The sequence below is a fragment of the Emydura macquarii genome, unplaced genomic scaffold, assembly GCF_026122565.2.
Source record: "Emydura macquarii macquarii isolate MOO-44397 ecotype Brisbane River unplaced genomic scaffold, CSIRO-AGI_Emac_v2 contig_1253, whole genome shotgun sequence".
Lineage (NCBI taxonomy): Eukaryota > Metazoa > Chordata > Testudines > Chelidae > Emydura > Emydura macquarii.
In genome coordinates, this window is record NW_027131390.1 from 81,347,041 (window position 1) to 81,620,274 (window position 273,234).

The 273,234-nt window shown below is 40.3% G+C and overlaps 1 protein-coding gene and 1 non-coding gene across 4 annotated transcripts; one reads left to right on the top strand and one right to left on the bottom strand.

Moving 5' to 3' along the window:
- The first annotated feature begins 46,017 nt into the window (after positions 1-46,017).
- On the top strand, positions 46,018-231,133 carry RBMS1 (RNA binding motif single stranded interacting protein 1). Of its 3 annotated transcripts, none has more exons than XM_067549374.1 (14): positions 46,018-46,416; positions 138,827-139,002; positions 169,655-169,713; positions 172,338-172,429; positions 191,885-192,042; positions 195,162-195,241; positions 211,079-211,194; positions 212,932-212,981; positions 213,085-213,178; positions 216,676-216,726; positions 222,652-222,762; positions 223,945-224,025; positions 225,666-225,748; positions 228,602-231,133. In XM_067549374.1, exons 1-13 carry the CDS (start codon positions 46,342-46,344, stop codon positions 225,741-225,743), a joined length of 1,221 nt encoding a protein of 406 aa, XP_067405475.1. In that variant the 5' UTR covers positions 46,018-46,341; the 3' UTR covers positions 225,744-225,748; positions 228,602-231,133. The 3 variants fall into 3 exon arrangements, with proteins under 3 accessions (XP_067405475.1, XP_067405476.1, XP_067405477.1); XM_067549375.1 differs by having other exon boundaries at positions 211,079-211,185; positions 228,602-231,132; XM_067549376.1 differs by lacking the exon at positions 46,018-46,416 and adding an exon at positions 108,844-109,164.
- Positions 130,127-130,288, bottom strand: LOC137154275 (U1 spliceosomal RNA). The gene has a single exon (XR_010920195.1). It is a non-coding gene; the product is annotated as a U1 spliceosomal RNA (small nuclear RNA).
- Positions 231,134-273,234: the final 42,101 nt, after the last annotated feature.

The following is a 273,234-nucleotide window of genomic DNA, read 5'->3' on the forward strand; positions in this document are numbered from 1 at the left end:
ATAATCTTTGTACAAAATATGCATTGTGAGGTATCATTTGTAAATTAATGCCTCACTGATCATTAATATTCTTGTGTGATGTATGTAGTTGGTGGGTATTAAGAGTTAGGGAAATATGCTAGAATTATGACTAAAGTGTGTTCAAGCCAGGCATGCAGGGAGAGTTGGTAAACAGATCTGCTTTAGGCAAAGGAATGTGTATTTGATTCTCTGACCATCCCAGTCTTCAGGCAAAGACAATGAAGATCCATTATTACATGTTAGGTAAACACAGCTATTAAGCTAACAAGTGGGGAAGAAAGCGCATGGAGTTTCCATCACCACCAGACTCCATGTCACCTCCCTGACAGCTTGAATAAACTGTACTTTGAAGAGTAACCCTCAGAAGAATCCATTTCAAAGGTTTACTGGCGTATAAAGACAGGGGGATGGGGCTGAACCTCAAGTGACAAGCAATTGAATCACGTGACTGCATACAATATTACAAGAGTGTGTAGAGTGATGGCTTTTCAGAAAGCTAACAACACAATGGTGATTAATATCCTTATGAAATGTATGTATTAACACTATATGAGGAAATATGGATTTTAAATGAGATTATGCTTCCAATCTGTGACCAAACAAAGGGAGAAACAGGCTTCCACCCAGACAGAAGGGAAGGCAGCTATCTACCTGTTTCCAATTAAATTTAAGCATAGTGTGACCAAAAACAACAGAAACTCCATTAACATAGAAGTCTGGTGGGGGACAGAAGACCATAGGAAGGAGAAAAACAGCACGAGGTCCTCCTGCCTCTTGAAACAAGTTCTTTGAACTATCAGCAAGGACAGAAGCCACTTTTGGTATTGTGACAGGGCCAGACCTGATGACTATAGGAGAGTGTTGGAGGGTATATATATTAGGCCCAGGATCAACAAATCCTTGTTCCCTGGATGATTCAGCTGGGGTTACTCCAGGGCAATTAGGCCATCTGAGGCCAAATAAGGGGCTTGCCTCCAGCAGTTAAAAGCCTTCCTGTCAGGCAGATAGGGGTAGAGCAGTGCAGTGACATGACAGAACTTGGTGTGATTGTTGTTGCTACCACAACACAAGGTTCAGGAGAAGCCTGTCTGGGCAGGGCCAAGGGTCATAGGCACAGAGGCCTGAAGGAGGACCCGGCTGCCCAGACAACTGAGTAACGGAGTTGAGGTGGGGTGATCTCACTCAAACAGGGGAAAATTACAGTGACAGAGAGACCCACGGGGAGGAAGGGGAACTCTTGCCCTGGTTTCAGGAAGTGGACCACAAGCATGGGGCCAAGGACCGGTGACCCAGGGAAGGTAGTAGCTCTCACAGACTAAGCAGTTTGAGGCTACTTCTCACAGGGTCCCTGGGTCAGGGCCTGGAATAGAGGGTGGGACTGGCCCTCCCCCCTGCCATACCATACCACCAGGATGGCCAAAAAGGTCACAGGACTCGTGGAGGGGCAGAACGGGCCTCCCTTGCCACAGTATCCATCACTAGACAGACACAGGGACCAGAGCTCTTGCAAGCTACGAATGACGAGTCCTTCAGCCAAGTGGAGGGTTGAAGTCTCTGGGAACTGAATATTGTGAGATAAACATCCTGCACAAAGCCTGTACCTTGCTTGATTAAGTTTTAGACCTTTAGATGTTTTCATTTTATTTATCTGTAACCTTTTCTAACTTTATTCCTTTTACTTGGAACTACTTATCCTATGTTCTATTGTTCATACATTGTTTTGTTACTCTAAATCAATTCAGTGCTGTGTTTAAATGAAAATATATATTTACCCTAGTTAAATTAATAAACTGATGTGCTTTTTTGTACCTTCAGAGGAACAAATTAACCTTATTATTTCCCTGAAGTGCACCAGCAAAGTATTGTAAGGAACCCAGAGTTGCAGGGCAAGTGGTGACACAACCCTGCATGGGTCTGAACTGCATCCCAGAATGTCACAGGTTGCAGCAGAGAATCTGCCCTGTTGTATTTAGACGGGGACTAAGCTACTAGAATGCATTTTAACTGTATTGTACATCATTACCAGAAATAAAAGATTGAGGCTTTAGTGACATTAGAGCAGGTTCATGTGTATAAGTTCATCAAGACTTCACTGATGTGGTTTGACTTATTTTTATAATTTTGTATTTGTAGATATATGCATAGGTATCTATACAGTTAAGTATTTGGCACTGTATAAGAGTCAAATCTTAAAGTCTTGTAACTCTGAGTAAAGTTTCCTCACGAGCAAAGCTTTGGGATCAGGCTTTAATAGCGTAAAACATTATAGAGGAATTTATTTATTTACCAATAACAACACTTGCATGGCTATTGTACAATTCATCTGAGACTCTCAATGTTTTATATTAATTAAACCTCTCAACACCTTTGTGAGGTGCAAGAAGAAAGCCCAGGAGTTTTGGCTCCAGAAGGTACTTTTAGAACATGGTAAACAGTTAATGTAAATTAATGACTTCAGCGATAAGACTAATTCATTTTTTAAATGTGCTCTACAACAGATTTATTAGGGATTGGGTTGAAGAGAGAATATGCAGAAAACACTCTTTGGAGTACATTAAACCTCTCATTCTTTTTTTTACATTCTCAGTAAAATTCTCAGATCTTCGCAGACAAGGTTAGCTTCCAGACTACTGCACTGGGCAGCACAGAATGGGGAGGAGGTGAGCAGCCCTCAGTGGTGAAGAACACATTAAGAACTATTTAGAAAAGCTGGATATGCACAAGTCCATGGGGCCAGAAGCAATGCATCTAAGGGTGCTGAGGTAGTTGGCTGATGTGATTCAGAGCCATTGGCAAAAATCTGAACACTTGTGGCAATTGGGGGAGGTTCTGGACAATTGGGAAAAAGGCAAATAATGTGCCTGTCCTTAAAAAAGGGAAGAAAGGGTGTCCAGGGACCAGTCAGCCTCACCTCAGTCCCCGGAAAAATCACGGAGCACGACCTCAAGGAATCCATTTTGAAGCACTTGGAGGAGAGGAAGGTGATCAGGAGCAATCAGCATGGATTCACCAAGGGCAAGTCGTGCCTCACCACTCTGTTTTCTATGATGAGATGACTGGCTCTCTGGATGTGGGGAAAGCGGTGGATGTGATATACCTTGACTTTAGCAAAGCTTTTGAGATGGTCTCCCACAGTATTCCTGCCAGCAAATTAAAGAAGTATGGGTTGGATGAATGGATTATAAGGTGGATAGAAAGCTAGTGAGGTCATCTGGCTCAATGGATAACAATCAACAGCTCGAAGTCTAGTTGGCAGCTGGTATCAAGCAGAGTGCCCCACGGGTTGCTCCCTGGGCTGGTTTTGTTCAACATCTTCATTAATGATCTGGATGGTGGAATGGATTGCACCTTCAGCAAATTCATAGATTACACTAAACTGGAAGAAATGCTGGAAGCTAGAATTAGGATTCAGAGCGACCTAGAAAAATTGGAGGAATGGGTCAAAAGAAATATGATGTTCAAGGACAAATGCAGAGTCCTGCACTTAGGACAAAAGAATCCCATGCACTGCTACAGGCTGGGGACTGACTGGCCAAGCAGCAGTGGTATAGAAAAGGACCTGGGGGTTACAGTGGACAAGAAGCTGGATATGAGTCAACAGTGTGCCTGTGTTGCCAAGAAGGCTAACACCATATTGGGCTGTATTAGTAGGAGAATTTCCAGCAGATTGAAGGAAGTGGTTATTCCCCCTCTATTCAGCACTGGTGGGCCACATCTAGAGAACTGTGTCCAATTGGGCCCCCTCCCCCTCCACTACAGGAAGGATGTGGACAAATTGGAGAGGGTCCAGCGGAGGGCAACAAAAATGATTAGGGGGTTGGGGTATGTGATTTATGAGGAGAGATTGAGGGACCTGGGCTTATTTAGTCTGCAGAAGATAACAGGAGGGGGGGATTTGATAGTGGCCTTCAACTACCTGAAGGGGGGTGTTCCAGGGAGGATGGAGCTAGGCTGTTCAGTGGTAGTAGATGACAGAACAAGCAGCAGTGGTCTCAAATTGCAATGCGGAGGTCTAGGTTGGATATTAGGAAAAACTTTTTCACTAGGAGGGTGGTGAAGCACTGGAATGGGTTACTTAGTGAGGTGGTGGAACCTTTACCCTTAGAGGTTTTTAAGGTCTGGCCTGAGAAAGTCCTGACTGGGATGATTTAGTTTGATTTGGTACTGCTTTGAGCATGGAGTTGGACTAGATGACCTCCTGAGGTCCCTTCCAACCCTAATCTATGATTTATCAATAGGGGGCAAAGTGAGCATGGAAATTAAAGAAACACTCCATGCTCACAAGCATTGTAGATGGATAGTTACTAATGAAATGGTAGTCACAAATGAACAAGACTGTTCAAGTGTGACACCAACTAACAAACCATGTAATTTTTATGTGACTGTCCATTTCATTATACTTCCCATTCCATTATTCTAACCTACAGTATCTATCTGATCTATTTAACTGGTGTGGTATGGTATCCCCATCTCACCTATTGGCAGCAGTCTCCTCTATCAGTGGGGCCTGCTGTAACTCCACCCCCAGACTCAACAAGTCTTTTGTGCCTTTCCCTTGTTTATCTTTTTACAGCGCAAATATTTGTAATCAAAAGAAATAACATAAAATGAGCACTGTACACTTGGTAATTCTTTGTAATTGAAATCAATATATTTGAAAATGTAGAAAAACATCCAAAAATATTTATAATAAATTTAAATTTTATTGTTTACATTCTATAATAAATTTAAATTCGATTCTATTGTTTAACAGTGTGATTAAAATTGCGATTAATTTTTTTAAATTGAGTTAACTCAAAACAAATTAATCACTCGAGTTAACTGTGATTAATTGACAGCCCTAATTTTTTTCCATCCTGATCTCAGCTTGTCTCTTGGAGCACCCACCATCTATCCCCTTCCCTGTGAGGATTCTCAGAGCCACAGAGTACACTTGAAGGGATCTGATAGAAAGTAGGGTCTGCCAGGGAGGCAGGCCAGATTAAATAAGGGTAGGGACTGTGCACAATTGGCTTCCCCCCCCCCCCCCCACCTCCCATTTTGATGGAGGAGCAGTTAAGCCAAACATGAGCAATGTTGCAACCTCATGGAGCAGGTTGTAACACCACCCACCCAATCCAGTGGTTGGGGAGCTCCCCTGAAACGGGGACCCTATGCAAGTACACTGAGTGCCAATTGGTTAATCTAGACAGCATGGAGGTAAATGAGTACAGCTTCCATGGAGGTCGGGTGAGCTTTGTGCATCCTTTCTACAGGTGCATCATGTCCTCAAATTTTAGACTCCCCAATCTTGACTTACTATGCAATACAATGTTTGCTAGAAAAAGTGCTGGTGATGTTTTCCCTGTTCTCAGAACAATCCTGTCTAATCTAGTTGTTGGTGTTTCTGGTTTTTCTCTAGATCTCAAATTATCTGGCTGTAAAGTTTAAAGTCAGGGCGCTCCTTTGATGGCCTTTGCAGGTTACTGCTAGCTGCTAAGGAGAGCTTGAACTCCCCTATGGCTGGTAGTAGATAGATCCTCTGCCCTATGGTGTGGGAATCTGCATCTCCCAGCTACTAAGTACCGTGGTCCTATACTTTCCCCCAATGCAGTTCCTCTTTCTTTACTGATAGTCAGTTTTTCCACTAGTTTTTCAGGACTGACTGATAGCTTAGTCTTACCCCAGTGCTTACTCAGATGTCTAGGTAAATCTCTCAGAGTTCCTGAGATACACTGTACCATCACTTTATTTTTGGATAAAGGTCTTGCTGTGTCCTAGAGAAACAAGGTGGGTGAGGTAATATTTTTTTATTGGACCAACTTCTGTTGGTGAGAGACACAGGCTTTCAAGCTTACACAGAGCTCTTCTTCCGTTCTGAGTAATATACTCAGGCCTTGTCTACATGAGAAAGTGTCATCAATGCAAGTTACAGCAATGATCAAAAAGCGCTATAGTTCCAATGCCTGTGCCTGTTCACCCAGCATGCTTTGTGTCACCAAAGCACATCCACAGTTGGTGCTCTAGTTTCAACAGTGAGATTAGTGCACTGTGGGCAGCTATCCCACTGTGCAACTCGCCACTTTGTGCCACTAGAGATTGTGGGAAGGTGCAGAGGATCGCAGTGCATCATAGGTGTGGGCCCAACATCCCATGATGCAATGACTTCTGTCCCATCATTCCATGGGTTTCTGACTGCATTTTGTGGCACTTTTCAACTGCCACAGTTTCTTGTGCACCTGCCATCTCTATCTGAAATAATGGATCCTGCACTGCTTTCCACTGTTGTTGTCAGTATTCTGAACATGGTGTGGCAGGTCATGCAGTAGATCAGGGGTTCTCAACCGGTGGTGTACCACTGGTGGTACTTACCGGACGGCTGGGTGGTACGCGCGCCACTGAATCCGCCGCCGCTGGAAGGGCCCTCCCACCCGCCCCTGCGAAACTCTGCCGCCGAAAATGGGGCAACGGCGGAAGGGTTTCGGCAGCGGGTATTGTTTCCGCCGCGAAACCCCGCCGCCCGTCTCTCCTCGCCGCAAATCCCTCCCGCCGCGAAACCCCGCTGCAAGTCCCCTCCCTTTTTTTTCCAGAGTGGTACTTGGGTTGGGTACAGTCGGGTCAAGTGGTACTTGACCCGACTGTACCTGGCCCGAGTGGTACGCGGGGAAAAAAAGGTTGAGAACCGCTGCAGTAGATCATGAACTCTGAGTCGGAACAGGACTGTGAGATGCCTGACCTGCCATTTGCCATGCAAACAAACAATGCTGAATTACTATTTGCATTCACTGAGCATCTGCACACAGTGCACCATTGCTGCTGGGCTCGGGAAACAAGCCCTGAGTGATGGGATTGCATCATTATGCATCTCTGGAATGACAAGCAGTGGCTGCAGAACTATTGAATGCACAAAGTCACCTTCATGGAACTCTGGGCAGAGCTTGTCCCTGCCCTGCGGCACATGGAAGCTGGCAACTCCAGACTGCTACCGGTCACTCGTTAATCAATTTGGAGTCGGGAAGTCCACTGTTGATGCTGTGTTACCGCAAGTGTGCAGGGCCATTAAACGCACTCTACTAGGAAGGAGTGTGAGTCTTGGAAATGTGCATGAAATAGTGGATGGATTTGTAGTGTTGGGATTCCCTAATCGTGGCCGGGAGATAGATGGCATGCATACCCCAGTTTTGGCCCCATACCATCTTGCAATGGAGTACATCAATAGAAAGGGGTACTTCTCTATGGTGCTGCAGGCACTTGTAGATCACAGTGGGCATTTCACTGACATCAACACAGGTTGGTCAGGAAAGGTGCACGACCTTCGCATCTTCAGGAACACTGGGCTTTACTGAAAGCTGCAAGCAGGGACTTTCTTTCCAGACCAAAAGATTCCTATGGGGGATACTGACATGCCCATGGTGATTCTGGGAGACTCAGCCTACCCCTTACTGCCTGACTCATGAAGTCTTGTACCGGCAACCTGGATAGCAGCAAGGAGCACTTCAATAACAAGTTGAGCAGGTGACAAATGACCATTTGAATTTGTGTTTGGCAGATTAAAAACTCACTGGCAATGTCTTTATGGCAGGTTAGACCTAAAAGAGGAAAATATTTCCATGGTTATAGCCGCCTGCTGTGTGCTCCATCATATTTGTGAAGCTAAGGGTAAAAAGTTTCCCCCTGGGTGGAGTGCAGAGGTAGATCACCTTGCGGCTGACTATGAACAACCAGATGTCAAGCTATTGGAGGGGCCCAACCAGGGGCCATTTGAATCAGGGAGGTCTTGAGGAGCCATTTTGACAATGAGCACCAATAAGGTGTCTTTTTGTAAACAGCACTGTGCCATGCTATGACTGCTATCCAGCTTGCACTGTGTATCAACGTGAGCTGCAACCACTGTGTGCAAGAGACAAATGAAGATTGTTTATTCTTCAGAGTATGTCTTTATTAAATAGCTTTTTGTGTGTGATCTGAATAATTGTTAAGCTGAAGGGGAGAAAGCAGTGAGGAGCAACGTGAGCTCTGACAGCTGGGTGTAAGTCAAGCTATCGGTCTGGAAGCTGTCTGAAGGGGTGGAGTGAACGGGGTAGTGAGACGGGCCAAGAGTTTGATAGGAATGTGTGGGTGGAGTTTGGGGAAGGCATGGAAAGCAGTTCTGTATTGGCTGCAAGGGGGGAGGGGTGAGCACACATGAGTTCAGTCTGCAGCATTATTAGTGAGTTTAGCAGCTCTGTTTGCTTCTCCATGGCTTTCAGCAGGTCATGAGTGCATAATATCACTCGCTCCTGGTTTTCCCTCTCTTGCCTATCAGGTCTTAAATTTTTTCGGACACTGTGTGTCTCTACGCCCCCTTCTTCTTTTTTTTCCACCTCAGAGGACTCTTTGCTTCTCCGTGGTCATTTTCTTATCAGCTGCAGGCGCTTGGCAAGTGTGAGGGGTTTCCCCTCAAGGGCACATCGATAGAAGGACAATAAACAATGAACAGAAGCATGATTGTGAGTGCACTAACAGCATGGAGTCATTACTGTAAGAAACACCTCTTTCTCATTGTCCCCTGGCATGCGCACAGCTCGATGTTCACCCAGGGCATGTTGACTTGTGCCCAAGGGAAGAGGGCACTCAAGCTGGGGAAAAGGTTCTGTGCGATTGTTTGCGGTACTGATTGAGGTAGATAAGGACAAAATTTCAGATTGTGCCACCATTTTCCACAGGTGGGGACCATAGAAGCCGATATCTCACTCCTGAGAGTAAGCAGGGACGCTAAGCCACATCTCCTCCATGCGAGCAGCTTCAGACTGGGTCCCTGTGCTGCTCGCAAATTTGTTTTCCAGTTTGATAGGTATCTCACGGGCGATATGGGTGTGTTATATGAATGTTTTGTTTTATTTTCTGAGGGGGACGTATTAATCATAATGAAAAACTATTGATGATTACCTACATTCTTGATGACTTCAGCAAGCTCAGGCAACACTGTCCACTTTTCAAAAAACAATGTGTATTCCTGAGGCTGTTACAAACCATGAGCTTTTTTGCAGTGCTATCAGCAGCCACATCATTATAGGGGGAAAAAACTATAATTCAGTGGATCAAATTCTGATCTAGATTTACAACAACATAATTCCATTGCCTTTGATGGCACTAATCTGGATCCACCTCAGTGTAAGAGAGCAGAATTTGGGTTATTATGCTGGTTCGGCATGGAACATATTTCAGTTCTTATTTGTAGATTACACTGGCTTTTAATGGCTTTTAGCTTTGAGCACTCTACCCTTCTTCCTCCTGTAATATAACATCTGACTGATGGCATTAGGAACTGTCTTTGAAAAATCAAATCACAAAAATCTGAGGAGCCATTTAATAACATTTCTCATCAGCTCTCAGATATCAGGAGAGTTATTTATTCCCCAAATGAGCCAGATTTCTTTATTGGGCTGTCAATGTTCCAAAAGCTGCATTTATACAAGAGATTATGTCATAAAAAATGTATGTGCTTATTTCAGTCTATAGCAACAGCCCTGTTCTAGAAATGTGAATCCTCAATAGTGAAGTGCGGAGGATAAAGTGCAGGAAAACATCTACAAAACAGAGGATGTTTTGTTCAGTTCATACATGAAGCTTTCCTCAACTATTGAGAAAAGAGAGCAGCCTCCAGGGTTTTTCTCCCCTTTTGAAGCAGCTCTGCAAGAATAAATGTGGATGTTAAACACTGTCGAGTTCATGTACTTGAAGAGCCCCCTAGGGCTGTATTCTAAAGCCTTTTCATGGCCTTTATATTAATAAATAAGGGATTTACTGCATTTAGACACATATCAGGATCACAGTGTATGTTTGAATTAACATTCACTCTAAGGAGAATAAATTCCCCGTAGCCTTCATTAACTTCCACCTCTTAGGTACACCTGAAGATTGAAACAAGGGGATTTCAAAAAAAAACTCCTGTTCTCTGTTCTGTTCCTAAAAAAAGAGGAAAAAAATACCTCTTCAAAACTGCCAAGCAGCAAGATAGGCGTGAGAATTTGCAATATCTATGAAAGCCCAGTTTCAAGTTACTGAAGCCATACTGCATGGGTATACTTTATCAATTTGTGTGATTAAAAACTATCTGGCAACCAATCAAAAAGCTATCCAAGCATTCAAACATGTATCTTCCAATTAACAACTGTAACAATACTCCATCCTAATGACTATCAGGCACTGTGATGGGATATCTCTCTAAAACATGAGATCATGAAGAAATAATGTTTTCATGAATTTTGTATCTTAAGAAAACACACAGAAATCCCCTTGTTTCAATCTTAGGTGTACCTAAGAGGTGGAAGTTAATGAAGGCTATGGGGAATTTATTCTCTTTAGAGTGAATGTTAATTCAAACATACACTGTGATCCTGATGTGTTTAAATGCAGTAAATCCCTTATTTACTTATTCTTCTCATTGACTTACATTTATCTGTGCTGGTTTTATTACTATGTAATTAACGTTGCTAAATATATTATTCTGTCTGGAAGTTTTTGGACTAATATATTTTCCAATTCTGTATTGCAAGGCCCACAATTAGGGTCTGTCTACACTATAGCTGGGAATCTATGAAACTGAGTAGACAAACACACACGAGCTCGACTTGAGCTAGTGCACTAAAAATAGCACTGTTGACACTGTGGCATGGGCTAGTAACCAGAGCATGGGCCCAAGGGCCTCAGGCGGGCTTGTATTTGGATGGTTAGCCCATGCTGCCACCTGTGCTGCAGTGTCCCCACTGCTATTTTTAGTGCATTAGGTCAAGCACAACTAGGTCATGACTGTCCGAGCAGGGAGGCATGCTCCTAGCTGCAGTGTAGACATACCTTTACTGACGTGGCCATGCAAAAGCAGCATTATTTTCAGATGTGTAATTGAAATGACTTCTGTAACTGAAAATCATGCCAAGTCTTTGCATGTGCAACTGCATGTTTTGCACACAGAGCTCAGGTGCATTGTTTTGAGCATGTTTGCATTTGTGGCTAGGACAATGACAACAGCACCTAGAAGTTTGTGGTTAATCAATCCTGACACAGTCTCAATGAGGCTTTAATGGGGCCCATAATAAGGTCTCACCCAGTCATAAAGTTACCTTTTAACTACTTTTCTGGGATAGTATTGTTTGGAAAAGGGATTTTAGCTAGCTATAATCTCTAGACACACTCAATCCCTCATTCACACAAATTTAAGGAAGCAAGCAAAGAAAAACTGTGTCAGACTATTTCACCTACAGGCTAAGAAGGAAGAAGAGAGAGAGAAGTTGTAAATACCTGGGAGGAGTTCAAATACATAGTGTTAGGAGGCCATAGAAGCACCTGGGTAGACATTTTTCTTTGATTGGTGGACTTGTTTTAACCCCTGATTTCTTGGGTTTGAACATTGGCTAGTGCCCACCTAGCCTTCTGGTGCTTTTGCCTTGGTTCCCTGTGCCTAAAAATCAGCTGAAGTGAACTTGGAACTTGAAACGGAAATCCATGTGCATTTTGAAAGGTCTTCCAATGGTTTAACTTGGTCTTATGTGATTTCAAAAGGCCATGTTTCCCCTTTTAGAATATGATGATATTGTCATCTCTGTGACTTGCCATTTCCTCTTTGTAGGTGAAAATTGATTCTTTTGTCCCAAGGTTGTAAAGGCTAGTGAATTAAACAGAAGGGTTAAAAATAATTTATCCAAATCCTACTGTTAAAATGAAATCTTCTCCTGCTGCTCTTATGTCTCTCCACCTTTGAAACTGAGCCTGTCACAGGGTCCTTTCACTGGCTTGCTTTCTCTAGGGATGGATTAAGACTAAATGGGTGTGGATCTAATCCAACCCAAGGGCCCTCCACTACAAATCAAAGTACTGCAGGCACTCCTGGCTCACTGCCACAACTAATAAGATGTAGCTATCAGAGTTCTGCTCCCACTCTGGAGGGGAACTTAAACTGATCATGTGTTGGGGAGAGGGGAAATGCTTGCAGTACAGTGCTAACAATAAAATGAAAATAGTAGCTACTCACTCTTCTTCAAACTTTAATTAAGAAAAATATTTTCCTAAACAGGAAACTGGAAAATATATAGAAAATGTTGCTTAAAAATAAGAGTGAGTATTGGGCAGTGTCAAAAAGAATATTGTAAGAGAAGTAAACGGGGAGGTTAAATATTGCCAGAGTCTTAAGAATCTGAGTCTATATCTGGAATATTATTTAAAATGATAAAGAATATGGCATTCCTATTAAACAGCCGGCCCTACTGGAACAAATTCATCTCTGTTGTAACTCAGTTGAAGGCAGTGGAGTTCTACCAATGGTTAATTTGGCTCTTTGAATTCATTGATGAATCAGACAATGCTGTTGTACCAATTGGCAACTTCAAGGACTCACAAAACATATGACTGTATAGTAATTATTTTTTATTTCAGATGTTGAAATGGATTGACTCATGGATCAGATAGGAGGAAGAATTTATTTTCAGCGATATAGGATCTTTTTCCCTCCTTGGACTTACACAAAACCACTGAGAATCATACCAAGAGATTTGTTTCTTCTGAGGGAAGAACTGCAAAATATTGGGCCAGAGGTGTCCATTCTTCTTCCTGTATATTGAGGGTGATTTCTAAAAGAATCAAATATGTTTTTATTACTTTGGTTCTGCAGCTTTTTTAAGGCTACATAAAGTAACTATAAAAATGATTTTCTGATATTGATCAGTTGGCATTGAGGTTGAGACATCTATATAGTAATCAGGGCCTTATAATTAGCAACAAAATTAACTCTTGCTTTTTAATTTTGTCTTACAATTTCTGCATAATAAGAAGGGTGAAGAAATCAAAATGTGGAATGGGGCATAAATAGAATAATTCTTGGTAGAAAATATTCTTTGGGTGAAATTCTCAGGCCCCAGAGTAATTGGACTTCATGTCGGGAACTCCATGTGAATGGGAGAAGAGAATCCAGCCTCCAACCAACATAGGGGCAGGAAGCAAAGCTGCAATCTATGAACTAGAATATTAGCCACAGCACCTTCCTCTCCCACTTGGTGTGTGAAAGTGTGTATTCAGTGGCACACTCCCAAACACCCTATTCAGGGTTAGTACAGTGTACAATGGGTCAGGTTAGTAGACTTCATTCAGACCAATTTTCAAACCTTTTAGGGATCCTCATTTTGTGTTTCACTTACATCACCACTTATTGTATAGTAGGTACCTGTGTGTCCGTTTGAATGCCCAAGTACAGATCTGGGTGCCTACCCTGGCACTCTGAATCAAACATATATAAGAGAGTATTTCACAGTGGGTCACTGTTACCCAAGAGACAAACTAGTTTCAGCTATCCTTATAAAAGGCAACTCTGTTTCTCAGTGGCTTTATCTTCTTGATCTTTCAAAACTACAAGATTCCTGAAAAAATTATGGCCCTATAACTGGAGGGTTGTTGGATTACTGGGTTAAGATGACTCATTCAACATGAGTAATCAGGATTTGTGAGACTCTTCAGACAGTATGATTAGACTACTTAATATCTTCCAAGTTACTAGAGATTTCCTGTTTGCAGCTTTAGTGTTTCCTGCATCCAGAGTGAGGAGAAAAGGGGGAAATTTGTAATAGGGTGTCATAGAACTACCTTTCTAAAATAATGCTTTGGCACTAGCTTTTTATTAATCTCACTGCATGATTCATAACTTGTCTTTTCACTCCCAGACACCTTTCCATTCTATTAATATATGAGTTTATAAACCCTATGTTTAATTTGATTTTTTTAAAGCCCCGAATCATATCAGCAACATATGGCCACCTCTCTTCAGCAAAGCCCCTAAGCATGTGCTTGAAGATAAGTATATACTATAGTGCTTTGCTGAATTGGGGCCTACATGGCTAAAACATTTGGAAAGTGATTGTTAATAGATATTATGGACCAAACTCAGCCCTGGCTTAAACAGATGCAAATTTCAATAGGAGTTACTTCATCTTAAGTTCAGGAATAAAACTGGGACCACATCTTTTCAGAAGTCAGTTATTCTATTTTTTTCTTGGCATTTTTCTGCGTGCAAAATACTTTGGTCTGTATTGTCTTTTGTTCTCTATAATGGAATCCCTATAACAATATGAAATTGCCAGGTATTTGTGTGTGTGCAGAGACTGAACATGTTGCATCCAGATTTTCATCATCCATGGGCAGCATGCCATGCAAATATGAAGGCAGGGTGAACAAGGATCTGCACAGTGATTGGCAAATTGCTAGGTCTCAGAGGGTCAGGGTTTATGATTCACAGGCTTCACCAAACCTTTTGGGTCTGCAAAAATGAGCTAACCAGTATTTTATCACTTGCATATCTGGCCACAGGCAAACCCTAGAAATGCAGAGGGTCATGGAAAAAATAATGCGGTTTTAAAAAATACACAAAGAACAAAATGGTTTGGTGCAGGTTCGCTTTGGGTGGAGGTTCTGGGCTGCTCCCATTTTATTTCAAACTATTTTCCCATCCATAGAATGTACAAAGACTCAAGCCTAGGAACCTTTCATCTGCAGAGAGGAGTAGACACGTCGCGTGGAAAAATAGTAGCAAGACTCCCTCCTACTCTTAGTAATTTAGCATGTGGTAGAGCTGGACCTCCTCTCACACAGATGTGCACTCCAGTACTCTCTAATTAGAAAGGCCTTTGGCCTTCCCTCTCTGCCCCTTGGTGAGACATGGGAACAAGTTTCCTTCTGCAGGGAAGTCCTGACATTCATTTAAATTTAATTCAGACCTACTGTATTTATGAGTAATTATGGTAGGCTTGATTTTTTTTGTGTGTGCACACTAGGGGGTCAGGTTTTGCATACATGGAGCTTTATTGCTGGCATAAAATGCACTGACGCTCACCACTGTCTTCATGCACTTTACTCTACAGGAGTAAAGGAGAGTTACTAAGGGCATGCCTACACTACAAAGTTAAACTGACAATTTAAGTTGACATCCAGCCACCGCAATAATTACGTCGATCAGGTGTGTCCACGCCACACTCATTGTGTTTGTACAAGGTGCATGTCTGTACAAGAGTACATCCTCAATAGCAGCGTTTGCATCAATGCACAGAGCAGTGCACCATGGGTAGCTATCCCACGATTCAACTAGCCGCAGGAGGCTTTGGGAAGGGCTTGCAAAGCCTCGTGGGCATTGTCGCAGGGAGGAATGGGAATATGGCTTCAGCCTCCCATGATGCTTCCTCCCTCCCTCCCTCCACTGATATCAATGGCAAATAACATTTTTTTTGTGCCCTTTTTTTTTTTTTTTTTTTTTTTTTTTGAGAAAGCCTGGCTTAATCGCGCATACGCCATAGCCCAAGAACCATGGACCCCACTGAGCTCTGAATTCTTGTTGTTATGAGTATCACAAACGCCTCGCACCTTATCCTGCAGTTTTGCAAAGCCAAGACAGGAGCCGCCACATAAGACATTGCAATGTCATTCAAGCAGTCCTGCTGCAAGCCATAGAATGAAACAATTCCCAATTGCTGCTGGCAGTCGTGCAGCAGCTGAACACAGTGGAGTGCCATTTCTGATCCTGGGAAGCAAGCACTGACTGGTGGGATCGCATCATTCTACTGCCATGGGATGATGAGCAGTGGCTGTAGAACTTTCAAATGCCGAAAGCCACTTTCCAGGAACTTTGTGCAGAGCTTTCCCCTACCCTGACGCATAGTAACACTAAAATGAGACCTGCTTTGACAGTGGAGAAGTGAGTGGCGATCACTCTGTGGAAGCTTGCAACGCCAGACTGCTACCAGTCAGTGGGGAATCAATTCAGAGTTAGTAAATACACCGTGGGAGCTGGTGTGATCCAAATATGCAGAGCCATTAATTGCCTTCTGCTTAGAAAGGTAGTGACTCAGGGCAATGTGCAGGACATAGTGGATGGTTTTGCTATGATGGGGTTCCCTAACTGCAGTGGAACAATAAATGGCAGGCATATCCCTATCTTGGCACCAGACCACCTTGCCAAAGAATACATAAACCAAAAGGGACACTTTTCAATGGTGTTGCAAGCGCTGGTTGTCCGCTGGTTGTTCACTGACATCAACATGGGATGGTCAAGAAAGGGGCATGACACACACATCTTTAGGAACACTGGTCTGTTCAGAAAGCAGCAATCAGGGACTTTCTTTCCAGATCGCATTGATGATGTTGAAATACCAATAGTGATCCTGGGAAACCCAGCCTACCACTTGCTCGAATGGCTCTTGAAGTCGTACACCGGCCACTTGGACAGCAGTAAGGAGTGGCTAAGCAAGTGCAGAATGGTGGTGGAATGTGCCTTTGGACGTTTAAACGGTCATTGTCACACTTTGCTTTCTATGTTAGACCTCAGTGAAAGCAATGTCCCCATTGTTATTGCTGTCTGCTGTGTGCTCCATAATATTTGTGAGGCAAAGAGAGAGAAGTTTCCACAGGGGTGGGGGGTGGAGGCGGATAGGTTGGCAGCTAATTTTGAGCAACCAGATACCAGGGCAATAAAAAGAGCCCAGCAAGGAGCTTTGCATTTCTGGGAGGCTTTGAAAATTTGTTTCAGTAATGAGCCACAGCAATGTGCACCACTTATCTGCATTGTGTCTTCCCGTACCTTCTCCTCTCATTGCATCAGTTTCCCTGTACATCCCCTTCCCTCCCAAAACCTCCATGATTGGAACAAATAAAAAGTTTTTCATTCATGAAACATCGACTTTTATTGCACAAACATAAAGAAGCTGAAAGAACAGGAAAATAATGTAGCCTTGAACAAACAGTGTGATAAAATTGGGAGGGAGAAACAAATGTGGCTTGTCTGTGAAAGCACAGAAGTCTTGCCCATCAAAGGTCTTTGAATGGCCGCCTTTTGTTCTTAGTACCCTCCCCTGGTATTGAGTGAAAGGGACACTGCACTTCTTCCCACCCCACCCTGCCACCTCCTGGAACATTTGAGGGAGGGGGATTGGGAATAGGGAGATGTTTGCAGGCCATTGTGCAGGGGCTGCAGAAGGAGTCTAGCCACAAGCTGTTTTTCTTGAAGCTCAGTCAGATGCCTCAATATGTCTGGTCCTTCATAATCCGCAACATCTCATCCTGTGTGGTATGCTCATGCTCCTGGGATGCTGTCCATGTCCAGTTTTTCAGACAATAAAATCCTCCAGGCTCTTAGCTCTGTGAATGTCATCACGCATTCTCTTTTTCCATCTTTTCATCTGTGAAAGCCTCTCCGCTGGTATAGAGGATGTGCTGAAGGCCAGGCTTTCCACTATAAGCATGCAAAGCCCAAGGTAACCACTGTCAATGCATAACCTGGATCTAATGCAAGGTTGCTATTTAAAAAACACTCCCCTTATTACACTCAAGTGCAAGCCAGAACATAATCAGAATCCCTACCTATTCAATAAACTGTTTTGCTGTTCCAGCCATGGTGAGCATGGCCCTGCAAGATGGGCGATGGGACTTGTGCTGTAACTTGTGGGCAATCTGTATTGGGAGGACAGGTTGGCAGGTGGACAATGCCCCCACCCTCCAGCAACAGGGACATTGCTTTGAGACCAGGGACCAGAGTTAAGCCTCTCAAATTGCAGTCTGTATCTAAGGCAGCTCCAGGGTGCGGTTGGGGGAGGGGTTTGGTTGCGGCTATGAGAAAACACAGGAAGCCCACCCCCTTCCCTTAACGCTGCTGGTAGTAGTCGCCCTGGACTTGCAGATTCTGAGGTCAACACCAGTCCATGCCAACCAAACCATTGGTATGTTAGGGAAACTGTGGTTGAGGGACCTGGAAATCACCATGGGTGGGGGATGCTCTATTGTTTGTGCTACAAGCACTTGTAATGAAAATGTCCATCGTCTCTTCTACGTGACCCTATGTGATATTAGTCTCCTGAGGGTAACAGAGGTGGCAAGGGTGCAGATGCTGCAAATGTCTGGGTACAGACCTGGTCTTTATGCTACTATGTTGTGTACCATAACGATGCCAGAGGAGTTAATACTGGAGTGGCATAGGAAAGTGAAAGAAATAAGGTAGCCCTCCCCAGAAACATTCTGCAAAGGATTGCAGAAGTACCTCCATGAAAGTTTCCTGGAGATCTCCATGAAGTATTCCCGAGCCATCCCTCTGCATATATCAGTCTTTTCTGCATAGCTGGAGCAGTCACTGGGAAGCAGATACCCACTGCACCTCACTTTTTCTTCATATTACACATAAAATATAAGAGCATGAAACCCCTACAGTTGACTGGAATTGCACACTCACCTAAGATGCCTTCCCTGGCATCAGAGTTGGCCACCAGGCTACTTGGGACTGGCTGGTCTGCTCTGAGGCTAAAAATAGCTCCTGGCTCTCAGGAAGAATGGATCCACCACTTGCCTATCTCCCATTCTCCTCCTCTTCCTCCTCCAGAATGTCCTCCTTGTTGTTGCCTGAGGTGGGCCAGGACTCAGACTCCTGAGATGTATCCACGCTGCATTTGGGGGCACTGGTGGGGTCTCCACCGAGAATCGCATGCAGCTCATTGTAGAAGTGGCAGGTCTGTAGTGCAGAACCAGAATGACTGTTCACCTCCCTTGTCTTTTGGTACGCCTGTCGAAATTCTTTGATTTTTCACACAGCACTGCTGCATGTGCCTGGTGGAGCCTTTCTCCCCAGTGCCCCACATGATCTTTTCATAGATGTCTATGTTTCTTTGGCTGGATTGGTGCTGTGTCTGCACAGACTCTTCTCCCACAGACCGGTAAGTTCCACCACCTCTTGTGTACTCCAGGCTGGAGTGCGCTTGGGGCACTGAGTCGCCATGATCAGCTGCACTGGAGAGCTCTCCGTGCTGATCAAACAGGAAATGGAATTCAAAGTTTCCTGGGGCTTTAACAGGAGAGGGGTTGTTTCCTGTGTACCTGGCTGCTGTGCAGCGGAGTTGAAAACAATCTCCAGAGCAATCACAGCAGAGCATTGTGGGACACTTTCTGGAGGCCAATTCAGTCAACTTACACAACGCTACATCTACACTGCCTCTCTGTCTATCCATCAACATCGATGTAAGCACTTCGCCTCTTGTGGAGGTGGAGTAATTTGTCGACGTTATAGTGTAGAGACATACATTATTAGGTCAACATAAGGGGGCTTCTGTCAACCTAAGTTTGTAGTGCAGACCAGGACTAAGAAATGCATTGTACGCTTCTTCAATGAATATGCAGAAAAATGTTTTGGGCCACCTATAGCTTTAAAATTAAGTTACTAAGAGTCTTTTATTTTTTTCCCCTCATCCCTTCATATGCCTCATCAGCTTTATCACCACCTCCATCTACTGTTTAACTCTAACAGGAATGTTATTCAGTACTGCCAACTCCAGGCAGTCAAAAATCATAACTCAGGCCCTAAAAAACACATGACATTAGCTTAAAAATCAAAAGATTTTAACAATAATAAATATTGGGTTCTTTTAATCATGTTCTGGTTTCTGAGCAAGTAGGATTGACATTTTTAAGTTTTTCTGCACAACTGTGGGGGCTAGAATCTTAGTTTTGATTTTTAAATTAAAGCAGACATTTCCACATAATCATGTAAGTACCTGATGCTGGGGTATTAGGAATAAATAAAGAAAAATAGAATGTGATCACATAATTAAAGACTATCATAATGCATATGCACAAGGGGGGCCAATTTAAGTTTGCAAAGGCAGCCTCCATTCTTGCAATTCCTAACTTTTGAAGGCTTGACTTAGCAATCTTAATAATGTTCTCTTAACATAGTGTGTGTGTGTGTGTACATATATATAAGTTCCTAGGCTTTTAAAAAAGCTAACTGAAAAACCAGAAATTCCATTATGTGGCATCATATTGAATCCCACATGGTTCATCAGCAGGGTTGGAATCTGTAGATCCACTACACAGACCTCTACCACTTGGGCTAATGGAATAACTGATGGCAGCGGTCTGTTGTCATTATCTGAGTGGACTAGCACTAGAGAGAATTAAGACACTTTGCCAGAGTGTTTCACAAATAATTGCTGATATGTGAGGAAATCTCTAGAACCCCTGGAATCTTGATTTCCATTCCAGGCTCTGGGGGGGAGTGAGCTCCAATGAGTATGGATTCTTTCTGCCTGTTTCCTGCAAACTTGAACCCTTTTGCCCTGCCCCTCCAATCTGTCCCAGTCCTGCTTCTCCCCCACCAGTGGATCCTTGTCCCATCCCATTATCCTTGCCTACCCCCTCCTAGTTCCATTCTCAGGCTTCTTGTCCCAGTTCGTCTCCTTCCTAGTCTCCCCCCTCAGGGCTCGCTGCCTGAGTCCCAGTCTGCTCCCAACTCCATTTCCCCACTTCCCCACATTCAGTCTGTCTCCTTATTCAGTTCCTCATCCAATCTGTCTCTCTTCATCCCTGCAGCTGGGCTCCCAATCTGATAAGACACCTCATCCAATCTCCAACTCTCTCCCCTACCATACCCTCCCTAGCTTTTTATCCTAATCTTATTTTTACCCAGCCAGTCCCAGGTCTCTCCCTATACCCTGGCTTCTTGTCAGATCTGTCCCCTTCTCCTCATTCCAGCACCCATTCCCTAACCCCACTGGTTCTTACTTCCAGTCTCTTTGGCCAACCTGTCCCAGCCTTCACTGTCATCCCAGCACCTCATCCAATCTCAGTGCTCCATCCAGCCAACTGGCTCCCAGTCTCAGTTTCTTTCCACCATGGCTCTCAGTTTCATTGCCCAACTATTTCCAGCCTGCCCTACTCCTAGTTTCCAGTCTTCTCGCAAAACCAGTCCCAGTCTTTCCCCCTTCTACTCGTCACAGTCTCTGCCTCCAGTCCAGCCTCATCAGACTCCTTGTCCCAATCGACTCCTTTCCCTCACCCCAGTCCAGCTTTTGTGTCTTCTGTATTCAAAAGCTTCTTCCTTCACACGGCCTGAGCACCAAGAGTCATTCAATGGACAGGAGAAACATACTCCCTGTTCTCAGAGCCCAGACTGGAGCAGCTGTGAAGATCAACTTTCTTAGCCTCCATGGTCATGTGTTATAGCATGCTCAGCTGCTCTTTGGGACAGGCCCATGCGCGGTGCGGTCACACAAAGGAACTGAGAGGCTCAAGCATGCTCAGTGAGGATGGAAACTTCGGAGATTCTATCTGTTCAAATCAAAGAAGCGTCTACTGAGCACATGCAAACTGTGATTCTCCCCCCCCCCCCGCCCCCTCCCTGTCCCCCCAAAGGCTTGGGCAAATGTGAGCAGATTTTTATAGTGACTGCAAAAGGCACATCCCTGACACAAAAGCCACCTCCCTGCCAAATTTCAAGAACAAATGGATATAAACTGGTTCTCAGGAAGTTTAGGCTTGAAATTAGACGGAGGTTTCTAACCATCAGAGGAGCGAAGTTCTGGAACAGCCTTCCAAGGGGAGCAGTAGGGGCCAAAAAACATCACTGGCTTCAAAACTGAGCTTGATAAATTTATGGCGGGGATGGGATGATGGGATAGCCTAATTTGGCAATTAACTGATCTTTGACTAATAATAATCTTTGACTAATAGTGGTAAATATGCCCAATGGCCTGTGATGGGACGTTTGATAGGGTAGGTTCTGAGTTACTACAGAGAATTCTTTCTTGGATGTCTGGCTGGTGAGTCTTGCCCACATGCTCAGGGTTTAACTGATCGCCAATTTTGGGGTCAGGAAGAAATTTTCCCCCAGCGCAGATTGGCAAAGGCCCTGGGGGTTTTGCGCCTTCCTCTGTAGCATAGGGCACGGGTCACTTGCTGGTGAATTCTGTGTACCTTGAAGTCTTTAAATCTTGATTTGAGGACTTCAGTAACTCAGTCATAGGTTAGGGGTCTATTACAGAAGTGGGTAGGTGAGGTTCTGTGGCCTGCGTTGTGCAGGAGGTCAGACTAAGCTCAGAAGGGACCAATATGCTCGTCTAAAATCTATGACACTCTGCTCCAAAGTATGAGGGCTCTAAAGCACTTCAAAGAAAATATCTGAAGAATTTTTTTAACATAGGCAAAACAATATATTTCCCCCTAGTCTTGTTCTTAGTAGCGGCTGGACTCTTTTGACTATTATCTTTTTTTTAAATATCAAACCGAGATAGACACCTGGCATGGAAAACTTCAACCTAAATAGTTAAAGTGTCACAAAGTTATAAGCAATTGAAAACAGGGACTTATAACAGGAAATATTGGGCAACCTTGCTAATAGGCAGAGCTACCAGCCCCACCTGTAATTTACGTGCCTATTGCCTTGGGCAATGCTCCTGAAATATTATTCCACCCAGATATTTTTATTTTTATTAAAAAACTTATTTCACATTTTTGTTTTCTTTTTAAGTACAGAGCCTGAGATTTCCTTTTAAATACTCCAGAGGGGTAGCCGTGTTAGTCTGTATACAGCAAAAACAACGAGAGTCCTGTAGCACCTTAAAGACTAACAAATTTCTGCATCTGACGAAGTGGGTTGCAGCCCATGAAAGCTTATGCCCACAGAAATTTATTAGTCTTTAAGGTGCTACAGGACTCTCATTTTTCCTTTTAAATACTAATACTCTCTGTTTCAACTGGTGAAATCTGATTTTTAAATCCCCTCAGACTTTTCACTTTTGATTATATTATATTTTTTATATTTTAATTTATTAATTTTTACCAGCTGAGGTCTTGATAGGATAAGAAAGGCAAAGAAGAAAATGCAGAAGTTTACTAGGAAAAGTTTTCTGTGACAAGTAAGGGAAGATTTGTGGCCCACCTCTGATGATATCATCCATGGTGAATTGAGTACCATTAGGTACTCCTTTTCCTCTCCAGTGATCTGACCATATATTTCCCTCTGATCTTATTTCCATGGGCCCTATAAGAGAGCATTACTGGATTGATCCTAAATATGGGTCCTCCGTATGTGACATATACAAACACCACAGGATGCCTAAACATTTCATTTTTTGATAGTGCTCTTTTAATGAGTTGCAGGTGTCACAAACTTCATGTTCCCTATAGCTCTTCATTGCTTACTAGATGCAGTAAAACAGTTGGCACCCTATAAATTATCAAGTGATAATTATATTCATGCCCTCAAAACAAGAAGAAAATACTCTGTTAACAGCATATTTCTTCCTAGGAGGTGTAACACATCTCATTACCACATTTTGGAAGAACTTGCAGGGTGACTCTCTATTTAGATCACTGCAGTTTGCATATCTATTTTTGGCCCAGATCTCCACAGCAAGAACTGATAGTGGCTCTGTAATCACAAAAGTAAATGCATATTTCTCATCACATTTTTAGCTGTTTGATAAGAATAAAAGAGTACAATAAACTGATGTAGTTAAAATAGGAAAAATCAAATACATATTTACTAACAAGATGCTGCTGTTTAATTTTTAATAACAAATTTCAGATTAAACTGAGCAGTGAGTTACAATAAACCAGGATGGCTTAGCCAGGCTATTCTGGTATTTTTCCACTGTTCCAAATGTCTCCTATATGTGAACACTCCATGGCAGGCACATCTCAAGTGGTAACAGTATCTCTGAATAGCATAGGATGTTTCCTATCTCTAATAAGCTTTTTTAATATACTATTCATATAATGCCACTCATCAGTACAAATTACCACTGCAAGGTCAATGAATGTTAATATGTTTCCTGCAATAGAACCTTAAGGAAATAATATAGCCTTCCCCCCCTCCTAAATAATTTCAGGCTTTATGTATTTTAGCCCTGCATAGAAATTGTGGAATGTTAGAGTGTGTAGTTTATACTGACCATGTTTATGTAATACCCAGCCCTGTCCTAGATTTCTCCTTGAGTGTAGTAATTATTAATATTAAATATTAAAAAAAATAACCTGTCAGAATTCTGTGATCCCTGTGAACAACCAAGATGTTTTGCCTGTGTTATTCACACAAGATTAATTTACGCCTTTAGAATTTTAACATTTAGAATCTTCCCATAGGCTGCACTATTTCTATGCAAGCAGAGCACAAGATTGGGTATGTGCAGAAGTTAAACTGTATAAGACAGCTGCAATAAATTCTGCCTGTGCACCATTAAAATGCTTCATTTTAATCACAAATTCAATTTATGCAGGTGTGTTGGGGAAAAAATATTTTTTTAAACCAATCTTCTAGTTCCCTCTTCCCATTTTTAACATTTTTTGTCACAGCTGGGGGAGAGGGAATTAAGAATGTAGGTGAATATCACAGCTGAAGGCTGATTTTTCTATATTCAGGCCCTGCTTCAGGAAAGCATTTAAGCATGTGCTTAAGTCCATCCCTATTCAGGACATGTGGGACTTAAGCACATGCTTAAAATTAAACGTGTGCCCTGAATAGGGGTCACAAAGCAGATTGGTTTTAATAAATTAAGCTTTAGATGTCAGCAAATAAAGTCTTCTGTTTAGCAAAGAAACTAAATTGTCTTCTGGAGATTCTGCTGCACTTTCTTTCACAACTTTAACCACTTGTTGTGTTTGTAGTAGACAATTAATTTAAAGGCATACAATTAGTATTACGAAGAATAATCTCTAAACCATATCACCCTCTTATTACTCTTTTATCATGCGTCCCAACCCATTGACTCATTAGTGCTCAGCGATTTTCATTTACATTTTACTCTCAGGCGAACCCACAAAATATTAAAATGATAATATAACAAACTGACACTGCTCGTTATGCTTTGTAATAAGCATCAGAAGAAGGATAATCGTATCACGCTTATTTTATGCATACTTCATTGGCTTTAAACTCCAGTCCTGTACTCATTGATAGCCTTGTTTTATGCTTGTATCTGTACTATTATGGAGCTTGAAAAACATATTGAAAGACATACAATAACACCTGAGGATTTTTTTTATTAGAAAGAAAGTTTAAGTAAGGGATAAATTTCTGCCTGAAGCATTGGCTAAACAATTATCTCTGAAAACAGAAATAATTTTAAAATAAAAATAACTAGGAGCCTCTTAAGATGTTAGACACCAATTAATTAAAATCAGCTTGACTTTGTAACATATATTTTAGTTAAAGAATGTGATTGTCTTGTGAGAACAGCAGTGCATATCCTGTGGTGTGCTGTTCCTCATCCAATACATAATTTATATATACAAATGCTTTGCAGATATTTCAACATAATTATAATTAATTGCTGCAGATTCACAGATGAGTCTGTGTGCCTGGGTGCATACGCTGCCCAGACAACCTTGTTTGTGTTTATTTCAGGCTAGAGACTATTCCTGTGAAAAGCATAATAGGTAAAGAGAAAATATTCCTTGTTTAGTGTTTAAAGACACGCATTGTCATTCAGAATCTGTGTGGGCAGAACCTTGCAGAAATGTGTGCAGTACACCAGGAAACTGATTAAAGTGACATGAGGTGAGTAGAAACAATTCTCCCATACTAATAGACGTGTCTTAGCATGGTACAGAAATATTAGCATAGTGCAACTCAGTGGGTATTTATTCCATGTTAGTCGTGCAATGGTTATGCCATTATGTGCCATTGATTAGTACAACTATCAGGAAATGCTGAATGTCAGGAAAAATGTCCTAATGATGAGACCTGTTAATAGCTTCCCAAGGTGAAATCTCCATTTTTTCATAATTTAAGATAGACAAAGCCCTATAAAATATTGTAGGTGGGCTCAAATTGACCTATCTAGAACACATCAGAATTTGGACCATTCAGATCTGGGATTTTGGTATTATAAACATAGGGGACATGAAAAATTCAGAACCAGTTTCCAATCAATATAGTAGGGTTTAGAGCCAGGGGCTTGAATCAGGATACACAGTAAAGAAACAATCCTGTATTAGCAGAGAGATTTTTTCCATATTACTATTTCACATGTAAATTGAAGTCCATGACCAATTGACTTCATTGGGAACTGGTTGCTCAAAGCCTGTGAACATCAGACTACTGATTTCTCTAACACTCTCAGTATGGCTGCACTGCAGTGTAAGCCCATGTTTGAGCCTGGGCTCAAGGCAAACCCCCTTGCATCTACACTGCACTTGTGCTAACCCAGGGTTCAGACCAAGACCGTGCGGGGCTGGAGGGTGTGAGCTCAAGTCAAGCCAGGACCCAAGATCTGAGCCCTTTTGCTTTGCAGTATAGCCATAGCCCTGTTTACTCAGGTCCCAAGAGTCATCTGGAAGTATCCCACAATTCCCTGGGACAAAATTCCTTAGTCCTCTCTATCCCAATAATCTGCAATCCACTCTTTTGAAAATGGAAGCCCCTCACCTTGGCCTTCTGGGTTTGCAATGGAGAGAGAACTGATCAAGCCTATTGCAAAGAACACTGCTTCCTGATAAGGTGCAGGGTGGGTAGTAAAGTTTTTCCACAGTGCATCACATTCCTAGGGCTAGAGTGGCCACATTTTGGGTGTAGACACCAGAGTCCTAGGTTTGATCATGGGTCAGAAAATTCTTAATCTTGGGTTAAAATATAGTGTAGATGCTCAAGCCTAGGGTTCCCTAACAAGGGTCAGCTGACTTGAGTCCCACTAACCCTGGGCTTACATTGCAATGTAGACATACTCTCTGTGAACAATTAGAGGTCCTATTGTGCCAATCATTTCTAAGTAGAGCTCCCAAATGAGGCAATGGAGAGCTCTATGTAGAAATGGATGACATGATATAGTTCTAAGAACAGATTTTTAGGATTTCTGTGTCACTGTGATTGCTTTGTGTTGTATCTTGTTTGTTTCTATAATATAAGGTGACAAGAACTGTTTTCAGTATTATGACATCACTGAATCATTATGCAGTGTTAGAATCCTTCAGCTTTATATTCCATGCATCTTTTTATGCTTTCCCAGAATTCTGATGGCTTGATTTGATTGAACTATTTCAGAGTTTAGATTTGTATCCATCTTGTATAAATTCCAGATCTCTTTCCTGCTCAGTATTGCACACTGAAAGCCCAATCAAAGGGTGCTGTTTTTTCTTGTTTTGTTCTTGGCTTAATTCAATATGGTCAAGATTTTCAAAAGTAGGAAACTACCGTTAGGCTCCTAAATCCATACTTTGGCTTGTGAGAAGGTAATCCTTGTTTTTAAAAGTGCTGAGCAGCCAAGAGGAATTTGGAGGAGAAAAAGGTAAAGTTTTCCATGCTTAAGGGGCAGTGTGGAAGAAAGTGCAGAGATGTGTGGAAGTAGTGCACAAATGGTCATTCCAGAGTGGCTTTATTGATGAGGTAGAGCAAGACATAGAGAGATGAGGACAAATAAGTGAGGAGCTGTCCATAGTTCAAGAATCTTAATGAACATTTGTGAAATTTGTGAAATTTCATTAATGTTTGCATGATATCCAAAAAGTCATCCTGGATGTGCACTGCTCACTATTTGCTGATTGGCATTTGGTAGTCTCATATCATAAAAGTTGCAGTGAAGTAAACCAGTCAGAAAGAAGAAAACCATGTGACTTAGGTGACAGTCACATAGCAATAATAATAATTAAATAATTGGTGTTTTCTTGGTGTCTAGCTTTTCTGGATACAGTAGTTTAATCGCTGGAGTTGCCTTAGTTGCTGATTAGTTTGGATTTTGCATTGAATTAATCTGTGGGATCTTGGTTGCTGGTTTCTCTGGATAGTGTAGTTATTGAATAACTAGTGTGGTCTTCATTGTTAGCATCACTGGTATCTGTGAAAAAAGTACCCGATGAGCCAGATCTTTAGTTGGCATGAAAGTGTGGTTCCATTGTCTTCAGTGGAGCTACACTGATTTATACTAGCTGGATATCTGGCCCGGTGTCTCTTGCTTTTCCCCAAAAAATTATGTCTAACAGTTAGTTGGTGAAAGACAGAAATCTCTCTCACACAAAGATTTGCTGTAATTTTCCCACAAACTCTGAATTAGCACTAAAACTATCCTAGAGAAAGTAATTTCCTGCTTGTCCAGAACAGTTCAAAATTTGGTGGGTCACAAACACTCATCTCAGAATTTTAGGGCATGTTGAATAAAAATTTTCAGATTTTTTTCTCTCTTTTCTCCAACGCTTCTGAAGAGAAGAATCCTCTACAAAGTTTCCTGTACGGACCACGTCCTGGCTATTTTCTATAATGCCTTTAGAGCTCACTTTAAGTGTGGGAACATTTTTATCTAGCTACACCTCAGCTCTTGCCATAAACAAATTGCTTACTATCTTCTTTTTTGACAAATTGGCACCCTCCAGGCAATTCTTTGCATGTTCTCAGAAAAGCTGTAATACTTGCTTTGCTCCTTGTACTATGCTGACAAAACACGTAAACTAATATTTTATGTATTGTCTCAAAAGGTTTCTTAAGAACCTGCTTAATTATACTAATCTTTTTATCTACTATATCAGCTCTTTAATTGGGTCAAAAAATCTATTGTTTAAGTTAGACATGCTCTCTTTTGTGAATCAATGCTCGTGATCCTTAAATTACTCATAATTTCCTAGGTGCCCCGCATCCTATCCTTGATTATTGTTCTTTCTATACACCCAAAATCCATTGTGTTGGTGATCCCAGTCCAGTTTCTAGAAGACAGTAGTCCATATGACACAATCTTCCATCACAAGTGGCACCCAGGTTGGCAGTCTCAACAGAAAGCTGAGGATTTTAAAGGGCATGGAGACAGAACTAAAACTCGCTTCCACAGGGAGTCTCTCCAGTTCAGGGCTGATGAAGCTGGTGGTCAAAGTGAACAAGTTCAGACTGGTCTACAGAAGTAAGGGAATATTTTCCAGGAGGCCTCAACAACCCTGCAAGCAATGGCAGATTAAGAACAGTTCCATTAATCTGTGGACCCAAGACCTAGCTGGTGGGAACCCAGAGCCGAACAAAACATACAGCCACAGCTCCAGTATGGCAGTCTCACCAATGGAGAAGCCTAAGACTGGGAAGCTCAGAATGTAACAGATTTGATTGGGGGCAGGGATTGGTCTTGGATTCACTGTGTTGTCTCTTATGCCTCAGTTTAGAATGCTACTGTGTTACGCTTGATGAGGTCTGATCTGAACTATCACGCTGAATTGTTACAAGAGAGGCAGCTAGCAGCAGGAGGGCAATGTTACAAGAGTGCTCTGTATTTGTATATAAGTACATAGTAGTTAATAGAAGGCACATAAGAATTTGTATAATTGTCTATATATAAGCAAGTTAAATAAAGTTACGTACTGCAAATAGCTTCCAGTGTTCTGCTCTTAATATGCACCTCCTAACATGGGACATGCCAACCAATGGGCTACATGAAGAAGGAGCAACAGCACTTTCAATTCCCATGCCTTAATGGTACCACTGGTGGTGGGTAGACTAAGCATGATGAGCCTCTTCTTTCCTATCTCTGTAGGCCCTTCTCACTCCTACCCAGTACTGAAACTGGGGGACCTAGCACTGCCACTACCCATGGTGTACCAGGGCCTATATTTTTTTACCCCAGTGAATGCAATCATAATTCCTCTTTGAATGTTTTTCCTGTCCCTGCTTTGTCCTTCCCCTCCATTGATTTTTCCCCCCATTCAGTTTCACCCATACAGTCTTCCACAACATGCTTCTCAGAAAGTCATCACTTTCATAATTTTTCTTTTTTTATTTATAGGCTTTTCTCTGACCTTCATTGCTATAAGCTGTGTGTGTTCCCCACACACATTAATCATTTTAAACTTACAACACTCTTGTGTGTGATAAGGAAGTTCTGTTACGGGTCTACTTTATGTGATAGAGTAAATTGTAAATAACATAACTATCTTGGAGACATGAAAATCTCCGTCAGTGGATTTGCTAAACCCCTTAAAGTGCCAGCTGTGAGGGCTGCCATGTTGGCCAGCACACTAGGGATTGAACCAAGGATGTCCGGTGGTGAAAGCAGGAGTCACCATAGCTTAAGCTATGGCTGGAGAGCTCTGTAGCTAGGGGCTGTAGCAGTTTTCTATCCTCTGTGTATTGGGCACAATGGGGAACATTTTACACACACTGACCAGTGAGTTACCCATCATCCTCAATTTCAATTGCCTTCAGTGAGAGTTAAAGGTGCTCAGCTCCTCACAGAATTGGGTTGATCACGGAAATGGCCCTCACAGCCCTGGTTGGAAAGTCAATAAACCGACCCATACCTCATAATGAGAGGACAGCACTTCAGTTCAGGAACCCTTAGCTGGAAAGAAAGGTTATCTACCTTATAATGAGACAAAAATTGCTCTATAGCCTGATCTCAGCTCAAAGGTAAAGAGATGTAGGAGGGGCTGTAATTCAGTGACAGATTAGTTCATGAGATGAGGTCTAGCATGTTCCCCTATGTCTCTCTGCAGAGTAACTAACAAGAATAGGTTTTTGGTTTTGGTTTATTTAAATTATTTCAAATGCCAGAGGAATCACTTGGATCAGAGAAATGTCTTTGACTACAGAACCAGACAGATCATGGCCAAATTGACCCTTATATGTGGTTATACTGTGTATGGGGTCAGGAACTCCACAAGCTAAACTTATAAGTTTCCACCTTGATCACTCCCTAGGAAGATAGGATTTTATCTGGTAGAAATAGCAGAAGACATTTATGCCTGGAGATCCTCCAAGGTTTGCCAGAGGCCCTGTGATCTCTGTACTGCTTCCCAGCCTCATCCCACCCCTGCTCTTTAAGGCAATACAGCTCCTTTAGGAACCATGTTCACATGGTTTCTCTGGCTGGTACTGTCCCTGCTCAGAAGGGTTCCCATTGTGGGCGGCATAAAATAGATTACTGCTGATAGAGCAGCAATGACTTACTCTGGGATGATGGTGTTGAGAATGGACTGTTCCCTCATTCCATCCCTTCCTTACAGATGCCGCCTGATCCCCTTCAGTACCCCGGAGAGGTTTCCCAGAATCAATAACAGCACACTGCAGAACCAGCACTTTTCCCATCCCACGTGCTCTCCTCACCTGAGTCTGCTGCTGTCAGCTGCCCTCTGCTCACAATAGCAGGAGGAAACATTTTGTATTTATTGTAGGAAGAGGATGTGTAATAAAGTGTATTTAGCCTTGTTTTCACTCTTGTTCCTTCCTCTGGGCTTCCCAGTGTATCCTGTCTATTTTGTGTCCGACTTGTTTAGATTGTCAGCTATTTGGGGTAGGGAATGTAAGTGGTGTGTGTGTTGTACAGCACAAAGCATTGTCAGCACATACATAATAATAATGGCTTAGCTGAGAGATCAATTAGCATCTCACTCGTATCATTCCCTGCATGTATTGCTTAATGTATACATTATAATGCACATCATTTTATTTGTGCATTAAGGTCATAAATGTGTTCAGTGTTCGCTGCTGGTTACAGAATATTTGCTGGTAAGTATTTCTCTTCTGGCCTCCTGCCTAGTCCACATCAGTATGGAAATCAGTGTGAGACTGTTATACTGCAAAGTGAGGAGGGGGGTTTTTGGATCCTTGTTTGGAAAAAACAAGAACCAGCCTGAACCTAAAGCTTTTTTGAGGTTCAAAGACTTTAAACTTTTTCTTTTGTGCATTTATTTATTTCTAAGTATGACTCCCTGTGATTTCCTGGTTTCTGTCTAGCACTGGAATTGGAAGCACCAAAATACCATGAGAAGGGTTGTTTATGCAGCATTTCTGGTCTTGTCACACCCAGACAGTACTAAAAATGTCATAAGAACATCACAAGATTACCAGCTCAAAGCTATTCAGCAGGTATTATGGTACTCTTTTTTTTTCATGGAGTCCTTTTACTTGGTTGAACACATTTCAGTCCCAGTTTAGGGTAGGCATTACATCTTCATATTATAAACAAGATAGATTAAGAATGACACCGCATATTACAATCATTGGACTGGCCCTATATTTCTACAAGACCCTGCAGTGGTATAGGGGAGATCTCCATGTGTATAATAATGATCTTGGATTGGGTGCTCCCCTCCATGTATATTAGCAGCAGCTGGCAGAAACTGGATAGGGATCATAAAAGGGGAAGCAGCAGTTTCATAATAATCTCCCTCTCCCTCAAGTAAGCCACTCGACAGCCATGGAGCATGTTAGGGTGAAGAGAGGTTAAACAACGGGAGCAGCCCCTGTGCATAAAGACCAAACCTTCACAGCAAAAAAAAAGAGCAGTTTAATGATGGTCTACCCAGCATTAATTCCCCAACCGCAGCATTAGTTCCCCATGGAGGAGGGAGCAATGTACAGCCTCAGTGGAGAAGCCAATGGCACAACAACATGGAAGCTGGCTATGCTGCCAGGGGGAGGAAGGATCTGTTTTTTCCATTGTATTTAGGGATGTACAGGGCTGGGGACAGAATTACCCACAATATTTCTGGTCAATGCCAGGTTTGTTGGGATCCCATTCCCCTTCTGCAACCACAGTCCCTGGATAGATGACCTAATGGATTTGGGAGTCTTACACTTTGTGGATATTTGACAGGTAAGGTATCCCTCCAGTGGGTTTTTTTTAGGATGACGATGGCCCTTGGAATTAATGAAAAACAAGACATAAAATGAGATGTCTTATGAAAAATAAATAGATCATTCGGGTGTGGTTAATAGACTTTTATATCCCTAGTACAAGAGACCATAGATCTCTAATATCTTAAGGAATTAAACACATACTTAGAGAGGTTACAAAAAGAAGAAGAAAAGGTCTTAGGTCCAGCTGGGAGCGAGGGGGAAAAACGGCAAAATACTAAAATTTCTAAGGCTGACCTCACTAATCTCTTCTGAGAGACAAGTAACTCAGCAACTAGCTGAGGAAGTGGTCTCAGGGGACTCCAACCCTAGCATGGCCTCTGAAAATGACTATTGAAAAGAAATGAGTCATTGGAATTAATGCTAAGCCAAAATCCTCTACTGCTGTCAGAGACAGTTTCTTAAAGTTACTTGCTGGTGATGAAATAATCATGTCTAATGAGGAGATATGCTCCTTACAAAGTAAGTCACCCACCCTACTGATTGTGCAAAGTAGAGATAAACCTTGAACCACAAAATTTGGATCCAGACCTGGATCTGAAGCATACCAGACACTGGTGGTGTTCACACTGGGGTTTTGATTTGGCTCATTGTAAAGATAAGAACTTTGTGTAAAATTGGGATCCGGATCCAGATTTGATTTTAACTCCACTCTCTTTCCAAAATTTGAGGGTGTTCAGATCAGGGGTTTGGATGCCATCCTAGCACTGGTTTGTGTGTATGCTTTTAGTAGAACTGGTGTATTGTGTATATAACTCCTAATAGGACTCAAGGTAATTTCATCATCTTTCTCTTTCAGTAGTCTCTCCAGGTACCTCTTTGAGTCTTTATCTCCTTATACCATGATGATGATGTACTGTATGTGGAGGGAAATCATGCAAGGCACTGGGGAATTAAAGTAGCAGAAAACTAAAGACCCTTGCAACTTATCTGTTGATTTTTACAAGAGATTTAGCTTTAAATTTACTCCATCTTTTTTGTAGAAAACTTCACTGACGACAGCAATATGTGAACGCTGTCAGAGACTTATGTCCCTGTTTAAATTCTCATAAATATATTGTGAAAAAAAACCACAGACAGAAAATACGGAGGCTGGTGTATTTAAATTTGTCCTTTTTAGCCAAGTTTAATATTTCTTCCCTCTTCCAGTTGTCTCATTTTAATTTAACTTTCCTTTGGAACATTCTGGATTGCTTATTATTCTATCCTGATTTTAAAAGAGAGAAAATGTTCATAGCATGTCAGCAAATACATAACAAACAGTAAAATGATCTTACAAAAAGTATAATATTCAGTAAAAGTGAAGTATACAGAAAATATGAAGAAAAATAGTGAAAGGAAGAACTGAAAAGAAGAGATGGGAAGTACAGAAACATGGGAGAATAGGAAATGAAAGTCAAGGAGGGAAGTTGGTCCTGTATTACGGGAACAAGGCCTTTGTAATATGAGGGGATAGATGAGATGAAGGGAGAGTCAAAGAGGATGGCTATGATGCCACTGTTGTGTTGCATCAGAACAGAAAAGGAAAGGGGAGCAGATAAAATAGAAAAGGCAAGGATTAAAATACAAAAAATTATGAAAACCGAGTATTGTTTTTTGCATCCCTTGACATTCCTTTGTCAGCCTGTGATCTAGGCAGGATGATGAGCACCTCCTAGGAGGTGGAAAGTGCCCATAGTGGGATATGAGTACCCTCAAAATGGCTTCACTGAGAATTCGGGGCATTCAGCATGTCATAGGATCAACCCCTTAAACTGTAAACCACTTAGGTTAAGACCACTTACATACTAGCACGTTTCCTAGTATAACAATGATGACTTAGCCTGGGGGAGAGTTATCCTTATTTAATTTCTTTTTAAAAAATTATATGCTTGCTGAAATGGGGGCATGGTATTGGAGATAATCAGATGCACATTTTTCAAATTATAGTGGCTAATTGTTGCAGACAAAATATACTATTACGGCAAGCAGCACCAGGTTGCGCTGTTACAGGTGGTCTTCCAAATTCTTTTTCTTAATATATGAATAAATATTCAGTCTTGAAAGACATGCTGTGGTGTTAGTTTTGGGCTATGCATGGTTCTGTCTAGAGGCAGCTGTGGGAGAGAGGGAGCTGTTAGCACATCAGAGTTCACTCTCTGACTGGGTCTCTGATTCGAGTCATTTCTTGAAGCAGAATTGCTCCTGGGTACCAGGTGTTGGTGTTGGGCTGAGATTCCTAAAGGAAGAGGTTGCCTATATCGTGAATGACTACCTCTGTTTCATGATGTATGTATGTGTAAATACAACTAGTTACAGTTAGAATATATCCAGATACATATAACTGATTTCTCCTTCACCTGTAAGGCCCTACTACTTCTCTTCAGAGATGTGACACTGGTGTCAGAACGTGGGACAGTGATGTTGGAAGAAGGGACAACAATATAATAAAACCAAAATTGTCGGATTTGAGCTGCTACTCTAGGCTTCTTTCAGTTATTGGAAGGGTTTTATACTCTACACTTAAGTTTCTGCACCACTGTGGCTTTTTGCCACAGAGCTCCTGTCACGCCAACAGACGTCTCTTAAGTGCCCTGCATATCTGATTAGCTGGCTTTGATAGCCCTGCAGACTGCCAGAAGCACCTAATTTTTCACTGCCTTGCACATGTGTAGCTATCCACCCCAAATCAGAGTGGTAGCACCTCACACAGACGTAAACACAAGGGGTGAGGTCCTAGTGCTATTAAAATCAATCAGATTTTGCCATTGACTTCAATAGGGCCAGTATTTCATCCCATTTGTGAGTCCAGGAAGTCTTTGCAGTTTTTCTTTTCTTTTATCAGGACTTGTATTTTACTTCAGGCTTCTATAGCTATTCCTTTGGTAAAGATATTCCACAATCTCCTTCTCTGGTTTTCCTTCTGACTTCTGGTTTCTCTTCTTGCCTCCTAGTTACTGTGGTGTTTTAAGAGCTAGCTTGTAGCTTGTATTCCTTTACATAATGGAACAAAGATTTATCCATGGAGACCTCACTTCTGCAGTATGCCACAGAGTGTGTAGGTCTCAGCAGCTCAGGGAACAGAACTAAACATGGAAGAAAGAGAAGGTGATTAGTCAAATAAGAAAAATAAACATTCTTTAACTAGTGGCTGTGGGTTGGGCTGGGACACATCATCACTGCTTGTAACAATACAGTTGACTCCTGCGTTCCTTAGTAAGATATGCACCTTATTACATGTGCATGGCTATATCTACACTGTGCTGTTAATCTAAGTGATTGAGCACCCAGGTTAGCTGAACCTTGGTGTGAGCATCTCCATAACAAATCCCTATCTGTTACTGTGTCCTTTCTGTTTCTGGACTCACCTGTGTGGGGTGGGGTTGGAATGGAGGCATTTTCCACACTGAGACACTGCAGAATTCTTTCCCAGTCAATCATGTCAATTGCAGAGGACTTGTTTGTCCTTTGGGGAGAATTGTGGAATGGGCGTTTTGAGGACTATCATCACTCAAGTGACTAAGCCTACATCCTCACTGCGAAGTGGATGAATTCCAGCCCAATTTAAAGTGGAGCCCAGGCTCTAATTCACATCCTCAACTGAGTAAGCTAGCCTGGGTTTACAGCACATCCAAACCTGGGTCAGTGGTTTTTTGGTGTGTATAGTAGGAGCCGGGAGTTAAGGCTAAAACCTGGTAAGAGCCTGGGTTAACTGTGCCCTGCAGTGTGGACAAATCCCAAATGATATAATGGGGAATTAGTCATTAAAAATACGTCTAAATTGGCATTTTCTTGAAAAAAGAGATGAAGAACCAAAAGTTGTAATAACAATTAGCATTTTACTCATAGCCCATATCTTTCTTTTTTTCTGGTTCCTCGGTGCTTGTAGATTGTGTTTGTTTTAAACTAAAAACAAGTATATTGGCAACAGATGACAGTTAATGCAGTAGAGGCAGAACAGCAACCATAATGATCAGAAATAAAATCTTTTACTTTAGTTATCTACAGAATAGTCACTTGCATATTGTCTCATGGGCTGTTTGATATTTTGGCAACAAAAACAACACATACCCAATGGAGCTAGAGGAGGGAATAAGCCATATGTAATATAGTATGGATTTATTTAATCAATGGATAGTCTTAGCAAAAAAACAAATGAACAAACCTCTTCACCAATACATTGGTCTCTTATAGCCACATAAATAATCATTTCATTTATTAAATATTAATCACATATACTTTAAATTCAACTTTTGCAGTTTTTAAAGGTAAAGCATTTTTTAAAGAACTCTGTGAGATTAACAATTGCTTGGTTCAGGTGAGGCCTGCGCCCAATCAGTCAAAGAGGCCCCAGCACAGCATCTGTTGTAGGCAATGGAAGTTATTTCACTGAGTTCAGCAGATGTTGGGTCAAGTCCAGAGACAGCAAATTTCCACATGTATTTCCAATTGACCAACAAACAGAAAACTTCTAAAGCACAGTTAAGGTCATTTTTAATACACTGTAATGGGGTTTGACCTCTCATCCTTCATGGAGCATAGATTTGTCAAGGGATGAGAGAATCTTGACAAGTTTAAGTACCTTATACATTCTTAGCACTCATCCCAGAGTTTTAAATGCACTCGTATATATGTAACCACCCAGAACTATACAATTCTAAATTTTTTCTACATTAACATTTGAAAATGACTTGCTGATGTTACAGCATGTTTGCTGTTCTCTACATTTCCTAGGAAAAGATGATTATCATTCTCTTTGTCACCCTGCAGACATTTTAATTTTTTGCTAGAGAGGTGTTGATTATAGCTCAAATTTTAGCTGGTTGGATTAACATTTTAGTATGCCCCTTGAGAAAATACTCTTAGGCTTTGTGCCATCCCTTATGAAAAGTGAATCTCTGCCACATCCATTTTGGAAGTATAAAGGCCCATGTTATTTAAATAAACACCAAATTATACAAAATGGATAAAAACTTATAAAATGATACAACAGACCCGCCAGCATGTAATCACACTGCATCTGAAAGAATCAAACATTCTATGTTCTCACTATCTATAATCCCTCAACTATCTGGCTAGGAAGATAAATAGAGGTTGGGGACGGAGGGCAGCTAACTGGAGTGGACCAATGGGACATGATTAAAGTTAGGTATATTTTTAGGCATCTTGCTGGATCAAGGCCTAAGGCAATTGTTCCCCAGGAATCAAAACTGTAATTGCAGTTTTGTAGCTGGGTAACTTTTCAGTAAAAAAAGAAATAAAATGGAAATTAGTGGAGAAGTGTTGTGCAATACAAGATCTGCAAAGAATTTTAAATGCTAAAAATCTTTCCAGTGTGGATCTGAAGCAGGAAAGTGTTCAGTTTCTCAATGCTTCTGACAAGCAGCAGATCCTTAGGCAGGAAATAACTTTGGCAAAATGTGAACAAATGAATCTAGTAGACTCTGGTACAAGGAAAACATTTAAGAGGAAAGAGTGAAGGTGAGATCCCAATGCTTTTATTGGATTTATTCCCTCACAGAGCCACATGTTTACATCAGGATTAGCAAAAAGGTTTAAAAATTGGTCCAACATTAGGGTGTTAGTCTTGGAGTCAGGGCAGTCAGGTTCAATTCTCTCCTCTGCCACAGATATCCTGTGTGACTTGGGCAAGTCACTTAGTCTCTCTGTGCCTCAGTTCCATCTGTAAATGAGAAATGATATTTTCCTTACTCACAGGGATGTTGTGAGGATAAGCACAACAAAATATTGTGAGGTGCTCAGATACTTCAGTAATGGGTGCAGAAGACAGGCCAATAGGTACCACAGACAGATCCTAGAAAATGTTCAGGTTAAAAACTAAAGAGTCAGATTTTATTCTCCCAATCCAGCCAAGATGCAGGTTGAGATAGGCTATCTTGATACAACACTGCGCTGCCACTAGAAGATGACAGCTTATTACATTGGTATTTCACTGGTACCAATTTCAAAGAAAAAAAGGCTTTTCAGGCCACTAATGAAATGCATATGGAAGGGATAACTGAGCCTTCAACTAATTGCTTGGATCTCACCCTTAGTTCTGCAAGATAGGAGCATTAACATTACATGCTGTGCTTATTACAGAAAACCAAATGAAGTCACTCTTCTACAGGCTATTCTACTCCTCTTTCGCCACGGTTAAATCATTTGTGGGGAATTATAGCTGGATGAATTTGGTTTCCATATTAGGAGCCTCAGCTAGTGTAAATCTGTGTAGCTCAGTTGAGGACCTGGCCCTTGATCTTAAAAAGGGGATATTTGGAAGGTGGAACTGGATTCAAAAAAGAGAAGGAAGCCTCCCCTTCTAAAGGAGATTGAGTACTGTTGCAATTTAAAGAAATGCCTTTTGAATTATGTGGTGTTCCCACAACTTCTAAACAGTTTTGGAGAAGCAAGCCTCTCTCTCATGGCATGTACCTGGATGCTATCCTAGTACATGCTAAATCATTGCAACATACATTTGCAAATAGTCTGTAATAGTAGAGAATGGCAAATTGGAAGGGACCCCCAAATACATGTGAGCTGTTTCAAAAATATAGGTAACCTGCTTGGTCTTTTGATCAGTGAGAAGAAAGCAATTGAAATGGGATGGAGACGAATGAAAACTGAGTCAGTACAGAGCTGACAAATACCCATAGATTGCTCTTACTGCAGAAGGTTCTTTTTTCTTTTTGTCAAAATTGTAAAACTGCAGAATCAAATAAATTGCAGCTTGACCCTTAAGAGGTCACCAAGGGGTGATTTGGTAATTACAAAGTTAAAAGAGGATCTTGTGATTGCTCCACTGTTGGCTTACTCTTTTTAACATGCCTCCCATATCAAACACAGCTGCAAGTGCCTACACATTGGGAATAGTTTTGGCCCAAGAACAGGAAGGAAAGTAAAATGGTGGCATTTTACAGCGAAAGTGTAAGGGACATATACCATCAAATTTAATCACAATTTGCCTTGAAATCTGCTTAAAATCAGTGATACAATATAGCTCTAAATTCTGCAGAAATAAGTTAAATATATTTATCATCTTCACCTTTATTTGCATGGGAAAAAAATCAGTGCACAGAATAGTTCATGCATCTCTGAAATGGCCCTTTAGATTAAAGAATATCAAGGGATGGTTGGTCAGATGATTGTGAAAACAACAAGGATGTGATATCCAGTCACACACAGACCTGCGCAGGAGATAGAAAGCCTGATGTTTTCTTCGGTAGTCCCTGTTGGGTGGATGAGGGATGGGAAAAAATTGCATGTACTGTCCCAAACAGGTCACAGAACTGACAGGTTATGTGCTAATGAAGGAATCACACCTACGCTGGTGCCCAAGAGTTGCAAAAGTGCAAGTATTTTGTTCCTTCTTTCTCTGCTGGAACAATAGAGCCAATATTGCTAGAGTGACCCCAGAGCAGTTAGGAACTGCACAGATGGAAGAGCCTAATAAATAATGTATAACTAGAAACTAAATTCTCAGCTGCGGCCACATTCCCTTAGAATACCATTAGTTTGTGCTGTCAGTGAGGGGAGTATATAATGTAAAGCCAAAATATTGTATATCAAATGGAAAGTAGAGAGAGACGAACCAGTGGTGGGTGCGGGTGTCAACTGGTTATATGAGAAATATTTGAAAAAAGAGGTATTAAGATCATGAAATCACCTTAGAACCACTGGATATTTTAGGGAAAGATAGACCAGAATATAGAAAACTACAGAAAAATGTGATGGTTCTGTGGCAAATAAGAATTTTATTACTGGCCTTTATTACCCTAGAAATGTTGTTGCTGTCCATTAGTGCAGCTGAACTACTGCTAAAAACAGTTTAATTGCAAATATAGATGGGACTAAATTCATTTCAGCACCAATCCACCTGCATCCCTTGCTGATACCCATTGACAATAATGGATATGCCGCATAGTGTAAATGAACCTTAGGAGAGGGAAAGCCCCATTGCAGAAGTGTCATGTAGGTGCACCAGTGGAATACATTGGTTTGGTTAAGCATGGGGTAATGTATGACCCTTGTGTACCTTCCAAAACTAAATTGTTACTGAACACAGCTATTAGTAGCAAGTGCAGTTGAACCAATGGAGGAGATGGTTCAGTTGTAAATGTAGACAAGAACAATCCACATTCAGCTAGGTTTCAGCTAAGGGTTGTTAAACCTTGGTTGGTGTTACGGTAAAGATAGTTTCATATCTTCACTTAATTGAAATAAATATCTGAGTCTGGAACGCACTGAAGAGATTAATAACCACTGCAGTTACTGTGCTGATGTAAATGACAAAAAAACAATGAAATGCCTTTCATCTTGGTGGCCCATTAACAAGGCAATTTATTTAGCCTTTGTGCTTAAGAGGGTAGCCAATTGCCACCTAAATAGGAGGGTCTTTCATCTGTGTTGCAAAGCACTCAAGGCCATAGGATGGGGCTCAGAGTGGCATCACACAAGATTTTGCAACTAGAGAGTAATTGGAACAGTATGTGAAAGAAGAGCAAAGACCAGACTAGCTGAGGGTTTAAAGCTGCAGTATGCTATTCCTGTGAGTTATAAGCGGCAATTTGATTTTTGTTATCCCACTTGTGAGTAAATTAGTGTACAGTATCATATCAACTCAGCACTCTCCCAATAAAAAATACAGTTTCTGCTGTTGTTACTATGTGTATTACAGTCACACCCAGAGGCCATGTTATGTTATACACTGTTCAAACACATAGCAAGATACAGTCCGTGCCCAGAAGAGCCTACAAGTTAAATACAGAAGACAGACAAGGAGTAGAAAAAAGGGACCATTATCCTCATTTTATATGTGGGGAAACAGGCACAGGGCAATTAAGTGACATGCAAAGGGTCACCCACAGTCTGGGGCAGAGCTGGGAACTAAATCCTAAGTTCTAGGCTGAGATCTTAACCACAAGTCCATTCTTGTTCAACTCTTCTTGACCATTCAGAAGCTATGACAATTTTGGTAACAGCACTTTTGTCATTTTCAGGTCAGTGCAGTCAGCTGATGAACAAGTGTCATGCATATGATTAATTGAATGAATTCGGCTGAATATATTTCAGCTGCACTGTCTGCATTGCATTTGATTCCCATCTGTTTCTCGGTAAAGTTCAAGGTATTGGATTTAATCTATAAAGCCCTATAGGATTTTGGACCTTGATAAGAGGAAAATGCTTCTCCTTCAACACCATTGCTATTGATGGGAGCAGCTATTGTGCTTTTACTCACAGGCCTTGTCTACACTAAAATTACCATGTTAATAATAATAACATCTAGCGCTTATGTAGCTTTTCAGTAGTAGATCTCAAAGTGCTTTACCAAGGGACTCACTATCCCCATTTTACAGACATAGAGAGGTGAAATGACTTGTCTCACATCACTCGCTAGGGCAGCAGCAGAGCTGGGAACAGAAGCGAGATTTCCAGAGTCCCAGTCCAGTGTGCTAGCCACGTGGCTACCCAATTAAAATACTGCTCTCTCTTAATCATATTTTAGCAGTTTGTTTTTTTCTGTCTAGACCAGAACAAGTCACATTGTTATCATGTTGAGGGAACAATGCTAAAACAACAGAGTTGTTATTATTCCCTTAACATGATTATAACACAATTTGGTCTGGTCTGGACAAGCACAACCAAACCACCTTATAACATGGGTAGGACACAACCACGGACTAGCTGCACTCCCTAATATGATTAACATTGCAGTGTAGACAAGGCCACAGGTTCTAGATTTACACTCATGAGTTCTGGAGGCAGGGAATTCTTAAAGGAAGGTTCCCAGCTATGGAATGTATTCCATCTCTGGAGGCCTGCAGAGCCCAAATCTGTTAGCCATCAGAACATGGATAACTTTTTGTCCAATCCCTCACCTGATAAGGCCTAAACTAGGGAAGGATTTTCTTTCATTTTTATGATGATTTTTTTCCCTAGTGAGTAATTAGTACACTGTAACCAGTTTTAATTTGATTGTTTTGTTTGTTGCACCCAAATGCCTATATAAGCCAGTGGTGCGCAAACTGGGGGGCAAGAGAGGTTTTCTGGGGGAAGCACAGAGAAACTGGGATCCCATGGGTCCCACAGAACCCGCCACCATAACAGCAGAAGCGGGATAAAAATAGAGTGGGTATCATGGGATATTGTGAGATAGAGTGGGTAATGTGGGGTGGGATGGGAGCAGGATTAAAAAAATAGTCCTCCCGCACCACAAACAACATGAACGTCCTGGCTAGCAGCCACTGCTCTCTGCCTGCCCAGCTCTGAAGGCAGGGCTGCTGCCAGCAGCAGCGCAGAAGTAAGGGATTATTACAGATTGCAAGTACTGGAGTGGGAGTGACAAATTCCATGAAGGGTAAGGGGAGGGGGCATGATTGGAAAAGTTTGGACACCACTGGTATAAGTTATTAAATGGAAACATTACCATCCATGCAACATTGTCAAGTAAACAAGTCAAGTTGTCAAGTAAAGTAGTCAAGCTCAACATTATCTCAGCTATATTGTGTAACTTGTAGCTTTTATGCTTTTGTTTGATGCACTTAGACCCCATAATTATTGACACGATTCTATTAAATAGAAAAGCATCAATGCAGTGTCAAAGTTGAAAACTCTGTCATTTGCATTTCACTCTCTACTAGTAGATTCTCAATTGCATTGCCCAACCTGTACATTTAATATCTATTGAATAATAACAAACATTAAAGCATTTCCAAAAATGACTAATGTTTTTGAGTGCCTTAGTTTCCAGGTGCCTAACTTCAGACATCTAAAAAGGGGCATGATTTTCAGAAAGTGCAGTGTGCCCACCCTCTGGGAATCCAGCCCCATTCATGTATGTTAAGTTTGATTTTTGAAAATCTAGGCCTTGTGTAAACAATGTTTACATTTAGCAAGGAAAAGAGGAATAAAGAATATAACTTTATGTGCACTGAGGAGAAGCTAACTATGTGTTAGAACCTTAATTCTGGGGAAATTCCTGACTTCTGAATACTGGATTCCTCAGACTTAACTTTGCATTAAAGCAAGATGAATTTCTTTTCCATTTAATCCCCTATCTTTTCTTAAAGGAATAAAATAAAATAAAATAAAGCATTGCTAAGTCACAGAACATCAGTAATTAACTCATTCTATATTAAAGAGACACCACTGAGTCACCCTAAGGTAAAGATGTCTTATCTGAGGCTTCCTCCACTGATCCATACTTAACAAATATGTATTTAGGAACAGTCACCTTAAAATGCATCCTTGGAGACCAAACAGAGAAATTCTAATGGGCTTGCATATAATTGATGCTGATTTTAAAGTGTAATTTCTTTAAATCTTCTGAACTCATTATGGATTCTCAGCTCTGAATCTGGGCACTGTGGAAGAGACAGGGAGTGGATCTTCAGTACAGTGGAAATGAAAATATTAAGATGGATGTTTGGAATTACATGTTTGGAATGAATGAATTAGCAGAAGTGTGAAGGTGGTACCAGTTACAGAAAACCTGTACTGTACAGAAAACCAGGACTCCATGTTGAGATTGTTTCTTCGAGTGAAAAGAAATGGGAAGAATACACCAGAAACACGGTGTTAAAGTTAGAAGTGGAGGGTAAGAGAAGGGCTGGAAGACACAAAATTAGTTGGATGGATGTTTTATCCCTTCCTTTTCTAAAACAAAGTTATTCACATTGTCTACTGTAGCTCCTCTTTTTTCTCTCTCTTCTCCCCCACGCCCGTCTATCCCTCTCAACAGGAAACTAGGGGAATCAGCAACATGCGATCTATGAGCTCTCTTTGCTGACTACCAGAGATCCTTGGACCACAATTTGGAAGCCTCTGATGTGGGCTATAATTGCCAACTTGTTGAGTAGCGTCAAGTATTTTGGCCATGGCTACATACTTGTCATCGATTTCTGAAACCCCACCCACACCACCCAGTGACCACACATTCTTGTGGATGGCTCACACCTTGCTCTTATTCATTACAGCCTCCTCATCTCACCCACTGCACAGTCCAGATTCCACAGCATAAACTCACAGTCCTTGAACTGCATCTTTTCCCAGAAGGCAGCTGCTTCTGCCCTGTGCTGACTTAGATTTTTCAATTGTCTGTCCTACTACTTTTGCACACCTGGAGCACTGGATTATCATGGCATTGGCTCTTCTCAGACACCTGATAGTTCCCTTTTGCCAGACTTTTCTCTGCCCTTGACCTTTGTTTTTCCCCACAGGAAGGTCACCAGTCTGGCTATAAACTTAACACCAATTACCCTTCCTGAGTTCAGCCCCATTCCCTTTGGGGTTCCAGTCATGTGCTAGCCTGATAAGAAGGAACTCCTGTTCCATCCCCCCTGATACAGAGTCTCCTTATTATAGACTCCATTTGCCTTTGAATCAGTGTGGTCCATACAGTAAGAATTTCCTTCCTCCACCAAACTTGCAAATAGCCTGTCTTTTAGTGGCATATCAGCTGATTTGCAGCATCATTATGTTGCAAACCTGCAGCTCAGAGCAGAAAGGTAAATCTCCTCTGTGCTCAGCTAGACTTTGGTGAATATCTGCAGTGCCCTATCCACTCCTGGGCTGCCTTTACATTTTCTGCAGGGATATTTGCAAATACTAAATTTTTATACCACACCTTTCCCTTTTCCCCACATTTTTACCGAGGTTAATCCTAATAGGCTCAGTAGCTTTCATGGATCTTGTATCTATATATTTAATGAATAAGTCTGTGCTCCTGGGACACAAACCATAATTTTCACAGCCTGACAAGAAGTGACATCTGTTTAGACTCTCTGAGAATTCATTAAGTGCATGATGGCAAATGCAGCTTTAGGTAGGAGGAGGATATATGCTGATCAGGAGCAAATACAAGCTGCAGAAAATGTTTTTTATTACAAATGAGAACAGGTTACCTTGCCTTGTTAGCCTTGGTGAAAACTTCTTTCTCTAAACTAAGTTTGGAAAATTCTTTTAAAGAAAAAAACCCCGTGATTATATTCTAAAGGAAAACACACAGACCTGTAGCCACCAGCTATTAGAATGGAGGTTATTTTTTCTCTCTTTGATTACACTTGAGGATGAGGCACATCTGTCAAGCTACACTTTAGCCAGATGTGGCAAGTGCTATACTGGCCTGGGGTGGTGAGAAATGTCTAGCCAGGAACACGTACCTCCTGCAAGTGAATGTGAAAGGTCTGTTAGTTTTTTCTGAACTATGTCCACTTCGGCACTGGGGCTTGTGCTCTGCATGCCCTGCAATCGTGCCAGTCATCACAAGCCGCAAAGGAGATGAGACAGCAGAAGCCGGCTGGCAAGGTCAATGTCACACGTGCAGCGTTGCAGTCCCCCTTGGAGAGCGGGCACGTGGAGTCCTTCCTCCCCAGGAGTGTTAACGCCGAACCAGACGAGGCTGCCAGGGTTAGAACCGCTCGTGCCCCGAGCCCAGACCGCTTGTCGGCGGCAATGATGCTGCAGCCGGAGCCTGGGCGCGAGCACACGCCGCATCCTTACCCTGCTTCTGCGGCTGCCAGCGGGTCCTGAGTGGTTAAACTCCAGCCCGCCGCCCGCACCTCGAGCCCAGATGGGACTAAGCCCCGCCCCTTGCCCTCCCCCCCGGCGCCTCCTCTGCTGCTCTCGCCAGTCCTGCTCCCCTCCCCCCCCCCACCAGATGCCTGGCACCGAGCGCCGCTGCTGCAGTTCGCGCTGGTGTTGATCGCTTTCCAGTGCGTGGGGCCGTCGGAACCGGCCTGGCGCTGCAGCCGGGCTGTGGCTGGGCAGGGACTTGAGGAAACTTGTGTGGAGGGGGGAAGGGGAGAGAGCCTGTGCTGGGGGCGCGCTGCAGCCTCTCCCCGCCGGGAGGAGGAGGAGGAGGAGGAGGAAGGTCTGGGCTCAGCAGCGGAGGAGCAGCCGCCGCCGCCAGGAAGGAAGAGGCAGGAGAGAGGCATTTGGAGCCCCCGAAAGTGCCCCCCCGCCCCTGCACTGCAGGCGACATTTCCAGCTTCATGGGCAAAGTGTGGAAACAGCAGATGTACCCCCAGTACACCACCTACTACTACCCGCACTATCTGCAGGCGAAGGTACGGAGCCGCCGGCCGGCCGGGCTGCAGTGGGACTCGCCGAGTGTTGCGAACTATCGCCCGCGGCGGCTTTGGGCCGGGCCGGGCTGGGCCGGGGGCTGCGGCGGGGGGAGGGGATCGGGTTACACACGCAGACTCAGACAGGAAAGAGCCGGCAGCCCCTTCCTGCCTCTGCCCCCGCTGCTGCTGTCCCTCCAGCGGGTGCGTGTGTGTGTGTGGAGGGGAGAGGAGAGGAGCCGGGCGGGGGCCGGGCTCGGGCTCCGGCTCGCCGCAGGCTGCACAGCTGCCTTCTCCTCCTCTCCCCACCCACTCCGTGCTGGGCTGGCCCTCCCCTCCCCTCCCCTCCGTCCCCGTCCTGCTCTGCCTTTCCCTCTCCGCTTCTCCCCCCACCCCCTCTCCTTCCTTCCTTCCTTCCTTGCCCATCCCTCCACTCCACTCCCCCCCGCCCCACTTCATCCTCCTCCCAGGGACCAGCGGCGGCGTGTCTCCTCCTCCTGAGCCATGTCCTCAAGAGCCCCCAATGTTAAATAGAGATCAGGGCTGCGAGGGGCATTTTTGCCCCTGTGGAGCTTTATCCTAGATTCAGTCTCGCCTCATTCAGCTGTTACAAGTTCATTTTAAGCCAAAAAAAAAAAAAAAAAAAAAAAACCAACGGAGCTGAAGTTTAACCGACAAGCTGCTGCTCTCCCCTCTGTAGCTGCTTTGTAACTTTCAGCTGGGAGGGTGGGAGGGAGGCTACTTTCAGCTCAGCTGCTGGCTCTCAGCTGGAAAAGCTTATTTCCTTTTTCTTTCCCACCGGTCCCTCCCCCCAATTGTCTGTTTAAATGTAAAATACTAGCTAGGCTGGTTTAACCCGCACATTGGTTCTCATTGTCTGTTGGTTACATCTTTAAAAATCATTTTTCACAGTTGCTGAACTCCTGAATTAAAAAAAAAAAAAGTGTCAGAATCAAACTTCTGCCCAGTTAGCTGCTCATCACAGCGAAACTGTTGTTTAGTTGGTTTTTGTTATTTGGGTGGATTTGAAGTCTCTTACCGCCCTTTTCTGGAGTCTGTAAGGGCAGCCAGTCCCATTGCTCTAGAAGCATCATGCTGCAACCTGGCAAATGCAGAGGTGGTTGCATCAGCTGTCTGGAACATTTAGCATAAGCCTCTTCAAGCACCAGTGTCACTCCTTGCAAATCATAATAGGTCATATGTGGCTACAGTGTGTGAACTTTCTTTTGGAGGTTATAATGAGGCTTTTCTTGTTAACAAAAATATCTGTCTTTGTGGCACTTGCAGAACAACAATCTCCTTCTCTTAAATTGTGAACTTAATAAAATGTCTTTTATGATACCCTGTGTTGTTTTACAGTAAAATATGAATTATAGTACGTGGCTGAAAAATAATTTGAACTTGACAATCATAAGAGAGTTTACAAGCCAACCATGATAAGACTTTGAAATGCATTTCATTGTAAACAGAATCTGAGGAATATTATGGGGAAAACCATTTAAATGATATTGAATTACTAATTTTCTCTTAAATGTGTAATCCACATTTTAAAAGATTAAAGTGAGTACTACCTGTGTAAATAGTACTGTAGTGTAAAGAAATACTGTGGAATAATCAATTAACTACTTTTTAGATGCTATGTATGTTTAATGTATCTTTTAAAAATAATGCAGCACAGGGTGCCTAAAGGGCAGGCTTTTGTATCATTCAACGCTTAGCTGTATGAATAATAAATAAATACACTCAGGTGAAAAAAAGACTTTTATACTGGAACATTTACTTTAGTGATTTTTGTGTGCCATTAGTAAGTTAGAAACCAAATACATAACATTTAATGTGGATAATGCAGTGCCACTTGTTTGTTTTTTGTTTTGGTCTGTAAATAATTGAAGAGTGAAACTGAGGAAGATAAACTGCAACAGCTTTGGTCCTAGTAATTAGGTATGATTCTAGAAATCCATGATCCTATGAAAAAGCTTTAAGGACCATCTTCTAAAAGTGTGCTTTCTGTATAAAGTTTTTAATATTGATTTGTGTTGCAGTCAAGGACATCTTCAAAACACATCTTGCAGTCTTTGCTATAAAATTACACAGACTGAAATGACATTACTCCTCATCTCTTTTTTTTCAGCAGAGTGGCACCCATATCCATTTGACCTACATACATGAAATCACAGATTTGGTGATTAAATCTAAATTTCCTGTTTTAGAAGTCCTGGTTTATAAAAAGAAAATTGTGGTTCCTCCCAATAAAAAAAAGGACAGATGACTGTCTCAGTATGCAAGTATGCATAATTCAGATGGTGTAAACCAGTTTCTCTTCTCTTCATAAATCTGTTCTGAAAATGTGGGTAAATTACTTTAATGCACAAAATTAAATTGCACTATTGTTTAAATCAGAAACAGACTGTTACCCGATATGTTTACGTTCTCCAGTAATTGAAGTAAAATGTTTGTAGTCTTCATTAAACAACGATTGCAACTGTGCTGAACAGCCTTTGCTAAAGGTATAGGATGAAGGTGGGATATTACTCTCGTTAAAGGACTATACTCTCCTAAACCAGAGCTGTTTGGTTCACATTTTGTCCGGATCTGAATAATAATGGAATAGATGCTGATTAATAGATGAGTTGTAAACTTATATTAGGAGATGGCTGGGATTGTTTTGTAGATGGATCTTTCCACATAAAAGGTCAAAAAGTATTAATTAGAAATTGCAAACATTTCTAGTGGACCTGTAAGGTCAAATTTTCATCTTGTAAGGACTTTGCCTCAGAAATACATTATGCAATTAAATGATTGTCTATTTTTTATTAACATCTTCATGCACTTATTCATGAAATATTCAGAATATTTCAGCAATATATTCTGGGAGAAGGGAAGGAGTTTGCTGTGATTCAATGACCTGTCCAGATCCAGATGATGAACACACTAAAATAGATTAGTGAGCCCACGGACGCCAAAAAATGGGTAGAATAAACAGTAAAAGAGAGCGTCCTGGCTTTAGCATGTAAAATAAATATTTATGGCTATTTTAAAAAATAAGTTTGAAATTGTTTCAAAATAGAGATTGTACAACATTCTGCATCCTCTGAACAGCAGCAGTATGCAATCAAATGAGTTATATGATTTGACATATCTACTTAATCTTTTGTATCATGTTATAAATGTGTGTTTATTTTGATAATTCCTAATATCACATTATGTGTGGTACCTCAGAGATGCAGTTTTTGAAGCATCATTGTAGAGCACATCAACTCTTTGAAGTTGGCTGAGGTTTTTATATATCCCTGTGTCTTTTGCAGTAAAAGAGACTATTTGTTTTTCACATTTCAATTCTTTTTTTTTTTTTTTTTCCATAAACCTGTTACTTAACTTCTAGGTTTCCAAGAGAGAGATTCTAAGCTTTCAAATACAAAAAAAAAAAAAAAATACAGTCAGCGTCTGTATTGTGATAGTGCCCAGAGGGTTCAATCAGGATCTAAGCCCTATTAGAGAGGTGCTGTATAGCAACGTCTAATAATAGACAATCCCTAGACATTTTATTATATCAGTACATATCACAACCGTGGACCAAATCCTGCTTACTTTACTCAAGTGAGAATTTTCTGGATTCAAGTTTTACAGTAAATAAATATATATGCAGTACATTGTTTTTAAAAATACATTCATGCTTTATTTTCCCTTTGGTGAATATGAAGTGGGATTCAGGAAAGTCTGAAAGGATGGTCTACCAACTATATATCATGATAACCAGATAGACAGCTATTCTTTCCTTACACATTGCCATATTACATTCTAATTCTATTGACTGGTTTCCATTTCACAGTGGTGATTTGTTTATATAAAAATGCACTGTATTGTTGTCTGTGCATGATGATGTTCATTTCTCTGTGATGTTTTAGAATATTTCTTTAAAGATTACTACTTTTAAGTTTTATTTAGACAATGGCTTTGTGATGGTCTGTTTAGTTGCCAAACAAACACTTTACTATTTATATGATTATAGAATCATATTTCCTAAAGGGCACTAAAATGCAGCAACCTTACAGAAATGAAATCTTGTATCTCAGAATGAAGTTTTGTTGTAATATTTTGTAGCATGCTTCAACTGTGTAATTTGGTATCAGCAAAATTAATGCTATAGTTCCAGAGGGGTAGCCATGTTAGTCTGTTTTCAGCAAAACAACGAGAGATCTGTGGCACTTCGTCTGATGAAGTGGGTTTCTGCCCACGAAAGCTTATGCTCAAATAAATTTGTTAGTCTTTAAGGTGCCACAGAACTCTTGTTGTTTTATTAATGCTATAGCAACTGTGAAAGGAACTAATATTTATAGAACTCAATGGTGCAGGTTTTATACCTATGTATTAATCTAACTTTAGATGTACTAACAAAGATTGTAGAGTGATGCAGAGAGCAGATGATTTAATGTAGGTCAACAATTTATTTTTCAGACTGATGGCCAAACTTAAAATGGGGGAAATTAAAATTTTACACATGCCTACTATGGTGATGAAAGAGTGAATAGAGAATTTATTAAAATGAATGTTTACACTGCTGTTAAACAAAGCAGATATGAAATTGTCTTATGAAGTGACAAAGAATAGTCCTCACTATAGTATTCTATGTGTCAAATGAAGCAATACATTGCTGTAGAAGCTTCTAATGCAGCTTCTAATGGTATGTTGCTAGTACAAACATCTTTGCTACTTCATGTTGAGAGCTCTGTATGCCATATAAATCTTTCATCCTTTTAAATGTACCATAAGAACTGCTAAAAAGTTTGTAATGGCTTATGATCTTATTCCTTAACTATGCAGTGGAGACATTTAAAGATAAATGAAGAGTTTTTTTTAAATTGTGGAGATATGTGACCATAGCCAAGGTTTTAATCAAAATGGAATCCCATTATTCTCTAAAAAGTTGAAATTCAATTAACTTTAACTTTTGTTTTGTGCCCACTAATGTATTCACCACATTTCACCACAGTGAATAATTCCAAATTCTAATTAATTAGTCAGACTTATTCTATATGTATTATGCTTCTGTGTAATATCTCTACATATTAAATTTGTTTCTGGTAAGTTAAAGATTACAATAATATATAGAACTGTCTGGCTGTAGCCAGAGTAGTTTATAAGATATGATAGTCCTCTATTACACTGTCTGTCTATTAGCATTTTAAAACTTTTTATTTTCATTTTTAATACTCTACATGGGAATAATCAACACAGAGGAATAGAAATATCATGAGTTTTAGCTTGTGAAATTTTCATGCCATTCTCCCACAGAAGACAAACTCTCCCCCCACCCTATCTCAATGGGAGAAGCTTTCTTTAATCTCTGGATTTCTCTTGAACTGAGAATCAACTGGAAGCAAGGAGCATCTCAGGCAGGCACATTGCTCCTGTACTCTTCCTGGTCCTCTTGGATGCATTGGCTTCTGGACAGCATGCTCTGACAGGGGCTGTGCTTTTGCTGTCTCCCACAAATATAGCTGCCCAAAGAACCCCTTCAAGGAGGTTCTGTGTTTGGTGGGGAAAGAATCCAGCAGAGCCATGACAGCTAACCTACTTCCTCCAACTCTTTGGAGTCCTCACAGAGACTTAAGCTAGGGGCAGGAGAAATGTTCTGCAGAGGTGGCACTCTTTTCTTCCATGCTTCCCAGGCCTATGTCTGCAGGTTCAGGCTTACCACCAATCGAAAAATGATCCAGTTATTTCCGGCCACTATATATCAATTTGTTTAAAAAAAAGTATAGGAATATATTTGTTTGTTTTGTTTTTCAAACCAAAACATTGAGAGAGGTCAACCTCTATTCTTGTTTCAGTTAAATCTCCTTTTAGTTTTATGGTTAGTTTTGGCAGATGACTATCAACAAGGAGTAGAATAAAGCAGTGAGGCTAGTGCAGAAGTGTAATGATAAAGTGAGTGATTTCTTTCCGGTATATATGAAAGTGAAGGTCAGACTCATCCCGTGAGTAAACTGGATTTGACACTGTGATAGGACTAGTTTAACTACTACAAACCAAATCCTGGTGTCTCCCTGGGAATCAGCTTTGTTATAGACTTAAATGGGACCAGGCTTTGATCAGTCTTATGGGAAGGATGCACCATTATGCAGCAATGAGAAGTAGATATACCCTTTTGTCAAGCCTTGAAAAATTTAACCAATTCCTGCTCACCAAGGCTAAGCCTGTTCACCAAACTCAGACACTGGTGCCCCAAGCTGCAACCCCTCCTGGCCATATTTCTGTCTCCAGTTATGCCCCTTCTGCCCCATCTCACAGTGATTGTGTAGTCTCTGCTGGTTGGTTCCAAAGACCTTAATCTCCTGCTGGCTGAATTCTGTGCCACTAATTCATGCCAGCCACACCACATCTCCATTAAATAAATCAATTAATGCTGCCCCTCCACTAAATCAGTTAATCCTTGGCTGCTCTCCATCCCCAAACTTCCACAAAATAAATTAATTCTGAGTAGCCCCCTTTACATAATAAACCAATGTATGTGCTCTCTCCCTCCACACAAGTCCGCAGATTCCTTGGCTGAGGTTGTAGAAGCCCCAGACATACAGAGCCTACAGGTAGTGTGTGTGGGCTCATCACACGTAGAATCATAGACATGTAGAATTGGAAAGGCTCACAATAGGTCATATAGTCCAGTCCCCTGAACTGATGCAGGACTAACTATTATCCAGACCATCCCTGACGTGTTTGTCTAACCTTTTCTTAAAAACCTCCGATGATGGAGATTCCACAACCTCCCTAGGTAATTTGTTCCACTCCTTAACTGCCCTTATAGTTAGGAAGTTTTTCCTAAGGTCTAACCTAAATCTCCCTTCATGTACAGCGCTTGCATAGTGGTTGGGTCCCTGCTGGTCCTCCTGTCAGAGGTGGCAGCTCTGTGGTATAGCAGCTCACCCAGGGCATCTTACTCCTAATGATAGCCGTGGGTATCCCTGTCAGCCACCCTCACTGCAGCAGCAGCAGGAGCTGCAACCTTCTTGCTTTTCGTGCAGTGACAGCAGCCATGCTTCTCTCTGCAGATTCAGGAAGACAGCACTGCATTGGTTATCATAACACCCAAAATGCCTAGAAACTTTTTTTTTTAATTAAAGCTTAAATTCAGCAGAAGTTGATGGCACTCATCGAGGAAAGATCCCTGTTCACCCAAAGTAGATTTTCATTCCCTGCTCTTTGCCTTCTACAGTAGGAAAGATCAATAACAACCTTTCAAATGTAATTTATACTTATATTTTTGGTGCTGGTCCAGCAGGTGGTCAGCACATCTCAGGATCAGATCCTAAAATTGTTTCTTAAACTACTGAGAACTTAGTGATTTGCAGTATACTTAAAAAAGAGAGAAAAGGAAAAAAAACCACAAACCCAAAACTATTCAAAAGATTCATATTGCCATAATAAACAGGTTTTTCACATTCAAGTTTGCCATGGCAGAGAGCATAAAGATTACTACAATATTGACTTGACTTTATAATAGTATTATGTTAAATCATTTTTCAATGATAAGAACTGTAAAAAACTAATTAGTGGCAGTCTTGGACTCCATATCTAACTAACCAAATAGTGTCAAATCCATAAACCTGCTCCTCTCTTTCTCCTGCTTTTTAGCTGAAACAACATTCTTTCCCTCTTTCACAGTCATGAGGATATAAGACTGTCTACCTCAGGGGTTCTCAAACTTTTTCTGCGAAGACCTACTTTTGGAAATATTTAAGGCTGTGATGACCCCCTCTCCCCCCCAAAAAAAGTGATGACAACACCCCCCTCCCACACACACACACGCCATACCACCCTTAATGGCATGTGCAGGGGCTGACAGCTTGTGACCTCCCCCCCATAATAACCTCAGACCCCCTGAGGGGTCATGACCCCCAGTTTGAGAACCCTTGGTCTTCCTCCACAAACGTGGATGGGATAGAAAACTATGATTTGACTCAAATTTTCCCAAATAGCCTCTTAGTAGAAACAAAGTCTTTCATTTCTTTTAATAATTAGGGTGTATAGCAATGCTAGAATTTTGGAATAATTTACTAATTGTTGTAGCAGGTTTGCAAATCATGTTACAGAATAACAGGGATGCACACATGATCAACAGGAATCCTCATTCTATCAGCAGAACATACCCTGTGGTTATAATTTAGGGCTCTGTTGGCCCTCACCTGCTTTTGAGAATCTCCTGGGTGAAATCAGTCGAGCAGAGTCTTCAGGCAGTTGTAACAACAGAATTAACCATTTAACCCCCAAAATGAGGAATATTGGGGAATAAATTCCCCTTGGAATACTGGTCATTTTTTCATGCCTAATCTAGGATTTCTTTTTCATTCCACCAGTGTATAGAAAGCAGTCTCTTACTAGACCAAAAATGTGTGGAGTGAGACAATAGATTTTAGAATGGTAGTTTTCTGTTCTACTCCAGCAAAATGTTCAGAACATCCATCAAATGTAGTTTTGACAGCTTCCATTGATTCTTTTAAATTACCCTGTCATTTGTGAATTGTGTCTGGGCTTTTAGAGATCCACAAATCCAGAGTCTGTGGTGGAGCCACTGCTGACTCTGCTTGTGGTAGGGAACTACCATCTTTGCTGCTCCTCTTCTGCAATTAAAAACTCCTATTCCTTGCGCCAGTGGATTTTTATTCTTTCATAAGTGTGACATGATAGCAACTAAATATCATTAGGTCCAGTGAAAAGAACAATATGCCCTCTGCTAAAATTGCTTTGAAAATATTTTAATTGAATTGAAAAAAAAAGTTTGATTTTGGAGCAATATTTATATACAGAGTCTGACTGTAGAATACTTATTCACACTAGTAGGCACTTACCTTTGACTTCAGTGTGACTGTGTGTCTGAGCAGAGAATGCACAATTGAGCCCTGTGCATTTCATGCTATCATGTTATAGTTTAGCCAGTTAAGTACTGTGGACTTCTATAGAATTGTGTTATACAATCCGTGGCTATACAGTCTAATTTTACAAGATTAGGGACGTTCTAGCTGCCACTGGAAGTTCAAGCAGAAGGGATTATTCTCTGAAAGTCATTGGGGGATACAGGATTTTATACTTGGTAACGCAGTGTCAGCGTAAGACACAGGGTATTCTTATCAATTCAGTCGTAGGAACACAGTGAGAAAATGAGCTTTATGGCTCAGTAGGGTATGGTTTAAGATTAATATCTGTACAGTACCATTTTCTACTGAAAGATATGTGCACACAATTCAGTGTTTTCAGATTAATCTCGCAAACATCTTTTGATGATGAATTTATTGAGTATAAATAAAATGCCCCACATAGTGAAAAAGAAAAGAAAAAGCAGATTAACATGATTCTTTGTTTAAGGGTTTGGTCTCTATTTTCCCTGGTTATTGAGAAGTTGGAGTCAGCCTCTTTCTCAGTGAAGGATGCTTCCATATGAGAAATACACAAAATAGATGTGCCAGTCTAGTTAGGTTTCTCTATGGGAGGTAGGGTGGCCAGATACCAAGTTTGAAAAATCGGGATGGGGGTGGGGGATAATAGGTGCCTACATAAGAAAAAGCCTCAAATATTGAGACTGTCCCTATAAAATCGGGACATCTGGTCACCCTAATGGGAGGTTTGAAATGCCAGTAGGGAAATTTAATTATCTGTATGGTCAAATAAGACAGTAAGGAAACATATTTGATGAACATGGAGAAGAGGTACGACTGTGGAGTAAGATAGCCTTGAGCCGAAGAAAAAAATCATAATAAACACTTGTTAGAGGCCCAGGAAAACCTGGTGAGTAGCACAAGAATGAGCTTAGAAAGTATGGGTCTCCTTGACGGCATCAGTATAGGGGCCTTTGTTCTTTCTGCAAGATTGTGAAAATGATACAACTTTAAGTCCTGTTTTCTCTGATGGGGTTCTGCCTTAGGAAATGGGGCTTGGGGTTGGTGTCTAGAGCCACGACAGGAATAGTCATCAGTTGAAGGTGCCCCTTGATCTGAAAAGCTTGGTGGTAGACAATCCCAGCTCAATTAAGTTTGGATACAACAGAAGTCCCCCTCCTGAGATGCAGTGCCAGAGGCCTGTGTTCAGAAAAGATTGAAATCAATATGGAATCGAGAACACTGTGGCTTCTGTTTTAATAGATGCTAACCAAGGTCACAAGCAGGTAACTTTGACAGATTATATATATAAAAACAGAAATATAATTTTAGGTTAGTTGGATATAAACTGGTGAAATAATCTTTTCTATATCTCTTCCTATGGACTTGTCTGGCCATGATACCAGTATTAATGGTGACATGATTGGTTACTGTTGAGTTTTAACTGGGCCCTTTAAACTATTTTTGGTAAAGTTATTATATTATATTGCATGCAGACGTGCTGGAACAATTTGTATAATGGAGGTTCTGAGAGCCATTGAACCAAACTGTAAACCCTGTGGCAGCACCTGTAGTTCCAGCACCAATGATTGCATGCAAAGTAGTCTTTTGAAATAACTTTTGGCCAGGTCTGAGCATATGACAAAAATAAAAATAGATTCAAATTCATCTATTATCTCACATTCTGCTACAACATAGTCTATCTGTTATGGGCTTGTCTACGTGAAAAGTTGCAGCAGTTTAACTAAAAGTATGATTTATAATGGAGTTAATTAAACTGGTGTAACAACCTGTGTGGATGCTCTTAAACGGATATAAACCTGGCTAATATCACTTTATCTTACATTGATTAGGAACAGGTTTAAACTAAACTGAAATAAGCCACTCTTAAAGTGAAATAAGAGTGTCCATACAGCGTTTTGCATCAGTATAAAGAAATTAGTTTAAGAACAGATTTAAATTAAACTGGTGCAACTTCAAGGCCTATGTCAGAAAGAAAGGGAGGAATACAGGATCGGTTACAAACATATCGAAAGCATTATACCTAGGATAGAAATTTACAGCCATATTTTGCCCTCCTTCCTCATTTACAAATCCTATTGATGTCAATGGGACTTGAGTGAACTGAAGGCAAAAACCTGGTCCTCTGAGTAAGATTTGGGAGGTGGTGGATAATCAACTGAACATGAGCTCCCAGTGTGACATTGTGGCCAAAAGGGCTAATGCAAACTTTGGATGCCTAAACAGGGGCATCTTAAGTAGGAGTAGAGAGGTTATTTTGCCTTTGTATTTGGCTCTGGTGTGACTGCTGCTAGAATACTGTGTCTAGTGCTGGTGTCCACAATTCAGGAAGGATGTTGATAAATTGGAGAGAGTTCATACAAGACCCACAAGAGTGATTAAAATATTAGAAAAGATGACTTAAAATAATAGACTTAAGGAGCTTAATTTGTTTAGCTTAACAAAGAGAAAGTTAAGGGGTGGTGATTACAGTCTATAAGTACCTACGTGGGGAACGAATATTTGATAATGGACTCTTCAATCTAGCAGACAAAGGATACATGATCCAATGACTGGAAATTTAAACTAGACAAATTTAGACTGGAAGAAGGTGTATGTTTTTAAAAGTGAGCATAATATTAACCATTGAAACAATGGTTCTCCATCACTGTCCATTTTTAAGTCAAGATTGAATGTTTTTCTAAAAGATCTGCTCTAGGAATTATTTTGGGGAAGGTCTATGGCCTGTGTTATAAGGGAAGACAGACTAGATGATCACAATGGTCCCTTCCAGGTGTGGAATCTGTGCCATGCCAGAGTAAACGGCCTTTGTTCTGCAGGGTTTCAAGGGGGTTGAGAACAGAATTCCCCTGTACCTCTCAGGCTGTGCAGCACCAGCCCAGTCTCTATAACAATCCATGGGCTGTAATAGCATCCTTAGCTCCTTCTCTCTCTCAGTGTGGAATATTTTGTCAAATTGCGTGGTAGGTGTTTTGGATTCCCACAGTTACAATCCCACTGGCCACTTTCCCTCTGTACTCCAGGCCTGTTCCACACTGCAGGGAAGAATTGCTGCCTCTGTGGTGCGAGTCTCCTGTCTGACAGAACCATGGAGTTTACTTGGCTGAGTTTACTTGGCTTCGCATATCCGTTGGAGTGAAGAGGCACAATCTGACCCTGAAAGAGGGCAGAATGTAGCTCTTAGGTTGCCAGCATCTATTGAGTGAAGTTGTGTGCATGTCACTGAGAGCAGTATTTAGCCCACTGCATGTTATTAAATTTAAAGTTTTAAATTTAATTTAAAGTTCTGTGTTTGCACTATTTGATGCTCAAATACCTAAACTGTTCCGGCCACAGTAGAATTATCATTGTTTCACTATATGTGACTGAAGGGTGTTGAGGAAAATGGAACAAGCTGTCTTAATATACGCTGTGAGATTTTAAAAAATAGATACAATATTTCAGCTCTTCAGTCATCAAAAATGACCTACAAAGAATGAATCGAATGAGAATGGGACTTTTAGAGGCCTTGCAGCAAAATCTCTCAACTAATTTTCCATTTTCAGTGTACTGTAATATTGATACTTTATTTCAGTCAGGATGATGGTGGAAGATGTTAGTATTTGAAATTATCAGCAGCTGCAGAATTAAAACAAGGGTATTAGTGGCTCATTTGGAAAAGCACTAGCAAAAACATTCTGTCTCTGAGAAAAAGCATTTAAGAAGGGGCATATGACATAAACTTTGAATTTCATGAATAATGTCTGTGACCTTCTGGTTTCCACTTGGTAGCAGTTCTTATTAATGACAAAAAGGCTTTTTTGATAAATGCGGAAGATTAGAGGAAAAAATTGCTTGCATGGGAACATTTGTTGGAGGACATCTCTGTTAACCGGATCAGAGACTCTAATGTGCCTCATACAAGGTAGGTCTAATATCAGTATCCTTCTTTTTAAAAGAGAGTATCTTAAGGTTTGCTGTCTTTCCTCCTGTGTTTCATCACTGTGAGCTGTTGGCATGGTATGTGCAGAATAAAGACATAAAGGGGATTCCCTTTTCTAGTTGATGGTGTATAAAGTCTACAAATATGCAGATGGCATTTTACTAATGATTTCAGACTCCACTCCCTTATCCTCTTTGGGCCAATATCTGGGGTAAACTGTTTAAAATGCAAGTTTCTTCTGCTGGCACAACGCTACTGTGTTATAGTAAATAAATTATGGTTGAGACAGCAATTTAATTATGAGTCTGTTTTCAGGCACTTGTAAACTACAAAACCCACCCCTTTAGGCAGACATTCCTCATTCTTGTTCTTGCACCAAAGGTGAATTTGTTTGGAAAGTTTGGTAAAATTGTATAAAATTCTATAGATGCACAAGCAAGACAGCTGAAGGGAACTGGAGCCATAACTTTGGATGTCCTAATTTTGACTTTAAATGATCAACAATAATGTTACACTTACAGTTTTTCCACTACTGATGTTTGCTCAGAAGAACTAATGACCCACAGTGAGTTCTTCATGTGCCATGGCCCTGAATTATGGCCAGCTCATTTAAATGAGTCTGAATTTGACATGGTATGTTTGTGAATATATTATTTACAAAAGATGCTGGATTGTTATCTGTAAATTCCTGAATGACATGGATAGGCACATAGCAACTTTTTCTACACTGCCTCTCCCATATGTTGGATCTTGAATCTAGAGGGAATACCTCTTGGGTTGAAAAAACAGGTAATTTTCCAAGTCCATTAAAATCTTGGTCTTGCTGCTGAGACTGGTATCCAGTGTCCCATTAATTTTGCAATTCCATAGTCAATGAATCCACCTCCTGCTGTAAAATATTATGCCAGAATCTAAACTTTCAGTTCTGCAAAATAAATTAAATTTAATATCAAAATAAATTTCAGATGTATTTTATTAATATTTCCATTTTTAATTTAAATGAGGCTGCTGCAGAATTTCCAGGCTGTACCGGATGCTGTTTCCAATTCGGGGATTTAAAAGCAGAATTAAGTGCAACTTGTTGTGGAGCACATGGGGCCTTGATGATCTCAAGAGTGTTAATAGTGCCTCTTGTCCTGATTGTTTCTGTCGTGCACATAGCTGCCAATATCAGTGCAGATCTGTGTGTGATATTTCTTGTGACGTGGCAGAGGTAGGACATGAAGCCATGGAAAACTAGGCAGCTGGGGTATGTGCTGGAGGGTGTCTGGGAGTGGGAAGCATGCTGGTTTTAGTGTGAGTCTTGTGATAGTATTTTTAAGAGTAGCATGGGCAAGAGAGGGAAAGTAATAGAGAAAGGCACCAGAAAGGTGCATGACAAGATTAGCCCAGCCTCCGCTACATGTGTGCTCCACTGGTGGGAGGTAAAACCGTAGGAAGCTTCTTGAAAGACATCTTCCATCCCTCCTTTCTCTGGCTGTAGCTTCTAATGCATCTGGCCAGTGCCACAGGAGTAGCTTGCATTTACAGAGCTGCAGGCTCAGGGATCAGCCTGCTAGCTCACATTTCTCTGCTCCCTTGGTATTCAGTTCATCTGGGGGTGTGTGTGCATTAAGTGGCCCCATAAAGCTAACAATGGACCTGTCATCAACCTCATGTTGCTTTTTGAGATGGGAAGGGAATGAGGAGGGGAAGGGGAAAGAATAAGGAAAATAAATATAAAAGAGGAAGATTGCTAGGGAAAAAATGGTAAGGGGAAAGAATGCGGCAGAAAAGGACAGGAGAGAGAAAATGTACAGAACAAAAGAGAGATTATGGCATCTGGAGACACCTCTAGCTGCCAGGCCATCCAAGTGGAGTTCTAGTTCTAACAGATTGAGGTTGGAAGAAGTGTCTGTCTAATAAAGTTTAGTGAGTGTGAAAGGTGTGAGTTTTCCAAAAGAGCTGAGTTTTGCCTGGGCTGTTTGGATTAGCTGGTGGGCAGCACTGCTATTGCATGCGTTGTTCTGATAGGTTCATGAAAGTGGATATGGTGTTTTGGAGGGAGGACATGGGGCTTTATATTGGCAGTTTCTTCAGGGCTGAGCTGCTCCAACCATGCTGTGAGAAATTATCCATGCCATAGAGTGGTGTGACTTGGGTAATTTCTTGCTCAGAATTGAAGGTTGCTATTTCAATTCATTTCCTGTCGTTTATTGCCAGGATTTTTCCACTGTGTCTAGTTCCTGAGAATGGGGTGAATGTCAGGGACTTCCTGACGGAAGGAAGAGGAGAGGCTATAAAAAAGATTCTGAACAAATGATGCTTCGAAAAATTGTTAAAGTCACCCCCAATCCTTCCTTTTAAATATATATTTAATGTTAGATTTTCAAAAATTCACCCGCCACAATGTCCCTGATACAAATCCAAATAAAAGAAAAAATTAATATAGCATAAACTAAACAAAATACACACCTGCCTAACAGTCAGCATGTTAAAATACCTCCCCAGGCATAAATGAGTAAACAGGTGAGCAGTGAAAAAAGCATCTGTCTCAGTACGTATATTTTTAGAATGGTATTTATATTAAATATTGTATTGCAGTTCAGAATGTGCAGCACATCAGCTAAAATATTAGTGACCTAAGCTTTATATTTTCATGTAATTGAACTGTGAGCACATAGAGATGTGCTTTCTCACATGAAAGTTTATATCATTTATAGTTACATATCTCTCCTATTTGTACCATGCCAAAACACTTACCTGTCTTTCTTACGTAATCAATGTGAATTCAGCAGGCATGTGCCCAGAGCATGTTACGCTGGTAATGTGTCAATAGCCAAGGAAATTCACAAGAAGTTTTCTTGAAGGGGTAAAAAGCCTCAATTAGCTGGGTGGATATGTTACTTGGATTAGACGCAATATCCCAGCTTCCTCCAGTGAGTGGATAGAAGAGCTGAATGCTTAGATTTAAAGACTCAGTTATCCCTCCTGTGGAGTGAATAACAGGTCCAGTCGAAGGTTTGGACTGCTGAGTTTACCATGGGATAGCATCTTAGCATCACATGAGTGAAACTAGGTGTAAAGGAACCTTATCATATTATTTTAATGCCTGATTTTTTGAATTGTGGAGTGCCCTCAGCACCCATTGAAGCCCGTTATGGGGCAGGATGGGGGGAAAGTTGTGGTGTTACAAAGAGGTCACTCAAAACTTGTCTTTTCCTAATGTGGTCTGCCACAGGGGACATCATGGCTCAAAAAGTGGATGGTGCTGTCTGGGAAAGGGGATAGATGTGGGATACAGTGATTCAGTGCATCCCTTCAGTAACCTCTGACAGCAAGTTTCTTATGAGTCCTGGTACATAACCTGAACTTAAGTATCTTTCCCTCCTACTTGTCAGAAAACCCTGAGGGAAAATGTTGGTAATAACACCACCTGTTCTCCTTAAGGGTGAATTTCCCCTGTCACTCAGGGAGCCATAGTTGTGCAGGGAGGTGCAATTTACATGTTTCTGGGTCAACATCAATGAATCTGACCCTAAAAAACAGAGAGACAAGGCGGGTGAGCTCTGTGAAGCTCAAAAGCTTGCCTCTTCCACCGACAGAAGTTGGTCTAGTGAAAGATATTATCTCATCCACCTTGTCTCTCTAATATCCTGGGACCAACATGGCTATAACAGCACTCTTAAAAATAGGGCTAATTTGTGGGCAGTGAAAACCTAATTCATTTTACTTTCTGTTGATTGGCATGGCAATATTCCTTTACTGTATGTTTATACAGTGCCTAGCACTATCCTGGCCTGTAAACACTACCACAGTACAGATAATATATAATAATCTGACAGTTTGAACCTAGTTCCTGGAAGTATAAACTCATCTAATATGATGTGAATAGTCTTACCAAAAACAAAAGCTCTGCTAACTTTCCCCAGGTCTAATATTTATTTCTATGCAGATTGCAGAATTCTGGTTTTGTTTTGTTTTGTTTTTAAATCTCCCACCTTGCTACTGATTGAAAAGATGACAATGAATTAAAAAAAATTGTGACAGAGAGCCCCCTCCTCCACCTCTAGCTCCCTCAACAGCAACAATCCTCTGAGGTTAGAATTTGGTTCCTTTACTCTGAAAGCAGTGACCCTTAGGTGGTAGCTGCTCTACTGCCGTTTTGATGCCCCAACTCAATAGTGGAAAATCATTGGTGAAAGGGCAGATGTAGGAACTTTGTGCCTGCTACTTCTCCCATTGACATCAGTGGGATCAGCACTGGGCCCTAAAATGAATTATTGACATAGAAGCAAACTAAGACATAGCACTGGAGAGTAAGTAGGACAGCAAGGTGAAGTATATTGCTGCTAATAATACTTAGGGTTTGTCTACCCCTAAAAAGTTTACTGAAATAGCTATTCTGGAGTAATTCTAGAATAGCTATTTCAGTACATTTCCAAATGTAGACAAGCCATTTAGTTAGTCAGGCACAGTGAGCCAAATTCATCCGTCCTGTAATCTCTGTTGACTATATTATTCTGTATTTAATACCTTTTTCCAAATTGTTTTTGTTGTGTTGCCAAATCTGCTAATACAGTGGAAGGATTAATAAACAATTATACAATCTGTGAGTATTCATTCACTAAAGTCAATGGGAACTTTGCCTGATTAAGGAATGCAGCATTGGACCCCATAGCTTTCTTGGAAGTACAAATGAGATTCTTCCTACCCTTGTATTCTGTGTTTTTTTTGTAAATTATATTCAAAAGCTATATAACTACTTTTATTTGTAATTTTTAATTTAAGGAATTACAGTTTTATCATAAAAAACACATACCTTTATAATGAGAGGGCAAACTAGTACATAAAAGTACAAATTTAAAGTTGTTAAATATATAAAATACCACATACACATTGACCTTTTTTTAGCTGTAATTAAAGTAATTATTGGAGCAGGAGACACATTTTGCATGTGTTAAAATCTAACCCATAGAGATAATGAGGGTTACATGAACGTTACAGAGAGGAGAATTTGACCCCAGATATGAAGAAAGGACTCCATTTTGCTGTGTGGCGAATTCCATTTCAGATATACATGTGCAACTCCTGATGACTTCAAATGGAATTGTGTTTTGCGTCCAAAGGCAGAATTTGGCCTTATGTTTGGAAGCATAAATTCTCTCAAGTTCCTACTTCATAAGGATGGAATGTGTCCCGTGACTGATATGTAGCTAAGAATTCATAATCAAATTATGCATTAGAAAGAGTTGAAACAGATAATTCTTTTTGCAAAGAATCAGAACATTACATAAACAATTAATGTTCTTCAGTTCTTTCAACAAGGGCCAAAAGTTTAAACCAGTTAGTTGTAAACACGGCTTAGAAAAGGGGCAGGGGGATATATGTTTGAGGCATTTAAATGCATGTGTATTCATTGCCTGCCTATTCTACTTCTAACTTTAGTAATATTTGTTTGATGAGAAATTAAAAATTTTCTATGTAGCTGGTTTAGGCTTTTTGGTTTTTAGTTTGATTCTCCTGAGTATCCAGATGTTTATTTTGCGGCTGATCAGGGAAGGTCTAAATTCCTGATGTTAAGTAATGCATTTCCAAACTTACAGATAACTGTTCCTTCAAGGAAGGAGAAATTGTCCCTAAATACTCATTGGCATCTGTACAAAAGCATCTGCTAAAGCCTTATCAAGTGATATTTTTCATATAAAAAAATTACGACGGAAGATAGTGTGGTGTTAATGAATTTTGTTATCCGCATTCAGTGCTTTTAAGACCAACAAGAATTGTATGAATTCATCTTCTCGGTGGGGGTGCACCAGGGTAGCACTTGGTGCACAGGGGGAAAGTGGAGTCATACGTAGTTCTGTGCCCCCTTTACTTGGCTTCGGATCATTTGGGCTGCTACTGAAACCAGTCCTGATACAAGCTGGAGTTCTGCGAGAACATGTTGCTCTCCAGCCCGACTTCCTTTTGCCCTGACCCCTCCCAGCCCCAACCTATTCCAGAACACTTCCTGTTCCATGAGGGGAGGCAAAAGAGGAATCCAGAGCTGCTGCCACTGGATTGCTGAGGATCTAGCCCAGTAACTTTCTTTAAAGAGAGACAAAATGTTTTTTGTTTTTTTTCCTCAAATGGTAAAGAAGTATATTTAGAATTGGAATAAACATCAGTGAAAATACTGTTGTTTTTCCTATATCTGTCTCCACATATTACAAATTAATAATTTTGAAACTGCCATAGACTAAGCATATCAAGAACTTCTTCTGCAAAGTAAACTACAAACTAAAATAAAGATAAGATTTTTCTATTATTTCTTTAGAGTCTAAATACATTTCTAAAATATTGCTTACTTCAAGCTATGGAAAATTGGTGAGACAAATCCCTATCCTGCCATCTGCTGTGTGAACAGATCCCTGTGACTATGGAGAATCCTCTTGGCTTCATTGGGTCATTTTGGGTATGTAGGTTGCTCACCCTGAGTGCTATGGAAGTCGGGAATTCTGTGCAGGAGTAGCTTGTAGGACTGGGGCCTAAGTGACCAGCTTTGCTCTTATATCAGTTTTCACAACATTCAGCTGTTGTGTACAAGATCCTCCAAATCAGTGGTTCCCAACCTGTGGCCCAGGGGGCCAAAAGTGGCCCACAGGGGCTTTCAAAGTGGCCCACGGCTCCCCTTCCGCTGGCTGCTGAAGGGAGCTGCTGCCTAAGGACCTAGGTGGAGTGCGTTTCCACAGGGCTAAAAGACTGGTGCAGGCTCCTTGCTGCAGCCAAGGGGATAGGAGATCAGTGCTCCCCTCCCTGTGGCTGTAGCAGGGAACACAGCGAAGTGCTCCGCCTAGATCCATAGGTGCTGGGGTCTTTTCTAGAGCCACAGACAGGGGAAATCAGTGCTCCCTTCCCCCAGCTCCAGCAGAAAGCAAAGCACTCTGCCTGGGTCCATAGGTGCTGGGTCCCTGCTGGAGTCAGAGGGAGGGGAGCACTGCTATCCTGTCCCCCTGGCTGCAGAAGGGAGCCATTGACTAGGGACTTAGGTGGAGCACGCAGGGCTACAGGACACATGTGGTTTCCCTGCTGCAGCCAGGGAGATGGGAGATCAGCAAGAAGGCAGCCTCCTCGGTTAACTTCTTCCATCTGGCTGCAGTGGGCGGGGGGAGGTGGGCTGCTGGCAGAGAGTGGTGGCCCTTCAGGGTTGTAAAAATGATATCTGTGGCCCTTGAGCCAAAAAGGTTGGGAACCCTTGCTCCAAATACTTAATCATGGGAATAGTGGTTGGAACTATTGCTGTGAGTAAAGACTACTTATGTGATTAAGGCTTTGCAGGTGTAGATCCTAAGCACAATCTCTGTTCTTCTTTGAGTGCTTGCTCATATCCATTCCAAGTAGGTGTGTGATGGGAAGGTTTTTCCCCTAGTGGTACCCATCAGGTCGATGCAGGCACCCCTGCACTCACGCTTCTATGGCACCGTATATAGACCTCCCACATCTTCAGTTCCTTGTTACCGCCCGTGATGGTCTTTGGAGCTGTGTGTCTCTTCTCTTGCTTTGGCAAGCGTTTTCCCTAGTGGTCTTGATTCTTCTTCGAGTGCTTGCTTATGTCCATTCCATGCTAGGTGTGTGTGTGCGCCACATGTACTGGTGCCGGAGAACTTTTTCTCTCAAGTGGTATCCGTAGGGCCGGCTCTGGCGCCCTCTGCAGTGGCGCGCATATGTGCCAGTACATGTGCCTGTGAGGTGATCCTTCCTCAGATGGCAGGAAGGGTAGTACACATGCTGATGGACAACACAGTGGCAATGTAATATATCAACAAGCAGGGGGGTGCCCGGGCTTCAGCTCTGCACCAAGAGGCGCTCAGCCGATGGAGTTTCTGCATAGAGAATGCGATCACCCTGGAGGCTGCTTACCTACTGGGGCCAAGAAATCCAGGGCAGATCACCTTAGCAGGTCCTTCTTCTCTCAGCATGAATGGTCTCTGCACCCAGAGGTGGCGAGAGCTATCTTCCAGAAGTGGGGATCTCCCCGAGTGGGTCTGTTTGCGACCAGGTGGAACAAGAAATGCCAGCTTTTCTGCTCCCTGAGGGGGCAAGACAGCAACTCCCTATTTGACGCCTTACTCCTGTGATGGTTGGGGGGGATTTCTGTACGCTTTCCCCCTGATTCCTCTGATACATCAGGTCCTTATAAAGATCAAGAGGGACAAGTCACAAGTTATAATGATCACACCAGCATGGCTGTGTCAACACTGGTTCGGCATGCTCATGAGCCTGGCAGTGGCCCCTCCCTGGATGCTCCCGGCCTTTCCAGACTTAATCTCTCAGGACCACGGTCGGCTACTACATCCAGGCCTAAACTCCCTGCACCTGACGGCATGGACGCTCCATGGTTGAACCAGGAAGAGCGATCTTGCTCCACCCAGGTTCAGAGGATTCTGCTGAAGAGCAGGAAACCTTCTACTGACAGAGGGCGCTCGCCCACAGTGAGAACAGTGTGGAGAGAGAGCTCTAACAGTGCGCGTCCTGACACCCACCTCTTCGGAGGCATCACTGTCGACTCTGGACCTGCAGAGGCTCCGTTGAGTCCGGTGCCAGTGGACTCCCCCGTAAGGGGGAACCAGATGGAAGAATTGGATCTCCCTTCCACTCCAGACACATTTGAGACAGCCAGAGCCCTGAAAGCCATGACGGCACAGCAGTCCCCCACCAGGCCAGAAAGAGCACCGAATGTAGGACCTCTGGCACTGCAGCAAAGAGCGGTGCTGTCTAGAGGCTAACTGAGCATTATGCAGCACTGGCCGCCTTCTCCATGACACTGCTCTCTGGCACAGTCACACTCGGCACCATTGTGGTCTCCACATTTGGAGTCACGGTCATCGGACTCAGAGGCAGAGTTGTATATCTCCCAGCACAGCTGGCACCGGTCGAAGTGGGGCCGAAGCAGACAGGGTGGTACAAGCCCCTCTCAAGGGCCCCTGGCCAGCGCAGTGGCAGTTGCCTGCACAGTGGCCCTTTTGGACCCTGTGGGCCCAATGATCCTATCCTAGAGGTCCCCAGTCCTTCGCCTCGGAAGGACAGGCTCCTCCACCACCTGAGGACCACTTGTCAACAGAGCTCTTGCTTCACATCAATGTCAGGGAGCTGAAATCAGCTTGGTTGGCCTGCCAAGCCTTCCAGTCCCATCTAGACCCATGACGGACAACACAACAGCGATGTTTTATATAAACAGTCAAGGTGGCGCATGCTCCTCTCCCTGTGCCACGAAGCCCTCAAGTTATGGGATTTCTGCAAAGCCCACTCCATACACCTAAAGGCATCTTACCTGCTGGGATCCCAGAACGAGCTGGTGAACCATCTCAACCCTCCCTCAACCACAAGTGGTCTATTCGCCCAGACATTGTGAGCAGCGTCTTCCAACAGTGGGGTGTTCCCGAAGTAGATCTGTTCGCAACAAGACTCAACAGGAAGTGTCAGCAATTTTGCTCATTCCTGAACCAGAGGCCAGGCTCGATTGCAGACACATTCCACCTGCTCCATGCATTCCCACCCTTCCCGCTCATTCACAAGGTCCTGCTCAGGAAGGAAAGAGCATCTGTTATACTGATAGCCCCAGCCTGGCCCCGAGAACACTGGTACACAATGCTACTGGAACGGTCAGTAGCCACTCCAATCATCCTACTGTTGGTGCCGGACCTAATCACCCTGGCCATGGCTGCCTCCAGCATCCCAATATAGAGTCCCTCCACTTTACAGCATTGAAGCTTCATGGCTAACTCCCATAGAGTTGACCTTCTCAGAGCCTGTTAGAGGTCCTCCTCAGCAGAAGGAAACCATCCACCAGAGATACATACTTGGCCAAGTGAAAGGGGTTTTCGATTTGGACAATGCAGAAGGGCACCTTCCCAATGCAAACATCAATAGTCCAAGATGGTGGGTATCTGCTGCACTTGAAGCAGCTAGGTTTGGCGGTGTTGTCCCTAAAAGTTCACCTAGTGGCAATCTCTGTGTTTCATCCTGGGGTTGATGGTTGATCAGTCTTTGCTAATCCAATGGTGACCCGTTTTCTCAAGGGGCTGGACAGGCTATGTCCCCAAGTTTGCCGTCCAATACTGACCTGGGATCTTAATCCGGTGCTGTCCAGACTGATGGGGTCCCCACTTTGAGACCTTAGCAACATGCTTGCTCCTCTACCTCTCATGGAAGGTGGCATTACTGGTTGCGATAACCTCAGCCAGGAGGGTGTCTGAGCTCAAGGCCCTGACATCCAAACCCCCATACACGGTGTTCCATAAGGACAAGGTCCAGTTGCAGACCTCATTCAGCCTTCCTCCCTAATGTGGTGTCCCAGTTTCATACGAGCCAGGGCATCTTCTTCCCAGTATTCTTCCCTAAACCACATGCCAGTAGCAGGGAACGAAGCCTCCATTCCCTGGATGTCAGGTGAGCACTGGCATCCTACATCAAGAAAAGACCATTTCGTAAATCAAACCAACTCTTTGTCGCAGTGGTAGACAGGATGGCAAGAAGGAACCAAAGAGGCGAGGTGTGTTGGCGGGGTCCTATATACGGCGCCATAGAGGTGCAACTCTAGGAGAACGCCTGTAGCGACCCAACGGGTACCATTAAGGGAAAGACCTTCCAACGACTGTGCATGCGGCAGGCACACACCTACTTGGAATAGTCATGAGCAACACATCTCAAAGAACAACAGTTACAAAAGGTAGGTAAGCGTTTTTTTGTTTTTGTTTTTTACCTGTAACTCTACAGTGGCCAGATTGTTCCAGAAAAGTTTATCTGCATGTTAGATTGAACATTGTGTAGGTTGTTAGAGATACAGTATATGTAGGAGGTTGTGGACAAGCTGGGGAGATGGTGAAATTCTCTATTTTCATTCATTATTTTGTTGTAACACAATAAGATACCTAGTTATAAAGAGCACATCTTGCAGTATTTACCTCAGAAAAGGGTTTCTGCAGCTGAAAAGACTGGCATTTTATACCAATTCCAGATAGTTATTTCTTTGGAGAAATTTCACTGCCCTGCTGGGATTTCCTTTCCTTTATGCACTAAATACAGAAGCAATTATTTAATGGAAACTTGGAATGCGTAAATGATGTTATTTGAACAATAAGTGAACTTTCTTCTTATATAGAATTGAAGTTCAGGAATGTACTGTTCTTTGTCTTATAATTCTCTGTCTACACACCCAGTCAGTAGTTTCTAATAACTCACCACTCAGGGAGTGCACATGTTCTTATATTTCTGTATATTTTTGTAGTCAGAAGATTCCTTTACATTGAGAAAAATAACTTCATAGTGATTATAGATTATGATTAATGGTGCCAATTTCATATGGCTTATGTGGGACAATACCTGTTAGAACATGGCAGAGATCTTTTCAGACTAACTATAAACTGTGAAAGCACTAAAGTATTTCTGACTGCAAAATGTTGCAGAATATGTGCATTCATTTTTTATTTATTAAAGCCATCATTTGTTAGCTTGTAATGAATATCTTCTCCACTGCTAAAGAGACAAGCAAGCCAAAGATAACAGAGCAGTGCCTCTGTTCAGAAAAATGGCACCACATGAACTGAGTATTAGGCTGGGGCTATAAATGGCAGCTTGTCATGTTGAACAAGGGAACAGCCAGCTCCAGTATGACGTACCTAGCTGTGATCTAGCACAAGATAAACATAAAATCCTAAAGAAGAGGTAACTGTCACTTAAAGTTAAGTGTAAAAAGCAGGAGCTTTATTATTGTGCTGATCCTGACAAACCTTATACAATGTTTACAATAAGTGTTGGAGAGTTGCCTAGCACTGGAGTGTACACAATTAGACAACATAGTTGAATTGAGCTTTCATGTGAACATACTGTTAAAAGACCTTCATTGTACTCATATGATAGTCATTCTTGGAACTTTTAACACAAACAGGAATAGAGAACGTTAATTTGTAATTTTATCCCATGACATCTGAGTGCATGGGGAACATAATTTTACATTTTGAACCTATGTAAACTAGAGATGAATTAGATACATAATAATGATAAGGGCATAGCATACTTTCTTCTGACTTGTAGGTGTGTATTTGCGTTTGTTACTGAGTCATGGCTCAGTATTCAGCTAATCAGTATATATTGCAAAGTTAATTTTGATTCCTGTTGTGCACCTTCACATCTGCAATAAATTAAGATCAACACATTGGTCCCTCCCTTGATTCCCTTACTCAGAAATTGCAAATGCAAATACAATATAGATGGAAAAAACTAAAGTTATTTTTAAAGTGATAGGCACATCACTGTATTTTAATGGGATTAAATTGAATTGACACTTCAGTTTGGCATGCCAATAATACAATAAATGCTTCATGGCTGTTCATAATAACAGAAATATATGGACATAGGCAATTCTATGTTTTTTCTATTAAGTTTTTTTAAAAGAACAAAAACTTTGTGAAGGAGAATATGTTTATAAATCTATGAATCATAAAAGTTCTAAATGTGTTTTTAATTATAAACTAATTTAATTTTTTTTAAACTAAGTGTCTGTTAAGAAATGTGAGAGCTTATATCCTGGTACTTTTTTATGAAAAACTCCTGTTGATATAAGTGGAAGTTCATGCATGGAATGATGGCATTATATGAGTTTAAATTTCCAATATTTGAACTAGCCCAATCTAATTAATTCCCCTAGATTTAGAAACATTTATGGTGGGCTGTAAAACAATTAACACCAATCATACTATACTTTAAAGCATTCTGCTCCAAGTTTTCATTAGTATCTACAACTGATGGAGTACAATTGGAAGCATGTGAGCAACAGAAGAAATATCAACATACAGGTTGGGGTCAGATTCTGTAGTCCTTAACTAAGCAGAATTACCATTTGGCCCTTGGTATTTTCTAGGAGTATAAAAAGTCATTTCAGATAATCATTCTCCTTACTCATTACATGTTAGAATTAGTTTTTGTAGAATTAAAACATCAATTGAAATTAACATGTTTGAACGACCTTTTCTCTTTAGGTTCAGAGAGCCGTATAAGTAGAATGATAAATTGTAAATGCAAATCAATATAGTTATGTCATAATATCTGTCTGAATATTTTCTACACTGTAGTAGAAATGGTAATAAGGGGAATAATAATCAGTGTAGGCTGATAAAGATGCAGAGTAGACAGTGAAGGCTTTCTTTTGTTTCAGTTTTTAGAAAATGCCATCTTGTAATTCAAGAATAAAACATAAAATACTGTTCATACAGAGAGCACAGGCTTGGTAGTATTATTGCTTAAGACAGAGAACTGAGAAATAGTGCAGTTGATGGAGGTGCTTTTCTGTAAGTAGGAAAGTAAACAGAAATTCATTAGCAGTCTTGCAGCATATTTGCTAACGATGTTAGATGGAGCTCTTCCAAGCAGAACCATCAGGTGATCTTTATTATATGCATGCACAATGACTTTAAGGCTGTTTAAAATATATTTTCTCAACCTGTATTCACTCTTATTTTGAACCGGTTTCTTTTTTCCCTGGATGGGAGAGCAAGGTATCATCGTTGTGCGCAAACAGCTGCCATATTGTGTCTCCCATAGTTGTTTAGTAAGAGAATGCTCATGCAGTAGCTAACAAATTCTTCCTTTCCAATATAAGTAGATTTTTCTATAATGTGGGAGTTCCAGTAGAGCTTCTCACATTTAAAGTAAGACCGACATGCATTCGTACCCTAACTATGTACATTCAACATCAGTGACTGTAAAATTTAAGAGGGATTCACATGTGTTATGAGTGTAAAATAAGCTAGGTTAGTACTGGGTGGGTGAGGACTGCTTTGCATGATGTGCCTACACAGCTGAGGCCATCCAGGGACTGCTCCATGGTTTGAGGCAGGTATTGTTATTCAGCTGTGCAAAACCAGTGCTGCCTAGTGACCGATGAGGAGGGCAAAAAGGAATGTATAAATCTGATAGACAAACTATGATAGTGCTGCTGGTCATTACATTGGAGATCTGGCATCATGATGCAGTTACATCAGTGTCCTCTGTGGATCATCAAACCTTGCTAGCTCATTTAGAGAATTTTTTTTTTAATCGTATGTTGTGTATCGGTAATGGCTGCTGGGAGGCCAGTGTTCTACAAAATTATAAATTCTGCATCCTGAGCAAATCCTGTTTCTTCCTCCAGGGCCACAGGCCCGCTGGCAGCTGCACCAATGATTTCTCCTGGCAATTCCATGGTGACTCGATACACAGCAGAATGTGAGAAAGGATGGGGCTAGAGGTAAAGATATACAAGGGATGGAAGGTTACTGCAGCCACTCCTGCAGCCTGGGTGCAAGAAAGATTTCTGTCCCCACATCTGGGCACATCCCCTGCTGCCGAATGCTTAGGCTGGGCAGTAGTGTGGGGATTTGGCCTGTCATACAAGCACCCTCAGTGGAACTTCTCGCCCAACTAGCTAAGGAGAAACCGAATCAGCAACTCAAGCCTGAACTGAGACATTGTAAACTACCAAACAGCAGCCAGTACCCATCAACTTCACAATTGCAGAGTCCCTGTTTTTATTGCACTGGATCAGATCAGAGCATTTAAAAAGCCTTAGAAAACCTGAGGGTTTCTCTACATACAGAGTTGTAGTTGTGTAATTAAAAGTGTGATTTTTAAATTGATGTACTTAAACTGGCGCAAAAAGCGGTGTGGTCCCTCTTAAATCAATATAAATCTGGTTTGTAAAGATTTAGTTTAAATAATTTAGGACCAGGTTTAAGATAAACTGAAATAAACCACTCTTGAACTGAAATAAGTGTCTACACAGAGCTTTGAACCAGTTAAAGTAAATTGGATTAAAACCTAATTTAATTTAACCCAGAGCCCTTTCTCTTTCCATTGTCCTGGGAAAGGAAAGAAATCGCAGCATCTCACGTCTAAAACATTCAGAACTTCCTCTCTTTTAAATGCAGAAGGCACTCAGCACCATGCAGGAGGAGATCTGTATTTTCTGGCAGTGGGCCCAGAATTAGGATGGTGTAGTCTTGGGCTACATTCTGCTCTTTGACATTAACATGATTTCAGAGTAACACCATTGATTTTAACAGAATTTTGGCTTATCTGTGAATTTCCTCACTTTGGAACATTTGATTTTGATAATGTTAATGTTCTAAAAATGGTGTACTAAATTAACATATACTTACTTGCAAACTTAACTCTGTCTTAATTGAGTTTTCTTTTACTTTCTGCTCATTGCCAGCACATTTTTCTTTAAAAACACTTGATGGTATGGAGTCGTAGTTACAGGCTAACTCCTCTTTGTACTGGTGCCATGCGTTCAACTGTAGATAAGGGGCTGTCAGTGTTTCCATAATAAATCCCTATTAGCAAGGATTAGAGCTAGCCTGTAAAATTTCTTTCTGGGTTAAAACTGAGAAAACAGAAACTCTGCTCACTAGTACTTCTTAAAAATTGGAAACAATGTTTAGTGATTTTTTTTTAATTACAGGAGATAAAGAGGCTTTTTATTTTTTTAAACTTTTCTATCACATCTGTAATATAAAAAACAGCTTTTAAGGGAAAGAAATGGAGTGATGTGCTACTCCAAAATTTGGGGTAGTGCCTTTAGACAATAATAATAAATTAATTATTAATAACATTGAAAGTCAAAAATCCATATTAATGCAAATCATTAGTAAAAATGACTTGCACATGCAGAATAAACCACAAATCTTTGTGTATCCGATTGATCCCTGTGCAGGGGGCTAGCACGAAACATATGCACCCTTTTAATGCCATTATGCCCTAAAATAGGGCTTAAGTGGTGCAAAGACCTTACACTGGTCCTCCTCACTAGAGTGAATTCCATCTGACTTGCAGATCTATACATTAGTTTCACTGATATTGTTTAAGAAGATGATCTCAGTAGATCTAAACTGCCACCATACTGAGCCAAATCCTGCTTCCTCAATCCCACAAATAGTCCCATGACCTCAGTAGGACTGAGTCCAGCATTGCTGTGAAAGAAGTCAGTCCAATGGACTTCATTCACTTCTCCCATTCACTTTACTGGAGACAGTCCGTGAACAGGATTTGGTTCTTTGTTTTCCCTGAAGAACTTTGTATCCAGCGCTGTAAGTTTAACTCATGCAAAATGGTCCCATCAACATCGATGGAAATGCTCAGGTGAGTAAGGTTGTAGACACAAGCCATAAAATGGACTTCCTTGAGATTATAACATGTCTCCATCAAGTTGCATTGATATAGTCTTAAAATCATTTGAATAATACTAAATTCCATGCAAGCAAATGCTTATAGTATGAATTCCCAGAAAATTGCTATCACATAGTCTCATTAACTATTTCTCAAATTTAAATGTCTTTACTGATTCAAAGACATAAAGGCATAGTTTGCCTTAAATACTAACTCCTTTTGAGGTTTGATTGATTTAAAAAAAAGTTGAAGAGAAAAAAAGCAAGAACCAGGCCAATTTATAAAACTGGAAAGTTATAAAACCCTAATTTATTAAACTAAATGTGGTATTAAAATAAAGCACCTTCAGATGTTGATCTTCCTTTTATTTTTGCAGAAATTAGACAAAAAAATGACACAGAGCCCAGGTGACACTTCATGAATTTGCAGTCAGAAGAAAGAACTATTAATACACTTTAATTAAAAAAAAACAAAAACAACCCTCTAGTGATGTGATCCTAAAACACTTACTACCAAGCATGTCATCCTACTGAAGGCAATAGGATTACTCACAGTTGAAGCACTATGTTTAACTGTAAGCATTTGCTCTAGGATTTGCAGGGTTTCCAAACAGCTGAAGCTCCCAGGATTTGAAAATCTCTAAGAAAGTTAGCAGTTTTAACATGCAGATATCAAAGAACAAATATAAACTTTTCTTATTCTCAATAGCATGAGTGTGTATATGTCTTTACTACTACAAAAAAAAAAAAAAAAAAAAAGTTGTGTTCTTAACTTCAGTTAGCTAATTTGTATTAGCTAACTTGGGTTAAAATAGTAGTGAAGCCATGGCAAATTGACTTTTAACTCAGGCTAGCAGCTTGAGTTCAACCCCAGGTTCCGCAGTAGGTTTTAACTCAATCTGTTAACCTAAATTAAAAGCAGATTTGCTGTGTCTTTATTGCTGTTTTAACCTGAGTTAGCTAACTCAGTTTAATAATACACCAAGAACTCTGTGCCATCAGTTTTTTAAGCAGAACTCTCCACTGCTTTCAGTGGCACATTCTGCTGAAAAATTGGTGACAAATATATGACCTCCTGTGTTCTGTGCTGCTAGCTGAATGGTGGTGGGAGACCAGCTGTGGAATGCAGGAAAGTGGTTGAATTACTGCAGTCATGCAGGGAATGTTAAATGTGTCTCCAGGTGGCAGTGAGCTATACTAAACACTAGGTGCCTGATTCTGTGCAGCTTTTATGTGCCTAGGTTTTATACTGAGCCCCATACTGATTTTTTTCCTTCCCAGCCTTCTCTTGAAGACAGTATGCAGCTCAGATTTGGGACTTTGTTCTGGATGAAAGGAGTTGGATGTTTACTGAGTTAATGTAATTGATGATGATGATGATGATAAGAACAGCAACTAAAGTGTTAACAGCAAACTTTGCCATTGGGGAGACAAATTAGATGTTGTATTTTTTAGTTTAAAGCCTGAAACTTGGACTTTGTGGTGGAAATTTTATTATAGTGGCTCTGGTAGTATGCATATTTGCCAACTACTTTGTGTCTTCTTTGGAATAGGTCTAAAGTAAGATTAGCTTATTTAACTTATTTTTTTAAACCATTGTTAGTTTTACGATTTCTCATTTTGGAAGATTTTCAAATGACTTTCTTTTAAAATCCCTGAAGGAACACACAGTTTGAGATCAATATTGACAGAAATATCCCTTTCTTAAAGATGTCTTGTGTTTGTTTGTCTGTCACCATTTTCATTAGCTATAAGGAGACCTGGATCTTTTTTCAAAACGGAATGACATAGAAACACATGGTAAATATGATGTAATGAACACCAACAAATTTATTATTAAATGGTCACATGTAACTGCCAACCCACAACGAGCTTTCTGCTGCAACCTTTACCTGGAAACATCTTAATGAGAGCTATTGACAACAGGATTAACTTTAATTTATCGAAAGTGTTGATCAACTTCCCAGTTTCCAGTTTTTATGTAGCTAAAGGTTCCACTCAAATAGCTCTGGTCATAGGTCATTCTGTTTTGCTTGTAAAACAATATGAATTATGATTCAATCAAATGCCAATAGCATTGAAATGGCAGTGGACTTTCTCTCCTACTTCCCTAATCTCCACCACAATTAGGAGCTAAATTTTAGAGTGGGGATCAGTAAGAGAGTGGAGAAGTGAAAAGAAGACATGTTTTTAAGACTTTGTCTACATGAGAAAATTATACTGTTTTTAATTTAAAGTGTGATTTTTAAACCAGTTTAGTTATACTGGTACGTAAGACTATGTGGACAATCTTATTTCAGTTCAAGAGTGGCTTATATGGGTTTACCTTAAATTGATTCCTAATTGACTCAAACTAAACTAAAATAAGCCCAATTAAAACTAAAGTAAGAATGCACCAACCTTTTGCACAGGTTTAATTAAATCAGTTTAAACTAACATCTTAAACTGGTATAACTTTCTTATATAAACAGGCCCTAAAAGTTAGGCTTATTTTTGATACAGCTGCTATGTGCTGCATTGCGAAAGAGGAGACCCGATTTCAGGAGTAAATCTAGGATTGTAACTCTTTTGGTTGGTAAAAATTAGAAGTATAACAGCAAAATAAAGATGCGTTTGAGTCCATTGCTGTCTAGTAATCAGTGAAAAACAGTGGCTGGGGAATCATTACTTCTCTCTCTCAGTTTTCTGTAACAGGATATCGTGTCAAACCGTTCGAGGAAATGGAAGATTTGAAGGAGAAGATGAATGTAAGTGGCATTCTGTGATGAATGAGAATTTGTGTTCTGATGTCTAGGACCAAATGCCACCAAAAACAAAACAAACAAAAAAGAACAAAAAGCCCAGCAAACCCAGATGTTAGAAATTTGGTGTGTTTAATTTAGTGGTGTGAATTTTTATTGCATTTAGTATCGTGTAGCATTGTAACTTTAACTTTCACCTATCATTGAAAATATCAGGTGATTCACAAAACAAAATCTCAGACATATGCATTGCTAAACTGAGAACAGTCATAATTATCACTTATCTAGAACTTTATTTCTTTTAAAAGGATTGTACAAACATGATCTATTATCCTCACAGCACCTTTGTGACTAGTATGCCTGTATAGGGGCCTCTCTCTTGAATTGTGGCCTTTAGGAACTATTGTATTACAAATAATAAGTAGTACAAAGTACTCCATTTTACAGTGGGGAAACAGGAACAGAGGATCAGTGGTGGAGCCAGGATTAGAATCTGGGAATTCCTGGGTCCCAGGCTTGTGCTCTAAGCATTAGATCACATAGCTTCTCAAAAGCTTTGTGTAGTATTCCCTAACCAACAGTGCACAGACTTGGTAAAAGATTAATTAAAATACACAAATGTATAGCTCTGTATTTTCATGGTGAGGAACTGAGAAATCAAAACTGGAAGTGAATAGTTTAACTAGTATCCATTGAAAGGTATGGAAATGGGGGGAAATGAGTGACTTATCTTGAGTAAAGATTAAAAAAATACTATGGTACTATATTTGTTAAAGGACCAAATCATTCTGCTCTTAAAATTGGACATGAAACAAACCCATCAAGTGAAAATGGAATGAAGATAGTCTGCTATAGCTGGAAAAATAATCATATCTATAAAGGCTGAGATACCACAGCTGAAGTATTTGTAAATAGCTCTTTTGGTTGATGTAAATATGGAATGGCATACTTATGTTTCATTTCTGTGGTTAGTTAAAAAGAAACATGACAGGGTGTGTGGATGTTGAGATGTTGGCACACTTTGGGTACATAGTGAGGCACCATGCCAAAGGCAGAGTTCCTCCCACACCCAAGGAACTGTTTGCCAACATCTCAGTGCCCTGGAGTAGAGTGTTCTGCTTATAAAGCAGAGCATTTTTAAAATAGTTTTAAGAACCAGTAAAAGATGGGTAACTATTTAGTAGCTTGGAGTGCAGTTATACAATTTAGAAATAGTCCGTATTTTAACCTATGATTCATAAATAGCAGGGAGGGACTGGATAGTTAAATGGATCAGTAAAGACTTCAAAGATTTACCAGACACTTACTAGACAGAAGACTAAACCTATTGCCCCTGACTTACATATAGAGAAGATGGTGCTGGGGATGCAGAGGGACTCTACCAATGAGGATCAAAGCAGTGTCTGGGAAGGGAGAAATTCCTGAATTTTCTATCAGCATGCTGTTCCTGGATTCTGCTTCAAGGCTCCATCTTTCTTATCTAACTAGTGTCTAGCTAGTGGGTGTCCTCTAAATGTGAAGCTGCACTCCACTCCTCTCCTCCTCCTGCGTTAGAAAAAAGAGGAAGAGTTTTCTGTCTCCTCTACCTGGCCGGTGCAAGGGCTGGGGCCAAGCATGATGATGAGAGAGAAATCACTGCTAATCTATTTCTGCCTCTTCTGTCCTGCTCCTCCCCAGTGAACAACTCCAGTGCCTGCCTCTGCTGCTCATAGCTTTGCCAAGCAGCAACAAAACATGAAAACAGCATGATTCCACAGGGTTCTGAATAGGTCCTGTTAATTTCAATGTGCCCTGCTTGGTAAAGCTATAAGAAGTAGCAGAGACGTGGGAGTTTAGCGAGTTCATTGGTGTCTGTGACATGAGATGCTGGTCTCATTCTCCAGTAGTTCATGTTAGAAAGGCCACTCACTATCACACTTGCTGGTAGTCGCAGCAGAGAGGTCAGAGAGGTGAACCACTCATTTATCTCTAAAGGCAGTTCTCCCAGAACAAGGTTGAGGCGCTTTGGCAGGACAGTATGGGGAAGTTTTCACTCCTACTGGTCATACTGGACTTTCCTTGTGGCTAAATGGAGTACTGTGCTGTCCAGAACTGTCTGATCAGCCCTAAATTTACTTCAAAAGTACAGAGAGGAAAAAGGATTTGAAGGTTAAAACTCAAATCCAACTTGAAGCTGATGGTTGGCTAAGCTAAACCTTGTGAAAGCTAGCAAACTCTGACTCCTGTGCAGTATTAGAAGGGAGAGTTCCACAACCAGAGAATCCCTTTACTGTGAATGTCCTGCCTCCACTCCTTGAATGTAAGTGAGGATGGTCAACAGGAATGCCTGGTAGGTTTAGTATAGAAGAATTGGGTCATCAGCTAGATTTTAAGATGTGAAAGGGCATCAGGAGGTGGAGAAAGAACAACAGATTGTTCCCTACAGCTGGTATGGAAATAAACAATTTTGACTAACATTGGCAGTTGTTAATTTCTATCTGTTTTAATTGGGATGTTAAAATTGGGATGGTAATTATTGCTAGCCATAATCAATCAAGGTATGTATTGTGTAGGTCAGGGAAAAATTTCATTCCGGAGATTTAAAGATTAAGGATCTCAAAGCTTTTTGTGCTTAGTATTGCAGCTGAACAATTTTGTGCTTCATTATTGAACAATTAAAAAAAATAACCCATTAACAAACAGGGGGGGAAACTTAATTTACCCCCTGCAGTTTATTCTTGGAGATAGTCCTCTAAAAACATTTCTGTGGGCATTTCACCATCTGTGAAATGGAGCGAATAATATCTAACAACACAAATTGTTGGGAGAATTCATTATTTGTGGAGTGCTTCAAAAATGGAAAGTGCTGTATAAATTTTAAGTGTGTATGTGGGGCATATATTGGAATGTTGTTAGCCAATCGGATCATTCCTATTTTGGTCCATTTTTGTTTAAAAAATAAAAAGGCGTGTTATTTTACAGGTTGTAGAATATAATGTTCATCAACACAAATAACTCTGGAACTGCTAAATTACTATATGGAACTATAAACAAATGTCTGTTTTCTAGACAGCCAAGAATGTTTCACTTGAAAATAAGAACACATTTAGGAAACACCTTCTATGGGGCTTCAATGACAACCTCTATCCTCCCTAGAGTGAACCCTATCCAGCCCTTCTTTGCTGGCAATAGGGTCACTGTGATCAGGTCTTTGCTGAAGGGAGTGAGGATTAAAAAAGGGGAATCCTGGAGCCTCTGAGCATGCTCCTTTCCCCTCATTGATGCATAATACACCTTTTTGTTGCATTGAGCCAAATCCTATCCTCCATGGAGAAAAGCTAATGGGGATGCCAGGAAACTAAGTTGAAAGTCATGCACTTTCCTGTGAGTCATCCTAGTGAGACACCGTTTGCTTCCCAAAGAGCAGACTAAGAGAGAGCCTTCCAAACCAGTTAATGTCTTATTATACGGGGCAAATCCTACAGATTGTGGGGAATCAGCATTTAAACCAAGTCTCTCTCCGATGTTTGTGCAGCATACATAATTGCCCCCATAAATTTCCTTCCCACATATGGCCCAACTCTGTTCTCCATGACCCCAAGGGAGTTCGAGAATGTGGAAGGGTCCTTCTTACCCTGGAGAACTCCCCTGAGCTTGGAAGGGAATGTTGATACTCAGTGGTTCTCTTTACCTCCAAAGTTGGCCATATCTTTCTTTCCACACTACAGAGACCAAATTCCTGGAATTTGCAGAAGGGCTTCATACAGTGGTGGGTGGGGGAAGGAGGAAAGTAGAACTGCTGCCTTAGTTGAAAAAATGATCCAGTCCTTTAAAAAGCCATTGGAAGGAGAAAAGGAAGTCTGAAATACGATAGACAACTCTAACACCAGCAGCATGGAGAACCATATGTACAACAGTACCCATGCCTTCTTTTACACAGGAATTGTATGAATGATTTTTAAACCTTCAGTAGTAGTAGTAATGATTTTTATTAAGTGCATTGTTGTCCACATGTGAGACAAGATCTGACCTATGCCTGATTCTTTTCACTCTCATTTAAATGCTTTCTAAGAGCTGCAATTATAACTTTATCCCTTTCCTCTTATTTTTAATTAAATCAGAACACCAAGTTTATATTAGTCAATAACAGTTTGCCCCTTTCCTCCTCTTCCTGCTGGATCCAAAATTGGCATGTGCACTTATGTATCATTATCAGAGCCTTTGTTTTGGTAAATCAACCATCCTTTGACCTGTGCCTTGAGTTCAGCTTTAGTCAGTATGTCTTAATAGAAATTAAATGGCCATTAAGCTATTTGACCCAGAAATAAAGCAGGTAGTTCTACTTTGTTCAGTCAAAATATATCGGTTACTAACAATCCATTTATGACTATTACTCAATATAGAGAACTGTTCATATAGAGTAATGTTCATATGCAGTCTCCCTTTGAAAATACTGTGTAACTGAAATATTTACGGTGCAGAAGGTCTCCTTGTCACAGGGTGGGCTTCCCTCTCCAGAGGCAGGAGCAGCCTATCCCAAAAGAAAACATACAAACAGCAGGCCCAAAGTCTGCACTTGTATAGGGTGCAACCAAGAGTCCAACAAACAAACCATGCACTAGTCTATTGAAATGCAGTCCAAATGAAATGCCTTTCCCTCCACAGGGTTTATCTAAAGTCTTTGTAAAATAAAAGCTCTCCCCTTCTGGATTTCAAGCAGGAAAGTGCCCTTCTTAAACTGGGGGGACCTGATCCTGCATTGTCCTGCCCCTTGTGTAGACATTTATGTCCATGCCAAGAGAGTACCATGATGATTTGGCAGGGTTTGTAGGCATCACATCAGAACTGATGGAATTAGTCATCAGACTAGGAAGCACTGCATTTTCAGGCTTTGAAAGGCTTCCCTCTATAATGGGGATTAGCCCTGATATCAGCTGCTGGTGGTTAGAAATTGATGTAGCTGCAGTGCAGACCTCTAGTGCAGACCTCTAGTGTAGACAAAGAAAGTTGGAATTTGTATTGCTGGAGCAAATCCTGATTTCAAGCAGGGTTAAGCTCTTAGTGCAAATTGGGCTTTAATTGACTACAGTAAGGATTTGTACTGGTGCCGCTTTGCTGAACACAAGTTGCTGAAATCGGGACTAATTTCCAGTATATACAAAGCCTTTACCTAAAGGTGATCTGGTGCCTACAATACCCTGCTAGATCATCATGCCTAGGCAGGCGGCAAAGGATGATTTCATTTTCCCCTTCCTTTCCTCATTCATACTAAGTCCCTTATTCATGTCACTGCCCCTTAACCTACCTTGACTCCCAATTAAAAACATCAGTAACACAAAACTGTGTGAGTCATCACCATGTTCATTTACCTGTATGTACTATAATCAACCCCAGCCATTCATCTGTTCTTCTGTCTTTTAGACTGTAAAGTTTCTGGGTCAGGGACTGTGTCTTGATTTGTATTTATACCATTCCAAGCACAATGAGGCCCCTCCCTCCAGAGTGTAAGGCCTTTTGGCACTACCATAATAATAATAATAATTAATCATTAATAATGTTGTAGGAGTAAGATGGGACTAATGAATATTATATTCCTAGTCCCAAATATCGCCTCTTTGCCTTTGACTGTGTTCTGGAAGCTTATAAAATGTAAGTGTATGTAGACCCTTAGGTCAAGAGAAGAATGAAAAAATCAGTCCATCTAGTGGTTTTCCACTTTTTTCTTGCCCCAGAGCTGACACAACCTGTCGAATAGGCCTTAATTAAATATTTCAGTAACACATATTTTCTTTCACAATTCATTTACTGTCACAATACACAGAGAATTTTAAAAGCATAAGTCATCTACAGTACTGTTTTCTATATCTCTGCTGCATTGTCAGGGGGTCCAGCTCTGGCCCTGATTCAGCCAAAACTCAAGCACTTGCTTAACTTAAAGCATGTGAAAGTTCCACTGATGTGTTTTACTGAATCAGCATCCTGTACAACATCCTGTACAGCATCCTGTACAACAATCAGTATTTAAAAGGAGTTTAGAATTAACATCAAGATGTCTGTACAACTGATATGACACATTGCATTGTGTAACATGCATCACACTCTTGTGTTGTGCAAGAAGAATGCAGCTTATAATCAATGTAAGCTTATGGTCTTTTTACTTAAAGTCAGTATTTTAATGACTATTATTGGTGTGTGTTAAAATTAAAGTAAATCTTTGATAAGTAGAATTAGGTTTAAACATATAAAATATAATTAACTGTTGTGTGTGTAGAGTGATGCATAATAACTTTTTCCCAGCAGTGCAGAAAGAGCTATGTAGTGTGAACAGAAAAAGAACAGTAAAATCAGCTGTGAAGAATAACCATAGCTTCCCATCCCATCATAACAACATGTAGTTCTTATATAGTGCTTTTCATCAGTGGATCCCAAAGAACCTTACAAAGGAGGGTCAACAGCCTTCTCTCCATTTTACAAATGGGGAACCTGAGACCTAGAGAGGCGAAGTGACTTGCCCAAGGTCACGCAGAGGGCTAGGGGCAGAGCCAAGAATAGAACCCAGGTCTCCCAAGTTCCAGTGTAGTCCTCAGTGCACTAGGGCACACCTACTACTGAGTGAGCCATTAGCTAAGGGCTTTTAAGTCTCACTTATGCTGGTCCTCAGAACATGGGTGAATTTTACCCTAAATATTTAGGTGAAATAAAATTAATTCAAAGTTGGTATAAAGGCTGTAGACCATTAGTAAGTGAGAGCTAGCAAACTCCAAGCATCAGTTCATAAATGTAGCTTAAAGTGGTAAAAGGATTTTTCAAATACATCAACCATCCTTACTAAAAGCCTTTGTATTCACATATAGTTTTGCCAGTCATTTAGTATATAAACACTCCCATGTAGCCCAGGGGTCAGTGGATTTGCACCCATGTATAGAACAGGAGGGCAGAATTTGGCCTTCTGTAGTCAATAAGTGATACAAACTCAGGGAATTGACTGACACAAAAGAATTATTTTTCTATTTTATGTGGCATGAACAAACATTCATAAATCTGTAGCTTTATTCAAAACTTCAATAAAATACCATTTGTAAAGAATAGATTGACCTTTAGATAACCAAAGTGTATTAAAATTATATTTTTGCCTATTTGTATGACTTACACATTTTAAGCATACATAAATTCCCATGATGGATCAGTTGTCATAGGATTTTAGTTGCGTGTTAGTTTAGATAGTTAGTTAGTGTTTAGTTTAGATGTGTTTTAGAGAGAAAAATTCTCCAGGATTTATTCAGATTTCATTCCTGTGCGTGTGGTTGAGGCAAGTGGAAGCATAACTGCCATACAGTCTGTACCCAATCCTGCAAAGACTGAGGCATGTGCTTAGCTTTAAGCAAGTGGATAGTTCTACTGACTGCCATGGGATTTCTCCTGGGCTTAAATGTAAGCATGTGCTTAAGTGTTTTGCAGGATCAGGGCCAGAGGGCTCAGCACTTTCAGGATCAAGTGCTGAGTGAACAGGATCAAATTCTGTTATGAGCAGTTCCTTAACTGCTGAAATGCAAATCTCAAGTTTTTGTACAAACTTGCTCACTTTACTCTCACTTGGAGGAAATAATTATAATTGGTATACCTCCTGACGAAGAATTTTTAATGGAAAAAACAGACAGTTCTGGCTTTGCTCTTAGTTCACTTGATAGAGATGAATTTCATCTCTTTTGCACAAAGCCTGCTTTGTGTGAGGCACTGAATGGGTGCTTGGGCGGGTGAGACTGGAATTTATTCTCCCAATCTGCAGGCAGGTCACATGTCTGCGTGCATCAGTGTCTGCTACTCCAATCCATAGGCTGGAATAATGGCTGCTTCCAATCTGCACCCAATATATAGGGTGTTAGGGACACTGGATCCATTTAGTTGGTAGAGAGGTCCCATCTGTTCATTTAGAGACCAATTCTGATCTCATTTAACTTAATGGCAAAATGCCTATTGATTTAAGTGAGGCCAGGATTGCATACCTATTCCACCCATATCCCCCGGTGCAGCCCACTGTGGGACTTAAGCAGTTATTGGGTGTTTATAATATAGAGGGCTGGGATGTGTGTGTTTGTGTATCTATACACACATCTATATACGTGTGTACACAAAAACTTCTTTGAGCCTTCATGCCTTCCATTATATCTGTAAAATTGTTACATGACTAGCACATTGTTAATAACATTAAATATAACCCTAGACAAAGACACTACAAACTTACATTGGTACAACTGTGTCATTCAGAGGTGTGAAAAATTCACTCCCGAATGATGCAGTAATACCAACCTAACCCCCAGTGTAGCCAGAGCTATGTCTCAGAAGCTCTCATATGGACATAGTTACTGCTGCTCTTGGAGGTGGATTAATTACGCTGCTGGGAGAAGCTCTCCTATCAATATAGTCGCATTTCAAATGTGGACAAGCGCTTAGTCACATGCTTAACTTTACACCTTGTGAATGGGACTACTCACAAGGCGTAAAGCATGTTCATAAGTTTTGCAGGATTGGGGCTTATATATGTATTTTGGAGGGGATATGTAGTGCACACAAATGCAAATATACAAAGGCTTTGAACAATTTAAAATTTAATTTTCTTAGTCAAGTTTAGTATAATTTTATTCCTTCCAGGCCAAGAATTTCTATGCTCCCTCTAGTGGGGAATTTAACAACTGAAAATTTTGGTGTGTGCTTTTTTCTTCTTCTAAACTTTGTAGCTGGTAAATAAGATGGCTGACACAATCTACAATAGACTGTAGATTCAAGAAATCTTGTTCAAAGTCTGTTGTTGATATTTTCTTTGTTTTAAATAAAAAGAAAGTTAAGGAAAAAAGTTACATAGCAAGTACAATTCTAACTCATTCTAATTTAACTTGTCTGAAAGCAGAGGCTATGATGTTGAATGAATTTAATAGAATCTCATAAAATAGAATTTCTTAATGTGTATTATAAAATGGCATCAGGTTTAAAATCATGATCCTCGTTGTGCTCTGCAAAGGCTACTCCTGCCGATGGAACAGGAAATGCAGTGAGTTTCAACTTTTGGGAATTGACTATAAATTCTTCTGGAAGGGAGTTGGGATTTGTCCTTTTCTCTGCAGAAACCCCCAAAACAACAGATTGCCTAGTCACAGGACTATCTGCATAGATACTCTATGCTCTGAATTGACTTCAGGCACTTTTCTGCTCCTGTTGCCTTGTGTCCACACAATTGTGTTGCCGAGGAGTCTCCCACCAGCCAATGACCCTAACACACCCACATCTAGGGAATGCTTCCACATTGCAGTAAGGAACCTGGGTAAATTAATTCCAGCAATGTCAGTATTGACTTATCTTCTGCTCCATGGGTTGGGTTGGTACAGTGCCACAGAGTGCCTCTGGGTCCCTCACTCCACTCTCGGCTCTATCCCTGCAGGGCATGGGATAGCTCCATATATGTTAATAACAAACATAACCAATGTCCTAAGCTATGTTATGATGAATACTATAGATGATTAACATTAAAGAACTTTAGAAATCTCATTTATTCTTGACCATTTGTTATACTGAAGACTTATAGAAAAGAGGCTAATCAGTTAAGATTTTTATTTATAGTCAGTTTTCTAGTCCATTTCATGTCCTGTTTCTCCTATGCTAACAGTGTTTGAACTGCAAACACTGAAGGGGAAATTGTGTTTCTGTCACAAAAAAGTTTCCATTTGTTTTAATTTTTTTAAAGACTTAATTTTAAAAAAAACCTACATTTTAGGCTAATTTGTTGTGATGGTGTCCCTTGAAATATTATCATACAAGAAGAATGTAGTGTGTTGTGTCTGAGATATATGTGCTATAAAATCAGCAAATTGTAAATTATCCCAAAGAAAAACAAACTTCATAGATTTTTTGAAAAGTAGATACAGAAGTAATATAGCTTTAAATGTAATAGTTTACATATTATGCTTTTTGTTACTTTAGAGCTACTAGAAGGTGGGAGAATTTCACTGAAACAATTAAAACAGCCAGTGTAAAATTAGACTTAGTTTCTTTCCCATACCTCCAGCATAGTTCAACATTTATAACTCAGTATGTGTCTCTTGTGGTCTCGATTACATCCTGTGTTTTTAGCTGGCAGCATTTCCTCTGTAGAGGCCCCACTCTATATGCCACGGTGCATTCTGTGTATATTAAACCAGAATAGAACCAAGATGAAATACTGTGTGGAACAAAAGAGCTACCAATGTGATTTTAATATTTGGTGTCTGAACCAAAGCAAAAGGTGGTACAATAGTCTTTCCTGCACTAGAAAATAATAGAAATAACAAGATTGTTAACATTCTGTTGTTAACAAAACTGAATAGTTGTATGAATAACTACAACTGTTGCATAGAAAACTCTTTCTTATAGTTAGAATCTTTTCATATTTAAATAATATTTTTTCAAGAATATTTTCTGAAAATACTGCCTGGCGTCCAGGAAGTTTGCCACTCAATCAAAATCATACTTGTGGGACCAGTGAAAAGTGAATCCACACCTCCTAGAAACATTTTTTCAATTTGCATAAAAACATTTTTTTGGAACAGTGGGCTGTGCTAACAGCTGTATTCAATCTTCAGTAAAGTCACTTCCTGAAAAAAGTTAAATTCAACTTAATATGCACGCTTGTTTGGAATTTAATACCATGGAGTCAGGGTGCTTTGTGATTATGAAACTGAACACACACACCCTGCTGAGGTAATTTCTTGTAAATGGTTCACTATGCAAATCTTTAATCAATGTCAGTATTTTTAAAACTAAAACTCATGTTTTAAATGTACTTTTTATTTCTCATCATTTCAGAGCTAAGTGTTGTTTGCTGGATTTTTCATTAGTTAATTAGACATTTTCTGCTACAGTTATTTGGGTGTTCTGGGAGCATTGAAGAATTGCAGTATTAGCTACCCCCTGAGTATGTGTGTATGTGATTAATTTGTATTGATTTTTCAGAAAGAAACAGACAATGAAAAGTACAAAATAGTAAATGACTTACAGCTCCTGTAGGTTTTCAAATACTGCATGCTTCATGGAATCTCCAAACCCATTATGCAATTTTACATCTGGTCAAAGCTGCAAGACCAGACAGTACAAAACTACATAGACATAACTTATTAGGGTGAAGGTAACAGTAATAAAATAGGACATACAGGAATAGGGAGAGGGAGGGGAAGGAAAAAGAGAAGGGGGGGTAGGTGAAATGAGAGTCTGGCATTTTTTTGAGCCATCTCAACATTTTAATCCAAATGTACCTAGAAATTGGGTCCATATTTCTCATATAATTGCTCTCTACAGCGATAAGCTATTCTTTCTTTGGCTGCTAACTCAGACAGGTTCAAATACTGCTGCTCTATTTTGGACATAAGCCTTCTCTTCCATTTTTGTAAAATCATGCGCTTGGTGATCATTGCAGCACTCAAGAACCAAAGTCTTTGTGGCGAAGATTAACCCAGGTTAGCAGGTAAATAACCTAGGATATAATTTTGGCTGAGGTTTGGCTTCTGAAGTAGAGCATTGTTTTAACTGGTGTTCACCTCTTTCCATAGCTGCCTGACTCTTGGACAGTCTCATAGCATATGCATCAGGGTTCCTTTTCCTTTGTTACAGTGCCAACAAACATCAAAGGACAAGGCCTTTATCTTGTACAACTTCTGTGATGTCCAATATGTTTTGAACAAAATCTTTTCTTGTAGCAAGCGCAATTTGAGACCCACAAAACCATTTTTAACATTACATAATGTGCTCTGCCATTGGGGTTCTGATAAGAGCTGTGACATGTTCACAAAGAACTCTGGACTAATTGAGTTCCTCTTCATTAACAAAGTATATATAGATAACATGACCCTGGGGAGTTTATGAAGCATTTCTAAGATTCCCTATAGTTCTGGGGTGTTTGGCAGTCCTAGGACACCTGGCCCAAGTTGATCTGTTAGCAAGTGTCTTAGTTGTGAGTACTGCCACTCTGTGTAGGTCATAATATTGATTTAATATTATAAAAGTGACAAGAGTCCTCATCACTGACAAATTGGGAAATCCATACAATGCCCCTGCTCAGCTAGTTCTTTCAAATTATAGGTTTGTTCCTAATTTGCAAGTTTGGGTTGCTCCCAAATAGTTGCTTTTGCATGATAGTGAGCGTGAAAGTGGTACCTCTCTGCTAAGATAGCCCAGACTCTTTATGCAACCACTACAGTAGGCATCTTATTTTCTCCATTTGACAAAAAGAGGAACTGAGGAAACCTGCAGGGGGAATTGGATATATTAATATACAGTCAGTTTCCACCCACATGAATATAAGAGTATTAGCATCATTTTGAGTTCTTTCTATTTGCCTTCTGGTTTTGAGTATTACTAACTATATTTAAATTTCAAGCAGAGTAACACAATACTTAGCTTCATATTATGCCACCAACTTTAAACCAATACTCTATATTGTTTTGAATGAGAAGTTCTGCTTGAAGAACAGTGGCATGATATGGCCTGTACAGTTTAGTATCTCAAACAAACAGGAAAAGACCGAGAGGAATGTATTTGAAATATTATAAGAGCAACAGAGAATGTTCTGAATGCATTGATTTGAAATAGAAGAATTTACATTCCGAACCCTTGAAAATAATTGAATGCTGAACCCTGGGCTACAGGAAGCTAACAAAATGTATGCTGAATTTCTTTCCTGTATCATCTTGTGAATTCAGAACCATTTTTTCTTCAAAAAAGTGTAAGACATGCCTTTTAACACTTAAATATTAAACTCATACACCAGTAGCCCCCATTTAATAGAGAGAGTCTCCTATTTTAGTGATATTTGCCAATTTTCTGATTTGTCCCTCTAAAAATCTCTGTGCGTCAAATTTTTTGCTGGTGTAGTTCTTATAACCTTATTTTATATCCTCTCATATCCTTATTTTCTCCTCAGATAACCCTATTCATAGATTTCTAGTGTTGGCAAATATGGAAAATGCAGATGTAAATCATTCAACAATATGATGTCAATTCTTTAGGCATTGCAGCAGAAATACTTTCCCATTCAGAGTATTGAGTATTAAAAGTTTTAGTGAAAATAAAAGTAATGATTTTCACCCACCCAAGCTCAATTATACTTTGTTTTATTTAAAATTTAAAAAAAACAAAAAACAAAAACAAAAAAAACAAAAAAAAACTCACAGACTGCACCTCACGCTTACAACAGCTTTATGGGTAGAATAGATATTTTAGTTGGTCTTCTTGTAAAATACAGGTTATATACTGAATGTGTTCCTATTTCAACATGACTTCCCTCTATTTTGTCCAAATTAATATAGCTAATATTAAAATTATACCCAGCCCCAACCATCTTCTGTTTTTTACTTTACCTCCAACAAAGTACTGAGCATTTTTTCCATTGCTTGCCCAAATCATTAAGTTGCCCCTGAGGACCTTTGTTTACTGTGTCTTCTCATTCTTTTTTTCCTTGACATGCTCCCCTCCCTCCAGCAGTGAGATACTAATTAAAGAGAGGACACTGTGACCCTTGGTTGTTTAGAAGTCACAGAGAGGGGTGGCGGCACAATGACAGAACCATGCCTACAGGATGTAATCATGCCTGAGCCCTAACACAATGCTTGCTTCCATTACCTTCAAAACCCTTTCAATTTGGAGTTCCAGCCCAGAAGGGACACTCCCCCCCCCCCCCCATTAAAGTATCTTCATTATGCACAAAAATGAAATATCTGTCTGCATTAGTTCATTTGTATAACAATCTTGTTATCCAGTATTTTATAACCATAAGTGGAAATCATTTACCTCTGTAGAGCTTTTCAAATGAAAACAATTTTAAATACCCAGATGTTGAATTTCATTTATATTTTCCTTTAATTTCAGAAAAGAAGCGAGTGATCACTCATCACATGACAGGATCAGGGCTTATACATAGTATAGATGAGTTACATTAAAGTAGATGCAAATTTAATATTTCATACAGTCCCCCCACATTATTATTATTATCATTCCTAAGTATTACATGTATTATTACATCATGGGGATGTTTTGTTTTGTTTTTGTATTTTTAAACAAATAGTCTTCACAACAGACATGGTCTTTAAGCATAAAAAGAGGAAAGCTACTGTCTAAAATTTATCCCCAGGAGTCACCAATAAATCCTGACCACAAACTGACTTCATGGATTTGGGTAGTCAAGGAGTTTCGTTAAACCCACTGCAGAATTCCTGCATTAGGTGCTCGAATACACTTGTTCTCCTTTGACTCTCCTTAAAATTCTCTCAGTGCCCAAGAGTGTTGCTGTCTTGTGGAGGTCACTGATTGTGATATCTTGTACTCCTGAAGTGTTCTTGAGCTGCTCATTCATATCCTCAGGGATTGCTGTAAGTGCTAGAGTAATCCTGGGATTGTCTTTGTACTAGTTTTTCAGAATTGTTCCACTTTGTGGCAGAGTTCTTCACACTTCGCTATCTTCTTTCTTTTTAAGTTTCTGTTTGCTGCTATGGCAATATCAATAAACATTATTATTGTTGTTATGCCTTTGATGTACATGACACTTTCAAATTATGTATTAAGGAAAAAGTCCAAATTCTGCTCCTGGTTACACCCATGTAAATTTGGATGTACGCCAGGTGTAGATGAGACCTCAGTTTGTCCCTAAATCCCGGCTTTGATGAGTTTATAATCTAAAGAAGAGGTAAATAGATCTGCCTGGGCCCAAATCTGACCTTGGGCAGAGGCCCATTGGGAGAGCCCCACTGATGCCAGGAGTGCACCTAGACAGATCCATTTGCAAGATCTATCCATCATACCCAACCTTACAATCTTACCTGTGCAGGAGAATTCATGTGTCCTGCAGAGATCAATTGACTTTAATGGGTCTCCATGAGTCTGCCTGCACAAATCAGATTGCAGGATCAAGGTCTAAGGATTTGACACCACTCCCATTGGAATTAGTGGAAAAAATCCCATTAACTGGTAGCAGGATCGAACCTCAAAATGAGACACAAAAAACACAAACAACATACATATTAAAAAACTAACATGAGGGATTTTTTCCATTTTGTCTTTTATTTTATTTTAATTTAATTAAGTTAAAAAACCAAATGAACTGGGAGAAGTAAATGGAAGAAATGCTATCTTTGGGGCAAAATGAAAAAAATAAATTGCGTCTCATCCATTTATCCTCCTGAAAATAAATCTGAAAATGTCAGTTTTCACTTAGTTTTAGAAATTCTTAAAGGTATGTTGGTAACTGAAAAAATAATCAGTAAGACATAGTATACCCATTTCTCTGAATATTCGTCTGTGATACCACTTGTTTTTTTCTGCAGCAAGATTTTCAAGCTTAACAATCAAGCATTGTATAGTTAGCTAATAATTAAAGTGTAAACCAAACCAGGGTAGGCATGGAGATTACTTTAGGATCTGTTAGATTAATCCGTTCTAGGTACCTACCATCCCCTTAAGCCTTTTAGTTAGAAATGTGCCTTTCACTTGAAGTACTAAAGAATGTAGAATGTGTTATACTAAACTTGTCAAATGTAATATTTGTGCAGCTATTTTTCAAACTCTTCGACTATTCCGATCAGAAAGTGCATCTTTCTGGCCAAATATGATAATCCTTTGTACAAACTGCAGACAGCAGGAAGCCAGAGTTCTGATATCATTCAGGCTATGAACTGGCCTCCTCACTCTTTTTTTATGATGATGTATAGTGACTCCTCCCTAAACTAAGGCCTATGCTGTCGGTCATGATTTGTTAGTCACCTTAATGTCTCTAAAGTATTTAGTTGTGTGTTCCTCTCTAGCCCACTCTAAAGAAGCTGCTGGCTTTCTGTGCAACAAATCTTGCAAGTGTGACTTGCCTATACAACCAAAGAGCTGTAAAAAGGCCATTGTCTATGCAACAGATAGATTTTGACTCTCACTATCTTCTGATTCAGTCAGACCAAACTGTAACCACCAGTCTTATTCACATCACTTACAATTATTATATTGTCCATCTGCCTAGGTCTGTTACTGTTCAGATTCCTTTCTGGTTATGTAATGACTGTATTTCACATTAAAGTTCAATGGTTTTAATTAAGGAAATGACTGAATAGGAAGTAAGTGTAACCACGAGTTAAGCTTTTAAAGGAAGACTTGTACAGAGAGAATTTTTTAACTTAAGTTTTCTCATTATACACATGTGCTACATGTATACACACACCTTTTAGATGTATAAGACTGAGATTCAGACATGAGATTCAGACTGATAAATCATGCCATTTTTACACTCTTATGTTAACAATTACACAACTTTATTAATCAGATCTCAAACATACGGTACATGGTACTCTGTTTACTCCTGCAGTATTTTTTAAACAAAGATGGTTTCCTTTGCATATTCAACTGAGGGTATGTCTTACACAGGACAGCTACAGTGGTTCAGCTACAGTGCTCAAGCTGTGCCATTGTAGCGCTGTAGCATTAGACACTTCCTGTATTGACGGAAGGGATTTTTCCGTAGATGTAGGTAATCCACCTCTGCAACAGGCAGTAGCTAGTGGACAGAACAATTCTTCCATTGACCGGGCTGCGTCTACCGTGGGGGAAGGTTAAGTTGACCTAACTACATTGTGCAGGGTGCAAAATATTTCACAGCCTTGAGTGATGTAGCTAGGTTGATTTCATTTTAGGTATAGACCAGGTCTCAGATCTGAGGACAAAAGCCATGGGCATGCAATGTTCGCTAAGGTATTCTAGAGATTTTCAAAAGGAGGCTGGATAGCCATCTGTCTTGGATGGTTTAGACATAACAAATCCTGTTTCTTGGCAGGGAGTTAGACTAGATTACCATTGCGGTGCCTTCTAAATCCATGATTCATAGATTTTATATTCCAGTACCTAAAACTGTAAGTAGGTGTTTACAGTACTTTCTGTTTTGATTGTGGTCAGAGCTGAGTTCAGTGAAAAGGGAGTATATATTCATCACGTTTCTACCAACTCTTCCAAATTTCATTTTGATCAGTTTGATCAGATGCAAAATAAGCTGAGTAGTACAATAAATAACATTAAATCCTGTACTTCACTTGAAGCTTGGAGTTTCTCAGCATGAAGAGACAATATTTTTTGCTTATTCAGTCCTTTTATTTTATGGTTCACAACTCTTGAAAGAAATAAAAACAAGTAACAATTTAGTAGTCCATCACAGAATAACATCTGGAGCAATGTATCATAAAATAACTCCCATCATTAACTGATCTGCTAATGGGATGCAGTCAGCACTGAGAATCAGGTAGTAGGTTGTAGTTAATGAGTTATTGATTATTTAACAGTTTTAAAATTTAACAAACTAGTTGTAGAGCAATTGATTTCAATGCTTGAATTTTGTCAGATTGATATAATGGAAAATCATTAATTAACCAATTTTCATCAATTAAACCAACAGAATAATTGTCCTGTGGAAGATCAAATACAGTATATTGATGGTAAGGGGATATAACTGTTTTAAATTGAAATGTTTGAGTAATAAATACATGTATAAATTAACCTTTTAGTAAATTGACAAATGGTGCGATTTGTTTTATTAAAGTCTTCAAAAGTAGTCTAAGTTATTGACATATATATTCTGAGGAATAGAGTCATCATTTCTGTGGAAATGAACACTCTTTTCACTGTCTGCTACACTGGTATAATGTCAAAATATTTCATCTGAAAACTGTAATAGCTCACCCAAAAATGAGCTTTTTCTTTTGAGTGAATCTGCTCAAAAGGATTTCTAACTGGGCCTTAGCAGCTTTCAGAAAAATTAAAAAAATTTTTGATTAAAAAAATCCATTTTTCCATAGCTGTCTGTCTGTGTTTGCATTTTAAGTAGTTAACCCTATCTCAGGTAATAACTTCTCCAATTTTCCCTTTGCTTTACATGAATTAAGAGCATTTGACCAAATTAATTTGTGATATAAACAGGCATGTATGCATTTAAAGATAATCAGCAAGTGTGAATTACAGCAGAAATTCATTTTGCCTACACATTTTTTTGTTCACTCTGGCCCAAGTCCTGAAAAATCATGCACACAGAAACTGTGCTCACCTGAGAAGTCTTAGAGAGCATCTTCACTTGGAAAAAGGGTGTGTTCTTACCTTGAATTAGTTAGCATGAGGTAACACGAGGCATTTTGTAGTTTTCACACATATTAGCAGGTTGAGTTAAAACAGTGGTCCCCAAACTTTTGGGTCACGGCCCCCACCTGGTCCATGCCCTCTTCGGGAGCCGGGGCTGGAGCAGGGCCAAAGCTGCGGTCGGGGACCATAAGCGGGGCCAGGAGCTGGGGCCCAAGCTGTGGCTAGTACTGGATTAGAGTCTGGAGCTGCAGCTGCAGGGCCTGGGGCCAGCACCACGGCCACGAATGGGCTGGGAGCCAAGGTGCAGGGCACGAACAGGGCTGGGAGCCAGGGCCTGGGCCGTAGCTGGGAGCCAGGGCTAGCCGGGGCCTGGGCGCAGACTGTAGCCAGGAGCGGGCCTGGGTGCAGAATGTGGTCAGGAGCATGGCCTAGAGCTGTAGCTGCAGCTGGGGGTGGTGTGTGTGTGTGTGTGTGAAGATGAGGGCAGAGCAGGGCTGGGAGGTGCTTTCTCTCCACCCTCGTGGGAGCTGCCCCCCCCCCCCCCCCCGAAGTTCCTCCGTGCCCCCCTAAGTTTGGGGACATGCCCCACAGTTTGGGGACCTCTGAGTTAGACTGTGGGGGAGCCTGGTGTTTCTTTGCAGCCTTCCAGAAAGAATAGTTATGTTTTTATCTAATTTCTCTGTACTTATACTGTGAACATAAGGCTTTGCAGGATTAAGACCTCTTAGGAACTGGTCTCTGAGAAATGGAATAACAGCCTTAGTGAAAATATAGTGAGTAGGAGAAATAATATACAAAGATTCAGCCTTTTTAGATTTTTAACTTCCTTTTCACTTCATCTGGTTTATTGGGGCCCACTGTCCTGATAAGATTCATCACAAAATTCTGAAACAGTGGGCTCTATTCATAAACCAATCTGAAATTTTCTTGGATGCGAAATGTATTTTTCACTGTGTAGAAAAATGTGATTTTATATAACCTCTCCGCTGACATGATCTTACATGATTTTTATGAATTCCTTTGCAAGTCATAAATGCCTCCAGTGCAATTTATAGTAATGACACTGCTTGCTTGTATTTTCATTGTAATCAGCTACTTTAAAGAAGTAGGTATGTTTGCTTTTCAAACTTTTGTTAACTTCTCATTGCTTGTAAAGTACATCAGTATTATAGCACACAAGCTACCTGTGGGTATTACAAGACTCATCTGTTTTTCACAGTTCACTTCACCAAATATAATTGGATGTTGTTTTGGGCGAGACTGTGGCACACCAGGTTACTTTAGTGACCTAACAGACAACCATAAAAGACATAATTACACAGTGCACGGGACTATATGTTATGTAAACAAATATTACAAACTCCCAATCCATATCTTTTCAGTGATATTTAAGATTGAATGGGTAAAATTTCCTATATTTTAATAGGATGGAAGGTGGTATTTATTGACTTTCACCTCTTTTTGGCACATCACCAGAAAAGGTGTCACATAAACATAATGGACCAACTTTAGCCCCAGTGTTACTCCACTGGCTTTATTGGAGTTGTTTCCAGTTACACTAGAGATGAACTTGATAAAGTACTGAAGAAATATAGAAACCAATGACACATTATGTGCAAATGCAGATGTCTGGGTAGTTACACAATTAAATACCATGGAGAAAATAGTCTAATTCTACCTGCCATCTCCATTCCCTAGTTTTTCCCAGTAACAAACCCTGGAGTGACCCTATTACCAGCTACTGAAATCCTTATTGTTTTAGAGTTCCATAAATTCTTATGTGTTTGTATTGAACTCCATGGACCTACATTTGGCAGTAAGCACTATGCTCAGAAATAACTGTAAGTCACATGGGATAGCTGGCACTGGGACATTGTGAAGGTCTTGCCACTGGGGAGCCCTGATGCAAGTCTGCCATTGAGATCCTGGAATTGGGAGAACACTGGCTGTGTGGAGCCACAGAGAGGAGCTGGAAAAGGCTAAGATAAAGAAAAGAGTTACCAAAGCACTGGAGAATGTCAAAGAATGTTCAGGTAATGGGCAAAGGTTCAGACTAGTTCACCCAAACCTATTGTAGTACATCTCCTCAGTGGGGATGAGGTCAGATCATTGTAGAAACCTTAACTAAGAATGTCCTGACCTTTCTGGGGCCCAATTATATGTGCATTTGTAAAACTTAACTGTCTGCCATATCATAGGATGAAAAATAAGAACCCAGGGTGAAATCCTGGCTCCCCTGGAGACAAGGACAAGAATCCCGTTAACTTCAACAGTGCCAGGATTTCACCCCATATTCTAATTTTAATTTTTGCCCAAACATGCTATTGATTTCAGTGAGATTCGGGGGATTTCATGCACAGATCATTATGTGATAGGTGGCTTCAGTGGAAATTGATCGATAGAACTTTCAGAATCTGTTCAAAAAATAAACATAAAGCTTTATTGTGAATGCAAGCCAATTATTTCACTAAACTTTTTTTCTGAAATACTTTCCCACAGTGATTTCCACTGTTGCCAGTTTGAGACACTTAATACAGAACAGCTAGTAAATAGCTTAGTGCAAACTAAGGCTCCTTAAATTGGTCCCTGAAATAAAGTGCACCTAGTCATCTGTGATGAATTTAATGATTATTGAAGATAAATATTCACCTCTGAGTTTTGAGTTACAGGAATTGAAATGATGGCACTAATGAGGAGCACTGTAAATAATTTTGCACATAAATGGAAATTTGTTTTCTTTTGCCTACTGCACAACATGCACCTCAGAATAATAAGTGGAAAAATGTCATCTTTGAAAGTGGATGGTTGGTGCTGGAATTATGGGTTGGACTGATGTTTACTTCTTGTCACGGGAGGTGAGGAAGTGAATAGGTATGAGGGGATGGTAAAGGAATTCACTGCTAGTTATAGCCCTGAGAGGTGGTGGCCAAAAATTGTTTTTATTTGATACCTGTTCAGTGGATTATGAAATGATCTGGCTGGTGAGTCTTGCCCACAGGCTCAGGGTTTAGCTGATTGCCAGTTTGGGGTCGGGAAAGAATTTTCCCTCAGGGCAGATTGGCAGAGGCCCGGGGGTGGGTTTTGCCTTCCTCTGTAGCATGGGGCATGGGTCACTTGCTGGTGGATTCTCTGTACCTTGAAGTCTTTAAACCGTGATTTAAGGACTTCAATAACTCAGTCATGTTAGGGATCTATTATGGGAGTGGGTGGGTGAGGTTCTGTGGCCTGCATTGTGGAGGAGGTCAGACTACATGCCAAATCTGTGGTTAAATGGAAAACTTTGATCTGCAGGCTGTCAGGCTGATGACAATCATGAGCATTCATGAGCAGGTATTCTGGAGAAGAAATAATCTTATTCTGAATATATGTCTGACAAATCATGTTATATTGTGTTATCTTGGAGTTGTGTAGCTGATACAAATGTAACGGAGTGCATGTTCACAGAACATACAACAGGGACATGCATTTTCAGAGAAAATATTAAAATCCATAATTTACCGTGCAGTTTAAAAAATATTGGGCCTGCTACTGAGCTAAGTTACAACAGTGAAAATCAGGAATAATTCCCTTAAAGCCATATAGGTACACTTACTTAAAACACGTGAAAATGGGATCAAATTCAGGCCCACTATTAAATGTCTGCTCACATGCTACTACGTGATCTTTTATCTTTTCCTTCTTACTCTACAAGTAAGTAATTATAATCACATTATATATTACAAGAAAATGATTTTTTGTGTTCATTTTGTAATCTCTCATAACCTTGTAGGGAAGGGTTGTAACTTTGGAACAGGCAACACTTATATACCCTACTTAAACCTAGAAGATTAGCTTGGCAGTCTTAACTTGAGAGAATATAGCCAGTGCAGGATTGTCAGAATTGAAGACACATCTGCAGGTCAGAAATGAGGTTAATTGACAGAGTAGTGTGTGGGGACAGAGGAAATTTGCAGTGTTTAGCAGTAGCCACTCACCCACCTTGTCTTTCTAATATCCTGGGACCCACACAGCATAGTTGCCACTGCTGTCAGTGCTTTAGTTCATCACTAAAATTTGTCAAATACAACAGTACTTGGTTCCAGGGAACATTTTCTGAAATCATGGTTTAAAAAATTAGCAAATCTCAGTGTTGGGACAAAGGCATAGTTGGCAAAGTCTTGATTTTTTTTGTTTTTGATCTAAGATACCAATGTATACACAGCCATCTGTGAAAGGGGAAATACTTCTCTCTAGTCTGCCATGTGGATCTCTTGCAAGTTCAGAATAGATGATGGCTATCTAAAGTGGAGATGGCAGATAAAATGTTTGCCTTTTATTTTCCTCAAGGTTTCTGCAAGTATATAGGTTGGGGCTGGTGTCCTACTGTTGCCATTAATGGCAGTAATGTCACATGCTCCAGTTCGTCACGTTTGTGATCCTTTTGTATGCTATGCCATAATTTTAAGTTATTCCTTTTTCTTCCTCTGTTTTCTTTTTTACAATGACCTATTTTGGCAACCTGTGATGATAGAATGTATGTGGCTATGCCAGTCTTCATTGTTTTATTAGAGAATTTGTTTGTTTCAATTAATAGTATTTATAGTGCACCTTTCATTCAAGGGGTCATAGTTCTTCACAAACATCTTCACAACATCTCTGTGAATCAATTAAGCACTCTCCCAATTTTATAGATGTGAAAACTGAGCCACAGAGAGATTTGGGGCCTGATTTTCAGAAGTGCTGAGCACAGACAAATCCCACTGATGTTAGTCACAGTCCTAGACACAAAAATAGTGACACAGACAGGAATAAAATGCAAAAGTCTTATAGACGCTCATACTCTAACCACTAAACAATACTCCCTCTCTGTAGTATTGCTCACTATTTTACCTTTCAAACACATTTTGATTGTAGATTTCTCTGCATTTCTTTCTGTTTCTTCTTTATTTCTGAAGTTTCTAAGAAATAAAAGTATTGGTAAACAAAAATACAATCAACCAACCAAAAAAAAGTAGCCAGTTTGTAGTAGAAGAAAAATATTGGTTCACATGGTCCATCCTCTGCTTTTCTGCTGGAGCATATAAAACCAAACCTTGCTTTATGGAGCACATTAATTTTGATGCTTTACAAAGTATGTTTGTATATTTCCAGTTTTTCTCTCTTTTAATACCATCCTTAGTTTCAACATACTCATACAGTCAAATATTTTCAAGGGATCATTTGTCATTTCATAGAAAGTGTTAAGTAGTAGGTAACTTTTCCCTGTCTCTACATACTTCTCCCCCCTCCCCAAATATACAAAACAGTGATCCAAATAATTATATCAGAGCAGCTAGATATTTTAAGTCTTGCTTAAGGTGTACATAACTCTTAATAAAATGAGGAACTTGCACTGTTTTCACTGCTTTACTGGCTAATATTACCTGTATAGGCTGTCATCTCACTCCGTCTTTATTACTTTGTTTTACAGTAAGTCTGGCAACTGTTTATAGAATCTGGATTATTTTATAAGGTCTAACAAGTGTCTGGCATCATTATCATATCAATGGCAGAGTCCAGTTCTTTTGAGTCTCTTTGGTTATTTTCAAATATAAGCAACTTTCTTAGATTCCTGTTGTATTATAATCCATTACAGTAATATCTTTCAGACTTAAACTTCCCAGAATGTACATCATATGATAAGCAAAGTGGCATTTCTTTTGACAGTGGAAATGCTTTTATGAAGTAATGTCTTGACCATGGCTTTCAAGGAATAAATAATACATTCCATAATATTACAAAGTAACGGTATGGTATTAACAAAAGATTGTATCATTCACTATATTCACATTCTTTGCACTAATAATCAGTGAAGAAAATCAGAACAATTACCTATTATGATGTGATTTGCTTTTATATGATGTCCTTCTGACAACATTTCACAAAACACAGAAGTCCATCATAAACTAAAACGGAAAGAAAGATTTTAAGGGGAAATTTCAAGAGAGGAACCAACTCAGTGGCCAGAGCCAGAGCATTTCACATACACTAAATGGGGCAGCATTAATAAAAGAGTGAGTTGCAGGGAAAAGACAGAATAGAGGCATGAAACAGATGGGGAAAGAGGGAGAAGGAATCGGAGATTTAGGCTGGAGGAAGGACTTGTTTTGAAAAAGGAGATGAAAGGGAAGGGTGGGATTTCAACTTGATTTCTGAATAGGTGAAGGTGACAAAGAATGGGTGTATTAGCTGTAGTGATACAACATTTTAAAAAAAATCAAAGTCTAAAATTTAAATCTGGATATCTTGCTGCAGCTGTTTGAGTCAGCCCTGGGGAAAATAGGGTTTCCCTTAAGAGTCTGATCTGTCTTTATCTTTTGCTCTTTCTTACTTTTGATTATTTGACTTTTGTATATATTCCTGTGACATTTTTTGTCGTATTAGGAATATGTTGTTAATCAACTGTTTTGCATTCTCTTACTCTCTTTGTTTGTGTATCTTTCTTCTGCCTCTTAGTAGTTTGTAAGTTTTTGCAGAAATCATTGTTTCTTCAGTATGTCCTTCCTTTTCCCAAGAAAGATGTCATATTGTAGTTTATGAATAGAAGATGTTTTACATTTTCATGACTTTAATTTTTTCCATGTTCTGCTGACCTCTTCCTCTCTTTCTCATTTATTTATTTTTATTTTTTTTACTTTTGGTCACCTGGATACTTAATTTATGGTACATAAAGCTTAAACAAAAGCAATTAATTTTGAGATTATTTAACATTCTCAAAGGCAGCTTTCCTTGTAATTTAGTTTACTTTATTCCATGGGCCTTTATCTTGAATGCTTTTCTTACTCAATTTCTTCTTATCAGACCAGTTTAGTGCTAAAGTTAAAGTCTGATTTTGTGTGATGCTGTCAGCTCCCATTGATAACATTTTTCCAGGAAATGCTCAGCACCCTTAACATGCAGTTTGCCCATATTCCATCTACAATATTTTAAAGTGTTTCTTATGCATTATTCTGCTTCTCAGCCATCCTGCCTGACCCGTTTTGTGTCACACACTAGAAGATCATCTTACTCAGTGTGGTAAATTGGCTCTGAGCATTTCTTTGTGTTAGTATGGCACCCCCACTTTTAGATTTAGATGTCACTGTTCATGATATGTGGAATAAAGTCAATTAAATTACAAGGAGAAAAATCTTTGGAACAGCGATGACTACAGGAGTGATTACACATTTCATTCCTTCGCTCAATGGGCTGGGCTCCATAAGATGACATAGACCCTGGCAAAGGACCATGATGGTAGAAAGACCCAACTTAAGTGGGGGGCATAAGGTACCCATAACTCGAGCCCTATGCAGATACAAAATTTGTATATGCATCTGATCTGCAAAAATGGTTCGCGGATATCCACAGAGTTGCAGTGCTCTTGATTAAAAATTTGTATTGTCATCCAATCCACTATCTGCAAAAATGGTCCATGGATATAAAGCGGATATCCATAGATTTGCAGGGCTCTATCCATAACTTTCCCTCCATGAGGAGGTGTGTAGGCAGCCCCCAAAATGAGTGGCACTAACTTATGAGGGGACATGGCCAGGGCAGCTGGGAGAATGCATAAATTCTGCACACCCAGACTAGACTCCTAGAAACCCCTAGTGGAAATTAAAGTTACCCCACTAAAACAGAACCTGCTGGGGAGGGAGGTGGTGGAAACACTACCTGTCCCACCACAGCAGTGAATGACCCTTGATAGAGGGTTTCCACAGAGTCCATTTAGCTTTGTGTAAAGTAAGAAACCATGGATTTGATCTGAATCATGGAACTGTGATTTATGTACGCGGAGCTGTTTACAGAATAATGGTTTAGTTTCACCAATCTGCTGTTTGCTGAGATTGATGGTAGTTACTTGGAAGCTTCCAAGTTTTCCAGAGATTTGCTAGCTCCTTTAAAGGATTCAGGTCTTCAGATACCCCTTGGTGGTATGTGCAACTCAGATCACTGGCCTTAATTTATCTACAAATTCACATCTTTTAAGTATCTCTAAACAATAAACATGCAATGCACCAAGATTTGAACCACAAAATGTAACCTTGCTCTGCTTGGCAAGCCTTCCTCTTTTTTGACTGAGCAACTCCTGCTCAGAACTATCAACATAATTTATAGACAGTTAATCCAGGTACCTCTAACCCAGGTACCTTTAGAATCCCTTATGGTAACCAGTTCCCTTCAGGAACAAACTGAATTGCATATTTATAACTTTAATGAGGAAGGTGCCTGCCTACTAGCAAGTATGTTCATACCTGTTATAACACAATATTAATTTCCTTGACAATGTGATTTAAATTTCCACTTCTGCATACATTTCAAAGTGTCTCTATTTAAACTTTTTTTACTCTTAGTAGGATAAGACTTGAGGGTCTTATTTGCAAACAAACGGTTATCTTAGAAAAGATGAGGTGAAGGTGCTTAGTAAAATCTTCAACATATATGACACCTTTCCTCCCAAAGGATAATGGAGATCCCCAGGGGATGATGTAGAGCCTTATTACCCTTCTCTCTCTCTCACACATGAATACACACAGAAATCACTTCACCCACCATTACATCACTAAAATGCTACTCCCAGCTCTGGGGTAGAACATAGCTGTTGTTTAATAGCAAACAAAGCAAGACTATTTCACAATTTAGGGCAAGAACTGAGGAAGATTACTGTAGCCATTTGGCTGTATAGGGAGAATTTTTGGTAGGCTGAATGCTACTTTGGCCAGGACATCAAGGCTTAACCCACTTTTTCCTCTGCAAATGCCATGGCAAATCTCCTTTAAACAAAAGCATAAATAAAATATCTCTTGAGGGCGATGTTTTCTATTCTAATTTTCACAGAATGGTTTAATGTTACATGTTTTTCTAATAATTTGTGGTATAACACAGCGTATGTGGTGTCCATGAAGCGTGCCACATGCTGAATCCAAGAGAGAAATCCTCATCTTCTAAATAATAGCAACCTGTGAATGAAAGTGCATAGTTCTTGCTTTTAGAGTTCTTTATGAAATGCTCTTAAATCCTTTCATTCCTGTAGTAGTGTCTAAGTACCACAGTGATTGATACCTTTAAAAAATACCTGTGATGGAATATGGAATGTCTCCATCTCTCCAGATTCTAATTGTATTGGGAAAGCGGGGGGGAGGGAGGGGAGAGGAGAGAACAGGAAAACTGAAATTCTTCAGAAGCCTTTGTCATCTGGAGGGGAGGGGGGAACATATATCTATTCCAGGTCTCTCCCACCCCTAAAGTAATTTAGTAAGAGTAGAGGAATCATGAAGATCTTACTCACTTTTGTTGGCTTAGAAGGCTATGCTGCTAGCATTGTACAGCTCTTCTTTTCCCCTGGAAATACTAATTCAGAGCATCAGTTTCAGCAGAAGATTGCATGTTCACATACCGCACATTGGGAGTGATTTTTGACCGGTTCTGAACAATTATTCAAAGGTCAGGTTTAACATGGAATGTAACTGTGGATGCGTTCAGTTTTAAGCTGCTGTGTGTTGTTTTTTTTGTTTTGTTTTTGTGTGTTTTGTTGGTGTTTAGTGATACACCTAACAGTTCTGCCCAGGGGTACTGCTTTCGTAGTGTTGGCTATACCAGAATAGACTGTTGTCTAGGGTAGCAAAACACTATGGCACCAAAATGTTTAGTGCAAAGAGTAACTGAAGGTTGTGAGGGCTGACCATTTTCCAAGTTGCCACCAGCATCAAACACTCAAGAGCTGGCATAGCTGTTTCATTGGTGAACTAAGTGCCAAATCTGTTTCTTTCCAGCCGACCTTGGTCCCCATCCATTTTTGTAGCGAGTCCTTACTACCAAGGGAAAGTCATGCCTGACCAACCTGATTGCTTTCTATGATGAGGTGACTGCCTCTGTGGATGTGGGGAAGGCGGTGGATGTGATATACCTTGACTTTAGCAAAGCTTTTGATACGGTTTCTCACAGTATTCTTATCAGCAAGTTAAAGAAGTATGGGTTGGATGAAAGGACTATAAAATGGATAGAGAACTGGCTAGAGCATAGGGCTCAACGAGTAGTGATCAATGGCTCCATGTCTAGCTGGCAACCGGTCACAAGTGGAGTTCCCCAGGGGTCGGTCCTGGGGCCGGTTTTGTTCAACATCTTTATTAATGATCTGGAGGATGGGGTAGATTGCACCCTCAGCAAGTTTGCGGACGACACTAAGCTGGGGGAGTGGTAGATACCCTGCAAGGTAGGGATAGGATACAGAGTGACCTAAACAAACTGGAGGATTGGGCCAAAAGAAATCTAATGAGGTTCAACAAAGAAAAGTGCAGAGTCCTCCACTTAGGAAGAAAGAATCCCATGCACAGCTATAGACTGGGGACCGACGAGCTGGGCAGCAGCTCTGCAGAAAAGGACCTGGGGGTAACAGTGGATAAAAAGCTGGATATGAGTCAGCAGTGTGCCCTGGCTGGCAAGAAGGCCAATGGCATATTGGGCTGCATTAGGAGGGGCATTGCCAGCAGGTCACGGGAAGTGATTATTCCCCTCTATTCGGCATTGGTGAGGCCGCATTTAGAATATTGTGTCCAGTTTTGGGCCCCCCAATACAAAAAGGATGTGGACAAGTTGGAGAGGGTCCAGCGGAGGGCAACAAAAATGATTAGGGGGCTGGAGCACAGGACTTATGAGGAGAGGCTGAGGGAACTGGGCTTGTTTAGTCTGCAAAAGAGAAGAATGAGGGGGATTTGATAGCGGCCTTTAACTACCTGAAAGGGGGTTCTAGGGAGGATGGGGCTAGGCTGTTCTCGGTGGTGGCAGATGACAGAACAAGGAGCAACGGTCTCAAGTTGCAGTGGGGTAGGTCTAGGTTGGACATTAGGAAAAAGTTTTTTACTAGGAGGGTGGTGAAGCACTGGAATGGGTTACCTAGGGAGGTGGTGGAATCTCCATCTTTAGAGGTTTTTAAGCTGCGGCTTGACAAAGCCCTGGTTGGGATGATATAGCAGAGGTTAGTCCTGCTTTGAGCAGGGGGTTGGACTAGATGACCTCCTGAGGTCCCTTCCAACTCTATGATTCTATGATTCTATGAAAGAGAGTAAAAAATACCAAAGGAAGCCTTGGCAGAGTCACCTCTCTGAAACTGCAGTTGAACAAAATCTATTTTTATTTTAGAGACTAGGCTGTCAGTCATAACCAATGATGGGTGCGCAACACAAAGTTCCAATTAACATCCAAAATTTGGTAGGCTTATCCCAAACTTTGTCTCCTTTCCCCCAAACAAACCACAGAAATTTAATTTTCTGTTCACTGCAAAACTCCCCAAGGCCTTACATTTTGGAAGAAAAATGGGATTCTCCCAAAACTTCAAAAAAGTTTATTTGGGGGTCTTGGTGAAGATACAGGATGGGTGAATTTCCCCCCCAAATTGTGCTAGCCATCTCACACCGTAAGGCTAGATTTTAGATTTAAGGGCTTTTATTCCTCTTTCACACCACAAGGGACAACCTGGGTTTCGCAAAGGCAAAATCAATCTGAGTTCTTTTTGTGTAAAGCAGAGTAATGTATTTTGAACCAAATCCTATCACCACTGAAATCACTGGCAGAATTCTTACTGACTGTGAAAGGAACAGGGTTTGGTCCTTTAAAAGTAATTTTGAAATCTCTCTGACGTTTTTTATAGGTTAGAGGGGGATCACATATTTGAAGAGAGAGACACAAGCTGCGAAGTTTTGAATTAGATATCTGACTACTTATGTTTTTAGACAGGCTCACCAGCAGGGTGGTTGATAGCCCCAAAGTTTGGGGATGTTTGGATCCAGGGTTCTGGTTTGAGCCAATGCTGAATTCCAGATCTAGGTGCTAGTTTTCAATCCCCTGCTAAAAATGTCATGAGAAGTTTTCGGATCTGGCATGACGGCCGGAGGCGTCGCCCCTTCTTTCTGAGCCTTTTAACGAGTTTCGAGGTGGATTTTTGCGCCTTCTGGATCCAGATGTGGAGCTTACAGAACTTCAGGGTGGAGGGTCCTGGCCCCATCTCCCCTGCGTTTGTGCGGCTGAATTGTGCCTCCGGGCCAGGCAGGCTGCGCACACCTTTACCGAAGGCACTGCTCTTCCTAGCCCAGTGTCCAGCCGTGGGAAGAAGGGCTACAAGGGGGGAGAGGGGATGATTTGCCGCTGGCCCTGCTGCAGATTAAAGGGCTAGACTCGATCCCTGCTGGCTGTATGCACAGGCCCCAGGTGAAGCGCAGGCGACACCCCTCTTTGCTCGCCTGGCCGCGGAGGGCCTGGCCCAGGGCGCAGTGCTGCCGTCGCTGGTGCGCAGGGAGCTGCGGGCTGCGCCGTGGAATGTGCGGTATGCGGGGGCCAGAAGCAACCATTCGGCGCCACAGGGGCGGCCGCCGCCGGCTCCTCGGGGGCCCCGCACGGTGGGGAGCAGCCCAGCGCCCCTGCGCGAAGCAGAGCGGCCGCGGCAGGAGCCGGTTGCCTGCTGCGCAGGCCGGAGGCAGGCGCCGGGCGCAGAGCCTACTGTGGGCCGTCTCCTCCGGCAGCGGCTCCGCTCGCGCTCTCTCTCTCTCTCTCTCTGGGCGGTGGTTGAGGCCGCTGGTAGGTGGGATCGGCTCTGCTGCTGCTCGGGGAGGGAAGCGTCCACTCGCCGCCGCCAGACCAATGAACTCCCTTTGGCGGCTGCTGCTGCTGCTCGGGCGGTAGGAGCAGCCCGGCAGCTTCTCCTCGCGGCCGCCCGCGCTCCCCGGAGCGGAAGGGGGGAGAGACGCGCCGTGCTTGCGCGACACAGGCTCGGAGGCAGGGAGAGAGGCAGGCGCCGCGCCGCGCCTCGCCCGCAGCCGCCCCTGCTCGCCAAGTTGCCACCGAAGTTGCTCCCCGTCCCGAGGGGAAGCTGGGGCTTAGGCGGGGCCATGATTTTCCCCAATAGCAGCAGCAACCCTGCGGGCAGCAGCAGGACTCCCTACAGGAAACAGGTAAGAGAGCGGCGCCCACCACCCCCGCCCCTGCCCGGGAGGCGGGAGGAAGGAGCGGGTCCCCCGCGGGGAGACGGGACGCGGGACGGCCGGGTAGTCGCTGGAACTTCCCAGCCGCTCGTAGCACGAGCCGCCCCTGCGCGGCTGCTGGGAGTGACCTTGCCGGGGAGGCGAGGCGAGGCGATCTGGTGTCGGTCAGGCGGCTTCAGCTGGGTGACTCTCACCGCGGGCTGCGTGCGCCCCGGCCGCCAGCCCCGGCTGTGCTGAGCGAGCTCGGCAACAAGTGAGGAGGAAGGGGACCGGCGGTGCAGCATGGACACTTCGGGCCCAGTGTCTTTCGTTCCTGGTGGAACGACAGGAAGGGCGAGCGTGTTTTCAAAACCAGACCCCGGCCCCTCCAAAAGCCTCCGCTGTCACGGCCGAGCCTCCTTCCGCAGCCCAAGGGCAATCCAGTGACATTTTGTGAGCAGGCGGACAGGTCTGGGAAGCGGGAACCAGGCACGTATCCATGGAAGTGTTTTGAAACGGACATTTTAACATCTGAAGTTTTGAAAAGAGCTGGATTGGTGTGACCAAAATCCTCTGCGGGGGGCGGTAGAGAGGTTTGGCTAGGAAAAGGAAAACTTGCCTGTCTCTGATGTGTAGTATTGGCATTGTCACGCTCTTGTTTATTACAAAACAGATCGTTTTCATGGAACCTTTGACCAAACAAACAGAAATCCTGTCCTTCAGCTTTGTCGGCAAAAGTGAGGTCCCTGTGTTTGTATAGAAAAGGTTGAATGGATTAGAAGTCAATGGCAAGTTACTGGTTGACCAAACAACCCACCACCGCACACACACACGAAGAGTCATTTATTTTCTTGCTGACTGAAGAGGGGGAAACACAACCATCTTTTGTGTCTACTACCCTTAGCAATAGAAACAAATGAACGTATCCTTATAATGATGTAGGAGGCATTGTCATTTTGTATGGAGTAGGGATACATTAAAGAGAGAAATTTCAGATCCCATCACATTGTAATGCAGAGTCACTTTACTACAGGGTTTCATGGAAGTATTGATTTTAATGGATATTTTTTTAAAATTCAAACTCTCTGATAGGTAGGCATGTTAATGTTTGGGATGATGATTTTAACCAGTGCAAGAGTGTACATTAGAATTGTTTTCTTTGAGTTTAAGTGAAAGCTTTCATAGACTTGCTGCTCTCTTCCACCATTGTATAGAGTTACAATACAAATCACTTAGGATGGTATTTCAACATCTGCAGATGGCACCCAACAATGTTTAAATTTGTCATTGCATCTTAAGTCTGAAGTGTGTAAGTCAGTATGTAATAAAACATGCTTATTGGGTGGGGTTTTTTGTTTTTTTTTTAAATAAATCCCCCAGATACAACCACAGTGCAGCTTTTGTGTAGTGTGTTTGCATACTTTGTAAGGGAAGCCAATTTATTAGATACTATTTTCTTACATTACCTGAAAGGATAGTTAATTAGTTAAGGCACCTTAGCGCCTGGTGTGTTCGTTTGTTTGTTAGCGTGCCACAGGGTGTTAGCAAGGAAATGGGGAGGAAAACGCTGAGGGTGAGGCCTTTTTAGTGGAAGGGTTTGTATGTTTTGTGTAGGGATCTGAATTAGCCTGCTGGTCTGGAGCACGCTGATAAGATGCTCTTCTTTTCACAGTGCACTCCTTAGATTCAAAGAGCTAAAAGGCCTGACTGAATTAGAAAAACAAACAGATGACTTTTTTTTTTTTTTTTAGTAGGCAGAGGAAGACATGAATGCGTGGGTATTATGTGGTCCTAAGACCCTGGGTACTAAAGCTTTCTTTTGTTAGTGGTTAGCCATTCTCTGTTCAAACATTTCCTACATGGGGAGCTGGGATTTGAGCCTTTCCCCTTTGAAGTCTGTGCAAAACTCTTTTTGACTTCATTGGGAATAAAAGTGACTTGGTGATTGCATTTTCTCTTAGACTTCTTCACCTGCGTGGGTGAACTAGTGTCACAGGGTATGAGTCTAAGCCTTCATTTGATATAAAGTAGCTTTATTGATGTACAATAAATTTAAGCCCATTTTCAGAACATGTTTATTTGTATTTTATTTTAAGAGGCTGTATTTCTTCTATGCTAATAGGGAGTTTCCAGTAAATGAGACAGAGAAGAAATTAAAAGAACTTTAAAAATTAAAAGTAAATTCTCTTGGGTAGTCTGTACTGTCTTTTTAATTATAATGTGTTATAAGTGGTAGCAAAATGGTGTAAGATTTTAATAGAACCCTGAATATTTAATAAGCCAATCTGTTTTTCCATTATAAAGTTGACTGTAATCTATTAGCAAAAGGAGAGAGGTACCCTGTCAGATTTAGTGGGAAGGAATTGTAATATAATTTTGCCTTGTTGTAATCAATGGCGAAAATCCCGGTGGCTTCGATGGAGCCAGGATTTCACTGATACAATCTATTTGTTGCCTAAAAAGAATGTTCATTTTACAAAGGAATCTGTGATTACAGTATTATGCTTGCTATCTGTGTCTGTTTCTCTGTGTAACTCAGGCTTGTAGGAGCCAGTCAGCTACTTCATTTCAGGTCAGACAGAGGTGGGTGGTGCCTCATCTTTTCCTCTATTCTGAAGTGCTATGATGAGCAGCAAGCTCTGATCTCTGAAGTCATCTGTATTAAATAGGATTTGCCTGCATTGCGGACAGACAAGCACATTAAAAATGCTCTGACTGAGCTCAGGTCAAAGTTAGAAGCTGCAGAAGTGAGTAGTGACTTGGCAGGTAATGCCCTAACAAAAACAAAATGCAAGTTCAAGTCAGGCTGAGAAATGTGGACAATGCACTTTCTCTCCCAGTTGGTTTTATACTTAAGTAGTTAGTCTATCAAAACAGTTGTGGTCATGTGTCCTATGTGAAAGTGGCTAAATACAGTCTAATATTTTTACTCTTATTTTAAAGAAGGATATTCTATCTGCCTTGAAGAGGCTATAATAAGTGGAGAATACCTTTTTATCCTCTATTACAGACTCTTTTAGGTCTCTTCAATACAGCCAGCATACATAGGACCCTGAGATTTTTTCCCCCTTTCAGTTATCCCTGTGTAAATCCAAAGTAGCTACAATGAAGTCAACATATTTATGCCTGTGTAAAGCCAATGTGATGGAAAATTGGGCCTCCTCCCTTCCATCTGCTCTTCATATCTGTAGAGTTGCAGTAGACATTTGATTTGGGATTTTAAAACACTGTGTGCAGCCAGGCTTCTCTCATCTCTGATTTCTGGGGGCCAGTGCAAGTCGCTCTTTAGGATTAGGATGCAGTAACCACTGAGTCTCACCAGTAGATTCTGGATCAGTATCTGAGCTGATGTAAGAAAGCCCACTGATTTTATTCTATTTTAACAGCTTTGACTGGTAACAGTGGTTCTTGCTACATGATGTTACATTTTGATGAGTGTGGTGTTTATTAGATTTACCTAGTTTGCTGCTTTCAAGCAGATTAACTGGGTGCAACTGCACATGAGGAATCTATCTCTGATTCAGTGTTTGGCCTTGTTTAGAGACTGGCATACAAAGCTGTTGATTAATCCTTTTATACAGCTCTGTTCACAGCAATTTCTATGTCATAGATTGGGTTTTCTTGAACTTTGAAGATAAAACTGGCATTTTGAAAGTGTTTAAATGAAGCAAACCATTGCTAGTCTCAGGTTAAAAATGTTTCACTCTCAGGATGATGGGTTTAAAGTTAAAGTATCAAGATGCTGTACCTGTAATTCTACATACCATTTGACAGCTCTGTAGGGGTTTTTCCTCCTCTTACATTGCTTACCAAAAAAAGATAACTGAAGCATGTCAAGTGACCTTATTAAATTTATGAGATCAAGGAGTATTCCTGCCATGGCCATCATGTAAAGCATGAAACTCTGTAGAAAAATCTAAGAAATAATTCTTACACAGCACTGTTCTGTGACTGTGCATGTATGGGGGAAGGAGTAAGGTGCGAGGGGTTTGGAGAAAGACCAGATACACTTTTAGTTTATAACTGTTAGTTTGCTATATTATGATACTTTTTCTTTCTTTTTCACATTGGTAAGAATTATATTATCTTATTTCTTGCATTGATCTGATTAGTTGCATATAAAGTATGTTTGACATTAATGCCCTTACATGGATTTAACCAGACTCTCAGCTTTTCTATTAAGCATCAGTGCAGAGAAATCTCTCATTTATTATTATTTTTTGTAATGCCTGTATAAAGATGTTTGTATAGTACTGTTTATTCTTGAGAGATCAGATCTGCTCAGTTGGTGGGTTTCTTTGTATATAGTACAAACTTGAGTGAAAGAATATAAAAAGAACCACCCTAAACCAGTCAGATATGACATTATAGATTGGAAAAAGTGATTAATTGTTTTCTAAATTTTGAAAAATTTGAAGTTGCTGTTTAAGATTTGACAGGTTGCTGGATTACGCTTTTGTCTATCTGAATGCCTAATTGTTAAGCCTTTTTTTTTTTTTTTTTTTTGGTGGCTTATTGAGAGAAAAAAAATGTGTATTTGTCTTGAACGTCTGCTGTTTCTTTTTTGAAACTTTCAACTCTGAAGAATGCTTGCCTACGTCACACATTTCAGAAAGCGTAGCAAACTTTAAACCAGGATTACCCAGTGGGTGGTGGGGGAATGTTTTCCAGGTGCTTAATGGGGTTTATAATACATCACCATAGTACTAAAGTCAAGCAAAATAAAATCTTGAGACAGTGGTTTAAATTGTATGTTCTTGCAGCCATTAGTGAAAATGATAGCTATTGCTAATTCATCTATTTTGTATTGGTGAGACCATTTTTCACAACTCTAAAGATTCCATTCTTGGTCTAGATTTGTTTTGAGAGGCAGGATAAAACAAAAGTTATGGAGACTTGGAACTCTGTACTAGCATCGCCTTAGAGCTCGTGTCTCCAACTTCTTATGAAAGTTTTTGGCTATCTGTAAAGTAGATGCTTTTATTTTATAAAGAGAGCTGTTTAGGGGAAAATGGTGTATGTCTTAATATTTTATGGCAAATTAAATATTTTTCCAAATAATTTTCATTTTCATTCTTGGTGAGGTGTTAGTCAGAAAGGATTTCTAGAAAGCCAACAGGACCATATTAAATTCTGTCTGTTCTACCTTGTTGAAGTAATTCTTACCTACTTTGCATAAGTTTCACAGTTGCAGTACACTGTGGTAATTATAACAGCACTCTGCAGAAGCCACTATATTTGCAGTTTCCTGATGCAACAGGAAAGGGAACGGGTGAGTTACAAATAGAGAGGGGAGGAGAGTAGGGCGAGAACCATGTGTAAGCTAAGCAGAGAACTTAAAATGGCAATGTTTTTAACTCAAATGTTAGAGGGCTTGTCTACACAAAACTTGCATACGTTTAAGTAAATTGTTTTTAGTAGATTTTAGTTTAAACCAGTATAAACTCCTGTGTGTACACACTTAAATTGATTTTACTGTAAACTCTTAAACTGAAAATTGGCTTCTGTTGATTTAGCTTACGTTACTAACGAAACAACTTAAGCTAAAATCAACGTAAACCAGGTTTAAATTAGTTTGAGTGGCCACACAGGAGTTTTCACTGGTTTAACTACATGTATTCAACTCTACTTTACTTAAGTCAGTGCAGCTGTATGTATAGGCCAGGCCTTAGTCTTGGCTTAAACATAATTAATCTCAAAATGTGCTCCAAATTTAGGAAAAACTTTTGAAGGAATCAGAACCCCAGTTTAACTTGTTTGGGTGTTTAAAAACCTTAAACATATTAAAAAGTTGGGAAGCTTTCATGGAAAGGAATGCAGAAGCGTAATTCACTGTATAACATCTTTGTTGATTTGAACTTATTAGAAGTGCTAGTTTACAACAGAATACAGTATGACACTAATAAAAGAAAGTAATGTTAATTTGTCTTACGTGGTGACCTTGGGAGCTGCTTCAAATATTCCACAGTTTGATGTTCTACTTATCATTGGATTGCAGATGTTTAAGACTAAGTAAAAAGATTAGAAGGAAATAAAGTCAGGCGTTACTTCGATGTTAAGTCTGAAATTAAATTGCACAAATGTCAAAATTATGGTCTTCCGAACTCTCTTCCCTAATGTATGCATGACAACAAAGCTCAATTCTGCAAGGTGCTGAGTGACCTCCCCTCTTGCTGCAGTCAGTGAGAGCTGAAGGTCCAATTGCTGTTGGTCCAATTGCAGGAGGCTTTCAGATTCTTTAGGAATTCCTACAGAAAATGTGCAATATGGCAGACTGCTAGTTCTTCTTCCAGGTAAGTTCCTGTGAGCTCTCCACTTCAGGTGTGCATGCACCTCTCAAGCCCTTGATAAGAGATTTTTCCGCTAGCAGCGCCTGTTCAGCCTGCACCTTCTCCTGCTGGATGCATAGGCCTACCACGTATAAGAATGAACAGGTGAACCACATTCAGTTCCTTCTCTACCACCTTGGCCTGAGATGAAGCTCTAGTGTGCCTGCCTTGAATGTACCTCCACTATTTCACGTTTGTTTTTATAGGTGTTTTGTTAGTATAGTTAGATGTTAGAAGTAGTTAATAGTGAGAGGATAGTTTGGTTTTGCTTTTGTTCTTTCTCCTCCGCTCTCTTTCCTTGGGGGGCAGCCTCGTCTTCCTGGCAGGGCATGCCTGACTTACCAGGCTTCACATGCTGCCTCTGCTGCTGAGGGGCTATCCCTGTGAGTGGTGGTCACTCTAAATACATTCATTGTTTGGAGGAGTTCCATGTCTCCTAGAAGTGAAATTTCTTCCTAGTCCTCAAGTTGAGGGCAAGGAAGAACAAGGAGATTAAGCTGAGATTGTTAATGATAGAGCATTTGACCAGTGTCTGAGTCAGATTAGGAGAGTGCCCTGGTACATCTGGCTGTGGACAAATTCAGCACCCCTTTCACCTTGGCTCAGGCTTCCCCTAAGAAGGGGGAGATTGTTGGAGGCTTCTGAGAGGGCTCCCAAAAAGAGGAGTATGGTCTGTCATCTGAAGGAGCCTGCTTTGAAAAGGTCCAGGTCCCCTACAAGATCTACAGTGTCTGAAGGCTCTACCTCTTGGCTCAGTACTGTCAAGTTAAAAGACTCCAGTCCTGGTACCAGTGGATCTGGAAAGCCCCAGAGTTTGAGGCATGGCTTCAGTACGCTCTATTAGGGACAAGGAGGGCAGGAGCCCCAGTTTAGTACCATCAGACACAATCCTTCAGTCGGCACCTATCAATTTGATACCCTCAGTACTGAGCAAGCAATGGTGCCAGACTCCATTGGGGCCTACATCAGCATGCCCGCCATCAATGGTATCGTCAGCTTTGGCTACTGCATCTTGGGTACAATATTGGTACCGATTACATACTCAGTACCATAAGAGTTTAGATATTCAAGGGACCGTTCCATACCAAATGAGCCTGAATCTCTGCTCCTCGTGGGTATCAAGTGTCTTTTGGTACCAAGACCTTGGGCTCCTAACTGCTACTGTCCCCGCTATACTGCAGGACTCACCACCCTTTTTTATGGGGGCTCCTCCACTGGACAGTGTTGAGGAGGATGAAGAGGAATTCCAGTCGGTCTCTTCTATTCCAGTCCAGAGTTCCCCATCATATCTTGTTAGGAACCCATTCATTGACCATCCCAGAGAAGATCATGACCATCATCAAGGGTGGTGGAACCAACCCTGCATGCCACCTCCTCCCCCATATGGTCCCCCTCTTCCCCAACGGCTTTGCTGGGATCCCTGGGCTGCTTACTGACAGCAATTCTCCAGACCACTGATACGATCTCAAAAGGAGACAAGGGTTGTTAAGTCCTCTCCTCTCCTCCACAGCCAGCTCTCCCCCGCCCCCACCCCCTCCCCCCGCCCAATGTCCTTGGGCTTTGGAAAAAGCAGTTATGCCTCCACCACCTTCCATGGCCAACAATTGCAAGACCCTCATAAAGAGGGTGTCTGTCACTCTTCGAATTCCACTTGAAGAGGTCGGGGATTCACAACACAAGATGTTAGCTATCCTACAGGGTGTCATTACCCATCAGCGAGGCACTCCTGGATCCAGGTAAGACTATGTGGCAAACACCTGCTACTATTCCATCAATGTGTAAAAGGGCGGATGCAAAGTATTACGCTCCCCTTCCCTTAGGACTCTGATTTCTTGTTTTCCCACCCTCCATCGAACTCTGCAGTGCAGGATCGCAAACTATCATCTGGTCATGGCCAAATGCAATTTCACAAACTGTAATAGATTGGCCTTCATTGAACACATAGCTCAGGAACATAGGGGGCAATTCCAGTCCATCATTTCGGAGGGCTAATTATTGGCCAGGACCGCTCTTCAAGCATTCTTGGATGCTGCAGACACTGCTGCCAGGTCCGTTTCCACGGCAGTAGTTATGCACAGAGCATCACAGCTCCATATCTCGGGGTTCCTGAGAGTAGTACAGAATGCCATGAGGTTTTCCCCTTTGACAATCATAGCCTTTTCTCTGAGACCAGTTTTCCCTCTGGGGAAACTGTTCAGAAGTGACCTGAAGTGGAACACCCAGAGGGATGTTCCTCTCCTTCTTCGAGTAAGGTTACTCACCTTGTGTAGTAACTGCAGTTCTTCAAGATGTGTGTCTCAAGGAGTGCTCCATTACCCACCCTTTTCCCCTCTGCTTCAGACAGTTCACTGTGGAGATGTTCAGTTGGAGGAACTGAGAGCAATTTGTTCCACATCCCTATACTGCCTTGGTGTCTGGCACAGTGAGGTGTAGGGTGCCTGTGCGTGCTGAATGAGCACTGCTAGCAGGAAAAATCTCTGATCAAAGGCTCAAAAAGTGCATGTGTGCCTGACGTGGCGCATGCATGGGGAGACGCATCTTGAAGAACTGCAATTACTGCACAAAGTGAGTAACGTTTTCTTGCTGTGGAGTCCACTCCTTTAAAGCTCCTGACTTTGTGGGATTTTAGTTCTGATGTTGTGCTTCAGTTTTATGTTTAACATCCTTATTGCTTTTATAAAGCTATATTCATTATATATGGTGTATTTCAGTACTAATTTGTTATTTTTTAAATCACTCATCTGAGTATTTGAGCCTATAAGATAGCTGAATGGAACATCTTCAAACCACTCCAATCCAACGATGCCCCCGCCCCCCCCCCCCCCCAAAAAAAAAAAAATTGGGGGTGAGGGAATGGCAGTTCCCAGCCAAAATAACCCTGAATTATTAGCTCTCCAGACTTTTTCCTCCCAGAAAATTTTAAATCACTGAAGTTAATGGTTTAGAGTCAGTGTAATGTCAGCCATAACAATGTATGTATGCATTGTTGTAAGAATAGGTTAGTCATGAAGCTTCATGTGCACTGTTCAGAATAAAGAATCCAAGTGACTAAAATTCAGGATTCAAATACTGCTTGCCATACATACACAAGTAGTCTCATTCATGTCCATGGGAATACTTGTTTTAGTAAAGTAATTGGGATTTGCCCCCAAATTAAGGATTATAGTTGTTTATAATGAGTCCATTCCATCAAGAAATTGGACTGACACCAGAGTCCAAGACTATTGTCTGCTTATTCAGTTAAAGGAGAATGTGTGTTTATTTCAGCAGTAGTCCTATTTCTGTTTAGTAAGCAGAAGTTTGGTGTATGAAAGGTGCTTAGTTCAACCACAAATTATTGGTCTTAAAGCAGGAATTACTCAGTGAAATCCTAGGGCCTGTATTATGCAGGAGCTCTAACTACATGATTGATCACAATGTCCTTAAAACTTATGAATCTATGTGTTTCATTAACTCCCTTTTCCCCCCGATGTCTCTTTTTCAAATATTGAATGGGCCCAACACTACATAGCTTTTGAGACCAATGAGATCAGACTCAGTTTATCCTCTTAGTCCTTCAATTTCAAATTACCATGGCTGCCATAATAATTTACTCATTTGGGATGCACTTGTAAATCGTTATTTGAGTTTGTTATAAACATTAAGCATTCAACAGTTACACTGGTTGACCTGTTGCAAAGATAGTGAAATGAAGAAAATGAAGTTGAGCGGTTCTTATCTTGTATACCAAGACCAAGTTCTTTAGAGTTTACGTACATGTGATGTGACTATAATCATGCGACTACAGCTGAGTGAATAATTCTCATTAAATAACTTATCTAGAACCTGTCTACTCATTGAATATCTGCAGGCAGATATCCTTTTCTTTGACCATGTCAAATATATTTAAGTAATGAATAAATACATTGAGTTTTCTTCTACAGTCCAGGGCCCTGTCAATGATTTCCTGTTTTGTTCAGGGGCAGGATTCCTAAGCAGTGCTAATGTACCAAGGAATAGAGCACCACTGGTAAAAATACAGCTGAGGCAGGCTCACTTTCCACTTCAAGCAGATTTTTTGGCCCATGTTTGACAGGAGACTGGTGCCAAGGCAAGGAGGAAGAAATAGAGATGGAGTGAAGAGTGTCCTTCCACCCCGCACCAGAACACGGTTTCAGGCAGGTGCTGGGCTCATGCCAGTAATAGTACTAGTATCATGGCCAGCTGCCTGCATGTTTGTGTTAGTACAGTGGTTGCTCTGTGTTTAAACCAATCTGTCTTTTAAATTCAAATTTAATCTTTTCCCTGTTTTACAGTTAGACTTTTATTCTTTTTTTCCCTTAAAAAAGCTGCCGCAGTGTTGTTACATGTGGTACTTTTATGGGTTTGTTATGTTCATGCCCTGTGTGCATTTTTCCCTTCCACATGTGATGCTCAGTCACAGGAAAACATTTGGTACAATTCAGCTGTGGCTCTGTTTGGGAGACATGAATGTCAGATGTGTTTGCTGCCTTTAAGTTAGTGTATATATGTAAATTTAAAGTCTCTTTCCTATAATGGGCTTGATTTTAAAGTCACTAAGAATCTTTTTCACCATTATTTCCTATAATGGGTCAGATTTTAAGGTTGCTAAGAATCCTTTGTGCCACAGTAGCCGTATGAAGGGGACATAAAGCTGGCCTCACAGGCCAGCTGGGGGGGTTCTCTCAGCATGCATATGCTGGCTCTGTGCCACCCCACTTTGAAGCTGCTGAAGTAAGGTGCTCAGCTGGTGCTAAGTGATTTTCTGCTAGTAGAATGGCCATTGACAGGAGGGTGCAAATTGTACTGGAGGCTTAATCAGACCTGCTGGCCCTACAATCAAGGAGGCTAAACGTGGTGTAAAGTCACCTTTTCCTCTCTCCTCCTCCTCCCCTCCCCCACTAAGCGCAGTTTGGCCAGATTGCAGAATGTGGTCAACTATATTAACACTTTGCAACCGTTTATATTATACAGCCCTCATATCCAGCCCAGGAACTGTTTAACTCTTGAGGTATAAAACGTAGGGCTCCTGTCTGATCCCTCTTCCTTACAAGTCCACTTTCCATTCCACAATCTCGTTAGAACCTGATTTTTTTCATTAGCACCCTTTGCCCGGGACATTGCAACAACTCCAGCTCTGTCTTCAAAACTTGCCTGGACCTAGGGCTGATGGAAGGCAATTCTCTTCAGTTTGGTAATGGCAGCCTTTTCCTATTGTACTAGTTTAAACCTACTGGGGAGCCCCACACCAGCAGTTACTCCTACAGCAGGAATGTCATCTTAGGGCCATAAGTGGGATCCACTGGACAACCACACTGAACACCAGTGCTTTTTAACTTGTTCAAGGTGTAGAACTTGGCAAGTGTAAAACTAAACTGGGAATGTGTTTTGCTTTGGTTCTCTTTGTCAAATAAAGATGACTTTTAAATCCATTTTAGGTGTGTGTATACCCCCTGTGTCTTGTAGTGAGTAAAAGCTGGTTACATTTTATGTTGGTGACTTTAGAAAGTTTGTCACTGTGCTCCATATATTCCCCAGTCTAGATTGGTTCCTCAAAGATATGAAAATTATCAAAAGGTTTTAAATGCACTATGCATATTGGTTGCATTTCACAGTATCCTTACCAATTCTATAATGGCTCCAGTAAATTATATTGATGAATGGAAGTGCTTCTCCTAAACTGTGGAGCCTGACCATTAATTTTATTCTTACTGATGTGCAATGCAAGCAATTAAGTAAATTCCCTAACTACTTTGCCTGAACACTTCTCATCCTTCAGCAGGTAGTCAGTAATGGCCTGACTTTTTTCAGAAGTACTAAGCACCCACAAATTCCACTGAAGTCAGTTGGAGCTGTAGCTCAGCAGCTTTGAGTATCAGACCACGGTGCTTTTTGCTGATGTCAGGAGCCTAATCATACTTGTATATCAGTATCCTTGAGCTAACAGTAAACAAAAATAAAGCCAACTTCTGATCCAACAGCTGTTGGATTTAATGGGAATTTGGGTAGGTTACCATTCTATCAAGACATGAATCAGCTTGTGAATTCAAAATTGTCCTGTGGAGGTGGAAGTAAAGAATGCTGGTCATCTGACCTGCACATAAGAATGGTGGCACTAGCCACAAACTTGAGACTTGTTTATTGGAAGTAGCACATAAGAAGCATATAGGACTTGCTGATGCTTAAAGGAAAATTCTCAGCATAAAGTAAACACTTTTTTTTAAAAAAAGAGAGCATGTAAAGTAATTTCAGGTGTTATACCTGCCCTTATGTCCGTCCCTCTGCTAGTTTTTGCGTTACAGTGAGTCACCTTTTTTCTATTTTTAAAAAATCTCTCCCCTGTCATTCTCACAAAGAGAAATTGAATGACTACATAGGGAGTTTGTGATTAGGTACACAAAGTGCTGCCAAATGCACAAGGTAAATAAACTGAAAAAAATTAGAAGAATACATCAATACGTTCCCCCCTCTGACCTCTTTCAATTCCAGAAATCTTGGGTGTTACAAGCAACAGTAGCAGGTTTCAGACAAAAGTGTGTGGGATTTTTAATTCCTTTTTTAAGATGACTGTATCCCTTAATTAAAATCATCTTTCAAAGATTTTTATTAATCATATTTTCTTCATCCTCTGTATAATGCCCATTTTTCAAGAAAACGAGTTGTGGTGGAGTGTCATCTAACTCTCTCCTCCACCCTCCAATTCAGGAGTTTGAATGCAGAAGGAACTACTGTAACATCATTCAAAAGACCACTATAACTTCAGTAGAGGATTGAGCAGCTGTAACAGAAAAATATCAAAAAAACAAAGATGTCCTCATGCACATGTTCCTTATTAAGAAGAGAAAATAACCCAGAGAAGCACACTTTTCCTATTACTTATTGCTGTCTAGCTAGATTTCCCTAGACATTAGGGAATTGCACTTCTAAATCATGTTCCCTCCTTTGAAACTATGGAGATGAGTTCTCTTGTCACCTCTAGGCTTAAATAGAATTCACGTTGGTTGTCCTTCTTTGAAGAATACCAAACAATGTGTTGTGTTCAGTGAGGATACTTGTCTAAGACTTTGTCTGCAGTAGTGCAAATCCCTTGTGTAGAACTGCTAGCATGATTTGCAGCTACACAGTTTACCCCTGCATAAACTTCACATCACTGTTTACTCTTGTGCCACACATCTATACTAAGTGTTTGCATTAGTGCAGCTACCCCAGTGCCAAACTCCTCCCTATGGACAAGGAGTACATTTTTCAAGAGCACCAAACTTCAATTTTCAAAAGTAACTTACAAACTTAAGCACTTAAGTCCCATTTTCTTTCACTGAGACTTAGGCTCCAAGTGCTTGTCAATTTTGAAAAATAGGACTTAGGTTTCTAAATCACATAGGCACTTTTGAATTTTACCCTTGGCCTTATTTACACTGCATACAGTCCCAATGAAATCCAGCAATCAGTTGGTAAGTCAGAGTGGAATTTATTCCTCAGTCTTTTGTACAGACGCTAACTCACAAGTGTTGCTGTCTTGCAAATTTCTATTCAATTTTAATACACTTCTGAAGCTTAACTAGCCTCTTCCAAGACATAGGCATTGCACATTACTAATATTTGCAAAAAGCACCAGGGCTAAGGCCCTACTTAATTTGTGATATTCCAGATCCTGCAATATTAGGCTTCCACTGCAGTTTTGATTTTAATTAGCTTATTTTGCAAGGTCCACAATTTTGCATACATTTTGAGGTTTGCAACACACACTTTCCCCCCCATTAGTACAGTAGAACCCCATTTATCCGAGCTGATGGTGGCTGGGGCTCGGGCTCGGGCTGTCAGCTCTGCGCATGGCGGGGCTCCCATTGTTAGCCCTATATATTAATGACTGTAATATAGTTGCAGCAATACGTCTGGTTATCCAAAAAAAACAAACAAACAAAAAAAAACCCAACAATTAGCAGGCATAATATTGGAGTGTTTATGTTGTTCCAGAAAATTTTTCTTAAATAGGTTTTCTTTTCTCGTGCTTTTCCAAATTACTGCAATTAATGAAGGTCTATTATTACTTTTCCACTATTTTCCATGTCTTTTCTGCAACTCAGCTGCAATTATTTGACAATCCCGTGATTCAAGTAAATTCTTAACCAAAGCCACATTTTCAACTGGTGTAAATCAGCACCAATGAAATAAATGGAGGTAGGCTGATTTGCACCAATTGAGACTCTTGTACATTAGAGGGTTTCAGGACTATCTGCAAGGTAAGTCCCATATCCCTAATTCTCCGCTGCCCCCTCCCCCAAAATGGAAACCAGCAAATGTTACATGCTGGTATAACAATACTCAGCAGCTTATATTCCGTTTGTGTCTCTTCAATTTGTCTCTTTCTGTGGAGGAAATGTACTTTCCTGGATGCTCTGTTCTCCTTCACGTAGAGAACTGCAAACTCAGTATAATTACAGTTCAGCCTGACCTATAGCAAAAATGACCCTTTTTGATGGCAGCAAGCTGTATACATTATCTTCCTTGAATATTAAAATATTGACCAGGACAGTATTGAATTTTAAATTTAGTACACCTGTACTCTTGCTACCATATCTAGGGGTTTATTCTTTACTGCCTTTCATTCTGTGTAGTCATTTACACTTGTGAAAAACAGTTGTAAAACTGATTTGACGGTATTGTATACGTATTTTGTGCTCACTTTGTACAGATAGAAATGACTACACAAGGTGCAAGACAATGGAGAATCAAATGTATGAAGTGTATTTAAGCCATACTAGTATTTTTTAATTCTTAACAACATTAAATAAATGTGGTGAATGTGATTTTCAAATTAAGGTTCTTCGGGTGGTTGGTTTTTAAATTAATGTTAGACAGAAGTCTAGTAATTCAAGTTCTTTAATCTATCCCTAGAGAGCTGCTGATGGTTTTATGGAAAACATTCTGGAAACAGCTCTACGTAGTTCTGCATGCTTATAACAATATTGAAAGGAGATGCAGAGAAGGACAAGTAATATACAGTACCAGTATGTAGCTTTGGAATATGTGTGACTGGTCTCTTCTTACGATATCACAGACCTATACCTTCTTCCAGTGATGCACAGCTTGGGCCTTGTCTCTGAAATGTCTACACCTATTACATTAGATGGGTGAGTGGGGCAACATTAATTGGGGGAGTATATGGTGTGGAAAGGGTGTTAAGTATAACAGGGCTGAAGAAGAAAATAGTGGTAGGTTTCAAGTCCCATCCCTTTCCACTAAAGTCCCAGACTACAATTTCAACAGCAGTTTGTTGTTGCCCTTTCGTCCACTTCTAACTCTTATTAAAGTGCATAGGCTAAGTTGGAAGCTGTTTGCTATTACAAATATAGTTTAAATAGAAGAAAGTGAATTGAATTTGATTGCTGGGCTACAAACTACAGCTGAATGGCCAGATGAGCTTCTGGGGAAAGGGAATTAGGAAAAGGGATCTGAGTAAATAAATAGTCCAGGTCCTTACAAAGAGAGAAAAGTGTTGAAAAATTAATATATATAATCTCAAAACTGTAGAGAAAAAATATTTATAGCTTTTCCCCTATTACTTCTTAGCCAGGAGCCTCTTTTCATGGTGGAAGAATAGGTGTACATAAACATCACTCAAAACAGTTCTTAATTTAAAAAAAAAAATTGTAAAATGAACAAGCCAAACCTTGCTAGCAGTTAGCTGTCCAAGAAGTGCATTAGTAGGCTCTTCGTACACTTCTCTGGTGGTTGAACTTGAGCCAGGCACCAGTACCTTCTAATAAAATAATGTGCATCCTGTTGTGACTTATTCCTATAATAAATGGTAGCAGCTTTATTTTTATCATGTTGCATAATACTGAGGCAAATGGGTGGTTGTTGAAATTAAAAAGCAAGCAATTCAAAACTGATTGTAGAACCTTTTGTTCAACATAATCTGCAGAACTCACTGCCATGGCAAAATGTTAACAAGTAAATATTTGTACTAGCGTAACTTGTCAGTGAGAATTCTCTGTTGTATGGTCATTCACCCTGGTGGTGCAAGGTGGTGTAAGATGCTGCCATTTGGATTTGGTAGCATTTTGCACACAGGTCTTTTTGCATAGATATAAATGATGGCATGAGGTGGAGAGCAACAGAGATTCAGTCTCCAGGGTAGAAGCACCACACCAACCAGAGTAAGTTACACTGTTGCAAGCCTTGTGTTAGGCTGATGCAACCATCTGCATAGGCGGTGGGGGACTATGAATATCCCCACTATATACAGGCTCTGAAATTCCAAAATGGACTAGATGTTTAAATGAGGAATAGCATTTGCTATTATTCTAGATAGGATAAAATTACAAAGCTGATCTATACTTCAGTGCATACTCTGGCCTAGTGCTGGATAATATATATTCAACTGGGGACAAAAAGAACATCCCTTTCTTGACTTCCAACCTCCATGGTACAAACTCACATAGCTAGGTTCTTTGTGTGAGTTTCATGCTTTTCTTTGAAACATCCAACAATTGGTCCCCCTCCTCCTCTTCCACAGAGGAACCTGCCTGCAGTAGAATCAGTGCAGCTCTGTTAAGGGAAGATCAAGATTTGGACGCTTACAAAAAGGGTTTGCACTTCTATAGGTCACAGTCCAGCTACACATAGGCTCCCTGTGTTTCCAGACCGCGGGAAGGAACAGGCCAGAGGAAAAAAGGGGTAGAACTGGTATATCTACTGCTATACAATGTATGGAGAGTTGACCCCTATCCGCTTGAACACACTGAAGATGGTGGTTGTAGCTTCAGTAGAGGTTGCAGCAGTAACTTCAGAACGCTCTGTTGCCACTCAGTGGCTTGGTGAGGAAAAGTTTTCCTCTCATGGAACCTCCCAGCCAGGTGAGGCCTGGCTATCCATTCTTGGCATGGAAGATGTGCGGAGATTCTGATACCAGAACAGGATGGTAGATTAGGTGTCCCTTTGGTCTCTTCCAAATGGCAATTACTATGTTTGTGAGCAGAATATTTTAAGTTAACAGCCACTATTGGATGTTGCCTATTAGCAGCTGTACAGTAATTAGTCTCAGGCTTGATCTGCACTTAAAACTTACATTGGCATAGTTATGTTGGTCAAAGGTCTGAAAAAACCACACTTCTCACAGGCACAGTGAGTCCCCAGTGTAGACACAGCTAAGCTACCAGAAGAATGCTTCTGTCAACGTAGCTGACATCATTCGGGGAGGTGGTGTTCCTATATAGATAAGAAAAACGCCTTCTTTTGGTATGCACTGCGTTTACATTAGGGGGCTGGGCCAAATAGCTACGCTATGTTCAATATCTTGTTAATGCTGAAAATAGGTAGAACAATGTGTTTGGAAAAATATAATAAATTACACACAATGTAAAACAAGTACTGATTTTAGAGCTGTGGTTCTCAACTAGGGATATGCGTACTCCTGAGGTATGCAGAGGTCTCCCAGGGGATACATCAACTCATTTAGATATTTGCCTAGTTTTACAACAGGCTACATAAAAATCGCTAGCAAAGTCAGTACAAACTAAAATTTCATATAGACAGTGACTTGTTTATACTGCTCTATATACCATACACTGAAATGTAAGTACAATATTTATATTCCAATTTATTTATTTTATAATTATATGATAAACATGAGAAAGTAAGGAATTTTTCAGTAATAGGGGGTGCTGTGACGCTTTTGTATTTTTATGTCTAATTTTCTAAGCAAGTAGTTTTTTTAAGTGAGGTGAAACTTAGGGGTACACAAGATAAATCAGACTTCTGAAAGGGTACAGTAGTCTGAAAAAGTTGAGACCCACTATTTTAGAGTAACCATGACTTACCATGTGTAAGGTTGTATTTAGGAAGCTTAAATACAAAACTGCATGGGCAAGGAGCAGAAAGTATGGAATTAATGCCTAATTCTTAAAATAAAGTCAGTATCCAAATGAGTTGTGTAGACTGAGACATTCGTAGCAGTGTGCCATCTCCTTTAAACCATCATATCATAATTATTTGTAGTGCCTAAAGGCTTTGCTTAGGGACGGGGGACTTTGTGCTAGGTATTGTACACATGCATAACAAAAATTTGGTCCGCACCCAAGGAGATTACATTCTAATTTTAAGATTGAGTGTGGTGCTGTGCACAAAGCAACAGTGAGACAGTTATGCAAGGTGTAATAAGCAGCAGGCACAGCAGACTGACAATCATCTACAAGGTGTTTTTAATAGGCTTGATTTTCATATACACAGACATGCGCAAGTTCTTCAGTGTTTTAAAAAAAAAATTGAATAAATAGAAAATGACATGCTGGATCCCATGTCAGCCAGAAAACCCATCTGTGGTCTAACCCTGTGACAAGCAATCTAGCAACAGTTCCAGTGCTACCAATGCTGTGGAGTTTGCCAAATAAGCAGAAGCTTCTTCCGACAGATATCTTTCATGGCTTAACATTTGTGTCCTGCAATTGCTGTGTAAAGGGAAGAGGGGAATGACAGGATATGGCAAATTGAACAGGAATGTAAAATTTTAAGTTTAAAAAAAAAAAACAATTCCAGTTGTTGAAAAAATATTTAAGATGGCATTTTATCTAATAAGACGTTTTTATGATTTGATTTTGAAATATTTTTAGTATCTATTCTAACAGGATATAGTATTTGTAACAGAAATATAGCATTAATTGATAAACTGTGTTTTTTTTTAAGCAGCATCTAAACCCCACATTACATGCAATATTCAGCATGCAAGCATAAAAGAAGCTGAAATCAACGTTTCTAGTGTTCCCAGTGGAACCCCTGACTCTGTGTAGTTGGGGTAGGAAAAAAAGACTCTTTACTATTTAGAGCTGTTCGGGAAATGTTTTTTGGTGAAAACTTTAGATGAAAATGGAGAAAGGTTTTATTTTTGTCAGAATTCTTGTTTAAAATTTTTTCAGGTTTTCAATTGCTCAAAACCTGAAAAGGTGGGTGGTTTTTGTTTTTTAAGGGGAAGATTGATTAAAAGGAAACTTGCTATAGAAATTTTTGTTTTGACAAAAAAGCCATTTTTCTTCTAAAAATAGTATTTTGGGGAAAAATTCACTACGTTCTACTATTTTGCACTAGTACCATTCTTCAAAACAATAAGGGATGGGGCAGGTCTCTGGATAAATTTAAGCGAGTTTATGGTGCCCAAATCCCTGTACTGTGCTCTTACATCAAGGTTCCCACAATCCTAAAAACTGTTTATTGGGATATGAGTCCTTTTGGCTCTCAAGACATACACAAAGGCATAGCTGGGGCAAACTGCAGACTTCACAGCAAAATGATGCCTCTTAGCCCCTGTAAGAGCAGAGGGTGTTTTCTGCTATACTTACACAAGTGTTACCTTAGGTTAACTCATAGAAACCTAGTGCTGCAGCTTGCTGGTCAGTTGAACACTGGGGGTGCCTGGGCCCCCTCTGAAAGCTGAGCTTGCACTGTTTTCTTGAGACATCATGTGATTGCTGTGGTTGGTGTCTGTGTCGGTAGGGAGATCTGCAGTTTTGAAGACAGTATTTAATGGAGATCTTAATGTCTGTTAGGAGAGGCTGAGTTTCGTAGAGGATATTTCGCAACAATAAGACATTTTGCTGACTTGCAGAGAAGTGAAACTCTCTAAGAAAATTCTGAACGTGCCAGCTGTGATCTAGCCGGATGTTATTTTTGTGCACTTGGCCTTTTGGATAATTTTCTGTAAGGCAGAATAAATGTCTGAAATTGTATTTATTTAGGCTGATTTTTGTCATCTACATTTTGGGCTGATGCATTAGAAGCACATATTAGGGTGTTTCAGTACGCAAACTTGGAGGATAAGCCTGAAGAGAGACCACTGTGATCATTTAGTCTGATCTCCTGCATAATGCCAGGCCCTGGAACTTCGCTGAAGGTCCTGTTAGAAGTAGAGCGTATCTTTCAGAAAAATACCCAATCTTGATTTTAAAATCTCCAATGATGGAGAACGTAGTTATATATATATTGCATTCCCTGATTCTGCTTCACATCAGCAAATAGAATACATTGCCTAACTGTTGTATTTGCTTTCAGTATTGTGCTCCTAGCTTGTAGTCCCTTTGTTGTTTTTTAATTAAATAAAATTGCTCCAAAGACACTGTGTTTTTTTCTTTGTTTTTGTATTTGTTGTAACCACCGCTTGATTCCTCTTTTTGCCTGGTCTAAAACTTGGCAACAAGTTCTCCATATCTCCTTCTCAGTGATGGGTTAACCTCAAAAGCATGCAGATATCATCTGGCTCAGCAGCTCACAGTCTCAGAAGAAAGCTTTCATCTTTCTTCAGGCACTTCAGGTTCTTGATCTTCCCTGGTTTCCTTCTGACTTGGCTCTCCTAGATTACCCATGGTAATGCCACATTCATGGATCTCACCAAGAAGCCCAGTGAGACCCCAGAAAGTAAAATGTGAATTGACTTTTCTGATCTTAAATTTTGTTTTGTTTTAGATAGCCTGTTTTTAAATTGCCATGTCATGCCTCAGTTGCTTGGCTGATGCCAGGTGCTGTTCTGTTATAAACAGCAGAAACTTCAGAGTCTCCTCCAGGGAGTTGACGGGCAGAGTGGAGAGGAAGAAAGGATGAGTAAGGAAAAGGCTGTCCTTTTTTTTTTTTTTTTTCAGGGGAGAGCAGGAACGCAGTCCCCCACTACCACAAATTATGTAGTCGAGTTTCCTGCATTTGGGGAAATTGCAGGGGTCAGCACACCCGCAGTGCAATGGATGAGCCTCGACCTGGGAAAACCACCTTCATGATCATGGTGTCCATGAGCAGGAGAGTTGTTGGGGAAGTCGCTGATAGCTTCTGCAAAGGAGCAGGGGAATTAGCCCAGCTCTCTTTTTCCCCTGCCTGCTCTCTTCTGGCAATAGCTTATGTGCTTTAGTGTTGGTAGTCCCTCTTGGTCCCAGAAGCAAGTGGTAGTAGTGTGTACCTCCCCTGGCACTGGTGGAAGAGCCAGTCAGTAAAGCTTTCAGAAACACTGCTCAGGAGATGAGGCAGATTCAGGAGCAAGGGCCTCAAGGGAAGAAAGGCTCATTCCTCTGCTTCCATTGAAACTTCAGAGAAGCTGTCAAAGCAGCCCTTTACCTCTTGTTGCTTGCACTACTCCCCCATGCATGGTGGGGACCAGTTACTGAAGAAGAGACTATGGGGTGAAATCCTGACCATATCGAAGTCAACGGGGCTTTTTCTATTAACTTTAACAGGGCCAGGATTTCACCCTTTATTTTAAGGTGACCTAGAAGAAGGGAAAATATGGGGTGGGTTTTATTTTGCTCCTTCAAGAAAAGTAATAGGGTGCTGTTATTGTGTGTGTTTGTCTCCCACCCTTCCCTCCTTACAAATAACAGGATTGTCAAGACTAGTCACAACAAGTTGGCAGTGTTTGCCTAAAACACCCCATCCTGTTGATTTTGGTGGGAAAGGGCTTAAATGAGTTCTGCTAACTCCATGGGGAAGGTGGTGTCTTTTCTTCACCCTGAATACAAGGGAGATAGGTTGGCTGTCTAGGTAGGTTGATCAGTCAGACGGTAGATACCCTACATGTGTCAGAGCCATGGTTGAAGAGTTGTGCTGAACATTTTCTTATTAGTTTCTTTTGTTAATAAAGCCAAATCCCAGGAAGAGTGAGCTTGTGGTCTGTGTTTTAGAGCAGGCTGGGAAAGATACGTGCTGACGCTTGCCTTTTCTCATTTTAACTGAAGACTTCTTGGATGACTCAGTAATGTGTACTAGAAACTTTACTAACCCTCACTAGAAAAACAAAGCTTAGATCTATTCTACCAAGTGTTTTAGCTTAAATGGGTTAAAACAAAGTTTTAAGTAATCTGAGTAAAAATAACTTCTCTTGTTTAATTTGGTTTTGCTTCTGTAAAATCAGTGGTGACATCCTTTCACTTTTCCAGTCGTCCATAGCCTCTTCTAGGGGAAGAGATTTGAATTTGCAATTAAAAAGAACAAACAGAAGAATGCTTCAGACCTCTTGTGTACTTCCTACAGAAATAGAAAAGTGCATAAACCTGTATTTTCTTGTGCAGGTCTCCTCTTAATGCTTATGTATTTGGGAGGTGAGTTAAGGTTGAACTTTCAACTTTAGTTCTGCTCTTCCTGACTTTTGAGTGCTTGAGTTTTCAACCTTATTACATTCTCTTCTTGATCTTCTATGTCAGCTCAGATGTTTGGGTTATAGTTCTTCCTTGCCAAAGATTGAGACAGTAAGTGGAAGAGAAATTGTCACCCTGCTTGGGCCTCTAGATGCTAAGTAAGGTGATGTTTAATAGTAATGCAGCTTTTGTGTGATGATGTCCCCTGTACAGAAGGGACTTGTCTGGTCCCAGAACGCAGTTGTTTCTGTTTCCAGCAGCTGGAGCATCAGTGCCCTGGCCAGATGAGGAGAAAGGTCTGAACAAAGGAAAATAATGGAGTAGGCTTTGAATATCTATGGTGATTTCCAGCCATATACTGGTTGCAGCCGTCTCTTTGGCCCTGTGCATCACCCAGGTGTCAGGCCTCGTCCCATGTGAAAGGGGAAATTTGATTTAAGTTTGAGAGGAAGAAAGTTAGGAAGATGTGTCCGCACCACTGTGTGGCTGACTCTGCAGCATTGTGTGAGACATAGTCTGCAGGCCCTCAGCCTCATGTGACAAACGAGCCCTTACAGGAGTATAAGATAGCTGACTCCTACAGGAGGTGCAGGGCCAGTGAGTGCCCACACTACTCAGGGTCTCACATATAAAACCGGTACCACTCTCCCCTCCACTGCAGGGTTCTTCACCTCCCCACAAGAGTTTAGGGGGTTGATAGGTTGCAGGGAGGGAAGGGACCAAGTAAGTCTGAGGACTTTCTCAACTGCGAGAGGATCCAGAGGACACAGCTTCTTGAAACGCCCTCTGTTGAGTCTGAAATCCCTGTGGAAGTGCTTAAAAAGCAGCTGGTTCTCGACTTGCTGTGTCGGAGAGCTGAAAGATTGCCTCATGATAGAAGATGGAAACTACAAAAACAGATCCTTCTGTGTCATCCGCTGGGTGTTCTTTTTGCTTAGTGGAAGTGGGACCCCAAAGACTTCCAGAAATCACCACTTTTGCCCTGTCATACTGCATCAGAGAGGGTGGTTGAAAGATGGAAACTAAGGCCTTGTCTACAGTAGCACTTAATGTCGTTGACTTCTGTTGCTCAGGGGTGTGAAACTCCCCTCCCCCCCAAGTGACATTCGTTTTGATGGCATAAGCGCTTGTATGTACAGTGCTAAGTTGGCGGGAGAGCATCTCCCACCAGCATTGCTACCGCTGCTCGTTTAGGAGGTTTTATTATGTCAGTGGCAGAGCTCTCTCCCATCGACATAATGCAGCGACTGATACAGCTGTGCCGCTGTAAGTTTTTAAGTGTAGACTAGCCCTAGGTGGGACGTTCCCAGTGAAATCCTCACTACAGACATCAGTTTGTTGGGATAAGGAGCACCTTGGAAGACAACGGCCCAGGTTCAATCCTTGCTGATAAAAAGGAAGTGGGATAGTCGGTTGTCTTCATCAGAGAGCAGTCAGACGAATTTCTCTTTGACATTTATTTTTAGCACAGAACATGCTTCCTCTATCCAATCCCCTTCTATTAGTGCATTGATTGCTTTTGAGCAAAGAGTAATAACTTCTTTCTTCACTGGATATGACACATTCCATTTCTCTGAGTCCAAGGCATCTTTGTGCATGTGAAGCTCTACCTAAATTGTGGACAAAGGATTTTATTCTTCAGTTTTAATACCTTTCCAGAACCTTTCAGGAATAATGTTATTTAATTAGATTCATTTCGCCCATCTGCACATGCACATACACACAGATTTCAGTAATTTTATATCAATGCCGATTTATATGTTGTCTCAGAATAGTGGGTTAATGAAGGGTAGGTAGGTTAAGTGGATTAAATGGTAGGTAATTCAGACTTATCACTGCCATTCAGCTAGTTATAGCCAAGGAATTAAGAATCTAGAACAATCATAAGATCCAAGTAGCAGGTTAGACTAAAACAGGGAGTTTGTGCATGCTGTAAGTAATTTACAATCTCTACTTCAACTAAACAACATAAAAAAAGACTTTTTTATTAAAAATGTGATGATCCCATGCCTCTCCCCCTCCCCCCCCCCCCGCCGCATTGAGCATGTTTCAATTAAACAGTAAAATATAATTAAATACTTGTATGATATTCAACTCCATAAGCATGCTGTTATAACCTGAATTAAATTAGAGTGCTTTAGATGGCTGGCACAGGAGTAGCTCTCTCTGCTAGCATGCAGGATATTCAGGTTCAGGTCCTCTGTCTTGAGTTTTCCTGGGCAGTTGGTGGTGGCGAGCACTAAAGGACAGTCTGCTCGACTTCTGGGTAAAAGGAATATCTTGAAGTACCAAACAGCAATCTTTCACTTTGATTGTGAAAGAAGCCCATTTTTTCTTGGCTGGAATGATGATGGCCCTGACACAAATACAGATGAGTTTATCTATGAATTTCTAACGCACGCATCATTGTAGTATTTAGTATATGGAATTAAAAAAAGAATGGTTCTGTCTGAGATCATCAGACACTCCCAAAATTCTGTTCTGCTTTCTTATTTGGGATTACATAATGTTATGTTTTTACAAAGAGGAGGGAGAAAAATTGTTCTCGTTAACCTCTGAAGATAGGACAGGAAGCAATGGATTTAAATAGCAGCAAGGGCGATTTAGGTTGGACAGTTGGACAGTAGGATATTTAAGCACTGAAATAAATTGCCTAGGAATGTTGTGGAATCTCCATCATTGGAAAATTTTTAAGAACAGGTTAGATAAACACCTGTCAGGGCTGGTTTAGATAATACTTAGTCCTGCCTTGAGTGAAGGGGATGGACTAGAAGACCTCTCGAGGTCCCTTCCAGTTAGTTCTACTTTTCTATGATTCTGTGATTATTCCTGGTTGTTTTTATATCCAGAGGAAAAGCTGACAGGCAATTCTGCTGTTACAGAGGGAATGCCTGTGCAAAAAAGGATGAAATTTCACAATCACATTAGAGGAGCAAAGGCTCTGCTTTCCTCACATAAGGGCCGTCCACTGGGAATGCTCAGCCCTTGAAAATTTCACCTCAGTAACCATTACCTGTAACTTTTCCATTGGTCATTGCTCTCAGGGTGAGGTTGTGAAGGATTAGCAGTAGGGTCTCTGAGTGAGGCCAACTGAGTGCTTTGAAGATTCTCATCAATGGAACAGGAGGTGCAGTATAGCATAGAGTGTGATATGCTCTCACTGACCTATTTTACATAGAAGGTGAGTCAGTGGATGCTGAAGGGGATATAGAGGAAGCTCCTAGGGGAAAGGCTGATCGCTGATTAACTCTGGGAATGAGTAGTAGGAAGGAAATGGTAAACCAATGTGGACTAGGGATGACATTTATAATGAAAAGAGGTTGTCACTACACAGAAAAGACCATTTATTCTTCAGATTTATTCATTGTTTACACTGATTTAGTGTTAATTTTAAGATCCTTAATTCACTTTAATAGGAAAAGTGTTCAGCTAATTAATTTGTGTCTTTGTGGGTTCCAGTTTGAAAATCACGTTGCAAAACGTTTTAAGTTCATATCACTAGAATAAATGCTGCTCTTAAAGAGACTCCATTTTAATTTGGAGCGGAATTGTTTTTGTAAAATAAGCTTTTGTAAAATCTAAGACCAATTGAAACATTTTGCAGTTGTTTTTATTGTGAATAAAAACTGCTATTAAGCAAATAAACATTTCCCAGCAGTGTTTCAGACATAAACTATGCAATAAGAAAGTAAAGCTAGCAGTAAGCAAAAGTGAAACTAGCTTAATTGATTTCTCATTGTATATACTAAAAGTAGTACAGAAAGTAAGTAAAGAATGGAAATAGTACCAAATGAATTTGACTTTTTCTGCTATTTCACTCTTAACCTAACAGTGTAACTAATAAAAATAGGTAAAGAAATTTGTTTACAGTGTATGGTTTTAAGATGTCACTGTCCCTTTAATCTAGCGATTGTGTGTTTGTAAGCCAAATTTTTGAAAACTGTAGTATTTTGAACAGCTGTAATTGTAAAGCATTTTGAGGTTGGCAAAGTTATGAGAAGCTGGCAGGCACTGAAATCTGTCTGTAGATTTAGGAACACAACACCACGTAGACTTACATTCCCTTCATATTTGAATGTAACCACTAGGACTAGAAGCAATTTCATATTTAAGAAAAAGCTTAAATTCTTCAGAAATATGTATCTTGGGACTTTCACCCCAAACGCAGGAAGGAAAGCTCACTTGCCACAGGCTAGTAAGTGAGATTTTTTTTTTTTTTTTTTTTAAATTTTGGCCTTAGATAAGTGAATGGGTGTGACTGATTTCAATGGAAGTTGTGTCTCTGTGTGTGTATGATAGAATACGAGGAAAGCATTTGACTCTAAAACTTTAAGCGGAACAATTGTATCTTTCCTCAGTTTACACATTAGAGTACCTGCAAAAGAGAACCATTTAGGGAAGGGAATAGGATTATGATAGCCTGACTTTAGTGCAGTTTTGAAGTTAACTGCTTTGTGCATAGCTCACAACACTAAAAATAATTGCTTTGCATTAGTGGAAGCAATATCCTCTAACTGCACGTGTAGAGCTGCTACAGTTAAGAATCTGTCAGTGTTTCCATTACAAACTTGGAGAATTTAATCTCTTTCCCATTTTGAACCAGGCCTGGCCAAAACTCTGGATCAAGGCTTGAGCTCAAAATGTAAATATTTTTAAAAAGATTTGATACTTTATAAAAAGTTTTCTACAGTGACTGCTTTTGAATTATAAAATTGTAACAAAAATGCTCTAAGGGACTGAGATTTTTTTCATCTTTAAAATAATCCTTTGAGATATAAATGTGAAGTTTTAGCAGTTGAGCATGTATGATAACTTCTTTTCATAGCGTTTCAGTTGGGTATTGATGTTGTCCAAAAGTCTTTGTTTCTGCATTTCAAACCTAATTTTATAGTATCAGATGGGATGTTGCAATTTGTTGCTACTAAATTTTGTTGTTACTGTGTAATAAATCTTTTTAATATACTGAATTGAAAGAGATTACAAAACCCTACTAAGAAACACAATTATGATTAGATACACAGGTATACCTTATATCAGACACTTTTCTCTGACTGATCACAGCATGCCTTCCCCCCCATGGTGACTCCTGAATAGTTTCACTCTTCTCGTGTCCTAAATGACTGCGTCCAAATCTATACTTTTTTTCACCTTGCCTTCCGCCCTTGATCCTTTGTGACTCTTTACTTATACCGTTCCCAGCTGTGGAGCTCTGAAGTTTTGCAGGAAAGGGGCTATGCCAGGGTAAATCTTGTAATTTATGGAATTTATATGTGTAACCTTAGTGCTGCCCCTCTGTGCGTGCATATACATTAAAATGTTCTTTAATTACAACATCACATACTTTTTTGTAAGGGAATCTCTTCCTTGTTATAGTGTATCGTATTGGTTGTGGTTAAGGCACAGGATTAAGACTCTGAAGTACTGAGATGAATTCCCAGCTCTGCCACAGACTTCATGTAGGACTGTAGGCAGGTCACTTACAGCTAGATTTTTTTTTTTTAAAGTATATAGGCGCCTAAAGAAGCTGAGAGATGCCTAGCGAGATTTCAGCATCCCTAGGTGCCTGACTCCCACTGAAACTTTAATAGTTTAGATTTATATGAGCCCTTTGTGTGAGATTCTCAAGTATTTCAAAAACGCTGAAATCAATAGGAATTAGTCATCTAGGCACTTCTGAAAATCCCACTGGGTACCTACCTGTATCTTTAGATGCCTAGGTACTTTTTAAAAATCTAGCCCATAACCTCTCTCTGCCTCTGTTCTCTGTCTGTAAAATAGTGATGATAATACTTCCCTGCCATACAGGGGAGTTGTGAGGATAAATCAATCTTTGCGAGGTATGAAGAGGCAACAGTGATAGAGAAGGACTTTTTGCTACGAAATTTAATATTTAGCTTCTATAGTTTTGTTGTTAAAATTGGGACTACAAGTTTATTGTAATTGTGAGCTATAAAAAGTATGTGAAAGTTTCTAAGATGTCACGATAACCTATATTAACAAATGTTGATGGGAAAAGGTACAAAAAGGAGACAGAAAAACTGGGTTAACCTAAACAAAAAGAGCCACCAGATATGGTCAAGGACAATATTGAAATCATACTTGTTAATAACAGAAGATGTGAAACTAGGAATTAATGGACCTAAATTGATGCATCTGATATTGGGCCTAATGATGAACAAAATAATGAGGAGAATGGGTTATTCCACTCACCATTTTCTTTTTGGCATCTTTAAAGAAAGAGACTTCGGTGGGAGGAGGGAGGAAATAAGAGAAGAACATACAGAGGCTACTGGAGTGAGCCTCACCAGCATGGCTGCCACCCCCACCATTTCCTGGAACCCTGGATTTCTTTGCTCTAATCCAGAGAGGTTCCTGACCAGATCAGGCCAGAGAGAGGGATCCAGCTGACATTGCCAACTTCAGCTGAATCCCAGATGCAATGTGAGATGAAATGGTGTTGGACTTCAACAACAGCAGCAGCTCTAGGTCATCTCAGCTAACTTTTCTCTTCCCCATATGGACAGTCATTACCCGAGAGACTGTCAAACAAGGGGATTTTTCCTTCTAAAACTCTCTTCAGCTGAAAAGACAGGGAACAAAAAATGTTGTTAAAATGAAAGCCTTACTTAATGCTTTATATTTCAAATGCTTTAACCATTTTCCCTTCTTTTCTTTATCTTTAATAAAAGGTTAAACGGATTTTTAATGGTATGTTTGCCCTGGTAGTAATCAGGCTGAGGTCTCTGTATACCAAACCCCTAATCTAGTTTAAACTGTTTAATGTCGGGCAGTGACTATTTGGCCTGTATATTCCATCTAAATTAATACAACAGTTCTTAGTACCTGTAACATTTAATTCCTTTATAACATTTGAAACTATCTTCGTGAAGTTAAATTGTTTTTATATCTCTTAATGAGAACCTGGAACAATTTTTCTTTTACATCTAATACCCCAGTGGAAGGTGATGATTTAGTCCTCTGAGCAATATAGAACAGAGGGTATATATAACTTGAATTAGTGTCATGCATTTAGAGTGCTTCAGTTGATTCTTCTGTGTATTAGTGAATGAATCCTATGCCAAATATGGTGAAAACTGGTATATTTAGAACACATGAATAACTGCAAAGAGTTAACATGTTCAGAGTGGGAAACGTGCTGTGCATGCTGCAATTACCGTCTGTATTTCATTCTGACAAGCTCTGTCTTTTGTTTTGCAGCCGTCCATTGTACCATCCCACCCAATGGCTCCTCCTAGTCCCAGCACCACCAGCAGTAATAACAACAGCAGTAGCAGCAGCAACTCAGGTTGGGATCAATTAAGTAAAACAAACCTTTACATTAGAGGACTGCCTCCAAACACCACTGACCAGGACCTGGTAAAACTATGCCAACCGTAAGTAGCACTCTTAAAACTCAGCCTTTTAAAACTTGCAGGAAGTTTGTGATGTGAGTGCTAGTATCATGAGGGGAGGAGAAACCCAACCCTCTGTTTAGTATCTTTGATTCTTCAATGTGATGAGAACTGTCAGCTTCTGAAATCAGTAGGAGCTGAGTGTGCGTGGCACCTTGAGAAGCAGAGAACAGACTAACTGTATAGTGAAAAAGTGTATTCCAGTTCCCTGATTTAAAAGTCATGGACACCCATATTCCTGGCTGCTTGTTGATATGCTATAATCACAAAAGAGTTAAAATGTTTGAAAACTCTCAAACAATTGTGTGGCTCGTTTTTAAAAGCATATGGTTAATGTCTTCTCCATTAGCAACTGATGTGGCTGCACCATGGAAAACTGATAGTGTAATCATGCTGTACCAGTGTAAACTTGCACAGGGGCAGTTTTCACCAGTTTCAAATTAAGATTTACGCTGGTTCTGTGCAACTGCACTAGGTTTTGCAATAGCGCAGCTACATCAGGGATAAAAACCATGGTATAGACTTGACCTAAAGAAACTTGACAGTACTCTTTAGCAAGATTCTTTTTAATAGGCTCTTGTAAAAATCCTTGCATTTTTGGCTATTTCTGAATATGGGGTGGGTGAGTGGGTGTATAATTGTATTGCTTACACTATTTTAAAGAAACATTTTTTCTCTGGAATATATAATTCTTGACAGCTACATTGACTTTATAAAAAATGAAAAGAAACTTTCAAGATTCATGACACTCTTGTCAGACCATTACTGAAACAAAATATTATACCTGTAAAATTCACTGTTGAAAAGTGGAAACTGAAAATTAATTATCATATTTTAATCATACCATGTCACATTTTAATCATACAGTGTCATGCTGGTAAACAAGGAAAGCCACTAATTTTTCATTCCTGCAAAAGTACACTTTAATAGTTTGGATTTATAAGATTCTCAAACACTGATTAAGTCTCAAATAATCTTACAAATTACGTACATTTTTATCCTCCCATTTAACATATTGGTAAAAGAGGATATATAAAAAGACTTGCCCATGGTCACATCAAAATTGAGCAACATTGCCAGGGAAAGAACCCTAAGTCCTGGCTCCCAGCTTACTTGAGTATCACTAGATGATACTCTGGAAAAATAGGTGCTGGGCTGTTTATTTGTACATTAGCAAAACTTTTGGTGTTCTGTCTGTAATGTCATAAATTCATAGAAATTAAGTCTGGAGAGATCATATTTAGGTTAGGTAGAATTGGATTTTTTTAATAATTTCAATGGATTTTAATGTTTGTTTTTAAGCTTTTTGTCCCCCTATTTTTATCTATTTAAAATTTTCACAGTTGCTGGAAATTGTGGGTGGGCATTTCTGACAATAATTAATGATAGGCATTCAGATTAAAAATGTTGAAGCTTTATAACCATTAAAACAGAAATAGTCAACATCACATGTTAAAATATACAAAGTAAATATAATTAAATCAAACTCTAAAGTTCTCAAGCAGCATTTTTATTACTTTGTCTATTTGTAAATTTCTATTGTTATCAATTGGAAAAATTGTGTACCTGTAGTGGAATCAACATTTACCGACAGTTACAGATAAAAACCTAATCTTTCCAGTTTAATCATATTAGTTGATTTTGTCAATTTGTCTGCCAAAGTTGGATTGTTCTCTATATTATATCTTGGAATGTTTTCTTCTGTTTTTCATTATCCCAGTGATGGAGCTTTCACCATTTTCTTAGCGCTGTATACCAAAGTTTTAAAGACCTCACAGTTTCCAGATTTCAGCCTAAATTTTCCTTCAAAGAACTTCATTCCATTGCTCCTAATTATATCCCTTTTTGCTATGTCAGATGATTCCTCTTCTTCCTTATAGTCCAATCCTGAGTTCCTTACCTAGTCAAAACTCCCATTGACTTTTTTTTTTAAGCAGGAGTCATGGTGAAGTAAGGATGAAATATCAAGGCTTCTACACATTTGGAGATAATGTTCCACTTTTATAAATAATGAAAAATTATGTGCAAAAGGTGCACTTAAATACATACATAACATTTGTTCACATTTATTTTAGAGTTCTTGCCCCTATATGCAAGTAGTGTTAATTTTAAGAGGGGTTGCGTTCCCCCCCCCCCCCCTTCTTACTCTCTCTTATGAAAAAAAGATTTTTTTTGGATCAATTATAGTGCTCGTATAACTGTCAATAAGCTTACTGACGTTATTTTACTTTTTTCCCCTTAAAAGTAGTGTGAGTAGTGCAGACCAGTTGATGAGGCTTTGGTTTATACTGACTAGATTAAAAAATTTACCTTATGCCAGTATTCTTGTCATTTTAACTGATGAAGATGGATCCAGAATTAGATATTCCAGAGACTGTATCAATCCATATCTGCCTTTATGACTGCTCACTCGCAGAAGTTCTTCACACCTCCTTAATTTACATGCCTGTTCCTAAGGACACCATCTGTCCTGTTCCCAAAAAGTGGCTCCACAATGCAGGTAATATTTCCATGAACTCCTCCCTCTGCAAGGAGCTCATCAACTTCCTGTTACAGGAAGATTGTATTCAGCTGGACAGAACTGAACACTTACAACTCCTGTCAATGTGCTCAGCACTTCTGAAAAATCAGGCCCAAAGATACCGAGTACCCAAAAATTGCGACATCCAAAATCAATCACTGTTTTTGAAAATTTTGGTATTACTGCCATCATCAGGCTCACAGATCCTCTCGTCTCACTATTCTTTCTGTTTCTTTTCTGCCATATCCTTGTGCCTCCTAACTTGATTTTCCTGCTCAGCAGTAATCCTTGCCTGCCACTATCAAATATTGCTGCCAGTTGTCTAGCTCCTTCCAGCAGTGTTTTGTCATTGCATTTTTTTTCATTTGAGCCTACTCCCGTTCCTCATAATTTTGTTGACCTCATTGCCTTAAATAGGCAGCATCAGTTATGCTTATATTCTTTATATTCAATCCAGATCAAATAATATGCAAAGATAACATAATTAAAAATCATGGGTTACCAGTGCAAAAAGTGGTAGGGGTGGTGGGGAGAGGTAAGGGGCAAAAAACAAAAATATAAAAATCTAGTACCTGTATAATAGCTTTTTATTTCTTTTCTTTTTCTTTTTTTTAATAGGCATGGTATAATATGGTCAGAAGAACTTTAGACTTCTAGATTTTCAAAGTTGCATGTCCTTTTTTATTTTTAAGGACTGATTTGTTTGAAAGACATTACTGTAACAGTTCCAAACCTTCGTGGTTGGATATTGTGTCTGTGGATAGAAAAAAATTATTATGCCTAATTTAGAAAAATTAAATTTTGATTGAAAGAAAAATTACAAACTTCTGGTTTGAGAAGTTTTACATTCATTGTAAAAATAAAACTTTATGCTTTCTGGAGCGTACTCACTGTTTCAATAGTCTTGTTGTTATCATGAAAACACTGAGCCAACTATCAGGAAAAAATTAGACTTCTTATAATGTATGTCCTAAAAGAATAAATTGGCTCCATTTGGACATATTCCCAACAGAAAAAGATTCCCATAAATCTTACTGAAAAAGGAGCAGATAATCAATTTTGTGAAAGGAGCCATTCATAAATTATGAAATACTATAGCCTTTCACATGAATATGACTTCTCTGTGGTTTTAACTCTTCCTAGATACATGTGATGTATGGTAGAAAAGTTTTTTCTTTTTTAAAAAACAAGTTTTTAAAAACAATACAGAAACGTCTTCCTGCACCTTCACTATCTTCCAAGTTGAGACTGATGGGTTATTGCCTCTCTTCAGTAGCTGACTGGTATCAAGAGGCATTCATAACTTTAAACATTTTGTCATCTCAGCAGACTTCTCTTATCTCTCTCAGAGCTTCCCCAGTTTTGTGTGTGTGGTTTTTGGCAATCATAGAAAAAAATTAAGTGCTCTTTTTTCTCGTTTTGTTCTTTGCCTCTTGAATTGAGCAAATAGTTTATAACCTTTGCCCAATCTGTAGTTCATTGTGGTGTGATCTTTGGCTACGTCTACGATATCTAACCTGTTCTGGCATAGCTGTGTATTTTGTGCATGGCTGCAGTTCATGAGCTGCTGGCTCTCGCCTTTTTTCTTTGCAAAACTTAGCTATTAAATGGTTCCTGAAAGTGAGCTTGAGGCCTTCCAGGATAGATGAAGCCTCTATGAGTTAGTTCTGTAAGGATTTTCTCTGGCAAGAGATTCCTGTGTAAGAAGAGGAGAATGTCCTATCTCAAAATCCTCCATTTCTTCTGAAGAACCAAGTTTGATTTCCAGAAGATTTTAAAATCCAAGACTTGGAACAATTTGACAAAAAAATCTGGTAATTTATTAAAAACTGTAGGCTCCTCTGCCAACATAGCCCCTTAGCAACTGGAGTTAATGTTTCAGGATGATAAAACTGACAAGACTGTTCCTATTGATACGCTTAGTTTTAGATGCTTGGTTTTTTATGAATTAAGGGATGTTCTAGATGCCAAATTCTCACTTTCCACAAGTCTGTCTAAATTGTACAAACTTCCAGGAAATAGTTGGGGGACATGATATTTAGTCTCCCAAGTGAATTTTGCAATATCCAGCTTTTCCACTGGGGTTTCCTGGCCACTTACTGATGATATAACTACTAAAACATCTTAGATAACCTTTAACATGCACTTCATAAATGAGAAATCAAGAGTAGTTCTATTTTTGTCTTGTCTAACCCAGTTTATATTAATCCAACATAAATTACATGCACTTTATTTAATACATTTTTATTAAACAGGTATTGCTAGATTGCTTTCATGAAAAATGGTGGGTGGGTGGGTGGGTTTGTTTCTTTGTTTATTTGAATGTAAAGTTAGTAAAAATGTAGGGTTTGTGATTTTATTTTATTTTGAAAACAGGTTTTGGTGTATATACAGACCTTTCCTTGCAGTGTTTACAACCGAAACACTGCATCTTTGTGCAGTCATATAGAAGCCAGAAAGTGAAACTGTCTGTTTTCTTTATCCAGATTGAGTCAAATGCAGAATAAACTAGGGTGAAATCCTAAACCCATTGAAGGCAAAGGCAAAGCTGCCATTGACTTTAAAGGAATCAGGATCTCACCTTAGATCCTTTAATGTTATTAGTTCTTGTAATTCAAGATATTAGAAAAACCTGTAATAATTTTAACTGGACAGTGTCCTCCATTTCCATTTATTAGGGAGAAATTCATCCTCTTACAAGAATGCCCACACAAAGTCCCCTGTGCTGTTGAACTCCATGGATAGTCTTGAACAAGGTCTGTGGGAGGAGAGTCCACAGTACACCTGCATGTTGCAGAAATGGTCTCCCTGTTAGCTCGCAATAAGCCGCTGTTAATAGGTGTGTGGTGGGTAGGTTAGGAAGAGGCCTAGATTTACTCTTTGGCAGATCCAGGATCTAGAAACCTATACAGCGAGGGTATATAGTCTCATAGCCGGCTTTGGTGCTGTGAACGGAATTCTATCCTCGAATTCCTACTTAATTCCGTGTGCGATGCCAGTTTCTTCAGGCCTCATGGAGAAAAGTTAATTTTGCTCATAAAATAAGCAGTTGCACACAACTTATTATGCTATATATAGACGTTGTTTTCAGTGTCCAAATAAATTACAGTTAGAGCACGAGCTACTCGTCATGAATATTGATTTTTATTTTCTCTTCTCAGCATTGTACGTTACACAGTAATACAAAGTAATACAAAGTCATATTAAATTAGGATTATTTTATAGCAAAATAACTGATCTGTAAATATAATTATAGCATTTGGGTCACTTTATAGAAGAATCTGTATGAAGTTATACATGTGGTTCTGGTGATACAATGCCTTTGTTTTTCTTCTCATTGCTTCTTTCAGTATATTCAGTTCAGCTCTGGCGTAGAGGAGCTGGCAGTGATGAACTTGAATGTGGTTTTTATTTTGATTAAATTCTTTTGGGAAGTTGTTGCTATAGAAAGCTCTTATCTAACTACAGAAGCAGAGAGCTTGTTTTTCTATTTGTAGTGAGGCCCGACAGCATATTTCTAAATTGTATTCATTTATGCACCACTTTAAATAACGCCTTTATGATTTTTTGAGGACAAGTAGTTTTCTGGGGGAAGAGAGCATTTTTTTTGCCAATCTCTTTCCCTCTAGAAATCTATGAGTCCCCACCTTCTTTCCTCTGGACCTTTTAACACCACACCAGTAGAACTGGAGCAGCTTGCCCTCTTCCTGCCAGATGGGAACAGCATATTGTACTTTTTGTGAAGGTGGCTCGCCTGGGAGTGCAGATACTTTCAGATGGTATTAGTGGCATTTCCATTGAAAATGAAAAACCTACATGTCTGAATAGGCCATTTAAACACAGGCCTGCTATTCCAGGCCTGCACTCTAAAAGCAAAAAGCATATCTGGTCTGCCAGGGGCAGAAATATGAAAAAGGAAAATGTTTATCATGTTTATTAGCGTAGTGCATAGGGGCCATCTGGGAATGGCCTCACTGTGCTAGGCACTGTGCAAACCTGTAAGAGACAGCCCCTGCCCCAAAGAGTTTGCAATGTAAATAGACAAGACAGATGGAGGGTAAGGAAAAGGAATGTACCATACAAACAGAGCGATCAGCGTGATGGCTGGCAAATATCATGTTTTCAGTGTGTGGAGTGTGGGTATGTTATGTTAGGAGGTTATTAGTTAAGTGGAAAGACGAAGGGCGGAGATATGCAGGGTTGGAGCAAACAGCCAATCAGAACAGGTGAGAGAACGCTCATACTGAAAACTGCAAGCAGTAATGATATCCTTAGTGTCTGTCTGTCCCTGCGTAAACTTTTGTTTTTGCAGCTGTTCTGCTGTCTTCAGTCTCTTGCTGGCTCAGACCTGCAGTTTCTTTCCCCAAACCCACGTGGCTGGCAATGCCAGATGGGTTTTCATGCCCTAGAGTGGATCTCCCCTGCACAGTTTTGGGATATAGAGTGATCCCAGTTGGGTTTCATTTTATTCCTTCCCTCAGTGCACGTGCAGCAGTACCTGATGGAAGTGCACGGTGCTGGTTTTTGCATCCCAGAATACATTATATGGGGCTTGTTTTAACTGTAGCTTTTATTTGGGTGCTGTTATGCAAAAGGTCACTACTTATTGTTTACAGTTAACATACGAGGATCTGAAATTGCAAACTCTTACGATATGAGTAGCTCTTACTCATACCAGCAGTCACATTCACTTGATGGGATTAAGGACTGCTCATGTGAGGATTGCAGGATTCAGCCACTAGTTAGTAACTTGCTCTGACATGTACCCTAGGTACTTGCCAGCATCTTAATTTTAACCCATGCCACATCGCATATGACCTTTATGCCCAATCCACATGGTTGCCCAGCCCTTCGACCTCCTCTTTCTTGCCTACAGTTTACCTGCTACTCACCACTGCAGTGTTGTATTGCCTTCACCTTCACCATTTTTGCTCTGAATAGCTTCACGTAGGCCTTCCTCCTTGTTACGTTGTTGTTGCAGTGGATATTATGTAGATATTTAATGGGATTACAATTAGGAAAGCAGCTGGTTTAATGTAATAAAATTAGTGATATAATTACCACTGCAGACCATTGTTCTGTTCCAGGATGGTCAGAACATTGAAATGCAATCTTGTAATGCTTGGCCTTGTTTTTATGTATGTGGGGAAATCATAAATCTTATAGAGGTTTGTTTTAAGTCTTTATTTCAGCAAAAAAAAGTAGCTGGACAGCTTTAAAATTCAGCATAGTGACAGAGAGGTAACTAAAACAGTTTTCCTGTCAGGTGCCTTTTCATATTGAAGGGATAGAATCAGATGTGGCAGACAACTTTGTTTTCACAATCTATGATTTTTGTTGACTAGTTCCACGGTTGAATATTTTTGTGTTGTGGTCAAGAGCATCCAGGAATGTGCAAAAAGAAATATTAATATCTTTTATAACTGAAACTGGCTGTTTGATATGTTCATGCCTTAGTCTTTCTTGCTGCTATGTGATTATGACCTCTGATTGGGTTGTCATTTATCTGCTCCTTTTATTTACATTCATTATTGAGATGATGTGAATTAGAGCTCTAAGATTTACTGTAGCAGGGAGCTGCTGCCATTCCAGTCAGATAAAATAAGCACAGACTTATTTTTACACAGTTAAGCTCATTAGGTGATAGACATGGTTGGGATTTAGTGAACAGCTTTACCAGTTGTTTTGCTTTTAATTCATTGAGAGAGGTGTTCTCTCTGATCATAATCTTTAGAGAAACTTGTACATCTCATTCAGATTGTTAATGGTTATACAGTTCAAGGAAATGGGGGAATTAAAAGCTAAATTCACAAAAGCATTTCCTTTGAGTATCTTCCTTTCATGTAGTTCTTATGTATTCCTTTTTCTCCACTTATCTACTCACTTGTCTCCTTGAGGTATAGACTATAACGATGGACTCAAGGAGCTAAATCTATTTAACTTCACAAAAAGAAGCTTAAGGGCTGACTTGATTAGTCTGAGTATCTACATTGGAAACAAATATTTAATGAAGGGGTTTTCAATGTAGCAGAGAAAGGTATAACACCATTCAGTTCTGGAAGTTGAAGCTAGATGAATCGAGACTGGAAATGAGGTGTACATTTTTAATAGTGAGAGTAAGTATCATTGGATCAATTTAACAAGAGTCATGGTGGATTCTCCATCACTGACCACTTTTAAGTCTAGATTGGATGTTTTTCTAAAAGCTATGCTATAGGAATTATTTTGAGGAAGTTCTATGGCTGTGTTATACACGAGGTCAGTCTAGGTGATCACAATGGTCCCTTTTGGCCTTGGAATCTATGAATCTAGGTGTGTCTCTATCTCTTAGTTGCAGTCAAACATTACATTAATTTTACATTATAATTAAACAGAATATTGAAATATGTCCTTCAGTGGTCCTGCTCCTACTTCCATTGAGATCAGGAAGAGTATTAACAGTGACTTTTTTGGGAAAAGGAGTGCACCTGTTATTTCTTGTTTACTTGTTTGTGGGTGAAAGGAGGTATTTAAGTAATTCTTAAGAGGCTTGTTTATATTTCTTTATCACTATTTGCAAACATCTCTGGACAACAAATGACTAACATCCAGTTTATAGAATAGTTTTATTCTACTTTTTCACTCAAGGAAAAAAAACCTCAACAGTACGTGACTGTGATGCTCAGTATATGCTGTAAGTTACCAGCAGCTACTCTGTGTTCCTTCTTCAAAGACTGCTATAAGGTTGTTGGTCTTATTTAGCACAAACAGTCTGCAATTGATTGTGCCTTCTCTGCTTGTCCTTGCTCTTCAGCCATCTTTTTTTTTTAAAGCTAGTATTTAATTGAGTTAAAGCCTCTGCTGCCTTTGGTTGCTAGTGGTTGCCACTGATTCTCAGCTGAGTAGAACTGAAAAAAGAAGGGATGTCATTTCTGTAGCAGCCTTTGTTTCCATTTTCAGTAGAGAGGCCCAAGAGGGATGGAAGATGGAGACTGAAATAGCTTTTACCCTGATGGGTTGTCTTTCCAGTCACTGTTAGAGGCATTTGGGAATAGTGGTGTTTGGGTGGCACGTCATGGGAATTGTTTGGCATAAGGCGTTATTGTTTTCTTAGGTGGTAATTTCTATGATTTGTGGTGATTTGCTAGTGCACTTGAGCAAATTTAACAGTAAGTACACAAAGCTTCTTGTGTGGCATGTAATCAGTGACTGTACTGACACTGCACAGGCAAAGGAAGATACTGTCCTCTTTCCTAAGTGTTTACATATTAATTAGACAGAAAATAAAGTTGAAATATGTGTGTAGTGTATAATCAAATGAAGGCCCACTCGCTAAGGAATCTTGATGGGCGCAGGGGTCTTTTTGTTCTAGATTCGTATCTTCTAGTGGATTAGCATTGAAAGGCTTTGTGTGGTTTTAGGGGGAGCTTGAAGGAAGACCTGGAAGGGAAGAGAGAGTTGTCATTTCGTTCCTGATCCTATGAGGTGCTGGGCACCTCCTGAGAGGCTTTTGTGTTTAAAGCAAAAGCAGGTAAAATCTTAACTTAATAATAGAGACCATTTTAAATTCCATCTTCACTGTAATGATTACATTTACTCTAGGTGTAAGAATGTCAAATAATTTTGACAGTCTGAGTCAGAATTTCCTTTAATGGCAACAGTGTATTGGGAACCCTGTAAATCATCCCATCCTTCAGCCAGAGACCCACACATGGATGAGTCAGTCAGCATGCACAGCTTGTTCTTGGCTCTCAGAAGTGGGAGTCAGCCAACTCCTCAGCACTCCACCCCAGGCTGCATCCCATGGAAAATCTTCTGTGCGGTCAGGGTTCTGATGCAGGGTAAGGCGTGGGCCATGGGCGAGGTGAGCCTGTGGAATTCCCTCTTTTGGGGGATGTTTCAAAGGCAGCCAGCTGCTGATGAAGGGAACATTGGCTCCAGTGGTCTGACAAAGCCACTCTGCTGAGGCTTTCAAGTAGGAGAGATGAAATGGCAGCATGTGGATCCCATAGGATTCACAGGCTTTCATTCTGCGAAAGGGCAATCTTTCGCACCTGCAAAAAAACTTAGGGAAAAATCTGCTAGGGGCAGTTTATGGCGCATTCTTCCCCTTCTTGGAGGTTTTTCCTTGGCCTCGTGGGATACGGGAACATGATCCTTACGAAGAAGTAGCAATGGGAAGTCATGTTGAGGTGCATTGTTTAATTTCAGGAGACTACTATAAGTGTTAACAAGTATTAAAGCAATCTGTTTAGTAGGCCCCATACAGCTAATTCCAGAAAGTGTCACTTCTCCATAAGCTATCAAGCCACAAACCAGAGATTGACATGTTCCGTTTAGCTATGGATGCTCTTCAGATATGCTTCACAAATTGGACTGAGTTGGCATTTCCCCACATGAACTTTCAGAATGTTGTGCTGAAGAGAATAGGGGCAGTTTTCCATAAAGAAAAGGAGGTCACGTATATGAGAACAAGATTTTAAAATCAAATACAAAAACTGCTCCAAAGCAGTTTCATTCAACTCTTTGAAACAATAGTCTTGTTAACCATATTGTAAAAGGCTCATTCTACTAAAGTCTGAAGCAGATAGTATTAAAATCATCCAGTCCCGTAAAGGAGAAAAATGAGCAGTTTTGTCTTGTCACATTATAGGACCAATTATTTGTATTGGAAACATTTTATTAGGGAGATTGTAATGCAACATTGCTAATGTTCAGCACTGTCTGTAGGGTTGATAAAATTATAAGCAAAATGAAAAATAAACCATTATAATTTTTCTTTGCATTAAAAACACCCCCCAGCAAATGTAAGTAAACAAGCATATCCAGGCCCTTCCAGCTCTGACTGTCCTTTGTTACAGAGGAAGTGGAAAGAAAACCATAAATTATCTTCAAAGAATGATATAAAATATTAACCCTTGTCTTGGAACCTTTCCCACAATCCCTACCATTCTATCATACAATGACACACAAAATAGTGCTTCGTGCATCGATATAGTTTAAATAACTCTTAATTCAAATCAAACCTATAGAATTTTTTCCCCTCTGGAATGTAGTTAACACACTGCCATTTAAAATATTACTGCTTGCAGAAATTTATTCTCGAACACTAAACTATTACAATATACAAAAAATATGAAAATGAAGCATCTGTGATGATGATAAAATGAAATGACTGATTTGGAGACTTTTTGCAACTTTAATCTGTTGTTTCCATGTTCTCCTCTTTCATCCAGTTTAGAATCTAATTCAATTTCCCTAGAGAAAAAGCTTGAAGTACACTGATTTGCTGAGATTATATCCTTCACAAAATGTTTATCTTGTTCTTTCACTTATTCTTAATTCAAGATGGTACCAAAAATTCTCTTTACCTCCCATATTAGAAGGACACTGCCATATATTTTAGGCCAAAAATTGAGACCTTTTTATTCTGGAGAATATCTTAATTTTTTGTATTCTGTATGTGTGTATATAGAAACACATTTACTATTTTAAATACATTGTAGTCAACTATGTTTTATTTTTAAAAAGACATTATTTAGGATTTGGGTATAAACAATATTTCATACCATGCTTTCTTTTTCCTTTTTTTCCTTCCTTCAAACTGATGTCTTAGCGTGTTTCACTCCATGTTAACAAATGTCCTGTGTGCGTCTGTTCTTCCCTCTTACCTGCAAAGAGAAGCTCAGCCTTAATTTTTGCTTGTTGTATTTGCAGTATGGTCCCTGAGGTCTAATCCTGGAAAGCATTAAGCACCACCTGCAAGAGCCTACCACTTCCATTGGCTGTAATGGGAGTGAGAATACTCCCCAGTTTGGTACCAAACCAATGTTGGGTCTGTGCTGCAAAAGGCTTAACATTTAAGCTGTACATAAGTGCACTGCATGCTCACTCTTTTTTTTTTTTTTTACCTCTTTAGACTTGTTGCACAGTACACAAAGGCAAAAATCTTCTCCACAGCATTCAGCCTGAATAATTTGGCTGGGTGCTTGGAAACTGTCAAGAGGTAAAGTGAGAAAGGACTCCTCCTCTCAAGGTCACAGAGTGGTAGCAGAGCTTCCCCTTGTCTCTTATATACCATTAGCATTCTCTTCCCTCCAGCAGAGGAGGGCGGTTCCATGTAGTGTCTGATCCTCCTGCTTAGGGTGACCACATTGCAACAGTAAAATATCGGGACCCATGGAGGTGGGTGGCGACAGCGGGGGGCCCCGGAGCTTCAGGCCCCCCGCAGTGGCTAGGAACTGAATTTTTAACTGAATATTGGGACAAATGGTGTCCCGATCATACATTGATTGGGACGCATGACAAAGGGTTAAATATTGGGACAGTCCCGATTTTATTGGGATATCTGGTCACCCTACTCCTGCCCCACATCACAATTCTTGGTATACCACTGTACAGAGCTCCTTTATGGACTGGTGGTTTGTGTAAGGATGTGTGTCACCCATGTGTGACGTCTTTAATTACTTCCCACCCTATACCTCCCCACCCCTTGCACAGTAGAACTGTGCTAGTTCTGCTGAAAGATAGACCTCAGCATCTGTAAAGTAGGTGACAGGTTTTGTCTCAATGAGGCTCATGAACCTTTGTATTATTGCAGATGGCATATCAGAATTAAAATATTTTAAACATGTACTTATGTCAGGCTGCTGGGCCTGATTCTGCTGTTTTTTACATTGATATTAGTCAGGAGTAACTCATTGAAAATCATTCCATCATCCAGGGCTACGCCAATATAAAAATGACAGAAGAGACTCAAGCTCAGTGTTCTGCTTCTTCGCAGATGAGCTGCATGTTGTTTTGTTCCATGGGGAATTTTAGAATTTTTTTCTCCAATTTCCTTAATTGCTTAGCAGTCAAACTTCATTAATTCCCCTTAAAATCAGGGACATCCACTGCACATTACATAATTTGGCAGATTTGCAAGTATGTGAGCAAATAGGATGATAAAATCAAGGATGTGGCATCACAAAATGCTCTCTGTCAAATTATTTTGGAAAGTGTAACTTCCACAAGGTGACCAGCCCCTTTAAAGGGAGAGGGGCCCAGCCCCACCTGTGACATATCAGCTGCCAGTCAGCTGAGACTGTGGAGTTAGGGGGTCAGGTGATGGCTTGAAGAGCACCCAGTCCTTATAAAGGCCAGCAAGAGGTTGGTTGAACTGCGAAGTGGCAGGAATGCCTGGCTTAGGGGAAAGAACCCAGCCCATAGATGACTCCCAGGAGGCTTGGGGGAATGTAGAAAGACTCCTGTGGGAGTTTCTGGGTCAGAGCTCTGGCCGGGGGAGGGGAGGGGAAGGGAAGGGAATGTAGCCCATGTTGGGCAAAGGAAATGGTTTATTTTGGTACTTGGCTTAAGTTTCTCTTTAACTAATAACTTTTGCCCTGAAGCAAGGCCCTGAAACTTACTGGCGTGGTATTGATCCATCCTGGGCTGGAAAACTAGCCCGTCAGAGTACAGTAATTTAGTGCAGAGCATAAAGTTCTGCTTCACTTAAGTAGCACAGCTCAAGAAAAATCACTGTAGAGAATCCAGGGACTTGGTTTCTTTAGAAGTAGCTTCCACTGTACTTCAAAACATACTAAAACATAGTACTTGTTGGAAAGAAGAATAAAGTCTTAGCAATACAAGACCTCACAACAATTTCAGTTAAATCTCTGCTGCAAGGCGAGGAGAGGCCCACCAGGTTTTAAGGCAAAAGTTATGGGTTAGTGATTCTGTAAATTGAGAATTAATGGGCTTCTACGATGACTGGAATCTTAGTGTCACAAGGGCATTTAGTTTTGCCATTTAATTTCTCTCATAGTTGAAATAATCCTCTTCTGTATGCAATGGACAGAAACTAAAGTACTTTTTTAAAGTGGGGAGGGGCTAATAAACTGTTACAATTTCAGATTGTGGTCCAGAGAAGTGTACCTCTCATGACAGTGTTCTCCTTTGTTTCCAAGTCTCCGGTTTCCTTCAGTGGGAGAAACTTAGACCAGTAGTAATGTAAATGGTTCTTGGGAGGCTATCATGAGAATGCCATGGTAGTTTCTTGAGTCAGTGATTCCTATCTCTGCAGAATTCAAGAGAGTTCTCTTCTGCTCATCCTTGTTTATCTCATTTTGACAAACCTACATTTCCTGTCCTTTGGTATGGAAGACAGATACACTGAGGATTTTTTCTTCAGGTTGCTATGCTGCAGTGGTAGAGGTCAGAACTTGGCAGTAACTGCTCTCCTTTATTTTTCTGGCAGGCTGCTCCTTGGCATGTTCCTTGCTGAGGTCATTCCCATTAGGGGTTGCAGGAGAGCATTTGATTGAGTCTCAATTTCTTCACCTTCTGCCATTGTGGCAATATAGTGTGGTGTAGTGGACAGTCCCAGTCCTTTCCCACTAAGCATTAATTTGCTTCCAGATCTCTCTTACCCGTGATCTGTGGATTTGTGGTTTCTTCCCTTCCCTGTAATTGGGTTTCATAGTAAACCTTTGAAAGGTGTGTGTTCTTTTAATCCCAGAAACAGTTTTTGAAAAAATTACTGAATTATTGTGGTCCTAGTCATTTGATGTGCATTGTTTGTTCTGTGGCCTTTGCACACGGCATTTCCCATCTGTAGTGATCCTACCGGTGTGCAGGAAGGACTGCAGACTGACCTAGATACAGTTTAACTTTTCACCAAGGAGTAGTTTTCTGACACTGGATGAAAACTTTTCCGTGTGTGTGTGGGGGGCTTAATAATATTGCTCCTTTTTGGGACAGAATGTCCTCAAAGTTTCTCTGGATTCTCTGTCTTTTTTTCCTTTTTAAGATTCTTTAAAATCTTCTTAAATTCTTTTTAAGATTTGCTTTATCCATTATGTTTTCTCCCTTCTGAATAGCTTCACCCAAGCACGTTCCAAGTTTTCCAGTTAGATTTACTTCAGTATCTATCTTAGAAGAAGGCATTGCCAGATAACCACTTCAGTATCAGAGATTCATACACTGTAATTCATCCTCATATTCAGCTTTTGGTTTCTTTCAGAGAGTCATTTAGCACCCTAAAGGGGAGAGTTCACTCTGCTGATCTTTTCACAAGCAATGGAGCAGTCATCTGAGAATAAAATTAGGTTGAGAATGTAGCAGCTCCAAAAGACTTCAGTCACAATTGGCTAAGGTTTCTTGACTAATTGGACCAAAGCTGCATAATGATGATGTGGACTGAAACAGTATATCTAGGTTACAAAAACAAATTTTCAGATAAGTAACTACCATATCCTTTTGCTGCAGAACTGTAGAAAGCAAGCATGGCTTCCTGCTTGTTTTAATCAATATTCACAGGATTGTCTTTCTTCAGCAGTGTGAAACTAAGGATGTGGCATCGAATATGACCCTGATGCATCAGCAACAAAGGTTGCATTTTAGATTTTGTGCTAGAACTAGTGATTGCTCTTGTGTATCTAAAATTGGGCAGTAGATGGATTGCATGTTTTTCTAAAAGCATAGCATTCCTCTACACCAGTCTCAGCACTTAAGACTACTGCAGACATCTTCACAACAGAGCCACCCAATTATGATCAATAATATGTGAGTTGATGTTTCTGCTCAATAACATAAAGGCACTTAAATGGCCTGCTGCGGTATTTTGACCCCTGGGGTGAACTACTTTAGAGCAAACCTTTTCCCTGTTGAAACTGAGATATTTGCTGTTCAGCACAGCTGTGATTTGAGACTAGGGACACAGTACCAAGTAAAAATCAAATTTACGTGCCAGCTTATTAAGGTGGCAAGAAATGGTGCCTGTGGAAGTTCAAGCAGTGATTTAGAATTACTTGTCTCTTTAATGCAGTTTCAATAAGATTGACATTAAGTTATTAGACATTAAAGAAAATAATCAGAGTGCTAATGGATACAACAGAAACCCCATAATGTTAGTTTGAAGTTAATTCACAGGCACATTAATCAGAAGTTAAGTGCCATCATACTACAGTTAGTTTAAAGCAGAGCATTATTATGGAATTATTATGGGTGTTTTACTAATAAGAGTTATGGCCTTAATCTAGTTATGTACTACAGTTCACATAAAGTTCAAAGGGATCAAAGATTATTTGAACAAGTATGGCTTTCCTTCCTTCCCCCCCAACAGAGCTGAAGTCACTTAGTACCTCACCAGAGGTTGATTTTTAAGAACAAATGAGTACCTTTGCCTAAAAATGGTTTAAGTACTGCGCACCAGATCTAAGGCCCATTAAGTCTGCTTTGTGTTATCTTAGCCACACAAGTCAAAGAAAGACTTACTGCCAGTTTATGTGGCGTACTTTCTCTGTCTCTTGGTTTTTGTAATGATTGCCATCACTGTGATGTCTAATCCCCTTACATAAGAAGTAAACACAAAAATCACTCTCCCAGCGCTGCTGGCAGTAGCAAACTTTAAAGTTATTGTTTGGAGTTTTCAAAAATATGAAAATAAAATAAAGTGAGAATACTGATGTGGTTGAGAGAATCCTTGAGTTGTGTAGTGCTTGGCTATACCTCTTTGCGTTACAGTCCCTGATGTAGACAGCCTGGGTGAGGAAAACAGGCTCGATTGCCTGTGCATTTTAGTAATCTCCATCTGCCAGAATGGCCCACTGAGGCTGCTCTAAATTACTCCTTGGGACCAACCCAATCATGCCCTGTAAGACAATGTACTGTAACTAGCCTCCACATATACAAGTCTAGGAATCGTCAACTCAAGCTTCCCACCTGATCTTGACTGGTTAGAGAATGAAGGGAGAGGAGAGGGTTATAAACGGTGATGTGTGTTCTTTAATTCTATTCTATATCTGTTCATAGTTACTCCTGGTGAGCTTTTAGTCTGTCTTTATGAAATGGACATTTTTCCCTTTAACTCCATTTCCCAAACTAGCTTCCAGGTCACACTGTGTTGCCAGGATTTTTGACTTGATATAGAAATGCTTTCTTGCTTTCAGATTAGGGCAGCATCCATTGGTAAATGCACATGTGCAATTCTTCATATTACTATGTGCTTGGCTTGTAAACATATATTTGCATTCCTCCTTGTTTAATTTCTCATCTTCCACAGTCCTTACATAGAGTTGTGGTCACTTCTAGAATGGAAACCAAGAAAATTGTCAGACTATATTAATAACGCTTCAGGATTGAGTTACTTAAACCTGAGGAGGACGTCTTCATTTTGTCTCCAAATGAGTTCAGCTTTTCTATTGTTCTTGTGAAACTCCATTTTATTTCTCACTTTTTATACTCCCAGTATGAGCCAAATGAGCAATGTTAGTGTTGGTTTTTTGTTTTTGTTTTTAATAAATGGCTTTCATTTTTTGATAGGATATGTTTGAAATGCACTTTTTATTCATAGTTGTAATTTATTCATAGTCGTAATCCACAAATACTTCATGTGAATTCTGTAGTCTTAAAGCAAGAGAAGAGGGTGAGACTGTTTGCCTTTTTTTTTTTTTTTTTGCTCTTCCATTTTTTCCATCATGTACTAGCACCCCCACCCCACAGAACGGATTCTTTTCAGATTTTTTTTTTTTTACATTGAAGTGTATTTCGTGCTAAGAACACTTATTCTGCTTAGCTATATGAAACAGCAAATCCTTCCATGTGCTGAATTGCCTTGAAGCTAGTTAGGGCACAGGCATATGTTGTGAATATTATGTAGCAAAATGTAGATTCTCATTTATGATTTTGTTCTTGATAATGAAATAAGGAATTTTTTGTACTTTTTTGTAAAGGTGGACAGGTGAGAATTCTATGTAGGTTTTTAATAATTTTTCTCTATCTATGCAATTAGAGTTTTCCAAAGAGTTTCCTTTGTTAAACTAGATATTGATTAGCATGGTTTGGAAGATGTTGGCTGTCTCTGCAAGAAAGAAAATATGGACTAGTTGATGTTAACTTGATTTTTCTAATGGTAATACCGAATTTACTGATCGTTTGTTAATGTTTTAACAAAATATATTCTTACATTTTGATTAAATAGCATATGTAAGATTGATTTGACCATCTGTAAGTGGTACTGCTACTGAGTAGCTGTAAAACATTTTTATAAGATAACAAATGGCCCCCACTGAGTAACTCTGTTTTGGAACTTTGCAATTTTTAATAGAGGTAGCTTCTGATGTTCAGACTAACCTGAATTATTTAGCTTTGCATAATGCTTTCATGCAGTAAAATAAAAGAAGTATTAGTCTTCAATATTGGCCAATATTTGTGGCTAGGGAACCATATATAAAAATGTAAATTCATGCCTCTCAAAAATTCTTAATAGATTTGTAGATAAATAAAAAAGCTCCTATAATATATAAACAAAAATATACTCTGGACTTTTTAGTAAACTCTGTGCTACACTGTCAATTTCACATAATGTAAAAAGAAAATATTGCTACCAAATATCTTATTTTAGATAATGTAGATTTGGAAGGATTATATTTTTATCTGTAAATGTTGATTTCACCATATACACAGAAAGTGACACAAATATATCTATTGAAAATTATATAAAGTAGGGGAAATGCTGCTTGATAACTTACTAGAGTTTTTTTAAGGACATTTACTGTATATATTTTGATGTGATGTTGACTGTGTTAACAGTTATAAAGCTTTAACTTTTTGAATCTCATCTATCATTAAATAATTGTCTGCCCCCATAATTTCCTGCAACTGTGAACATCTAAATAGATAAAAATAGGAAAAAATGCTTAAAAATAAACATCTGTATTATTTAAAAAAAAAAAAAAAAAAAAATTAAAAACCCATCAAATTCTACCTAACCTATTTACTTCTGTTCTACTAAGATAAAGAAGTTTTGATTGACACACACTTTAGTATTAGATTAAAAAAATTAAGAATTACACAGTTACTTAGACAACATATGTTCTTCTGAAATGTGTGTGTCAAAAAAAATCAAATCACTTTGTGTTTCTGCTAGATGTTTATCCTTCTTAACCGATAAACTATAAGGCAACCAGGCTACCAAATTGATAGGCACCCTGGCAGATGGTTCAGAGCTTATGCTAAATCACCTCAGGTTGGCAGAAAATAGGTTAGGTTCCTGGACAGGAAGGGTCTATAAAGAATACAGAAATTTTTTTTTTTTTCAGTTTACAGTTTGTTGCTTAAAACTTCAACTCTCCTTATGTTGCCTCAGCACGTGTGACATATTTTTTGGTAAGAAGTGGGAACTGGTATAAATAACGTGTGACCTCAGGACCACCCTGTCAGTAGTGTCATGTTTATGAAAAATCAAAGAATGACAGAGATCTTTGCATGCTTACTGAGTTACATAAATCTAAATGACCTCTTGAGGGAGGTAAAGGGGGAGAGTTGCTGGGTGATGGATTTTTTCACTTTTCCAGTGTTTTTGGCCTTAATTTGTATCTGTTCATACTAGTAGTATGGCAAGTCAGTTCAAGCATTGTGTAACTTGATTATGAGGGAACTACTACTTGAGCAGGAGCGCACCAAACTAAGTTTAGTAATTCTCTGTTATGTTAATGTAGAGCATCAGGTCTGTGTGGCTTTCTGTTGGCTTTTTGTTTACAATTAGATTTGGGGTGTAATTTTCAGACGTGCTTATTTTTGACTATCACTGATACCTTTTGAAATCAGTGAGAGTTCGATTGACTGCAATAGGAGCAGGGTGGATTGATTTAAATCAAGGCGATTTAAATCACCGAGAGAAAATAATTGATTTAGATCAAGTTTCCCACTGATACTTCACATATTTTGTAAACAACTGTGCAAATCTGATCACTAAAACATGTTAATTTACAACTCAATACAGCATTTTACAACATCTAGGAGGGTATATTTTGTGTAATTTTTAAAATAACTTGATTTTTATTAATTTAGGAAATAGTACATAATACATATTACCTGTGTCAAGCTGCAGATGCAGCAGCAATACATTAGGAATGGTAAGAACTAAATCACACACACACAAACACAATAGCACTTATATTTTATTAAACTAAATCTTAAACATGACATAAATGTTTCACATTTGCAATTGCAGCAGTCTCCTGAGTTGCCGGCTGATGGCTGTCCTTAAACTTTTTTTTTTGTTAATTTTCAAATTTTATTACCTCTAACAGACAAGTCATCACAACACTAAATGTATGCTGTCCTTAAAACTTCTACAACTAGCTCTCATCTTCCCCATTCCCACTGTCATTTTTTTCATAGACTGAAACAGAAATATGTTTTCTTGTTTTTTCAACTCCCAGTCGATTTCTTAGCTTTGAGTGAATAATACCAAACGATGAAAAATGTTCTCTCTGTGCCTGCAGAGGAAGCTACTGCTATGAAAAGTTGGCTTAGCAACTGAAGGAACTCTGTTTCAAGGTGCCTGGCTAATGATTTCCACCAATTCAGGGGAGTGACTTTGTTCAAAACATCCTCAGTAAACATGTACTGTTTAAATGGTTCCGCTTCAGCCCTGAAGTTTATTATGACTGGCATAACTGAGGAGTGATTTTGAGATGCCCATGCCATGGCAGCAGCATCTTCTTCAGAAGTTAGGCGTCTACCTTTATATCTGGGGTCGAGAATGTTCGCAAGAAAATGAGGTGGAGTTAGTGCTTGATCCATTCGCTTCTTTATTGCTTGCAGTTGAACTTTCTGGTGAGGTATTTCTTTCTTTGTTGTCTCTTGAAGTGCCTTCCAAATTTCGACAGCATCAGCAATGCAGCAACAATTTCTCTGAAGTTTGTTTAAGGCTATGGATATAGGCTTCAGTATACTGAGCATATCCTCTACATTCTTCTTTAATCCAATGTTAGATACTTTGGATGAGATACTTCCATCTATTTTAACATGGTTTTCTTTACAAAGTTTTATGAGAATAGGCCAGTTCTTAATAAGTTGTTCAAAACAATCAATCACAGAATTCTATTGAACATATTGAGAGGGAATTAGTTTGGATCTTTCTGCTCTCTTCAATGAAGCTGAAGCAAAATACAGACGTATTTTGCAACTTCAACAACATTTTCTTTTATTGCTGGAGAAGATGTACTTAAGTCTTTGGTTAAAAGATGCATTAAATGGGCACTGCAGCCATATGTTATTAAGGAGCATCCTTCCATTTCTTCTTCTAAGTATCTTCTCATTTTTGCCATGTTTGCAGCATTGTCTGTGACAAAACTGCGCATGTGACAGTTGAATTTTTGTTCACAGTTTATTATAGGTTTCACTGCCACTTCTTTTAAATATTCTGTTGTTTGGGCATTTCCTGATGTATCTATTGTTTCTGAAAGATATGCAACCCCATCTTCTGATGTCATGCAGACACATATTACTGGATCATTGTATACATTGCTCCACCCATCAAGGCTTAAACTGGCAAATTTCCTCTTCAGTATTTCTTGCACACTGTTCAAGTTCCTTCTCATACAGTGTATCTAGCAATCTTCTACCAATGTCTGCTCTACCAGGTGGAGTGTAGCTTGGGAATTTACTTGTTAAATCACAGAGAGAGAGTCTTGAAGAATGATGCATTGCAAAGTGAATTATTTAAGGTACTAACCAGTTGATCTACGTTGTTGTTCAGACATACCACATCTTCATCCACATCATTTTCTCCCAATAAGCAGTTTTCATTATCTCCTTCTTGCACCACTTATACTTGACACGTTTTCCTTTTTTACACAGAAAAGGAATTTCTTTAAAATATTCCCAGATAGGGTCTCTCTTAAGCCCAGAAGCCATGACAAAAGTTTGGGGGAATATAGAAAGCTGTGTGTGTACTGAATAATGTCATCCCTTTTTCTTTCCAGTCCACTCCACTGTTCCTTTCTACTCTGCCTCCATCCTTTGTCTCTCTGTCTTTAAGACAGTGTCTTAACTAACTCCTCTGCCTTGCTTGGCCCAGATCCACCACTATATAAGCACAGAACAACAGTCCTATCCAGCCTGTGTCTGTCTTTGCACATGTGACTTTAGTCTGCTGAGAAACTGAAACAGAAACTGAAAGCCCAGAACTTTCAAGAAGCAAGAGCTGGTAGTTAGGCTGGACAGACTAGAGCCATTAATTCATTTTTATGAGACTGTAAGTGTAGGTTTAGACTGTTTGTGGTAAGATTTAATTGTAACTGTTATTTTTTTTAAACAAGAGAGCAATTTAGTATTTTATTGATGATTTTTTAAAACAAATAAAAAAATCTGATTTAAATTTTAAAAAATTGATTTTTTTTTTTTTTTTTTTTTTTAATCCTTGATTTTTATCCACCCTGAATGGGAGTAGAATTGGTCCATGGTAAAACTCCTTTTGGGGTGGCAGCAGAGTTAGACCAGTGCTGAGCACCTTTGAAAATCCTACCCTAAATAACAGGTGACTGAATAATGGGACCATTATTCCATGAAGTGTTTTTGGTGATGTCATAGGTGAAAAGATGAGGCTATAGTCACTTGTGAAATCACTAGAGCCCAAAAAAGAATTAGACCCATAATTAAAAATGTGCTTTATTAATTTAAAAAAAAATCTAATTCCTAGGTTTTATTTCTAGATTAAGCTTTAAATAAACCCTGCTCTTCCTGCTCCTCCTAGGACTGTCCCTGTTGTTATCCTCTTCCATTGCTGCTGTTTTGCTCCCACAGTTGGCTTCATTTGATTCCTTTCATCCTGAAGGTCTTTTTTAATTGCTGCCAGAGGGGGACACTGGTAGTTTCTTCTCCAATTCTGATGGCAGTTGTGGGGTGAGGGAATGAGAAGTTATTGGCTAAATTATTTCATGTCTGCACCGATGTGTGGTGTCACATCAGTATGTTGAATCATTGGGTTTTTTCCATAGAAAAAACATATTAACATATTAAACTAAGTTTTGACGTGGTTTGTGTTGCTGTGTTTCATTATTATTTAAACTTGACAATGGAAGCATTTCTGCAGTAAAATGATTGGATCTCTCTAAAGTTACAACAGAACACAAAGCCACAATCAATGTCCTAGTGATGAGAATAGTAAATTTTAAATTTTGGTTTAAAATGTCTAAAGACGTGACCAGAACTAACACACTAAATTCTGATGAAAGGTTATGCAAAGAGCCAGTTATCGCTAGCAAAAATAGTTACTGGAAGCTAACAGAATGTATTGTTTGCTATTCCTCCAGTCAGATTCTGAGGAATAGAACTGCTCTGGTTTCCTTTAGATTTCCCTTAGATTTCTCGCTTCACACTTAGTTTTACTTGAATGTAGCTCAGTCAAGATGAACTGGTCTGTCTGGCATTTCATCTCAGAGTGTGATTTGTGACATAGAATTTGCTTATTATAGGCCCTAGTTTAATGTAAAATATTTTAAGCCACATTGTTCCAAAATAGGATGTATTTACACACACACACACACAATTTATTTTGTCTCTTGGAAACTGCAAAGTACTGACTTGCCCAAAAAAAAAAAAGTTGCATATACTTTTGTGCTATACACATTCATTTGGGAAGGTACTTAAATATATTTTTTCCTTCCCCTTTTTAAACAGAAAGGGAACTAGTAACATGCAGAATCTCTATAATTTGCATAGAGACCACATCAAGCATGCAGTAAGTCCTTGTCTACATGGTAAAACTTTTTGTTTTGTTTTTTGGACCAACTCTTCCCCCCCCCCCCCCAAAAAAAAAAAAAAAAAAGTGTGATAAACGCACATTCTTTTTGAATTATCTGGCATCTTATTCCACATTAATTAATCCACTTTGGAAGTGAAATAGCTCTAGATTGGAATGAGAGTGGGGATTTTTTGTTTTGTTCGCTTTTTGAATAAGGTTCATGTGGACATGTGCAGCAGTGGTAGCATTTAGAATGAATGATTCTGCTTCTGACTGGCCTCCCACAGTTGTCCTGCGCTACATAGTTTCTTGCCTGGATCGGCTTTTCTGTTTGTTTCTGTGCTCCGTACTGCGTCGGGGTAATTTTTACTGCACGTCACCTCCCATTTAAATCCTAGCACTCAGCCAAGACTTTGCGATTACAAATCATGGAGCCACATACCCGTTATAGCAGCTTCTGTGTAATCCTGTGCTTCTGTGTAATCCTGCATGGAGATCCTGGATTTACCTGCCCAGAGAGGCGCAAATCCAGGCCCATATGAACAGCTGTTGCTGGAATGCCAGGATCTGCTTAATGTCTGTCAGAGCAAATGAAGGAAAAGGGGTACTCCTAGAATATGAAACAATGCTACCACAAAGCAAAGGTGCTCTGCCAGGGCTACAGTAACACAAGGGACAGCAACAGGACCCCTAGTAAGCCTCCCTCTGCCTGCCTATTCTGTGAGGAACCAACCCGCATTTTGACAAGAAAGGCCACCAGGAGGATCCTCTTCTGAACAGCCAAGATCTCTTCCGGCTGCCAAATTCCAAGCCAGAGACCTAGGTGCCTGAGTTGCCCTTCAGAACGCAGGGTGAGAGCCAGCCTGAAACTGTTGTACAGAGGAGACTACTAGTAAATGTTATGTGCTGAATTACAATACAACCGTAGAGGGGGATTTAAACAACTTTGTTCCATGAATTGGCCGACAGACACCATTTTGCACAGTGCCTCTCGCCACATGCTTGACTACCCTTGTCTCCCTCTCATACCCCTCCCCTCCAAACCCCTGCTCAAAGTGGCTTCTTTAGCAGTGACTTTAAGATCCAAAGGGTTTAGTTTCGTGAAGTATCAAATCTCACAACTACAGGCCAAACATGTCACTCCCATGTGCCAGATAATTCTTCCTCCCTTCTGGTCGAATGCCATGTCCCCCTGCTCAGGATGATGGCACTGAAGGGGTTAAACATAAAACACATTGCAATGCTGGCACGTTTATTGTAACAGCAAATGTAGAAAGAAAAAGCACTAGAAAAAGTACTTGAGCTCACAATGCTATCACTGCCCTCAGCTTTTAGTAGCCTCTATGTTCTGTGAAGTAAACTGCGAAAACTAAGCTACTGACACATTTCAAAATGCATAGAAATTATACAGCATTTGTGACTTTTTAATTAGACTTTCAGAATTAACCCCTTGGGTTTAAACCAATTACTGCAGAAGTCTATTTTGTAGTGCACTTTGAACTGATCTGCAAGAGTTACAAAAGAGAATATAAAACAAAGATAGTGCTCAATTTTCACATGGATGTTGCAAGGCACTTGCAGCTTTCTCAGGGCAGCAGAAGTAAACGATGTGTCCCTTCCACTTCTGCACAAGCTGGGAGCAAATAGTGGCATTGCATATCTTCCGAGTTTGCTTATTACCTCAGTAACAAGACTCTTCTCTGTTTCTTGGGGACATGCCTCAAGGAGACATCCTTCAGCGTAAGGACAGCCTGCAGAGGTGCACATGTGGTTACTAACCTACCCCTTCTACATCCACACACAGCTCCCCACCAACATCCCAGCCTGCAATGGTACAGGGGCCTATAGAAAGGGGAAATAAGGTAGGAAAACAATTTACCATCTCCCCAACCTGCAAAGAGAAGATGGCAATAGGATTCCAAATGTGGGGGAACAAATAACTTTTTATCACTGTTGGCATGGAGATTCTTGTTGGGCCATTAGCAATTTGTTTTGTCTGTTGTTCCTATGGCACCTGAAATGCCATAGCTGTGTGGACAGGAGGTTTATTAGCTCCTGAGCACCTGAAAAACCGTTCAAGTGAAGCGAAAGAAGACAAGGCAGGCAGGAGATGTTTGCTGACTTTGTCAGTGCATCTTGGCAGAAGGCCCAGACAGCAGAAAAATAGAGGGAAGGATTCTTCCTGCAGCAGTCTGAGTGGCTTTTAACAGAACATTGAGACACAGAAAAGGACATGCAGAAGAGGGTGCTGGCAATGATTCATAAGCAAGCAAATCTTCTGGAGAATATTGTGGTGCTTGTCAAGAACAAGCCATGTTCTGCACCCTGTGAAGAACAGGATACTGGCAGCTGACTTTCAGCCTCCAGATTACAGGGGATCCCAATCTTAGTCCCCAACACCCTTCCAACACTACTCCACCCCCAGATCAAGGAGAACAGTTTGCAGCTCTTCTTACCCACCAGCATACCTGTGTGAGCTCATCAGTAGAGATACGGAAACACTTCAACTCTTCATACATGCTCTGCCACAGTTCCACTGGTTTTAAGTTTGTAATGTTACATTGACTCAAAAGTCTTTTTATGAAAAATTTGGCTGAGACGTTTCATTGGGATTTCCCTCCAATACATCAGTTCCTAATAAAATGTTAAATGATAAAAGATGAAAACACCTCATCACCTGTATGTGAATACTTGATAAAAAACGATCATTCTGTATCTGACCTCTCCGTGGCTCAGCAAAGGCATCCACTCACTGCTTCCAGCTCCCCAGCCATTGCCTATCTTTGTGGCGACTCATCTCTCTCTCTCCCTTCTGACCAGGGTATTCCCTGAGTGCACAGCTCGCCTGCCTTCACTGTGTATTTCCGAGCACAGACAGCTTGCCCAAAGGTTCCTGCTTGTTTTCTCTTCAGAGACTAACAACAGAGTGATTTGTCAACAGTGGGAAGTTACCACACAGTATTTCGTATGCAAACTTACTTTATTCTTGAGGTAAAAAGCATTGCAGGAAAAAAAAAACATATTAATAATAGAGGAACCTACACATGCTAATAAATTTACCATAATTAGCCCTAACCCTAACAGTGGGCATTGTTTTCTCCATGGTACCTGACAGTAGCTCAGCAATGGTGTTACTTGTTTTTTTTTTGTTTTTTTTTTTTAAAAGATGGTTTATAGGATGCCAGGAGGGGAATCATTGGGAGTTTAGTTTGACACCAAATCCCAGAATTCCAGTAGGTTCCAGTAGGCATCGCACAATGGAGCACCAAAAATAAATAAATAAATAATAAAAAAAAAATCAATGCTTTATGACCATTTCAAAGAATGCAGCCCTGTGTGGAATGCAAGGATTCCCAGGAGAAGTAGCTTAAGATGGAATAAGCAAAGTGTGTGGCTGTACTTTTTTGCTGTGCTGTTTTGAAAAAGCATATTCATAAAAAAGGTCTTGTGTAAACAAGGCTTAATAGTGTCTGTTCTGCACATAAAGCAAGTGAGGCTGAATCAGTTAGAAGGAAAAGATAACACAAAAGATCAGAAGATCAATCCTGGCAGGGAGAGTGAACAATTCATCTGGGAAAAATATGCACCACTCGATGATCATCTTCTTCGCAGTCATTCAGTGTTTTGAGATATTTTTGAATATTCCCAATATTTTTGAAGCACTTTTTTCCCCATAAAGTGAGGTTCTACTGCGAAAATGACTCTAAAAATGGCAGAGTGGGGTTTGCTGTCTGTCATCTCCCCGATGAGTTTCATGTTCAGTTCACAAGTAAAAGGATAGTGGCAGTTTTCCAACTGTGAGCCCTGCAAACTAAGCTTGGGATCTGAGAATCAAGGTGAGTTATTTCCTCCTTGTAGCTCTTTTAAATCACATATGATTTTCACTATATTAATCCCCTGAAGAAACAAGGAGAGGACATGCTTGGGGATCATAAAAGTTTTCATGAGTCCTTCTGTGCCACACAAAAATCCCCTAAATAACGGAGAGATGTACAGTTTGACTCTTAAGGTCCAACATGTGCGACTGATGTAGAAGGGCAGTGTCTCATTGCCATTGTACCTGCCAGAACCTCTCAGCTTCCTTCAATCGCTGTTATGTTTAGGCAACAACTACTGTGATTACATTATTATACAGTACAAACAGACAAAAAAGGACCAGAATGTTTCCATAAGTGCAGGAAAGCCTACAATCTCAGATTCTAGCTTGGAGATAGGGAATTAAGAAGTGAAAGTGCCGCCTCTCCTGCATGACCCCCACAAAAATACTGTGGTGGCTCTAGGATTCTGGCCCCATGGTTTGAGAGGTGACAAGGTCTCCAGTAATTAGCACAGCTTCATGCTACTGAAACCTCTTGTTGGGTTTCCGGGACAGCTGGTTATTTGTAGGAACTAAGCCACCTTGGAAACAAAGAGCCAGAGTGAACATAGTACCTCTGGAGGTACGCGGCCTCTATGTAAATGGCAGAAGCTTCTGTTAGATCCCCAGGGTTTTGACCACCTGGCTTTTTGACTCATACCTACATCTCTGCCTCACATACAAACATTCCAATGAAACTTCACGGATACAAGTGCCATTGCCCTGAATTGTGACAATTTGCTATTGCTACATTACAGCTCTTTACATAATATGCTAAATATGCAAAGATCTGCTCATATTCTTATATCATTTAAGGAACTGCCAGCTCCTCCCCATATCCCCATAAAAGGGGGCAAGATACCAACAGTTCCAGACAAAAGTAAGGAATACCAGTCCCTAATACTCGTAACTTGTCACTAAATTTATCGCAGCTATGCCACACTAAAACTTCCTAAAGAAACAGAGGAAGCTTGAAATGTTACATGAGGAAATATACTTTCACAGGAAAGGGGGTTGAAATGTTTTCACAGCGCACTTTGTGCATAGCTTCGCTGTTTGGTTGTTTTTCAACATCTACATTATCTGTTATTTCTTTAAATATTTTGAAATAGATCACAGCGGCCACATAACTTTTAGACTATCTAACACATTGCCCTATTCACCATCTCTAAGTGGTATCTGACTGCTTACTGAGCTCCACAAGGAACTGGTAACTCAAAGTTGCCTACTCCTCTTTGTTGTGGTTATATAGCAGCTGATGAGCTGTCTATGCTGCTCTCTGTCCTGCATTCCATATTATGTTGGTTTATGTGTATTTGTGATTTCGTTTTTTAGCATTTTCCAACCTGCGTAATTCAAATTAACATTTTCAGTTCTTGTACAATGAAAGCACAGTATCCCGCTAGGCATATTAATGTAATACAGTATATTATTTTTCTGTTGAAAGAACTAGTTGTGTTCCCTATTCCTTCTCATGTACTGATTGTGTTTGGATTAAATATAACTTGAAAGCAAATAGAGAAGTTGTGGTCTAATGGGAGTCAGGAGACCCAAGTTCTGTTCCTGATTCTGTCACTAACTTTCTCAATGACCTGTGGTTCACAGCTGGTGAAGTGCTGAATGCCAGCAGCAAAGTGGGGTTGAGTACTTAGCACTAGAGATGAGCTGGGAAACGGAATCTCAGTATTATGAAAAATGTCAACATTTTTCTAAATTTTTACAACCCAAATCGGGACAAAATCTCCCTAAATGAGAAATTCTTCATGGAATTGAAATTACACAGTATTTTGTTTCAGAAGCACGCAACGTCCCCACAATGTTTTGATGTCTCCAGAACAAAATAAATTCCCTTCGATCCCTGGCTGTCCTCCTGGCAGGCTGCAGTGGAAACAAGGTGCCTTGAAGCTAGGCTTTTCAGTAGCCCACCGGGCTGGCTGCTGGGGAGTGGAAAACCGTGGAACTGGAAATGATTTTTCAGATGGAAAATTAGTATTTTTGATAGAAAATTTCAATTTTGTGGCAAGTGAGCTTTCCAATGGAAAATTCCTGACCAGCTCAACTCAGCACCTTGCAGGATCGAGATTTTCTTTTCGCCTTAGTGCTAGAAAAAAAGGGGTGTGGTTATTTTTAGTTTTAAAGTGTTAGCAGATATGTTTTAGAATCCTAGTGAAGTCAGGGCAGTTAACACATGGTTGCTGGTCCATATATTATCTGGGAGAGTCCAGAGTTCATCTCGACCAGCTAACACTTGTTAAAACAACTTCTTATCCTGTCTAGGATTTTAACATGTGTTAGTTATCACGTTTTTAAAAAATGAAAAACACACACACACACACTTTTCCCGAGTTTGGATAAGCACTACATGTTACCTCATCTGTAACATAGGAATAATAATGTATGCCCACATTTTTAAAGTGGTTTGAAACTTGTAGATGAAAATAAGATCTAAATGTTACTTTTGAAAATGTTTAAATTAAATAAGAATAAGCTCCATCTTTAACCTAGTACATTTGTCATGTATATAGAGTTATGATAAATTAGAGAGGAAGCCTTAATTTATAACTCTAATAAATCAAGGATTAAAGTTTGACGTTTCTTCTTCTTTATATGACTTTTTTCTGTTTCTATCAATATATTCTTATATTTTGTTACATTACAAATTAAAATGTACAGAAGATTTAACAATAAAATTACATGATCTTGGTCTCTGTTGTAACAGGATGTCACAAGTATAATTTTTACTTCCTTTTTTAAAAAATTATAGATATGGAAAAATTGTATCCACAAAGGCTATTTTGGATAAGACAACAAACAAATGCAAAGGTATGTTTGTCTTTAAATTATATTTGCCTACTTGTTTTCAAATGATTTTAAAAGATATCTTAAAATTGGTTTATTAAAAATCACTTTTTTTTAATTAAAAAAAGAAATACATTCTTATTCCTAACCAAGGTGTAATCTTGCCCAGTGTCTGCATATTTGTTATATTTCTCCCCAGTGGAATTGGCAAATAGTCCATGCCCAAGCAGTGTGCCAAAACTTCAGATGACTCCGGTGAAGCTGAGGGCACAGCACTGGCTAGCATTTAGCCCCTACTTTAAATAGGAGAATGGAGTTAGAAAACAGTTTTTTCCCCCTTGCCTGGAGAGATTAGAGTGCCTTACAAAAGACCATTCGACTGTACTGAGTATCTGGAAACATTACAAATTGTGAAAATTGGCTCTATTAATTAGAACAGAGTAGTTTTAAGCAGTACTTAATTACATGTTCCAATACCCTAATTGTGTTTTTGTTCTATGCCTGCTGAATGTATTGGTGGGGGAGAAAGGATTTGTTTTCACAAACATAATTATAGCTGGAAAAATAATAAATTTCTTTCAGATACACTGGATGCGTTAATTTAGTGCCCTGATAGTCAGGATTCTATGTGATTATTATGAGATCATATTCCAACAACAAGAGTGGTGGGTGGAGGTCTAGCAACAGACACTGACATATCAGGTTTCAAACATTCTTTCTGACAATGAGGAGAATAATTTCTAAACTAAGAGAAGAATGGAGTCAGCTGATCTAGCAGTATTAACACTGACCCTATGAATGAGTACAAAGTTGAAAAGCAGCAGGAGAGGAAAGCTCATCATTAATAGGGTTCCAACTTTTTGTGGGCAGCTTGGAGGAAGGAGTGCAGAATGGGTTCTAAATACAGGATCAATTAAGGGGACATTGACAATTCAGAATCTGTACTTACCTGAAAACTTTTTCCTCCAAGTTTTACATATACACCTGCTCTTACTGTAACGGGGGAAATTAGAGAACTAGATCTCTGATTTACTAATGCATTTGACAATGCATTTGTCTCTTTCTCACACACCCACCCACCAATCCTCAGAAGATTTATAGAAGTCAACTCATTAGTACTGTTTATAGCTCCAGTCCTGCAAAGACTTTTGCATGAAATTTCTTATAATCATTTTTAATGACCAGATTTAAAGCTGATGGGTGTCCTTTTAATGGTGATATTCCTTCCTAGAAGTTACATTTTGGCACATATTTTTCTCTATACAGAATCCATAAGGCACATTTAGTTGTGTTTTAAGCCTCATATGTTTAGATTAGAAGTTAAAGTTTATTCTAACACCCTAACTTTCCAAAAGTGACATGGAATTTTTAATGAATACAAGCAGCAAGTGGATTAGTTTTACACCTCATCTAAAATGTGGGATTTCCAGCAGTACAGTGCCCGTTAATGACCTAGTTTGTGATTTGCTTCAATACTAATTAAGAACAGTGCCACTTTCTGAGACATTAGGGCCACTTCCTGCTGCACTTAAGGTTTTATTTATTGTTTTCAAATTAGACTTCATTTAGCGATTGCTGTTGTTTTTACAAGTTTGTTTATTTTGGGTGGGATTTTCAAAACCACCAAGGAGATTAAGCCACCTAACCTCCCATTAAGTTTCAGTGGGACCTGGTTACCTACAAAACAGTGGCTAGTTAAATTAGGTAATGGCACCTAATTCCTAGATGCCTTTGAAAACCCCAGCCTGTAAGGTTATTGCCTGATATAAGGCTACAATTTTTTGCCATCCAACTCCAGTGGAGTCTGTTGGTAAAAGCCCTCTTAATAACCGCTAATTCTCATAGCATGTTAAAAAAAAATTCTTGTACTTCTCAAAATAATCCGGAACAATTTTTAAAATTAAAAATGGCTGTTATTTATCTAGTTTATTGTATTTAAAAATAAAAAGGTCTGGTGTTGTCTGTAACATCTCTGTATGTTGCTGCAGTCTAAAGCACTTTAGAAACATTTGGTGAAAGCCTAGCCCCAGTGAAGTCAAGGCAAAGCTCCCGTTGACTTCACTGGGTCCAAGATTTCACCCAACACATAATTAAACTAACCATTGACTCTCACGTATAAAGGATGGGATAACTGTAGTTTACAAATTTATCAGAAACTCGATTTTGATAGCACTGCCTGATGTAGGTGGTTGGTATGAAGGTACAGAGGCTTTCACTTTTAGATTGCATGTTCAAATCTGGGCGAAGATTTTAATGACCAAAAGTTAATGTGAGTTTACTACTCAATGGCCTATATGATCTCAGGTTAGTTTCTAGAGGACAATATCCAAATCATACAAAACACCATAATCATTATTGGAAGTTTTGGCATAAGCCATGAATGAATGGGCATGAAAACTGACTTGTCCTCTTATCGCTGGAAGTAGTTCCTCCAACTCATAGATGAAGGACAGTGGTGGGAGAGTGCTGGGAAGCTTATCCACCTGCTTTTCTGTTCTGTGACTAAATGAAGATCTTCAGCAAGGCTGTCAAATTGGCCTCTTTCACCAGCACAAAATTTGCTTAAAAAAAGACGTACCAGTAGCTTTTGCACTGTTTGATTATAAAATGGTTGGTTGTTTCTCAGTAAAAGATGTTTTAAATTTCAGGTTACGGTTTTGTAGATTTTGACAGCCCAGCAGCTGCTCAGAAAGCTGTTTCTGCTCTGAAGGCTAGTGGAGTCCAAGCACAGATGGCAAAGGTAAGTTAAAAGTACTCTGCAAATTCTTGCAGTGTAACCTGAGGGTATACACAATTGTGCTTTTTCAGATCATTGGCAACACAAATTTTAAAGCTGAAGGCCCACTACTGAGAATGCACTGTCTCTAATCCACACCATACATCAGAATTTAAAAAATGGGGATGTTTAGCTGGAACTCAACTGCTGAAAGATGTAAGGAAAAGTGCGGTCTTTAAGGGCTCCATCCCCTTTTGCAGAAGTGAATGGGATTTTTGCCACTGATTTCACTAGGAAAAAGAGTAGACCCTAAAATAACAACTATAAGACTTCACAGATTAAAGTCAACCTCTCAAATTGTAGCTGGAAACAATTAGTCGTTAATGTAGTTTGAGCGCACAGGTATTATGTGCTCTGTATGTGAAGCACTGCTGAGTAAGCATCTGCCATGTTCTTTACTAGCTGAAACTTTCAAATGGTCATTATGAGTATCTTCAAAAAGAGCACATTGTAGAAATCTGTATAACTGTAGCTAAATCCACAGCTAAAATGAAAGATTACAATTTTCTGGTCAATGAAGAAGAATAATAGCAGTTCTGGTTACCAAAGAATTCAGGAGTAGAGACGGTTCCTAAAGTATCTACAGATGGTGAACTTCAGTTATTATAGGGAAGCAGACTTTAAATTTTGGGGGGTGAATTTTCAACAGCACATACTGGAATTGTTTCAGTAGGGTTTGTGTAATATATTAAGTGAATTAAAACCTGAATCAGGGATTTTCAGAGGCCTACAGGAGGTAGGTACACAGAGACCATTGAAAGTCCCAAAATATTTGCCAAGGCATTCTGTATTAGGGTGTCAGCTCAAGGTACTTGGAAGAATTCCAGCAGAACAGTGTTTCATCAGAATTTGCATTTACAGCAAAATGAAAACGTTCCTTGGAGACAGATTGGTTTCACCAAAATTCTGATGGGAGTGGGACTCAGGCAGGTTTCAAAAAGGCCTGATTTCCTGCTAGACCACCTGGCTTTTCAACAGTCTGCCTGATGGGCTTTTGGGGACCCGCAGACTTCCATGGTTTTTGGCTCAGGAATACCCCAGCAAGTGGAGACACCAGGGCTCGGAACCCCAGAGTTTCCAAAGTCTGTAACCCTGGGGCAACCCACCAGTTGGGAGCCAAAGACCCCAGAGCTTCCAGAGTGTGCTGTCCCAGAGCAGCCTGATAGTCAGACTCCCTTGGGGCAAGGGATCCATTCCCTTTTCTGGCGAATTTCAAAACTTTTGGTTCTCATTCTGAAGTATCTAAGTCTTCCATGACACTGAATTATCTTTCTCTGAATATCTAGGGTCTGTCTTTCATGATAGCTGCCTGTGCATCAGATTTTCAGTTAACTACTTTTAGTTAGTGAAGATTTTGTTTTTCTTTTTTCTTTTTTTTTAAATAAAAGGTGAGATTTGGAAATCCAGAAAGTCATAAATTTGGGAAGGTAATACATAAATAATCATTTTGTCAAATACCCTGTTTCCAGTGGAATGCCATAAGACCAATGCAAATATATAAATAAAGGAAATATTAGTGCATATTTTGTGTATATAAATAGTTAGTAGTAGTTCTTAAAACTAATCATTCTGAGTTTAAATTCTAGCTAGACAAAATATTCAAGTGATTAAATCTGAGTTTTTAAAAAAATTTACAGTATACAACGGATCTAGAAATCTTTAGGTGCCATCCATTGGGTTCTATGTGCAGATTTTTTTTTAAAGTTGTGATATTTTTTCCACAGCTTCTCAGCGAGGAGAACAGTTAAGCTAACAACATGAAATGTGTTTGGACAGGTTCCAGGTCAACAAAATAGAAAACCATATGTTTAATACTTCATGCATATTTTACTACAGAGAGACACTTGAACTTACATACTTACAGGGAGGTGTGAAATTTCTCTCTCTGCGCATGTGTGTGTTTTCAATGGTGATCATTTAATGTTTTACATTTTTTTTTAATGTGGTATGTTAAAATAATGATGAATGTTTTGTTTAATTAAATAATATATTTTTGATGGCCAATAACTTTTTCAGAGCAAGACCACAGTTCTAATTTGAAATGATCATTTTGAAATATGTATATAATGTATCTACCCTATCCTTGTAGCAAAAGGAGAAGGTTTTGAATAGCAATGAAATACGTTTATTTTCCTTTATGTCAGCACTAATGTTAAAACTGAGTCCTGAATATATTTTTAAAAACTCGTTGAATTTCTGAACCACTCATGTACACGTAGGCCAACATTTTCAAACCTGAAGTGCCTAAAATAAGTGACCTGCATCCATACAAGTTTGCTCTGGACTGGAACTTGGTATACCGGCTCTTGACCTGAGAGTAATTTTTGTTTCTTTTCAAAATGTCAACCAAACCCATGATTTTTCCAACGTGACCAGTTATTCTAAGTGCCTCAATATTTTGGGCATTTAAACTGTAACACTTTAAGGGGGCCTGCTTTTTCAGAAAGTGCTGAACAGCAGCTCTCTGAAAATCAGGCCCATTTAAGGTGTCTCAACTTGAATGCCTAAAAATTGAGGCATTCAGAGTCACTAGTCATTTTAAAATAATTGTATCCAAGATTTGCAAAATCAATCTCTTTATATACAGGGAACGATATAAAATAATATGTATGGTTTTTACCGATTTTGCACATTTGCCTTCTGCTCTAAAAATGGTTTTGTTACAATTAAATTGTGTGGTCCAGTTTGCCTATATTATAGTTTACAGCCTTGGATATCATTTGAAAATATTGGGATGTCCCTTTTCCGTAACAACCTCTTGCTGATGATCTGCCTCAAAGGCTCATGCCACCAATACAGTTTCAAGTGATCTTGGGGAGAAATACTGGTCAACTGGTTGACTGAGCTGTCATTGATATGATGGGACATATTCTCTTATGTTCCCAACTATCAATAATGTGGCTCCTAAACACCCTTATCTTACTCACAGTCAGTATGGTACTCTGATGGCCTGCAGCACATAAAGCAGTAGGAAAGAAGTCTAGCTGGTGGGAGTCTTGTTCTGAGTCTGACTGTGGCATAAAGCGCTTTTGTAATCTCATGCTGTAGCTGTGCAGGATGTGAATTAAAAATGATTTACTTCCACCATAGCATCTGCAAGTCCCAGTTGGTAGAACTCCTTCAAATTATGAACAGTATAATTAATCCAAATTGTTTATTCCCAGTGATTATGTTAAATATTTGACTCAGTGAGCTATCAAGCTACTTTGTGGATAAGATCATTCAGAATCTGACTGAGCTTTGTGCTTTGGAAGTGGATCTGGTGGCTGGGGAACATCTCCTCTACTTGTATTTCAGCTATTGTTGGTCACTGAGATGATCTGGGGGCCTGAGGGGTAGGCTTCAAGCCACATCCTGTGAATTAGATCCACATCTCCTCGGCTGCTGAAGACTAATATGGATCGTTGTAGATAATTAGCAGTATCTTTCCCAGGGATGTCAAAATGCCAGTTTCTTTTAAGGGAGCAATTGTTATCTGTTGCTCAAGAAACTATCTCTTGGTCTTGATATTTTCAGTTATCCCCTTCTTTCAAACTTACTAAATTTAGGGAACATTATTGGGGATTTTGTGGTGAGGCAGCTTCAGCGTGTCTGGTTGTATTGGTTGATGATGGCCTCTTGGTGATTAAGATCAGGTGTCCTTCTTGATTCTTCTAGAGCTGCCAGAGGTCTTTCATACTGATTACTATAAGACATTGTTGACTTGCCTGTGGACTCAAGTGGCTTCGTTCCTTTTTTTCTGAAAGATTTCCGAAGATGGTATTGCGCAGTTGCTCATCTGTCCCAAATGTTCTTTCATGTAGGATTCCATCTTGGTACCCCTCTTTTTCAATGTAAGTATGAAGCTGTGAGGTCAATTAGGAGGTGGTGGCCTTCAGTTGGTTTCTGGATGCAACTTGAGGTATTGGTTTTGATGTGTAATGTTCTAAATGGTTTGGGCCCTGTATAGTTGTGAGATGCCTTCCCCATAGCAGGAGAGACCAGCATTCAAGCTAGCCTCCTCCAGGAGGGTGATTTTTCTGTGACGGACATTCTCACCCTTCTCACTCAGTCTGACAGAGAGTCTGAAAACCTTTAGGTCATAATGCTGGTCCTGGATCTCATCACAGGCTTGTGAGGCAGGAAGACAAGATGTGTATCAGGTATTGCATACTAATAGTTCAGATGGTATTGTTAGTCTTGATGGATTAATTGACTATCCAAAAAGGAGAGTCCAATTTTTAACAGCTCTGAAGAACCCCCTACCTTGTATTCTTTCAAAGCTCTGCGCGACATTTTCATAATAAGGAATGTCCTTTTGTCAAAATGCACTTAGGAATGTCTCTATGCTCATGAATTGTATCTAAGACTTATTCAGCAATGTGCCATTACTATGAATTGACAAGGAATAAAGATCCCTTTTACCCATACCTCTTGTCTTGTAGGAATGCCATAACGTTCAGAGATATACTAAGCCAGGTGCTGCTTCTTCAGGTGCTTGCTCATGTCAAGATTTTTGCCTTTGTGGTATCCTTAGGGCTGGCTCCAGTGCCTTCATGTGGCAGTATATGAGGCACTGACAGCCCTGCGCGTCCCCTCAGTTCCTTCTTTCCGCCCGTGACGGTTACTGGAATGCCTCTCTCATGTGATTGCAAGTGCTTCTATAGTGGCTGACAGTTGTTGTAAACAAGTTTTTTTGTATCTAGTTTAGAGTTAGTTAGTTTAGTGGTCCCTTGGCTTGGGCATGTTCCAATCCCTGGGCTTTAAGCCATGTTCTGTTTGCCATAAGCCCTTCCCGTTTAATGACCCCCCATGATAGTCATTTGAAGTGTTTAGTGCACAAGGATAAAGGCAAGACCTGTAAGGGCTTCAGACCATGGACTAAAAAAGACAAGGACATTCGCCTGAAAGCTCTGTTGATGGAGGTAGCACTAACACTGGCCTCAGAGCCCTCCCGCTCGGATTTGGGACCGAGTACTTCAGTGTTGGTACAGAGCCTCATGGTGGCGGCCATGAATAAAAGGGACAGGCAGGGCCAGGCGAGCTCGACACCCAAAAATAAAGATGTTGGAAGAAAGATTTATTCCACAACCAGTCTTCAGCTTAGAATTTCCAATGAACAAGCATTGCTGGGGAGACTTAACGACAACTTGTTGGACTCAATGCTAAATTCAAGGAGTCGCTCCCACAAGACACCAGACAGGAGTTCGCTTCCCCATCCTAGAGGAAGGCAAGGCTGTGACTAGAGCCTCTCTACAAACAGCACTAGACGTAGTGGACTCAGCAACCAGACCGATGGCTTCAGTGGTGTCTATGCACAGATGCTCCTTGCAGCAGTCATTGGGGTTGTCCCAGGAGGTGCAGCAGTTCATAAAGGACCTGCTGTTGAGGGCAATGCCCTTCCTTTGGAGCAAACGGATGCCAGGCTTCATGGCCTAAAAGATTCAAGGGCCACTTTACACTCCCTAGGGCGGTACACCCCACAGGCTTCCCAGAAGCAATTCTGGCCTCTGCCATAACAGCCTAGATTTTCTGGCTGCCACGGTATGGCTCCTATAAGAGGAGAAAAAGAGACAGAGGCTTTAAACGTTGCTGCCCTACCCCAGCTGCCACCTCCATGATGCAGCCCCCTGTGCGTCACCCGAGTGGCCTATGTCAGTCATTTTGAGGGTGCACCTGAGGACCGCATCCCAGTCTCCCTTCAGGAACTGTGTCCCCATTTATTTCTCAACTGCTTGTCGTCTTTCCATTCTGCATGGGCCCAAGTTACATCAGACCATTGGGTCCTCAGCACTATATTGAATGGTTACACTCCGCAGTTCTCTTTGATTTCCCCCTCCCACCTTCTTGCCCTGTCCCTCTTCAGGGACCAATCTCTTGAGCAACTTCTTGTCCAGGGGATGGAAACCCTTCTTTGGGTGGGGGCCATGGAGGAAGTCCCTCAAGAGAAGAGAGGAAAAGGGTGTTACTCCCATTACTTTCTTATCCCGAAGGCCAAGGGAGGCCTCAGACCTATCCTGAACCTGCGCCGCCTCAATAGATAACTCAAGAGGCTGAAGTTCGCATGGTCTCCGTAGCCTCCATCATCTTTCATTGGATCCAGGGGACTGGTACTCTGCCCTCGATTTAAGAGATGCTTCCTTCCACATCTCAATCTTCCCCGCTCACAGAAGATTCCTCTGGTTCATGGTGGACCAGCACCATTATCAAGTCACAGCGCTACCTTTTGGCCTTTCATCCACCCCAGCAGTCTTCATAAAATTCATGGCAGTAATGGTCGCTTACCTGAGGCGTCGAGGAGTGCAGACCTACCCCTACCTGGACAACTGATTCATCAGAAGCAGATTGCAAACTCAGGTTTAGCACAGCATCAATCTGGTACGGGCCATCTGCCAGCGTCTGGGCCTGCTATCTTGAAATTAACAAATCATCCTTTAAATGCCAGCAGGAAAAAGTGTAGAGGTTTGAGGAGTAGGATTAAAATACTTATACCCTGAAAGCATATGATAGACTCCTAGTGGAGTGGATTTAGCCATCCATAATTCTGAGATAGATAACCTGAAAGGTACGTAAACTGGGATATAATTGAAGGATTGCTTCTGCAGTCTATAGTTAACTTAAATTCTATAATACTGTAAGTGATATCTTAACTGCAATAAAATATAACTGCAAAAATTTATGTTAAGGAATTTCTGTAATGGGATTGCTGCCTTTATTGTTAATTTTGTTTTAAAAGTCAGCTGTTTTTACTATAGGGTGAGTTTTGTACAGCTAGAGTAAATGTAAAACAGCGGTAAGACATACATTCTTTGATTGTGAACTGTCTAGGGTTCAGGGATTGTGTCTTCCTCTGTTTGTGCGCATTGAGTGGAATACAAAAGGATGATAAATAATGGTGTTTACCGTGATGGGCTTTTGCATGAAGCTTTTAAAAAATGAGGTCCTGTCTGCTCTGCAAGGACATTGCGGAGACACTGCAACTTTGATGATGGGCACAAACAAATCTCAGTAGATCCATCATTGATTTAAAATTCCCTGGCATTTCATTTAACATTAGGAATTTTTTTCCACTGTCCTGGGTAAAGTTGTGTCTCTTCCCAGTTTTATCCACCTGTCTTATACCTGCTGTCTCAGAGATGATTGCATTTAAGATAATGGGTGGTGTAGTGTTTGTATTCAGAAAATATAGTTTAAATGCATTGGGATCCTTCTGACTGCAAATTGATAGGTAAATATAATAAGTAGAAAAGTAAATCAGTAAAACAAATTTCCACTAGGCATTATTACAAAAAAAAAATAAAAAAATTGGTATCTTTCATCATTCTGTCTTGCAAACCCAAACCATATTCATAGTATGATTGTATGGCAATCTAGATCAACCCAACAAGAAAGAGCAAGAAAATCCAGGATACACGTTCTCATTTTGTCCTTGAATTCTCATGTAGTGCCTAGGTATACTGAAATATGAAATTGTTAAGGACATGGCATTTTGTATCCTACTTGTTGAAGTGGATACTAAACAATTAGAGCCCGGTCCTTCTCTTGTTGAATTGAATAAGAGAAGATGGGATTCTTAAAGAACAGAGAGATGACCTTCCATATTTTAGGCTCAGTATCTGGATGACTTTTTTTCCTCAGGCAGAGTTTTCTACTGTTTTGTTTTCTCCTTTATTGGGCTGACCTAAGTTGCTAGTATAACAATATGACATATTTTATTTGGCTCAAGTTTTCTAGGTAATATGGGGAAAGATGTATGGTTTGTTTTTAATAACTATTCTGTATGTTGTCTTTATTGGATAACATCTGAAATTTTTCTTCCTCACAAAGAGCTTTTAATATATTCAATAAGCATTTCACAAGATGGATTTGAGAGGGTTTATGTAACTTAAACCAATAGCAGAGATGGGTGTTTCAGGTGTTAATGTTTGCGTTTGATTTTTGTGGTGGAAGGAGCACTGCTAATCCATTTAGAGATTTGCTGAATCCCACTCAACTGCTTTGGCTTTATATTGTCCCCATTGCAGCAACTTTCTAGGACCCAGGACTTCAAGTTTCATGATGTCGTATTTTTTCTCCCTTTTAAACCTTCATTTACTTCCTTGCTCCATGACCACTGGGGAATGCCTCTGCCTTACAGAACATAGCAACAGATCTCCAGTTAAAACCATCCCAGCATCCTCCAGGCAGGGGCAAGAGCCAGGGCCCCTATACCAGTGTTTCTCAGTGACAGGTCTGTGGACCAGCGCCAGTCCCTGAGATCTCCCTGCACAGTTCAGGAAGTCAGTAAGCCAGTTCCTGGTATCAAAAATGTTGAGAAACACTGCCCTGTAGAGTACTGTTTCCCACCCAGATTGTCTAGTGGGGATGCCTGTGATAGCAGTGCAAAGCATATTTTCCACCCAACCCAATTCCTGCTTCTCCCTCTATCCTTGAGAGCAACAACTCCATGTTCTGCCAAGTTCTGTTGGCTCAGATAGCAAAAGACCAAACATCTCCCACATGACAATGTAATGAGCTCATATTAGGACACTGTCTCGTCCCAGAATGATCTGTGCACACATCGGCCAGTAATCTTTATATTCTTTTACTAACAATTAAGAAGACAGAGCTGTGAAGCACTCACCAGATGCTGGCAACCCTATCTGTCTCTCCAGTCAGAAGTGTTGCAAAACCATATCTTAAAGTACTAGCTCACTTTTTGTTGACATTATTTTTTAAATGCATTTGGGAGACGTGCATTGTCAACATTACACAAAATCTGACTTGCACAGCATTGTCCCTGCTTGTACCTTAAAAAAAAAAAAAAAAAAAAAAAAAGTCTTGTGTGTCATCTCTTACCATCTCTGTAAGAGAAGTTAAAGGTTAACCATTTTTTATCTCTGTTAAACATAATGCTGTAGAAGGCAGACAACCTCTTATGTCATTGCCAAAGAACATTATTTTGAGTGAACAGCTACGGGAAATGGCTAACTCAGGACTTTGGAGAATGTACTGGAGTTTTTGTACTAGTCTTCACTGTGTCAGCCTGCTGGAGAATTAAGTCAGTTTACATTCCTGTAAAGAAAGGGAAGTAAATAATTATGGGTTACCGTGGTAACCACTGCACTAACTCTAACTAGTTAGGGTAGTAAAAATATGGTGAGGAATATTACAATCTGTTTTGTTCTGCATGTGGACCCTGCTATGTAAATGACTCCTCATTGCCTAAAACAAATTACATGAAAACGGGGGCAAGTTCTAGCAAACTTTTCTCACAGCCATTTATGGGCACTGAATATTTTGCATAAAAATATTTTATCTACCCGTTTTGCAGCCATTTCTATAAACTGTAAAATAAAAACCCATAATATGACGATGATTGATTAGTTTAAGTAAATTAAGTCGTTTTCCTATGTTTCCCACTAGCAAATTCTAATTAGCTGTAATAGACAATACAGGGAATTTGTAGGGACTATTACTTTACAAGAAAGTTGACTAAAAGTTGTTTATACAGTAGCTTAAAGGAGGCCAAGCTTTACCCACCTGAGGACTGAATGACCATCATTTCAAGGATCCCAAAGGCTAAAAGCTAATTTGCATAAAATGGGACAGTTATCAGTTTCTTGTTTTCAGTCCAGAGCTGCAGCCAACAGAAATTACACATCTCAGCCTATAGTGCTGTATCTTGTTCAGAACAAGAGGGAGCTTCCTGTGCTGGGACCTCTTGGTGGAGAGAAAGGAGAAAGCAAGAGTGCCAGGGAAGACAAGCATATGATTAAATTGATGGTCTAATTGCAGACTTGACTGCAGTGTTGTATTGTAGCTAAAAACTACCTTTTAATCCCATTTTGTTTCTATTCTTTTATGCTACAGCTGTACTTTGTGAAAACAAAATTAAGATATTTAGATAAAAATTAAAAATACACCCTGTTTGTTTGGAATGGTAGATAGCAAGTGAAAATTAAGTTAATGCTGTTCCAACTGTCTTACTTACAAACTTTGGACAGACTGTCTTACAAGCTGGGGCTACAATTGATATTTAAATTAGATACGGGCCAGTTGTAAACTTGAAGAGTTTTTATAAGAAGGCAGACAAGCATTCAATCCCTTTTGTATCAGCCAGAGGATCTTCCATGCTGCGAGCACTGCTGATCACATGTTTCTGAATGGCTGTCTGTTAGCTGTGACCCTATCCAGAGCAAGAGAAAACAGATGTCTTATCATTTTGCCAAGTTTCTTTCTTGTGTTTTAGGATCTGTTCCACACGCACAAGGGAGGCTTTTGTTAATTTCTTTCAGATGATGGCTAAGAGTTTTACATCATGTAGGACTCCTCATCACCACCTTTCTATGTAAATTAATATTAGTGGCTGTTTGTTCCTGACCCTTTTGCAACAAATATTGAACCAAACTTTATTAAATTAGACATTTAGCCCCTTCAGTGCCTTGGGGAACATGGCATGCATTAATCTAAAGGAGGACTCTTGGTATGTTTGTTTCATCATGTCCAACCAGACTTGTCTTTTGGGAGTGTGTGGTGAGAAAAGAATAAGGGAAACTTGCTGATTCCTGTTGCTAAAAGTAAACCTTCCTCTTTTCTTCAGTAGAGCAGTCATTTACTATGCCCCCCAAAACCCTAACATTGGGCCATTTCCGACAGGGGGTTGAGTGCCCACTGAAGTTGGTAGCATTGTGCCAGTTATTAGGTAAAACACTCTACATAAACCAAAAATTATTAAATCTGGCTGGCTCTTGCCTAGAATTTAGTGCTATGTGTACTGTCAGATGGGAAACACATGTGAATGTCATGGTTGATCTGTTTGGTGCCTGATCCAAAGCTCATTATGGTCAGAGTCTTTCCAGTGATTTTAGTGAACTTTCAGATCAGGCCCTTAAAGCTATGCACACCCTGCTGGGTTTATCAGGTGTTCATGGAAGATTTACATTTGAACAAATTCAGTTCTTTTACAGTCAAATCTGATTGCTAATCCATAGGCAAGTTGTGTGTTTGATAGGTTTGTAATTGCTTGCATATGTTTGCCACAATTTGCTGAGTTGCCAGACCTGGAAGTGAGAGTAGACCTCAACTCTGATCTCAAAGAAATCAATTTTCCCTTATAAAATTGGTCTATAATTTTGAAGTGAAACAAACTACAGTGAGACAGTTCTCAGTTAGGAGTGGAATTACGGAAGTTAATAATGTACTAGGTCATTGCCTGCCAACGTCAGACAGACAGAGGGGCAAGTTAACAAGTTTGTTTGGTTTTTCTCCTGACTTCCTGAATTTTAAACTGTTTAGCCAAGTTTGGTGCCAAAATATTAGAGAAAAGTGAACATCTGGTTCTCCTTTGTAGGACAAAGGAGGATTGGGAGCCCAGGTTATGGTTGTAGTTGGGAAGTGGATGTGAAAATCCAGTGTTCTAGGTGGGAGAACACAACTTGCTTTACATAAACAATCAAAACTTATCCTAATGGATTTTTTTAAAGATTCAGTAGGCTTGTGTGGGTAATAGAAGCTGCATTATCAAATCTGGGGTTCTGGTGTGCGTTTTGTGATATAATTTTTCCACTGTCAAGTTATTCTGAAATCCCAAACAAACACCAGATAGGATTTCTTTCTTGTTTTTGTTTAGTTTGCAGGTTAATTAGTTCATTTGCTTTTTGTATAAAACATTTCAGTCTAATATCCAGGAAATTTTACCTAGTATTGCATGCTTTTTACAGACTCCTGACCCCTAGCTCTCCCTTTCTATCCTGTGCCCATTCTTAAATTTTTGCCCTCCCCCCACACCACTTCCATACTTTTATTTGCCTAGTTGTGGGCCTAGGGGGCAGCTCCCCAGAGTCCCCTCTTCTTGTTGTGCCATCTAGCAGAGTTCACTGAGCTTTTGAAGGAAGCCCTTCTGGCTGACAAGGGTGGCTGTGATTTGTGCATGTGCACTCTTTCTCACTAACTCTCTCTCTCTCTCTCTCTCACACACACTGGCGGGTTCAAGAAGGTGGAATTTTGATCTTAAGCCCCTGCCAATTGGTCACTTATGCCTTCAGACCTCAGAGGACCCGAATCTAATTGCTAATTTGGAATAAAGGTTCTACTTCTCTACAGGAAGTCGAGGTAGCAAATTTTGAGAGGCTGCAAAACCTAGTATTAAAAGTATGCTTGTGTATGTATGTGCAAAAAATAGAATAAACAAGGGCTGGTTATATATTTGATGTTTTATCTAGATATCTGGGTTCTTGCTTTGGAGCACAGAACTTTTCCTTAATGCAGCCCAGTGGGCTAAATTTACCACTGAAGTAAGGGTCAGTAATGCAATTCTCCTTTGGGAAATGTCCTATAGAATTTAATAGAAAATTACAACCTTTTCATTGCTTTTTGGATTGTCCTATAGAATTTAATAGCAAGTATATTTCTCTGCTCTACACGGTGGTTCAGAAAAGTCTCAATTAAATCCAATAGGTTTTAGGACCATAAGGATGGTCCAGTGCATTTCAGTGTCATGCATCAAACCTTCATGTCATTTACTGTGTCATGTTGCTGTAAAGTTATAATACATATTATAAATAAAAAGACTTTGTTTTACATGGTACATCACCCTCATTTCTAAAGTGAGATACTTTGACGCTGATAATATGTTAACTGTAGCTTGGCTTACAAATTTGGCCATAACTCACTCACATATATCTTTAGCGAAATTTTGCCCATTTTTAAAACAACCAGTTTTGGGATGCAGAATAAGCAATTTGAATACAGAAATTTTAAAAGCAAAAAAATGCTTGCTTTTTCTTCCAGAAATGTCACCTATTTAGAAGGAGTAATTTCAAAAAATACCTTTGCATTTCCAACTTGAAAGGGATTTTTCATGTAGAGCTGGTAATAGTCTTGCTAATCCTGGAAATGTGTTAAATAATCTATAAACTCTTCTCTGACAAAATATTGATATACTTTTGAAAAGCACTTGTGCTCTGCTAGAGTGAAATTCAGTTTGGAGAGGAGGATGGACATGAAGGGTTAAGCTCTGTGTTTGAAACTGTGTGGGGAGGGCCATCTGTGGCATAGTGAATGTGCCTTTATTTCCCCTACTTGCCAGGTATGATTATGATCTACCAGCTTTAACACACCTTACTTGTTGTACAAAGGAACAGTAGTAGCAACTCCAACCCATGGATTGGAGTAGCAGCTCCAGACTGGGGGACCCCCCTCAATTCACCCTCATAAAGCCTAATTCTTCTGATTTTTATGTGAGTAAAGTGAATTTCCTCCTTTATTCCTTGTTTCTGAATGTAGCATCTTCTCCTCTGCATACAAATTTTATTTTTATGAATATTACAACTTGTCAAATTTATTTTTCAATCTTCCCAAATGTTGACAAGCTTTTGTCATGAGGAAGTCTAAGATTTTAATGCAAGACTTTTTATTATACAGTAGTAATGTTAGTATGAAAGCAGTCTGGGGAGCTAATTTCAGATTTGTATGTATACATTTTAAAGTGATAACTTTTAGGACACTTGAGTGCAAACATATTTTATATCCAGTACTAAGATGTGAAAAATCCAAATGAAGTATTTTTGCAAAGAACAGCCTGGGTTTCAGAAAATATGACTGGGAATACAACATTGTGTTGCCCAAGGCGGAAACTTCAGTTAAATCCTTTACTAATAGTGTTCATTAAAGGAAAAATTTTAAACCCATAGTTCACCCAGCTTAATGTATAAAAATATAATTGTCTAATAGAATCTAAGTAACAAGCTAATTCTAAAATCATTAAAGCTATCCTCATCTCATATTTGTAGCAGAGAAATCTGAACTTTATGTCAGAAATATTGCTATTGTAATGTAGGCTTTTTCCCTCTTGGCTTGAACACTGCAGAGTAATGAATATTAATGTGAGCTGTAAACTCTCGGTGGATCCATTTTCTTGTCTTCTTTTTCTGCTTACTCGTCTAATACAAAAGAGAAATCAGATGATCTAACATAACTGAAGCCACAGGCCCTCACTGTACACTATATGGATTCAATATTATTTTCAGTAAGTGCCTGAAGCCATCAGATTGCTGCATGACCTGCCTCACACTAGGGTAAATCATTTTTTTCAATACAAAATAAAAATAATAACCCATAATCATATTTGGCAGTCACTGGCCATTTGTAATGCAGTGAAGGAGACATCATTAACATAACACAAATTTTGCCATGTACCCAGAAGATTATCAGTTGTGATGTGGCAATACGATTTGGTTGAGAATTAATCATATTGATGAGAGTGAACAGAAAGGGAATTGTCTCTGGGAATACATTTCCCTTTGGGTGATTCTTTGAACTTGAAAGTTAATGAACACCATTAGAGGAAATTTGGAAACAAAGCACTCACTTTTTGGAAAGTAAGGGTCAAGGTGAAAAAATGAACAATGAAGATTATATATATAAAATTTTGGTTGAACCCAACGGTGTTCCAAAATCCTCCCAAATTTGTGTAATTGTGTATGTGTATAATATGTGTATGTGTGTACATATGTATTATATGTATAATATATTTAGATACACACACTTTACAAATTCGGGAGGATTTTGGAGCACCATTAGGTCTGACCAAAATTTTTCATTGGAAGCCCACCCCCCTGCTGAGAGCTGCTATCTATGACTTTGATCCATGACTGATGTTTGTCATCAGAGACCAGATGGATGAGGTAATATCTTTTCTTGGACCAACTTCTGTTGGTGTTAATGAGGTCCTGGAAAGCACTCAGATACTACAATGATAAGGATGGTATAAGAACCTATATAGGTCTTATCTACACAGGAAAATTTCTTATGAGTTACACTGGTATAGTTTGTTTGGATGCTCTTATTCTATTATGAGTGTTTGGTTTTTTTTCTCCCTGGTTTGACTTAAACACCTTCCCAAATGGGATAAGCAAACTAAAAAAAGGACCTCTTACCGGAATAAGACCATCCACACAAGAGGTTATACAGCTATAACTACATAACTATATTGGTTTTATTTCATACCTTTGGTTATACCAAAAATACTGTGCCCATGTAGACAAGGGAATAGAATAGTTCCCACACAGGGGAACCCTTGCATCCACTTGGAGCCCCACTGACATAATTAGAACTTCACATGAGCAAAAGGTTCTTGTACATCCTTTTACAGGTTCAGGATTAATGTTGTCTTGGTACATGGCCAGCATTAGTAGCACCAGAGGTCAGCAGGGCACAACATATCTTGAGAACCCCCAGACCAACACTTCCTACTGGTCTCTCTCGAACACCAGTACTCTCAGCTGAGACTAGTAGACGCTCTTTTGCTCCTCTCAAATGTTCACCACCATCACTCCACATCCACCTAGAGCTAGACTGGCACATGAAAGCCTCTTGTTCAAAAGAATATTGTTTGGCTCACAGAATTCTACCTCAGTTGTTGTTTTCCCAGAACGGTTTGTGTACAGTGCCTGTGTGTAAAAACAAATGGTACTGTGTGTGGATTCAAACTTTCATTGGGCCTGGCTTCATTTGACATGAATACAAATTTTTAATACAATACACCAATTTAATCTTAAACAGATCTTTAAAACAGAGCTCCTGATCCCAGTATTTGTGGCCTTCTTTTTGACCTCCTCTCAAACCAGGTTCCCTCGATCCTGTTAGAAGCAACTTTTTTGAATCTGGAGCTGTGGTGAGGATGAAAACTTATATAGGGGAAAGGGGGATGAGTGTCATCAAGGTGTTTGGGAAGTTGCAGGGGGCATGGCTGATGTATACAGTGGAGTGACGATCAGGGGTTCAGATGTATTCTGTTATAGGTGGTGCTCCCAGCCCCACCTGTTATAATAGAAGTGTTGGACAACCTTAATAAGACTTTTTCAATTATAACTTTGCCAAACTTCAACCATTTGGGGTGAAATTTTCCATTCTAAGTACTTGCCTCAGGCTGAATGTTGTTGGAAAATTTCTTACAAAATGGCTCCATCATTTCTGAGAACAAGGCTAGGGAAAAATACATTCTGTTGGCTATGTTAACATTTTGAAAAGCTTTAGCACCCCTATGCTTTGAAGCAGGGATTTGAAATTTCACATGGGTGTGGGTGGTAGCCGTTTTGTCAAGAATGTGCCATTTGCTGTCCCCATGAATATCTGCACATATTTGGCCAAGTTATAAGTCATTGAAAAATCACAGTTCACACGTGCCTAGAAAAGGGTTCTTAAATTTTAGCAGCTAAATTCCCTGAAGATTCAGTCTGCACTGAGCATGCTCCAATTCAGGGCGACAGTGATCTATAAAGTAAGTTCTCTGAAAAATGAGGTTCTAGGAATCTCAAATTGGGAACCCAAAATTACCAAATATTTTGACCTTAATCTCTGTGCCTTAATTTCCTATTTGAAAAATGGGGTAATAATACCCCTTAATCTCATAGGAGTGTTTTGAGAATAAATTATACAGTGGAGATGAGCACCACAGAAAATCCCATGAGCAAATTAATAATCCCATCATCAGAACAGGGTTTGAGTAGTTGGCAATAAGTAAGGTGTAGGGCCACACATTGAACTAGGAGGATAAAACAAAATATTTATTGAATAGCTGCTTTTTAGCACCATGCATTCTGTGCACTGAATGAGACAGATCATGTGGAAAAAATAGCATGATATCATGTAAAGAGAGACTCTTAATTTAAAGGCACTAGGAGGCTGAAATAAGGTTGCCCAGTCAGCCTTAATTCTGGCATTTCCTAAGTTTTGAGTGCTTGACTGTGCAACCTAATTAATGTTCTTTTAAAATGGGGGGAATGGGGCTATATGTAATTCTGTATAGATTCTTGTATCACCCTCATCATTGTAGTATGAGTACCTTCCAATGGTACATTAAGTGAAATGACTAACATTTTGTCATGTGGGGTTCATTTTCTCTCTCATCCTAGCCACGTCTATACTGCCACCTATGCCGGCAAAATTTATGTCACTCAGGGGTGTGAAAAAACACCCCTCGGAGCGACATAAATTTCACAGGCATAAGCGGCAGAGTGCACAGCACTATGTCGGCAGGAGAAGCTCTCTCTCATTAGCATAGAGCAGCTACACAAGTGATGTTACAGTGGCACAGCTGCATCGGTACAGCTGCACCTCTGTAAGCTCGCTAGTATAGACATGGCCTAGGAATGCTTCAGTGGTATAGGAATACTGATATACTATACTGGCAAAGTGCTCCTAGTATGGACACAGCTACATTGGCAAAGTTGTACTTTTTACTGCTACAATAACCCCATCCCTACACCCCACCAGTGTAACTGGCAATACTAATAAAAGCGCAGTTTTGCCAATATAGTTGTCTACACTCGGGACGTCTGGTGCGACCCCGATTGACACAGCTGTGCTGCCTCGTCACACCCCTGACTGACATAGCTTTGCTGGCAAAAATCTGTCATGTAGATCTAGATTGGACCTTGTCTCGAGGGGGAGAATTGTGTGTATTGTGCAAGGGTTTCTCTTGGTAGAGTTTTGCTTTTGTGGTTTCTTTTCTGTGTATTTGGTTGTTTTTGTACATGCTGCTATGAGCTTATGTTGGGGAAAGAACGTTGAAGAAATGTGCTTTGCACATGGAGCAGAAGGTGGTAATAGTCCTTAGTTCATTTGGGAATTGTTTCTGACTCCTAGACCTGCCCCGAGAAGGCTGTTTCCTCTGCAGATGAGCTTTACGCTATGGTAGAAAGTTCCCTAAGAGCTATAGGATTCATGCCCACGTGTTTCATTGCTGTAGTTCAAATGGAAGGTGACAAAGGCATGCATTACAAAGGTGTAATCCTGTGGTTAGATTGTGAGGGAGGCTTGGGGTGAGGGATCATGGGCCAGGATTTAAGCAGGTTTATCTTCAAGGAAAAAAGCATCAAAGTAACCACACGTTAATAGAGAAGGATTTGGTCCGTAATAAAGCTTTTAAAGCAATGACTCAGAGCTGTGTGAAGATTTGTCCTCCCCCTGGTTTTCTTTGTCAGAGAAATGAGACAATTAAAATTATATATAAAATTAAGTATAGTGGAGTGAAAACATATTAACTACCAAATGCGCACAATCAACCTGAGTAACCATGTGACCTTGTCACTCGGTCTTTATTCCTCCCTTTCTCCTCACTCATTTGTTCTCACTTGTTCTTTTATCTTACATTTAGATTGCAAGCTCTTTGGGGCAGGGACTATGTTCATCTTATTTGTGAAGCATATTTTGGAGTATTGTAAGACAATAATTATTATTATTAGAAGGACTTTTTTTTAGCAGCTTCTATCACAACCTTTCTCACACAATGCCAATCACACTCCACTCATCCCTCCCTGTGTCCTCTCTGAAAGCCCAGGAATATAGGTGCACCTTGCAGTGTGTCGTAAAGCTCATCCAACCCAGGTTGTGGTGAATCAAGGGAGGGAGCAATATTTAACTATATATATTTGATACCAGAGGTAATATAAACTGGAAACACATTATTTGGATAAATTCATGAGACTTACGGTAGAATTATATGGCTTACTCAAAGAATTGTGTGTTTTGTATAAATTATGTGCTGTTCTGGAGTTTTTCAACACAACCAAAATTTTTTGCTGGAATATATAAGTTTAGACAAAAAGGTGTCTCTGGTCCAGGATGGAATTTCTAGTAAAAACCAGAGAGCGCAGAATAGCTAAATAGCCTCATGGTCAAGCTCTCATCTGGGATGTGGGAGACCCAAGTACAAAGCCTTCTGTGAATCAGGTTTTCCCCATCCCAGGTGCATGCCTTAAGGCCCTTAACAGAATATTGACTATTCTGCTCATGCTCTCTCTCTCTCTCTCTCTCTGTTTTGTCACAATGTGAAATGAGAGAATTTGCATGGGTTAGGAAAACCATTTCCTGCCCAGCTTTATCTGTATCAGACAACTGCCTATTTTTATGGTAACATTTTGCCAGTGTAGTCTTTTTTTATTATTTTTAAAGCAATGTACTTTGTATTTTCCATCCGTTTTATCTCTTCACTCCAGTTTTTTATTCCTTTCCTATTGTATGTCTTATCTCTTTTCCATCATCATTTTCAGCTGCCATTCCATCACTCTAATTTTTCCTTCTCTCCCAGCTTCAGTCCCGATTTTCCCTGATTACCTCTCTTTAATATTTTCCTTGTGTCATAAACCTTAAAACAAAGATATAATATAGGTTGTCTGGTCATTTGTTCATTCTCATTTCCACTTTTTTTCTGAATGATTAAAATCAACAGAAAGTTACTCCAGACATGCTTTAAGCAGTTTTTTCTTGCTTGAATCTCATTATACTGAAACGGTTGTTTAAGGTGGGTGATGCAGGGAAAGAAGAGTTTGTATAATGGGAGCCTGAGAATCATAAACATATAAAAATAGATGTAATGACAGTCATAGTTTATGCTTAAGATTTATTTCAACTCTACTGGTTTTGAAAACTAAATGGCAATTTTTAATTCTGTTTCAGCAACAAGAACAAGATCCAACTAACTTATATATTTCCAATTTGCCATTGTCAATGGATGAGCAGGAGCTTGAGAATATGCTCAAGCCATTTGGGCAAGTTATCTCTACAAGGATACTTCGTGATTCCAGTGGTACAAGCCGTGGTGTTGGCTTTGCAAGGTATTGTAGTTTTCTTACCCATTTTTTTTATTTTGTATTATGTAAACAATGGGTCCATCAATAGTGTACATCATAAAAATGTCTTTTTCCAGCTATTCTGATGCAGGGGTTTCACCCAGAATAGGAGGAGGAAGAGGTGATTACAGAAAGCATACCATACTTTAATTTGAATCCCTTTTTAATTAAGAGATGCAGCGAGACTTTGGTAATCTGTCCTAGGTTAGCCAAATATGTCAGACTCAGTTAAGCTTTGGGGCTAATTTTGGCTCAGTCTGTGCACCAGGGCGGGGGCACAAGCTGAAACAAGACTCCACCTTTCACTTCTGGGTGGTCTCCTTGCACACGCTATTGCTCCCACCTCTCCCACACTGAGCAAGCTGGCAGGAAGTGTGTGGAGCCTTCTCATCACCACCTCTAAGGATAGCCAACATCAGTGGAAAGACTTGGGCTGAAATCCTGTCATCACTGACTCTCCTCCCCTCATTCCTCTAAGCCCTTCCATTAGGAAAATTTGTAACAATGCCTCAGGCTGATAACCCGATCTCTGTTAATAGTGTCTCTTCAGGTGCAAAGGGAAATCCTCCCTATTAAAGACTGTATGAGCGAATCCCCACCCTGGCTTTTCTAATCCAGTTTTGAGGCTAGGCCTCCAGAAGTAGGAGATGTTGGAGGGCTCCTGCACTACTGAAATATCGTTCTTTCTATCAATTCTTCTGAAGAAAGAGACTCATCACTCTGTATTTTCAGTGCTTGGCATATTCTGACCCATTAACATCTTGCCATTTTGGAGAAAAAAATATATTTTGATCCTCCACAATAAATCTTACACCAAAAGCATTTGACATCTAGAATGGGAATGGTGCTCCCTTACTGGGAGCAAGTCAATACGATCAAAGACTATTTCCATGGTTCACTCAGCTCTCAAATACCCCACACCTGTGGGTCTGCATTTCCTTACTTTCTGGCTACTTGACTATCGCAGATTTCCAAGCTAAGAATTCTCCTGTGGCCCTTTAGCATTTTTTTTTCTGTTTCTAAATCCTGCATTAAACCTAGGTTGACTCATGGTCAATCTTTAAAACAGTCCACATCTCTTTCGTGTGCAAGCTGAGTGACCAAATTTGAGAACTGGATTGGAGATTTCTCTTAAGAGGGTCTGTGATAAGGAGTGCTCTTTGAATTAAGGAAGTGGATTCTCAAGGATATGTGATTATGTGGCACAAAAACACTGATGATAGGTAAAATTAGTCCCCTTCGATTTCGAAGACCAGGTGACTGCATAAGCAACTCTGATGTTTTGTCTGTGTTGTCATGGTTTTGTACTTGAACAAGTAGGAGCATATAAAATTGTTGGGATTCTCATAGACTGTGCAGAAAAGAATCTGAACAGTGTATGGTACCTGACAATATAGTCAGAAGTCTGTTGATTTGTTCAGTCAAATCCAAATATTTTGAAGTGGTTTCACTGAGTTTGCGTATGGGAAATTAACAAGATGATAGTGTCTCCCTGAAATGGTTCTCTTTGCAAGTTGCTTCTCAATTCTGTTTTGAACAAGAGGTATTTTTGGCCAGATTTTATCCTCATCTTCTGTGGCATAAGATGCCAGAAGAGCATTAAAATTCTACCTAGAAAATACACAAGATATGTGCAAATCCAAATCACCATTTGTGTTGTGGGTGTGTTGGAAAAAAAAGACTTCAGCTTCAAAATCTGTACTTTCTCAGTGGGTTCTCTACTGTACTATGCTAAGACTGACATGGCTCCATGTTCATTTTGAAATATGGCTGTCTCACACAGTAACGCGAGGAAATCTATGTAGATGAGTTGCATAAGGCCATATTTTGATATCTATCTGCATTTACTCAAGTACTGCAAGTTAGTTGTCTGAATGTTAATGGGTGAGTGCCTTTGCAGACTGTAGGTGTTTAAAGGAAATGTGAATGAATGTACAGTAAGTTTTCAGTTCTTGTGTTCATGATGTTTTGTATATATTACCTAAATTTCATTTTACAAACAGCTGTTAAACTTGTGCTCCTATTAAAATTGCTATCTGTTTGCCTTTCATCTCTGGGTCAGCAGTCCCAATTCAGTCCACGTTGGTAATGACTAAAAGTCAGGACTGTCTGAATGCAGTTCAGTGTGCTGTGTTAATGAAGGTGGCTTTCTCACTCTAATGCTTGTGGACATTGCAAAAACCACTCCCAAAGATGGTGCTGCCCTTTGTTGTCTGGCTCACAAATAGGCTACAGTTTGAAATTTGGGCATCTCTGCTTTTGCATTCAGTCTAGGGCAGTGTTTCTTAACCTGGGGTTTTAGAGGGGTCGCAAGTGCAGAGCTGGTATTGGGGGTGGCAAGAAAGGCAATTGCCTGGAGCCACAGGGGCGCCATGAAACTAAGTTACATGCCTCAGCCCCGTGGGGGTGGGACTCAGGCTTCAGGGGTACAGTAGTTTGGAAAGGTTAAGAACACTGGTCTAGGGTTTTGCAGGAGCTAGAGTGTTCCTACTCCTTCTGCATCATTCAGATGCTAAGCTGCTTCCTGTTCCACTTTCTGCAGAACCTAACTGAATTTTGGGATAGGACACTGTCATTTATTTATCCTTCCTTATAAAGTTGGAAGATGGAGAAAGAGAGACCTTATCTCTTGAGAAGAATTTAGGGGTCGGGGTTTTCCTGTGACATGCTGCCTCCACCTTTAAGAAAGTGGGAGGGAGGAGAGCTTAGAGAGGGTTTCTTGAAGTGTTGGGTTAAGGATTCAATCACCAACAATCCTGTAACAATAGTCCCGTTGCCAACCCATGGAAATTGAGTCTACATGGCCTAGCTTGTATAACCCATATAATCTGGGAGGAAGCAATATTTAACTGTGCAGGGCACATGTCTTAATAAACAGACTCAAAACTGGAAATGTATTTTCTCTATCACTTTGCACAAAGAGTTAATTCTCTTTAATGTTACCCTTCTGTGGTTAGCCATCCTTAGAAAGCAAACAACCTGGTTAGAAAAGGAAGCCACAAAAGCAAAAGGGGAGCAAGAACACCTAGGAAAACTGTTTGAAAAACACAAATGCAGAAACCTGGACAAACTTTTAATTTCTATTTTTTCCTTTATTTACATAGGATGGAATCAACAGAAAAATGTGAAGCAGTGATTGCTCATTTTAATGGAAAATTCATTAAGACGCCACCAGGAGTTTCTGGTATGTTGCTTATATTGCTATTCTGACAACATATATCTATAGATGACTGTCCTTACAGTTTAAGCATATCATGGGGATTGTTATACCTGGTTTGTCATTCATTAAAGTGTAACACTGCATCCCTGGATGGCTGGAATATTTGCTGGCTTGGCAGCATATATTACCAACAGTAATGCCACTTTTGTAGAAAATAACACCATGATTTCTTTTTCACAGTAGAACTTTATTGAGAAGCTAGCTGTACTGTTGTGTTCCACTCTGAAAAGCAGAAAAGCAGTACAGATGTCTTGAGCCAAATTCTGCACTGACTTACATCCTGTGTAACCTAACTGAAGTCAGTTGTATACTTCTTAAACTAGAGATTGGTTGGTGGCCCATGAATCAATTTGCTGTTTTTTTAAAAAGTGACCAAAACTTTGCCATCTACCCATGCTTTTTTTTTTTTTTTTTTTTTTAAAGTAATTCACTTGCTGGCAAACTGGATCCCGTGAGCTACTTCTTTGTGCCTTGCCTGCTGAAAATGCATTGAATTTTTCCACTCCGGTGTCTGAAACAGGCTTTCAAGTTCTTGAGCATGGGAAAAGGAGAACCACAGAAAAGGCTAGAAAAATATAAAAGAATTCCAAGGGAAAATGCATAGGAGCTCAATGGCGAGACTCTATGTTCATACCAGCTTCACTGTCAACTTACCTGTTAAAAATACAATTACAGGAAGACATATATTCCATGAATTTAGATTTAAAGTCACTCTATACGACAGGGAAGATAATTTTATCTCACAGAGTAGCAGAGTGTATAAGGAATCAAAACAGGACAATTCATGAGGAAATAACATATGGCTAAGATTCCAGGCTTCTTTTGGTATTTTACAGGGACACCCAAGAGAGGATTTTACAAGGTACCATATTATTAACACATTTATTGGAGTTCCCATTAACACATCTTTCATGCCCAGACCTTGACATAGAGAACACAGGAAAAGGAAAACAGCAAACAGACTGCAGAAAAGTAATTTAGCTTGTTTAATAAAACTACATAGATGCGTCATCCCTGACAGATCACTCCCGCATGAGTCAATCAGTGCTTTGGTAGGCATGGAAGGCTGCTTCCCCTTACCCAGCCTGATATATTGCAGGGTGACATTTTGACTTGAGTGACTTTTGCAGACCCTCTGCGCTCGGGTCCGTTTCATAGCCTACCAAAAAGTAATTCCATGAAAACTGTGGATTTTAGGGCTAGGGGCTGTAACTTCCATTTTCCTATTGAATATCTTTACAAGTATCCCATGTAGATCATTATTTTGTGAGGTGGAAAGTCCCTGAGGCAGCAGGCAGATAATGGTACTATTTTCATTGAATGTTAACTGCAATTGTCCCCTTTCATTGTGCTTTGTTTTGTAATACTGAAATTGCTCAGACACCATTAAAAGTCTCATGAGCAGGAGCAGATAAAGCTCTAATCAATATTTAGGTATTTGTAACCAAAACAAAAGGACTGTGTAGAGTCTGCAAAACTGGCAACTGCAAAATCATGGGAGCTCCTGCTAATGCTTTTTAAATTCCTCATATGCAGATCTGTGTCTTACCTACGCCTGGATGGGTAGCTGTCAGTTTATCATAGGTGATCACACCCTACCTATGGTGGGCCTTTTGAAGCTAGAGTTACACCCTTGTGCTATCAGGTTTTACCAGGTAGAAGCAGCAAGTTGCTGGGCGGGATTACATTATAAGAATGATTTGTATAACGAGTGTGGAGGAAGGAGCCGGTGGGTGGGGTGGGACCATTCACTGCATACATATAACTGTCTGATGACAGTAATAGTGTATGAGGATGACAACTGATAAGAATGGCAACTGAACAGGGAAAAAGGAAGATACACTTATCATTAATACTATAAATATTTAGCATTCCACTGCTCATTATTCAAATGAGTAGATGAGGAAGGGAGTCACTGAGAGAAGCTAGATCATTAAAGGCTTAGTTGTGCTACCATGTAGGCATAGCCCTGAGTTGGGTGTGGTGGGAAGCTGCCCTGCCCCGTGGGGAGGATTTCTGTAGAGGTAGAGTTCCTCCTGGTGGTCCCTGGCATATAGGGTGAGTTTTTTCACTGACACAGTCCTGGAGGAGGTACAGCTGACTCCCGATCCTGCACTGCAGTATGACACAGAAGGGGGTTAGGCCATGGGGCAGTTGTGCCTGGTCATTAGCAGGCCATGCAAAGGCAGTGGAGAAGGCTTACACTTGATGTAAGAGTCAGGCACAGTCTGCTCCTAACTGGATAGTAAGACGGGAAAGTTGTGCAAAGTAGATTATTATCCTTTGGGTGGGCTGAGGAGGGAGCAAGTTTAGATACATACAAAATGAAACAGCAGAGGTGGAATTGTATATTTAAACTGAAACACTGTATACTAGAAACTTGGCTAAAATCAGCAAACGGAGCTGGATATTTAACCACTGGTACCAAGGTTGAGGGGCTAGAAGATGGGGATTGTAATGACATAGGTGCAGGAGGAAGAACATCTGCTTAACTAAAACATGTTTTCATTGTACAGCTTTTAGTTAAAATAACAGATTGGATTTAAATGAAAGGAGGGTTTAAAGGCATTTATAGGAAACAGAGCTGGACCTCCTGGGCAGCATGAGAAGACAGATCTGAAAAATTTTATGCAAACATGAGCGCCCTGTAAAGGCAAAATACAATGGGGGCTGACGTATGTATACTGGAACTTGTAAGGGTGGTACAGTATAGAACAATTTCCTTATGCAGACAGTTAAACAACCAGCAGTTACAGGTGCCCAACCCTGAGAGTTATCCAAATATTAAGCTGGTTCTTTATAGCTATATCATGTATTAAGTGTAAACTCACTGCCTCACCCCAATATTGATGTGGTGTCAAGGGTGTAACAGGTTTTTTGGTTTGGGTTTTTTTTTTAAATTATGAAATGTTAAGGCTCAGAGATTAATATTAAATCCACAGTAGTATCTACTATCTATTGAAGCATTTCTAACATGCCAAACACTGAAGTATGATTTCTGTTAACAATTATTTATATTCCTGGGATTCTTTTTTATAAGTATGCTAGATTAATATTTCTCTCTCATTTTTTCTACCATAAAATGAGATGTACTACGATTTGTGTAACATTACTGGGAGAGCCTTAACTTTTGCATCTGTTACCTTTTTAACTTTACCTGTGCAATTAGCATAGTTTTAATATGTTACCTTAACATAACTTGCATTTAATTTTTTTTCTTTATTAAGAAAAATAATTATCTTTACTGAAGAATGAAGTATTTAAAGGCTCTCAGGCTGTGACATCTGAATGTTACTGAAATGAGTTGTGTGGGGAGATGGATAAATTAGCACTGTGCTTCCAAGCCATTGGTCTGGCCACCAGACTAGTTGCAGGGGATGAGGCACAGGAAAGAGAGGAGCAATGAGGATAGTGACAGTGCCCCTCATATTTACCCCTCCCCCCCACTAAACATCATGCCTGACGCCATGTGTAATGTGTATGTTAGGTGTCCCACTGTGCGTACTCCACAGATGATGTGAGTTTGTTACAGCTTTCAGTTAGAAAACGTCTCCTCTGGCTGTACAGGCTCATGCTTTTCACTCAGGAGGTCCCTGTTTCTGCCCCTGGTGTCATTCATGATGGTGGCTGTCACAGATGCACTTGGCCTCCCTTCTACTTAAACAGCCCCTACTACAATTGGTAGTGCAAGAGCTACTCATGTACAGAGTTGCATGCTTAGAAAGCAATTCATTGGCTCAAGCTTTTTTCAGCTGTTCCCAGCGTACTCTGCACAGCTGCATGAGAGTTGCCCCATAGAAGTACTAATGATACCTCCTCTGCATCCGAGCAGCATGCATCTAGCTATCTGTATGAGAAGGGAACAGAGAGGGGAAGGAAAAATAAATAGTGAACAGAAAAGTGGTAAACAAACAAACGGAAAACATAGGAGAAAGAGAAAATAGAACAGAAACACAGGTGGCAGTGGCAGTTGTGCCATAAGGATGAGTGAGGAGACACCAGGCTGGGTAGGAGCAAAAACCAGATGAATATAGTAATTAATAAATATTTAAAGTATAGCTAATAAATTCAGAGCATCTCTCACATACACTCATCCATGCCTTTCAAATATCCCTCATTTTAGTCCCAAAGTTACCTAGATTTTAAAACATTTGGTTTGGTGAAAACTAGGCACTACGATAATACAGATAATAATAACTTGCTTCAGAAATAAAAATATGAAATTGAAGCTATAGAATGATTCATTCCCTTTATGTAAATAATTCTCATAGCTGTGTGACTTTTCCTGCCAAAATTATTGTGTGTTTCTCGTTTTGGATCGTTATTTCATATCATGTAGAACATTTGGGCTTTGGTAGGTTAGGAGGTATGAACCCCCATTGTGGTCAATTAACAGAATTTGGCCCAAAATATTCAAGGTGGTAGGTGGTTAGAGCAGCACCTTTAAAGTTATAGTTACGCTCTGCCTGGAAGAATTGGGTTGCATGACTGTAACTGAAGGCAGATTTTGGACCATGGAGTTTAAAGTAACTTTCTAAGATTTTTAGAAAGGGTGGCTGACCTTTTATTTAAAAATTTAAAGTCCAATTTAATTCAATTTCTGATTAATTAGCAAAATGGGAGTTTACTTGGATTAGTTTCTATAATTAGTGTGTTCTATAAAAAGTGGTGTGTTCCAGCTTCTGCCGATCAGTACTAGCTATTTTTAGGTGGCACTGACCAACTGCGAACCTGCAGTGAGGTGAGCATTACAAATACCTTGCACAACTATAACGCATACAAGACTTTTACAAGTTTCACTATCTACCATCATAGACCAAGGACTCAATCTGTCGCCCTTATCCAAATGTAACCCAAGTTAACTTACTGTGATTTAAATTTAATATTTCATCAGTGATCTGGAATGTAAGTGTGTCTGTGTGCATCAGAACACAGGTGTTTGTGTGTCTTCTCCACAACAACTCATAAAAGCAAATCCCAGAAATGTTTTGTGACGTCTTTTATAGCTCATTCCAGCACTAAAAGCCAAACCAGAGGTTATATAAAATGTGTCTGATTTATGCTCTGAAGTTCTGAGCTTGAAGACACAAAAGAAGGTTGCAGGTGTATTGATTGTGACTCACTGTTTGGAGTTTTTGCTGAAGCCACAAAAAAGGGTGTTTTAGTTGCTCTAATTTGAAGCCAGACTCTGCCACCTCTACTCATGCTAAGTAATGCCTTCCTCCATGAGTAATCCCATTCAAATTAGTGGTACCATAGAGTAAGGTGTACTGCTCAATGCAAGAATCTAGCTTTTGGTAAATTGGTAAAGGACAGAAATAGCAAAGGGATTTTCAGAAGATCTTAAATCTAAATTGTAGTCCTTAGTCGTCTTCTCCTTCTCAAAACATTTAGGAGTGAGAGTTGGAAAATTCCTTTAATTGCTAGAAGAGATACACATTGTGTGTTTTTAATTTTGTAAATTAATTTTAATTTTCCTTTATATCCGCTAGGTTAAGTCCATTTCTTTCATTGCACATACAATTCATCTGGTGATTCCCTGGGGCCAGAAGCTGGTACTTCACACAGAGTAGCTCCTTTCTCCTTGAGTAGTTCCATTGAAGTCATTGGGGCTATCTATGGTGTAAGGTACTATTCATTGTGAGTATGAGAATCAGAATCTGGCCCTTAATTTCTGTTACTCGGTCATAGTCTTACAGAACAATTTGTTTTCCTAGAAGTTGTTTCATACTGTCCATAGCTGTATCTCTGTAAACTATCAATATAGATAAAGAGTTAGATATTGGAAGTCCTTGTGCACGCTGTTACAACCTTGACCTAAATTCTGCAGGAAAAAACTGCAGAGTTCTGGAAATGTCTCTGCCTGCCACAAATACATTTTAAAATGGAGGTTTTTTCCTCGACTTGAGAATGAAAAATACAATCAATATGGTATTCTGTGTAATGTTTAATTTTACACAGCCCTAATACTTTAGTTTTCAAAGTACTACACATTTTTTTTTATTTAAAAATAATATATATAGAAAACATAACTGAATTTGTCAGAGGGAGGCTGGACATTTTGACAGCTCAGTGGGGGACAGATAGGGCTTTGGCATCTAGGAAGATTTGGAATTGATGGATGTGCATGTTTACTGGATTTCCCGCTGAAATGTAAATTGTCATTAGATTTCAAAAGTTAATACCCATAGAAGGATAATGGGGCAGCTAACATCTCTGAGCTATTGGGCAGACACCGCTACATCAGTTTGCACTCGATTAAGTTTCAAAGACTTTCTTCACAACCATTTCATTATTCTGAAATTAAAGCTTAAATTCTGGAGCATAATTATGTTGCAAGAAGTGGATTTCACAGCTGTGAAATACTTTGTCTAGGGCAGTGGTTCTTAACCTTTCCAAACTACTGTACCCCTGAAGCCTGAGTCCCACCCCCACGGGGCTGAGTCATGTAACTTAGTTTCATGGCGCCCTGTGGCTCCAGGCAATTGCCTTTCTTGCCACCCCCAATACCAGCTCTGCACTTGTGACCCCTCTAAAACTGTCACAACCCCCAGGTTGAGAAACACTGGTCTAGGGATTGTCCACATGTATTCCACTTCTGGTGAACATGCACCTCAGGACTGAGGGGTCAGAATATTTTTGAATATCTGTTGTTTTGAATATCCTTTGGGGCGACACCTGCACCTTGCATGCCCCCTAGAACTCATAGCCAAGCGTGTAAACATCAGGGCAGCTCCTTTTGCCCTTCAGTCCCTTCTTCCCTTAAGGCTTTGAGACAGAACCCTCTAATGTCCTTATCTCTGCACACTGTCCAGTTGTTTTCTCTTTAGTTAGTATACAGTTAGTGCAATTAGATTTATAGACTTGAAGCTAATTTGCAAAGAATGAAGTCTTCAAGTCCAGGAGATGCCCTGGCACTGGACCCTTCCAGATATGGAGGCATTGAAGTCCTCCAGCATACAAATCCTGTCCCTTCTGCAAGGTAGTTTTTACCATTAATGATGATACTCTAAGAACATCTTCTACCACAGGGAAACACGTATAACACACACATGGTCTATATGCTGCTTCTTTACCAAAAGGACCCAAAAAGTGAAAGAATCCTCCCTGAAATGTTTCTTCTTAGAGACGTTCATGAGGGCCTCATCAGTTCCTGAAAAGGAGAAGACTGCCATACTGGATCAGACTGACTCTGTTCGTACTTTGGTAAACCAAGAATTTACCCCGAGATCCAAGGCTCATTTGGCATCAAGACAGCCCTGTTCCTCAACTATCGATTTGACCAGTGTTTTCATACCCTCTTTTCTGAGGAAAGAAGAAGAAAGGAACATCATGTCTGTGGTGACCAGAGACCTAGATCTCCCTCCCCTGCACTGAGTCGATCTAGCTTAGGAGGCAGGTCAAGGACAAGAGCAAGTCCAGCTGATGCCTCAAAACCACTCAGATTCATTGGAATCCAAGTGTTTGGCATCAAAGTTCTCAACATCGAAGCATTGGGCACAATCATCAAAGCTTCCCTTGCCAGCCTCAAAGAACCCAGCACAAACATCTAAGCTCCCACCCTCAACACCGACATCAGAGCACCCAACACATTATGCTCTACAGTACTGAACACACTTCCAGAATGGAAGGAACATTCTCAGAACTGATCTTCTTGGTGCCCATGAGGTTTGCCATAGCATGAGATTTAACAGTATCCAACCAGCCAGAGTCACCATTGTTGGCCTCCACTAGGACGTTGGCCCCAGCACTGAGTACAGTGACCACCTCCATCCCAGAACAAGATGCTGTGGTACCTTAAAATCCCAAAAGAATGGCTCCACCTAAGAGAGCATTATATTCCTGCTCCTCTGCTGCTTCTGAAGGGCTTGAAGAAACGTCACTCGTGTATTTGCCCCCTCATTGCCCTTTGAACCAAGCTATTCAGACAGGGAGTCCAGAGGATGCTGTTGCATTCAGGCTCTTGGGAGCAACATCCCTCCGTGGCCTCCTCAAAGACACTACCGAGACTCCTCTAAGGGGTTTGAATATTTTTTTTAATAACCATCCAATACCTGGCTCCTTGGCTGCCTGCAAGAGAGGTCTAAACAGCAGGAACCACTTAAGGCAACACGTTGGGACAAGGACCCAAAAAAGCTGGATCTCTTTGGGCATAAGAAATACTCCTCAGCCAGTTTAGAGATACCCATATTAAATTACCAAGCACTCATGGCTACATATACCTTTCTGAACTGGGATCAACTTTCGCTGTGGATTTCAAATGCTCCTGCAGGAAAACAGAAAGGAGCTTAAATCCCTGGTGTTAGAGGGGCAACTGGTTGCACAGATCTTGTTACAGGCCACTAATGCCACAGACACGACAGCTCGTGGTATGACCACAGCAATAACAATGCACAGGGACTCCTGGTAATAATCCTCTGGAATACCGAAAGGAGTCCAAATGACCATCAAAGATTAACCCTTTGAAGGCTGTGATCTCTTTTTCCTGACAAAGCCCTGGACATATGAAATGACTCATGGGCCACCATATGCTTTCTGGGGATGTACATCCCAGTGCCCAGGAGGAAACAATATAGGCTTCAGAACTATCAAACAGAGACAACCTTCTTCATACTACTGCAGCTAGCAAAGATCATCCAAGCCTCTGAGGAAGAGGCTGAGGTTTCAGAGGAAGAGACCTTCTGTCCCTTCCTCCTCCCCCACATGTACTGCATCGACCTTCTACCGGTTGTTCTAGTGTGATCAAGAGTTGTTTAGACCACAGGATCTACCTTTCTCTCCTCCTGTTCCCTCTCCTCTCCCCCCCTCCCATCCCTGTTTAGGAATTATTTTTGGGAGGCCTGAAAACTGGATAACCATGGACTAGCTGGAAACAGCGGGCAATAGGTACTCCATCCAGTTCCAGTCCCTCTCTCTTCCTTTTCCCAACACTCTTCAGGGACCTGTATCATGAGATGTTGCTAAGAAAGCAAGTGGACTCCCTTCTGCAATTCGGAGCTGTAGAAGTGATCATGGAGTTCCAGGGCAGAGAGTTTTACTTTTTTTCCCCCCCCCTCCCTGATCCCCAAAAAGAAAAGTGTGTGTTGTGATGCCCCGCTCTGGACCTTCAACTCTAATTCGTCAGTCATTTCAAGTTCAGGATGGTGACATTAGCTTCTATAATTCCTGCCTTAGATCCACAACATTGATTCATGTCTTTTGACATGCATGTCTTTTTCCACATTACTGTTCATCTGTCTCACAGGAAATACCTCAGGTTCCTGTTGGGAATGTCTTAACACAAGGTGCTTCCCTTCAGACTCTCCATGGCTTTGAGAGTATTCAGCAAGAGGTTGGTGGTTGTGACAGCTCACCTAAGGAGACAAGGGATTCAGATCTACCCGGGCTACTTGGAGTTCTGTTCACAGCTGCACTTAGCACTCCTCTTTGATAGAACTCCAGGAAGTGAGCTCACTGCTTGTGAGTCACCAGAAATGGAATCTATGTCCAGAACAGTCACTTGAAAAAGAAAGATTGGTTATTCACCCTTTAGTGACTCTGCTTTCCACATGTATTCCATGAACTGCCTTCCTTCCCTGATACTACTGAGTCCTAGATCAGATGGACTCTGCTTTAGTGAAAGAACTGATGGGAGGTTGCAGCTGACCCACTCTTTATGCCCTCAGCCACATAGGGCAGATGCAATCCCAGCAGACAGCACTATTCAAAAAGATTATGATCTTGTGTACATGGAGCATGTGTGTACCAGAAGGGGGATGCATGCGGATGACACCTTTGAAAGAACCACAGTTACTGTATGTCTTCGAGTTATTGGGTAAAAACTTGGCCCCTCTGAAGTCAGTGGGGCCAGGATTTCACCCATTAAGTCTAGAATAAAATGTTAAATCTAGGATAAAGTTTTATTTTTATCTTCATTCTGTCATCTTGTGCCTGCTGTTTAATTTTAAGGAACAGTAATTGGCGAGAGAGAGAAGTTAATTGTGACAACTCAAAATGTGCTACTCTGGCACTACTAGACGAATAGGGGATATGACCCTTGGCCCTTGAGCTTTATATTCAACAAAATGAGAATTAATTTGTTGACAGCGGACATGTTTCTCTCTTAAAAAATAAAAATAAAGCTACTGATATTTGTTATAATTTTGGGCCTGCACTAGACGGACATGATTTAGTCAAAAAAAAAAAAAAATTCAGTTTTTGGCAAAAGTACCTAGCTGTATGGATTTGCTACATCATTGTAGTGATGTTTTTATGTCAGAATTCATTGGTGCAATATGCTGTGAAAATTTACTAAAATATGCAGCATTTAAGCAAACTGTTGAAATAAATAGTATTTTAAAACCAACTTGTTAAGTTTTCTAGATTTTAAATGCAAAAGTTAATGCAACTGTAATGTTGAGAAAATGAGCATTCAGAAGTAAAGTAATGCCACAGTAACATTAATTTTGCCATTGTATATTTTATTGTAAACAGTTGACAGCTCAGTTCAGACTATATGAAGGTACACATTTAAGAAGTAACCACACACTGCTATTGTATATACATGTACCATATATGCAACAGAAGTATTTACATTCCTGTAGAAAACCTAGCATTTGAATTGCCTGCGTAAACATTGCAGTCCTGTATTTTTTTCTTTTTTAAGGGGTGGAGAGGGAAAAAAAATTACGGTAGGATGAAAAAGACTTGATGGGAGGTGCAGGAGCTCAGCATGAACCACTAATCAATCACTCTCCTAGTTTAACTAAGGAAAAGTACATACTGATAAAGAACACCTCAATGTAATAGCACAAAGTATGTAACACTACAGTTGTTTGTTACATCTAGTCATATAGGATGGTATTTTCAAAAGCACTTCAGTGACTTCGGAGCACAAATTCAATTGGAAGTCAATGTGTTTCTAAGTTACTTAGGTGCTTCTGAAAATCCCACAATATAATGACAATTTCTATTCTACAAATCTGTCTAATGTCTCTCTAGGTAAATTAAATGATCCCCATCACCATAGGTACCTGAGCACTTTCCAACTATTAAAAAATAGAAATAACAATATATCTTTCTTCCTTCCCAACCTGATGGAAGAATAGCTTGACTAGCAGGTACTTGGTTTTTTTATGTCTGTATGTGCAAGAGAAATGTGTTGGGTATTTGTGGAAAAATGTATTGAAGGAAATGTATGTTGCAGAAATTAGACTTTATTTTATTTTTTAAAGTTCTGAATGCAGCAAAGCCCAGGATCATTCTTACATGTTTCAGGAGTGAGTTCCATAGTGTAGGATCAGCTTCTGTGTAAGTTGTCTTCTACATTCATGAACCTCCCCCTGGAGGCTGACTGGTTCATAGTTGTAATGAACATAGCTCTTATGGGAGGTCATGATTGCAGAGGGGGAGCTATAGTTACGGTCAAACAGATTATAGTTATGGAGGCTCTGGATGGAGAACTTGAATTGGACTGTATCAGTCCAATTGAACTGGGGATTCAATGCAAAAAGCAGAGCATTATGTGGTGTTCTACAGCAGTCTGTGGAGTTAAGCATATAGGCTGCTGCATTTTATACCAGTTGGAACTTGCAGTGGCTTCATTTCTAGGAACGAGTAGCAATAATCAGGCTTGGAAGTCTAAAACCCATGGATTACCATGGCCAGGTCTGTGTCCAAAAGGATTGGGGCACAATTTTTGGGCAAGTTGCAGGTGAATGTGGGTTGTGTTGTGTTTTGTTTTGCTTTTTGCCATGGCTTTTGGACATTGAGAGTCCAATGCATAATTTCAATCTTTTATACTTTTTTGTTTAATGTTTTTCCTTAAATTTGCCAGGAGACTGTTTCCATTGAGCTATGCAGGAAGTTTCATCTTTTAATGTTTAGTTGTTTTAGGCTATCCATGCACAAGGAGCCTTATTTATTTTTACAACAGAAAGTAGAATTATTTTCATGCTCTGTTTATTGAAATGTTTGAGCAGATTTTGTTTTGACAATACAAAATAAGTCACTTTTGGTCTAAGAACACAGGTGGAAAACGTAATTTCCAAAGGAACCTTTTGTGAAAGTTTTGCACAGCTCAAAGTAGAGGGTTATAAAGAAAGAATAATGCAGCTTTAAGTGTTCACTACCTGTGAACACTATAATAATATATACCCATGTGGTTGGAAGTATATAGAAAGAATTTTGTAACACCTTTATATGACTCAAAGCCAATTTATCTTCACTGCATCAAAATTTACAGTATATTTTTAGAAGATACATCTCCTTCCTGTATCATTACCACAGTTTGAAGTAACCTATTAAAAAACCTATTAAAAGATGCATAGGATCACTGGCTCCTTCTGGGCCATACATTTTTCCTTGTGTTTAAATCATAAGCTTACATGCATTGCAATGGATGCATCAAAATGCTGGTATCAAGGAGCTAAAAATATTTAGGGCCAGAGTCCAGTATCTTTACACACCATAAGCAGTGCCAGATTCAGAGTAATCCCAGTAATTCAGTGGGACTATTTGTGGAGTAAGATGCTATCCAACATGAGCAAGAATATAGAAATCTGACCTTCTGGTACACGTCCTTCAGTACCTTCATAAGATATTTTTACCCCAAAAGATATAGAAGGATAAGAAATTAAAAGCCGCTTCTAAAAATAGTAGATGTTCGATATGGAAATGACTATTGGTTTTATAGTCCAGTTGCTTGCCAGTGCAGTATTGCTCCCTATAGTATGTTTTTCGGTATTTGTCCATTCTGTTTGAGACTTCCACCACTTTCCTACTCTATGGTTCCATAGATCTTGAAGCATTTTTTTCCATATAGTCAGCCTAAAATTTTTCCTAGTTTAATTTATCACTATGAAATAGTAAGTAGTTTTCCCTTAAGATCTATTTTTAAGTGTTTTCATGGAAGGTTCCTGTTTTCTAGACCCAGACACTGAATAGTTATATTTTGTCTACTGAATATATACAATATAGGCAGTAGCAGCAGTGCAAGCTTCCTCATTGACATGCCTCATATTCAGCCTTGACTGCAAGGGACCACCTGTGAGGGTATTTTTGTCTGTAAGTCCAGAAATACCATCTTTCATGGAAAGACTGCCAAGAAGTATGCCAGGTATGATGTGGGTATTTTTCCAGTAGAACCAGAAATAGTATCAACAATTCATTTCACATAGGCCAGCCCCAGATAATGACTTGACCACTACCAGCCTGGGGCAGATTTTAACTGATGGCGTAGAGGTGAAAGTCTTTACCTTGTTATTAATCCTCTGAGCTATCCAGTCCCCACTGTTAGAAGGTTCAGAAACACAAGTCATACAAAAGATGGAAGAACCAATCAGCTTTAGCACCTTTAGACAGTATGAACAGCATGTGGGCACTAATGATATTAAAAGATTTTGGTTTAGTTTGTTACAGACGTGCTGCTACCATTTTGTTTCTTGTCTCCTAATCCTGTATGTCCAATTCACATTTGGAAGCCTATAAATTTTTAGATCCACCCTTGTCTCACTAGGGTGTTGCCTATTAGGGAAAGGATAAAGGAGTGTCATGAAACAGCTTAGACAGCTCATGTAGCAGGAATTATTGGCAGTGAATTGTGAAGAGTCAAATCACAATAATGCTTCTGCCCTATAGGTGGAGCGGGAAAAGACTGTGCATCAGTGATAGGTGCTCAGAAGGGTGATAAATTAGGCTAATAATAGGGAAAGAGTAAGATACAAACTTTTCCACCTATATTTTCTCTTTATGACTGCTTAAATTTTTAAATAAAAAATGGAAGATTAAAAAAGGGAAAACACCATAAAGTTGAAGGTGTTCCATTTTTCTGAGGCTGACCAAACAGTGATAAAGGAAAAATAGTCAAGAATGTCAGGTTTCAGTTCTGGGTTCTGTCCCATCTATGCAGCAGCAGTGTAAAGGGGAAACAGCTGGGAAGTTGCAAAGTAGCATAAGGTTGGGTTAACAGCTCTACACTGCCTCCCCCATCACTACCTCCAGTGTTGTGGCATGACAGGGTGGGCAGATGCAATGTTAAGAAAGGGAGATTTTGTGCCAGTGCGCTATGGCTATTCTGGCTTAGCCATGCAGAGTGGGAAGCCACTGAAATGTCTGAGGACTGCTATAACTGACAATGGGAATTGGACCTAGAATTCAGGAAGCCCAAAAGTGACTAAACCCCCCCCACTTAACCCACCTCCTTCCTGGACTGCACCTCCTTAAAGGTATGGCTCAGACCTAGAGCCACAGTCTTCGTTAGTTCACAGAACAATGCAATGCATATAGTATATGTGGTAGAACATATCCTGGTCATGTGTCTTGCTAACAGTCTTACTATGTCATAATTTTAAAATTAAATATAATAATCTAATTAGAAGAGCTAAGAAGAAACTGCAGTCCATAGCCATAACATACCCGATGTTATCTTGTTAACGTTGGTGATCCCTCGGTAGTCGAGGCTGATCTCTTTTGTGGGTTTTACTATACATGGGTTTTCTGGTGACTGAGAAGTCCAAGGAGTCCTTGAGCCGCAGACTCATTGGCAGATGTTGCAGGTGGTGTTGGAAGGCAGGGTTGGGCCACGATTGCTGCATAACAGTTGTCTGCCCTTTCTTTTCTGGCGTTTTTCCTCAAAAGTGGTCGTTCTTTCTCTGACAAGTTTTCACCAGTTAGCCTTATCTTTGGTTATTGTCCCCCAGTGTGTGATGTCATTACCACCTCTTGATGTTTGTCTTGAGGGTGTCTTTAAAAGCGTTTCTTTTGGCCTCCCTGTTTCCTTTCTCCTTTGGTGAGTTACGTGTACAGCGATTGTATTGGTAGGTGTGCATCAGGCATGCACACACAGTGCCTGCTTCACCTCAATTGGTGCTGGATAACTGAAGATGTTGGCCTCCATGAGGACACTGACATTAGTGCGATGATCCTTCCACTTTATGTTGAGGATCTTCTGGAGAAAGTACTGGTGCTGGCATTCCAGGTTTTTCAGGTGTTTTCTGTAGGTCACCCAAGTCTCGCAGCTGTAGAGGAGAGTTGGGATTACAACTGCTTTGTAAACTAAAAGTCTAGTGTGTGTTTTGATGTTGTGGTTGTTGAACACTTGGCGAGATAGTCTGCCCAAGGCAAGGCTGGCACAGCGGATTTTGTGCTGTCTTGTTGTTAATATCTCTGTCTTAAAGGGACAAGTCAATTTAAAATTTTCATTTTATATCTTATTTAACCTGTTGTTAGAAGTAACACATGCTGACTATAACTGAAAGAGCTTAGAGAAAATGTTTGTTTTTCCATTTAGGCATTTGACAATATTTGTGTGTGATCAGTGTAGCTGTTTATCTTCTATAGATAGTTAAGCACATATACCACAATATGTTCCACATTGCAACACCACAGTGCCTATGTAGACCGCCATTGACTTAGAAACTGACTAGATTTTACACTAAGGAAGCCCCTTTACAACATGTTAAACAAATTATGAAAACACAAGAAAAGTAATTAAACAATTTTGGGTGTGTATGGTTAGCAGTAAATGGATTGGTCCCCATATCCCTCAAGAGTTGTTTTTTTTTTTTAATTGTATGAGACTGGATCGTCAACCATTGATGGTGTAGTGTATTGTGGAATAGGTATTCTTGTGTTCAGTCCTACCCACTAGTTGATGTTCTATCAAGGGTCTATGTTAATGTTGTAATTTTAACATTAAATATTTTTTTAAAGTAAATTAAGTAAAATGCATATTAAATTTTATTTTAAATATATACAGTGTTTGGAATGCCTAATAAATATTATACAAAAATGCCTAATTCAAAGTATTCCTTATTCCTTTAGCTCCTGCAGAACCTTTATTGTGCAAGTTTGCAGATGGAGGACAGAAAAAAAGACAGAATCAGAACAAATACATACAGAATGGGAGAGCATGGCATAGAGAAGGCGAGGTGAGACTTGTAAGTCCTCCCTTCAAGCTTTAATGTGGGTGTATGATAATGAATACTTACGAAAATGATAGGCACATAAGACTTCTTGGCTTGGCCTTTTGGCATATTGAGTGTGCGCCAGCTTTTCTCTCATGCCAGTTTGTAACTTTATAAAATATTTAAATGCATCTTTATTTTTCTAGGATTGGAATATTATAGAGGAGGAATTGGATGGCTTTGAGGATTAGAGTAATAGAAATGGATGAAATTTAATAGTACATGGTCGTGCACGTAGGGACTAATAAGAATTTCTGCTGTAAGTTTGGGGCTCATCATTTGGAACCAACAGAGGAGGAGAAAGACTTAATGTATTTGCTCATAATCGCCCTGTGATTGCCATCTATGTAATGTGGTTGTGAAAAAGGGAAATGTAATTCTAGGATATATCAGGAAAGGTATTTCCAGTAAAGATAGGGAAGTATTAATGCCATTGTACTATATATTGCTAAGACCTCATCTGGAATACTGTGTACATTCTGGTAATCAATGTTGAAGAAAGATTAGTTCAAAATGGAGCAGCTGCAGGGAAGGGCAATCAGGATGAGAAAGAGCCTATCTTGCAAGAGGAGGCTAAAAGAGCTTAGGTTGTTTAGCCTAGTAAATGGAAGGCTGAGAGGGGATATGACTGCTCTCTTATAAATACATCAGGGGACTAAACACCAGGGAGGGAGAAGAGCTATTTAAGCTAAAGGACAATGTTGGCATAAGAACAACAGATGGGATAGAAAATGGCCATGAATAAATTTTAGGCTGGAAATTTAAAAGATTTCTAACTCGCAGAGAAGGGAGATTCTTGAATAGCCTTTCAGTAGGAGTAGTGGGGACAAACAGTCTAACTGGTTATAGGATGGAGCTTGATAAATTTATGAATGGGATTAATATGACAGGGTTGCCTGTGATAGTAGGGGACTAGGCTTGGTGTCTCAGGAAGCCCATTCCACTCCTGTGTCCCTATGTAAGTACAAAAGGTGAAATCTTGTTCTTCTTGAACTCGGTAGAAGTTTTGCAGTTGTCTTCAGGGGGAGCAGGATTTTACCCATAATATGCACTTCCAGTGTAAAACTGCCCAAAAGCATAACTTCAGTCATGTATGACTAAACACTGGAATGGGTTAAGTTGTGTGAATGTTATAAGTTAGTTAGGATTGAAATACAGTACTGTACCTGTTTTACCATATATGGAGAAAAATAAACAAGGGCAGTGCAACGTGTTGGTTTTTTCCCAGTCACGCTGATATCATAGTCGTTCTTAAATTTTCATATCCAAGATAATTCTTTCTTAGGCTTTTACTGTCTTTAGCAAGAGTAAACATTTGAAGCTATGAAAATGTTCACATACATCTTCTGAAGAACAGTTCTCCACATTCATTTTTATAATTAATGAATTGAAGGCAACACCCTAGTTTAATCATGCTTGTGCCCAGCCCCCTACATAACCCTTTTCCTCAATTTTTCAGATACTGCATTTCTCTCTTCGTACAGAAACTCTGTATTCTGAGCCAGCAGTATAGTTCTGTGACTCCTTTTATTATGTAATTACTTTTGTACTACCTTCACCTCGGTGTAGAAAAATAAAACATCACTGATCAAATTTTCACTAAAGAATAATACATTTAAAGAAGGATTTATGTAAACAATTTCTAAAATAGAATTTTGTTAACTCTTCCATTATATACATCTATATGTATGTATTTTTTTCCCTTTAAAGGCTGGAATGACGCTTACTTACGATCCAACTACAGCTGCTTTACAAAATGGGTACGTCAAGTGGTGACACTAAACAAAAGAATTTTCTGCATTATGAAAGATGCGTAGAGTTATTACATTTGTAGGGTTTAATAATTTTTCATGTATTTTGTAGATTTTATCCTTCACCATACAGTATTGCAACAAACAGGATGATCACTCAAACATCTATTACGCCATATATTGCTTCTCCAGTTTCTACGTACCAGGTTTGTACTTAGAGCTCAGTCACTGAAGTGATTCACATGGACTGATGTTTGTTTATTGGTAGCTACCTCTGGTTTTATGGGTCTCTACAAAAATGCTAAACTTAAATGAAATAGCAATAAAATTCCATATGAATTGTTAAGGATGCTTGTTTAGAAGTGCTGCTTGTTTTATGTAGCACAGCAATGTGATTAGATGTATGGAATCTTGCAAAATAAAGGCTGTGGTTTGTGGTTACAGCTAAGGTATTTGTTGGCCACTTGCAGATTTCATATACAGTTCTCTGTTGTTCTCCCTGGCAGTTAGTTTAATCCTTTTCAGGTCTGTGGTGTATTTGTAAGAGAATACCTTTATTTAAACTGTCTTAGGTTTGGTGGTTTGGCTTTTGATTGAAGGTTTGCCCATGCTCTTTGGGCTTCCTTTAGGCATAAGGAGTTCTGAGAAGAGATTAGATCCTCACTACATCCTAGGGCAGAAAGCTAGAAGAAGAGTGCAAATGGCCTGGAGAAAATCATGGGCAGCCATGGGGTCAAGTACAAATATTTTCACATATGAGCAAAACTTCCTGTGGCCTAAAAGTGCCTTTTAAACCAGAAGTTACTTTGGTATCATAAGGACTGTAAAGCTAAGAGTACTCAGTGCACACTTCGGAATCTCGGAGGCCAATCCAAAGCACACTGAAGTCAATAGGAGTCTGTCCTTTGACTTGAGCAGGCACTGAAGCATAAGCAACTGGCATGAGTAATTCTGCATCCCATTACAGGAAGCTTACAAACAATTTAATATGCTGATAAATGATGCAGGCGAAGCAGTTCACACCTTTGAGAAATGTTCATTTTTTAAATACCAGTCTGGTCTTCTGTATTTCCATTTATTGAAAGTCAGAATTTACTGCTTCTAATTCAGTAGCATTAGGCAAAGGCTGACTTGCCACACCACAGCTTAAAGGGACATTTAGCTATTACTGTTTGCCGTGTTGGGCCCAAGATATTAGAGAAACAAGGTGGGTGAGGTAATTTATTGGTCTGAAGAAGAGCTTTGCGTAAACTGAAAAGCTTGTTTCTTTCTCCAGCAGATGTTGGTGTAATAAAAGATATTACATCTTGTCGCTCTAATTTAGCTATTATTGGCCTTTTACTTAATAAATGAGAGATTCAAAGGCAACGTAGATTTGATCAAAGACTAAACCAAGGGGGTAAAAAATCCTAACATATGCAATGCCAAAGATTTTGTTTTTGTTAAATTTAGCAAATACCTCCAATTTCCTAGGATAAAACTGTGTTTAAGGGCCAAACTGTACCATTTGTGCAGAACAGGTGAAATACAACCCCACACAGGGAGTCAGCATGAGACCTGTGTGTCCCTCTAGTCCCACTTAAGGCCTATATTATCCCCTTGTAGAAACTTCCATATGGTTCAGAAGCCCCAGATGAGGGAAGTGAAAGAAAATTAGTCTTGTTAATCTGTGCTTCCATTACCTATTGAAATTTGGTCAGCCTGAAGAGGCCGTTATGGTACTGCCTTGATATTCTTCAGTAAATCCCAAGAATTATTATAAGCTTCCACCCTACCTCTCCTCTGCCCTGTAAAATCCCAGTGATTTTAGTTTTTATTCCATGTTAAAAACACAAAGTGAATCTTCGTTAGACTCTCTCTGTCCGTCAGGAAATCTCTCAGATTCTTTTGTTTGTTGCATATGAAAACTGGAGTTTGGCATGGAAACACTGAGAAGTTTCTTGTGAATAAAATGCAGGCTTTCTAGGCTATTTCCCATTCAAATGTGCAGCATATGGTATTGCATGTTTCCAAATATCCATTACCAGCAGTATTTTTCGACATGTGACACAAGGCTCAGGTTTTAGAGAATGGAACAGTTTAAACACTGTTTATACTGTACTATTTGAAGTGGTTGCATCCTTTTCATTAGAAATGAAAATGAAAGAAAAATTCTGTATAGAAGGAAGCAATTCTTTTCTGGCTAAAAGAGTTTCATAATATGTGTATTAGTCACATCTTAATTACAGATCCATACTTGCTGAACATACAACATCCTATCACTTACACAACCAGAAAGTGCATCATGAAAATGAGACTGTTTTTCCTTGAGGTGCAATAAAACCTGTTCTTAGATTTAGATTTACTGAAGCAGATTTCATAAAGTTTGGTTAGTGTGTGTTTGTACTCTTTGTGCAACTCTGATACACCCAGACAAAAATCAGGAATCAGCAAAGTAGGTCAGTCAAAGCACCAGTCAAATTGCACCAACGGTTTTGACATTAAGAATTCTGGGTTCTTGAATTCCCGAGTCCTCACTCCTGCTCTTCAGTGATTGAAGAGGAAGAGAGTTATTCAATGTGACTCAAAAGGAAAATAAACAGAGAAAGAAGGGCAGGAAATATTGATCCTGCAGACAGTCACCTCAATTCACAACAAAGTCTAACTGCTTCTGCTCCACACAGGGTTCCATGTGAGATGATTCAGGCACCTTGTGGCCCTTAAATCTTCAGCAGCACTAATTAACCTGTTTTGGGTGCACAGAAAATATCTGAAACCTTCCTTACCCTGTGCATAGTTTTTTGGTTGGAGATGTGACGCTTCCGTGTTTCTAGCCTGCCTTCACTTCTCTCACAGCAAAGTCTTTTGTAGAAGCAAGAGTACTTGATGGCCTTTTAAACCAGCCTCTTTCAACTAAAATTAGCAGACTAACTATAACTGTAGCTACAAGAATCTTTTAAAGTTACCCTGCTTCAATTCAGAAAGTCTCAGACAAAGTCAGTCTCAGTTTCTCTGAAAAATCAAAGAGCTGCTTACCGTTGAGGAGAGAGTGCTTATCAGAAACTCACTCTATCTTCCTGTTCTTTGAGAATGCCAAATTCTGTTGGCCTATCAGGAGAAACCCAAGTTTGCTAATCCTTATTCTTGTCTGTGTAACAGGCTGAAGCAGAATTACTGGTATTTTCCCATTGCAAACTGAGCAGAAACTACTGTTAGACTAGCCAGTCCTTTCATTCCAACTCTACTGGAGAGTAAACTCGGAGCAAACAATCATGTGTTTCCTGAGACTCTTTCTGGCTACTTTTCCTATTGGGATTTCCAAGGACACATAGCTATTTCACACTTCAACATGACTGGAAGCTAAATATCTCTGTCCACTGGGATCTTTACAGACTATTCCATGGAGTTTCTAAGACCCGTACTAAAAATTAGATTAAAGTGAATAAAATGTACTGTTTTGAGAGTTGCACATGGTATGTTATGTCCATGTCTTGCCTTCCCATTAGGCTGTTGTTTTACTCCTTTGTATAGAGCTACGGTTTGTAAATAGGATTTTTAATAGGAATCAGTGTTTCCTAGTCCACATCAGATGAAGACTGATTTACATAAGCAGATGAACAAGGGAAGGCTTTTTACTTTATGACTGATAAAATAATCATAATATTTAAAATGGGTGCATTCAAGAAATATAGTGTGATGAAAATAAAATCTTATTTTTTTCTAGGTTCAGAGTCCTTCTTGGATGCAACCTCAACCATATATAATGCAGCACCCTGTAAGTTTTTGTGCTTCCTTCTCCCACTGTCACTCTTTTAGTGTTTGTGTAAATAGAAAACACTTTGCAGTTTTCTGAAGATCTCAAACTGTAGGAAGTAGATCAGTTCTTCTTCAAGTAATTGTCCCTATGAGTGCTCCACATCAGGATGTGCACACACCCATACATTCTTGCGCGGATATTTTGCCAGCAGTGCCTGTGGGTCCACGCCTGCACCCTACACATGCCTCATGCTCTGTGCAAGGATATATAGGGAAGACCAGACCCATTGCAACTTCAGTTCCTTCTCAGTTACCTGCATCTCAAGATGGAATGTTGCTGTGCCCACTTAGCGAGCTGTGCAGCTTGCTAACTTTTTATTTTTCATTTGCTTAGTACAATTCGTGCTTTGAGGGATTCCCCACTCCCTGATTTCAGGCCATATTCCATCTTGGCTCTCTCTTCTGCAGCCTTTCCTTGGGTTGTGCCCAAGACTACAGGCGTCAAACCCTGTCTGACTTGCCACAGATCTTTGCCCTGTAGCGACACATATTCTAGCTATCTCTGCTGCCTTGGGGAGACTCCAGATCCCCTTCAAGTGTAAAATCTGCACTGGATTCAAAAAGCAGATAAAAAAAAAACCTGAGGGAGGATGAACTAAAACTCCTTCTTATAGAATGTTCTCTGAGACTTGTGGGCTCAAAATCCACCCCTCAGCCCCTGTACATCACCTTCAGCTGCTCAGAGCACCCTGGTGACTGTTTCTGTTCTGGTAAGCAAAGACGGGGGGGGCTCTTCAGGTTCTTCCAAAATACCAAAAAAGAAAAAGACCCTTTTCTCCAGAACAAGAAACCAAGAAGAGGGAAAAGTCACCCTCTCAAACTTGTATTAATGAGTCCTCACATCCCAATATGGGTACTGCTGAGGTTTCTACTCCCTCCAGTACTGAGACCCTGGCATTGGCTCAGAAGACCTCACTGAGTACTGATAAACTGTCTAGCAAGCAACCTCAAGTGGCATTAGGGTGACCAGATGTCCCAATTTTATAGGGACAGTCCTGATATTTGGGGCTTTTTCTTATATGGGTGCCTATTAGCTCTCTCCTCCCCCCAACCTCCTGTCCTGTTTTTTCACACTTGCTAGTGATCACCCTAAGTGGCTTCAAGTACTGGACTCAGTGCCTCTGAAGCATAAGTATTTCTCTAACATCAAGGTGTCTAACTCCTTGGTACCGTTTTCCTCAGCTTATGGTGGAAAACGCATGGACCATCCTTCAATATCGTCTCTGGTATTTCCCAACATGCAGACTCCCAAGGAACACTATCCAAACTCCCCAGTACCTGGAAGAACATGAATCCTCTCATTTGAGAGGTACCAGCAAGGATTTCCCTCCAGCACCAGTTTGCCTTCCAGAGTCTACTTACCCTTCCATGACAACTTGACCTCTGATATCATTGTGGTCTCCAGCTATCCACGGGGCTCCTAAACCTCTCTCTGTGGAGGGGTGCTCACTTTCAGGACTTCATAGCTCAGCGCTCATGGATCCCCCAGGAGGCCTTTCTTCATATCAACATTATAGAACTCGAGATAGTACGTTTTGCTTGCCCTCACTTCCTACCCTATATCAGGAACTGCTTGGAGTGATGCTGGACAACAGAACAGCAATGTAAATAAATCATAAAGAAGGAGCAAGATCCCAGTTCTTGTGCACATAATCCATAAAACTACGTAACTGGTGCATATCTTAGCACATAGAGATGGCAGCAGTTTATTGACTGGGGCTATAGAACACAGTAGCGGACTCTCTGAGCAGGGTTTTCTGCCACAACCATGAGTGGGAGCTCAGTGATGTAGCATTCCAGATTATTTGCCTTATCTGGGGTCTTCTGGAGATAGATCTCTTCACAATGCCATCCAACGCAAAGTGCCGATGGCTCTATTCAAGAGGACATTGTCGCAACTCACAAGGAGATGCTTTCAGTATCCTTTGGTTTAGTGCATTCCTCTGTGCTTATCCCCAGTGCCATTACTCTTTAAACTCCTGAACAAGCTGAATCAGGGGAGATCAGTGGCTATCCTCATAGCACAATTGTGGTAATTCAAATATGGTACCCAGAGCTCCTCTGACAGTCTCTACATCCATCTCTCTGCCTTCCTTTGTCAGGGAATCAACTCACCCCAGCCTCTTGTGCTTCATTTCAGGCTCTGGCTACTAGATGGCTCTCTGGGGCATAGAACAGGACAGTTCTTCTGAGGTACAGACAGTACAGCTCAGTAGTAGAAAACCCACTACAGAAAATCCTACCTGCAAATCTGAGAACATTTTCAGATCTGGTACTGCCTCTCAAGTCTCGCCTTTTCAATATTCTCAATTACCTGCTAAATTTGAAAATCATGAGTTCAGATAAGATTCCGCTAACTGCCCTTACAGCCTTTCACCCCCACATTGAGATGTTTTCAGTCTTTGCTCACCCATCCACTGCAAGGTTCATTAAAGGCCTGTTTAACCTTTTTCTTATTGTCCGGGAACTAGCTCCTCCATGGGACCTCAACTTAGTTCTCAGTATGCTGAGAAAACTCCATTTGCCTCCTTCATCTATCTCTCAAGACCTCATTCCTTATAGCCATCTCCTCGGCCAAGAGGGTAGAAGAGCTAGGGGCCCTTATGGCTGACCCACCAGAAACAGAGTTTTATTGTAACAAGCTGACATTATTTCCCCCACCCCCATTTCCTTCCTAAGGTATTCTTTAGAGTTCCATGTTAATTAGGACATTCATCTTCCAGTGTTTTACCCCAAGTCTCACTCTTCGAGAGAAGGAGCTAGTCTCCATACACTAGACATAAGAGCTCTTGCTTTTTATTTTGCTTCTTACACGACTAAGACCTAGGGCTTCTCCTAGACTTTTCATATCCATCACGGAATGAATGAAAGGCCACCCGATCTCCATCCAAAGACTGTCTAAGACCTGGTCCACACTCACCTGGCAATTCAGTGGCAGTCAACGGGAGTTAGGCAAACTATGCAGAGTAGCTTGCGTAACTCACGTCAACTGCTGTGCTTCCCTTCTGCGTGCTGTCTACACTGCACTGCGCCAACGGGAACAGCATTCCCGTTGACGCAGCGCTACGCTACTTGACGGGGTGGTTTTACTCAGTCGACTTCCTGATCGATTGAGCGGTCAGAGTAGACCTGCTCAATCGATCCAGAAAGATGGATCTGGCAGCGGCAAATTTGCTGCCGTCAGTATAGACATGGCCTAAGTGGCTGTCAGGATGCATATTAATCTGTTACGAAGCCTTGGGGGGGTGCATCCAACTCTTAAAGTGATTGCTCATTCCACCAGACTGCAGCATACCTCTGTAGCCTTACTGAAGAAGGGACACATCTTGGACATTTGCAAATCTGCCACCTGTCATCAATGCATACTTTTTCCCAGCACAGTTTTCTTGTGCATGCTTTCAGAGCTGATATATTACCTGCCCTCCTTCCCCTCTGCTCTGGAATCATTCTTGAATTTTGGGGTTGAGAAGGAACTGAAGCAGTGGTAGGTCCACTCTCACGTATATCCTCACACTGGAGTGCAAGGATGCATAAGGGGCAGGTCTGGAGCCAGGGTACTGCTGATAAAATCTAATCAAGAGTGCATGGTTGTGCACACATCCTGAAGTGGAGCACTGATAGGGGCAAAACATCTCAAAGAATTCCAGTTTTTGTACAAGGTAAGTAACCTCCCCTTCCCATAACTTGTTCTGGATTTTGGTGATTCCACCATGGGACACGGTCTGCTAAGAAGGAGGGGAGAGGAGGTGATCAGTTGGAACTGGACTCGGTCATGTGCTTATGTTTTTGTCTCTGGGCATGTGCACTGCTTCCTCAGGCCTAACCTAACCTCAGCCTAGTGGTTAGGAAACTCACCTGGGATGTGGAAGACTTGTTCAATTCCTCTCCACTCCCAACTGATAAGGAGAGAGAACTAGAATCTCTCAAGTGAGTGCCCTAACCACTAGAAGACTACAGAGTCATTCTCACATTCTTTTGTCATTTTGAAGAGGGAAAGATAGGAAGGAAAGGGACACAGGTGGTGTGTTCAGGAAGGCAAGTTGATGAGGATAACTATATTTATCCTCAGTGCTATTTCCTGAGGGATAAGTACATCCTTTTTATAGGTTGCTGAGAGACAGAACACTTTACAAACATATATATATAGTGACATATCCCTTATGGTGATAATATCCTTGTGATAAATTGCAGAACCAATTTTAAAAATGCTTTAGAGCAGATCTAAAATAATTCAGGCCACCTATTTTACAGAAGCAAAATATATGGTGTGATATAAACAGGTTTATGGGCACTCACTGAGTTGGCTTCCCCACTCATGAATAATTCAGGTCACCCCACATTCATGGCTATGATATTTTTACATCACACAGTCATGTATTCTTTATATATAATCTGCCCATTATATTTCCCCCCTCATCAGTACCATTGCACATCAAAGTGACTGAGTTCATTGGTACTGACATTATATATAAAGACTCATGCTTTAATATATGCAGTGCCATGGCTGACAAACAAGTATATTTTCAAATCTAGCAAGGAAATTGCCTTGACATACATTTTTCAGCCTGCATAAGGAGGTTAATTAAAGTCTTTTTGGCAAAGTGCTTTCTGGATGTGCAAGCAAAAAAGTTGGTTTTGAACACTTACATCCTTTCAACATGCACAGCTGATAAATATTTTTCCGAGTGTGTCATTTATGGAGAAATGGACGTGATTGATATTATTTACACCCTTACTCAGTATAGAGTTCTGAAATTATAAACAAGGAAGAAAGCCTGTAAATTATGCTGTGGGTTAATGGGATTAATGGGTTATCATGCTATTAGGGATATTCCATTTACAGGTGTTTAATTCTAGTTATTATATAGGTGAAATGAAAGATCTAGATTCCTGATTTCTCAGTTTTGGTCTTCGGCCTGTGCGGAAACTTGTATTCTCTCATTCATTTGCTTTGCAGAAAAGCTTGCAGTCTGCAGAACAGGAAATTCTTGCAGTGTTTGTGCCTGTGACTCATTTCATCTACACTGATCACATGGTTTTTCTTCTAACTACACTCAGTACTTTACAAAAAAAAAAAGACCTGCTGTAAAAGGAATAAATTATTCATTCAAAAACATGGACTTTCAGTATGCTGTAATTATTCCTATTAATTTTCAGCTAACCCAATTTTCAGTCACTCACCTGCATATAAAACATACAACACCTTAATGTGTAAATAAGCCCTGTCTGTACTGATGCATCTAAATTAACCTTCATGCATTCTTAAGGGCTTTGCAAGCACCTGTACAGCAACTGAACATTTGGCAGCTTCAGGTGCTTAAAAACTATGTCCACTGTGCATATGACGATGGAGAGATGTGACACAAATGTGGTAATTCCATCATGGTAGATAGACTTTCTACAGAAGAAATGGTACTTACAGTGTTTTGCCAACATAGCCCTCTGGCACTCGTGGCCAAGTGAAACTGTCACTTCCCTGATTAAAAGGTATAGGGTATGAAACTTGCGCAGTCAGTTGAGGGAGTGCATCATTTGTTGTTGCTGAGGCCAATATTCTCTCTGTCAGACAGTGGCACATGAAATATTTGCAAATCTATCCATTGTACTGCAAAATAAACTTGCACTTTTGTTAGGTAGTTAAGAAATTACTCAGTTTACAAATGCAGATTGGTGTATGTGTAAATCAGGTAGTTAACTATAAAATGAAGTAAAGTCCCTAGGATCTCTGAGACTAGCTGGTATCCAGACTCATTGTTGTGGGTTAGAGAAAATCTTTCTGGTATACACTCTTGCAATTAAAACCCATGTTTACATGCCTGAGCCAAAAGAGAAGTGTAATTAAAATCTGGACTGTCTCTTTCTTAAACTTTTTTCTCTCCTGTAGGGTGCTGTATTGACTCCCTCCATGGACCACACCATGTCACTACAGCCTGCATCGATGATAAGCCCTCTGACACAGCAGATGAGTCACCTTTCATTAGGCAGTACTGGAACAGTATGTGACGATTTAATATAAAGCACAGCATATACAAAGAGAAAATGTGTGTTGATTACAATATCTGTGCAATTTACATGAAAACCAGCTCATTGAGTGTTTTCCCCCTCAAATTAAAATGTAAATGGCTGTTTCCACATTTCAATACAAATTCTTTAGGGCAGAAGAGTGATCAGACAGTCTAGTGTACTAATGTGAAATGCATTCCAAATACAACAAAAGCAGATGAAAGTAGCTTAGTTTAAGCAATTTTAATTCTAGAACTGGACTTGAAGCTGAAACAATAGTGCTGAGTTTACTCTGCAGAGTTTAGTGTTGTAAGTAAAATTATTTGATTCACATATAATTGTCTGATACGAAGACATTTGAACTGCTAAAAACCTTTTTACATCTATATGTTAAATTTTATGCAGTGTTATATCTAGAATACCAGATGGTAGTTTGACATAGAGACGTATTTATACCAATTTATTTCATATAGATGATTGAAGAGACTCATCTGATGGTAACTTTTGCTCATTATTGACTTGAGCTAGATTTGAACCACTGACGTAATGGAATACCATGAGCTTCCTAGTTTAAACTGTATTCTTTGTGGAAATAAATACACTATATTAATAAAAATACCTGGCATACTTTAATTAGATAAAGCCTGGCCTCCGTCACTGTATTTTCTTGACACCTCTCAAACATAAATGCATTTATCCTCATAACACCTCTGCATAGCAGAGAAATATTATCTCCAGTGTTCACAGATGTGAAATTGAGGCACAGAGAGTTAAGAGCCTTGTTCAAAGTCAGACAGTGTATGGCAGAACAAGAAATTGACCCAGATTTCCTGTCACAGTCCAGTTCCTTAACCATAAGATCATCCTTCCTCTTTGGGGTACATACTGTTAAGAAAAAGGCGCAGACTGGAATTTATATGAAAGGAAAATACTTAAACTCTTTGTCTCTGAAGGCCAAAGCTGAGTCTGTATAACAACACCGCTGGGTGGAATACACCTCACCTTTCTGCACTGGTGATTGATTTTAGTTAAAGCTTGCTTTGAATCCTCTTCCCTACCAGAGCACTCAAATATGTATTTTTTAAAAATCCTTATGGGTTCTGATATATTCTGAATATTCTTAGGTGTTCGTCAGATTTTATTTTAGCTGAGTGTATTGTCTCTGTCTTTTTAGTACATGCCTGCCACAACAGCTATGCAAGGAGCCTACATACCCCAGTATACACATGTTCAGACAGCAGCTGTTCCTGTTGAGGTTGGTAAATTTTATAAGAGGCAGGATATTACAGCCACAATTGTTGCATGTGTTTTTTTCAGGCAAAAAAACACACAGATGAAAACTTTACATTATGTATGACCTTTGAGTACAAATGGAGTTTAATAAAACTACCACACTGTCATTATTTTCATCTAATAAATGTACTGCGCCAATATGAACTTCCAGTAGATAGTTCTTCCATCCAAGCAGCGACCCAGCCCAGCTCTGCTTAGCTTGTGAGATGTGATTGCTTGTTGCAGGTCCAGGTGAGCTGTTCTTTTGTCTGTTCTTAGTCTCTCCTTGGGCACTTTTTCCCAGTTGCAGGCCTGTAACTCTCTCAGGGTGGAATCCCACAATTTACACTACTCCTGTCCACCAATCATGTCCTCAGCAGGTCCCCTGCTTAGACTTCTGACTGGGAGCCTGTGACCAGTATGAAAAAAGTATTGACAGAGAATAGCTTGTTCAAAACAAAGTATTATCCATGAGAAGGAAAAGGATTAAAGAACAAAATGCCTATATGCGTATTACCTTACATAAACCTTAGCATTTCCTTGCAAATTTAGATAGGCCCCACTTATCCCAAACATCCCCAACATTGGGGCTGGACAAGGCAAATTACAGTACACTCCTGCAGTCAGCCTCTCATTCACTAGTCTGTTTATTTTATCTCCCTCTTCCCACAGTCCCAAGTTCACGGGCCATCTTTTATCCGTTTCAGAGTCTTTGTCCTGAGACTCTTGACCCTGGTCAGCATGATTTACGCATCTCCGCAAATGGGTCAGAGGCAGACTTCCAATGACGGATTCACTGTATTGGTCTTCTCAGTACCAGCAGTTGAATTATGCAGTGTTGTTGTAGCTGTGTAGGTCCCAGGATATTGGAGAGACAAGGTGGGTGAGGTTATATCTTTTATTGGACCAACTTCTAAAGAAGAGCTCTGTGTAAGCTTGAAAGCTTGTCTCTCTCACCATCAGAAGTTGGTTCAATAAAAGATGCTACCTCAACTATTTTGTGTCTAGCAGTTAAATTAGTCATTGCCTGGTTACTGGGGTATGTGTTGAGAGCACCTGCTGAATTAACCCTTAGTGTTCCATAGAGACAGCCACACTACAATAGTCCAGCCGATAGACACAGAGTTTATAGGAATACAGAAGTCTCCTGTGTTCTTCACACTGACTCCCAGCACAAAGATGGTGACTTGTAGTGGTCTATAGCAAATATGTTAGAATTTATTCACTCTTTTTTTTATATATGTTTGTGCAGTTCTATTCGGTTCATCACATCACATTGTCTAGTTATCACTATAGCAATTTAAAAAATAGAATATGCACTTGATCATTTTATATTTCATTAGATCTTCCATTATAAATAAAAATGAAGACCAAGTTGACTAATGATTTTTGGATGCATCAGATTTTGGGTGCCCAACTTGAGAAACCTTAGAGAGGTGCCTGATTTTTTACAAAGAGGGAGGGAGACGGTGCTTAACACTTTCTGAAAGTCAGGCCAAGTCAAGTCTCTCAGGTTGCACAACAGAATACAGAGGCATCCAAAATCTCTATCATTTTGGAAAATGTAGGCTCTAGCTAGTATTGCCAGACACCATGTCTCAACCCTTTTTTCCTCTTTTACAGGAAGCTAGTGGTCAACAGCAGGTTACAGTAGAGACGTCCAGTGATCATTCTCCATATACGTATCAGCAAAACAAATAACTGAGGTAGGTGCTTTTCATGTTACTCTGAAAAGGATATGAATTCAAAACTAAATGTACAATATACTGCAGTTTACAACAATTATATAATCTAAATAAAACTGCTAATAATTCAGGGCCAGAGTCTGAAGTCAATTTGCGTTTTGCCAGAGTAAGAAATTAGAAAAAAATGGAGTAAAGGCTTCAGGATTAGGCCCTTAATGAATTATCTGTAATAATTTATTAGTAGTTTCTTTGTTGCATGATTGCACCCCATTCTGCCTTAACTCGTTCACCTTGAGGTGTCAGTGCTTTGCTTCAGACTACAGACTTGTGCAAAGAACAGTTTGAATTCCAGCACTAAAAAAAAGGGAGGGGGATACCAGGTTTGGAAGTGGCTTTCCCACAAAGGAGCAATGCCACCCCAGCGGGATGATGCAGTGGAATCTCCTCAAGGAAATCCTTGTTGAGTTTCACTTGTAAATATTCCCCTTCCACGTCTTTTACCGCAGAAAGAAACAGACTGGTCAACAAAGTGTTAGTCCTGGTTTAAATTTTCTCAGTGTTAGTTACCCTTTTCCTTTTCATAGAGCATGTTTCATTTGCTTTCCTTGTTAAGTCGCTCATTTGCTTGGATTGGAATCCCTTCCATGTAGCACTGCTTTTTATTGCTTGCCATCTTTAGTGTTATTTGCATCCACAATTTCCCCAGCATTCTATTTTTTTCTTTCCATCCTTCCAAGACCTAAGCTCCTGGAATTCAGTTCTTCTCTGCTATGTCTTCCCCTCAACCATGGTAAACCATACATTTCAGTTGCATAAATTTTTGTAAAGTTTTGTAAGACTTCACATTGAAAGAACTTTATTAATACACTAGAAAGTGTATCTCCTGGTGCATTGTTTCTGTGCCCTGAAAGGTTCATAAAAGCTCATTTCTGTAGCTCTCATTACACAGGTTTATTAGAAACCTCCCTGAACACAGAAAGCACTAGCAGTTTTATGATTGTTCAGTTTCTGCACATATGACCCTTTCCTTCTGAACTATATCTTGTTTTACTAGTGCACATTCACATATGTGCTGATACATACATATCTGAGTTACCTTTGCTTTTCCAGGTCAAGATTGTTATGTGGTAACGGGTAACACTGCTCTCATCCCAAGTATTCAGATAAGAATTTCTTATACACTCTAGTCTAAAAATTGTCATAGAATCAAATTGGGTAGTCCATTTTCTCTGATGCCACATGCCACATAATAGTGAACTTGCCTGTGTGTTTGTAACGTGCACATCCCCATTCTTCCTCATGGGGATGAGGGGCCTGCATCCTACACTTCCCGATTACCCAGGCACATCCTGTAAACTGTTACTGCACCATGGTCCCTGCATGCTTCCAGTTCAGGGCATCTGGCTTGTGGATCATATCAGTTCAGATGCATGGCCTTGCCCGAAGCCATTTCTGTGGGCCTGTGGAGATTGCTGCTGCTTCCAGGCAGTGATCCATGGCACCACAGGGAACCAAAGTCCTGCTCTTCATATCCTGCCCCTACCAACAGATCAGTATCATCTCCATTGCTTTGTGACCTTGCATGTTCACAGAGCAGAGGGGACAGCATTTGGCCCCTTGAAGAAATGATAAATCTACTACCTAGTTTCTCTGAGGCATATTATAGTAATCACAGTTGGAAACGCTGAACAAGCCCCTTAAAAATCAATATTGCAGGCATGTAATGTCGTAGGAAGCATTATTATCAGTGTTTACATGCACTGAGAGTCAATATGGTTCCTATAAGTAATGAATGGTAGAGCGGAGAGGGGTGTTAATATTATTAAACTGAATCTGCAAAATAATGTTCCTCCCCATGAATGTACCAAGAGTAGTTGCCATTTAAAACAACAACAAAACCTCAGCATTTGACACACAGTTATTTCCCATTCTAAGTGTAGGGAAAACTTAGTGTCTCAGATACAGTGATGTTGTTACTCTTGGTAAATGCTGACTTTTTAAATGGTGGCCACTCTTTTCTGATGGTCATAATGCATTTTTAAGAATGTTATGATAAATGTCAATGTCGAGGCCCTTTTAAATAAGTAATAAGTGACAGCTAGAATGTTACACTAGCTAGTGCAATTGATCAGAGATATATTGTGCTTCTCCTTCAACAGCCCTCTCTGATACTAAGTGTTACAGCACCTTCCCTAAAAGTTACCAGTGTTTTTAAAAGGCATTTTGACACTTTAAGATAAGGCCTTTATTATAATGGTTGTGGTACTCATGAAAATGCAATCTCTCAAATAATGGACTTGATCTTGTTTTGGGATACATGACCATGAGCTGAAGATCTTTAAGAACTAGCTATAATATTTTTGCATTAGCTCAGTACCCATAGCAGTGTAAACTCTCTATGTATGGGGCTGCTCCAGTGTCCATTGAAATTTAGTGAAAAGGTTTCCAGCAACTTCAATGAGCATTGGATCAAGCCTTGTAAGCATAGGATTGAGCTCACTCCCTTCACTTGTTGTGCCAAGTAGTCAATTTAAAAAAAAAGAAAGCACAGAAAATCAGTAGATTGAGTGCAAGATCTCTCTAGCCTAGGCAATCAGCAAGCCGAACTCCCAGTGGGGACTCAGTGGGGTTGTATGTGAGGAAAAAAATACAGGATAGGCGCTTTGCCAAATTACAGCTTATCTGGGCAGGTGCTGAGCATTCTCAACTCCCAGGGCACTTGGCACCTCCCTGATCAGTTGTCAAGTATGCACATGGGCTCACTTGGTTGCTTCAAAACTATGAGGTAAGAAACAATTTAGTTCATAGATACCTACAGTGGAAGACTAAATGCAAAAATAACTCTGCTCTAGTTTTGCCTTTTCTCTGTTGCAGATATCCAATGTTGCTCTTGCCTGGAGAATGGTGCAAAGGCTGAAACAATCATGGATTTTACTGATCAATTGTGCTTTAGGAATTATTGACAGTTTTGCACAGGTTCTTGAAAACGTTATTTATAATGAAATCAACTAAAACTATTTTTGCTATAAGTTCTATAAGGTGCATAAAAAATCCTTAAATTCATCTAGTAGCTGTTCCTGTGAACAGGTTTATTTTAGTAAGAAAATTTTTATCAAGTGTTATGACGCAGTTTTTTTTTCAAATTTCTGGGTATGCACAGATGACCACGAAGACTTACTCACGTGCATGACAGAATTTGCTTTTTGGTTTATTTTTTGTTTTTGTTTTTGTTTCTTTTGTTTTTTTATTGTATGAAATGGGTTTTCTGAAGTTTAAAATAGTAAAACATCGAAGATGATGTTCTGTGCTTGCAGTATGTGAGTGTTGCTACAGTGCAGTGTTGCAATTAGTGTCTGTTCTCTTAGCTTTTCGTTTTTCTTTGAACGTAGTGTGAAGTGTCTTATCCTTTTCTATAAATTCCAATTTGCCTTAAATCTTTCATGCTGTAGCTGTTTCAGTAAGTAGTCCAAACTAATGGTGTAGAATGCTTTGACCAAATGAGCTGGTCTATTATGCCTTGTAAAACAGCAGCATAGGGCTTTTAAAAGGTAGTCAATAAAAATTGCAGAAAATTTGGCTTTTTTAATGTGTAGTAGGTGTTTTTAATGATTTTTCACATAATATGTAAGGTAGTGAAATGCAAAGGGGAAAAACGTTTTGTGTGAAACACATTTTCTGACGGGGGGAATTTTAATAGGATAAATTGTTTGTAAGGCCATATGCCAATAGTTTCCTCTGATAGTTTGAATGATTTAGGAATTCTGCTGTATGGCGCAATGTAAAATCTTTTTTTTGCCTTTTTCAGAAACTAACTTGATGTTCTAGTTTTAGTGTAGGTAGAGTGGGATTTTTGGGGTGGGATATCACAGAATGTTTTTGTCCTTCCTTTATACTAATGATAGTGCTTTAGAATGATGATTGTGCTGAGACCTAGCAAACAGAAAAGTTGCTATTACAGCAAAATGGCAAAAGCTAAGGACTTGTTTTCAAACATAAGCTGAGATTTAAGTAGAAGCATAATTGATTGGATACTAGCTCTCTATAGTAGGTAAATAAAAATAAAAAGACTTGGCACTTTTAAAGGTAACTTTACCAAAGAACAAAGAGCCAGTAACCAATAATTCTGATTTGTCTCAGCATTACGTCTTCTGTATTCTTTATTTTTGCCGGACCAGTTTGCGGTTAGGAGAATGTGCCTTTTTTTGTACATTTAGGTTTTATAATTTTAATTGACGTATGGACACAAAAAAGCATGAAGGAAGACTTGGATCCAAGCAGTGCCACACTTTACATCATCACTACAAGTGTTAAGTGTAAAGAAAACCAATTTTGAAACTATGAAATTCCTGATACATAAATACACAGTTATTTGTATTTTACCTATTAGATCACTCACTGCTATTAAAGCTCTTTTATGACGATTGCGTATGTTTTCAATCAAATGGGAAATTAAGTTGTCTTCCAAGACTGTGTACTTGTCTGGTCAGCTGTATATGATCAGTTATCTACCTCAGAGTTCATTTCTTTTTGTATTGGGACAGGTTGCTGGCCCTCCCTGTTTCCACAGACCAAATCATCCTAGTTCAGGAGCTAGGCACTAAGCAGTGACTTCATTCAAGTATTTGTAGTTTTTAAAGTGTGTGCGTATTGGAGTATAGAGGTCAGTGACATTTCATAGTTTCAAAAGTAAATTGCTGCTCTGAGAAGTGTAGATTCTAGTGAATTACATAGTCATAAGAGATGTTTGTTTTTTCTTTTTTTTAAAAAAAAAAAAAGTTGTGGTATTATTGGTTCTATGCTCCCTGGAATATTACTGCTTTGTAAAAGTCCAGACTTCCTGCAGCACCTTCCCTGTATCTGGTATATTGCCATACTTGGATCTCTCATTACTTGATATTTTTTTGCATTAGTTAAAATTGCAATATGATAGCTGTGTTAGAGGGAGGGAAGAGCTGCTGCTAGAAATGTCTGAACTAAGTGCCATACTCATTTCTGGGTAAGATTTGGGAAATTTAACCTCTGTACATAAAGAAATAATCAGTTACTTAAACATCACATAGTAGTCAGCCATTAAATTATAAAAAAAATTAATTTATGAAGAAAGACCTTTTGTACAGATTGAAAAAAAAAAAAGATTTTCATAGAGATATCTATATGATCAAGAGAGTTAATTTTTTATGTTTGTTTTTCTAGTGCCACAAACTTGCCAGTGGTAACTTATTTGTCCGGTTCAAGATAACTCTGTAGTTTTGTTTCATAGGACTGTTAAATGCCAAAAGACATTTTTGAACTGTACATTTGATTAGAGTGTTAGCTTTTTTCTGTTTTATTTCTTTTGAAAACTTTTGAATAAAAAAGATCCAAAAAAGAAAATGCCTTGTTTCTCTTCAGTTCTAACTATATCTGGTGGATGGACAGGCTCCAAACAGATTATGGTGAAACTTTGGTGTTTCTTCATTTTGAAATGCTCAAAATTGGATTCTGCTTTTCGGAAACTCCCCTTTCCCTCCCTTCCCCCTGAATGTTTCATTAAAATTAAATTTTAACTTTCTCAAACTACAAGTCATTTATTGTTCTTTAAGAGAAAACAGGAAATTATAGTTAAAACAGTTGTTATATCAAATAACTGATTTGAATGCAAAAGCTGTGCCCTTTTTTGCCTCAGTCCAGCTCCACACATGTAATAGTAAACTCAGGCCCATCTTTCTCCGTAGGAAGTCTGCAAGCAACATGGGATTTAACAGTTACAGTGACTAGCATCACACTGCTGCATAAAAGTGCTTTGCCAGTACCAACTGCCGTGAATCAAATTGCCTTGAGAAGTGCAATCCCAGTGAATTTCACTCAGAGCATAAGCATCACTTTAGTGCAATTGTGTGATGTTAATTGGTCACCTTCAGTCTCGGTCTGAAAGAGAGATGGAAAAAGAAAACATACAGATGGACCCAAACTGATGTTTTAAAGACATTTCTCCCTAATTGTGCTATCTGTAGCAAGAGATGCTGTTGCATATGTTGTGTATGCTGTCCTGCTCCAGAGTTAAGCTTTCTAAAACAAATAACTTACACTAAAATATCAAAAACTGTTTTCCCCCACCAAAGATTAAACAGTCAAATATCCAAAATATAGCTATTTCTGGGATGTCGTAGATATGGTGTGAAGCAGACAGAGTCATGCTGTAGCCATTTTTGTTACTTTCCCTCTCCTTGGAAACATCCTTGGGTTTTTTATTTATTTATTTATTTAAATAAGGAAGAGCTTAGCCTGTAACGCCACCATAGAAAACTTCCTGTGTCAGGTACTTTTTGAGAAGCAGCTCTTAAGGCTAGGTTGTGTACCACGCTCCCAAACAGATGTAGTGGCATCCAGGATTGCTGATAGCATGATTTTTCCCTTGTGGAGCTGATCAAAGGAACTTTGAGTTCCAGTTTGTCACTGGGGTTGGGGGATGGGGACTTAGACTTATATAATAAAGGAACATCCTTGAGTACTAATTCTTCTTGCATAAATGAAAAGATTGAACTATACTGCATACTAATTAAGGATAAATACAATTTAGAGAGATGTGTAAGTGAATGTATGCTGTGTTTACTGCTTTGCCGAGCTGTTCACCTTAACTGTGGTTCAACAATTCACCCATCTAAAATTAAATGGGCATGAAGGTTTACACAGATTTGAGGGACCTTCTTCCTTTTCTCCTCACTATCATTCTCAAGTTAAATGGAATGATTAAGTAGTATTCATATTAAGTAGTATTCATTTATTTTTCTTTGAGTGCTTGCTCATGTCGATTCCAAGTAGGTGTGCATGCACCACCTGCATAGTTTGCTGGAAGGTTTTCCCCTAGTGGAATGGGCAGGGTTGGGCTCTAATGACCCCTCGAGTTACACCCTCAATGCGCCGTATAAAAGGCCCTGCTGATCCTCCGCCTCTTCAATTCCTTCTTATTGCCCATGACAGTCACTGGAACATCACTTCTCTTGCTTTGCAAGCTCTTCCCCAGTAAAATTTCTTTAAGTACCTGTAAATAGTTGATACTTAGTTGTGTTAGTTTTTAGGATAAACATAGTTAGCACCTCCTCACCTCAGGGGCCTGGGAATACCTGGCTTCAAAGCTTGCAGGGCCTGTACGAAACTTATGCCCAGAAATGATCCGCACTCAATGTGCCTCAAGTGCTTGAGAGAGATGCATCAACATTGCAAGATCTGCAGAGGTTTCCGTCCCAGGACCCAAAAGGAAGGAAGCCAGAGATTTAAGTTTTTGCTTACGGAGTCGGCTCTCCGACCTACAGAGCAAAGTCTGGCAGAGCCAAGACTGAGCACTTCAGCATCGGTGCAGAGCGCACCAGCATCACTATGGGATACAGTGCCAAGAAAGGACTCTATGCTTAGAGACTCATGGCACCAATTTTTCGGCATCAAGGGACTCGGCATGTAGCGAAGCATGGCACCTGCTCCCAATCCCCGGTACCATGTAAAAAAAAAAGATGGACAGAAGATGCTCGCCAGTGCTGATGTCATTCGGGTGTAAAGATTCACGCAAAGTGCAATCCACACCGGGCCATGCCAGTCCCAAACCCCCAGGCATGGCACTGTCGACTTCATCCCTGCAGAGGGGCCCATCAAGTCCGGGGCCCTTGGACTCCCCGCCCAGAGAGAGAGGAGGAGTTGCACCTCCCCTCCATGCCAAAGACCTCTGAGGGAATAAGGGAGCTCATCGAAGGCATGACACCATCACCCCCTCCCAGGCGGGAACAGGACCCCAAGAAGAGCTATGGCACCATTTAAGGGCAAACCTGCCATGGTGGCATGGTCACCTTCCCCACAGCACCACTCCCCAGCACCATCTAGCACCGTACCACCATGGTTTCCGGGAGCGAGCAGTTCTCAGACTCCAAGACGGAGTTGTATACCTCAAGGAGGAGCCAACACCACTCGAGCAGACCCTAGAGGGTCAAGGTTGCACACCCCCTTTTGGTGCCATGGCTTCCTCAATGGTAGATGCTGTCTCAGTGGCTATTTTGAACCCCGTGGGCATTCCACCAGATGCAAGGATCCCATTCGGGGAGTTTGCTCTCACTCATCTCCAACATCTGAGCCCGACCATCACATGCTGTCAGGAGTTTGCTGTGTGGCGCCAGGCCAAACACCACTGTTGACCAGGGCACCGAGGACAAGAAAGCTACACTGCATGACCCTTTGGATGCCGAAGGGCAAGAAGGAGGCATGGTGCCCATCAAAGCTTCTTCCTCTTCATCACCAGATGAAGCTGTGGCAGGAGCAGTGGCTGCACTTACGGCTGACGGCAGCAAGGCTCACCAGGAGCTGTTTCACAAAGTGGCTCAGAATATGGCACTCCAAGTGGAGGAGATCGCAGAGGGAGCGGACCTCATTGTTGACATCCTTGCCCTGGCAGGTCACTTCAGAGTCGCCCTTCCACTGATAAAGACCATATGGGACACTATATGAGGTCTTTATGGCAAATCCCTGCCTCTCTACCTCCCATGGCAAAGAAGGTACAGAGAAAGTACTTTGTGCCCTGCAAGAGCCATGAATACCTCTATACTCACTCTTCTCCAGGGTCACTTGTGGCAGCGGCCAATGAGCGTGAGAGGCAAGGTGAGTAGGGCCCCATTCCAAAGGCCAAGGATGCTAAGAATTTGGATCTCTTTGCTAGAAAGGTGTACTCTACCGGCGGGGTTCTAACTTCCCATTACGAATCAGCAGGCTATCCTGAGCAGGTACGCATTCAACTCCTGGGAGTCCATGGTCAAATTCATGGAGTCGGTACTACCGGACTCCAAGACTGAATTCACAGCCCTGGTAAAGGAGGGTAAGACTGTGGCGAAGGCCTTAATCCAGATTGACGCTGGATGTGGCAGATGCATCAGCATGGACCATTTCATCTGGTGTAATCATGAGGAGAAGCTCCTGGTTACAAGCCTTAGGCCTCCCTCACAACGTCCAGCTGACAATTCAGTACCTTTTTCTCAACAGACTGACTCTAAACTTGATAGCCTAAAGGACTCCCGGGCTACTCTGAAGTCCCTGGGCCTTCACACACTGGTGCCCCAAAGGAGGTACTTTAAGCATCAGCACATGCCGAGGTTCTACCAACGCCAACCTAGGCAGGACCCTAACCAAAGAAGAGGCAGAAATCACAAAAGGAGGCTACCCCAACCCACTTCCAGCCAGGGTTCTGGACAGGTGAAACAATCCTTCAGTCCCAAGCAAAACTTTTGAGGGTGCGCCCAAGGACAATACACCAAATTATTTTCAGATGGACTATCCCACTTCTACCATGCGTGGTCCCAAATCACGTCAGATCATTGGGTTCTATGCATGGTGAAACTGGGATACTCCAATTTTCTTCCCTTCCACCTTCCAAACCGCCACCCTCCCCATCCCTCTTCCGGAACTCCTCTCACGAGCAACATCTACTACAAGAGGTGCAAGCTCTCATAAGAATAGGAGCAGTGAAAGAAGTTTCTCAGGAACTAAGGGGCAAGAGATTCTATTCCCGTTACTTCCTAATCCCGAAAGCCAAGGGCGGGCTCAGATCCATTCTTGACCTGCAAAACGTCAACAAATCCATGAAGAAGCTGAGATTCTGCATGGTCTCCTTGGCCTCCATTATCCCCTTTCTGGATCTGGGCGATTGATATGCCACCCTCAACATGAGGGGGACATACTCCCACATGACCATCTTTCTGAGATTTCTTCACTTCACAGGAGATTTCTTCACTTTGTAGTCAGTCAGACTCTATTAGTTCACCATTCTGCCCTTCGGACTATCTGCAGCCCCTCACATATTCACCAAGTGTATGTATAGCAGTAGTTGTTGCATTCCTGAGAAAGAAGAAGCTACAAGTATATCCTTACCTTGATAACTGGCTGGTCAAGGGACACACCAGAGCGCCGGTGGAGGCAGACATGAGCCTGACAAGGTCTACCTTTGACAGCTTGGGCCTTATGGTCAACAAACAGAAGTCGACTTTCATGGCCACCCAGAGGATAGAATGTTCATTGGAGTGGTGCTAGGGTCAGGTCAAGCCAGAGCATCCCTCCCAGAATCTCGTTTTCTGGCCCTCTGCAGAATCATAGAGAACTTAAAACACTACCCCAACACCATGGCTTGAAACTGCTGGGGCACACGGCTGCATGCACATACATAGTTCAGCATGCCAGGCTACACCTCAGGCCACTGCAAACGTGGCTAGCTTCAGTTTACCATCCAGCGTGGTACAACTTAGGCAGAGTAGTCTTGCTTCCCCCTTCAGTATTAGAGACCCTAGATTGGTGGCGCAATCCACACATGGTACATGCAGGAGTATCTTTCTCTGCACCTTGCCCCTTACTGTGTCTAGTGATGGACGCCTCAGCAGTCGGCTGGGAAACTCACCTTGTGGAGCTCAGTGCCCAAGGACTTTGGTCCCACACAAAACTCCTACTTCAAATCAGCGTAAGAGAGCTGAGAGCAGTACACCTGGCCTGTCAGGCCTTCCAAGGTCACCTGGAAGGCAAATGGATATCGGTCCTAACAGACAGTACAACAGCGATGTTTTATATAAACGGGGGAGCACGCTCCTCTCCCCTGTGCCAGGAAGCCCTCAGACTGAGGGACTTCTGCATCACCCGATGGATATACCTGGAAGCATCCTACCTTCCCAGAGCTCAGAACTCGTTGGCCGAATGCCTCAGCAGATCCTTTCTCAGTCATGAATGCTCGATCCGTCCAGATGTGTTGAGCAGCGTCTTCCATCAGTGGGGAGTTCCCCACATGGACTTATTCGCCACAAGGCTTAAGAGGCTGGGCCTGCAGTTCTGCACTTTCCAGAATCAAAACCCAGGGTCCATCACAGACTCGTGTCTTATCCCATGGACGGTTCAACTTTTCTATGTGCTCCCAGCTATTCCACTCATCCAAAAGGTCCTGCTGAAGATCAGGCACAAAAGGTCCACCATGATTCTGATAGCCCCAGGCTAGCCTCATCTTGCTGGTACACCACGCTCCTCGACCTCTCAGTGGAAACCCCGATAACTCTATCTCTACTCCAGACCTGATCACTCAGGAGCATGGCAGCTTCTGACATCCCAGTCTGGAGTTCCTTCACTTCACGGCATGGAAGCTACATGGCTGAACCCTCTGGAGCTAGCATGCTCAGAATCGGTTAGAGAGGTCCTCCTTGGCAGCAGAAAACCCTCCACAAGAGCCACTTACTTAGCTAAGTGAAAGAGATTTTCAGTTTGGGCAGCTCAGAAGGACATCCTACCTATTCTATCCTCTATTTGTACTATCCTGGACTATCTGCTACATCTGAAACAACAGGGTCTATCGGTGTCATCAATTAAGCGCCACTTGGCAGCCATTTTGGCATTCCATCCCTGGGTAGCAAGCCGCTTGGTCTTTGCTAACCCCTTGATTGGATGTTTTATGAAGGGCCTGGACAGACTGTACCCTCATACACACCAGCCAGTTCCCCAATGGGACCGTAGCCTTGTACTGTCAAGACTGACGGGACCGCCATTTGAGCCCCTGGCAACTTGCTCACTCCTCTGTCTTTCCTGGAAGGTGGCCTTCCTGGTTGCCATAACTTTGGCCAGGAACTTATCTGAGCTCAAGGCACTCACATTGGAACCTCCATATACAATTTTCTTCAAAGATAAGGTTAAACTTCGTCCTCATCCAGCTTTCATTCCAAAGGTTGTTTCCCAGTTCCATGTGAACCAGGACATGGTCCTCTCGGTTTTCTACCCAAAATCACATGCTAACAGTTAGGAGCGTAGACTGCATTCGCTGGAGGTCAGACATGTCTTGGTCTTTTATATCGAAAGAACTAAACCATTCAGGAAAACAGCTCAGCTCTTTGTAGCAGATAGAATGAAAGAGCTACTTGTTTCTTCTGAAAGGATTTCTTCATGGATCACTTTGTGTATCAAGGCTTGTTACAACTTGGCAAATGTGCCTGCCCCAACATTAATGGCTCGTTCCATGAGAGGACAAGTGTCCTCTGCAGCATTCTTGGCCCAAGTACCGATCCAGGACATTTGTAGTGCGGTGACATGGTCATCTATTCTCACCTTCGCTGCTCGCTACGCTATTACCCAGAACACCAGAGACAATGCCGCTTTCAGCAGAGCAGTGCTCCAATCTGTGGGGCTTTGAACTCCGACCCCTCCTCCTATGGTCTAGCTTGGGAGTCACCTACTTGGAATCGACGTGAGTAAGCACTCGAAGAAGAAAAAAGTTACTTACCTTCTGTAACTGTTGTTTTTCGAGATGTGTTGCTCATGTCCATTCCAGGACCCACCCACCTACTCCTCTGTTGGAATCAGCTGGCAAGAAGGAACTGAAGAGGCAGAAGGCCAACAGGTTCCTTTATATGGTGCCATGAGGGCGCAACTCCAGGTGGCAATAGGGCTGACCCTACAGATACCACTAGGGAAAAACCTTCCGGCGAACTGTGCATGCAGCACGTACGCACCAATTTGGAATGGACATGAGCAATACATCTCAAAGAACAACAGTTACAGAAGGTTAGTAACCATTTTTTCAAATATGAATGCTCTATCTTATTACCAGGGATCCTAGAAATTCGTTTGCTGCAGTAAAAACACAGAATTTGCATTTTTATAGTGAATCTTTAGTTTTTACATTTTGTGAAAATATAAAAACCTACACAGTAGAACTCTGTTTATCCAGCTTTCCCTATTAAGTGAACCGGGCCTGAGAGCCCAGGTGGTGGGGCTTGAGATGTCCACCCCGCGGTGGCAGGAGCTGAAGCTCTCCAGACTATCCAAATTTTTGATTATCCAATATGGCCCCGGTCCCAATTAGATGAGATAAAGAGGGTTCCACTCTATATCAATAAAACATTGTGTTCAGCTGATACCTATATAGATTGTGGATAAGGAAACTAAAGTTCAGTGTGTCTCATTAATGAAAGACAGATTGCTTTTTTGTTTTTTTTTTGCCAGAGAATTTTTTTTATCACAGAAAACTAGGATCCCTGCTTATTTTATCTGTTACTATGATGCACTTTAGCTCTGTATTATATAATGAAATGTATTTGAAAAGAATCAATACTTTGAGATCAGTGGTTTTAGGTTGGTGATTTGAGCCTTGCTGGGGTATATGCCACACAATATATCACCCAGTTTACAATAATATAAATCTCACTGATGCCGTAACTGGGGGAGGGCCAAGGGGCCATGTGCCCCCACTTTTTAACAAAAGAAACATGTGCTCTCTGCTGGCTGTTTTAAGTATTAATTCCTCTGTCACTTTGGCCTTGCCCCTCCCCCCCCATTTTTATAAAGATTCTGGTGCCCAAAGCGCCATTGTCACCCATCCCCACCTCTCCCCTCCCCCCCGCTGCCCTAAAGACCTGGCTGGGAGGGAGCACGCAATGACCTGGTCTGGTTGGCCATCATCGTGTCCTGCTCTGCATTGAGCCACAGACCGGCAGCTGAGTCTTCACCTGTCAGCTACCAAAACTGCAGTGGAGGCTCCTCTTGTTGCTGGGGACCCACTGGATCTGGGGAGCAGGAAGGACCCATCATTCGAGGTCTTTGGGCTGGTCAGCAAGGAGAGTAAGGTAAGGAGGGGGACAGAGGCTCTGGGTGGGACGGAGGCTCCAGGAGGGTGAAGCTGGTGAAAGAGGCAGGCACTCTGGTAGGGTGGGGACTGGAGCTCCAGGAAGGCCAGGCAGTTGGGGACTGGGAGGGTTGACTCCCCCACTCTTGCAGTCCTTCTGGTGCCCATGCTCTGCAAGCAATATACTTTAATTACATACCTAAAACTCATTATATATCACAACATTACATATATTATTAATATATATCACAAAATTACTGAAGAACTGTGTAGCTCAAAATGTGTCTTTCACCAGCAGAAATTGGTCCAATAATAGTTATCTCACCCACCTCGTCTTTTGTTAAAAAATTGACTCAACTGACGGTTGAACACAATTTTGCTTTGCTGTTTTGTAGCTTGTTTGGAAAGATGCTGTTAACAAAAACAGCTAATTTGTTAGCTATTTGGTATTAGCTATGAAAGTCGTGTAAAACTATAAATGTATGCAACTATAATCACATGTGAGACTTACTTGCTCACTGGATAACATTTTGGTCATGTCTCTTGGTTGTAAATTAATAGGAAAGGAGGCTGTTGGACCAAGACCATTTAGCTCTCTTTCTAGTTCCCAAAGCTAGTGTCACCAGACAAGGTCTTTCTCAGTTCTGACCTGGGCTTCCCATGTTGGGTTAAAAAGGTTTATAAAAATTTGATGTCAAGTATCAAAAGTCAACTATCACAATTTAACTGGAATACGAATCCAAACAATGTGCTTAAGAATGAATTTCATGATTTCCAGCAAGTTTCTGAAGTTTGCTTATTAGGGCCTGTTCAAGAGTTGAGCCATTGTGGGTAATGTCTTCTCCTGAATGAATCTGGATCTCAGCTTAATATTACAGTTTGCCATATCTTCTGAACAACTTTGCAAAGTCATTTCAAGAAAGGTCAAGTTTCCAAAAATGCCTTATTTCTGTTGACTTTCTATGAGCTCCTAAATGACTTAGATGCTTTTTAAAGTTTTTACCACAGCTCCCACGAGCTGCTCATTTGCCTAAAAATATAAATGCGAATGGAATAGAAAAAAAAAACCCTTACTCCTTGATAAAAGTAATGGATACAGAAGTAACTATGAGAGTCATGAATAAATGGTGAAAAAATACCATTTTGAAAAGATTTGGCCACTACTTCGTAATTTTTCTGCAGGACACCCACAATGTTGTGTACTCTTGGGAATGTAGCTGCTATACTTTGAGAAGGAGGTTCATTTGATTAATTCTTCCTTTTTCACTTTTCCTGTGTTTGTATAATGCCTCTTATGGTTAATTTACTGCTTGGTCTTCAATCACACAAACAAGAGATGCATTTCATGTGTATGTGGTTTGTCCGCTCTGTGTTTTTGTTGCTTGGTTGAGTATGTGTTTTTGACAGGGAGCTTGTTTGTTCATTTTGCTAATATAGAAATAAACTGGGTTTTACGTCAAATAATACTGTGAATATATTTCTTCAATGTCTGTATATTTACTTTGTATAAAGTTTAAAGACAAATACAGGGTATAAATAAACTCAATCTTGTTCAGATACAAAGGCTATTCTTGTAATTAATTTTACAGGAACCAAATAAAAGCTGCCCATTACTTCTACCTAATCAGTAAGCCATCTCTCCAAATACGTCCGAGTTTGATATATGTATATCTAATGCGCTGGCCAGGATGTGTTCGCATCCTCAGTGAAGATAGAATCTGGTATTTCCATTGCTCCAGTCTACACCAGAAAATAATTTTGCATTAGCTGCAGATGAGGATCTCACAATCAGATGCATTGTTTGGAGTCAAATGAGGGGGTAGTCCTAGCTTTATTCTAGCATCCTCTTCATTGTGGTGCCCTTGGAGAGTGCCTCTGTCAGCTTTTTTGAACACCAGCCCTGATCCTGCCTCCTTTTCCCTTCCAGCCCTGAGCTTTCACACAAAAAGGAGAGGTTATTCAAGTTGAGGTAGCTGCACCATAAGATATCAGTAAGTCTGTACTTATTAGTAAACCAAAACCATCATATCACCTCCAAAAACCTTGACAATAGCTAACTGAAAAATATCCAATACCGTCTGAAAAATGGATCCCAACTAAGAGTAATGACATTGCATGTAACTGTATGCCCCACACACACTCACTACTCACGTTCATTCTGCTCTGGCTAGCCACTTGAATTATTTGCAAACTTTCATGTGCATTGGGATACAATATCCAACCCTATGCTGTCCAACAGTGTATTAATGTGAACAAGCTAGCATGTTATTTTGATGATCTTTAAGCCAGGTATGCAATTACTTCCCAAATGCACCAATAGAGCTTGCAACACTGGCATAATCTTTCAAGTGAGAAAGATCATCTGTGTCATTCCATAGCCAATGGATCCTGGCATTGATTAACACCAAACAAAGCTGAACTGCTTGGCTTTCTCACTTGACCCTTTAATTCTGCTCAAAATATGGAGAAAATATACAAAAGCAATTCTGTTTTTTTTTAACAGCTGCAGGTGAAGTTACCAAACTGTCAGAATATCAGACTTAGGGGCATGGGTGGCTGAAGGGGCCTGGGAGTAGAATTATGTGGTCTTTCCCTTTCATGTCACAAGTTCAACTCTAACCCACCTCGGTAGTAACTGAAAGTCAGAGCTGTGCAGTGGCTTATGTGAAGAGTGTAGATGGTCTCAATCCATTTCCTAGCAAATAAGTGACCACATCACAAAAATCATGGTTACATTTGGATCTTTTTTTCCCCAGTCTCAGCATCAAGAATTGGTGAATAGAGTGGGAGACTGAAGTTGATGTTTTCAGAACAAGACTGAGGTGTAGCTCAAGCAGCACTCCTGTGCCTTTCATCAGCATTCATTTCCTTAATATATTAGAACCACAGTTCACAAATGATTCTGAATTCACCTGCCTCCAGCCAATTAACAATTCATTCCACCAATAAATTTACTGTGATACAGTCACAGATTTAAGGAATGAATGTATAGGTACCCTAAATACTTTTCTGTAATTACAGCCTATCCCTAATAAGCACAGTGGGCCACGTTCAGATCCCCTTGCTCAGACTGAACATCACCTTACTCCAAGTAGCCTCATTGTTTTGCAGTGTACTATGCTACTCAGCGTTAGCAGGGGGAAATGGAATCTAACCCTATGGACTAAGGTGCGTTCCCATTTACTTTGCACTTGTGCTGATGCAACTTTACTGATAGCTCATGGGGATCATGCCAGAATCACAATGGTGAAATGGATCAGAACTTGACCGACACTTTCATCAACTGGTTATATTGAAATTGTGACACATTTCTGGGTTGCATATATCCAGGGTGACCAGATGTCCCAATTTTATAGGGACACTCCCAATATTCGCCTATTACCAGCTATCTCCGTCCCGATTTTTTTACACTTCTTTTCTGGTCACCCTACATATATCCCTAAGCTACAACTAGAAAGGGCTTGAAAATAATGGTTTAGAGAAAGGGAGCGAGAAATAGAGGCTGGATCATTTAATAAATGTATCAAGATGTCCTACATTGCATATTCTAACTATTTGTGGTCAGCAGTGGCAAATGACTTTTTCCCTTGTGGTTATTTCAAGCTTTCCTTAGGACTGCTGATATTAAAAATAGACTTGGCTAATTTTATCTAGACTTCTAAACCCCAGGAAATAAGTATCAAAATGTATTTATTAATATTCCGTGCCTTGGCAATGCAATAAGACTATTATTCACGTGGAATTGAAGGAGTATGTTTTCAGACAACTCCAAAACGTCACTCTTTTCTTAAAGGACGGAGTGCGTTAATTTCAAACATGCCTTAGAAAAGCCAGCCTTTCCTGGAAGACAATAAGCTAAAAGAAAAGTTTTTCAACAGCCCTCAGCTGGGCAGTGCCCTGAGTTCCACAACCACCTTCAACATCCCAGCCTTATGTGGAATAATTTCAGCATGCAAGAATGACTCCAGCTGTCCACAGGAGTAGCTTTCACATGTGAGTGAGTGGGAGGCAGCTTGTCAATGTGATTGAATCAGATGATATAATAGATATAGAGCCCCACAATGCAGCTTGTTGTCACTTTTCAGAGAAGAACCACAAGGCATCTTGAATCACATGAATTACTGAAAAATGAACACGAAGTGGCATGAGTTTTTTTAAAATTCTGAGACCAAATCTTCATAAATTCCATGGCTAGAAGAGACCATTGTGATCATCTAATCTTTTTGTATAGCACAGGCCACAGAACTTCCCCAAAAATAATTCCTAGAATGTATTTTTCAGAAAAAAATTATTCAATCTTGATTTAAAAATTGACTGTGATGGCGAATCCACCAAGACCTTTGGTAAATTGTTCCACTGGTTAATTACTCTGACAGTTTAAAATTTTACACCATCTTTCCAATCTGAATTTGTCTAGCTTCAACTTCCAGCCATTGGATCATGTTATACCTTTCTCTGCTAAACTGAAGAGCCCATTATTAAATATTTGTTCCCCTTGTAGGTATTTATAGACTGTAATCAAGTCACCCCTTAACCTTCTCTTTGTTAAGCTAAATAGATTGAGCTCCTTGAGTCTATCACTGTAAGGCATGTTTTCTTCCAATCCTTTTAGGATTCAAAAAAGAACTAGATAAGTTCATGGAGGATAGGTCTATCAATGGCTATTAGCCAGGAAGGGCAGGGATGCAACACCATCCTCTGGTCGATCCTAGCCTCTGCCAAAAGCTAGAAGTGGACAACAAGGGATGGATCGCTTGATGATTGTTCTGTTCATTCCCTTTCAAGCACCTGACATTGGCCACTGTCCGAAGACAGGATACTGGCCTAGATAGACGATTGGTCTGAACCAGTATGGTTGTTCTTATGTTAATCATTCTCGTGTCTCTTCTCTGAACCCACTCCACTTTATCAACATCCTTCTTGAATTGTGGAACTGAACACAGTATTCCAGCAGCAATCGCACCAGTGTCAAATGTAGAGGTAAAGTAACTTCTCTATTCCTACTTGAGATTCCTCTGTTTATGAATCCTAGGATCACATTAGCTCTTTTGGCCACAGAGTCACACTGGGCACTCATGTTCAACTGATTATCCACAACAACCCTATGACGGGTTCACACAACTCACTGCCAAATGGGCGCCTCCTGCTGGTCATCTGGGGATTAGCTCCAGGCCAACACCCACATCTGCAGTCTGCGCATCATCACTCTTTCTCCCAGTTCACCTGTAGCCCTTCTCACATCTATCAAAACCCCAGCGTCCTCGTTCCCCACTTCTGGAGTAAGTTGGTTCCTCAATAGTCCAGCCAATTACCTAGTGGCTACTGCAGTATCTTGTCCAGCCGCTTCCTCAGTGGTGCCTGCAGCAACTTATTCTGCCATTTACCGAGTGGCGACTGGGGCAGAGGGTGAAGGCATCCAGGCCCGCCCACTACTCCGGGTCCCAGCCCAGGGACCCTGTGGATTACAGCCTCCTGCTGCACCTCAAATTCTTCTCCCTGCTGCTATCTCCCTGGGCCACTTCCCCCCAGCCCTAGCACCTTCTTCGCCCATCCTCAGGACCTGCTACTACCCACTCAGCAGCTAGCCAGGAGTTCCTCTGGCTCCGCCAGTCCCTGCCAACAGTAGCTCTCTCTCAGGTGCTGCAGGCCTCTCAGCCTGCAAGAGACCCAATCTTCCCTCCTTGAGCTCCAGGCAGTGACTACTCTGTTCTGCCCTGCAGCTCCTTTTGTATGGGTCTGTTGGGCCCTGATTGTTCCTCCCAGCCCCTCTCTTATTGGCCACTTTCCACGCAGCTTCCCTAGGCTGCTTTTAACACCTTCAGTGCCAGTATGGGTCAGATGCCCCATCACATACCCCTACATCTTTTTCAGAGTCACCGCTTCCCAGTATAGAGTCCCCCATTGTGTAAGTATGGCCTACATTATTTATTCCTAAATGTACATGTTTACATTTAGCCATATTAAAAGTCATATTGTTTGATTGCGCCTACTTTACCAAGCAATCCAGATCATTCTGAATCAGTGACCTGTCTTCTTCGTTATTTACCACTCCCTGAACTTTTGAAGTTCTTGCTTTTTGCTTTTTTCACAGTCATTAGCAAGCTCAGTTAGTACTTAACAAACCAGGTATAGTACTGTATCAGTTGCGATTTTTTTTGGCAACCTGGAAATTGTGGTATTTTGTTTTGTATCTTGGGCTGCTCTTGATTCTAAAGTCTCTATGTCCAAAAATGTGGCTTTAAGCTTCCCCTTTCTTTTACAGTACACCTCTCTAACATTTGCACTACTTTTTTCCAAGCATAGCATTATAAAAAGGAAGTGGTAAAATCACAGCTCTGGCTTGAGAGACAGATTATACCAGGCCTTTCACATGAAGAAATGTAACACTAAGGTTTCACCTCACAGTAATGAAATGTTGGGGAAAATTCATCATTCAGTTACAAAAATTACTTGAACTGTTCCAGCAGTCTTTTTCCTGAAAATACTTTGCAAATGAAAGTCACCAGTCGTCTCTGAGAACAAAGAAGAACACATCACTGACTGTATTACTATAAATTATCTGAGTTTCATCTATTCCAGATGGTGATCATGTGACCAGCCCTACTGTGTGCAGAGATGTCCCTTATAAAAGCTGTAGTGAATTTATTAAGCTCATTTGATGCCTTGCAGGACAAAAGACAAAGGTTTCAAATGATCCTTATTACCCTAGCATCGTGGGGGTGAGTAAGAATGATGCAGAATCTTGCTCACAGCAGTTTTGAGAACAGAAAAAATGAGGTGGAGTAACTCTTGAGCAAGAAAGTGTAGGGCCTTATTTTATTGAACCACTAGAGGGCATCTTCATTTTATTAATCATCAGTGGTTGAATCCCATTCTGTATATGCACCTGGGATTATACATGTCATTAAAAATTAACTTTATCCAGCTCCCGCAAAACTCTCACACTCCCAAGATTATGATTTTTCTATCACAAAGAGAAACAAGTTTGCCTCAAAAGAGAAGAAATCTTTATCCTTTTCATATGAGAAGTGAAATACACAAAGCCAGCTAATATACATCCTAGCTGGACACTCTTCTTGTGATGGGTGCCCATCATGGGAAAGGGGAGAGGAAAAGTAACCAGAAAAAAAAAGTGAAGCTACTCACAGGTGGGGATGGGGGAATACTTAACCGGTTTGTCTCCTTCCATGGCATTCTGGGCACATAATAGACAATTGGGCAACACTGGCTTCTTATAACAATCTCAAGTTGAAGGGACACCCAATGATCTCAGAGAATTTAACTCTCACTGGATCTAGAAGGACCATTCAGCTCCGTGAGAGAGCTGTGAAAGTCAGCCATTTCAGCCTACAAGGTCTGCATATCTTCTCTCTAGTTTTCACTCTGAGGGGCTGGCAGTGTGGTAGCTCTTGGTTTTCCTTTGAGTTTATAGTTTCAAGTATCCAAAAAACCCGAGCTGTAGCTCAGTCAAAAAAAACCCCCATGCTTCATCTTCTGAGGGGACAAGCACGTGGGTCATTCAGACACTCAGGTAATGTTTCAGTGCACGTGGAAGGAGTGAAGAGGCTGTGCTGAAAATTAAAATCAGGAAAATTTTGCATGGTTTCTGGTTGTGTCAAAAACCTCTGACTGCTCTGCTCTGCAAACCTAACTCAACAAACCATCTTTTAGTGGCTATTAAAATATGATCTGGCATTTCTCTCCAAATTCCTAATGGGAAAAAATGTTTTGTCTCATCATATTGCCTATGGTTAAGATAAGGCAGAACAAATGGTTAAGATAAGGCAGAAGTTCATTGAGCGAACGAACAACAAGCTGCATAGGCTATTAGGGGCTCAAATCCTAAAGTCCTTCTGCAGGCTAAACTCTCATGGGCCAATGGTCTGCATAAAGATTGCAGAATTTAACCCATAAACAATAAGACAGTTGTGTATGGCTGTGGAATGCCTGACAGTAAAATATACTGTATGAGGAAAGCGCAAGACAAGAACAGTAGCCTTTTTTCACCCACACAGTCCTATTCTTGGACTAGGAATACCAAAACTATCTTGCGTATCTCTGCCAATCTTTCATTCTGCAAGCAATTAAGTGAATTGCTTCTGAGCCTGTTCAAATCACAGGATGCTGATGGAGAACAACCTGAGCAAATGGGACAGTGTGTGCCCCCCTCTTGAATAGCCAATATAAAATACTGCAAAGCCTGAAATTTAAAGCTGCCATTTTGCATACACACCTGGCCACAGGCTGTTTAGTGCAACGTAAATTTTTCATTCATCCATCCATACAAGTCAGTGCACAGTTAGAATTTTGGGAATATGGGCTACTTTTAGGTATATCGATATCTGTGATAGTTGTGCAAAATCACAGCTACTACTTTAGCATTAACATTAATAGTCTGATGTAGAAAAAGGAAAAGATTGAGGTTCTCACTTATTTTTAATTCATCCTGATGTTGCCACAAACGTTCTTAGTGACAAAGCATCATTGAAGTATACAGTGCTATGCAGATAAGTGCACAGCTAAAGTAGTGCAATACACAGATGGAATCACATACACTAGATTTCAGCAGTCTCTCAATATCAGATAACATCTAGGTACATATAGGAAGTTAAGACTGAGAAGTAGAAGCCTCAATTCTCTATTTATGAACAAGGTTGTGATTAATTCTGGATTTCGTAGCTGAAGACAGATATGTAGGGCTTGATCCTGCCATGGCATTGAAGTTCTTTCTATCTAAGGAGTGCAGGATCTGACCTTTAGGGCCCAATCTTTTTTTCATAAGTCAGTAGGGGAGAACCTGTGCAGCTGCAGGCTATAGTCCTTTGTTACTTTAAGGAGTTGTTTTGGGGTGTTAATAAGTGAGAGAAGTATCTTACCGGTGACTCAAAACACCCATTTTGTAATCCTACATTTTACATACATCCTACTTGTTAAAAAGTCTGACTGTCTGGTTTTCAGTCAGTCAGTCTAGGAAAATCTGTTTTTGCCATTTGATCTTTCAGAGCCAAAACATAATGGTTCTCTTTGTTATTTCTTTATTATTGCAATGAAACGAGCTTTCAGGTGCCACCAGAGGGAAGAAAATTCAAATGAGCTAGTCAGGCTATGCTTGGCTCATGGGATCCAGCAGGTTTGGGGTTTTAGGATGCACTCATTGCACGCCTGTCTTACTCATGGGTGGGCAGAAATGCAGAAGTACACATGCAATTGCTGATTTAACAGCAGCATTTGTTGTTTGTACAGATCCAGACCCAAACATTTGGGAAGGATCTGCATTTTTTTAGTTGTTGTTATCCTGTTGCAGAGATGATGCTAGCTGCACAATTGAGACCTGGATATTTTGTTCAACCTATCTCTAGTTATTTGTGGTCCTTTCTACACGATCTCTAGTATTTGTAGTACAGTTAATTTAATTCCTAGGCAGGCACAGTAAAGACTTTATGTACTATGCAGCACATTGGATCTAAATCATGTCACCTGGTTTATAAAGTCTATCTACTTAGCTGATAAGTCTTTAAGGCCAAAAGTGTCCAATACGCTTTTGGTGCTTCAGTTTATGGGTGTCCAACTTGACTGATCCTAGGACCTGATTTTCAGATGGGCCGAGCACCCACAACTCCAGTTAATGACAATGTGAACTGTCTATCCCCTGCACCTCTGAATATGAGGCCCATGGTGTCTCAAGCTAGGCATGTACAATAAATGGACACTTTTGAAATTGTGGCCTAAATAGTTATAATTTGGCTGAAAGCCTGGATCATTGTAGAAATAGCTGGAAAAAAAGGGGGCCAGTGCCATGTGACCAGGCTGCTCTTCACCAACCACCAGGAAGAGATGAGAAACACTCAATCCCACTCAAGATGGGAACACTATGTTATATGATTAGTTCGTATTTGCATTGTCTATCCTAACTAAGGAAGAGTCTCTTAGGAGATAGGGGCTTTTAGTCACCGTGGTCAATGAAAAAAGTGTATCAGGAAACGGATATATAGTCATCCAACAGGAATATCATTGTAAACGAATTTGTATACCATCAAAGCAGCCCCTCTTGACTTGTTCAGAAAACAGGCGTCTGAATCTCCATATATAATTGTTAAATTGTACCAATGCTGTATTTTATTGCCACAAAATATGTAAATCCCTGCCATGCCTCTGTTGTGGCCACCCCTGCATTCTTTGTTTATGCTAAGTTTGAATGTATTCTAGCACATAAGTTTTATCCTCCTGCTTAATTTTAGTACATCTCCAGTATAAGTAATACATTGGCATAACTTTGCCATTTGTCAGCCAGCAGTCTGGTAACACATTTGCTCGTCAATCTAATTTTAACCTTTTCTCGCATAAGCACTTGGTATTTCATGTAAATCAACCAGACAGTCTGTCTTTTACTATGGCTATATCTTCATAGTCTTGTAAAACCATGTGCTTCATCCAAAATATTCATTTTAACTTGTGGAAGGAAAATTAAAGCTAATATGTTACTTCTGGACTGTTAATACCAGAACACTGGGAAACTGTTTATTACCACAGCAAAGATAAATGATATGTCTAGCAAAGATTTTTGATAATGGGTATAGTAATGCCTTTCAGCACTTTCCGAAATTAAAGGCCTGCCCTGAAAGGTAAGTGGTATAATGCATGGCTAAAAAAATCACTATAATGTATGGTTTAAAAAACTTGCTACACAAATTCTAGATCTATATTCTTTTTGTTTTAATTTGCAACTGGAGTAGAGGAAATACACATCTGTGATGAATTCATAAATGTATTTATAAGTAATCACAATTTGGTTTATGATAGTTCATACAACAGAATTTTTTTTTTAAGATACTAATGCTGATTACTAAAGAGGACCTGTTTCATTCTGAAACATACTGTAATTGAGATATATTTGTGAACGTCTCCCTGAGTTTCTCTTGATATTGAGTAGCAGCTTGTGCAGTTAAACTTTAAGGATCTGCTAGCATTTCCTTTATCACTTTTCTTGGTTATTTGGCTATGAATATTCATTCTTTTTTCATTTACTAGTTTTAGATCCTTTGTAAGAATCGCTATAATCTAAGCACTGACTTTATTTCTTTTATATAAAACATGGAATAGAGAAAGTGATTAGTCTGTTAATGTAGGTTAAAACACATTTGGTATTTTCAAACATTTTACTGCATTAACAGGTCTAAAATATATGTGTGGTTATAAACATGTATTAGAATAATCAATGAAATCTGCCAAAAATCCAGTCCGATAATACATTGTTTGTAATCCTTTATAACTTCCATGCACTCTACAACTCTTAACTTATTAATAATCATGAAAATAAGAGCTTTGCTTTGACTGATCCAGATCAAATGATCCTATTAATGAAAAATATATAAAAATGATATATTAAAATTGCAACTGAACACTTCATCCAAGTTTGTGAGAGAAAAAATAAAGCAGTGTTCATTTACTTTATGTTCTATTTTTAATAATCATTCGTGGCATCATGGCTATTATTGCACATATGCAAGGAAAGAGTAAACCCTTTCCTCAGCACACATCCCAAGAATCTCATTGGGAAAGGCCAGAGGGCAGAAATGAAATTGCCCCGTTTCCACTAGCACAGTGAATCTTCTGTTCTATGCCTACTCTACAGTGGCAGAGGAGAATGGCTGCTGGTCTCATCGTTCTTTCCACTTTCCAACTTGGGCAAGTCACTTCCACTCTTGTTCCTGAAATGGGGATAATGATCCTAACTTCCTTTTTAAAGCACTTTGAGAACTACTGATGAAAAAGTCTATAAGAGCGAATAGGAGCTGAAAGTCCTTGGATCAGTTTGACTTAGGATCCTAAATACAGATGGAGAGGCCTACCTTTAAACACCCACAGATTTTATCTTGAATAAATACAAATTGCAAGGCTTTTGCTCCACAAGACGTTCTAGGTATCTTCTTGAGTGTTTTACGTTTTGTTAGTTTTAAGGAATGGACTGCACTATAGCAAGTTGCACACCAGTTTGTCCCTTGGGTTTTAGTGAAGTTCTTAAATGCAAGTCTGTTGGGCTTCTGGGCCACAATATGGTGCTGATTCTACTCTTCGCTTCACCCATGTAAGCTCATGATGGTTAAATGGGGCGTACAATCATGATGGAGGGCAGAATTTGGTGGGCTCTAGTGTTGGGTAATACTAAGTAACGCCACAGAACTTGTTAGATACTCATGTTTTACTAACACTGTTTTCATAGCTGGGAGTGACATCTCTTTCAGGACACCTTACATTGCCATTAACTGCTTGATCTGAACACAAGATCTTTGGTGTTTTACTCAGAGAAAGTACTGAATGGCTTTATGGAGTAACGTGCATGTGTTTGTATTTCCTTAACGCTTTTTTCCTATGAGTGTTCCATGCTTCTTTATGCTCACAAGTTACTCCTGAGACATGAGAGGCCAAAAAGTCATTGGAGTTACTACACAGAGATGAACTTGGCTCCAGAACTTACGATGCAAAAGGAAACTGATTTTTGATTCACTGTTGTAAATGAAATGCTAATTTACAGTACTGAGCCTACGCAACCTATTTAGGTCAGTACAAACTCCAATGTACTTTAGGGGGAGTTATGCCTATGGTACATAGCTGAGGACAGAATTTGATCCTAGCCCTGTAGGTCCCAGTCCTTCTCCAGTGAAGTCAGTGGCAAAACTCTTGTTGACTCTAGAGAGAGTAAGATCAGGTCCTTAGTGTCCACTGCCCCAATTAGTCTTTGTAGTCTTCCAAATATTCCTAAATGCAGCTTCAGCACCGTTCCCCACACTAATTGCCCCCTGGAGCCAATAACTTCATGTACTCTTAATATCCATTCCTTCCTTAATCTTAGTCCAACCATTCCCGCTATACTACAGCCTCCCGTATCAATGTTTGAAGCTGTCTTGCTTCATTGGGTGCATAAGGGATATCACATAATCAATGCTTCTTTCAAAGAGGAGGGAGTTTTGCTATTAGAGGTATAAGTAAAGCTTAGTAACGTCTGGTTTGTAGCAATCAGTAGAAAATAGGTGTGAAAAGGCTAAGAGCACAACATTTTACTACAACCTTGAGCTATAATGAATTAGGACCCAAATGAAATTAATGGGAGTTGAGGGTTGTGACAAAGTTCTGGGAAACAGCAACTGGTACAGCACTCGGTCACTGCCACTACAAATAATTGGTCTGGAGTAACCATGCTTAAAAAGAGCTTTGCCTTATCAGTGGATTGAGATGGACTGAGGACAACCTAAAAGGCTAATGAGCCCATTATCCAAGAAATAGGAAAAGGTTCATGAAGGAAGTATTCAGGAAGAGAGAGAACTGCAAGCTCGCCAGTGCTCTCTCAGGAGGAAGATACCTTCTGTGTCCCTTCTCCTTGGCTGAGTGAACTAAGGGTTATATGACATTGTAAATACAGAGCTGCACAAATTTGTACAGGTGGTAGGGAGAATGCAGTGAAGTAAACCATGAGATGATTGACCAGAAGAAGGTCTTTGAGAGGTTTGTTGCTTGCCCGGTCACAAGGGTGTTCTGCTCTTCTCAGGATAGATTCAGCATCTTGGAAGGTTAGACCATTAATACACATCCTACCATCAAATTATTTGTTTTAAATAAAGAATTTTATTGTAATGTTATGTAATGTTATGAACTTGACTAGAAACATTCCAGTGAAGGAAGAACAGAGAGAGTTGCACTTGAGAGGTTACTAACAAATTTAAATTGGTAACAAATATTGGAAACAATTGTCATAACTTAGCTGACATCCACGTCGAGCTCCAGCTTCCTATCATTCGAAGTTCAATCAAGTGTTGGTAGAATTTTTATAAGGCAGATTGGGAAAAGTTCTGCAATGCTCTGGAATGTAGTGTGGTTACCATTCTATCACATTGCATCCCAGTCGATGAAGCCTACTGCAGATTCTAAGGAGCCATTTACAAAGCCCCATGTTCAGCTATACCACGAGGCTGTCAACCAGTTTACACTCCGTCTGAGTACCGATTACCAAGCCTTGCTCTTGACCGCGACTCTTGACCACCAAGCTCATTTGGTGGAAGGAATTTATGGGGAAGCTTGACTTCACTTATTCCAGATGGTAGTGCTGGAACTTGATCCATGAGCTGGTTGCTGCCCAACAATCTCCAGGCCAAAATCTCCCACTGGTAAATCCCAGTGAGATTGCTAGCCATCTATTGCGGGTAGCAAAGGTTCTCCTGGAGAAGCAATTTAAACACAAAGTACATGACAAATGGCATCAACTTCAACATCAGAATGAGGGCAAGAGTCAATCAGAGCCATTCACGGCCGATGAGCTAAATAAGGCCCTTAACTCCGTCAAATCAGCACAGCGACTGGGTATGATAATATCTTGTCAGAATTCCTCCAGCAACTTGGACCAAAGGCATCACAGTGGCACACTAATTTCTATATATGGATTATTAATGAGAAGAAGCTACTATGCACTTGGCATCAAGCAAAGATTATTGCCATTCTCAAGCTGGGCAAGGACCGCACAACTGGAGAGCTGTCATCCAATATCTTTGCTGTCCGTGTGTCTTAAGTGTTTGAGCATTTAATCCTCTCACTCTGGAGTTGGATAATGCCTTGCAAGTTGAGCAGGCAGCGTTCAGGAAAGGATGTGGTCAACGTTGACCAGCCTCATGTGCTATGAATGACACCACACAAGAGCACAGTACTCTGCTGTTGAATAGCAGAGGGCAAGGGCTGATGTTCTAAGCATCCGGGCACTCACTCCCCAAGTTGAGCCACCTAGTTTTCTGAGCAAGTTGTTCACAGTGCTAACTTTGGCTGCTGTCTTCTTCAGTGACCTATCCAATGTCACGCCAAGGTAAACTGGGTTTGGGTTGTGCTGCAAGTGTCAGATGTTCAATAAAATATTTAACGCGTGGCTTGTGTTTGCATTAGGCAGGTGAAATATGCTAGAAACTGTCTTGGAAAAGCTCGGCTGCATTTGCCATTGGCTTTAGTAGTCTGCCCTGAGCTTCATATCATCATTCAGGACCTAGTCAATTTCTGAGAAAGACTGAGCTTGACAGCTGCAGCAGATGTCATTGGCATAAATAAACTTGTGCAAGAGTGTTGTGGCAAGTCATTGATGTACACATTGAACAGCACTGGTTAAAGAACTGAACCTTGAGGAAGACTGTTAGTCTGACACTTCCAGGAACTACAACGGCCGCCCGTGTGTACTCTGAACTGCCTATTTTGGAGGAAGAGCTCTACTACTTCAACCACCCAATGTGAGGCAACTCGAGAGTTTTTAAGAAGGCTTCTATGCCAAACGGTGTCATAAGTGGCAGTCAAATCCAGGAAGATGGCTCCAGTCTTTAGATTTTGTTGAAAACTGTTTGTGATAAAGGTGATCAAGGCCAAGACTTGCTCAGAAAACTAACTGTATAAACTTGTGTATAAACTTGGGGTGCAAGCACCCAGATGCTTAGAACCTCAGCCCTTACCCTCTGCTATTCAATAGCAGAGTACTGTGCTCCTGTCTGGCATTACTTGTCACACATGAGGCTGGTCAATGTAGAGCTTAACAAAGTTATCCGCTTTGTTACCAGAACTTTACATGCAACTCAGTTGCCATGGCTGCCAATACTTAGTAACATAGCACTACCCCATATGCGCCATGAGTGGGCCTCCATCATGCTCCTGGCCAAAATCCATGAGAACAACAACTTGCCTCTGTACTCAGAACTCTTCAACCACCAGCCAGTTCACCTGTCTTCTACATGCCACCACAAGACATGACAATGGAATCTGCTTGGTGTAATGAGTAGTCAGAGACAACAGTCATTAATCAGTCTCTTGTCATTGACTCAACCACCTGCCCCAACAGGTTTTGACCTGCCAAGGCATCTGAGGTTATCCCTGAACTGGTTTCGAACAGGACAGGGCAGTTGTGCAGCCAATCTCTTCAAATGGGGTTGCTCTAACGACTCACAATGTAGATGTGGTCAACTTTAGACTATGCTGCACATCCCTGGCAAGTGCCCGCTGATTTACTTTGATGGCAGGCTACCAGCTCTTCACCTGGCTGATGACGATGCTTATCACATGGCTGGGCATATTGTGTGTACACTGAAAGAGCTGACATCCACAGTTTACGGTCCAACATCTCCTGCCAAATAAACACTTTACTGGTCCTGAAAATATTTGTATTGGTTCATCAAACTTTTCCACACACTGGTCTTGGCCCAGCAATTCAGTGGAGAAGTTTGTATCCCTGCTATCAATTCTTATTAGCAAAGAGTCCAGCTATAGGTTAAAAAGGCATTTAACTTACATGGTCATTGGTATTCTTGCCATAACCTGGAATCTGTTAATATAATTCTTGAATGTAATTTTTGCAGTCACATATACACAGCACATACAGAACTCTCCCTTTTGTACAACTACTTAAGATTTTTCTATGGTGAAAAAATACATCAGTTTATTCAGGTTCTTCTGGAGGTTTCATAAAATATTAGGTTGTTGTTATGTCTATATATCTTCTCTTTAAACAAGGGACAAGCTCTGCATCCTTATTCAAGCAAAACTCCCATTGAAGTAAGTTGGAGTTTAGAATTATTAGGAATTGCAGGATTTAATCTCCAAGAGAAGACAGCATTACACAGACTCAAAAGTATGTTCTTCTATCAGAAACTTTCCTTTGTTAACAGCCATTCTTTTTTTAAAGCCAAATCATTGTTATAAACCATGCTGAATACTATGCAAACTGCCTTATGCTAATGGAAGCAGGCTGGAACCAAGTACTGAAAGCACAAGTAAGGATGTTCTTCTGAAGGGAAAAAAAACACCACACACACAAAAGGATTTAGAAATTGGGGCATAATGCTAAAATGAATTGATGAGTTTGCTCCCCAATAACCTTCACAATTTGAGGCACTGAGTTTAGTGCACTGTTATCGCTTGATCATTTGAATCATCAGCTGTAACCAAAGCTCCGAAATTCTTCTTCTGTCTTCTCCCAGTTAACTTCACCACTTTTCTTTTTATAGCCAGTTTACAACATCATCATTTTTGAAGCACCCCTTCCCATCCTTCTCCAACCGCCTATCACAGCTATGTTTCTTGTAGCTGGGAGGAACTTGATACAAGTTCTCATAGCCAGAGTTGTTGCTGTGGGTCATAAAAGCCCCACCTTCCCCTCCACTAAGTACCTCTATAGCACTGTGAGGCGTGCTGGCCAAGAGTGAGAATTTGGGTCAAACCATGTTTCTGTGAGGTGACTGTTTTTACAATGAAACACCAGAATATGTTTTTGTACAAGGCAAAAACAATAACTACCCTTGCACATCCCAAGCTGAGTTCTCACCCTGTCCCAACCCTTTGCTGTGTTTTCTGCCCAACTCCTAAAGGCCCTACTCCTTTTACTGTATGTTTCCTTGGTCCCAGTGCTACCTTATTGTCTTTTGTCCAGTGGTGTTGGAACAATTTTTATAGTGAGGGTGCTGAGAGCCATTGAATCAAACTGTGAACCCTGTATATGATGGAAACCACTTCAAGCCAAGGAATGCGGCAGCACCGCTAGTTTCAGCATCTATGCTTGCGTCTCTTTCTGTTCTGTCTTTCTTTTTGGGGGTTTCCTGCCCTGAATTATTTGAGCTTTTCCCATTACTGTCTGCTCTTTACTCTTCTTTTCCCCTCAGATGTCATCCTGGCCTAGCTGATGGATGTTTTGAAAAGGCTTTGCTGCACTGCTTCCCCCTCTTTCCATCCCTCTGACATTTTCTATCATTTTCTTAAATAACACCCTTCTCCCTCCTGGCTTTTAGTTTTCCCCTGCTCCTTCCCCACAGATCTCTCACCTGCATTTTCCTTTTTGCTCTGTTTCATCCTTTCCCATCACCAACTCTGTCTTATTCCCATGAAAAAGAGGTAAAATCTGGATCTACCTGGATCCTTACAATGTTTTTATTCAAATCCCTGTACTGCATCATCAAAATAGAGAACAAGTGTGCCTGCTTCTACCACACCAAAAGTTATTAGAATCAGTGCATTCTTGCACAACAACACCACAAACACTTGGATCTTCCACCTGGATTCTGCCGGATCCTGCTAATTTTTTGCCCCAATAGCCAAAATTCCACTGCCTAAATGGAGAACTGGTACAGATGCTCCAAATTCACCAAACTAATTTAAACTCCAATGCTTTCTGAGGCAACACCACCACAAAAACCTGGATGCATTCTGGGCATGCAGCCAGCTAGAAGGGGAAGCACTGTCTGGCAACCAGAGAATGGCCTGAGATTATGATGAAACTGAAACCAAACTAATAATTTTGATATAATCCTTCACGACAATGGGACAATGTGTCTCTGTAAACGAGGGTAACTGGTCATGCTCCATTTCCCACTATGGCAATATAGAGTATAATGTTTGGCCCACACATCTGGTGACACAGTAGTTCCTGTCTTTTAGAAGTTATTGAAAATGAAGTAAAAGTGAGTAATCAGTCTGTAATGTTTACTTTTGTTATCAGCCTGCAGTCAACTCATACCAAGCTACTTCATCAACACATGACAGGTACAGAAAAAGAACAAAATATTTCCATCCCTTTGAAGTAAATAGAATCATTCTTAAGAGGACTGTGTTAAGAGCTGATGGAAAGTATCAGACTATACACCATTGGTTTGTCCAGATTAATTTTCATGTATAGTTATGTCATGTCTTGTACTTTGATGGAAGAGTCTGGGTCTAGACACACACAAATATAGACAAAAGACACAGACAAACATGGTGAATAATTATAGAATATTGCTTGAAGTATAGAAATGTTATAGAGCCTGCAAATGTTTACTACCATTAATAGGGCTTACTATTGTGAGTAATCTATTGATTTTAATATGACTGCTTAAGGCAGTAAGCATTAGAGTGAGTAATTAATAGGTGTTTTCAGGATTGATACCTGTGATAGAGTGGTTTAATGCCTCAAGAAGAACAATATTCCTTTATGACCCCAGACCACCTTCAGTGGAAATTAATTAATCCTGCTAATAGATGGATCTAAATTATAAGGATCTAGGAAGAAACAATCATAAGGAGATGAGCAGAATAGTCTTCAGCTAGTATAATATCAGTCATGACTTAATAGTGAAAGAACATTCCAGGGCACTGAACACAGCAGGTTTTTTCCCATTAATTAAGTAGATTCCAGAAATCTGAAGTTTAATTATTTGTAGCCTGATTTACAGAAAATAGAAAATCAGATGCTGGTTTAGTGGATGTCTCACCAACTGTAGTTATCCATCATGGTTAACCAAATAGCACATTCGTAGTGTTTCAAATTCTATCTGGTAAACAGAAAAAGAGCTAAAATGCTTACAATTACCCCGTCTCAAATACCAGTAATCTCAGAATTAATACAGTGAAGTTGTGCAACCCACATAATAAACTGTGCTTTAAAAGCTTGGGACTTGCTCAGTATTTATTGATGTCAACTAAAGAGCCAGGTCCCTTAGAAGAGAGGCAAGATGTAATCGACAAAGTCACCACCAACTATAGCTCAGTCTTTATTGGTAAAACTAAAAATGTATGTTGCAACAGAGCTTGAAAAAAGAACTTGACAAACATGGAGATTTTAAAAGGAATAAATTTACAGGGCTGGAAACTTTTTCAAACTTCTGAGGGTACCGCTTACACTAAGGGCTTGTCTACAGGGTGCCACAGTGCATCCTATAGGGGTGTAAACTGTAGATCGCTCTAACTGCCCTGTGTAGACCCTGATGACATGAACTAAAAGGTACCTAGTTCTCACATTGATAGTCTTGTTTCACACAGTACTATAGTAATGCACACTAGGTATAGCCTACCGCTTGCTTGTAGAGCATACTGCAGCACTGTGTAGACAAGCCATAAGCCCCCATCTTTGTGATATCTAAGCATGGACAGTAACTGAAGGCACTACTGATCATGCCAAGTGCAAAATAAGAGAAATAAAACTATTGAAAAGGAAGCATCTGGCAGTGTCCTTTTACCCAAGATTCCTTTCAAGGTACTTTTCTTGTTTAATTTTCTGGAGCCTGGAAAAACATTCGTGGACTCCTGCGCAAAGACAGAGGATGGAGAGGTCAGTAGGCCTGACTACACAGGAATTCAGCTCATCTTCTGTTTAGTTTTCCGGTATGGTATTCATTGAGAGAGAACTAAGCAATTCAGTTTGGTAAAAAAATTAATTTGTCCTCACAAGATTCTATACTGAAAAGTTCTTTCGGAATTTTTTTTTAGCATTAGCATAGAAATAGAAGACAGAAAGGACCAAGATACACAAATGCCCTCCTCTCAACTGCAAGTAAACCAGTCACATGGGACAAGCATATGTGATCCTAACATATGATGCCTGCTCAGTGCTCTAGAGGGAGGAAGGTAAAAATATCCAATGTAAACATGCTGTAGTGGAAAATTTCTTCCTGATCTCAACACTGGTGATCAGTTTAATCTTATGGTGAGAATGAATAACAATAGCTTAAGTATTGTACATGCTAAGGTGTTATGGGTGTCTGTTATCTTTAAATGAAAGCTGACATTGTCATGCAATCTCTTGATTCCAGCAGCTGGGGCTCTAAGAAAATACCAAATACCACAAGACTCTGGATAAAAATCATGAGTTGGCAACACTAAAAATTGGCCTAAGTGTCTCTGCCATCATAGCTAAAGGCAATCCATACCTTTAATCAGTTAGGTAGTTCTTCTCTAAACTGAATATGTTTACAAAAGAAAATTGGTTGTGATACTCCAGATGAGTATAATTATGGTATAATGTTCTTTTGTCTTGATGCAGCATATGTTATGATTATTTTGGTCTTCCTTCTTGCAAGTGAACAGAGATTCCCTTCTTCTTGTTAGTGATGATCTTAGGGATACAGGTTCTTACTCGGTATTCCTTATCTTTAGTCTTTACACAGCAAATGGGTCTTTATATTTTCTCACTTTAAAAATCTACTATCAATTCCACAGGCCACTCCCCTGCTATATTAAATGTGTCTTTAAAAAGACCCCAGAAACAAACCACCAGTCATTCCATATGATAATACTCAGTTCTGATATCGTCTGCACATTTTTGACACACCCTACCTTTACATCCCTACCTTGGCCTTTGAACAAACCAGTTGAAAAGTTTCCAGTATTTAGTAGCTGAGGCTTGTGCATTTTCCCTACATCCACAGATAGGAAAGATGTAATGTGGAGCTAGATCTAAAAAATCCTGAACCCTTCAGGGTACTTTATGGACAAAGCAAGTAAACATAACCGGCTTTAAAAGGTATTGTTTGCCAAAAATTCAGATGTGAAATAAATATTTGATGCTATTTTAATATGGCAAACTATTATATTCCTTATATATAATAGATACACACACACATGTGGGTGGAATTCTGTACAAATAAATTCCATTAAAAGGCTGTTATGGTTGCAAACCAAGCACTCAGCAGTTAGAAATTAACCAGAATTAACATTGCCTGTGCAATCATAATTGTGCCACCTTGGGCATATGGATTAATTTCATGAACACACACTATTTTTTCCCCATAGGACTCCTGCCTCATTCAGTTATGCACTTTAGATATTCGTAACTAGTATATGGTCCCTAAGAGACCATACTTCTCAGCTGATGCAAGTCCCATGGACTTGATTGGGAGATACGGTGCTCAGCATGTCTGAAAACTAGGCCCCTTATTAAGGTGCCTGACAATAGCTATTGTTGCCTAACTTTAGGGACCAAACAAATTTTGTCCCAATAGAAAAATAATCATCCGTCCCGCAAAAGTCATGATGGTATCTTAACTGAAATGAGAATGGCCTTATAATCTATTAAATGCATATGTCTGCATATTTAAATCATGATCTAATGTCTTTACCCTTGCCTTCAGGCCCAGGTAAAAGTACATTTATCTCATATGGACACTGACTCATTTATCTAATCCTTGTTTTGTAGAATAAACAAAAGCAATACTTAATATGGCTATTTGTCTACGTTGGTTATTCTGACTTTTTATGTCATGTTACAATTAAGTCTGGATGACTGCTCCTTTTAGAATTAACAGTGTGATAACTGAGTGATTCATCGGCCACATTGAAATTTTAAGTCAAGGAACATGAAAATCTAAGAAGCACAGCCACATTCATGGTGTATTTTACAATGCACAAGACAGCTTGATGTACCGCTCATCAAACTGGCAGACTGCATTGTTCACTGAAGCTTGCAATGCAAGGAAACTGATGGAGTGTTCCTGACCTGACCCTCTTTCAAGGCTTTGGGCACAGGCAAGTGCCCATTGACTGTTTTTAAAAAAAAGTAAGATGACTGGATTTTGGGCACCTCTCATAAGATGAATGTCCTATGATTAGCAAGATTACATTTTCAGAAGTTTAGGGAGACAAGTATGTGCCACAAATGAGGGTGTTTCAAACCCCTGGAGTGGGCTGGACAGTGTCTGTCTGGGTGGGATCTGAAACTGTTGTCTTAAATTCAATATTACAAATAAGAAAATGCAAATCAGTAGCTAGGATTTTCTGAGTGTTTGTTCCAGCTCCAGTTACAGCAACTCTCATGAATCAAAGACTGAGCAGACTTTCTCCTGCAATAACTCCCATGTGTTTGCTGGGACACAACTGTGATGCCAGAAAAACATCACAAAAAAAGGAGAGCGTTATGGAAATCTGAAAGAGGATAATGAGGTAGCGCTTTGCAGATGTGTATGGGGAGCTCTTCCCATACATGAGGGGCAGCATGAGAGAAAGCACAAAGTTGCTCGTTTGAACTTTTGAGAAGTATGTAGTGGAGGCTGACATTGTGGGCCAAGCACAGAAGGAAGTCAGCATCTTGACAGTGAATGAGAAATGGGAGGTAGGGTTTGGGGATAGGCTGGAAAAGGTCTTGAATGTGAAGACAAGCAGCTTTTATTTGATGAGCTAGAGAATGGGGAGCCAACAGAGCAATGCATGGTTACAATGCAAGGCTAGGAGAATGATCTTTGAAGCAGTATTCTAGATAGATATGAGCCAGACAATGTTGTATTTGTCAAGGCCAGGGAGAAGGATGTTGCAGTAATTGAGATGAGAGATGCTGACAGCCAGGATGAGCGTTTTAGCAATGTGCATGGATAGGAAAGGCCTTATCTTAGAGACATTATGCAGAAACAATCAGCAAGATTTAGGCATGGCTTGGATGTGAGGACCTAAAGAGAGGTCCAAGTGAGTCAGCGTGCACTCAGACTATGGGTCTGAGACACAAGCAGGCTGGTGGTGTCACCCACAATGAGCGAGAATGAGGTAGTGGGAAGGGATGAATGGTGGGGGACATGAAAAGCTCTGTTTTAGCCATCTTGAGCTAGAGCTGACAGCTAGACATCCATGCGGAGATGTCAGAAAAAATCTGAATTGAACAGACAGTGCCAGGGCTGGAGTAGAGATGAGACATGGCTGGAGCACCAGGAAATGCATTGATTCAGTACAGCCCTCAGGCAGCTTCTGCAAACATGGCTCCTATCATGGCCCAGTGGAGATTAAAGCTATCCTCTCCTGGTGAGACCCTCCAAAGTGGGGAGGTGCCCTCACCAGGCCTGAATATCTACTTGCAAACAGTGATCCCTGTTAGCACAGGAAAGTGCAGTTTGCCGCTGAGGGTGTCAGTGGAAGTGCCTGGGATGTTAAGCAGAACGTTAACCGGGATAATCAAAATCAAAAGGAGCAGATGTAAAGGTTTCTCACAAGAATATATTAAGAAAGTTCTTAAGCCAAGAAGGCCATTCAAGCACATGCTAGTGATTCTGTGTCTGTGCAGAAGCCAGAGCTGATTCTAGTGAAACCTACATCTTGCAGCAAAGGAGCTTCTTCCAAGCAAACAATAATTATAACATCTTCCTCAAGTGTATCACCATAACAACTAATGAAGCAAAGTATCAGGATCATAAAAATGCATTCTTTGAGTAACCATGAAGATTACGAACCGATGAAAGAAGAATGCAGGTAAAAAGCCAAGTCTCAAAAGATTTGTTACTGAAAATTTTTGAAGCATTAGCAAAAATCAGGCTACTCACTCCAAAAACAAAGCAAACAAAATAAATGGAAGCTTCTGAAAAGCCAGCAAAATATCCCCCCAAAATCATACAAAAGTAGTATGAATAAAAGAGCTGGAAGAAAGTAACAATATAAAATCAGTTCAGGTCTTGGAAGTGAAAGTACATTCTATTATTCAAAGTGAGCAAACTCCTGGTGAGGCAACTCTCATGAAAGCAAGTATTATATCAGGAATGCTGTTTTATACAGGCATTTTACAGAAGTTCAATCTTGGTGGATTTCAAAAGCCCCAGCAGTTTGAATAGAGGGTTATAAAATGTTATGTGCTTTTTTTCATATTATCCTTTAATCATGATAAATGCTGAATATTTTTAAGAAACAAGAAATAAAAGAAGCTTAAAATGTAATCAGATTATGATAAATACTTAACTGGTATAAGAGATCATTAGCAACTCCACTCCAGCACTCCATTGCTGGTCCTGTGTCTTAGAGGATTCCAATTGAAAATTACACCCATGATTGTGCACATGAGTTACATATTCTGCAAGAGTGGAAATTAGTAAGTGTTCATCTGTATTCTTCACCATCCATCTTTACCCCTGCATGGCATGTGCATAGAGGGTACTTCCAACATGTTTCTTTAGATTTCTCATCTTAGGTGAAGTTCATATGACTGGTGCAAAACCAAAGTAAACAGACTTCATGTGGCTCGAAGAATGGAATCTTTCCCTGCCCACCACCTGTGTCCAAGATGCAGAGCATCTTCCCAACCAGTCCATGGTTTCTGCTACAGCAGGGCTCCTAGCTAGTGATTCTGTGCAGTTGGCAGACCTCTTCTCCATGACTCCACCATTTCCCCGACTCACCCTTGAACTCTGTCTGTATGTTCCTTTAAAAAGACCTGGTCCACAGCAAGCAGGGGGGCTGTAAAGCTCCCTGTGCATGACTGCTGAACTTCCTGCCCCTCCCACTACAAAGCAATTAGCCTTGCTAAATGGGAGAAGTCAGATTTTGCCTTAAGTTACAGGAGCTCATCCTAGTAGATCAGTATCACAGTATAATCAAAAGTGGAAATAGTGTTGCAAAATCCTATAGTCACTGACTAAATTTAAGTGCAATGAATAACTGACAGCTATGACTCAACTGTCTACATTTCTTCCCTAACAAAACAACAGTGTACTGTCTACTGGTTCTGGAAAGGTTTTTCACATAGTTTCAGGTAATCATTAACTGTAAGTGACTAAAATACCTTCAGGAGAAATGTTGAGACATTCCACAAAGAGTTAGTCAGATTCAAAAGTATAGTCAAGTTATTCCCATAGCTTTTCCATTCAAAAATATTTCTTCATAAAACTTGAGAACAATTTAATTTTAAAGTTGCCCCATGTCTTATAAATATAAAGTCAGTGTCTTCATTATATATTTGCATTAATCCAAAAGAATTCTATTCACTAGCTATGTATATAATAAAAACTGTGTATGAGTCTGTATAATCTATACATAATATACATAAATAGAAGTCATTTCAATCACTGTAGAAGTGCAGCTGTTTCTTGGGTGAGACATAACAGAGGTTTAACAGTACATATTGTAGGAAAACTGCCTGAGGACAGGAAGTGAAGAAGAATACAATGTGAAAATAAAGAGGGCATTTTGATAAGCACATTGGCCTCTTTTGGAAGTACCATGGGATATTTGTCTTTGACCCAGTGTCATTAATGTTTTTTTGGAGTGTTAGAGTTAACTTTCCAGAAGATTCACCCTGACCAGGCATTTTACTAACTACCATCTCAAGTACCCATTGCATTGAGCCTATTGTTTTTTCTTTTCTCGTCTTTAAAAGCTACAGTGCGCTATGTAGTTGTGGGATGCTTGCTACCTATCCTTCAGCTGAGTGTGCCAATCAAGACTTCAAAGTGTAAAAATCACTTTTCAGCCAAGATCATGTGTGGTATCAGTTTGAAGTGTCATGTGATCTTAATTAGTTGATTTTAAAATAAAGCATCCCATGGCCTGTCTTGAAAAAAAAAATTATTCTGAGGATCCATGTCAGCAAGAGAAGAACTGCATTAAAAATGTTCACAAAATTCCTGTCTTGCACCCAGCTCTGACTCAAGAAAAAGCCTGACGACGTAGCTGTGCACCAAGCTCTGAACGCCAACAGACACTTCTGCATTTACTTTTCTTTGGACACAGATGGTGCAGAGTCTCTTCCCCAATGTCTGCCTGAGAAAAGGACCTGGATATGAGTGAACTGTTCAAGTCTAAATCCAGAGAAAAAGATGGAGAGGTACTTAGCTGGATGAAGGATCTTGAGTAGGACAGGGTAGTTTCAGCCCTCATAATGAAGATTAGTCCACCCTTTGTTCTGAAGAGGTTCTCATTTTATTGAAGACATTGTTCCTAGAATCCCTGCTGGCATAAGTGGCCACGAGCCCCTTTTTACCATGTACATCTGTTAAAGCATTTGTGACCATTTCTCTGTCTTCCTAGTTCATCCATATTTCTGTGATTGGCTAGTGCATTGAATTCTCTTTTGATCTATCCTGGAAAACCACTTAGAAGCTACAGCTGCTGCAGGATGCAGCTGTCCCATGACCACTGATGGCTCCCAATGAGTTCATTTAGAGTTGAGGGTGTTCAGCATCTCTGCAAGATGGGTGACTTGGGTCCTGGCTGTCAGAAAGAGCCTCTGCTCCCCCGTGCTGCCACTGTACTTGAAACTGATTTAGATGCTTCTATTGAATAGGTCCTCAGCTATAGCTGAGAAGTGTTCAGCACAGTTCTGAGAGGGTGAAAAGGCACCTTAAAGCCCTCGTTATACTCCCCTGATACTGAGGCTGTTCAGGCACTAGGCTGGCTTTTAGTGCATGTCTGAGGGCTGCTCTAATTTGCTCTGACTGCCATTCCAGTAGCTATGGATCATCAGGGCACATGGATAGGAAGGAGGTAGGAGACTGTACAGCGGCTGAATGCCATGAGGAATTTCCCTGATTGCCTGCTTTAGGGCTACTTTGCATGCCTGGAGCAGCACAAAGCAGCACCAATGTGACAGAAGATAGAGGCCATTGGGTGTGCCCCCCGCAGAAAGAGACTCATGATCACAACATCAGCCCACTCAACCTGAATTTGATCAAGCTGGCCCACAAGTAGTTGGAAAAAACTACTCATTAAGAAAAATCTGATTATTTTCAAGCAAAGGAAACCAGAATTTCAAAAACTTCCAATGGGCAGAACTTCTGAGACACAAACATAGGACGGTGGTGCAGAGAATCTTCTTTTATCTCCATGACAACTGCAGCATAGGAGTTTAACATTTTTCTATGCTTTTATCAAACCAGTCATAGCAAGAGGATGGATTTATGACCTCATAGTCTCTAGCTATTATTATCTTAAATAGGTAAATGAGGTACTCTATCAATTTATTTGTTAATGTTTAGTCATTGTGTTTAAACCTACCTGACATTGTCAGTTTGCACAACTTTCCTCCCTGGACAGGCAGAGGTGTACAATGCTATATAAAAAACATATTACCTTAAACATTTACACATTCATAATACATATGTAAATTGAAGAATTATGTCCCATACACAAATCACTCATTTGCACATACACTTTAAACCTTATTTTACATGCATTCTTACCTTTTGGGTGATTGCTAGCGGGTCCAGAGGTCTTGCTCTACTTTTTCAAAGGCGACAAAGTGAATGTAAAATGCACAAAAACGGGAGCATTCCCTGTCAGATTATAACAAGATTAAAGTAAATCAGACTTTCCACTAGAGCTGGATGAATTCTTCAGAAAGCTTGTTATGATTAGTAGTTTGCATTTTTAGATCTTTGATTGCATTCAACTCCCTTTTTTGTTCACTGTTTATGAAAACAAGCTTGCCAGGAACATTTGCAAAGCCAATAAATGTTCACTGAATGCTAGAGAATATTCATGGAAAGCAATTTTAGTGTCTATTTGCATTAGAAACCTGAACTCCCAAGGGTTATGTTTATCTAATCGGAAAACAGAAAGAAATCCTGTGAGCTGGGTGTCCAAGCAAACCTAAGCAACGCTGTTCATACTTCAAAATTCTAACTTCAGATACTCGCAATGAGCTGCAAGCCAAGAACTATTCATGGAAGTTATGTGATGAACCATTCTGAACAAATTTAATACATTTAAAAAATTTCTACATAACCAACATGGCAGCATGCATTGCATTATCATCAGCAGTAAGAAACCAGTTTCAAATAAAAAAGGAACACTATCAATTTAAAAATTATAAATTGTTAAAAAAAAAAAAAAAAATCCCACATTTGTTTACTTTTGTTAGTAATAACATCTTGAATTATTAAAAGTGACAGAATTTTTAAAATCAAATTTCTTTGTCTCTTTTTTCTTTGCATAACTCAGCAAGGATCATTCAAATCAATTAAACCAGTTTCATTTTTGTTTATAGACTTTTCAATTTATTAGCCCTGCAGTGTTTGAGTTTCAAACACTTCATGGGAATGTTTATTTAAAGACAACAGTTTTTACTTAAATTTACGTATTAGGGCAACACTGGTCTTACGTTTTATAAAAGATTGTTTTACAACATTTAAATTTTGGGTTAAACATAAGTTAAAATTCCTTTTCTACCATTTTGTAGGAATATATTGTGTAAATGCCAACATATGTAAAAGACAATAATAATTCACAACATATTAGAAACAGTTTGCTTTAGTTTCAGCACCATATATCTCACTGAGCATGTAGTAAAAATGATAGTAGTTTTCCATGTATCCCATTATAGAGAGGCAAGGATTATACAGAATGAATTTGAAAAAACAGATTAACATAAATTACCTGAGAATATTCAGTAAAGAAGCTGAAAGTTCTTAAATATATAGTGGGGTTGAACATTGCTAGAAGCAGAGAGGTAATGTAGTACCTGCATTCCGTATAAACTCCCAGATAATGCTTGCTACAGGGGGACTTTCAAGTATGTTGTTTCTCCAGCACAACACAGTAAGGTCCCCAGAAGATGGCAGCACTTTGTGTGAAGACCTTTTGAAATCCCAGGTATGAGACTTTTCCCTGAAATAACAGATCTGAATTAATCCATTCACAGGTGTAAAGGGTTTGAACATGTTGTTACTGTAAATAGAGCCAACACAGTCAAGGTTCAAAATGACTTATAGGAACCTTAGCATTCTAGCATGTTTTGTTTGTTGCTTGAACCCACTGTCTCAGTTCTGATAAGCCATTTGGTACTGACCAGAATATAGTTACCAATTGCAGTGACTCGCCCTAAACTAGCTACATTCAAGCTGTATTTCAGCAAAGAAACAGCCTGCCATATTTGTAGTTTCAGAAAGATGTTTATGGTTCTAATAGGAACTGCAACAACAGGGCTTGGGAGGAATCCTTGGCGCACACTGCTGAAAGGGATTGCTCCCCCGAGGGTCTTTAAATGCTACCTGTTTATGGTGAGAAACTGATCGGGGGGGGAAGACAATTGAGCAGTGTGGGCAAATCCATTTTGCCTTTTTTAAAGGTAGGTTTGATTCGACTTTATACATGAACTGGTTCACACTCTGCTTTGGAACTAAGGTGAGGAGGACAGGCAGAGAGGGGAAAATTCAATGACAAATGTGGATGCAGTACAGAGCAGAGGGCTGGCAAAGGCAGGAGCCCGCTTTCTGCTCCAGGCCCTGCATCACAGTGCCGCCTTTGCCTCAGAATGGCTGGACAGAGCTTGCTGGGGAAGTTTCTGGCAGCTTCTGGGAGTATAAACAGAATAGGGCCTAATCCCTCAAATGAACTAACCTGCCACTCCCCACAAGTCCCAACCCCCATTATACTCCCAGACACACCTCTCCGGCCAGGGCCGCTGGCCCCTGTCCTCTCACCCCTCCTTAGCGCTGTGATTCTTCATGCCTCTCAGTGCTGCCCTGGGATGGAGGGGCTCAGCTGGGAGTCTCTCACCTCTCCTTAGGAGCAGGAGGGGAGCTTCCCAGTCCCTGGAAGGAGTGGGGGGTTGCTCTGGAACCAGAGAGGAGGGGATGCAGAACTAGCTGTGGAGCAAAGGACTAGGTGTTTCTGGAGTGCTCCTGGTCCTTTAAGAGTGGGGGCATGGGCAGGGTCTGTGTGCTCCATGTGCTTGAGAGAGAAAGCACTTGAAGCTGTGAAATATTGAAAGATAGACAGGCAGCGGGGTTTCCCCATGGAGCCTAAGAGGAGCCGAAATGGTACTAAGCTGGGTTCTACCTACACAGTGAAGTGGCCTTTCTAGAAGTGAGATAACTTTTACAATGTAACCAGGGCAAAACTCACACTCAGCCAAAGTCACCAGAGGCCTGGCTCTCTGGGAGACTGGGCCCCTTTGAACAACGTGGGCTGGCTTGCAGTTGGGAATAGAAGCTACATGGCTTTGCAGTGTTTCCATCTGAGTCCAGGAGAGGGTTGGCAGGTTTGATTATTTTGCTTTGAGCGTGAGAGTTTATCCAAATATGAAAATCAAACAAACCTCCAGGAGTGCTCACCCATGCAAAGCAAATTCAGAACAAAGGTTCACACACACACACACACGCGCGCCCTGCACTGAAGCCAACAAGTCCTGACGTCTCGGTGAGGTACATATAAATTAAAATGTCTCTTAACAAACTGTTTCCTTTTCATTTCATCAGCATTTGCAAGCATTTCTGGCTCTTGCTTGTTCTCTGCTGTTCTGTTTTAGAGTTAGATTATGACTCTACCTGAGTATGGGAGAGACTGGAGAATGAATCATAACTCGACTCACAGATCTTCAAGACCCTCCACTTCACTTTGCTAGGGATGATGAAAGAACATGATTTCCCTCTGTTCAACTGGCTAGTTACAGACTCAGTGACTAAGGGGTGGGTGCCAAAGCTCCTCCCATTTCTTCCCAGGCTATTGCTCTGGGCGAGGTTGTATAGGGCAAGCGGTTCACTGTGCCTGCAGTCACAGCCTGAGCAGTGGGGCATTACTGATCCATACTCCCTTGTATAGCCAAGTAAGGATTGACAATCTAGCCCTGAGTGGTTACATCTGTTTCTTTGTATCTGGGACATTTTCTGTTGCAGTGATAGCATCCAGCTCCAGCTGTGCTAACGAACAAAGGGAGTGAGAGGCAACAAGCAACATTCACTGCCATTAAAGTGTATGGGTCCAGACTAGTTTTTAGTTATTTTGTAAAGTGCTCTATTCAGTGATATAATTAAATACCAAGAGGTTTCCATACACCCAAAGCTAAAAAAAAAAATTAAAAATCCCAGTTGGCTCTGTGTCATGAGTTTCCTCATTACATAAAATTGCCAGAGGTGTTACTTCTTCCAGCAGGCATTGAGGTACTACTGCCAGCTGTATCTTCCTTGTACAGCCAGGAATTATGTGGTAGCAATGACAGGCATACGACACTGTCTCCTACATCAATAGTGTTTCTGTGGGTAGTTGTTTTATTTGTACCTGACCATTCCATATGTACAGGTGTTCAAATCTCCAGGACGTTCCTTGAATCAGCTGTCCAGGAAGGCTAGTGTAAGCTCTGAGTTTTTAGACCTTTTTCAGGGAGCCTTGTTTGGGTAGTTGATATGCAGACTTTGAAGAATCTCTGTTATAGATACTCTTTGGAGTCTGGTGTTGGCAGGAATATCTTACCGGTCAGTCACCCAATCAAGAGAAAACGAGTCACTATGTCTGCTGTGCTAGAGAAAGGCTCAAGCTTCTTGGCTCTGCATCTATAAAGGCAACATCTTATGTAGAAGGGAAGTAGCTATCAAGTGACCAAGCAATGCTGGCTACTGACTGAGCATCCTGCAATGGGTCTCTTCACAGGAATGACGTTTGCAACTCCACCCATGCGATCACCATACACAGCAAGTGGGCTCTTGGGAAGGAGTGGCAGTCAGGTAAGAAAGCTTTTCAGAGGCTTTTATTGGGAATTCCTTGGCTGACAGATTTGTTCTGGAGGCCAGGCAGGGAAAGGAAGAATTCACCAGGTGACCCAGGTATAAAGCCACCTCCCACCAGCCCCGACCGCAAAGGAGGTCTAAATCCTTACCACTTCGATTAGGCATTTTACACCCACTTTGCACAGGTGTAAGTGACTCAGAGCTGCAGGACAATGGAGAACCTGGCCTACTGAGTCCACTTTCCACACACACGGGAGTGTTTTAGAACAATCTCTGCCTGTCGACACCAAGCCCTTGAATTCCCCAACAATGACCATCCAAGGGCATTACTACAACGCTTCAGCTGTACTGACTCCCACATGGTGCATGGCTTTGGCGGTGGTGGGGTGGAAAGTAGTCCCAAGAATCCGAAGTTGTGTAGCATGTGAAGGAGAGAGATTGTGTGCATAAACTTTTCTACTTGGGGGATAGCTCTCCAATTCCCAATTCTTAAGATCGGTTTTTCCTTGCCTTCAGGCATCTGTGTGTGCTATTGATCTTTTTCCCCAGATAGATCAGCCTTCTGTGGAGTCAGAATCTCCCCTCTTCCAGAGCTTGCCTAGTTTGGAAAGAACCCACAGATGTTTTGTCCTGGACTGGCTTCCTAATGTGTAACTGGCATATCTAATCCATCAGTTTCTAACTTATTAGCTATAGAGGCTTGGCTTTTTTCAAATGGAGCGTGTTTATGCCGATGAAGATGTATGAACTGTTAGGCATTCTTCTGTATGCAAACATTTTCTATTTTTGAACCTTTACACAATCTTTATTTCTGACTACCCTACTATTTGGATTTAGCTCAGTGAGTGAAACAAGATCTTGCTTGTCAGGAAGACTACGCATTAGCTGTAGAGATAAAATACTTTTTTTAAAAAATATTCCTTTTAGGATATATTTTAGTTCGGCTTCATATATCTAGCACCTAACATACATCTTTTCTGGTTTTGTACCTTTGTCAAAGCTTTTTCACTACCAGCTTTGAATTTTTTCAGTGGGCATATTAAATATGAATACAGAATATCTTTTTGTGCTCTCTTTGGTGTACTATAAAGGGTAGGACTTGGAGAAAGACTGCACATACACTCTGAGTCCCCAGAAACCTTATTCACAGGATAGAATTTTTGGAAAAATCCCAGGTTCCATGATCACAACAAATTTACATTTTTAGTGTTGCCAATATTTTAAAATAATGGGCCAAATTCTACACTGTTACATTGGTGCAACTGAGAACAGAATTTGGCCTAATAGGAATATGCAAAGGCTCATAAAAATCAACATAATTGTGTTCTGAGTGCTAAAGCTCTGAAGTGGACATGAAAAAGAAGATGGATGAAAGGGTAAAGAGGGAGAGAAGGACTTGGTCCTGGAAACAGCAATAGATGGATACAAATCTAGCCTAAGAGGAAAAATTGCAGGTACATAGAGCGGAATGGGGGGGGTCATTATGATCAGTGAAAGAGGTGCAGTGTTTTGGCAGGAGATAAGGGAGAAGAGAAGGAAATAAGGGTTCTCAGGAAGTTGAAGCTGATCCTTAAAAAAATATGTATATATGTTTGAAGGATCCAGCCTTAGAAGATACATTAAGGCCAAAGGCACTATGACTGGTGCCTGTGACATTTTTTTTAGTTAGTTTGTAAGTATGCTGGAATTTTTAGAAATGAAAAAAGTTGTCTGTTTTGTTTTAAACATCATTCATCCAAGGGACAAAAGCATATTTGTTCACATAAACTATTTGGTAAATACTTATGAACATCAAATACAGTAGCTGAAATTGGAATTAGTTTGAAAACAGAAGAAAGGGCTAAATTTGACAGAAAATTTAGTTAGGATGAATAATTCAATCAGCAAGACTTGTGAGATCTAATGTCAGGAATAATTTTAGGTCACTGTTACTCCGAGTGTAAAGAACTGCCTCATACTTAATACTA

What these genes read in the sequence shown, in the direction of transcription:
- RBMS1 (XM_067549374.1), top strand. Translation starts at nt 46,342, where the DNA reads ATGGGCAAAGTGTGGAAACAGCAGATGTACCCCCAGTACACCACCTAC. An exon ending in GACAACAAACAAATGCAAAG is followed by an intron (nt 169,714 to 172,337) that starts GTATGTTTGTCT and finishes TTTAAATTTCAG; the next exon opens with GTTACGGTTTTGTAGATTTT. An exon ending in ACAGCTGCTTTACAAAATGG is followed by an intron (nt 212,982 to 213,084) that starts GTACGTCAAGTG and finishes TGTATTTTGTAG; the next exon opens with ATTTTATCCTTCACCATACA.